Raw genomic sequence first — 250,354 nt, 5'->3', positions numbered from 1 at the left:
CTATAATGTTCATTGATCCGAGTTTTTGCTTTCCTTGTGGTCATACCCACATATCTTTGTCCGCAGGTACATGTCAGAAGGTACACAAAATGTTTTGAGTCACAATTAGTGAACACCTTCTGAACCCATGGTGTCTTAAGGCCTAGGTCCAGTTGTTTGGTTCTTTTTGTGAGCTTACGTACGCTGCAGTGTCCACAGGGGGCATGGCCTGTTAGGGCTGGTAGAGTCCATGGTGCTGGTATATTGCTCAGTTACATTTTATACTTCTGTTACGACTGGATTTGCCTATTTTTCCGGACCCTCAGTTCTCTAGCTCTTCAAGGCATTATCTTCCTAGTGTATCACGTTTGGCAATGGGTTTTATCACATTGTTGACAATCAACCAGTTGTCCATCTCCAGTTTTGACCTGCTAAAGCCATGATATTTGTTCTTTTTACCCAAAGCGCTCTGAATAGTGAGTAGTACATTACAAAAACCCCAAATAAAATAAAACAAAAATATAAAACAAAATAAAATAAATTAGATAGTAGGCCTAGGAGCAGCAACCAAGACAGAATTAGAGCACCCATCTAGTCAATCAAGAACACCACCAAACTCTTTCCATATAAGCCACACTGAAATGCATCAAGTGGCATTGCTGCCTGTCCACTAGCGTGTTTCAGTGCCATGCCAGGGCTATGGAGCACTATTTGAATTCAATACAAGAATGTAGAGTTAATAGTCATACAAGCATACTTTATTTTCTATATTATGGCTTCAGTGTATTTCCTGTTAAAATCGATTTGTAAAAAAAAATGATCCACCATAACCATCCATTTGAAGAAATATTGTTTTTGCACAAAACACATATGAACGTGGTTATACTGCTTGAGTGTTTGAGGCATGTGTAATAAGATCTGATGCTGTATCTGAACGCCAGACCCTTTACCAATGCCTTCAGTGCAATGGAAATGAGGTAAAGTCACTGAAAAGTCCATATAGCGCTTGAAATTAGGAAAGCTCTCTCTCTCTCACATACTGCCCCGCCCCCCTCAGTCGTATCAAAAGCTGTGTTTCACAGAGATCAATAGAATATTTTCCTGCCATTACATGTTAAGGACAGCCTCCGTGTCACCCATGCCAGGTATTTAAAAGTAGTAATCTCATGAAAGGTAAAGCAAAACCGAACATTCAAAGTCCAGTCAGGCCCATTGTAGGATGAACATTGTTGGAGAAGCTTCAAACATGTCTGAACTGAGACACTGCGCCTGGATACCCCCTCGGGTGATTAGTGCGCTATACAATTCAAAATAACATAACGTAAGTGCTTATTATATGATCAGCAGTCTATTTACGACACCTAAGCAAATCATGAATATCTATGCTGTTCAGGGCTTATTTTTAGCAGAACATTGCAGGAGTATCTTAAAAACTCTCCTAGCATAACCACTGTGTAAAGTTTAAAGAGGAGTAATTCATGCTGGCTGAGCATTCGAACTGCAGATAAGGCTCATTGTTAGCACTGCCTTGCTGGCAGTAGCTTTAACAATCTCTAGTGTCTACACTCAGAATGTATTCTTTTAATAAAGCAAATTCTTCTTGAGTGAAACCATGTATTCTTAGCCACATAAATAAATACATCTCTCTTATTTTTACTAGAGTCAATCAAACTGTAGAGCTCAGTGTTTTACTTACTGTTTCCAATAAACCTTTCCCTGTTTGAAAAAACACTGCTTAATGCTAATTGCACCAAACACCCATATAATATAAACATACTTAATGGTAACATATGTAATATGTCCCTTTATCAGAATCTTGGAGTTCTGGTGACGGTTACAAACCACTCAACCTTTGGCCGAGTGATTTATGATGTTTACTGAATTTCACAAGGGCGATATTATGTATCCTATGCATGTTATTTAAAGGAAGCGTCTTAATAAATGCATATTGACACATTTATTACTAAAGTGCAAATGCAAATTCCATGCTGTTACCACAGTAAAATGACATAATAAAGCAAAGCTTACTGTGTCACAGACAACATGTTACAAGTACTTTACCAAAGAAATTAACTCTGCTGAGTCATAGTGATAGGTACTACCATTGTGACCGTATCTCAGTGCATGTTTTCAACCCCTAGTATCCTGGTGCTGGTTCAAACTAGTTGTTTACAAGTATTACTAATGACAGAACAGCATGTCAAACTATAGGGCTTTGGGGGGGCGGCCGACCAGCGGGATGCTCGCCCGGGCGGCCGCCCGGGAGGGGGGGGGGGGGGGGGTTTGGGCCGGGGGGGGGGGTTCAGCCGGAGCACGGGGGGCGGGTTGGCGAGATTTGGGCTATTTGGGCTCTGGTTGGGCTCCTTTTGGGCTGGTGGGCTATATAGCTGGCCAATTTGTGTGGCGACCCACCATTTCGGTGGATCGTGACACAACGGCCGGCTGGGTGGTTGGCGCGAGCTTTGGCGAGAGCGTGGTTGGGCCTAGGCGGTTTGCGGTTGGCGCTTTCTGGGGCGATTGTCCTGCGAGCGACGTGCGGAGGCTACGGAGGCAGAGTGACTGGTGGAGTCGGCGGTACAGCGGTATGGCGCGTCAGGACAACCCGAGGGTGGTGGAGGCCCTCCGCCTCCTTGCTGAAGCGGGCCGTTCTGATTTGTTGCGGCCCGACGCAAAGGTGAGGCCCCAGCGGCGTGCGGAGTCGCCGCGGCAATCATCGCGTGTGATCCGCCGCGCGCCAGGCAGCGGGTGGTGGCGGGGGGTTGGCCGCATGGGGGCGGCACCGGCACGTAGGAAGCGGGGGGGCGGCGGGGCGGGGCACAGCGGCCCGTGCTGCAGTTTGTTGGGGGTGGGGGGAGGTTCACCATGTGCGTGGGGGGCAGGCGCTGGCAGGAGAGGTGGTGCCAGCAGGGGGAGAGGGTGCCCAGGATGAAGGCTTGCGTATGGGGGGGAGGGGGGAGTGACAGCAGTGGGGAGTGGGGGTGGGTCATCACCATTATTGATAGAGAGCTCAGAGGAAGGGGAGGCGGAAGCGGGGGGGCGTCCGGCAGCCAGCGGGGGGATGCGCGGGTGGCGAGGTCGCGGAGCTCGGGGTGGAGCAGGATGGTGGGTGCCGGGGGGGTCTGGTAGCAGTGGCAGATGGGTGGGGGATGGGGAGCGGCAGGAGGGGTGGTCCCGTAGGGGTCGTGCGGGATGTCCGGCAGGGCAACAGGAGGGGAGGGACCTGGAGAGGAGCGGGGGGAGTGCGGGGGAATGGCCTGGGGGGTAACGGCAGGGGCCGGGGTGGGGTGGGGGGCTGGGTGCGGCACGTGGGGGTGGGGCAGTACAGCGGGAATTGGATTCTCTGAAATGGAGTGAAGGGGATGAGGGGGCGGGAGGGATGCTGGGAGCAGGGGGTGGGACGTGGGGGCATGGCGGTCATCTCCTCATGGGTCGGGAGGGGCGGGGGAACGTGGGGGGATGTGGGAGGGTGGGGGTGGGCCACTTTAACCCCAGCATGTTGGACGCCACCTATTTGTTTCCACAGGACAGGCAGGCGAGGTGCTCGGGAGAGCTGCATGCGGCTCCAATCCGCCGAGGGGATGGGCCGGCTCTGCCTTATGCGGGCGGTCGCGCTCCAGCGAGGGACCTGGCAGCGGTGGCACGAGAAAGGCGGGGCGGTAAGTCCCTGCCAGCCCCACCCCAACGGGTAGATGCTGCCACTGGGGGATGGGGGCAGCGGTCCGTCCGCTTAGATCGGGACCCCGAAGAGCGGCATACCAAGCGGCGGAGGGAGAGTGTGGACCTTAGTGAGCTGCTACACACGTGTAGGGAGAAGGGCTGGTTTGAGCAGGCGGGAGCCCGCGGAGGGCGGCCTGTGGCAGGACCCCGGGGTAGATTACGAGGATGGCAGAGTGTCACTGGATTATGAGGCGGAGAGTGAAGAGGAGGGGGAAATCCGTGAGCGGGGGGAGGAGCGGGGGGAGGGGAGCGGAGTAATGCCTTGTCTAGTACCTTACAGGAGGCGCCCCGTCGGAGCAAAGCAGCGAGAGTGACGGCCCCCCCCTGTTCCACTGGTGAGGCGGCGGGATCCGGTGCGGACGCCGACCTTGACGCCAGGTAATGCAGAGAACGGGGCAGGGAGGAGTTCAAGGGGGGACATGCACGTACGTGAGCGATGCAGGGGTGGGACCGGATGGTGCGGGTTCAGCGGGGGGCTCCGCGGCTCCGGACAAGGATGGGGAGGAGGGGAAGGGCGGCAAGGAGGGAAAAGAGAGCCATGAGCTGCCGGTGCGTAAGCTGCCGTATATGGGCATTACGAAACCTTTGGGGGCGCATTTGTCGTTGGCCACTAAGGAAAAGATCTGGAAAGGGGACTACGTGGACATTCTGAAGCTCCTGCATAGGGAACTGACGGCGAAGGAGGGGTCCAAAGAGGAGGAACAGGAGTTAGCCAAGCGTCCGAGGGTGCCCCTGAATATAGAGAATTGGTCCGCGGGGTTTTTGATTTTCGCCAGTGTTTACTGCGAAAAATATCCGGAACGGTCCGTCGCCCTTTTAAAGTACAAGGATGTAGTCCGGAGGGCACAGGTTACCTATGGGGGTACGCGTGGTCGCATTATGATGAGGAGTTTCGGGCGCATTTGGCCTGGGATCCGGAGGCGAAATGGGGGGAAATCGATTCGGATCTGTACCAGCAGACCATGGGGGGGCCCCCCCATGGTCTGCCCGCTCACCCGCTCCGGGGGGACAGCAGGCGGGCAGTCGGGGAGGCCAGGGGGGGCAGGGGACTGTGGGAAAGGGCTCGTACGCTGGTTAGACAGGACCGGTTGGAACCCCTGCTGGCGTCTTATCCACGGACCGAGGACGCGGGGCTGATACGGCGGGGTTTCCGGGAGGGTTTTCGGCTGGGCTACGAGGGGCCGCGCATCGCCCGGTGGGCCGAAAACTTGAAATCGGTGGCGGCGCATAAGTCGGTGGTCCGGGAGAAATTGGACAGGGAGGTACGGGAGGGGCGGATGGTGGGGCCGTTTGGTGAGGCGCCAATCCGGGATCTGATAATCTCGCCCATCGGAGTGGTGCCAAAGAAGGAGCCGGGACAGTTTTGCCTCATCCAGCATCTGTCCTGGCCGGAGGGGGCGTCGATCAACGATTACATTGCGGCAGAATTGTCGTCAGTATCGTACGCATCAGTGGACGTGGCGCGGCGTTTGGTGATGGCGGTGAAGCCCGGCTCACTCATGGAAAGTGCGATATCAAGTCGGCATTTCGGTTGTTGCCCGTCCACCCGGATGATTGTCAACTGTTGGGTATACAGTTAAATGGCGCCATTTTTGTGGACAAATTGCTGCCAATGGGGTGTTCGATTTCTTGTGCTTTATTTGAGTGCTTCAGTACCTTCTTACAGTGGGCATTTTCATGGCACACGGGGAAGGCGACGATGACGCACTACCTGGATGACTTTTTCCTGGTGGGATTGCCCGGTTCGGCGGACTGCCAGCAGCAGCTGGACAGTTTTACGGAGCTCATGGGCTACCTGGGTGTGCCCCTGGCACCAGAGAAGACACAAGGTCCCAGCACGGTGCTGTTATTTTTGGGCATTGAATTAGACTCGGTGGCCATGAAGGCTCGGTTACCGGAGGAGAAGAAGTTGCACATGCTGGGTTTGGTGGATGACATGCTGGGACATCGGAAGGTGACGATGCGGGAGGTGCAGGTTCTTTTGGGGCATTTGAATTTCGCTTGCCGGGTGGTGCGGGCAGGGCGTACGGTTTGTTGACGGTTGGGGCGGGCCCTGGCGTGAGGTACATTGCTGAATCATCATATGCGATTGTCAGCGGGCACGAAAGAGGACCTGCGTATGTGGCTGGCGTTTCTGGCGCATTTTAATGGGATCCCGATGGCGCCCCCAGAGGACTGGGAGTGGGATGTCACCATCTCGTCAGATGCGGCGGGAGTGGCTGGTTTCGGTCTTTTTTGGCAGGGGAGGTGGTGGGCGGAGGAATGGCCGCCGCATTGGCAGGGTGGAGGGAGGAGCATCGCGTTTTTGGAATTGTTCCCGTTGGTGGTGGCAGTGACGGTGTGAGCGCGGGAGCTGGCGCACAAACGGGTGATCTTCAAGGTGGACAATATGTCAGTGGTACATATCGTCAATCGGCAGTCCGCTAGAGATCTGCGGGTGCTCAAGTTGTTGCGGGTGTTTGTGCTGCGTTGTTTGGAGCATGATATCTTGTTTCAAGCACGGCATGTGCCGGGGGTGGACAATGACATTGCGGATGCTTTGTCTCGTTCACAGTGGCAGAGGTTCCATGGGCTAGCCACGGATGCGGACGAATGCAAGACGCCAGTGCCAGCGGGGATGTGGTCGGTAGGAGAGAAAGGGTCGTACAACTGGTAAGAGGGTCGGTGGCCAGGTCAACGTGGAGGGCATACGAGCAGGCGTGGCGGGAGTTCATGGACAGTGGGGCGGGGTGGCAGGTTGATCGGGGGGTTCGGTGTGAGCAGGTTGTGCAGTTCATGTTGACATTGATGGACAGGGGTATGTCGAAGGCGACGATTGCGGGAAAGTTGTCGGCCATAGCGTTCATGGGGAAGTTGTGGTGGGGCTATGCGCCGTCAGCGGGGGAGTTGGGTGCACGCTTACTGGAGGGCTGGGTGCGAGAGCGAGGGGCCACGGCTCGTCAGCGTCGTCCGATCACAGGGCGCATGCTAAGAGGTGTGCTACAGCGCCTGCCTGGTTTCTGCCATAATCGGGAAGAGATTCTGTTGTTTTCCACTCTTATGTCGTGGATGTATTTTGGGGCTTTCAGGGTGTCCGAGCTGGTGGGGCAGAGGGGGAAGCCGGGGGTGTGCTGGGAGGCTGTGGAGTTGCGGGCCGGGGAGGTGGCGGTTCGCTTATAGCGCTCAAAGACAGATCAGCGGGGTGAGGGGACCTGGGTGTTTCTGGGACCCGCGTTGGAGCAGGACATCTGCCCGGCGGTGTGGTGGGGGCGATTAGCATCCCGGTTGCGGTCGGTGGAGGGTGAAATATTTTGCCGGGTCGTGGGGGACCGGGTGACGGCGGCCCAGCTGCTGTGGGTCCTGCGGCACGCCCTGCTCGGCATGGGGGAGGAGCCAACATTTTTCAGGACGCATTCTTTTCGGATCGGGCGGCAACGGATGCGGCTCAACAGGGGTGGGGGAGGGAGGACAATATGCATTTGGGGAGGTGGAAGTCGGACTGTTACCAGACATACGTTCGGGCGCAGGCTTCAGAGGGGGGGGAAAGTAGGCGGAGTGCTTCCTTTGTGCTGACATGTGTCTCTTTCCAGGTGCGGTGGAGGGCCGGACGTGGCCAGGTTGTCCATCCTCATCCTGGGCCACTCGTTCGTCAAGCGAGGGGAGCGATATGAATGGGACAAGAGCAGGAACCTGAATTTAGAATTGGATCCTAGGTTGTTTCAATGTCAGTGGCAGGGGCAAGGGGGTATGAGATGGCATGAGCTTTTTCTGGTACTGAACAGGGCTGCAAAGGGGGGAGTGTGTCCTAATGTTTTGGTCATACATTTAGGGGAGAATGATTTGGTGCAGTGCAAAGGCCTGGCACTGTTGAAGCAGATGAAAAGGGATCTGCTGGAGATTCGGACACAGTGGTCAGGTTGCTACGTAATTTGGTCAGAATTCATTCTGCGGAGAATTTGGAGGGGGGCTGCGCGCCCGGCGGCCATAGATAGGGCGCGCCGGAAGATTAATAGGGACATGCAGGTTTTTTGTGACAGGGAGGGGATAGGTAGGATGGAACACCCGGAATTACGCTATGCGGCAGTGTATTTTTTTAGAGAAGACGGGGTGCATTTGTCTCGGTATGGCATGGAGCTATATATTATTCAGATGAAGGAGGCATTGGACAGGGCAATGGGTGTGTGCAGGTACCCGAGGCGTCAGGAGGCCTAAAGGGGGGTCGAAAGCTGGCAGTTACGACTTTCGAGGGCGTTATTTCCTAGGTCATGGGGGACATATATTGAGATATGGTTACGGTGGGGTAGAACATAAGAAGTTACCTAGTTAGGTAGGGTAGGAAAGTTAGGAATTGTAAGTTGTGTTATGATTGTTGCAGGGGGGAAACAATTTTAGGGGAGGGGGTGGGGGCCAGATAGGAAGGCTATATTTAATGAGGATTAGTTTTGTACGGCACAGGCCAAGGTATGTTTTATGTAAGGTGCACCTGTTTCCAATAAAGCGGCCTTTTTCACACCAACAAGCTAGCCTGTGGTCTGTGCTGCCCCCCGTAGGGCCCAATGGGCTTTGGGGGTGTGGCCGACCAGCGGGAGGCTCGCCCTCCCGGGGGTTTTTGGGCCGGGGGGGGCAGCCGGAGCACGGGGGCGGGTTGGCGAGATTTGGGCTATTTGGGCTGGTTGGCTATATAGCTGGCCATTTTGTGTGGCGACCCACCATTTCGGTGGATCGTGACACAACGGCTGGCTGGGTGGTTAGCGCGAGCTTTGTCCCGCCCTCCTTCCCTAAGAGTTGGTGGACCCCTTTTTTTGGGGGGGTGGGGGTGTCGTTTCTGGCTTGGCAGTCGGGGTGGTTTTCTTGGGGACAGGTGCATCGGGGGGGATGCTTTGTTTGGGGTTGTCGCTGGAACAGGTGCTGGTGTGGTGCGCAAGGATTTGGGGGTGTTTTCTCCTAGGTCATGGGGGACATATACTGAGTTATGGTTACAGTGGGGTAGAACATAAGAAGTTACCTAGTTAGGTAGGGTAGGAAAGTTAGGAATTGTAAGTTGTGTTATGATTGTTGCAGGGGGGAAACAATTTTAGGGGAGGGGGTGGGGGGCCAGATAGGAAGGCTATATTTAGTGAGCATTAGTTTTGTACGGCACAGGCCAAGGTATGTTTTATGTAAGGTGCACCTGTTTCCAATAAAGCGGCCTTTTTCACACCAACAAGCTAGCCTGTGGTCTGTGCTGCCCCCCGTAGGGCCCAATATAACAGATGTGCAGAGTGTAATATGATATTTAATACCATAGTTGAGGGAGAGCATCGTCTTTTTAACACACATTTGAATGGGTGTTCCAAACGCACCGTACCATGTGATAGAGTACATATACAATACAAGATGGCATTTCGAGGGAGGGCATCATCACTCTCATGATGCTCGTGAGTCATGGGCCCTCCCATATCTAGCAATGGCAATACATAACATATTACATTCTTCATATTTGCATATGTGGGAGTGTGTATATACATACATGCATACACATATATATATATATATACATATAGAGAGAGAGAGAGAAAGAGAGGATATAAATTTGTAGCCATGTAATATGGCTATACATTGCCATTGAGGAATTCTGGCAACAGTATAAGCCGCGGGGACAAAGGCCAAGAGCTTAGTAAACAATGAAGAACAATAAACTTGACAGGGTGGGTTGGAGCTGAAACATATTCCAGAGGAGCCCATTAAATATTTTCCATATTTCAAGGGTTCCTCTGAAATATAGGTTTTGATATCACTGTATTTTGACCAATAAAATCGCACAATCACTCCCATTTATATACGCTGAAGTGGGAGCTGCCAATCCCGCAGCACATTGAATCAGGCATTTGGGACTGGACCATGTGCTGCTCCGCGTCGTTTGCCTGCCAGCGCCTCTTCCTAACATTAGGAGGATTATATGTGTGTATTTGTGTGTGTTTTTGCATATGTGAATTTAACCCAAAAAACATAAGCATGCGAAAAATAGTTGTTTAACAGGAGCCTATAAACCCCTCCAACCCTGTAAACTATATGCCTCGAGACATCTACCGTCTTTTTTTTATCCTTTATGACAAATGTATGTAGATGGTTCTGACCATCAAAGCATAAGTGATTAATTAAAGAGCAGGTTTCCAACACATCAATAACCCACTCCAACCAAACGCCCAAAGTATCTGCTATTTCACCGCATGTATTTCAGTAAAACATTCACCTGAGTGGGAACAGACATGTAACATGACTTGACAGCAAACACGTAATTTTTAAACATGATTTCAATTTATCAGAATGTTATGAGCAAATCACCTAAGTTTTTTCCACAACTGAAAAGTCCACTGTCTTTCTGATCCAGCGATAGCCACACTTAAATACTGTCCTCTTCTTTTTTCACGTCGTTGTCGCCGATCAGGGTGAAGCTGATTTCCGAGATCTGTATGTTGTCTTTGACTGCAGTAACCCCGGTGTTGGTGTGACTCTGGGTCGGGCTGGGCTGGCGCACGGGAGGCCTGGCCTTGCAGCACATCACCTGCTTCTTGAAATGCTGCCGGAAGGATTTGCTCAGCCAGTAGAGAGCGAAGGGGTTTACGCAGGAGTTGCTGAAAGCCAGAGCTCGAGAGAAAATAGTGGCTGTGAGGTGAAACACGGAAGAATCGATCAAGGAGTGATATGTGAAGGATCGGTACAAGTAGAGGATGTGGTTGGGCAACCAGCAAAATGCAAACAACCCAACTAACACCAGCACGGTTTTGGCAACTCTTTTACGGGCCTCGATCTAGGGGAAAATAAGGAGAGACGTATTAATTAGTCCTCTTACAGTTAATGCTTGCTGTCTAAAACCAGTAACATATTCCAAAACTGAAAATGATTCACTGTTCAGTCTTTAGGCTTCTGTGCAGAATATTTACGTTTCTTTATTTGTAAAATATGTCATTTTCCAAAAGGCACACATTGAGCAAATTGCACTGAATTTTAGGGTAATTCTGCAAGGAGGCAATAACCTCCAGGATCTAGAGGCCAGAGGCGTATCATGATGTCGCTTTCTGTGCTGCGCCTGCGCAGAAGGGGTCCGTGCACTTTTCGACGTCTTCAGGGCTTACATTAACTTGAAAAAGCTTCAGTTAATGCTTGTTTATCTGACAGCAGAGCTCGGAAACACATGGCAGTAATTGCATGATTTTAGGCAGCACTGCCTGGAAACAAAGGGGCTTATTTACTAGTAAGGTGGCGAAGCGTGTCTTATCTAACGACACGCTGCGTCACTTTAGAAACGTATGGCTGCACCATATTTACAAGAATATGGTGCAGCGCTGCATTACCGGCTGCGCTGCCTAGCGCCAAGACAGGCAACCTTGCGCAAGGGTGCCTGCGTTGTAGGGAAAGATGTTTATGTGCAGGAATGTGTCCCTTCCTGCACATAATCTTTAAATGGTGTTTTGTAACTTCTATGTGTGCTGCTCAATGCAGCACACATAGAAGTTGCAAAACATTATTTTTTTAAAATATTGTTTATGTGCAGGAAGGGACACCTTCCTACACATAAACAATCATTGGCGTTTTGCTGTTTCCATGTGTGCTGCACAACGCAGCAAACATGGAAACAGCAAATAATTTCTCCTCGTTTCACCTGGGTAAAACCAGGGCTTTCCTGGTCTTAATTTTGGCGCTGCCTCCTATTTACGCCACTATGTAAATATGGGCCAGCGTCAGAATCAATGGGTGTCGTGATGGAATGCCCACAGCAACACCCATTTGCCTCCCCTTTCATGCTAAGTATGCCTTGTAAATAAGGCGAGTCCCCTATCGCTATCACAATGAACTGAAAAGTGAAGTTGTGGCGGCAATAGGGGCTTGAAATTACGCCTCGAAAAGTGGCAAACCCATTTCTGAGCTGTGCTCTCTGCAAATCAGGCTCTAACTCGAAGAACTATCGGGTTCAATGAATGCAGTGCAAGTGCATAAAACAGGAGCCGGCTTATCCTTTTAGGATACAGCCTTGGGCTCTGGAGTTGTAATGCACCTTCAGAATCTAAAGCTCATACATGTAACTATAATTTTTTCCAATGAGATGGATTAATTGTAGGCAACATAGATCTGAAAGAGTGAGTAGTGATTTCCTCACTCTTCTGAACTGTGCTGTCTGCCTTTCATGCATTAATGCAGCAGACTTCCAAGTTATATGTATACTCTTTGGACACACCAAACACTTACAAATAGGTAAAGGTTTGGCATTCACGTCCTACTTCACGACTTACAGTTTGTCGAGCATCTAAGAGCACTTTCCACATTCTGGGATAGCTCCACTTTTCAAACCACATGTTTTTTTTCCGTGTTTTAAACCGCACCCACCGATGTGTTTTTCACTTCATAATTACATTCCCATTTAGTTATTGCATGTTACTGCATTCATCCAACCTAAAAATCACGATGTATCTTGACCGATGACGCGCTTCTCCCTCGGTTCACACTAGTCACCGATTCATTACTTTTGGCGCCACGCACCTATTTACCCGCGTTTTCGCTAACAACCCGTATTAGATGTAACTAATGTCAATTTCCTTTCTTTCATCTCATACCTGACCCGGCTACCCTTGACGCTGCAATCCCATTCATACTGTAAATATATGCTCACTTCTTACAATTGTTTGCCGATTGACATCTTGCCTCTGACTTAACGTATACTCGTAACGCTGGGTTCAATTGTGACTATCTGTTTTTCACTCATGTCTATATAATTTGTTTCCTGCGTTTCATGATTGCGTCATCACTATATAACTTTTGGAACCCCCAATGACTTGTCTTAAAATTGTTGACTCTCTCGACTACCTTGCTCTTATATGACATGCAATTCCTTTTCTCTCCCTCCCTAAATGACCGCTTGGCTTCTAATCTAAAAAATGTTTCGTTATTATGATGTTTTCGTAAATATGCACCTTGTAAACCGGCAACTGTTTTGATTTTGTCTTGCATACGCGCGCTGCCCCGAATTGGGGCTCCTTGACATTTTACACTATATTACTTTCTTCAATCTCTGATGCCATTATGTTTTAAATTGACTGTGCTTAAACTATCGTGTTAATGCTAAAATTGTATTGTATGACATGGATTCCTGTAAATGTCAACCTTCCCCGCTTAATATAACTATCTACATTTCTTTTTCACCTTCAATACGATTAAATACCCGAATCACATCACCTATTCTTTCCTTGCTACTTAACTACATTTTGCACAATTGTTCTAATATACTCCTTTCAACCTCCACCTTACCTCCCTCTATTCCCCCACCCATATACTCTTCCATCTAATCACACCAAAACTTCCTGTAACAACCTTTGCTAATCCCTCGCACCTCAACTCTGCTCCTTTTCCTCTTTCTTTCCCCTCTCCCTTCCCTTACTTATTTTTGACTTACCCTTTCTTCTGTCCCTACCACCCACAACCTTGTATGTCTTGTACACATGACTTACCAAACTCTGTGTAAATAACCCTTGCTGTAACACTGCCTATGTACAGCCCTGAGGAAGCCCTAGGCCTGATGGCCAGTTAGGGGGCGAAACACGTGTTGGCTGTGCCATCCCTTTTCTTTTCTAGCAGACTAATAAAAGCACGAATATCTTACCATCACCATCGGATCTACTTGCATCAATTGGATATTTCATCCTAATTAACTTAAAACTTATACTCTTGCCCGGATACACCTACAAAATCCTACTTACAAATAGGCACTCACCTCTGCACTATCCCAACACAACTGCATATGTATCAGCCACAGTTTCAAATACATAATCTTCTGTAAACAATGATTGTTTCTCATCTTTTCTGTACACTGCGTCAATCTGATATTTGCTGGTGATACTTTGTGTGCCCTGGGTCTGTTTAGCCACATTACTGAAAATCGGATTTTGCCCCATTACTGAAAATCAGTTGGTTAAGTAGAAATGAACCGGTTAATACTCTTCATCTCAGTCATCCTCATCAGAGTTATGATAAGACTGATATTTTGCCCCATTACACAGAACTGAACCCCCCATCCAAGCCTTAAAAAAAAAAAACATTTGTGGAAAGTCTCCTCCTTTCTAATTTAGGCAGGGATGGGCTGGGAACCCAAAGCAGCCATGGAAACAGGCACGATTGACACGGGAAAAGAGCGGTGGGCGGCAGGGTGGGGGGAGTCGACAGACAATGCAAAATTAAAATTAGAAAAATAAATAAATAAAACCTGCGATGCAACAAGTGCAAGGTAAGTGGTTTTATTATTTTTTTAATTTAATTTTACTTATCCCGTCGTCTGTTGACTTCCCCATCCCTACTACACCCCACCGCTCTTACCTGTGCCAGCCTGCCTGCCTGGAAATTTTGGCTCAGCCCCCAGTTGCTGGCTTTGGAGCTGGAAACGAAAGTGAGTGATTTATGCTTGCTTGCTGCTTGTGTTTTTGCTGGGGCTGAGATTGCAGCACCGCTGCAAAACCGACCTCCAGTAACAAAACCGCTCCCATCCTTCCAGCCTCCCAAACTAAAATATTATTAGTGCAATGAAAAAAGGTATAGAAGCATACCTGGTTTCTTGAGGATGAAAGAATCAAATCAGTAAAAAGTTTCAAGTACCTTGCAGTACACTTCAACGGCAATGGAGGATATAGAGACCAATTGGAGGAAACATGGAAGAAGGGCAACAAGCTGGCTTTTGGCCTGAGGTCTCTATCTACCAAACTATATGGCCCCATGCTTACACCAATCTTGCAAGTGGCTCAAGCTAAGATCCTTCCCACTCTGACCTATAGTAGCGAGGCGCTCAGGGGTGGGGACTCTGCCACCCTGGATAGAATGGTCCTTAAAATATACAGGTCAATCATCCAACTACCTCCAAACAAATCGCCAGCACAAATTAGGCTGGAGTTTGGCATTGCCAAACAGTCTCTGGTTTGGAAGACAGACTTCGTGACCTGTTATCGTAGGCTAAGGATGGCACAAGTGCACAGTTGTTATCAATGCTTGAGGACAAAGACAAACTGTCTAAGCGCAGTAATGGGTGGATGACACTTCAAAATTACACCAGGCTAAAACCACAGGGCTGCCTACGTGAAACTTACAGAAACCGGGCCAAGGTGCACTTCCTGAAGTATAGGTTGGGACTCTTGCCCCAATTAAAATATTTTCCCCATGTAGAAGAAGGCTGGGTCAAGATGTCTGTCGGTTATGCATGCAGGAGCCAGAGATCATTGTTCATGTCTTATGCCTGTGCCGTTCTGGCATAGGGGATTGACTAGGGTGGCAAGTAAACATGTAAGGCATATAAAAAACAACTTCAGACTAAAGCAGAGTTGAATTTGTCTTCGCACCCCACTACGCTCCACTTGGCCACTTCCTGCATTTCTTTTGCATCTTGCACACAAGCAGCACAACAATAACGTTTTGGGGCACAGATGCAATTCATGTCACAAAATTAGGTACCGTATTTAATTTCGCTGTTGTGAAACAAAAGAATAAGGTAATCATTTTGATTGTACTATTCCATCTTGAGATGTATTTTGCGTTAAAAATATTTGCGACGCATATTAGAAATTGCAATTCCACAATGCCAGCCCTGACAATAAGCTGTGCCAGTGAATTATTCACACCGTTAATATGCTCACTTAAGGACACCATTTTGTAATCAGAGTGCAGCGCCTGCTACCCATGCATTATGGATGGGGCCCAGGACTTAAATGCAGAACATTATGATGCTCTCAGTGGTTACGTAATCAGCTTTCCTCAAGGCAATACTTAGACATTAAAGTGCTGGGGTAAGCGGAACTCTGTGGAATCGTGCAGAGTTTTTATGTTACCCCGTGAATTCCGGGGAGTGAAACACCGCAAGTTCCTCCCACCCCTAGTGATGTGAGCGCTGCGAGTGATGTCCAGGATGGGTCTGGCAGCAGTGTTCTGGGTCATTTGGAGCCTTAGAATGAGTTGGTTGGAGATGCCAGTGTTGCTGTAGTCCAGTCTGCTTGTTATGAGGGCTTGGGTGACGGTTTCTCTTGTGTGCGTGCGGGGCATCCTTAATATGACAAAACAGGATGCGAACACTCCTGCATTCACTTGCTAAGTCATTTTGAATTTGTTGTCTAGGATGATTCCAAGGTTTCTTGCATGGTCTCTAGATGTGGGTGTAGGTCCTAGTTCTGCTGGCCACCAGGAGGATTATGGGCAGCTCTTGTTTCTGAATATCAAGATTTCTGTTTTGTCTGTGTTCAGTTTCATGTAGTTCTATTTCATCCAGTTTGCCAGTTGATCATACAGGTTCTGAAATTAGTCCTAGTGGTGTTGTTTTTTTCAGTGAGGGAGAGGATAAGCTGGGTGTCATCAGCGTGCGAGGCCATGTTAATCTTGAGGGCTTTGATGATGTGTGTGAGGGATGTCATTCAGACTTTGAAGAGGGTCGGCTGAGGGAAGATCCCTAGGGGACTCCGCAGTTGAGATGATTGGGTTGGGAAGAGTATGCACAGAGTCTGACCTGTTGGGTTCTGTTGGAGAGGAAGAATGTGATCAATCTAAGGGCAGGGTCTTGGATCCCAGAGTCGTGGAGTCTTGAGATGAAGGTTGCATGAGATATGGTGTTGAATGCTGCTGAGAGGTCGAGGAGGATGGGGTTTCCCATCTGTCCATGATGGTCCTGAAGTCGTCAGTAGCTACTATGACAGTGGTTTCCATGCTATGGTTGCTGCTTAATCCCGACTAAGTGATCTCTAGGAGGTGGTTCTGTTCGAGGTGGGTGGAGAGTTGCATGTTGATTGCTTTCTCCACGACCCTGAACTAGGAAGACAGGAGAGAGATGAGTCTGTACTTGCCGTATGCTTCTGGGTCAGCTGATGGTTTCTTTAGGAGGGCTTTGACCTCGCCATGTTTCCAGTTGTTGGGAAGGGTGCTGTTGCGTATAGTTGTGTTGAAGATGGAGGTGAGGAAGTTGCTCATCTGGGCTCTTCCCAGGTTGTAGATGGGGTGTGAGCAAATGTCTGCAGGTGGTCTGGAGTGGATGGTTTTCATGATTTTGTCGGTGTCTTCCATTATGAAGGGGTTCCAGTTCATGAGTAGGTGTGTTGTGGTTGTGTTGTGTTGTAGTTGTTTGATGTGGTCTTCTGTGGAGGGTTGGGGTTTGAAGTTGCTGTAGATCTTGAGTATTCTGTTGTGGAAGAAATCAGAGAGGTTGCTAAAAGGATTCTGTGGTGGGTGATGGTGTTGGTGGCAGTGGCGGAGTTGGAAAATTCTCTGATGATGTTGAAGAGTTCTCTGGCAGTGTTTCATATGGATTCCAGCCTCTGAGCAAGGTCTGCTTTCCTGGCTTCTTTGATGGGGGCATGGTATTTCCTGAGAGCTGCTTTGTTGGTGTCCCTGGTGGTGCTGTCACTGCTGGTTATCCATCTTCTCTCTAGCTCTTTGCAATGATGTTTGAAGTTTCCAGGTCATACGTGTACCAGCGAGCTTGAGCGTGTGTTCTTGCTTGTCTGACATCCCTGTGGGAACATCTGCATCGGTGCAGTCAGGGATCCAGATGTTGAAGTCTCTTATGTCGGTATGCTGGTTGCCAGTAGGGTCAGGCTGGTTGAATCTGAGGGTGAGGCTCCAGTCTTCTTCTGCTATCTTGGTCCAACTGCGTCTGAGGTTGTTGGTGTTCTTGGGTGATGTGCATTGATGTGGAAGTGTACGATTGAGTGGTGAGTCCAGGTGAGTTGAGTGAGGTGCCTGAAAATGACTTTGTTGCTAGCAGTGAAGATTGGGTTGAGGGTGTGTCCTGCGTTCTGAGTAAGGTCTTCAACGATTTGGTTATTTTTGATGTTGTAGAGGCTCTCGAGGAGGGCAGTGAAGTTGGGGTCAGTTGAGTCATCAATATGAAAGTTGAGGTAATTAGCAGAGTTAAGTTGTTGCGTTCGATGGGCATAGGGTTTATGAAGTCGGTGAGAAGGTTTCTGAAGGTGGTGAACAGTCTGGGTGGTCGGTAGGTGAGGGTACCTGTGATAGTGTCTGTGTGGTTGACTTGTAGGCAGAAGTGAAGCTGCTTCATGAAGGCGATGTCGGTGTCAGGAGGTGTTATGCAGGTGATGGTCTCCTAGTGAAGTATTGCGAGTTCTCATCTGGACTTGTGTAGCCTGTCCTAGCGGGCGATCTTGTTTCCTAGAGGGACGTCCACCGCGATGTCAGGGGCAAAGGTTGAGGAGAGCCAAGTTTCTGTGAGAAATTGCACGTTGGATGAGTGGGTGTCTAGGAGGTACCATACTTCTGTGGCATGCCTGGGGAGGGATCTGGTGTTGAGGAGCATGCATGCGGGGAAAGTTGAGTGTGGCAGGAGGAGTGGGAGTGTTGCTACAGGAGAAGTGGCAGTGTACGCAGGAGAAAGGTCCTACTGTGGAAAGGGTTGTGGCACAGAAGCAGTTGTCAGGTGTCAGGGGTTGAGAGCTAGCAGGTCCGAGGGAGTGTAGAGTCAGAGGTCAAACGAACCAGTGTCTCGGGCACCGGACCTGATCCTGACCCAGACAGTCGCGAATGGACTTGAGTTTGGCACGTGTTTGGCCGCCCGCTGCGCAGATGCACAGTGGCTGCCATTAAGTAGGTCCTAAGGAGGGGGAGGAGTGTGAGGGGCTGGGCTAGGGAGGGTGTAGGAAGCGGAAGGCGGGAGAAGCATGAGGAAGAGTTAGGAGAAACAGGTAAGGAGCGGGGGAGGGAGGCTGGAGAGCGCAGTAAGAAGGTGGGGTATAAGGGCAGAAAAATCACACAAAAGGCATAGGAGCACAGAAAGGAAATAAAAAGACAGAGAAAACGAGGCAAAAGCACAAAAAGGCAATAGGAAAGGCAGAAAAAACGAGGCAAAAGCACAAAAAAGCAACAAGGCAAATGAAACAAGCATTGGCATAGCCAATAGGTCTCGCCTTTGGGACCTTATAATGTTTAGCCATGCAACAGTTGCATAACTAAATACTTATAAGTTCCCAAAAGCGAGACCTATTTGCTATGCCAAGCGGCCGTGTAAGTGATCGCGATCAAACATCAAAGTGGCCGCGAAAGTGAAAGTAATCGCGGTCAAGCGCGGCGCACGTGCCCGCGCACATACACTGTAGCTTTAGGCTGGCCTGATATCACTTTTTTGGAGGCCTCTCAAAAAGTCTCGCCAGACCAGCGCATGCGCTGGGTCAGGCGAGACCTAAAAAGGAGGCACAAAAGCTTGAAGAGCGAGGAGAGGAGCAAAAAAGGCAGAAAGGCGAAAAACTAATAAAAGCAGAAAGATGAGGCAGAAGCGCAACGGAGAAAAAGACAGAGAGAGAGTGGTGAGAAGCCTGAAAAAGAGGCGAGACAGAGCATGAAGTGTTCATATTAAATGTATGGTCTAACTCAAATAATACATGTGGCCATAACTATTATTGTGTTTTAAATCTTTTTTTTCTTCCTGTCTCTATGATTTATCAAGACATTTCTCGTTGAGGTGTACACTAGGGTAACTTTTAACTCATTACATTTTTGGTATAGGTATTAATGTGCCCAGTGATCTTGTGTGTTTTGTCTTCAGATGAACACCTTTTTTCATTTAATGCAAAGAAAAACAAGTACTGTACCCCTGCCATATCAAGCCAGAGCCCTAGTATAGATGGAATCTAAAATAGTGATTTGTTTGTATGGAACTTCAGTGATGCCAATTATTGTGCTATCATCAGGTTTAAGGACATGTGACATTCCTTCCTGGGAAGGGTCAAGGACCAAGTTCAAATGATGTTCCATCCTGTGATGTCATTAAAGTCAAAGGGTTTGTGACGTCACCTCCGCTACCCTTGGCAGTTTGGTGAATTGACGCCTGGGCATTCTTCATCCCAGTCTTGAGAAGACCGAATATTTACCCTAGTTGAATAGGAAGCTACCTTTAAGACCATATTGATAAAACAAATATAGCTAGACCCAATGATTATTTATTAACAGAAAAAAGAAAAAAATTCCAACTGCCTTCTTGCTTAACTACAGTTCATTCATGGACTGATAATAATACCTGTATTCTAAAATCGGACAAAAAACCCTTAACTTCATGCGGCTTATAATGACTTATAAAAGTGTGATGTGGTCAGTTTGTATCAGAAAATCAAAGGCTGCACAAGAGGTAGCAAGCCTCCTAGTAGATACCTGCAGAATCGGGTAATGAAGATTTATACCAGCGACATTATAAGCAATGAAAGTGTTAGCCTTAACTAATAATCTCCGTAGAGAGGCAATGACATTGACCAGTAGATGTAACACAAAGTGTGCCAGTGTTGCAAAATATTGCTGTATGCTCTAGCCAATCTGAACGAGCTCTAGGCAGATATATCCAAAGTGCAAAGCTTTTTCTCTCCCTCATTTGTTAAAATAATGAAAAATACTGGAAGAACCAATTACTGCATGCAATGAAAACTAGATGGAACTCCGGTAACACAAAGAGGGTGTGGTCCAAATGCCACCCATGTCTTGGTCTAAAGACCGCCAACAAGAAGCACATCTATAAAAAGGAGGAGAGGAGAAAAGAGCTTCTGTGTCCCCAATAGATAGGGCTGATGAAATGACACCTAAAAACACAACTGTAGCAGGTAAGAATTATTTCAAATATACTGCTTGAAGTGGTTCAAAAGGAGGACCCTCTAGATATGTCAGTACCAAGGGTGGTACCTGAAAGTGAACTTCTGATCACCGTAGGAAAAAATACTTCTTAGCAGTCTAAATGCTAGATCAAAAACTGAAACCATTTCAGAGCCTCTAAATGACTGCGTACCCGCCCACTGGCTTGTAAGGGGGAAACTACTAATCTGAAAAAAAAGCAGAAGAAATGGAGAAAAGGCATAAAGTAGACCCCAAGGCCATCACAGAGATAAACAATCACCCCCCTGTGCTTTCATTTAGAGCATTAGGCTGGAGAACCTCCGAAGGCTATTCTGTTCCACTGCACACGGGTTCAGCCAGGGACAGCCATACAGATTCAACAATCTTTTAAAAAGAATTGGACTTAGGCAGAGATCCACTGAGGATGGGAACACTTAACTCAAATTATCTGTGTGCCCTTCCTCTTTCCCTGTAAGATAGACAGCATCGAAAAGAAGTTTGGGCAATGCCCACTCTAATATTTTCTGAGTTATGCATACCAAGTGTTGAACTTGGGGTCCCCACTGTCTGTTGACATAAGCGCTTGCTACCTGATTATCTGTTTATATATCTGAATGATTGGGGAGAAGTATACAAAGACTGCGATTTGCTGCTAATTCTCTCTATTTGGAAGAACTGACTGATTCCAATGCCTCTGTACTAAATGGTTCTCCAAGATCGCCCCCTACCCTACTGCACTTGTGTCTATGGTCATTACTAATGGCGTAGGAGGAGCCAAAGTGGAGGAGGAGCTCTGTACAGATGTTTCTGAACTGACGGCCACTAAAATTCCTGGCACATCCAAGTCATTATAGGAATCAGGGCTTCATAACTTCCAAATCTAGGGCACACCACTGTAAAAGATGTCTGACCTGAGGTAACAGATGTATTTGAGCACAATGCACCACAAGTAGGCATGCTGCCCTGTGCCCCTGAATCCTGAGACATTCCTTGGCCATTGCCTCAATAGACTTTCAGTCAGTACAATAGTCTCACTCTTCTTGCAGGTGCTAGAATCACTGTCGCCAAGTCTGTTTGGAAGAGTCCTCACATGAACTGCAGATACTGAGTGGGCAATAGGGGAGACTTCTGATGGATGCAAGAAATGCATGGGCCTGTAGCTTTCTGCATAATCTTTGCACGTTTTTGTAAACCTTAAGAAAAGATGAGGCATATATAAGCCAGTCATCAAAGTGAGGATCTTCTTGTGTTCTTTGACAATGCAGTACAGTTACCTACAGAGCCAAGATTCATAAAAACTCTTGGGGCTAATATTAGTCTAAACTGGATAACTTTAAGTAAAAAATGCTTCACTAAGATGCAAAATCTGAGCTATTTTTGGCTATCTTGGTCGATAGAAACATGGAGGAATAAGCAAGTTTTCAACCAGTTAACCCCCTAACCTAGAGGTAATCGTAAATTTGTGCAGCTCTTGCACTAAAGTGTCTACCTCACCTTTTATGTCCCGGACGTATATGAGTACGTCATCAGCATACAGTGATACTGCATGTGTTTCACCCAGCAAGGGTATATCCCAAATCCTTCCAGAAAGACTGGCGCTACAGTGTCTACACCACCTCTTATGCAGTACATGTCTTGGACTATAAAGGGACTGATATTGGGTTATGAATGCCTTAAGGATATATGCTTGCGAATATACCACAGTAGAGGGGCCAGTACATATGTTAGTCACTAGGCATGTGCGTGGTCTCTATTTTAAGGAGCCAATTGAGTAGATGGTCTGGCTTTTATCCCTCTGTGTGTTTTTGGGTTGATACGTTTTATAGTTCAGTCCTCGTAAAGATTTGAGTTAGCGAGAGTGGTGTTATTGCCCCTCCTGCAGTTTAGCTCAAGCCGTAGTATTCGTGATGCCATTATCTTCTACTCACTGTAGGGCCCTCTTGAGTTGGTCTAAATCCAGACTCAGTGCTCGACGTGCACCGTATGTATGCAGTGCCCCCTGACCACTATTTTTATTGCATCCCATTCCACTGCACATGTAAAGGCTATATTTGCATTTTCTGTAAAGTAATTAGCGAGTGTGTCATGCTTGGTGGGGGGGAACCTTGGTCCTCCAGTGCTGTATGCTGAGGACGCCCAGTGGGCACTGGTGGTGTGTATCCTCCCTGAGTCACAAGAGGAGGGGGTTATGATTAGAGAGGGTCTTACCCAGGTATTCAGAATTTGACACAAGGAGGTGTGTAGCCGGGTGACACAGGAAACTATTGAGGCAAACGTGTAAATAATGAGGAGGGGAATATGAGTATTCTCTCACACCTGGGTGCATCACTTTCCAGCTCTCAACTGATGACCATTGGGAGGCCCACAGTGTTAGATAGGCTGAAGTGTGGACAGTTGGGGAGTTTGGTGGGGTGCAAGCAATCTAGTGTGGTATCAGGGACACAAACAAATGTTTTCTGCTAAAATCCAAGGTAAACTTGACCAGCGCAGTAAACAGGCCAATAGAGCAGCCACAGTCTGGGAGGCAGGTTTACGCTACCCCGAAATACTGCATTCTATCCTAGATTGATTCAACCAGAATATACCACCCATCAGGGTCGACCTCAACCGTAACTCGGTGGGGAGGTACCGTCGGTCGATACATTCAAACTCCTGTTGCCATAGCCCGTCAAAACAAGGGCACACAGACGTTGTGGTTCACAAAGAGGAGATTGATGTACAGTGTACATGTGAGATTAAACCTTGATGGCCTGGAGCTTGCCATCTGAAGAATCAGGTGGGGGATGTGACATGGTCCATATGCCTTGGTCACACATGAGCAGCATGCCAGTCTCATTGCGCAGGAAAAGTACCTTAGGACAAGCCATGTGGAACAGTGTAGCACTCCAGAAGTATCTGGAGATTTTTTTTTTAAACTTCTGCTGAAGGCTCAAGTCAGTCTTTTTTGTCAGTCCCTCAGCACGTCCACAGGAGCAGTGCTCCCTATAATGACTGTCTTGATTTTGACCGAGCAGTGCAATCAGGGTCTGGTTTTGGCTGCATACTGAAAATTGGGTAGTAGTCCTCAAAGGAGCAGTTAAGGAGTAGGGTATTTCTTCCTTGAGTTGGTAAGGTAGACTCAGGGAGGAGAGCCGCCAATATTCCTGTCAGTGTAGCATTCCTTTTCTGCCTGGGGGCAGAGTTTCTGTTGAAAGTCAAGATTAGCACCTCTACCTGGCTAACAGGGGAAGCTTATGCCATTAGAGAGTGTGGTTGGGGAACTGAACCTGCCACTTAGCACTGGTGCTATACTTGAATTTTGGGAGATGCAATAGGGTAGGGTTCAAGTGCATCTTGCTCAAAACTGTGTTTCGTCTCTTAGAAGCGATCATCCTGTACAGTTCTCACAGTTCAAGTTCCATAGGGATGGCACATAAGGTTTGTGGATTAAACTCAGAAAGTCTTTTAGCCTGTAGTGAGACTCTTCAAATTGTAGTTGAATCAAAAAGTAGTTTTTTCCATAAATGGGGGAGAGCAGGTTAGCACATCCTTCTCACACGAAGTTCTCTTCAACTCACCCATCGTCCTGAACATTCATAAATGGAATGAACACGTCATAACTATGACCACAGTAACAAATACTCCCCATGGCAACCAATTTAGCAACACCACATATCTTCCTCAGAAACCCATCCCCGTACAATCTTAAAGGGACAATATTCTGTTACAGTAGGAGTTATGCGGTTTGCCCACTCTAATTTGTCCAGTTCCAACTCCGGGTTTCCCCTCTTCTTTATTGCTGCTTGGATACAACCCATGATCACTCTATTGAATCTCTCAACCAGGAGCGGCTCATGTTGGGGAAAAGAGGTCAGGTGGGGGAGGGGGGAGGGAAGAGGATGAACGAGTGTCCACTGAGACAAATGGAATTTTTTGAAAAAGAACTTACCTGCGCCCTCCATGATCGTGTCACACTCTTCTGCTGACCTCTCCTTTCCACTGCCAGGCAGGCACAGGCTCCCCATCTGCCCTGCAGCCAATCCTGAAGCTGCTCTCATGATGAGAGCAGCTTCAGGATTGGCCTGAGCGGTGATAATTTGCGCTCCAGGACAGACTGGAAGGCTGTGCCTGCTCTCTCCAACTCTGGAGCTACTGCGCATGTGGGTTTGGCCAGCGTGAGATGGCCGGCAAAACCCATTTGCCCATTGAAGGCAGTGCCCAGCACTCCCCACCCAGCCTGTCCCCACCCTGGCCATGCCCTCTACCCTCAGTACAAGGAAAAATAAAACAATAAAAAAATATGGGGTTTAAACTGCAGTGGATGCCAACCCAAACAGCTTCCTAACAAAGCGGAACCCTCCCATGGTTGTAATGAAAGCAGTCAAATCCCTATTTTTGTCATGTAATGTCACCTGGTGATAGGCAGAAGCTAGGTCGATAGAGGAAAATCACTTGACGCCCTTGGTTCTTGCCAGTAATTCAGAATTTCTTGGCAATGGAAATTTGTCTACAATGATGTTCTTGTTCAACTCCCAGTGCATAATCTCAGCTTCCCATTTGTCTTCCTGGCCACAACTAACAGAGAAAGCCACTCTGTGCTTTCTATAGGTTCTATGATGCCTTTCTTTGCCAGCATTTCCAATATTCTAGCTACTTCATATCTAACCCTCAATGGAATGTTCCTTACCTTATGACTAACAAGCTTTGCTCCATCCTTTAAAACAATTTTGTGAATAAAGTTCCTTAGTGTACCAAGTCTGGCTTTAAGTGTTGAACAGTTATTATCTCTTGCCAGATGATCACTGCTGCCATACCTAAAACAGCTGAAAATCTTATCCTTTATTGGCCCCTTAAACGTCCATTTTGAGCCATAACTTTCTTTCATTTTTTTGTTTGCCACATGAGAAACTTTGCCCACCGCTTCTTTCTCTGTAAGATCAGATGAAGTAGTCGCACAATTAGTAGCCACTTTAGCACATCTCTTGGAAATTTAACCTTTTTAACTGAAGCAATGATGTCCTTGAGAGAGGAATCACCACTAACCCACAGCCTGTCTGGTAAGTTAGACTCATTAGTGTGCATAATAATCTGGTCATGTATAAAATCATCAAGAAAGATGCCAAAGGTACAAGAAATAGCCAACTTTTTAAGAGCTGATATGTAATCTTCCACAGGTTCAGACTTCCCTTGTTTCCTCTAGAAGAAATTGAACCTATCAATCGCAGCACAAACCGCAGGTTGATAGTACCCATCAAGCTCCTCCAATGCATTATGAAAAACATCTTGCTCCCCCCGACTATAACCGTTTTCTTTATCTGGTCAAAAATTCTCAACCCTTCCAGACCCAGGCTGTGCAAAATAAGTTTCATCTTCCTGGAAGCCGAAAAATCCTCTGACTCTTCCTCCTCAATGACAGAAATATAATTTAAGAAGTATTTCTTCCATTCGGGCCACTTCATTTGGGGCTCCACTGGACACAATATAAAGGGGGTGGGGTAAGTGAAAAAGTTTGGGCACACATGATGCTAAGAAATGCTTTACACTTAAGTCAGACTGTATACAAGGATTGATATTTCCTCTATGAAAATCTCGTCTCAACTTCCAAACAAGGAGAGCAATTAATCTCCAAAGCAGGGTACTCCTAAAGGGGAAAAAATAATAATACTCTAAATGTGCTCACACTCTGTAACCAGGCAGTTCCGTGGCTTAACCCTGCAGGTACAATGAAATGCACCCATCTATCCTTCCTTTAGCAGTGCTGGCATACCATGTTAATTGCCTGAAAGTACCTTACAATTGATAGAAGAAGAGTGGACTCATAATTGTAGGAGCACATGCAACTGGTGGAATGTACTGAGGGCAGATAATTAGTCGCTTAGGTTGCCTTGACACAAAACAGCTGACACTGAGGCAGTATGCGTGCCACCTTGGAACTGTGACCAAAGACACGTCCTGGTGTGCGCGCCACCATGTTTGCCATAACTATTAGCTTTAACATGCAACCGGTGTGTTCATCACCGCTAGTAGCACCACACCAGCTGATACTTCGTAGGCAGTGTGCACATCACTGTAGGTACTGTGAACGCTGACCAAGGACACACCCAGGTGTGCACGTCACTGTGATGAACAGACAATGCTTGCCATACCTGTTAGCTTTGACACACGTGTGTGCATCACTGCAAGGAGCAACACACCAGCAATGCCGCAAAAGTGAAGTGTATACTGCTTCAAAATGGCACCAGCACAGTGACACAATGCGGTGCATGCGCACACGTCACAGTGCTACAGCCTCTTCTGCGCCACTGCTCACTGCATGCATGTTACAATGTGACTGCCTCTTCTGAGCGCCACTGCTCACACATGCCGTCTTCCTCTCACGCTGTCCAGCAACCATTGAGCACCAACTACCTCGCACTCAGCTGCAGGCAATTACAAGGCTGGCAAATGCAAGGCTTCTCGGATGCACTCTTCCGTCAGCTGTGCTACAAGGAATCGCACTCCTTGAAGACATGTGCCATCATGCCCACTCCCCCAGTCTAACCAGAGAAAGATTCTTGATACCGCTGCCTGAAGGACAGCCATCACTGTGTCCAAAAGAATACCGGTACGTTCTCCAGCTCGTCACTAATTTGTATTGAGAACTCTACAAATAGTGGTTAAGTCAAAAAGTAGTTTCCTCCATAAATGGGGGTAGAGCAGGTTAGTGCATCCTTCTCACATGAAGTCACTTCTAACTCACCCAAAGTCCTGAACATTCTTAGACAGAACAAACACGTCATAACTATGACCACTGCGCCATACGCTCCCCAAGGCAACCAACTTAGCAACACCACTCAGCCGCCATCAGGAATTTGTACTTGGGCGTTGGTCCTCTCCTGCCATAGCTGACCACAGGAGTTTAGATGGGCCCTGAGCACATTTCCATTGTTGCTGTAGCTATGTACATGGCCTTAGCCTTTGTAATGGTTATGTTTTCTTCCACATTACAGGCTGGTCTGTCCAAACTGGTGTGAAAAGCATTAGATATCTCTCACTGCTCCACTGAGACTTGTTACTCAGAACCAGATGATTAATGGACAAACAAGCTTTGTAGTTGAATGACCTTAAGATGCATGATAGTTAAAACAAATGGAGTTAAAAACTAATGGAAGTATGGGCCCCATTTTATTAATTTGTTTACCAGCCGAGAATAACATTTATGATATATAGTCTACAGAAAGAGCAATCTCTTTATTTCACATTGCTTTATCCTTTCTTGTTTGATGCAATACCACCTATGTCTAAAAAACGTAAATATCCAGCAATGCCAGGAAAGCAAACAAACCCATATAATGACAGCGTCTGAGGATGCAATTAAAACAGTGAATGTGCATCTTCAGTCTTCATCACTACCTAAATGCCTTCTATTTTGAGTCTGCTCAGCGTCTCATGTAATTAAGAAAACTCATAAATTAAAAAACAAATGCCTGCACGTATACAAGCAATAGAAGCTTGGGTGAGTCCTCTTCATCAATTGGTCTAGTCATTCACGTTTTGCTTATGTGCACGACAACATAAGGCATGGGGCAACAGGGTAGCTTTCTTGAAATGTGAGTCTGACCACATGTGCACATCTTGGCAAAAAGTGCCCTACAGCACCATACTTTACTTCGCCAATGCTTTTTTCTTTCCAGTCTTCATATTTTAGCCACCCTTATGTGTTTAAATTATATCGCCAAGTTATAGTATTTCTAATCTCACCTTACAATTCTCTGTGTCAATAAGAATCATATTTTTCTGTGATTTTCATTACAACTTAAAAGTGTGTATATACTTTTTCTAAGTACATGTGTCTGCTTGGAGACATCCGTAATGTTCTATTAAATGTACATGTATCATTTATTTATTTTTTATTCAGGCCGATCTTTGCAAGTAGATGACCACAATGTTTAGCTAGCAGCATGTTTTCTATTTCTTATTTTTTAGTTTTGTGGCATATGCTTCTAATACAGAATTAATCAAATAACCATTGCACCAACTTGCCGAAGCCAGACCTATTGGCGTTGCCAATTGTTGTTGCCCCATGCAGTCAGGTTAAGATCTCCACCAGTGGTATAGCTATCATTGGTTTAGCAGGTACAGTGGCACCGACGCCCAGAGCCCTGAAGGGCCCATTGAACCCTGACAAACGTTAATTTTCCTACTCCGAGCAGCAGTCAAAGGGGGAGGGGGGGGGGCTTTTCCTTGCTTGCACCAGAGTCCCTGGCATCCTCGCCACACTACAGCTCTCCATTGCAATTGAAAATCCAATTTTGATATCTCAAAGTTAATTTCCTGTTCTTCTGTCACCTTCCTCAGATTTCCAGTCCGTTCTCCTCTGTTTCTATGGCGGTTTCATGGTCCTTCGGCAATTTTCAGTTTGGATTTGATTGACTGATTTCCAGAAAAATAAGTGTCATTCGGGTATCCAGAGTCCTGTTTTGTTTGATGATCCTAAGCTTTGTGATGCGTGTTCAGATAAATGGACACTTATCAGAGGTTGGGAACTCGTTCTTCTCATGGATTCTTGGTCTGTCGATTGGTCCAGGGATTCAAGCTTCAGTATATTTTATTGCAACTCTTTGCACATGTTTCTGAGAGGGTCATAAACAGGGCAAATATGATTTAAACTAAGTATTATGCAAGGTTCCGATCGCGCAAATTTTCCAACTAATCAGTGAGGGAAAGTCCCAATTTTATTAAAGAAACAGAGGCTAGAATTATCCAAACTGCACACATTATCAGGTATCAAATCTCACCCTATCTATGGTTGCCTATTGTTTTTGTTGTGTCAGCTCCCCTTACCCCAATGTCTGGTGGGAAGCTTGGGAATGCTTGATGTATTGTCTTTCCTGCTCTGTGTTATCTTTCTCCTTATATTCCTCGATCTGCATCCCTATTCGTAAACTGATGGGCAAGATTCACAAAAGATGACTTCCGTTCAATGGTAGAGAGCTAAGATTTATGTTCACTGCTCTGGCTGGTGCCATCACTGTCCTTTTTTCTGTGGTGTGTTGACTTCCTAGGTGTTGATGGGAAATGTAGTTTTCCCAACACTAGTTTTTTCCTTTTATTAGGTAAACAATTTCGATTCTTCGCAGTTCGTATGTGGGTCAGATCTCAAGACCTGGAGCCAAGATGTAAATACCCTTGTATATAATAACCTTAAACTAAAGACCGTTATAATGAAGATCTTCTCGCACTGCAAGCTGAACTGCAGAACTTGTGTTATGACCAGCAACAGAGCTGCAATGAATGGTGAAGGGTTGTATGAAGAGTGCTAGAACAACATCTCTGGCATCAAGAGAGAGCCAAAGCAATGCTCCTGTTTTATAATAGCTGCAATTTGCTGAACAGTGGTTTAAAAAAGCTGACTCCGTCCATAACCAGTGATATCTGGAAAGGGCATTGCACGAGCTAAAAATGGCCACTCTCTCGTGTAAGATCAGAACTACCCAAAAAGATTACAGTTCCACAACAGCCAGAAAAGAGCACTGTGAGTTGAGCATAATACCAATATATAACAGCATAAAATATAACGCAGCCTCATAATCTTTGGAAGACTGAAAATGCCCTTGCAATCACAAAACCACTGGCTCATTCTCATCATCCAACTCCTCAAACACATTTTGAACATCATTCAGATCAGGATGTCCAGCACCTACCTAAAGCTCAACCGAACCAAGACAGAATTCTTATTAGTTGCGGAGAACAACAAACAAGATACAGTACAAACCTGTCTCAATGACGTGAACCTCAATGGCTTTGAACCTAACTCTCACCGAAATGCCAAATCACTTGGATTTATCCCGGACACCAAACTCTCCCTCAAGGAACACATTGCAAATTTGGTGTGCTACTAGCTCCCTCTTATACAGGAAATCAAACCATTTCTTCCAGAAAGCGACTTCGGAACTGCTGTTCAAGCTGTTGTACTTTTGCATTGGGTGGTGGCAGTGCCCTACTCTGTGGCCTGCCAGACTCCACACAGGGGCACATTAGGGAGCATCGAAGAAGTCACAGCCAGTCTCATCCAGGGCCTGAAGAAATAAGATCACATCACCCCATCCTGATGGAACTCCATTGAGTCCCCTTTCCAGCCAGTGCCATCTTCAAAAACAGATGTATTGTTTACAAAACGATCATCCCTGCTTATCTTATGGACAAGCACACCATCTCTGGTGGTTCTCAGCATACCCGTATCAAGGATGCCATGAGACTGCAGACTTAAAAGTACAAAAAAGACAACAAGCTTTTTCCATCTATGCACCCTGGGGCATATTTATGAGAATGTGGCGCAGTGCAGCAAGTCACCTTGTTGGGTTACGTCACAGGGAAAGGGCAGGAATGTGCCACATTTAAAATAATACAACACATTCCTGTCCTTGTCCCTGTGCTGGTGCAGTTTTGGCTGCCTAGCGCCAACGCAGGCACCCTTTCACTATGGTGCAAGGGTGCCAGTGTTGCATGCGGGATTGTTTATGTGCAAGAAGGAGCACCTTCCTGCACAAATAAACTCCTGAGAGGTAAATTCCTCTTTCTATGTGTACTGCAGAAAGCAACACACATAGAAAGAGGAAGTAACAAGGAAAAGAATTATTTCTCATCATTATGCCTCATTACGCAGGGAAGGCGTTATCTTTGTGGTGCATTCCCAGGTTTACAAGTTCTGGTAAATGTGGGAATGTGTCAAAACCTATGGAATTTGCATGAGAACACCCATGCAACGCCCTGGGAATGCCTTCCCAGGGCCGAGTAACATAACACAGCAATTTGCTCTGCATTTTGTTACTTCAGATTTATGAAGCCACTCAGGGCCACGCAAGGTAGCTTGTGTGGCTTCACAAATCTCATTTTGCGTGGTGCAAGAGTGACGCAACTCCTGTCATAAATATGCCCCAAGGATCTTGAACAACATCCCCGTTTTCATCAGGCTTGCCCCAACGCTGCTGCAATTTAGAAAATAGTTGAAGACTCCCATCTATACTTCATCACATTGCATTAACCGTCCACAATTCAGCTTTCTCTACTATTCATTGCTGTCTTTAAACTTGCCTTTGACCCTGTTCCTCCAGTGTCTTTTGGCTATGTTTGCACTATAGAAAAACTATATACATACATACACACATCTAAGCCACACTCAAAACAAGCCACATCGTGGCCACACCATTTTCAGAAAAAAAACATTACCCTGCTGCTTAGCTAGAGTGACCCAGATACTGGGTGTCCAAAAATATTCGTTAGTCCGCTAACTCCGAATATCATGTAAGGCTACACGAGGTATAGACTGAGCCATCTTGATTTCTTGGGAGTAAAATCCACACAGTGTGCAACCATCAAAGAAGTAGTATCTATCTTGTGCACCATCTAATTGGGATCATACAACAGTGGCTCTTATTCTGTGCATTTTTCTAGGGTTAGCTGACATTTGGAGTTGTTAAATTATGAAGGCACTACTTGATAATAGGATTATGTCTGTGTCAGAGGCTGTAAGAATTTATGACTTGATAAACAGTAACCACCAGCGTGCTTCTCAGTGAAGATATTACAGATTGATCTCAAACGACTAAAACTGCATGTGATTTAAATATATAATTTTTTTTATCTATTGGAACACAGGGTATCGATACACAAAGTATGTGTACTATATCTTCTCCCACGTGGTCATTTCTTAGTAATACTTGTTGTGTGTTAAAAGTAATATTGATTTAATTTTTTTAATTTTAATAAGCATGTGATGACTAAACATGTTTAGCTCCTTGACAAGAGGCACACAGTAATATTTAAAATTATTTACGTATTAAATTTAGGGCCTGATTTAGAGTTTCATGGACGGAGTGTACTCAGTCAGTTTTGAAGAGGACATTACCTTCACCATCTTAAGGGCCCTCCATCTGCCAAATTTAGAGATATCCTCCAACCCCACAGACATTTCTCTACATTGACAGGCAGTGATGTCATAGTGGTTACTGTCAATGTTTGATACGTTTAATGCATGGTAATGTCAGCCATTATGGGCCGCTATCAAACTTTTCAAAAGATTTAGTTTTTGTAATCAAACTCCCAAATTGGGGATTTGTTTTTGAGAAAAAATAAAACTACTGACCCCTATGCCTTGGGCAGTTTCTCCCAGGGCCTGGGGGTCATTTAGCGTTTTTTCCTGTCTCTCACCTCCTGGTGATCACAGACAGGAACGGGTCACCATCAACAGAATATTTCTGGTCTATTCATCTCTAAATGTGGTGGGCAGACCAAGGGTTTGGCGAGCACGGTACTCTGTTGCATCTGCCTCGGAATACCTTTCTGCCAAAGTCTAAATTTGGCCCTTAATAATGATCACTTATTTGTACCAAATATTTAACAGTTGTATTAAATTGTAATTGGGTTATTTGCAAGGAGGTATGCCTAATATGTAATCAAGCTGAACTGAACTATGTACTGCAGGCACTGTGCCTTCAACCACTCCAGGATAAAACTAGAAGCGGATGAGAAATTGATCCTCATAGGTCAGTATCTCCAGTAAACTGCATTTCCAATGCTTTCAATTAAATGTGGAAGAGAGCCCCAAAGTGACTTTTGACTGATTAGAAAGGTGACCAGGGAGTGCTTGAAGAATGGAAAGAACTATTTATTTTTTAGGAGTGACTGAAAGCAAGTAAACCCAGCAAGTGAAAAAGAGTACGTTTTTGGTAAAGTAAAGAGTGTTGTGTGATCATACTGTTTCATCATAGACGCCTTTACTTGAGAGAGATGCAATGGTTCTCCCTCAATAGCGTAGACCAATCCCTGAGGTAAATCTCATGGTGGAATGACTGCAGAGTGCTCCTGGTGATTACCTTTCACATGTGGGTGTGGTCATTTCTTAAAGGGATAGATGGTTGGCAATTCATTTTACAGTGACAGTGTGTTGTGAGTGCTGTGGCTCGTTGATTTTAGCAGGAACACATGAAGTTTACTTGGATTATGTTCTGTGCAAATGATGTTCAAGTGCTCTGCCTGACAGTGTGGTGAATGTTCCTGTGTAGGTCGCCTCTACGTAGACAAGAACTAGACCATCTCATGTTTGATTCTGAAATTACCATAAGATTATCATATATCACCACCTCACAAACCTATTCCATGATATTGTAAATTAAGGACAGTGTGGTGCTGGACATGCACCCTCCACTATGGGTACCCACGTGGTTAAGTAAATTGTAATCTGGCACTTCTATACTGCGGAAAGGATACCTGGATCCTGTTAGGTATTCTGCAAATGGGGACACCACTGGTAATTTCGACATTAAGAAGGGAGTACGGCAGGGCTGCATTCTCGCCCCATTTCTTTTTAACTTTTATATTAACGATTTAGATGTTGTCCTGCAGGAGGTACAGGCTGACTGCCCTAGAGTTGGCAGGCGGAGTATTCCAGTTCTTTTATATGCAGATGATGCGGTTTTAATCTCCAGAACGGAGAAGGGACTCCAGGCTCTCCTAAACGCTTTTAACAATTTTATGTCTGTTAGAGACTTAATGGTCAATAATGCCAAATCATACATTATGCATGTTGGCCGTCAACCAAAAAAGAAGTTTGTTTTTAAATTAGATGACGTTTTAATCCCCACTTCACAATCATTCATGTATCTTGGTGTTTTATTTGACTCCAAGCTTAGCTGGGGTCCCCATCTGGCCAAAAAAAAGGGGAAAATGTTAAGGGCAAATGCCTCTATTTTTAAATTCGCAACAAAACTGGGGAAGAAGCCAACTAATGCAATGATTAAACTTTATAATGCTAAATCAGTAGCTAGCGCCGTTTATGGCAGCGAACTATGGGGCTATGTAAAGGGAGAACATTTACAGGTCGCGGAAAATAATTTTCTTAAACGTCTACTCTGTGTTCCCGGTAGTACACCAAATATGGCAGTTCATGAAGAACTGGGGACAAAATATTTATGTGATATATTTGCCCTAAGGCCACTGCTCTGCTGGGTAAAGCTGTGGCTAAATAAAGATATACCGCTCACCCATCTAATTGTGAAAGATCTTGTATCCCAGGACAACTCAATGTGCGTCCCCTGGTTGAAATATTTGAAAGCTTGCTTCTTCAGGCTGGGTCGTTTGAATCTGTTTGAACACCCAGACATGATTGTAAAGGGGGACGTGGTAGCAATTAAACAAGCTTTTCTTTTGGATAGGGTGACCCAAAGAGAAGGGGTGGAGCTTATGAAACCTAGTATCAGAAAATACGTGATCCTTAAAACTTGCGATACAATGGAGCCGTATTTAACGGGCAGTTTTACTTCGCACGAAAAATTTTTACTGACAAGGTTTAGGCTCAATATTTTTCATCACCTTTTAATCAGACCAAAACTAGACAATTTTAATAAAACTGCTGCTCCCTGTGGCTGCGACGGAATGTCTCCACAGGATATGCTGCATTTTATTTTTTTATGTAAATTTTATGAATATCCGCGCAGACGTTACCTGGTTGCCCTGTTGAAAAAACTTAATTTTAATCAAATTAGACCAGCCCTTGTGTATCTTCAGCTCCTGTATAGTGATAGTGTTTTACATGTACTAGAATTTTTTTAATTAACTGTTAAAATGAGGAACTGCCTGGGTCAATGATGCTGCATTGTTTAACTCATGATTAGTTTAATCAATGGGATACCTTTTAACACTTACCAAACCTGATATTATTTGCACTTTATTTTAAACTTGCTATCTGCCTCATGTACTATGGATGTTTTTAACTATGATTAAGGTAAATAATATGTGTTGTACATGTGTACTTTTATGGTGTGAAATAATACCGAAATAAAGTCTGGATTGATTGATTGATTGATTGATACCTGGATCGTGGAGCTGTAAAACTATTGTTAAAATACACATTAGATGTGTTTATTAATACATATCAACAATAGTTATGTAAATGGGTCACAAATGCTCTAAATAAAACTGTTTCAATATTTGTCCCATTTCCATCTGATACTTGCTTAATAACACCATTGGTAAATTGAAGGATAGAGCATTTTTGAGTTAGATAACACGCATTGTATCCGCGACCTCACAGTGCTGCACAGGTGACTGAGCAATTTTACACTAGAATTAGCAATAAGCAATCAGTGCAAAATGTCATTTTAGGAAGTACAAGTGTCGTTTTGCATAAATAGATTAGTGTAAATGTAATTTTGCAATGGCCGATCGGTGTAAGTGCTGTTTTTAGATAAAGCAGGTGTCTGATTGTCCTGTTTTCCCATTGCAGAGAATTATTTCCAGGAATAAAATCTTTATAAGTTGACACCAGGCATGGAAGTTATCTTCGTAGATCACAACTTGTTACTGTGGTCAGAGAAATATCCGATAAGACAGAAGAGTGCTTAGGCAGAACTGCCTTACTGCACCATGATGCTTCTATACCTCTCTCACTCAACCATTTTGACCCAGTCACAAAACCAGCCACTCCTCATAGAATTCCTCCCTGTTGGTTTATCTCAAAGAGAAGATGGCACAGACTTGTTTTTCTCCTGATTATCAAATGTACACATCAACACAATTATATATTGTATGCAGTTTTTTTTTTAGAAATGTGATAAGATTGTGTATTAGTGATTGGTGAATTTGATTGGGAGACCGAAAAGTACTTGTAAAATGCTGACATTACATACCTGTTTACGAGCATGGCCATGCACTTCTGCCGGCATGTTGAATGTACTCCGGTATAGTGTTCTAGCGATCAGAAAATAATAAATGGAAATAATTGATAATGGTATAATATAGAATACTAAAAAGCACATGAGGGAATGGACCTCTTGCAGTATTTTTTCAGAAACTGGATAAGGAGCACAGGCTTCAAAAGTAGTATTTTTATCTGGACTTATAAATATGTAAATATCCGAAAACACAGCCTCTGGAACAGCGATTAACATAGAGATGATCCAAACGCAACCAGCTTTGGCACAAGTCTTCATCACTGCATCTGAGGTCTGCAGCTCGAGTGGCTTCACAATCGCTCTGTATCTGCAATTAAAGTTCACAAGAAAGAATATTAAATTAAAACTGAGAGTCTTTCTTTTTCTGAAATATATTAATTTAAAAATCATATTATTTAAATCAAGTGTATTATTGCCTCTTATTTGGCGCATCATGGCAAAATGCAAGCAGATGGAGAGGCATGTATCTGTAGAGACTAGCCATACAAAACAACACTGAAATGAACAGCTGCTTATCATGAAACATTTCAGAGAAAAAATAGAGGATAATGTTTTTAAGTTAATTTTCAGAATCTCATTATAAATCGACACCACACAAAGCAGACATTTTTAATACAAGCTTTGCTACACTATTTGCTCTTGAAATACATACATTTGTCTGGGTTTATTGCACAAAAATAGGTGGTTTTACAACTCATGTTTCACGAGTATGATGTTATACATTTAAACTATTTTCATATATGTTATTCCCTCTACGAATTAATCTCTAATAGTACTTAGATAAATACAAACCCCAATCCACACTTCTGAGATTCACCATAGCCCTTTCTGTAGCCTCTTTGAATTCGGGAAATAAAAAATTAGCTTTCGAATTGCAATCAGAACCTATTGTTAGCTGAGTGCACAAAAACAGGAGTTGCAAAACCCATGCTTCACAGGGATGATGCCATACTCATAAATGCATGTTCACAATGCCCAAGAAGACGCATGATCATTCTCATTTACTTCCCTCCACGTGACTGATCTCTCATATTAATTAGATATTGATGGCCCTAATTGACATTCCTGCAATTCACCATTTCCACATCCTGTTCGTATTAGCTAAACAAAACCTAAACACTCAGTTGCAATCTGGATTCATTGTTATCTGAACTTTGCAGAGATTGGCTTCAAGAAACCTCTCGATTCTAAAGAAATCATGTTCTTCTTAGAATAGTGAAATGTGTCCTTAGAAATGCCTTACATTCTGACTGACATAATTAAACACACGTTGAACTGTAAATCTTTTTAAAACATGTTTTTCAATTAAAATATATTAAGTTAAACAGGACATGTAGACGTGCTATCAGGTGACAAGAATTTGTGGAAAAATAGAAGAGCAAGCACTGTAGCACAAAGGGATATGATGTGCAAATGACAGTGCTAAATTACAGTAGACAGTACGTGCATTAATATGAACACTGTTTTAATACTTCAACACAAACGTTTGCATTTCTCTGTATCTTGTCTGCCCAGTCTACAATGCTGCTTATAAGAAAACAGCCATAGCGCCAACAGGCTGCTGGAAAAGACAATTTATGTCGTGAAGATTCCTACTAAAGGAAGGGGAAGCACTGGTAGCTTAAGTGTGGGAAGGAGAGAGGAAGTGCACAGTGGTATCTTACATAAACACATGTTTATTTAAATAGTGATACTTAATGTTCGTTTCTAAATGAGCAAACAGCTAATTACCATTAAAGTTTGGTAGATGACTCTTGGAAAAAATATGATGCTCACAATTGTGAAATGAAATATGCACAACTTGCAAAATGTAATTAAAAGAGCCAGGGTCTTCAAATATTCGCAAGCTGTCAGCCTGAATGTTATTTTGTTAAAATAAACGTAACGACATTAAAGTAGCAATGATTTAATAGAACTCAGGAACACAAGAGGGTCAATCCAACCAGTTGTGAAACAAGATGTGCCAGTTATCTGATTAACAAAGTAACCCCAAATCACTTGTACAACATGGCAGACACTTTGTTGACTTAACTTCAAAGGGATTAGACATTACTCGTATTTAATTTATATTAATGGTAGATTCTTTATTAATGCAAGCACTTCAGGGGAGTCAGAGGCGGTACTGGGCAGAGGATACATCCTAAACTGTACGCGAATAATGATACCTTTGATCAGAAAAGGACTGATCGGTTCCTTGTCTTTGAATTTCTTTTTAGAAAAATAGATTCCGTTATCAAGGGTTATTATTTAAAGGATGCTGAACTCTCATCCACACTTGTGTGGCGTACGTAACTATCGAGTTTGACCCTGGCTGTGGAATTGTACCCTGCGAGATGGAGGCTAAGACCCCAGATAGTCAATATAGGATGGCAAACTCATGATGAAATTCATGATGAAAAGGGAAAATATTTTTTTCCAAGGGTAGCTGAAGCTGTTAAAATTGTTTGTAAAGACACATGTATTTTACCTTCCTAACACATGATTAAAAACCAATGGCACACGGGATGAATTCAAAATCCTTGTGTGTCGTAACTCAAGGTGTCTCAATGTGTCACATGTTTTGCTCTCACAATATCACCACAGAGAGCCATGGCATTCATCAGAACAAGGTGTTCAGTGAACTACAATATTGGCAAAACTACAGTCAGTCCCAAGCCAGTATGAGATAGCATGAACTATGAAAGGAAAAGGGGCCACATGCAACCTGATTGGGTTATAGTGAAAGTGGTCCCTTCCTGGATGTATTCATCTCAGGAGTTAGAGAACAGCGCCCCTTAGGTCCAGGGGAGATGCAACACTCACAATTGCCTTATAATCTGTGAGAATCGCTGATTCACTCAAAAATTGTGTCCCAGCTCGGAGGCAATTTTAATTATGAGTTATCTGATTACTTTAATCCTAGAACAATGTAGAATATAATGACTGAGCTATTTATTACAGATATTAGTCTTACACACACGCCATCTTTTTTTTCATATTTTTTTTGTGTGTCAGACTCATTTTTATGCCAATAACACGAATAATTAACAATTAACAGAACAACCCCATGCCACTTGCACCACATGTCAGAAACTTCACTGACAACTTCAAAACAACTAGGCCTCACTTATTATTTAAGTTAGACTATTTATTACATCTTTGTTGACAGTATATAGCCATTATACTTTATGACTCACTATTAGGAAAGGAGGAATAAAGATTCAATTTGATGCGCACATCATACCTTCTACCATCAATTTTTTCAATTATCAATGCGTTTTAGGTTACATACATTACTTTGTAATAGTTTCAGCCTCACATTGGTTGTTAGCTTTATTATGAAGTTTATGGGAGCCACAATGAAAACTAAGATTTGAGCAAATATATAAATAAAATAATGGAGTGCTATTAGAGAAAATAGAGTTAGTTGGAGTCTATTTCACAAAATAACAACAATGTTTTTGGGATAATACACCCATGAGTAAAATTACAGATGAAGCACACCCCTCCGGAGCACTGCTGGAATCTGAGGGTGTGCCTGTGCTGGCGAGCAGCAGGTGGACCGTCAGCCTGGGACGGTCTCATCCACCACTCGACAACATGTGCTGGAGAACAAGGCAAGCATTCATTAACCCATATATATCTGTAGTAGGATCAGTGAGGAGCAACCATTTTATAGCTGGCTATGACAGCACAGGAATTCATTTTGCGTTTGTGTACATAGTACCTAAGATGGCCCAGTAGACAGCCTTATGAAATGCAGGGCTTCTCCAAAGCTCATGGAAAGTCATTTGAACTGGTCCAGACTCTAGGGTGAGGATGACATGAGATAGAGGACACCTTTAAAGTGTACTGACAGCTCTCCCTTCTTCCTGCTCTGTTCTACCAACAAGCGGTTCAGTTTTGAGCTCCTCTGACAAGGAGCTCCCAGCACCATCCTTCCTTCCTGATGACAGCAGAAGACAAGAGGAATATAAATATCTGCCCGCAAGCTCGGCATAAGTATGGGACACGAAGAAACCTATGGCTTTAGTGACATTGTTTCAAATTGACCAGTTCCAGGAGGACCATATCAGAGAGCAAAAAAGAACTTTGAGCTCCAGGGTTAAAGTCTCTGACAGCCTACTTCCCCTGCCAGGTCTGGGAAGAGGAACTTTGAACTTCTAAATCCTGATAGGCCTCACTTCCACCTTGAAGTAAGGAGCCCACTGACGGCTGGAAAGAGATACTAGAGATGTCCCATCACGAAGGAGTGGCACTGGGGGAATACAACATTGCCCCGACAGGCCGTGTGGTGGGGCCTTGTAACCGTGGTTCCACTGCAGCATGCCTTGAAACCAGTGCTTCAAATGAGCTGGTGCTAACCGGTGCTGAGTACTGGCACTTTTTCATTTTCTCACCTTTAGTGCCGGCACTTTTCCTAGAACAAAGAGTGCACCAGTACTCACGGGGCCTGAATTCGACTCCTTTCATCAAGCAACTGATACCTTGGCAGCACCTTTAACACACACTACGTGGAATTATTCACAGCAGCTCTTGTCACCAGGACACAGCATGAGCTCCTCTGGAAGTTATCAGAGCAGGGAGATTAGCCTATCCTTTGATCTTTTATGGTGAGGACAGAGGAGGGAGGGGGCTGTAAAATCTAATGGGCGCAGCTGTGGGAAGCAGTGTTCGGGATAGGAAATGCCATTGACAGAACAAAAGAATGTTTACTATTGCTTTCACCATCTCTAACCATGGCTACACAAATTATTTGCCTTTGTAAATAATAAGGGATCTTTTTACCAAACTTGCTGATCTCTATTTTACCAACCTTGGATGGAAGAGACAGTAAGTCCAGTGAAAAATGTGACAGACTCTTTGAACACCACCTGGTCTTACATACCACATGGATGTACACAGCTGTGTTTTTATCAAAAGCCAATAAATGTGTTGCATGGCTAGGTATATGCGTGTTATTCACTCCCATGGTTGCAATTTATTGCACACTGTGATCGACTACCATGAGCAGGAAAACAGATATTTTTCATTTATTGTGCGCTCTGAGGTGGGCATCTGTATAAATTATTTTGGTATAAGCACAGAAAACATATTTATTTTGTAATAAGCCCTATCTCTTGACCTGGACTTCATGTCATTGTTCACATTTTGATTCAGAAATATATTTTGATTCAGAAAGACCACCTTGCCATTTGTAACATGCCTTGAAAGCCTTTTCCTTTTCTTTTTTATATTTATTTAATAGACAATTGCAAATGCAAGCATACACTTGACATCTAGTATAGTAAGTCTATGAGACACATTATTCGCTGAATAAACACACGTGGGATCATAAACATACACACCATGATCCCACATGTGTAAATTCAGCTACTAATTTACAATAATCCGATCAGCCCAGTAGATTCCTTCTTCTTTCTGATACCACATCTGTAGCGTTTACTCCGTCCACCACTCATTTCAACCACATAAAATGGAAGGTTGAAAGGCTGAGCCACCAACAGCAATATCGACGGTGTCTTTGTGTCAGCATATCCCATCCAGTGGCAGCCAGAGAGCGAGATATAATATGCTGCTCACTAAAGTTATACAAAGTATGTCTCTTAGAAAGCAACTCTGGTTTGACAGAAACACCCGCTAGTGCCAAGAATATAAAGAGTGCCAGGTGAATTGCTTGCGTTTTTTGCAGCTGCGTAATCACGAATCGTGAGAAACTGGAAGCGGAGGCCCTTCTCTTAAGTAAGCAAGCTTGGGGCATGATAAGTATCAATAAAATGGATAACTGTGGTTAACGCACTTACTAGAAAGATCTGTGCACATTGTAATCAAAGGTTCAACTCACCAAAAAAGCGTCCAGAGGATCATTGCGTCGGATGGAAAGCACAGCTTGCAACATGTAAATCACAGATTTGTTTTTTTATGTAGATAGCTCAGTTAACTACTGTTTTTGTTGCATAGAGCCTCGTGCTACCTGCAGGTCAACAGTAACTTCCCTATAATATAGTTTAGTGAATTATGACCCTACAGCAAGGACTGGCATATTAACAACAAGGCTTATATTTAGAACCTCACTGTTTTTTCCTCAATCTTTATTTATTTTAAGGTTGCTAAAAAAGGTTTACTTTTGGTTAATAATAAACACTTATTAGTAAGTGCTATATAAACGGTTAACAGTGTGATAACTAATGGACTGATACATCCGACATTCTACCAATGCAAGCAGGTTTCTTGCACACAACCTTGGTAAGGTCAAGAGCCTCTACCTGCCCCTTTTTCCGCCTTTAGCACCGTCCTGGTGCCTACCCTAAACTCTACTCCCAGCCCACCGCTCTTTTAGGTGAGTACCTGCACTTATCTTTTTCCTTTTAAAGCACTGCTTGAAACGAAGCACCTTGCTCACTGGATCTGTATTTGCTTGTGATCACAGGGACCCTCTCCCTCCCTGGATTGGAAGCCAGCATTAAGATACACAGAAGCCAGACTCACCATTGAAGCACCTGTAGCGACTTGGCGCTATGGAAAACCATAGCTGTGTTCTGTAGTTTCAACAAAAGTTGGAGCACCTGTTATAGCTTGGAGCTAGAAGAAATCCCAACAGTGATTCCCATTCCATACCATCAAACAATGCTCACCGCTGTGGTTTGGAGCGGGGCCTTCCCTTGGTTGGGTGGGCAGTTGAGAGGAAGATCCAAACTCCAAGCTTTGGAGCCCATGAGCAGCATTATTTAGTGCAGTGAGTGCAGTCCTGGTGGAACTGTGCCTGCACGGCCCCTCCTCTTCTGGGCTGGATGTATCTCCACACAACTGCACCACCAACAACTGGTGAATGAGTCTGTAGGACTGTTCTAGAGCCAGCGCTACTGCTTCCCAGGGGCTGTGCAGAAGCATGCACACTAGCAAGAGTGGTGCCTCCCCCTCAACTGGCAAGGTCCAGCAGGACCGCCACATCAAACTGCCCATATGATAGAGTATGCAGGGCTGGCTTTAGAGCCCTTGGTGCCCAGTGCTATAATCATTTTTGCCGCCCCATCCCCCACCTCCTCGGATTCCCTCACGACCATCCGGCTAAATTGCCCCACATCTCTCCAAAGGCCCTCTCTAACATACATTTCATTTGTATTAAAGCACTAGTAAAGTCTGGCTTTACTAATAACAAGGTATATTTAACCAAAGGGATATTTAACCAAACACACCCTTTTCAGCAATAATCGGAATAGATAATGAAAGACTGGGGGAAAAAAGCCACAACATCCTAACCTATTTTATGCAGTTTGCATGCAGCTCTTTGATGAACGTTTGTAACAGTCACTGTTCTATATTAGGGTTGTATCTTATGAACTGTGGTAACAAAAGGATCTCTGTGACAAAAGCAGTAAACCTCCGGGCTAGTCACATAAAATACAGATCTGTGATCTGCACGGTACACGTTCCTTACAGCGGGCATATTAACCCTCTGCGCCAGAGATGTTTTAAGGCATGGGCTAAGAAGGCAATTGCCCGGGGTCCCCACCTTTCAAGGGGCACCCTGGTAATAAATTGGGAAAGTCCAATGGGGCTGGTGCTGTGATAAATAGTTATTGCATGTTTTCTGTTTTTACAAAATGGATTGCCTGACATTCTCAGCCTTTGTACAGTTAGCTGGCGCACGCAATCAGTAGGTAAAGGCTTCCTGGTCATGAACCGGAGAGCAAAACAAATCTACACAAACATGTGCAAACCCAGAGAGATCTTTCTCTGGACCCAGGGTGACAAGAGAAACACATAAGCCTAGAGGCAATGAGGCATTTCCCCTTACACTCTATAGCTAAGATAGTATCAGATAAACATATGTTACTTCCAGAATCGATTTGAAAATAATTCTATTTGGCTGCAAGATATGTATCATTCAGTTATTAAGTCACACCCGATACACAATGCCCAGCATGACTAGTACACAAAATGTATGTATATACATTTGCATAAAAACAGAATAGGGGCAATGACCAAGGCCTGCTGCTGTATCTATTGGTTTTGTGGCAAAGTATTTCTGTATTAATTTTGGCAACACTGCTGTCATTTGTCTTGTCAGTACCCTTTATATGAATTTTAAGATTTTAAGTTGATTCTTGTGGGAGCCCCGCGTTACACACTGTGTGAACTAGCGCTCAGCCACTTTTAAAGAAGCATTAGCAAAGCCAGTAGGTCAGTATTGGCAAGTTTGTGCAATTATTCATGTTTTTTATTGCATGCACTGGACACAAAATTTAAAAGAAGAACCTATGCAACACAAATTTTAAACAAAGGATGATTAACCATTGCATATCATTTTAATATAACAGTACAGTTATTTACAAGCAGGCAGGAGTACATGTACAGAAACCCTTTTAGTTTGACCGATAATCACAGAAAAATATGATTTTTAACATAATAAAGAAAATATACTATTGGCTTTGAATTACTATAACCTAAAGACATAGTTTAAACATTTAGCAGTGACCAAAAGTATGAAGTGCACCTCTTTTTATGTCCGTATGTGATCAGGAAGTATGGGGTTCCTCGCAGTGCAAAAAGGGCCAATGGCTGAAGTAGGCAGAGCCACTGCCCCATGATGTATGTTGTGGTGCGCAGAAGATTAATATGAATGACAATTGATCAGATCAATAGATGAAGAGAGCTGACCCACAGTCCTTCTGTTCTTGTATGTATCTATGCATTTTGTGTTTATGCTTTTTATTTTATCACTGCTGGCAATACATTTGAAGATGTTTTTTTGCCAGGCCTGTAAAGAGTTTGAAGAAGTTTCAATTTGGGTTGTGGCAGAGACTGTACCTCCTCCGTTATTTGCTGTTGGTGATTAATGGCAGCCGTGATACAGACTCTCTTCTAAAACGTGGGATTTGCTGTTAAAGCAAATTGTAAATTAGATCTGGTTTCATTTTGACATCTGCTTTTTTTTGTAGCTGAACATCTAGTCCCAACGGATGGATGGACCTTACAAACACATTATTATTTCAGCTGGTTTGCTTTCTTTGGCATTTTCTTCTGGAACACGGGTTTGCCTGACCCATTGTAAATTATTTTAATGTATTGTTTTAATTTAGTTAATTTTTGCCTGTCCTGCCTTGTGTTGGTTGCTGGCTGGTGCCTTTCTCTCAAAGGCTGTGTGGTGCCTTGGACAGCTGTTAAAAGGTACCACTCCTTAGGTGTGGACAGCAGGCCCTCAAAAAGCTTGTCCATCTGGATTCGACCATGCCAAAATGCAGCAGTGGCTATCCTTTCCATTCTTAATGAGGCCTGTGTAAACTACAACTGCGAGTTTCTGGTTTCACTGTTTTCTACCAGCTACACTTTAAATCCCTAATCTATTTATTTTCTACACAGAGGAGACCTATACCATCTGGTGCCACATACAAAACATTCATCTGGGTTAAAGCCTACCCACCAGCTAGAGCTAAATAAGAACATTTATTAGACGACAGTCTTATTAATGCCAGGTCTGTAGTAAAGAACAAGCACATATAGTGCACTCATTTGGGAATAACATTTAGAACTTTTGTTTATTACTGAAACATGTCTTTTGGAAGAACTGTATCTTTCATTAATTTTGTCCCTCAGTGATTCAAAATATTGCCATGACCATACCAATGATAAAGGTGGCAGGATACCAGGTATGTCTCATGAGTGTCTCTCGCTTACAATTAAGACATGTAATCAATTTGCTGGTGTAAGGTCAATGTGGTCTGAAAGCTGCCATGCTAAAACAGACCAGAGACTGTGAAATATGTGTCATTTGAGGGATGGTATTACCGTCAGGTGTCTAAGTAATAGGACTGCTGTCTGAGGTTTGAGTCTGTAAGATCTATGTAGCATGTAGACCAGATCTGCAGTCTGAGGCTCGGGTTTGTCCAATCTGTTTTACCTGAGGGATAGCTCAGAGTCCAAGGTTTAGAGAGATACCTTAGCCTATAAAATGTACATGTGCAACTTTGGGGGCAGCTTTCCTGTGTGAAGTATGAGTCCATGTTTGTATTTGTGTAAACTGAGACATTACTTTGCTGGCAAAAGCTTGAATGTTTATGATTTGAGTATTATGAACAAAGCCCAGTTTTCTAAAGACAGAGTATGTTACCTCATTTGAAAACATAATTACCTAAACCTCGATTCGGTGTACAGCACTTGGATGACTACAAAACGCGTACACAATCACAGTGCTCCTGAAAAGGCTGTAGTGTGCCCCTATCTTTCTTAAGTGAAGTAATTTTTTTAAAGTCCTAAACATCTTTCTTCTTTTTAAGTTTACTGATGTTCAAGTCTGTCCATTCTTGAACTATGGTTGTAGGTCTTGTACGTTGATGGGCCTCTGACATTCTTAGCTTTCTTCTTTACCTATCAATGAATACAGGGAATTGTGCCTTGAGGATCTGCAATTTGTAGTACTCATTAAGTTTAAATTGTCCAGTTCGGGGTCCCCAGAATTTTGTTCCCAGGGGTCCAGTATTTCTTTTTAAGAAATCCCTGCTCTGCGCTACTTTATGGCGAGTCAAAACCGGAAATAGACAAAACTGTGATCTATCTCTCGAGCAGAAACATTAATCACAAGAGTTATCTTGACATTTGTTATGCTGCATGAGATCCTGAGCGCACAAGGAGCTTTGCTGCAGATGTAAGTTATTGCTAAACACAGAGCCCCTTCGCTGAGGTCAGCACCCCTTCCCCAGGTCAGTGCCCAGTGCAGCCGCACCTGTCGCACTTCCCTGACAGTGTGCAACTGAGACCTTGTGGTTGGGCTACAACAGACATTGAGGCAACAACACCTTTCTAGGTAGCCAGTCCTTCGGAGTGGGGTGCTTAACTGCAGAACCAAAGGAATGTAAAAGGATTACACATTACCAATCTCCCAGTGATCAAATTGACCTATTCCTCATAGACTGTATCAGTACGATATCCCTTACCCACGTGCATCTGGGAAATGCCTGAGTCAGTATTTGCTGGTTCTCCCATGAAGGATAACTCGGAAACTATAACTGTGTGCAATATTCTGCCCTCTACTTTCTATGTACTGTATTGAGTTGTGTGCTGTGATTAAAGTACCTTTTCTTTTATAAAATAAACACACTGGGTGGATAATAAATTATTAATTGTTACCATAAGCTTAATTGAGTTCTGAGCCTTTACCCCACACAGCTTCCATAAGTAAGCCTTGGACAGCTTGACTCTGTTACCCTAAGTCTTGAGTGCTAGAAGGTTGTACTTGGTGCTCACTTATGCATCGAATATTATTTGAGAATATGGCTGTTTACAACGCATTCAAATACAATGCATGCCATTACAACACAGTTGTCCCAACGACCTCGTTGTTAGAACGCATACCATTACATCGCAAGTCATTACAGCGACTTGCTGTAGTGGGCGCGCTGGACTGAGGAATAGTATTATTTACTATACCTACTCCAGTTTTTGCAACAGCAGGGAAGGTGTTGGATTCTAAATCCAATACCAGTGGCCCCCCTACAGCAAGTCATTGAAACAACTTGCGATGTAATGGTATGCGTGGTAACAACATGTCGTAACAACCGCGTTGTAATGGTACCGCGTTGTGGAGACAGCGTTGTGTAAACACTGTTTCCCATTATTTGAGCCCCGGAACCTTTGACTGCCCTGTGAATGCCAGAGTGATTCACTAGAAAACCACATGCTTGTTTGGTCTGAATTCCTCTTGGGATGCTCTTGGTTTCTGCCTGAATGCCAAGTGTAATTCAGGAGCTCCACGAGAGTATGCCACAACAAATTCCATGTGAATAGGGCCCATGGATTATTCCCATGAGTTGCATAATCTCTTACAATGCGCCAACTATTATAAAAAGAAACTATATCCGACTACATGTATGAAAAAGCTAATTGATAAAGAAATAACAGACTTACGCATTGATGTGTTTGTGGGCTGGGACTACCAGGGAGGACTAGCATTCCCCAGGCTCCTCTACCAGCCTCACCTGCGCCATATAGGGAGCCCTTGAGACCAGCTGCATGGGATGCACTTTGCCATATTCATGGGCCGGGGCTTCCAAGAAGAACTATACAACGCAGGCTCCTCTACCAGCCTCACCTGCGCCATATAAGGAGCCCTTGAGACCTTCTACGAGGTGTGCAGGACACCCCGGGCACATGCCCGGGGTGAAGATCGGGCCACGAGTGGGCCCTTCTGCATCTGTAGCCGATCGTGGCTGAGCTGGGCCACCCCATTTGGTTAATTGTTTTTAGTAAATAGCAGGTGGATAGAGGACCGGTGACGAACCGTACCCTTGCGCACTATTGGTAAGAGGAAATCTCTGGCTGTAACTAAGTCCACCAAGGACCGACCACTAACTGCAACTATTACCTGCTTTCTTTATAATGCTATGGGCGTCATCCACTCAGAGAAGGAATGTGACGAAGAAAGATTGGGAGCAGTTAGGAAACTGTTACAAAAAAGGACAAAGAGAATGGTGTGGCTGGTGAATCCCACTCTGCCAACATGGCTGGCTGTAAAGATCAGAGTAATGACCATTTTAACCCTTGTGTTTTTAATGGGGAGCTCTTTAATAACTCAGGAATAATGATTTCTGACAGCAATGAGCTCACAGAATCCCCCCTACTTATAAAGAATAAGGGGATGGGCTGATTGACACATTGCCTGGTAAAGTGGAGGCGACTGAGTCTATTACACAAGCAGTGCCAGCAAAAAATATAGCATCTTCTACTAAAGGTGGTGCAGGAGCCTTGACTACAACATTGTTAAGCACGTTACATGGGTAAGTCTCAGCACAAAACAAGTCTATTTTAAAAGCAGTTGAGAAATCCTTGGGGAAGTTATTTAAACATGTTCTTGTCACACTTAGGAGTAGTGATCTGACCATTGTTGTTTCTTTGAGATATAATGCATCTCGGGCATCCATGTCTGGGCTATTCATCTTTCCTACTCAAAACCTTTAGAACAGGTTGACTGACTTAAAGCCAAGTATTCTTTAACGACAGTAGGACATTTGTTGAACCAGGTGGACGGTTATAAGAGTGCAGAAGTCATACAGGCACAGGTGGCTTATGGAAAGGCTCAATTCTCTTCCTGCCTGCCTAATGTGGAGTGTCGACTGGGAGTGATACAGACTCTCAAATAGTTGTTGTTCATGACAACGCCCACCTTTGGGAAGATGAGACTGAAACACCTAGTAATGCTTTGGTTGGGTTGCAGGCTTTTGTACTTATTCAAGCTGACCAGTTACTACACATAATGTTGACAGAATCTGACACACATCTTGCATGCCTGTTCTGGAATGTAGCTGGTTTGGCGAGCAAGCTTTAGGATCCTAATTGGAATGACCTGATAAAGCGGTACCAGCTTGTGTGGATGTAGGAGAGCGTGGTTTGTGACACAGTACATTTTGATGGTTTTGCTTCGATCTCAACACCAGCAGTCCATTCTGGATTGGGTCACCATACGCGAGGGATGGTAACTTGGGTCTCTGCTTCATTAACTACCAGCACCGTCAGAACACATTGTGATTCACCTCATTTTCAAATTGTGTCTCTAACTTGTGCTGACAATCGGCTAATTGTTATTATTAACTTATATCATAACAATTTCTATTGCTACAACACAGAAATAGTTCACCAATTTGATCAAATGTTGAGCAAAGTATTGGGTGAACTAAAACTAAAAGGCAACCAGGTGGTAATATGTGGTGGTGGTGGTGGGGCTGGGGGTTAACTGCATACTTTGCTAAGTAGTGATGAACTCTGTCTGCAGAATAACGAGGAATGAGAATGTGGATTTTCTGCGTTTTGAACATAACCCATGTGGCGATGTCCTGAATGCAATTATGAGCAGGTAGTCCCTTGTGCTTATGCTCGATCTCGTGCCAACTCCGGCTCACAAGCAAATCACATCGACAGGGAAGCGCTCAGCGAGTACGACCGATTTTATTGCTGTTTCACTGGGGCAACAGGGCTAATCACTTCTCCATTCGACAAAATGGTTTGAGTGATCATTACCCACTGGCACTGAAGCTGTCAACCCACTGTTCTTTGGCAAAACCTATTTTTTTTATTCCGTCAGTAGAGGTTAATAACAACAAGGGCATTCTGAGAAAATGGGCCAGAGTGGACCGGGACACCTTTTAACAGAGATTATGATGGAGAATAGGGAACAGCTGATGATATGTATGAATGAAGAGGCAGAACCATCTGGTATGCTTACAGCTTTGAGTGGAAAATGCCACAGGGGACGAGGGAGTAACAAACAGCAATGGTTTGATGGTGTATACTCTTACGCACATAGCTGACTATTAAATGCTCTTAAGAGGACCCCAAGAAAAATAGATGAAGTGAGGTGGTGTAGCAGGTAATATAAGCTGGCTATCTAGGAGAGAAAGGCAGTCATAAGACAGGAGGCCTGGGACAAGAAATGATGCATCACTTTTCTGAAAAATGGTTAACACTCCCTTTTTTGCAGACAGTCATCTGTAGAGATGTGGTTATCCCACCAGTTAAATGGGTTGAACATTTCTCCAAGGTATATAATAATAGCAAAGAGTCTGATCGCCCTTATATTCCAACTCTGAGTGATGAAACTATGGGTAGTCGTGAACTGACCCCAATCACTCTGAAGAGAGTAATCGAACGCAGCTCTAGTAATATGACTTTAGGACAGATGGGGTCCCAATTGATTTATTTAAATATAACACAGTACTGTGTTTATTATTCCCAAAAAGTCAGTGAAGCAAATAATAATGCCAAAGATTTTTTTTTATTGTGTTGGATTTTACTGACTAAAGTAAGTGCTCCCCATTTGAAACCAACTCAAACATATGTACTAGGCTGAGCAATTATTTTGAGGAGAAAATTCTTAAGATTCAGTCTAATCTCATGAAGCTAAACGCTAATGAGGTTGGCGGTACTTAGTCCAATAATACCCCCTGTACAGGGGAACCTGCCGCATTTGACCCCCCCACCGAAGAGGAACTGAAGAGTTGCCTAAGTAAACACAAATAAGGCTCTCCTCTTATATCCTGAGGCAAATAGAGGACAGTATAAGCACAGTATATCTAGAACTCTTTACTGCATTGATGCAATCAGTGAGGTTTCCTAACCCTTGGAAAAGGACGAATGCTATCCCTCGCCTTAAAAAGCCTAATGCTGATCCCAGAACCCTGTCTAACTTTAGACCCATATCTCTGCTCCCAGGGGTCTCATAGCTGCTTGAGAAGATTGGTAACACCCAACAATCTGCATTTGTGGACACTTTCAACCTCCTGCACCCATTACAATCAGGTTTCCGGGCCTGCCATGGCACAAAAACGGGCCTTAGGGAAAGAACTGATTCCATTAAATTAAATCTTGGCTCTGGCCATAATGCCACCCTGATTTTGTTAGATCTCTCTGCAGCGTTTGACATGGTCTCTCATGAGCTACTATTGCAGCACCTGGCTACAATTGGTGTGGACGGGGGGACTTGGACTGACTTGGTTACTTTTCAGAGATAGAGAACAGGCCGGGGGCTGAAGCCTTTCTATTCAGGGTTGAAGACCATTAAGAGTGGGGTACCACAGGGCTCAGCTCTGAGCCCTACACTTTTTAACATTTATATGTTGCTGCTTGCTGTCCTGATCGAATCCTTTGGTATCCAAGTTGTCTCATATGCAGATGACACACAGCTTTGCTGACCTATGAACATAACTCTTCGGAAGCCAAAGAGAAATTCCCAGCCTGCATTATGGCAGTGATGAAGTGGCTCAGAGCCAACTGCCTTCAATGTAACCCAGATAAAACAGATATCCTGCTCTTTGGCCTTAACACCCGTCCCGGTTGGTTGGGTGACTGGTCGAGCAGCTGTTCAATGCCTCCAACCCTGACGGAGGTGGCACATCATTTATGGGAGCATTTTGATAGTCACCTCTCTTTTAAACTCCGTATCTCTGCAGTTTAAAAACTTCCTGTTGGATGCTTAGAAAATTCCTTGACTTTCTGCCCTGGAAAGGTCGGAAACCTGTAGCCCGAGTCCTGATTCTTTCAAGATTAGATTATGCTAATATTCTCTGTCTGGAGACCCTGGATTACCTTATACATTGGCTGCAAACTGTGCAGAATACGGCAATTCGGTTTTCGTTTAATCTTCTCAAATGTGCCTCGTTGTCCTACTATTGCAATCAATTGCACTGGCTACTGCTGAGGAAAAGGATTGTCTTCAAAGCCCTGAACATTGCTCACCAAGCTTTTTACAAGATAAGCTTGAAATTCCTGACCAACAGGTTACAAGAATACTGTCCACCCAGGGCCTTATGCTCGCAGTCTGCCCGGCTGTTAGTCATCCTGCACACAAAGCGGAAGAAGTTGGGTGGTCTGGCCTGTTCTGTTTTGACGGCCAAGCACTGAAATAAGCTCCCCCTCCAACTCAGAACTATCCCAGATCAACCCATCTTCCGGAAACAACTCAAAACTCATCTGTTGAATTTATAAGGTTGTAGATGTCTGTTTTCCTTTTACCTTAGCGCTAGAATTTAATTAATTCATTAAATTGTGAGCCCCGTTTATAGTAAATATCTTGAGGATGCTTGAAGTCCTGGTGTCCCTCCATAATCGTACCCATTTACAAGAAGGGAGATAGAGCCGATCCACGCTGTTATCGACCCATCTCTCTAACAACTTCAAGATTCGACTAGATCGAATCGAAGATTGGCTCACTGAAAGGGTATTTTTTTCTCAAGTTCAGTATGAGTTTCGAAAGAGCTTAGCGAAGATAGATTAATGTTTAATCCTACATCTTATAATCAGTAAATTTACAAAGGAGCGGAATAGCTTTTTATATTATGATTTATGGACCTTAGTTCCGCGTTCAACTGTGTTGACTGGGGAAAGCCCTGGGAGAAAATGTTGAAGATGGGAGTGGAATCACCTACCGTACATTTCTTTTGTCAACTTCATGAGGATGTCTCAGGCATATTAGGTATGGGCCAAATGGTGAGTGCAAAACTGCGATTAAGATTAGGCGTGGAGTGAGACAAGGTTGCGTGTTGGCGCCTTTTCTATTTTGCCTTTAGACATCCTTATTACAAGTCGAGGCCGACACATATAGGGTGAGATCTAAAAGTCTCCCTTGATTTTTATATGCATGTGATTGGGTTTTCATGTCCAGAACAGGGGTAGGCTTACAGAGGTTATTGAATAGATTTGTCCTCTTCATGATTAGGCTTGGGCTGTCAAATAACATCTCAAAGACGTACACTATGGTGTACTGGTGAATACCAAGCAATTTGATGGCGCACTACATTAATGGGTGTAAACTTTTGTGTGTTCCTACCATTACATATTTGGGGGTTCCATTTGATAGTAAAAGTAGTTAGCTGCATCTGTTAAAAGCAAAATAAGTGCACTTTGACCAAACTATATAAACATTTTTCAGGTTTTCCAATAAACTAGGTGCAAAACCATTAGATGGTATGCTCAATATATATAAAGCATGCTGCACCTCTGTGCTGTTGTATGGTGCTGGTTTATGAGATTACTGTAATACAGAAAATATTCAAGTTAGCCAAAATGGACTTTCAAGAAGATTATGGTTTGTGCCCACTAGTGTCCCGACTCCATCTGGAACTACGAGTTCTGTACCGGGAGGATCGTGTTACATTAGCTCCACTTATGTTATGGTTGTCCATATGGTCGAAGCCCGAGACCCCCCTTAATCAGAATATTATCACTGATTGTCTCCGGCAGGATAAGTCTTGTAATATAGCCTGACTGACAAATATAAGAGACCATTTAATGTGCTTGGGAGACTGAGACCTGAACTTATCAATACCGGGGGATTAGGGTGATGGAGCAAGGATTCAAGAAAATGAAACTTGCTCGGAGCATTCCCACATTAACAGTACTAATTATTAGAAAAAGTAAAAAAAAACTAAATTAATATACGCACACAACATTTACATACGGGAATAAAAGCTTTAAGCATGCTGAATTAATGAAAATAAACCGCAACGCAACTAAAACCCGCTTTAAACTGCAAAACGCTTCTGCGCATGTGCGAATTAGAACTACGTAGATAGTAACGTTTTTGAGAGGAAAAACTCTCACGCACGCCCAGAAATTACTTACATTGGGTCTTGATGTACCGCGTGCCTGGCATACGCTTGCCTGACTTTAAAGAGAGCTGTCGCTGCTAATGCTTTTGCTTGTCAAAGAAGAGTAGAAGTGGGTGGTGAACAGTGAAAATCACTTATTTGAGAAACTAACATTTGTTTATGATACCTTTATTAATAGTGTACGTTTGGGCCTTATGTGACACACAAGGGAAAAAGATGGTTTTGAAAATGGATGCAAGATGGACATGCGCAGTGTAATAGTGATGTGACCTGATGACCGAGTCACTGACAGGCTGCCAAGAGCCAAGGACATCCGCTGTGTGAAAGTTCTTCACAACTGTAGTCTGTATTGAATGTATTTTGAATAGTAACATTAAATAAGTGTGAATGGAAATGAGACAGAATATTAAATGAGCTAAAGGGGATGGGTTTGTTAGACAAAAGAGTTATTAAAAATTAAACATGTCAGCGTGTGGTGATGATAACTCCCCTGTCCCTGTCCAATCAGAGTTCGTATTTCATCAAGATTTGTAACTTTGAGGGTGGGACATGCAGAAATGAAGACTATAACTAGAGTGACTTAATTCTTAAGAGTTGTCATGTCATGTCATGCATGCAAGCGAGGTGCGGCAAGCACGAGTGCAAGAGAGAGGCAAGAACTACTGCTGCTGAGGAAAGAGAGAACAGACTGGGAAGATTCACATCTGAAAGATACTTGATTAGATCGAAGATTCCGGAAGATTATCGAGGAGGGAGGGAGTGTAAGTGAGGGATGCGTCCCGGTGCTACGGGTCAATAGAGAAGTTTAGTAAGCATTACCCTGTCCTGAGCCTGTCCTATAGCCTTTGTTTCCTGAGTCTTAATCAGGAGACCACTACCAGCCCTTTTTGGCCAGAGAGTTGGGTTTCCATAATCACCTTTGGGTAATTATTATTCTGTTTCAAATTTGCATACCTTTTGCAAATGTATGATTTAATATGCCTTATGTCTCTTCATCTATCCACTCTTAATGCATTGATTTGTTGAACGAGTCTGTGAAATGAATGTATAATGTTTAATTAATTTTCTCTCCCATGAAAGTTTGATGGTGTTTGCACTGTGAATTTGTATTAATGAGCGCTCATTTGTGACTAAGATTTAGATAAACTTATTGAATCTTACCCAGAGTTTGTGGTTTATTTCACTAAGATCTGTAAGTTTAGTTAGTTCATTTGTTCATATCACCATCAACTATTCAACTAATGGTCCATTGACCAAAGGAAGAGTGTTGATCTGTGAAGATTAGTTAGACATTGAAAAAAAAGATTTATCAGGAGTAAATTGAATTTCCAGCGAGTTAACTAATCAAGATCAAAGTGAATTACAAAACTTGACCCCCAGCGAAACAGCATGGAAATCGATTGTTGAATATGGGCCCATTGATTTTATAGTTGTTTGTGAGGTGTTCGTCCCTGGCTTTCCGCTGGATAATTTTTTCTGTTAGCAGAGCGATGGTTATTATTGATTAGTTTGGTGATTATTGATTATTGAATAATGATTTCTGAATATTAACTATATGTTTAACACTAAGAGTTAGTGTTGTGTTCAATGTTGTCTGGAAGTACAGGTACAGAGATACCTGGGAATCCCAGGAACGGAATTTAGAAGAGTGTGGTAAGGAAATTACACTGCAGAAGGTCACTCATCTGTTGTCATAAGACCTAACAGCTACGCAGGGCTGTAGGTGTTATATTAGGGACTATATCGTTTAAGAATAGAGTGCGAAAGACAGCAGAGGGTCCGCCTATGAAACTTTTGCCTTACCCCAAAAGAGGAGTATCCCTAGAGGAGTAACAGGTCCTCCCCGAGCGTAAGTGAAGGGTGTTTACTCATAGTGAAAGGAAGAATTCTCTTTGAAGCGAGTGAAAAAACTATCTTTGGTTTAGCGGAGCAGTCAGAGTAGCACTGTTTTTACATTGATACTAACAGAAATTATAAAGATTAGTTAAGAAAATACATTTGTCGTATTACCTTGTGAAGGGAGGGTCAGTAGCAGGAGTTATACTGACTTCACAGAGAGCCGCGCTGGTATTTGTTGAAACAGCGGGCGTGTGAAAAATACAGATTGTAAAGTGTGGGTCAGTAGTAGGAGCAATACTGACATCACAAAGAGCTGCGCTGGCATTGCTCGGACGAGTGGGTGTGTTGTAAGCCTTGATTGGTCAGTAGACAAAAGCTGTGCTAGTATTGGTTGTGGAAAAGAAACGTAGTGAGACCTGATTGGACTGTTGGTGTGAGTCGCGCTGGCATTGGACGAGTGTTAGCTATTAGGCTTCGTGAAAAACACGGAAGAGTTTTGGGATTTTATCAAATGAATTAGATAAAAGAACGAGAGAATGAAGTTGATTAATAAGATCAGGAATTTATTTAGGAAGGACAAGTGCATAGTAACTAGGGAGGGAATTCTTATGCCACCTTTTAATACGCCAGCTTCCTACATGATGATGGAAAGTGGATATCATACGTGTGTATGGTTAGAAAATTGGGTGGAGTATACGAAGGATGATGGTGTTTTAGCTTTACCCGAGCATGGTACATTTAATGTAAGAATTCTTCAGAACTTGAGAAATAGGATGAATTAGTTAGAACCAAATCCTAGGTTAGCATAGTATGAGGCTTTGGAAGAATGGGAAGTTGAGGCTTTTGAACGAGAGAAATACAGGGGAGGCAGAAGAATTAATAGAGGATTTTTACCAAGATACCCATTTGACACTCGAGGAGATCAAATGAAAAGATGGAGAAGGGCTGTAGTAACGGAGGGTTTATATCCATATATCCAGTATTAATGGCTGAGGATCAAGAAGGGAGCAAATGTAAAGAAAACATGAAACACCGAGATTTGGCAGGAATAGGGTGTGATGAATCTGATGATGAGTTGTTGGAAGATATTCTAGTTAAAAGACCTCCGCCTTATCAAGAAAGTGCTAGAGATACAACCCCAAGTGCCCCTATGATGGGAACTCCATTGGTTCCACAGGTTCTATATGACCCAACAGTTATCCGAGCATCACAAGAAAAGGAAAGGGATGCATTGAATAAAACAAAAGAAGAGATAATTCAGAAAATAAATCAGTTAGGTTTGAATGCTGAAGCATTGACAGTGCCAGTAACTATTGGTTCTGTTATTCCATTGTATGGTGACAAACATGGTACACCAAAACCACAAAATTTGACCGTTACACAGAATAGTGTGAGAAAAGAGATAGTGATGTTAGAAGATAAAACTAGTGAGAGTGATTTGAATGTTTCATTATTAGATCTCCCAAATCTTAAGACTGTGACTGAAACCCAAAAAGAATTATACCCATAGATACAAGGAAAAAAGTAACAACTGTTACCCCAGTGACAGGAAATTCTACTGGATTTTCACCTGAAGATCTAGAAGAATGGGCAAAAGGAGTAGAGAAAAAGAAACCCCAATCGAAAACAATAGATGTAAGTAAGTTGCTTTAGAATTTGAAATAGATGTGGAGAAATCAAAAATATTACAGAAACCTTATAGATCAGAATTTACTGAGAAGGATTTGGAGAGTTTGAATGCGTCAGGAAGGAGATTGCAAATAAAGGAATTAATGCACATTTTAAAGAAATGTGGAGATGTAGCTCGATGGAGAAGTAAATGGACAAAAAAGAGGGATGAATCCGCTACAAAAGAAACATCTGCATTTCCATTGAGAGAAGTAGGAAAAGTCAAAAGGATTTGTCCCATTAGAGATAATTTCCGGGTGTTCCATGGAGTAGACAGGATATTTTGTCCTTTACGAATAACTTACCTAGATTGAGAGAAAAACCAATTGAATGGTACAAGCAGGTAGAGAGATTTGTAAAGGTTTCAAAGGTTTTGATGAAAAATGTGGATGGCCTGTTTGACATAGTGGTACCAGCTGATTTGTGGACAGAATGTAAAATTACAGTTGATTGGCCAACTGAAGAATATCCTAGAGATGCAAAAACAGATCCACCTTAAGAAGATGTGACAAATATAATCAAGTGATTACTTTTCTGAAAGGAAAAATTCCCCCTAAAGAAACAGATTGGGTTAAAATAGATAGAACAACTCAAGAACCAAAGGAGGCAGTGCCTGCATACTATGAAAGGTTACTGCAGGTGTTTAAGCAGTATAGTGGATTTGAAAATATGGGTGATAAAGATATGGGACATTTTGTATATAGGTTTGTGTATGGATTAAGGTCAGAAATTAGTCAGATGATTCAGCAGCACATGCTTTGCTGGCAGAGCAAACCGATTGACGACATTTTAAAATATGTCAAGTATTGTAGTGAAGACATTAATGCAAAGCATAAAAAGTTGAAAGAGAAAATGATGTGGGCACAAGTGAAGATAGCAGAATGCCAAGAAGCAACTTCTGGTTCTCAAAATGATAACCAGATGAATGGGCAGGATCTGAATAGACAAGTGTTGAATGGAAGTAAGGGAAAAGGATGAATGAGTAGAGAAGAAGCGAAAAAGAAATATCCTTGTCATGGGTGTGGAAAACTTGGACATTGGAAGAACGAGTGTAGAAATATTCAACAGAATAATGGGGTAAATCAAATTTTAAATCTACTGATGCAGAATGAGGTGGTTGTGAATCAACAACAGCAGCAGCAGGTAGTTACTCTTCAGTTGCAGGTGCCACAAGCCCCTATGCCCAACAATGTGAACGCTCAAGTGCAAAGGTACAGTGTGAACACCGGATTTCGTGGAGAAAGTGGTAAGAATAGACAGACGGTTCTACAATATTGGATGCAAAGTGATGACACTGAGTCGGAAATGTCCCAATGACGGTGCCTGAGGGGGAGGAAGAGTGTGTGCTTGGCGCATCCTTGGCGGTAGATAAGCAGGTCAATTTGTTGATAGAAAGGTTGAAGGAAACAACATCACTTTTCTAGTGGATACTGGCACTACCCGTTCTACTGTGAAAACAGCAGAAATTCCAAACCTACCCCTCTCGGGAGAAACTATCTAAGTTGTAGGAGTCTCAAATAAACAAATAAGAACCCCAGTCACAAAACCAAAAGCAGTAAATATTGGTAATTTCAGAGACATGCATCAATTTGTGGTATGTGATTCAAGTCCAGTAAATTTGTTAGGTAGGTACTTATTGTGCAAGATGAATGGTACCATCTTCTGTACGCCTGATGGTGTTGCTTTCAAAACACCCGATGAAGACGTTGCCTTTAAGATGATGCTAGCGAAACAGGGGACAGAAGTGGATGAGATGTTTTCACTTCTTACTGAAAACGATTTGCCTGATGAATTGAAAACTACAGTGAGGTATGATGTGTGGGATTTTACAGGGAAAGAAATTGGTCTAATGGTAAAGGTAGACCCAATCAAAATTGTGGTGACAGAAGGTATGATATATTGAAACACACCCCAATAAAGAATGAGTTCTGAAGTGAAAGCAGACGTTGCCCCAGTGATTGATCAAATGATTAAGTAAGGTATTCTAAAAAAAAATATTGAGCAGTCCTTGTAATTCGCCAATCATGGGACTTAAAAAGCCTAGTGGACAATTTAGAATAGTGCAAGATTTGAGGAAAATCAATAAAATAGTAGTTTCTTGTTGTCTAGTAGTACCTAATCCAGCAGTGATTCTTTATCAGATACCATGGGATGCCCACTGGTATACTGTGATTGATTTGTGCCAAGCATTCTTTTCAATTCCATTGCATCCGGATAGCCAATATTTGTTTGCACTCCGGTTCGGAGACCGTGTTTTGACATGGTGCCGAGTTCCTCAAGAGTACACAGAGAGTCCCTCGATTTTTAATCAGATTCTGAAAAAAATGTTTGGAGACTTTGCTTATGCCAGGAAATTCGGTCTTGGTTCATTACATTGATGACCTATTTGTGGCATCAAAGACACGCGAAGCTTGTGTCATGGACACAATAGCTTTACTGAACCATTTAGCATAAGGAAGACACAAGGTGTCGCCAGAAAAATTACAGTTTTGTCAACAAGAAGTCCAATATATAGGGCACAATATAGAAAGAGGATTCAGGAAAGTAACATCAGAAAGAATAAAAGTGATTCGACAAATGAGCCTGCCTAAGACAAAGAAAGAACTGCAAATGTTTTTAAGAGTGGTTGGATATTGTCGTCAATGGATCAGTGAATTTTTGCTGCTTGCAAAGCCTTTGATAAGGTTGACACGAAAAGATGTGATGGATCCGATTGAATGGGGTGACGAAAGTGAGGAAGCATTCGTAAAACTGAAAACTTGTTTGTGTCAAGCGCCAGCATTGGGAATGGCAGATTATACTAAAGAGTTTGCTTTGTTCTGCTGTGAAAGAGAAGGTTGTGCACTTTCATTGTTAACACAAAGACACGGATTTTCCCGACGTCCAGTAGCATACTTCTCTGCTACTCTGGATCTAGTGGCTCCTGCAAAACCCGTCTGCTTAAAAGCAGTAGCTGCTACATGTGTGAGTCTGAAACAGAGTGAATCTATTGTGATGGGACATCCTGTCAAAGTGTATGTGCCACTTTTAACAAGGACTCACACTCAGCATTTGACCCCTGGTCGGCTGACTAAGCATGAAAGAGTAATATTGGGTGCTGAAAATGTAAGAGTGACAAGATGAACCATGATGAATCCTGTGACTCTGTTGCCTGAGTCATACTGTGCAGAAGTGAGAGAGGAAGTAGATCATGATTGTTTGGATGTGACAGAAATGTGAACAAAGCCCAGGCCCAACATCCTTGACATCCCCTTAGAAGAGTCAGACTATGTAATGTTGGTTGATGGGTCATGCTTGAGAAGGGACAATGGAGAATTGAGTTCTGCCTATGCTGTGTGAACTGTGTCAGGTACTCTCTAAGCTTCCTGTTTGAGAGGAGTCAAGTCTGCACAAATAGCCGAATTGTTCGCTCTAACCAAAGCATGTAAAATTGGGAGAAAACTGAGAGTGACCATATTTACAGATAGTCAATGTGGTTTTGGGATTGTGCATGACTTTGGCCAATTGTGGCTACAGAGGGGATTTCTGACTTCCTCAGGATCTCCCATCAGGAATGGGAAAAATGTCAAAGAAATATTGGAAGCATTGCAGTTGCCAAAGTAAATTGCTGTAGTCAAATGTGCTGCACATAGGTCAGGAAATGACTATGCGACACTAGGTAATCGGTACGCCGACTAAATTGCACAATTTTGTGCTTGACATACAATGTCTTTGAACAGGGGGTTGGAAAAAGAAGTTACCAATTACCATCAAATGTTTTTCTCTGCTTTTGAAACATGGGATGAAGTTAGACAGTTACAGGATGAGGCAGACACAAAAGAAAAGGAACACTGGATCAAATCAGGTTGCACAAGAAGAGCAGATGATGAAGTGTGGGTGCGTCCAGATGGTAGGCCAATAATGCTGGATAGCTTGTCACAAATGGCTAGGGTATATCATGGAATTACACACATTGGCAGGGACGCCATGATTAGACATTTCAGCCAGACATAGTGTAATCCAAAGTTTAGGGTAGTTGCAGAAAGTCTCTGCCAGAGGTGTTTGACCTGCCAACAGCAAAACCCAGGTAGAAAGATGGTTGTCAGTTGGGGAAAGATTGGAAGAGCAGAGGGACCATTCATCAGATTGCAACTTGACTTCATTGAGTTTCCACCTTGCCACGGTTTGAAGTATGTCCTTGTTATTGTATGTCTGTTTTCCCGATGGGTAGAAGCTTATCCCACGAGAAGGAATGACAGTCTTACAGTTGCCAAACTACTGTTGAGAGAGTTCAACCTAGATTCGGATTTCCAGTCACTTTGGAATCACATAGAGGACCTCATTTTAATAATGAGGTAATCAAACTAATTTGTACAGCTTTCAAAATTGAGCAAAAATTACATTGTGCCTATCGACCAGAAGCCTCTGGAGTGGTTGAGCAGCTCAATGGTACAATAAAATCCAAGTTAGGAAAGGTGTGTGCATCCACTTCACTGAAATGGCCTGATGCTTTGCCACTTCTATTGATGAGCCTTAGAAGCATTCCTGACCGAAGAACAGGATTGAGTCCACATGAGATCCTCATGGGAAGAGCAATGAGACAAGCATTTGTACCTGGAAACATATTGATGAATATAACGGATGATTTAGTGTTAGATTATTGTAAAGGACTAGCTGATCTGGTACGTTCTGTGTCTCACCAGGTTTGAGAAGATGCAACCACAGCACAGCCGAATCAAGCTCATGATTTGTGTCCTGGAGACTGGGTTGTGGTAAAGAACCACACAAGGAAATCGTGTTTGGAACCCAGGTGAAAAGGACCTCATCAAATCATATTAGTCATGACAACAGCAGTGAAGTGTGCTGGCTTACCAAATCAGATCAAAAAGTCCCAAGTCCACCTGAACGACAAGAGCAGCAACTGGTAAAAGAAAGAAAAGAACCAGGAGCTGAGAGTTGTGAAGTCGAAGAAATTAGAGAAACAGACTCTGAAGAACGCATTGATGAAGAACAACCAAGCACAAGTCAAGTCGATTGGGCACTAGTTACTGGGACTGAAGATACTGCTGTAGAGACAGAGCAAGAGCTTGAAAGACCAGAACAAAATGAACAAAGAATAGAAGAATCTTCTGTAGAGAATCCATATCAAGCTCAGTCAGAAGAAGAAAAAGAAAGACCGGAGGGTCCAGACCAAATACAAACAACAGAAGGGAAAGAAACAGCAAATTCAGAACAAGTCCAACAAAAAGAAAGAGAACATAAAAGGACACTTGCAATAGGTGAAGAAGGTGAAAAAGCAGTACAGACAAAAAGGGTTAGAAAGGGAGATCACTGGCCTAGTGGAGTAAAAAGACTAAGATACTTTCTAAGAAGAAAAACAGGGAAAGAACTAGAGCAAGTAAATGAGGTGTCAAGTCAGGTTGAGCAAGAACAAACAAGAAGAAGATCCATAAGGTTGTCAAAAAGAGCGGGGGTTCCAAACAGAAAATATAAGGCTCCAGAGTGTACTTACATTATCCTTGAGGATTTTGAAAATCTTGATCTAAATGAAGAACATAATAGTGGCACAGTTGGAGGGTCCGATGAAAGGGAATTGACACCACCTTAAAGAAAGACTTTTGCACAAAGGGTGGATTTTATTGAAAAAATTATCAAGTAAAAAGAAGAAAGGATCTGAAGAAAAAGGCAAACTAAAGCTGAAAGCTTTTGAAGTGTGGGATAAAACAAAGATTTTATATTGTACATATTCTATTTAGGAAGAAAATAAATTTAGAAATAATTTTAGATACTAAAATGGCAGAAGTAAAAGTGACTGAACATCCGAAATCTAGTTTAAAACAAAGATGTGTTAAGTGTTATTTATGTATTATTACAATACTAATGTTGATGCGGTTATTGTTAACTGTTGTGATATCTGTTCTAATGGTGACTAATAATCGTAATAACACAAATACTAGTGGAAGAATGAATGCAGTTACTAAGAAAACTACTACCACAGATTTAGAACAAATGGATAAGAGCATGTATTATCATGACACATTAAATAGTGATTCATCATTAAATGTATTTACTAAACTCCTTTATCAATATGTTAACATGATGGAGGTGAGTGTCTGTTATGTCGGCATGAAATTACCTACTTCTGTCTCAGAAGGTGTGACATAGCACCATCTTATATTAACTTATGGTGTGTCTTGTAGTGTTGTAGCTAGATTGTTTTATGTTACTGGTAAGTTGCAATACTTTTATTCTAATATGGATTTAGTATTTTCAGAAATCCCTATTAGAAGGAACATGAATCCGGTACTTAGTGGCAAAAATGCAGAATTCATGGGAGAATTTTTCCTAACAACGAATCCCATAGATATAACACATGCTCATAGAAATAATTTAACGTGTCTTTTGCGTGATGAAAAAGATTTTCTAAATTTAGTAGAAGAAAGAAGGCAGGATTTCCAAAAGAAAGCTGTTCAGCAGAAGTCACATGTACCGCCATGGGCTACTCTGGAGGGAGACTATAATAAAGGCAAAACACATGCTACAATGTCCCTAGATTTGTCAGAATTGGGGAAATTCTGTCTACATAGACTAAAAACAGAGCATAATAGCATTTTCATTGGTACTAGTAAATGTGAAGATACCTTCCTAATCAGGGGGGGGATGGGGACTAAAAGGGGGAACTGATCCTGTTTTCCCAGATATAGATTACGTGTGCGGTAAAAATGCCTATTATAGGTTACCTGCACGATGGTACGGAAGTTGCTACCTTGGCATTGTCTTCCCGAAGGTATATCACATAGCTAAGAACAATGAAATAGATGTAATAAGTAAAGGACTAACAAGAAGCAAAAGAGCACTGTTTTCAGAAATAGTAGGCGACATCTTTGGTGCACTGATACTGTCAGTTGGAGCCGTATTAAACTCACATAAGATACATCAATTTTCCATAGTAGTTGATCATTTATCAACAGATACTGCTGGAGGATTCTTAATGATCTGACTGAACTGAAATGGTTTCAATCAGATCTATGGTTTTGCAAAATAGACTTGCCCTTGATATTTTATCGGCAAAATAGGGTGGAGTCTGTTGTATGTTGAAAGTTCAACACTACTGTACATATATCCCAGACAAAAGTAAAGATATTTAGGGATATATCAAGAATATTCCAAAGATTCATAAAGACTTGACACAACTGGAAGTTGAGGGTGTTTGGGAAAGACTTAGCAAAAGTATTTCCACTATAGGTAGCTGTTTTTCCACATTTGGGAGTAGCTTATTAGGTAAAATATGAATACCTGCAATAACAATAACATTAGTCCTCTTGATGATAATAATGACATATAAGTGTTGCAAAGGAAGATTGAGAATTACATTATTGAAAGAAATAAAGAATAAAAGGATGGGAAGAAAGAGAAAAAGGGAGGAAATTGAACTAGAGGAAATGAAAGAGAGTGTATATGGAAAAATAAATAAAAAAATTAATATAACAGAGAAAAATGAAGGCTGTATGGAATCTAATATAAATGCCAAAAATAGATAAAGTTGGCACTTGGTAATGATGGGTATTTTATGATGGCTCTAAAATGCCATCAGAGGGGGGGATTGATCGAGCAAGGATTCAAGAAAACGAAACTTGCTCGGAGCATTCCCTCATTAACAGTACTAATTATTAGAAATAGTAAAGAAAACAAAATTAATATACACCCACAACATTTACATATGGGAATAAGAGCTTTACGCATGCTTAATTAATGAAAATAAACCGCAACACAACTAAAACCCGATTTAAACTGGAAAAATCTTCTGCGGATGTGCAATTTAGAGCTACGTAGATAGTAACGTGACTAACCGATTTTGAGAGGGAAAACTCTCACGCATGTGCAGAAATTACTAAAATGGGGTCTTGAGGTACCGCGTGCCTGGCATATGCTTGCCTGAATTTAAAGAGAGCTGTCGCTGCTAATGCTTTTGCTTAACAAAGAAGAAAGTAACATGAGATAGAGTAGAACTAGGTGGTGAACAGTGAAAATCACTTATTTGGGAAATTAGTATTTGTTTATGATTCCTTTATTAATAGTGAACATTTGGGCCTTATGTGACACACAAGGGAAAAAGATGGCGTTGCAAATGGATGCAAGCTGGACATGCGCAGTGTAATGGGTGATGTGACCTGATGACCGAGTCACTGACAGGCTGCCAAGAGCCAAGGACACCCGCTGTGTGAAAGTTCTTCATGGCTGTAGAACTGTATCGAATGTATTTTGAATAGTAACATTAAATACGTGTGAACGGAAATGAGACAGAATATTAAATGTGCTAAAGGGGATGGGTTTGTTAGACAAAAGAGTTATAAAAAATTAAACATGTCAGTATGAGGTGATGATAACTCCGCTGTCCCTGCCCAATCAGAGTTCGTATTTCATCAAGATTTGTAACTTTGAGGGTGGGACATGCAGAAATGAAGACTATAACTAGAGTGACTTAATTCTTAAGAGTTGTCATGTCATGTAATTCATGAAAGCGAGGTGAGGCAAGCATGAGTGCAAGAGAGAGGCAAGAACTACTGCTGCTGAGGAAAGAGAGAACAGACTGGGAAGATTCACCTCTGAAAGATACTTGATTCGATCGAAGATTCCGGAAGAATATCGAGGAGGGAGTGTAAGTGAGGGATGCGTCCCGGTGTGTCAGGTCAATAGAGAAGTTTAGTAAGTATTACCCTGTCCTGAGCCTGTCCTATAGCCTTTGTCTCCTGAGTCTTAATCAGGAGACCACCACTAGACCTTTTTGGCCAGAGAGTTGGTTTTCCATAATCACCTTTGGGTAACTATTATTCTGTCTCAAATTTGCATACCTTTTGCAAATGTATGGTTTATTATGCCTTCTGTCTCTTCATCTATCCACTCTTAATGCATTGATTTGTTGAACAAGTCTGTGAAATGAATGCACATTGTTTAATGAATTTTCTCTCCCATGAAAGTTTGATGGTGTTTGCACTGTGAATTTGTATTAATGAGCGTTCATTTATGACTGAGATTTAGATAAACATATTAAATCTTACCCAGAGATTGTGGTTAATTTCACTAAGATCTGTAAGTTTAGTTAGTTAATTTGTTCATATCACCATCAACTACACAACTAATGGTCCATCAACCAAAGGAAGAGTTTGATCTGTGAAAATGAGTTAGACATTGAAAGAAAAGGTTTATCAGGAGTACATTGAATTTCCAGTGAGTTGTCTAATCAAGATCAAAGTGAATTACAAAACTTGACCCCCAGCGAAACAGCCAGGAAATCGGATGGTTGTATATGGGCCCATTGATTTTATAGTTGTTTGTGAGGTGTTCGTCCCTAGCTTCCCGCTGGATCAAGGGCATTAGCTAAAGTCAGTGCTGAAAGAGAATTGCTTAGTATAGCGAGAGGGAAAAGAGAAATGAAAAAGAAGGAAGAGAAGCTTGGCTGTGCATTACACGAAAACTACTACAATTTGTATGGAGCCTTTTTTGTAAATTTCACCATTACATCATCAGAGATTTACCTGATCAGGTTTAGATTTAATCGCACTCAATTTTGGTGTCATATCCAAAAGGGGTGCAGGGAGACAGGGGTCCTGACCATGCGATTCAGTGTCAGCGCATTCTACACTGCACTTTGTCATTTTTAGTAATTGTATATGGTCCAAGGATACAGCTCTTGATCTCGTACTGTGGTCTCTAAATACTAGAAGATGCAGACCACCCTTATTACACCTCAAATTATTGCAGTTGTAATTAGAGTGTACAACTGTGCATGCGTTCATTTTGGCTGCTGTAAGACTACGAAATTTGGTGGGCAAGTAATGTTTTAATGATATTTTACCTGTTTTAATTGATTTTATTTGCTTGAAAGATACATTTTTTGAAGTATCCTTGGGGTCCTGTGAGTCAGGTTGAAGCAGGTGCCACACGGGCGTCTGGCTTTGGTGCATGTGTGACTATAAGCCACCACCCATCGCCAGGATCCATGATGTAAGGTCTCCTACATTATAAAGTCATGTTGCTTTCGGAAAACCTGAGGGCTTCCTAAACCGTGATTTGTGCGGAATTTGATGTCACAGGTTAGGGTGCACCTTAGCGTGTGCATACCGCCGTGACATTGGTCCTGAAGAAAGCCTCGCTATTGGCATGAGTAGGCTGAAACATGTAGACCACGTTCTTTATTATCACTTTGTGATGTGATTGGCCAATCTAACCAGTTTTATACCTCTACCTCACCATTTTTTAATCTTGCCTTACTTCTCACAAATAAATCTTTTATAGGACAAGTAAAGGCAATTTTAACATTCGCACCAGCACGTTTTTGCACTTTCCAAAATCAAAAAACCCGCTCCGCTGTAATCAGGCATTGTAGCACACCAGAGGGGCACTCGGCCTCTCTGGTAGGAACCCAAAGATTAAGCATGTCACCAAATAGGTTGGTGAGGGGGGGTTCTTCTTAAAAACACAGAAGTGACCTCTCCTGCCAGCTCTTCTAGAACAAAGGAATCACTATTTTGTTGTTTAACTGAAGTATGTAGAGTGGCATGATTTTTCTAACAAGGGAGATACAAGAGTTCCATCCCCACGCACATTTTATTTTATGAAATAATCCCTTTACGACTGCATTTTTATAAGCATAATGGTGCATAAAAGCTACTTAGATCCTGAACCAAGCTTTGTTTTAATTATATTTTATTGGATAATTAAATGGATTGAGGTGTTATATTGGTATGCTGTTATTTCATGCAAAGAGCCACTTTATGAATTATTTTCATAGGAATGTACTTCTGACTTTGACTTCATGACTGTATATTCATGAGCATGATGGTGCATAAGGGGATCTTGGTTGTTTGGCTAGACATGTATTTGTAATCATGTTCTAACTGATTAGTAAGTAGTATATGAGATTACGTTTTGGATTGTTGAGATGTTATCTTTTTATGAATCGTGTCAGTTTATGAATTACTTAAATTTCTGCTGTAAAGGTTCTGTTTTCTTCGAATGTATCTGTGGTGTGTTCTTTTATGGTTTTAACAAACCGAATTAAGATTATTAAACAAGCAAACAAACAGACTAACAAATGCACTAGCCATTTCTGCACATATTTTGAAAACAAAACGCCATACTTTGTGATTAGTATGTGTTATTTTATTCAGGATTTCTAAACTGAAGGAACAGAATTCACACTTTTCTTCAGATGCAGTTTCCCTATCACTCTTTGACATTAATGTAAATTGGATGTCTCTGGATTAAGGATTACATTTCTGAGATAGTAGAACCTTCTTTGGATATAATCACATTGGGTACAGACTCCAGGGAATATGCTTTATAATGCAGTTTTCATATACCACACCACGACGCTGGCAAGAGTGCAAATTACATTAAAATATAAAGATATAAAGATCATAAACTGTTATGGTAAATAATATGTTGAGACAAAGTTATAAAATATACGATAATGTAGCGCTTTAGCTCCCTCTTGAATTGTCAAATCCACATCATTTTTAGTTCAGTTTTTCATTAAAATTTTTTATTGTTTAAGTTACTTTCTTAGAAAAATATCAAAATGCATTCTAATGAAATCATTTATTTTCAGTCCAATTGTTTGTACTCTGCAACAGGCAACTTTAGCTGTCTTTTGGTAATACCTATTGTTTCCAATAGATCACAAATTCTTAGGGACTCATTTAGAGGTTAGTGGTTGGGTACTCTGTCACAAATGTGAAGGATATCCCTTCTGCCTTATTACAAATGTATTAGCATCTAATGTTCTTGTAATAAGCTGGATGGGATATCCTTCACATTTGTGGGTACCTATCCGCCGAATTCTAAATCAGTTGTGCTTTGAGTCAGCCCCCTTTAAATTAATGGATAGCGCTGTTGTCTATCACACTCCTGTGCTCCTGCTTTGACTGCTTTCCTTGCTATTCTTGGGTTGTCCTGTCCAGGAGCATTTCAGTCTCACAGTTTTTCCATCAGATGGTGGCTATCATCTTTTTATTCCTCCATCCCACCCTCTCACCCATTGACTGTATGCCCCCCAATGCCCTCAGGCTTCTCATGCTATTTACACCGCTATCAATGGGTGGTCATCGTAAAATGGTATTTAAACTATTTCATGATGGCCATCTGTGTCTGTGTATGCGCATGTATGTGTGGAGAAAGTTTTTCTATGTATTTTTTTAATGATTTAACTACATAGATAGAAATAAGTTAAAAGATGGCTGCTGCAAATGTATGTCCATCTGTGCTGAAAGTCTTTGAATATATTTGAAAGAATTTGCTAAAACATTAAAAAAAAATGCAATGTGGCCACCGCAAATGTGCACGGTTTGGGGGAACTGTCTTGAAATTTATTTTGTGAATATTTTAATAAAATTCATTCAGACCTAATCTATGGCAGCTGGCAATTCTTTCAATTTTTGTTGTTTTTATTTTTTTTGTCTCTTTTGTATTTCCACAACTGAACAAACTTGATGGTACTTGCACAGCTGACAGATTGGGTGCTGGATAATCCATCGGCCCACAAGCCTGCTTACTTTCACTGCAAATTCCAAATTGTGCTCTATTTTCTCTCACCTCAATCCCCCCACTTCTAACTGTGTCAGAGTGCACCGCCATTTGCACTCTCCTTGAGCAGGTTAGGAGAGGTATTCACCAGTGAGTGCATAGGTGCATGCTCCAATACCTTTGGGATACATACAAATCAGAAATGCAAGAGTCTCTGGAACGTCTGCTGCACCCAGTTGCTTGCAGACTTCTGCCACGACTGATTGATTGCAATGAGTGAGTAATCGGCATGGAGCACAGGACAAAGGTGCCAACCTGCAGCTCGCAATGCCAATCTTGAAAACAATTTTTAGCAAAATTAATTGTATAGATTTCTTAATTGTTGAAAATTTGCTCTTTCTGCAGTGTCAGTCTGGATTTTATTTGCCTCTGTGCTGAACCCTGTTTTTTACTTGCAATAGAATTCTGTGCTCCTCCTTTCAACATGGTAAAGTAGGTATACTAATGATTGGCACATTTAATTTACCGATCCGTCCCTAGTATATGCCACCAACTGTACCCATGGCCTCTAAATTAAATGCAACCACTGGACTGCAGCACTCATTGTGCCACCCACTGCAGTGGCACTGTAAAGCATGTCTACAGCCATCATTGTAGTCTGGCTACGTAGTTTTGAAACTGAAAATTCGACCTGTATAAATAACCCTTTTTGATAGGCCTTAACATTCCTTTTAAATATTAATAATAATAATATTAATAACCCCTAAGGAAGCTTTATTGCTCTTAAGACACGGTGCATGATATTTAAAAGTAGGACTAGAAAAAAATGTTATGTTATTCATGTCCTTACAGTGCCTTTTACCTTTTAGCTATTTTCACAGTAGCAAATGTGGCTGTTCCATAGGAAAGCATTGGAATACAATATTACGTTTCATAAATATTATATCCGCTTATAAAATAAATAACCATTACATTTTTGGACTTTTTGAAATAGTTATTACAAGCACAATTTACTGCTGAAGTTGGATCTCTAATAAATATTTTTGGAAAGATGACTTTTAGAAAGTTACCAATGCCCTGTCTGAAGTCCCTGGAAGCTAAATCTGCATTTTGCTCTCCTTCTTTTGCCAGCCAGTAATTAGCATTTCAGTAGGCATGAATGAGGTGTGAACTTGCTTCCATGACAGGAACCAAAGGCCTTGTTTGCAGGGAGGTTTTTGTGCTCTTGACAAGATGGCCTGTTGTCCGGGCACAAGGACTTGATCAACTTCAAAGAGGCTTATCTTGTCATAAGCAGATGTAGCAAGCACCCAGGCCTGTACCCTTCTTTTGTCCCTCGAGCCAGACAGACCGGCCTCCATCACGGTGGGCCTCTTTTTGACATCACAGTGTCATATCCTGATGAAGTATCAAGACCTGGTTGACAGATCTGCTGGAGTGTTTCATTTGAAACTTAGTATGTACTTCAACAGAGGGAAACAAGATGTCATAACAATTTGGGTGCATCCACTGTTGCTGTTGAACTCTGCTTTTGTTCTAATAGACCTCTGTCTCTGAGTTTGTTGGGGGTACATGGACTGCCTAAAACTGTATTTTAGTGTTAGATATGGGAGGACACTAGAATTCCCATAGTACACTCCCCACACACACACTCACACACACCCAGGACTCAGAGCCCAAGTATGGCTGAAGACTTTGGCCATCTTGAAAATGCCCAAAGTGGGTAGGGTTAGCCTCTGTAACTCTGAACCCATTGGTTAGGTCGTCACCATGGGTGATTACCGCCTATTAGCTCATGCCAGGCACAATTGCGGCACCTCCAGGCACCCTCCTCATAACACTCTTGTATCTGTGGAAGATGAGAAGAGGATTGAACCTGCTTTTTGAGACCTGAAAAGAGCCTAGAAGACTGGACCTGCTCTTTCTCTTGTGCCCAGAAGAAAAGTAGACTCCAAAGGTCTTAAGGTTGACCTTCTGTTAAACCTACAGCAACACAACAAGCTACAATAGGCCCTATACTACAACTTCCCAGATGACCAATGGCAAATGGCCCTGGCCTGGACTTTCCTGCTTGCCTCTGCCTGCCACCCTGTGAGTCTCTAAGTGCCTCCCCTGAGATGGCTTTTAAAATGCACTTCTGTGGTGGATTGGAATGTAAAGGACTAAGGCCCTAATTTATATATATATATAGATCCAGTAGCCACGTTCTCCCAAATTTCGATTTCTAGCAGTTCCGATCACATGGTACAAGGTGGTAGTCACAATAAAAAACAGACTTAGCACACACTTATTTGACCTTATTGTGTTCTAAAGTGTTTCACCAGTACAATATCATTACAAAGTATAAAAACCCAGTGTTAATTATTTTTGAAACGTGTGTAACAGGTTGATGAAATTAGTGTTTCATACAAAGTTTTTGCTTTATCGAGTTTACAATGTTAAGAATGCATTTATGTACTCAGACAATCATTCCATGGATATTTATGACATCAAATAAATAGGAAGAAGAATATTAGTGTGCAAATACGCAGATGAATACACTTTCAGAGAATATAACAAATTCTTATAGAGTCTCCAAATATATGTCCCTTCTCTAATACAAATATATTAATACAAATGTTAAATATGTGCAAAACAAGGAAGTTCCACATCTTTATATATCATAAAGTAAATCAGAGACATGGACGACTCCTATCATCTGTCTGCTTAATGCTTAAATATGCTATCTGCTCTTAATATTCCGAAAGCAATTATCATGAAAATCATTTGATGTATTACAACTTACTGTTGTATATACTTCTGCTTTTGTTATGTAATATCTGCTCAAATGCTCTAATGATGTCAGTTTATTACTTCCTACATAATCATAGTTATTTTAATTGCAACTATGAAACACTTTTTTACAACATCTATTTTATTTTTAATGTTATTCTTTAAAGTGTTAATGTGCTTAAAAAACTAAGGTGCTTAGTGCTCAAATCATTTATCACCAGTGCTGATTTCTTTTAACTTTTGACTATAACTCCTATATCCATCTAAAACTAGTTGATAAAAAACATATGTTATTATCTAGGGCAGCTTAATCATGTATATCAGCAGAGAAACTAATATATGGCTCCTTCAGATTCAGACAATTCAGCACTCTATCAGTACGTAAGTATGTTTGTCAATTACATATATCAGGACAAGAATATGTGCATGGACATTCAGAAAGATAAATGAAGGAGATAATGTGCAACAATGCTCCTTCCTATTTGTGCAAATATGCATGAATAATTTAATTAATGAATAATTCAATAAATACATAAAGCACAAAGTCGATATTAAGGAATTTAAAGGAATATAAACAGTAGTGATCTAAAGTAGCATTAAAATTGATAGTTAATAACATCTCATTTGTAAAAAAAATTGCAAAAATGCTATATCACTGTGTTCTCAGATTAAAAATAGGGATAAAATTGATAATGGTATCAGATACAGATCTTAATTTTAAAAGTGATGTCTTTTTAAATAGTCATAAAATACCACAAAATACCATAAAATCCCCAAAATCCTAAACAAGCCTAAAATGTCCTTAAATACTATGATGAATGTATATATAAATCGACAAACTTCATGGTAGTTGAATCATTGTGTCCAACTTGTCTAATCTACATGATTCACCCTAAATACAGAAGAATGTTTTAAAAGAATGCTTTTTACTAAGTATTTTTAAAAGAAGTTATACATTTCATCACTATTATTCAGACCTCATGGCACCTTAGAGTTTAATTCTAAAATCATTTGAGACTCTAGTCTCCTCAGCAATTTCTCTCTCTTTCCACCTCGTCTTAACGGTGGTATAGAGCCTATTACAAAGTACCTGAGGCATTGTAGGTTATTTTCATGAACACTTTTAAAGTGTCTAGCCCCAGGATACGTTTGGTCTGAGTTTACAATTGCTCGCAAGTGTTGAAGAATCCTGACATGCACCTGTAACCAGCCGCGGTCGGTAGTAGGAGTTCCTGCAGGGCGGTGACCTGGGGAGGGGGAGGGGCAGGGTGGGGGGTAGTAAACTATGGATTACGGAGGTTTATAGGTAAGTAAACATATAAATTAATAAAACGAATTTCGTTGCGTGCACTGCATCGCCAAATGGACCTTGTTTCTATTCAAAAAGCGTTTTTTCCTTTTCCCATTAACTTTGGCGCCGGTTGACGAATCTTCATGAAATTTTCAAAACGTATGGCCTGCTCCGGTCAGCTCCTATCCTGAAAGTTTCGGGGTGATTCGCCAAGCAAGGGCGAGAAAAAATTGGGGGGCCTAATATGCGTCTTCTCCATGTTATTTCCCAAAGGAAACTTTAGACACGACTACAGCCCAAACTGCTGAACGGAATTACACCAAATTTGGCAAAAAGGTAGCCCTTGGTTCAGAAAGAGACTTTTTGTTTTAAATGGTGTGAATCCGTTCAGTAGTTGCTGAGAAATTCAAAAAATAAGAGTGAAAAAATCAATTTCCCATAGGAAACTTTATGCAAGGCTACAGCCGGAACTACTGAATGGATTTACCCCAAATTTGGCAAAAAGGTACTGCTTGGCTCAGAAAGCCACCTTTTTAAAAATGGTGTAAATATGTTCAGTAGTTGCTGAGAAAATCAAAAATAAATGTTTCGATATTTAGAGGCGCGGAGGATCCACGCACCCTCCTGATCACGAGCTGCATTCTAAATGGCTGTCAACACTTCAAACCAAGAAGTGTTGGCAGCCATCAGTAAATCAGTAAAACAAAAACAAAAAACAAGAAAAGGGGGCAGGGTAGAAACACCCTGACCCTGTAGGCTTGCTTAGGGGGTCCCACAAGAACCCCCGGGGCCAAAAAAAGCATTTTTTAAAATTTTAAATCACGAGATGCGCGGAGAACCCGCCACCCCCGGGGCTTTCTATAAATATTTGCAGGGCGGCACACAGCCACCCCGCAGCCCCGGGGACCGCCACCCCCTGGGGCTTGTATTTTAAATGGGTGGCCTCCAAGGCCCCCCAAGCCCTGGGGATCGCCACCCCCCGGGGATTTTTTTTTAAACTACCTGTATGGGGGGGGGGGGCTCGAGCCCCCCCACACGCCCCGGGGACTGCCACCTCCTTTGGGCACTAACTATTCAAATTTGAGGGTCCGTTACGGACCCCGAGCTCCGGGGACCACCCCCTCCCCTGGGCTTTGCTAATGTTGGGAGGGGGGCCACATGGCCCCCCTCCTGGAGCCAGTGATGGCCCTGGGGACCGCCACAACCCAGGGCCGGCTCCTGCAGTGTCCTGGGGTGCCCACCCCGGGACACTGCTGTTTGCAATGACAGGGCGGGAGCCTCGCGGCTCCCACCCTGTCATTGCAAACTCTGGTTTGGGTTTTGAAAACGAGAGCAGGAAACCTGCTCTCGCTTTCAAAATCCAAACCACATTGCTTTTCCACACGGGGAGCTGCATCTTAGCAGCTCCCCGTGTGGAAAAGCAATGCCGGCTCCCGCAGGAGGTGGGGAGCTGGCAGGACCATGGGGGAATTGGGGACCCCCCTTGGTCCCCAATGAGAGGCTAGGCACCGGGGTATAAAATAGAAAAGGAAGGAGGGCAACGCAGCTGCCTGGCGCATGCTGGAGGAACCTGGTGGGCTAGTTGGACCCCAGGGACCCTCAGGATTCAAGGGGACTTTATCCCCCAACTTAAAACGGCCACAGGGCGTGTTTGCACACATGTCACCTCAGGCCCCCCTCCCTTCACCAGTGTGCAAACGCACCCCGCGGCGAGTTTTAAGAGGTAGTTTTAATCCCCCGGCCCTATTATGTACTAGGGTCTTACAGAGGAGGTCATGCTAATCACAGGGGTACCCCAACGCATAGTGTTCCCTAGTGTATTTAGGTGTTTTCATTGTATTTCAAGTGTCTTTTAGCATAGCACTGGCTCTAGGCCTGGTTAGTCAGAGTCAGTTACCACCAGTACCCGTCTGAAAATGTTATGGGCACAGGAGGACTTTCTGCTCCTCTGTTGGTTCTTTCTGCACATTTCTTCTTCTGCACTTTTCTTCGTCTTTGTAGACTTCTGTTGCTTCTTTCTGCATTTCTTTTTATTCTTTCTGTGAGTTGTTTCTTCTTTCATCACATGTCATACCTCTGTAGGCATCGTTAGAAACTAGCATTTAAAAAACCTTTGAAATTCACTGAAAAAAACATAGGTTTCAGGCAGGTTATAGTTAGAAATTAGCCTTTAAAAAACCATAGTTAGTTGGACATTTTAATCGTAGAAATTCCCCCGTTATAGTTAGTTCAGCTAACTATAACTTGAGCCCCCTGCAATTCACTGCTGATGACGTCACATATTACATCACTCATGACATGGTCAGTGACATCACTGATGACATCACTGATGACATCTCAAATGACATCACTGATGACATCACTGATGACATCATCCAGTGACTGTGTGTTTCTGTAAAGTTTAAATATGTTTAATATATATATAGGGAAAGGCGTATTGAAGAATGAGTGGGTGTATAAGTGTCTGAATAGATGATTTAGTAGGTGCGTGACTGACTCTATAAGTGAGTGATTAAACTTATCTTACTGAATGCATGGGTTAGTGAGTAAACTGTGTGAATGTCTGTATCCATCTGTCTGTTGGTGTGTAAGCAGCTGCATGGCTTTGAGAATAGCTACATGAGTGTCTTTATGGGTTATTGATTGGTTGTCTGAGTATCTGTATGGGTGCCTGAGTGTTTGTGTGGGTGGGGTATGTGTGACTCTGTGTACATAGATGTGTGAGTGGGTGATTTACTGGGTGCATGGTTTCAAGAGTGCATCTGTGATGGACTGTATGGGTGGGTGAGTGTGTGTATGGGTGTGTTAGTGAGTGAATGTATATCTCAGGTTTATATGTGTGAGTAACTACATATGTGAGAGGTAGTATGTATGTGTTGGAGGATATAAATGGCTATAAGTGAGAGTAGCTGTATGGATGAGTCTGTGCTTGTATCAGTGATTGTATAAGAGCGTAAGTATGTGCTAGTATTTGTATGAGTAAGTGAGCTGGTGTGTGTGTATAACTGTATAGGTGAGTAAATGGCAGTGTGATTAATTATTTGCATGACTGACTAGGTGTGTGAGTACCTCTATGGATGAGTGGCAGTGTGTGAGTTTCTATATAGATGTATGAGTACATATGATAGTCCTGTACTGAGTGACCATAAGTATGAGTGACTGTGCGGGTGAGTGAGTGGATGAGTGTGTAAACCTAAGAATCAGTGAGTGGGTATGTAGTTATTGGTGTTGGAGTGTCTATGATTTTGAGAATGGCAGTCTGTAATTTAGAGTGGGTGTATTAAAGGTTATATTAGGGTGTGAGAAGATGCATCAAATTATCACATGGATGATGTCATCAGTGATGTTATTTGAGATGTCATCAGTGATGTCACTGACCATGTCATGAGTGATGTAATATGTGACATCATCAGCAGTGCATTGCGGGGGTGCGAGTTATAGTTAGCTGAACTAACTATAACGGGGGAATTTCTATGGTTTTGTACGAGTGAAATGTCCAACTAACTATATATATATTTATATATATATTTATATATATTTTTTCTATTTGAAAAGAAAAAAGAAAATGCTTCCCTTGCTATGGGAGTACTCTCCACGGCGGAGACGGGAGCTTTTAGCAGCTTTTACTGTGATGAGCAGTGAAAACTGCCCTCTAATTCTGCCCAAGTAAATGAGCTGGGTGGAATTAAAGGTCTGTCTTGAATGGCACTCACTCCACACGGCATCAGAAGGGCCTATTCATGCCAGAAACGGAAAAGTTTACAACAAGATCAAAATTAAGAAATTAAGGACCGTCCGCTTTTAAGTTTGGCCGGCGGACTATTATCATGCTACGGACTATAAATACCTCCAAGATATAAATTGGGCTCTAAGTCAAAAGGTAAAAGATTTTGCTCAGGGTGCACATAGTTGGTGCTTCTGACCCACCACTCCATTGCAGTCAATGTCAAATGGTGCCTAGGTCCTGGTATACTACTGCCATTGACCATCACTAATACTTTGTGCTTCATGGCACTTTTTTCACTTAAAACTTTAAAAATTCATACCGCTGGTTCCTCTTATTGGATTTTTGTCTAATTCATTTTTGGATTTTTATTGTTTTGCATTTCAGCTTTATTACTGTTTAACTACTACATAAATACTTTAAACATTGCCACTAAGTTAGCCTGTCTACTCTGTGCCACATCTACTAGGAGGTTGAGCTCAGGTTTATTTTTTGACTTTAGTGGTTCACCCAAGCAAGTATTATGATTATGAACTAGTAAGCCAATTTCCTACATTAATCTACTCATGGTATTTTATTTCTAAGGCAATCATTTGGGCCGATTTGTATTTTTCCTTTAGAAAGGCACGATTTTGCTAGGCATATTTATAAAGGGCATTATTTTGCAAGAATTTCCCCCCTACATATTCGTTAGCAGTAGTTTGTAATGGCTCTTTGTCTAGCAAAATGGTATATGTTCTACAGTTTATATTTGTTTTCATTACGCATCATAACTTGTTTTAAATACCTGCATATCTAAATGACTTGAAAGGTTGATACATTTGATAATATTTTCATCACAGCCTCTCAGGAGTTAAAGCCTGTTGCCGCTCATATGCCATTTAATGTTTAGCACAGAAAGGAAGAAAAGCCGATATTTGTGGCTACTAAATGTACCAATCTGCTTTCCCCAAGAGTGTAAGATAACCATCCATCTTTGACGAGGATGAACTCATTAGACCATCTTCCTTGAAGGATTTGTATTGAGCTCCCCAGAGGCATCCAAAATATATAACCCCCCACTACAATTGAGGTTTCCGCATTTACTGACTAACTTTGCAACTATGAAGGTTCTTTTCTACAAGAAACTCTTGGTGTGAATCAGTTTTTTGTGTAGCTATTTAGATCAGAAAATGCAAACAAAGGTCACATCATATATATATGATGGCCATTTTGATGTAAGTGGGTAAGCTTTTGGGTTTTAGTTGGATATTTTTTTAATGCAAAAGAAGAATGATTGGGTCTAAATTTGAGACATTTCAGATATCTCACCCAACTGTAAATTTGACAAAACTACAGTATCAGAGATCTTATAAGGAGATCGTTTCCCACAGAAATGAGGTATAATCCCATTTCTACGGGTATTGGAGTCATGGGAACGAAAGGCTGTCAAAAACAAAATTACCTAATAGTGAATGCAAATCAATTATTTCTGTACCCTGTGGTAAGATTAAGAAAACTATTGTACATAAGGGTGTTCACCATCCCTCTTAACCTTTGGTCAACATATTTCAGCCAGCAAACAAGAGCCCCTGCTGGAGTCTGTGGTGTCCTTCAATACCAGGTTCCCTATGGAATTAAACACTGTTCACATGTCTGTCACCGAAGGGGCACTGATCCTAAACTGGAGGGGTCACTTCATCTGATGTTTACTTTCTTCACACCTTTAGCAGTGTTCCAGATTCTGCTTCTTTATCTGACCGGAAGTGATGTAGAAACAGTTTAGAATTTCAAAAACTATGATAATTGTTGAATTAATATAATTCCACAGTTCTTTGATTACCTGGAAAGCTATCTCTCTTCAGGTTTCTTGTCTAACTACAGGGTGAATTGACTTGTCTTTATTTTCGACCAAATACATTTTGTCTTCCTATAGCACATACACCAACATGATCACTTGCACGCTTGTAAACTAGTCTGTTTGCTGAAATGTAATCACCACGCTTACCTGTGATACTGTTGAACGGTAAAAAATGTATTCTGTTAAGTTAGCCTCTACTCCGCTTCCATTTTGTCTACCAGCCCCCATTTTTGTGTTTCTGGGGGACTTTCATAAAGTCAGAAGTTACGTGTTCACTGAAAGCTGGTTGTGCTGATGATACTTACGTGCCAGAATAGAGGCCCCGCCCTGCCGATAGGGGTGTATCAGGATTCAACAGTTCAGCATGTAAGCATTATACAAAGGGGTTGTGTAAGCATTATGTAACAATGACAAAGTGGTTTCAATGTGTTTCACGAGGCACTGAAAAGTGTGTGAACTTGTACTTGTTAGCCCCCTTCCTCCGGCACTTGCAGTGTCTGAGTGATGAGACTCATCTCATGAGATGTAATAAACCTGTGTTTTGTTCCACTCCAGTGTTGATCCTCATTTATTGAACCCGTAGACTAAAGGGTGTCCCTGCACCAGTGAGACTAATAGGAATCTCACTTCAACAATTGGTGCCCACAACGTGGGGCCCCACTGAAGGACACAGCTGGACCAGAAGGAGGTCATTTCGATAGGACAGAAATACTAAGGGGCGCCCCGCAGAGTGAGACTTGCTCTCGTGGCCAAGGGGGTTTTCAGCTTATCGACCTGACCTTTGTGGCAGCTGTCTGTCTCAACTGGGGCTCTTCGGTTGGCATTTTGGAGGTGATCTATTGATCAGAGGATCGTCAGGTAGGAGTTGGAGTACTGCGATCAGGTATGATCGAATTGGTTGGTTTTTTTGGCTTTTGTGTTAGTAAAAAGTCATTTGCAAATGTCTTTGACAGGTAATGTGAGAATTTTCTCATCTTTTGGTTTTGGTATAAGAGTCTCGTAACGCTATTGTTAAGAAGTATTCAGTAAATATGCCTGTTTTGAGCACACTTCGTGCTTTATGACTGTTGTTGCAACACAAATAGTATTCTAGAAGAAATACAGCCAGCGCCTCTAAAAGGCACTCTGAATTATGAAATGTACATTAAATACGGTATTTCTTCCATACTGTTTAGCACATGTGGAACAAATATATGAAGGCAGGTGCCAGTTTACAGTGGCCACTTAAATGGTACCTTTGATTTAACTGCAATATGTAGAAGAGCAGCTCTTTAAGAGAAAAAGTAGGGAGAGTATGTTAGATGCCGTAGGATTATGGGGAAAACAAACTAAACAGAAACAGATTAAAGAAGAAAAGAATAGGAAGAAATTTGAAGAACAGACTATTGTACAGAAAATTAAAGAATTTTAATTAAAAGCACAAGAAGAGAGTGTAGAAAGTGATGAGAGAAAGGTTAGAATTTAAATGCAAAAAGTATATATGGCCATACCACTCCCTGGTTGCCTGAAGGCCGTTGCAGCAATTGCCATTTTAATCAGACAATCAGCAGGACTTGTACTGGATCATACATTGACAGTTTTTGTTCCCCATTCAGTTGATGTATTATTGAATCAGACTAAGCACTTTGTTAGCACCACACATTACACTTAAACGCCGCCGCCGTAGATGGGTCTTGTTTTAAGCTACCCGATGGCACACCGACTGCAGCTTATGCTATTACCACACTGCATACAATTGTGGAGACAGCATGGAGAGTTAGTTCAAAATTTGCTGACTGCATTAACACTACCAAAGCGAGTGGCTATTGTCAAGTGTAGTGCGCACCAGAAAGTAGTAGATGATATTAATTATCAGATTCCTGATGAGGATAAACATTTTAAAATGGCCCAACAAGAGACAGCTATAGCAGAAACGACAGTTGAAAAATAACATTATGATTTGAAAGAAATAATAAATACAGAAGTAAGGGAGTTCACAGAGAAAGATGTCAGATTAATAAAACATGCAGAACATGTCTTATTCAAATTAGAACATCATGTGTGAGCGGGTTGCACACCATAGCTGACATCAGATTTTTTAATCCTTCCAAGTTTAACGTTGCGTGCTCCATGGTGACGTGCCCAGCCCCAACAGCACGTTGTACACTAAACCACATCATACTGGGACATCTTTCATGCCCCAAACCATGGCACAGTTGCTACTGCCTTTGCAATTGATTTTCTTCTCTGTCATCCGTTTCCTTCCTTTTCATTCCATATTTTAACCTTTTTGAACAGTTTAAATCCACATGCAGGAAAATGCCATTTTCCTGTGTTTCTCATATTCAAGATGGGCCATCCGAACCTCTCATTCAAGAATACGTACAAATGCGAAGCTCATCCAAAGCAGTTTTTTTGAAACCCAATGCAATGCATGATGTTCTAAATTGACTTGCCCCATCGGGTTAGCACCCAAAAACTTTAACAAAAATGAACTTTTGGAAAGTATGTTACGATCCACGTGCCAGGCGGAACATCATTGTTCACTCAGCAAGTTTATTTTTATGGGTGTCAGAAGAATACTGGAATTTTACCATCGAACACGGGACTGTTGTGGAGTTTATGAAGGCGCCTCTGGTTATGAATGGTGCAGAGATGCATCGATAATTTTGTAAACGCGTATGATGAGATTTAACACCCGGTTATGTCTTTTAGTGATTATATGCATTATGGGAGTTGTAGTGTTTTAGGTAACTCGCATGGATTTTAGTTGAGCAGGTGGTGATCACGTCGAGTAAAAAGAAAAAAAAGGGGGAGGTGATTGGGTAGGAGGGGCGGAAGTAGGGTTTAAAGATCAGGTGATTAAATGGTGAAGTAAATTTCTTCTGCCTCTAAGAGAGGAGGACAGATGTTGTTTAGCAGGTATGTGATGGGGTACAAAAGAAGGTGATGGGGAGAGAGCATAATGAATGAAGTGTGATAAAAATGTTTGCGTAGGTACGCGACGATGAATCAGAGTGGGATGCATACTCATGGTAGTTGTGTGAAGAGAAGGGTAGAAGGTGGAAAGGTATAAGAATGAGGGTTTGACGGAGAGGGAGGATTCAGTATTGGGATGTTGGTAATGGGCTCGAAGTGAGTGGCCAACACATAGGATGGGGGAGAAAATGAGGTTATGTTTGAGGGTAATAGGCGACGCGGTCACTATATAGGAATGTTCAATAGATTATAATTGAATTAAATATGCACACGCAATATAAATACGAGTTAAACTATATGATGTTTTTAGTTTGATCGGGGCAAATAGTATTGTTGAATTGCATATGCGTTTTTAAATGGGGCGCTACTGACAAATATGAGATTTTGCCAACACAGCAGTGCACTGTATATTAATGCTTGTTTAATTGTGACTTTCAGTTACCCCTGACGAAGGGCCCCTGGGGGGCCCGAAATGCATTGGGTTTCAAATAAACTGCTTTGGATGAGCTTCGCATTTGTACGTATTCTTGAATGAGAGGTTCGGATGGCCCATCTTGAATATGAGAAACACAGGAAAATGGCATTTTCCTGCATGTGGATTTAAACTGTTCAAAAAGGTTAAAATATGGAATAAAAAGGAAGGAAACGGATGACAAAGAAGAAAATCAATTGCAAAGGCAGTAGCAACTGTGCGATGGTTTGGGGCATGAAAGATGTCCCAGTATGATGTGGTTTAGTGTACAACGTGCTGTTGGGGCTGGGCACGTCACCATGGAGCACGCAACGTTAAACTTGGAAGGATTAAAAAATCTGATGTCAGCTATGATGTGCAACCCGCTCACACATGATGTTCTAAATTGACTTGCCCCATCGGGTTAGCACCCAAAAACTTTAACAAAAATGAACTTTTGGAAAGTATGTTACGATCCACGTGCCAGGCGGAACATCATTGTTCACTCAGCAAGTTTATTTTTATGGGTGTCAGAAGAATGCTGGAATTTTACCATCGAACACGGGACTGTTGTGGAGTTTATGAAGGCGCCTCTGGTTATGAATGGTGCAGAGATGCATCGATAATTTTGTAAACGCGTATGATGAGATTTAACACCCGGTTTTGTCTTTTAGTGATTATATGCATTATGGGAGTTGTAGTGTTTTAGGTAACTCGCATGGATTTTAGTTGAGCAGGTGGTGATCACGTGGAGTAAAAAGAAAAAAAAGGGGGAGGTGATTGGGTAGGAGGGGCGGAAGTAGGGTTTAAAGATCAGGTGATTAAATGGTGAAGTAAATTTCTTCTGCCTCTAAGAGAGGAGGACGGATGTTGTTTAGCAGGTATGTGATGGGGGTACAAAAGAAGGTGATGGGGAGAGAGCATAATGAATGAAGTGTGAGAAAAATGTTTGCGTAAGTACGCGACGATGAATCAGAGTGGGATGCATGCTCATGGTAGTTGTGTGAAGAGAAGGGTAGAAGGTGGAAAGGTATAAGAATGAGGGTTTGACGGAGAGGGAGGATTCAGTATCGGGATGTTGGTAATGGGCTCGAAGTGAGTGGCCAACACATAGGATGGGGGAAAAAATGAGGTTATGTTTGAGGGTAATAGGCGACGCGGTCACTATATAGGAATGTTCAATAGATTATAATTGAATTAAATATGCACACGCAATATAAATACGAGTTAAACTATATGATGTTTTTAGTTTGATCGGGGCAAATAGTATTGTTGAATTGCATATGCGTTTTTAAATGGGGCGCTACTGACAAATATGAGATTTTGCCAACACAGCAGTGCACTGTATATTAATGCTTGTTTAATTGTGACTTTCGGTTACCCCTGACGAAGGGCCCCTGGGGGGCCCGAAATGCATTGGGTTTCAAATAAACTGCTTTGGATGAGCTTCGCATTTGTACGTATTCTTGAATGAGAGGTTCGGATGGCCCATCTTGAATATGAGAAACACAGGAAAATGGCATTTTCCTGCATGTGGATTTAAACTGTTCAAAAAGGTTAAAATATGGAATAAAAAGGAAGGAAACGGATGACAAAGAAGAAAATCAATTGCAAAGGCAGTAGCAACTGTGCCATGGTTTGGGGCACGAAAGATGTCCCAGTATGATGTTATTCAAATTAGAGCCAGAAGACATGTGTTCAAGAACACCATCAGTTGCAGAAATGTTACTAATAATTGGAGATAAACTCAGTAAAGGACTTTTGATGGAATTGATTGGAAGTTTATGTAGCTTTCTGATCACAGGTTCACAGAAACTAAATGAAAAAAACAGAATAATGCGGGAGAGTAGAAGTATAACTTTTCTAGGTTGTCCTATGGTACTGAATCCAGCCAATATATATTTTTTTCACATTCCATGTGCTGAAGAATGGCTTACTGTTATTGATTTTTGTCAAGTTTATGTCACGGTGCTATTGCATGAGAATAGTCAGGAATACTGTCAAAAAGAAAATGAATGTCTAGGACAGATAATTGATAAAGGAGCTAGAAAGGTGTCATCAGAGAGAGTGGAAGTAATTCACCAGATGAATCCACCTCAAATTCAGAAAAAAGTCAGGATTTTTTTGAGGAATGGTTGGCTGTTGTAGTGAGTGGTTACCAAACCTCCCCCTAGAGGCTAAGCCTTTACTGAGGCTGACACACAAAGATGTGTCTGATCCGCTTCCATTGGACAACGATTGCACAAAAGCATTCCTAGAGTTGAAAGCGAAAAAGTATCGTGCCCGGCACTAGGAGTGCAAGTTTATTTAAAAGAAAATACACCAATTTGCAGTGAGAGGGAGGGCTGCGCTCTCTCTCAGTGCCTGTTCAGAAACATGAATGTGTTCCAATGTCTGTGATGTATTTCCCAATAAACCTTGACCCCAACGTCAAAGAAATGACCAGCTGCCTTAATTTAGTAGCTATGGTAAATGTCAGTCACAAAAGAGTGAGAAAAAAATGCCTTCCTTTGTAAAGTTGTTTTGAGATAATAGTATGACTAAAAAATGTCCGAATTCAAATGTATTGAGCTTACAGCCAACAAATCAAATTGCTTGTAATGAAACTGAATCTGAATGTCTAGGTGTTATGGATCTATGCGTAAAGCCAAGGTTAGACTTTAAGGCTGAACGTCTGATTGAGCCCAACAATTCCCATTTTGTAGATTGCCCAGGCTTGAAAGGTAACAATGACAGATTAGGAGCAGCACATGCTGTGCTCCCTATATAATATGTTGTCAAGGCTTCATGGCCTTCAGTAGTTACATCAGCCCAAAATTCGAAATTGATTGCCCTTACCATAACATGAAGTATAACTGCTCAAATGGGAGTCATTCTTGTCATGGGAGAGACAAATGCTAATTCAGTTGTACAATATTGTGTCCTGTTAGAATTTTCACAGATGAATCTGAAAAGGATACTGTTTATTTAATGCTGACACTTGTAAAGAACTAAAAGAGGTACCAGAAAATATTTTATAAGCAGAACAACAAGGTTGTATCAGAACAAAATATGAGAAAAATGACAACTGTATAGTAGCAAATGTGTTATTGCAAAAACTGATGCCCAGGTATAGATTGCCAGTTCCTCTGAAATCAGATCATAATGAGGTCTCAAAGATGATGTGTGCAGAACCACAGATTGGGCAAAGATTGGATTGTAGCTATCTGCCTGAAGTTTCAAGCACAGTAAATCAACACAAAGACAGCGCTGAGTTACACTTTGCAAAAGACGGTGTTTCAGCATCACTGAAGTGGATTGAATTAGTGCCATGCAAATGCACTTGTGAGAAACACTGATGAAAAGACTAGCCTTTTCTGTGAAGGTCTGGCTGATGTGGAACGTGCAGTTTCTCACCAGATTGCAGCGGCTACACAAGATATGCATAATCCTTGGTGCCAAAACTTTGATCTGAGAGATGCTGTGAAATGGAAAGGCATGTTCTAAATGATCCTGGCAAAGACTGTTGTGAAATGTGGTGGCCTAAATTGGGTGTATGCCTCTCACATACTATGGTCCTGTGTCCCCCTGATAAAACAGTTCATCTTAATGAAAAGATGCCAGCAGTGGTCAAAAGCCAACACAAGAGGGTCAGTCAAGCTGTAAGGGAACACACACAGTCTGAAGCAGCACTAAAGCAAACTGCACTGGAAAAGCAAAAAGTGAAAACTGACTCAGATGAAAGCAGTGTCAAAGAGGTGAATGAGTCAGGTGCAGCCTCTGAAGGAAAAATTAGTGCTGTGGGCCTACCAGTGGAGGGAGAAAAAGCTGGCTGTAAGGGTATCCAAAATGTCTGCAGTGGTCCCTTGAAAAATCATTTGCACCCATAGCTGAAATGTCTGAAAATGATCAAAGTGAAAATAAAAGTGAAAAACTTGGATTGAAAACGTGCAAAGGATTGATGGTGCTCTGTTAGAGTTTCTCAGCACCTGAGTGGTCAAATTACATGGAAAGAAAATACAGAATGCCACATTGAATGAACTGTATAAATGCAAAGTTTGAATTGTATGAGCTACCCTGATGGCAAGCTGATAACAAAGAGTCAAGAGCTGAAGAGAAAAGAATCTTTTAATGGAAAGAAGAAGATTTGTGGTGCAGCAAACTGCGGATAATTTCCTTGTGTACATTACTTTGCTCTGCCCAGGGTTGGAAATAGAATTTGAACTTTCCATCAGTTGGCCAAGAAATATTTCTTGAAAAAAAACCAATCTATTTAATGATCCTTCAGGCTGTAGGGGATGAACTTGTAGACAATTTTTCTTGAATACTTGCTATATTAACTTTCTTTTTCATTACTAAGGTTTTATTTGAACTGGAAGTCTTCAACGATTTTTTTTTTTTTTAGTTTGGACTTTGATTGAGGTGAAAATGCTGTTTGAGCGTTTCAAATGTTTGTTTTCTTTCTGAAATTCCCCATTGACTGATATATGCATTAGACATAAACTATAGACATTTTTTAAAAAGAACATTTTTTGGTGCAGCGTTTTTAAGAGACAATACAGTTAAAGACTTTGTTGATTTTTGGATGCCAAACATGGAGGAAGAACGCCCGGATATTCAACACCCTACGTCGAGAGAGACTAAACATAAATGGACATTCATTTATTTTGGCAGCAAGTTTATCTAGTGTTATGAGTATTTATGTGATAGCTTGGTTCCTACATGTGAAATTTCCTATGCATACACCTGTATGTGCAATACCTACACCTGAACATTATAATTTTACTCTTTAACTGTTAGATGAGAAACAGGTTTTCTTACCAGAACAATTCATTTATTCAAATGTTGCATTATACGCATAGTATTGCAAATATTTTTGATTGTTGGGTTTGTGGATTGTTGCCTGCACACCAGGAAAAAGGGGGAACGCCTCTCATCCCACAATGGCTCTTGCACGACTTAGTTTGGAGTTTTATGGGCAGCACATGTTAGTAAGATGTTTATCTTTGATAGAGGAGGTCTTAATAAAGAGCTAAATATAGCATGTTATCCAGATGATGATGGTAACCCACAGGCAAGAGGATCCGATTTAGAAGTGGAGGAATATGGTGGTCATGGTGATTACATCACTAAGTATGTTAATTTGTTCTCTTTCATGCTTTCTGTACTCATGAAGTTTTATGTATCTGGAATATATATTTTTATTATTTAATTAGACAAAATGTTTTTAGTAGAGTCTAAAAGGAGGGACTGTTGAACGGTAAAAAATGTATTCTGTTAAGTTAGCCTCTACTCCTCTTCCATTTTGTCTACCAGCCCCCATTTTTGTGTTTCTGCGGGGACTTCCATAAAGTCAGAAGTTACGTGTTCACTGAAAGCTGGTTGTGCTGATAATACTTACGTACCAGAATAGAGGCCCTGCCCTGCCGAAAGGCCCCAAGCCCACCAATGCCTGTACCCACCCTTGCCTATCTACAAAGATGACGTGGGTTGGGGTTTATCAGGATTCAACAGTTCAGCATGTAAGCATTATACAAATGGGTTGTGTAAGGGGTTGTGTAAGCATTATGTAACAATGATGAAGTGGTTTCAATGTGTTTCATCAGGCACCGAAAAGTGTAAATGCCATGTGTGAACTTGTACTTGTTAGACCCCTCCCTTCGGCACTTGCAGTATCTGAGTGATGAGACTCATCTCATGAGATATAATAAACCTGTATTTTGTTCCACTCCAGTGTTAATCCTCATTTATTGAACCCTTAGACTAAAGGGTATCCCTGCACCAGTGAGACTGATAGGAATCTCTCTTCTACAATACATAATCACTGAATCACAATTCCATTCACTTAGCTTGTCTCTTTCACTTTCATAGTCCTTTCCCAAATTTAGAGTTAGAGTTTCTGTATTGCCTGACAGTTACTTGGACGTTGTTTTACCTGCTATATATCATCAAACTGTACTGACCTGAATTCACTCTCTGGTTCTATTTCAGGGCTCTGCACAACATTTCTCTCTGGGATTTGATCCCATTAGATGTGTCCCCATCTCTGGTCCTCTGGATTGTCCTCTGCTCTCTGACGCGCCCAGGCACGCACTTGCCTGCCCAGGCATGCACGAGCGTGCCAACCAGACTCTGGGTTCTCCTGTCACAAACTTGATTTTTCTCAACTGCAGCACCTGATTGCTGAGCAAAGAATATGGGTTTGGGCAGGGTTTTTATAGGTGGGAAATCTTGTAGGCAACCCAGGAGCTGAAGAGTTCGGGCACTTTCTTCTAGTGAGCATGATTTTTGGGCACATTCTTCACTCTTTTGAAGGTTTAATCTTTTGCGTGGTAGTTAGGGTGTATGGAAAAAAAAGAATGAAATAGAACTATTCTACTAAACCTGTTCTTGGGTCAGCAGACAAGGTAATATACATTATGTCAACGAGAACGCAGTAGTTCCTAACACAGTCTATTTAGAGGCATACATCACAATTGCATATAACAAAAACGCAAAGAAATTCGTACAAAGCTTACAGTTGGACAGCTACATGCAACTGATGTATTGATAATGCTTAAGGACTTCACATAATATTTGTCTAATCAGTCGATATTGTTGATGTTAGTCCTTAGCATCATTTCACCTTGTACGACCATCAGAACTGGAGTGCTTATTCGAATTTATAGTGTCTCATTGCTATAAAACACACATAATAATGTTGAGGAGGTAAGTTTAAGTTTATTAGTTAATAAAAACCATAAACATAAAAACAAAGAAAAAGAGTCATTCATCAAGCCATTTGACATATGCATTCGATCAAGATTTGAAAACATAGATACATCGCACCTAGTCCTAAAACAGCCTCCACCAGGGCCTCCTCTTGCCTCCCTACCTGTAAAAGCTGGGAGAAGAACCCAAGCATAACCATAGTCCTGTAAAATACAAGGTGCAAAGCAACGTAGTCCTTCGGCAGGGCCTCACCCAGACCCACCTAGTGTTACAACAAGAATTAGGGAGACCCCACAAAGTGAGAACTAACAATAGGAAGAACTAAAGATAGGGCTCCTAAAACCTGGACACCTAACTGTTGTTTTTTAGAAAATGCATAGTGTAAGATAAGGTGTGTAGTAAATACCAAAGTGGCAGAATGCAAAATCAGCTACTTCCCCTCCTGACCCAAACTCTATTGTCAAGGGTTTAACCACAAATCAAAAAAAACACCCATAACAAGATTAAACTAAATAGGCAGCCATACAAACATGATAAGAAAATTGCTAAAAAACAGCATATTGGCATCAGCTGGCAGCCATTGTGCTTACGGCTATAAAGTGCATAGTACATAACTGGCATAAAACCACAGGCGATAAACTTTAAAATACCTGCTGCCTAACGGGCCTAGGAAACACGGGACATTCCTGTGGGGATCCACCTAAATTTGGTGGGATAGGGGGTACGTGCATTATTGTTCTTGTTACACTTCTATTATTGCCCCTAGCAGCCCACCTGCAAGGTGCCATCTGAGCACATCCAGAGCTTACAATTGGTACCTTTATAGTGCCCTCCTGAGGGACTTCACCTAGTCTTGGGGAGATAGGTGGTATAAGCATTATGTTTCTTGCTGCACACCTATTCTTCCCCCTAACAACCCATCTTCAGGGCGCCATCTGTACACACCCACAGACTACCATTTACGTCTTCCTAAAACAGAGGTTCGAGGCCCTACTTAGGTGATTCTTTGGCGCTAACCAGTTTTTTAAAACTGTCAATAGACTGCACAAGCCAAATGTTATACTTGATGTTTCTGGGATTTAGGGATTTCATGGCGGCTGATCTGCAAGTTCGTATTCTAGGGCTTTAAATTCATTCTGCAGCAGGGCCCCAGACTGCATGATTAGGCAGGGGCACAAACAGAGAACATGCAACAGTGTTTCCTTTATTTATTTTATTTATTTAATGCGATTTCATATAGCGCAAACTTTACCCAAAGGTGTCAGAGCACTTTACAAAAGTACCAGTTACATTACATAAGGACTTCGGAGTACATGAGTTACATAAAAGATTCAAACAGAAAAACTCTAAATTCACAAAAGAATGGTAGTAAGTACATACGTCTACTACAAATACTAGTGGTTAGCGTTGCATATATACAAGTTGAAAATTCACTCAAGGAAAAGACACAAAAAGAAAACCTCTAAATTTACATAAGAATGGTAGTAAATACATACGTCTACTACAGATACTAGTGGTTAGAGTTACATATATACAAGTTGCAAATCACTCAAGATTGCATTTAAAAAGCGATTAGGGTTGGACAATTATATATTACATATTTATAGAGCATGATATTCTTGCAGTCGTTCAGCCAGGAGTTCAGGTGGTGATGCACTTAGGGGGGTGGTCTTGGGTCCGTAGGGATCCCCGAAGTGGAGCTGAAGGTGGCCGTAGGGGTAGAAGGCTGGGTGGTGGTAGGGGGAAGCAGCATGCTGGATCCCCGGGCTGATGGTGATGAGTAATGCAGGTGGAAAGTTTGCCTCACCTTCTCCCTGGAGTATCGGCGAGCCCCTTATATTGTTAATTAACGCGTTCTAGGTCTGTTGGATTGATCCTGCCTTCAGTAGGGCAAAGCGGCAGACGCCGCAGCGCTCTAGGGTTACAAGGCTGGTGCCTCTCAGCAGTGGGGAGAGGCAGGCCAGCTCCCGATTTGCATCTCCATCCCAAGGGGCCGCCATCTTGACAATGGGGCCGAAGGGCTCTGCCCACGTTTAGGTTTCCGAAGATAGCAAGAGGAGGCAAGTCACTCACCTTGGGATATGCTGTGGTGATCCTGGTTGCAACGGTGGCCTTTATCATTCTTTGCTTACTTGTGCGAATGTTGCTATATATTAGATCCCCCATATTTGATTATTGGCTATGTTTTCTATTTTCTTTACTATTATCTTGGATATATAACCCAGGTCATTGACCACCCTAGGAGCCCATTTAATAGGCTGTGGAAAAGCTGCTGCTCGATCTCCTGAAAATAATTCGGTCCTTAGGTACCCAGTTGCACCTCTTTAAAGAAGTCTTTTTGAAATATCACGTCTTTATGGGCTATAAGGTGCTACATGTATCATTCCTATGTAATTTTCTCATTCCCTTAACGCTCTTATTGGGCATTTGGCACTATTTTCTCTTTCTCCCATTCTCTTGGCGATGTATGTCGCTTTGACGATTCTATGACCTTCAGATCTATGCACCATCTATTCATTATCCCTAGCACTTGACCTTTGTTGTTTCCCTTTTTATTTTTTGCCCTACCTCACCTTGGTCTTGCACTCTATTCAAATTTTAAGTTGTCATGCTTATTGCTTAACTGAGTACCGCTACCGTGGCAAACCTGAAGTGACAAATACAAAATAAAAAATAAATAATGTATATAGACAAATAAGCAATATGACATAAAAAGTTGTAAACCTTCCTTGAGCACTGTATTGCTGTTTTGATTTAAATCCTTTTTTCATTCTGAAAATGTATATACCTCTTTTTTTGATTATAGGTGTGTCTGTCCCACACTACCTGTCCATCCTCGCCCTGATGAAGGTGTAGCCCTGGCTGGGGCCTGACACCGAAATGCGCGTTGGCGTTTTTGAGGTCACTGGGTAGCTGAAACCTCACTACCCATACCCTGTGGATGTTAACTGCCAAATTGTCATTTAACCATCTTCTGGCAGCCCTACGATCTCAATGTGCTTTTATTCATGTGAACCAAATTTATTGTTGTTGTAAATAGGATGTTGCTATTGTGGAATGTGTGTTAGTATGATTGTGGTTTGTGAATGAGTTGTGTGGGCTGAGTTATTACATTCATGTGAACCTTGAAATGTTATCCTATTAATTCAATTAAATGATGATGATCATACTGAAAAATCTATAAATTTGAGTGTGATTAAATGCCATTTTTGTTTATTTGAATTGTGTCCTGGTTTGACACGGTGTGTGGTCACTAATTTCCGGACCCTTTATAGGGCCTTTTCGAATTACCCTGGCAGGTATCTCTCTTTATTGGTCCTGGTTGCAACGCAGCCACCTCATCAATGGTAGCAAAAAACCTATAAAGGAAGTGCCGGGATATGCTTCGGGGAAAGAGCGCCCAGGGCCGAGAGAGTCGATGGTAGAGGAGGGGCAGGGTGGTCACTGTGGGAGATGCTACCATGTTCTTGGTCTCACCACCGTCCACTGCTGGTAAAGCGCCCCAGTAAAAGCGGCGCCTGGGGGTTGCTTCCGGGTACAGACTGCTGGTGGCGGAGCGGCTGGGGCAGCGTGAGTGAACACCGTTAGCTGCCTCGAGAAGCATACACTTTCTTCGCTGTACCGCTGCCTGGGAGCGGTCTGTGCTCCAATTGTGGAAACTGGACAGGATCCCTCATTTTCCACTGGGGATCCTCTTTACCTCACCTAATTTCTGGAGAGGTGGGTTATATTCTAAAGGAACTCCAGTAATATTCCTAGGAAGGTCATCCATCATTCCACGAAGAGAGAGCTCAGTTACAGGGTGTTGAAAGGGATTTAAAGCCAAAAGCGATCCCTGGCCATGGGAGCTTCGCGAGGGAGCTCCTCACCATCAGCCATCTTGAATGTTGTTCTTGTTCTTGTCCGTTGCCCTTGTTACTCCCACTGGGGCCTGAAATCCAGGGTTGGGAGCACCCCCAGTCTCTTCAGCAGTTTTCTTGTAATATTCACAGAGTAGGTGGCCTCAAAAAGGACTGATCCTGTTGTTTCTTATACGAGTTTAGCAACAGCCATCCATGTGCTTGCTTGGCTTGTGTTATTTTGTCTTCCCTCAGCTTGACGTTTTTACTTACAATTTTCTTGAAGACTTTCTTACTTGTGTCTGATTTCCATATTTCGCTGAGACATACTCTCCTGTAGATAGCTTTTGAAGCCACCTTTCCCTCCTTGTAAGTTGATTTCAGACCAAACACAGTGTGCTAGCGAGTCCTTAGCAGCATTCTTCATTTATGACAGCATTTAACAAAGGCTCCTGACCTGGCTAGGGATTGCCTTACCAGTAAAGACTCAAATCTGACTTGCGCAGGAGAGGCTGACCTCAGCGGCTGTAAAATGTGCTTGTAGGTCTGTGTTATAATGTCATACAGTATCTTGGCATCAAGACCTAGCATTGTTTCACCGCCTTACGATAGGGCCATGATCAAATTCGACTTATTTACTGTGTGATTAGGTGTTTAAGATTGCATCCCCAGTGGGATTTTGCTAGGGTCGAAAAAGCGAAACTGAGGGCCATTACTTTCCCTCTGATAACTTCCTTTTGTGCAGCATAGGAGGTCCTCGAGTCAAGATTGAACCCCAAATCGACATAGGTGGTAGTTTCTTCTATAAGTGATCCGTTAAGAATCCATTTGTCCTGCCTGTTATTGTGCCAGTTTTGCGGGATAACCATAATTCTTTTAACTTTTAACTGATTTTTATCTGAATAAACCGCTAGGCGGTTTATTAATCTTTGTAACCCTATTTGGATGTTGGTGAGAAGGAGAAGATCATCTGCGTAGAGGATATTGGATAGAGGCAGACAGCTGAGGCTCAGGCATGGGACACCGACTCGCCCAGGACTAAAGAGAGGTCTGAGATATACAGATTGTATAGGAGGGGTGGGAGCATGCCCCCCAGTTTCAGGTCAATCGCTGTACCCACCTCCCTTGACAGGTGGGTCCCATCCAGACCTTTATCTTGACCAAACTATTTGTATAAAGGATCCTGATTGCCCTCAATAGCTTGTACTGAATCCCCTAATGCTGTAGCTTTTCCCACAGATTATCCCATTGAACATGGTCAAACGCCGCTTTAAAATCGACAAAACACGTATACAACGGAGTGCGGGTATCACTTGCTCTTTTCATGACCAATCCTACAGTCATCAGGTTTGATAGGGTTCCTTGATTCTTGGTCTGGTTTAGGGGCAATCTTCCTGTTTCTAGCACCCACTCTGACAGGTCTTGTAACAACAGAGTGATGTAGTATTTAGAATCCAGATCTAACAACACTATCAAACAGTAGTTACTTGGGATGAGGCAGACCCTTATTTGGAAGATAGGATGGATGATTGAACCTCTCCAACTGTTTGGTATGTTCCCACAGGCTAGTATGGCATTAAAAATCACCGCCAAAAAGTTCACTCATCCAGGTATATTTTGTCTGAGGAGGGCTTGAGGGATGCCATTTGGTTCAGGGGTGCAATAGGACACGAATTCTCAATAATATTAATTATTGATTATACGGTATATTCTAGCGGTACAAGAACATTACTTGCCGCATGCAGATTTTCTGAGGATGGCACTGGTGGGCTTGAGCCAATGAAGCTCCCTGTGAGATGTGATTTCAGATACTTTACCCAGTCATCCTCACTAATGTTAGCATTATTCGCTGCACTTCGTCCTTTGTCAATTTCATTGATTAGTTTCTAAAAAAATGTTGAGTGTTTTTGTTTTGAAACTTGTAAGAGCTTGGCCCATAGAGTTTTGTGCCTGCTTTTCAAGTTTTGATGTTTATATGTATTTGATAGACAAAAGATATATTTTAACTGAAAGAAAGGTTTCGTGTATTGATAAATAAAAGCTTGATTTGTATACTTTTACTTGTGGCTCAATATTATTCTATTTTTCTATATTGTGCTGTAGACCTATGAGCATTTTCATAACATGAAAATGTGCAATTTACTGTAACAAGATATTAGAATATGAAATGCTCACATTTGTCACCCTGCCCTACTGGTGAGAAAAAATTCAGCTCAGCACAATATCTTCCATGAGATAACATGGTTATTTACTTTACAAAAGCATCTTGCAGAGAACAGACAGACAAACAAACTCTAGTAGGCATTTTAACTCCATATTAAGGGCCTGATTTAAAGTTACTCTGTCCCTTCCACTGTATTACAAGCGCATTACATCAAGAGGCAATTGTTTTAGGGCCAGCGGGACATCCATCAGGTATGTAATGGAGTAAACCGTCCGCTGAACTCTAAATCAGGCCCTAATTCTTAGGTAATGGGCAGACATTTATGATTTGCTCGTGGCTACCCATCCAAAGAGGCATGCACTGCCACTATTTGAATAGTATAACTCATGCCCGATTATACAGTATATTACTGTGTGCATTGTACACAGACTAAAATACATAAACATTTTCAGAACCTCAACACAGAAACATCCATAAGCAGAAGGCAGCTCACATCCATTGCCCTGGTACCACTGCAGCTGCTGCATCATTGGCAGGTAAACCTCTATACCCAGTGCCCCAAAACACACTGCCCAATAGCAGCTTGCATCTGGCATGAGCTGTCTTCACCCACAGCAGCGAATACAAGGACCAGTCAGCTGATCACCTGCAACCAGCTTCAGGGACACATAAGCTGAAAGAGCCCAAACTGACATCTTGGTAGCAACAGCAGATGTTTTGCTGCTACCAGTCGCCGTGAGTACTAAAAGACAAATCTGAGCCAGCCAAAAGTTGCACCCATGTCTGCCAGACTCTTGAGTGCTATCAAAGTTTGGATTTGTCATACTCAAGGGACACTGGCCCCACCTAAGGATTTCACCTCAACCGAGGTGCATGGATATCAGTAGTGCAGCATTGGCTAGCTAGCTACTGCAATGTAGAGGACTTAGAGGGACCCCGATCTCTGTGGCCAGTCACCCCATTTTGACTGAGGGACCACCACAGAGACACCCACATTGAACGCACCACAACTGGAGCATCCTTTGCCTGTATCCTCAACATTAAGATCACTCCATTGATGTCTATCGCGGTCGTCATGCAAAATATGGAACTTGCATTAAAAATGCTCTGGTGGCCAAGTAACTGTCCAAAGTATCCACTCTGGCCCCCCTAGACCTTCTTCCTGGAAGATTTGGTTGCCAAATCCGGGCCAGAGTACCGCATTAACTCTTTCAAACGTTTGAAACGTTTACAAACTTTTTGTTGACCAACGCTTTTTGTGGTTGCATTTAAAAGTGATCAAAAAATTTAAAATCTGTATCTCTGGAACTCTTTGGTGGATTTTGGTGCTCAAGGTCTCTAAAAATTCATAAAAATGCAAACTCTTATTATCAATTGTGTGTCTCTTTATTGGTGTGCGACTTTCTTATTCTGTTATGAGATGCTGTTAAATGCTTTATACCAAGTTCCTTTGCCAAGCCTTACTACTCGCAGCCACAGCTACCCAGAGTTGAGCTAAGGTTAAGTAAACGATACTGACTGGACCCAGGTTGGTATTTGTGAGTGTACTTCACGATAAAGCCCCACAGCCATATTATATAGTACACCCAAATCCTCACACTGTGCTCACATTGCAAAGGAGAACCTGAGCTTTATTTTGTGTACAGGTTGGTCTGTTCTTTATATCTCTGAATTCTCTCTTGTTTTAGCAAAGAATTTAGAGCAATTAATTGTGAATGCGCACAGGGTACATGTTTTCATTGTTTTTATTGGGGCATTTTTTCTTCATGCCCACTTTGTTTTTCTCTCCTTACTCAAAGCAGTTAATTTAAAATTCCCTTTCCAGCACGTATGGGCAATTACATCCCAGTAAGTCCCTCTTCATTTGCTGCCCCACTTCTCCTCCCTCTACCTACACCAGTGCCTTACTCATTCCAGTACCTCTCCATTCCGTCAAACCTACTTAACCCCAGTTAACCCCCTCCTTTTTGCTGTTCATACGGGGTCCAGATAAAGTTCATGTTCCTGTAGCATTTTCACCTAATGAGGCCTGTTAGGGCCTAGACGGGACTTTGTCAAGAAATTCTGCTCCAAAACCAATGTCATCAGACTGGTAAGACTTCCAATTCAGACTGGTAAGACTTCCAATTTTGTAACTTTCAGTGACTATATAAATCACTTCCTCGACTAAATACTCCTACCACTATCTTATTCCTAAACCACTGCAGCACTTCGACACCTCTTCTGGAAATTGCTACAATGCCACATAGCTCATAAGAACCACTTCTGTGGTACCTTGTCCTTTGCACAGTTGCTACATTACCACTTCTATATATAGCACATAATGACCACCACTTTGGTACCTGTCCTTCCTGAGTTGCTCAAACATAATTTCTAGTCGTAGCCCTTAATAGACCATAAATTCACAACTCACCCATTCGCTTTCTACTCTAATTCCACACCTGTACACATTGACACATGTACAATATCTGAGTAATTTACCCAGAAACCACAAGGTATTCTATTCAATCACCAAATTGATTCACAAAATTGTTAAACAATATAAGATGCACTTTTAGCTAGAAAAAAGTCTTGCTTGTCTTGGTATCAAGCCATCTCAATTAATTACATACCCACCGCAATTTTCCTCATGGTTCCCCTAACTCTTCCTCCACCCACTACCTTCACTCCACCCCAGGAGCTTTCAATGGCTTTCGTCTACTGAACTCTTCCTCTTGTCAGTCCCGGTCTCCTCATCATACATCAACATCTATCTCAGGCAAGCGAACCTTGTTCAACCAATGTGTAAACAATCTCCACTATATCTCCCACCTTTTAAGATAAACAACCTAAGCAACCACCCAATCACCAATTGACATTACCACCACCTACTTAACTCCTAACTACCTTCTGCCAGTGTGGATCTACTCTGTATTACCACCTCAACATTACACAACAATAATTACTGCATAATAATGTATCCATCAACTTGATCGGTGAACCAACAGTCTACATCCTCACCTTCTTTAACATCCACATACTACACAGAATCAACTCATAGACTAACATCAATCACAGCTTTCAGTGCTTTCCAATTGGACCCATAGCTGCTCCCACCAACATCAACACATACCCTTTCCACATTCTGAACATAATAAATGAAACAAGGCTGATAACCCTACTCGATTGAATCGTTCTCTTTTTCCATGTTTCACAACAGCAAATCACAATGATAAACACTTACCACTCAATATACTAACCCTACAGCCTCTAATACTATCAACAAGATAAAATTCCTTCTTCTTGCCAAACTAACCCTATTAAATCTCTTGTATGCCTCTTAAAGAGAGAAAATGAATGCAACACTGAATGCACAATAATAACCTCTGTGCGCTCAACTTTCACAGCCTTGCTTATCTCAACACCTACCACACCTGCACCACCTCACTCCACAACTGCATTGAAATCAAAATCTAGCTCAATCTCCTCCCCTAGCCACCACCTTCTTTCCCCAACAAACTACCTTATCTAAACTGTTTGCTGATGAATAGACAAAATATCCTTGCTATAAGTGGTTTATATCCAGCCCTGTTTTTCATTAATAAAACAATTCTGGGCGATGACATGGCAATTGTGCTTCATAAGGCAGCTCCACCAGGATACCACAGCCAGAGTTATTTAGGCAAAATTGATGGAGATTCCATATCAGACATGCATCAAATACTCTAGCTTGGGCATCTTATGATTCTTGAACATATGGTTTGACAAAGAACATTTAGAATAAACTAATAACATCATAAGTAGATCGGAAGCCGACACACTATATCAGCTCACCTCAGAACCTAGGCATGAAGCAAGAGATGCACTAGAAGTGATCTTCCACAACCCACACTCAGTCAACATCAAAGGTATTGACCATGGTCCTTGGACCAGTCATCACCACTTTCTTCCATTTGAAGTATCTCAGCAAGAATTAGAAACAACTGTCCTTAGCAACCAACTATCTACAGACAATGGAACAAAATTCAAGCACTTGAAACCCGCTTTACAGCTAACCTAAATCTTGGATAGATAATCACATTAGAAAAATTGTATGATTGAATAAACAATGCTTTCGCCAGAATGAGCAACCCTGAAAACTTTCACTCAACAAAAAAGGAAATGGGATAAAAGCCACAGATCAATGATTAAATAACAAAGGTTAAAAAACAAATATGCTATCTCCAGCCTCAAATGTATAATTTAAAAAGGAACCATGACAAAATACATCCCCACAGGAACAACAGAAGTTATAAATTGTCCATCAAAAAGCCAAAAAGGATCCCACTACTAAAACATAATTTTTGATGCCAAGTGCCCCGCAAAGAAATTTCACTAAACAATAAGGGCCCTATTACGAGTTTGACCATGCGGCATTGGGAGCACCCCACCGCCACACCGCCAAACCCACGTGGACACCGCCTGCCCTATTATGACTTTTTAAGTCATTGGCGGGCTTTCCTTTGGCATTCCCACAGCTGTGCCTATAAAATAGGCACTGCACTGGGAACGTCAAAGGACGTTCCTGCACGGCATGGACTGTAAAGTCCATATCAGGATGGAACTTCTGTGCATGTACACAGGAGGGTACATGTTGTACCCCCCCCCCCCATGTGCAGCCACAAGACGTGAGGCACAAGGGAGCCCTGCAGGGGCCCCTTTCTTTAATCACATCCACTGTTTTCATGGAGGAAAGACCTCCATGAAAACAGTGGCGGTAATGAAAGTTGTAGTATGCTTGGGAGGACCGCAGCAGTCCTGCCAAGCAAATATGCGCCCCTGGACCACAGCACTACAGCCAGAGAATGGCGGTTACCTGGCAGTCTCTGGGCAGCACGACCACCAGAGTTGTAATGGGGCGGTCGCATGACCGCCCCGCCGTGCCACCACGAGTCTGGCGGTTAACTCGTAATAGGCCCCTATGTGTTATTACCTCAATTACAATGTTTCTGTGATCTAATTGCAGGTCTTTTCAATACCAAAACAAATACATTAGCTCTATGCCTGCTAATGAAAACAACCAGCTTCCAATCTGAGCAACAGGATTAAAGGAATTTACCAAGGAGAAAGGCCGATCTTCAAACTTACTTTCAAGTGGGGATCCATCAGGGATTCGATGGATTGTACAAGTCAGTGTCTTACTGGATCACTATCAGAATCCTGCCCCCTTAAATGTTCAATGAAGTACTACTAATAACTCTTGTTGCCATTCCAAAAATGAATAGATTCAACAACTCTTAAAGCACAGGCTTATTTCTTCTGGGCCTCAATACATATTATATATGACCACCAGGTTAAGAACAATAACCTGGACCCTACCGGCCGTAACAATGACAAACCAGCCTCAATCTGTTTGTTCCTCAGAAAACTAATCAAACTGATAGAAACTAAGCTTTCACTCAGATCTCAAATTTATGGAAAATAACTTAGTACAACCAACCCACAAACAGGCTTCCATCCAGGAAGGGCTACTGAATCTGTATTTTCTCTGGGGTGACCTAAAATCAATGGTGGATAGAGATGGAGGTAGATGAGCTAGTTCTCCTCAACCGGTCAGCAGCCTACAACTCTTTGCATCATGAAACGTTACTAGATAGATTAAAATATACTGGCATTGAATGAATAATCCTCAATTGATCTCCTCCTACATCATGGACATATGAGGATTTAAATCCATATTGCCATTCACCCCTGCAACATTAAGCATTGACAGGCATACCTCAAAGATCAATCATCTCACTACTCCTTTCTAATGTTTATATCAGTCCACTCCCAGAACTCACCAAAACCTTTCACCTCACATGCTATAACTACAAAGACAAAACCCTGATAATCCTTAAATTGAAAAACCCCAGTAACCCCAAAGTTTTATAACTGGGTGACAGCATGAGACAAAATTACCAGTGGATGATAAAGAACCTCCTTAAACTTTACACATAAAAAGATTTGATTCTAACATGGAGGGATTGACAAAATCTGCAGTTGACTGACAATCTGACCGGAGGAGCTGGAAGCATCGCCAACAACTTCAAAAGAAGTTTAAACCTTGGAATTATCAAGGACTCAATCCTCACAATGAAGTTTCACGTTAATCAGGGATTCCTTCAGAAGATTCAGGCAAATACTACACTCTCATATCGAGACTAGACTCTGCCATCGGCCTGTACAATTAAGCACAAAACTCAGTTTTTGGAAGAAGCCAATGGATGCAGAACGTTACAGCAAGACAGCTCCAACATGTTAATCTATAGAACCAAATCTCTCCTGTGGTAAAGGAACTTCAGCTGTCACAATAAGATCTACTTTCAAAATGTTCTACATTACACAATAAGCAATAAGCAGAAAAGATCCAGTCTTCCTACAGATGACAACTTAAAAGCAGTGGTTAATGTGCAGGCAAAAACACTGATCGATTTCTCAGCAGTAACTGTAAAAATCATTAAGTTAATCCATCCTGTTTGCATTTCACGTGTTTTACTTCACCTTGCATTCAATATGAGTATTTGCTTTTTCCAGATATTGTATTTCTGTAGTTTTTTTCATCCAACATATAAGTATAGTGCATACTGCAAAGTGAGTCACCTGTAGTTGCCTGGGTGAGTTCAGGTTGTAGGTGGTAGTTTATGATGGGGGACAATTGAGAGGTCTGAAGGCGAGACTAAAGTTAGTAGGAGTTTATCACACTGCCCTTCAGTGGGTCATAAACATGTTCAGCCTACAAGCACATCAGCTGGTCCCAATGTGCCAATAGCAATGGTGATTCTAAGAGAAAGTGAGAGACAGAGGTACATATATGTCACAATATTGATACCACCAATGTAGTGAATGTAGCGCTCAGAGGTAGGGGCCGGGGTGATTGAGATACTCCGAAGACAACTACTGCTTCCACAGTCCTTAGCTTTGTTTAATTCACAGTCTCACATTTTCAGAATTGAAACATTTTCATTCTAATTACTCACAGCAATGCTGCTGTTACTCATTTATTTCATGGTGTTAACAAGCATCAGCAAAGCAAACTGTTCTAGTTTGTTGTAGGGTTATGTCTGTTGTTGTGTTATAAGTCGGGATGCAGTAGCAGAAAACTCAGAGAGGCACCCACATGCTGGTCAGGTTGAATGCTCTGTGAAGCATAGGACTATAGTTTACATGTTTTAGTCATGCCCTTAATTACATAGGACACACCTCTTGGAAAATATGCCTAGTTACTCTTCTTTAGCCAGGACCACTTTAGAGATCCCACACCTTCTTTCATCCTACTTTAATTAATAATTGTATTTAGAGACATGTGTTTGACAGTACTGATATTTTTAGGTCTGGCATTAGCTAAGACCTTTTGATTTTACTAGAATTATATGTATAATATATTTACTTCAAGTGTCTTAGAGCCACTTCTCTTCATCCATTGGTTTGTTGTGTCATTCACAATTGCTTCTGCCCAATGGCGGAACGAACCTTGAGGGATCCCCTGCAAAGTGCCGAAAGGGGGCCCCCCAAGCTCCAGGCCTCATCAGGGGCTCTAAGAGCAGGGGCCTGCAGCCCGTCTACAGTGCCAGAGAGGGTTCCCTGGAGTGTGGACTCCCCCTGCACAGTGGGGGCTGTGAGGGTAATTGATTTCTGCCCCTGATTCCACTCACTAAAGCATACAGCATGGGGCAATGGGGCAGCATAATTGAGCCACTAGCTAACATCGCTTTGATTGTTTTCATTTTGCTCTTTCACAAGAAGCACATCCACACACAAGGTAGTGCCCTTCAGTGCAATGTTTTGTTTTTACTTTTAAATGACTTCAATGTTGTCCCTGTGTTTAGAGGCTGATGTGATAGCAGAGCACCTTTTATGTGAGCACACGGCACACTCCTGCTTTATCGGATCCCATCTCCTTCCAATGCTGTTGTAAATTCCTTTCGGAGACACCATGTTTATCTGACTGCTGCTATTTCAAATCAACTCACATAAACTCTGGATATAAGCTAATCAGTGTGCTCTAGCAATCTTGCCAATCCTTACTGTCTTTCTTTCTCTTACTTGCTTTCCTTCTTTCTCTATCTATTTTACTTTCTCTCTTTTCTTTCTTTCTTTCTTCCTTTCTTTCTTTTTTCTTTTTGTTTGTTTCTTTCTTCTATTCCTTTCTTTCCTCACCCTTTCCTGCTGTTTTCTTCCCTTCTTTCTCTCTTTCTTTCTTTCTTTCTTAGGTTTTATTTAGCGCTGGCTAGACCCAGAGGTATCAGAGCGCTTTACATTGGTAGGAAGATAGTAACGGTTAAAACGCAATATTTCAGCTACAAGGCAAAAACAATATATCAACAGAAAACAGAGGAGAAACGGCGTGAAATTACACATATAAAATAAACAGATAGGTAGTACAATAGCTAAATACATATATAACAAGAAAATTGGAGATCAGGTTTAGGGCGCAAGATTAAGACTCCCAGTATTTATTGAGGCGATGCATTTTGAGGTCTTTTTTGAAGCTGACATAAGAAGGGTTACATCGTAGGTCTTTGGGGAGGGCATTCCAGATGTTTGGGGCATTTCCAGAGAAGGAGCGGGATTGTGTGGATTTCTTATTAAGCAGGGGTGGGACTAGGAGGAAAGCGTTGGTGCTTCTTAAAGGTCGTGTGCTGCCCGCTTTGCAGAGTTTATTGGCGAGGTATGGTGGTGTGTTTTGATAGAGGACTTTCTGTGCAATGCACGCTGTTTTGTAGGTGGATCTGCCTTCGATGGGGAGCCATTTGAGAGTTCTGAGGGCAGGGGAGATGTGGTCGAAACGTTTGCAGACAGTAATGAGCCTTGCTGCAAGGTTGAGCACAGATTTGAGCGGAGCTAGGTGGACCTTGGGGATTCCGGTGAGGATGGCGTTACCGTAATCAATTTGCGAAAGGACTAGTGACTGGACTACTAATTTAAAGTCATCAGTTGGAATAAAGGGTTTATTTTTCTTGAGATGACGGAGAGTGAAGAGGGCTCCTTTAGCCGAGTTTTTGATGTGGACATTGAGAGTTAGGCTATTGTCGATGGAGATACCAAGAGATTTTACTGAGTTGGACAGGGAGAGTGAGCAGCTGAGGGCATTGAGGTCGGAGAGCCAGGATTGAATGGGGAGAGGGTTATTTTTAGGAGAGAAGAGAATGTCTTCAGTTTTTGGGGGGTTGAGTTTGAGATGAGTTAATTGGAACCAGGATTGGATCTCCGAGAAGGTGTTGTTAAGGTGTATGATGTCAGCATGGGTTTTGATCTTGCAGTAGAGTTGGGTGTCGTCGGCATAGAGGTGGTAGTTGATCCCAGCTTGTTTAAGAATGAGGGTTAGGGGTTCCATAAAGAGGTTAAAGAGAGAGGGAGAGAGAATAGATCCCTGGGGGACTCCTAGGGAGACCGGAGTAGGGTTGGATAGACAGTCGTTAATTTTGATTTGCTGCATTTGGGTGTTGTAGATAGGAGACAAACCATTTGTGGGCAGTACCACTGAGAATGAAGCGATCTCTGAGCACATTAAGTAGGGCAGAGTGGTTAACAGTATCAAAAACTGTGGAGAGATCCAGGAGGATAAGAAGGCAGGTCTTGCTATTATCAAGGGATTGGTGGATGTCATCGACAATATTAAGCATGGCAGTTTCGGTGCTGCAGCCTTTCCTGAAGCCTGATTGTAGGGGGTCGAGTAAGTTGAACTTTTCGATGTGTTTGTCTAATTGGAGCAGGACACATTTTTGAAGGGCTTTAGAAAGAAGGGAGAGGTTAGAGATGGGGTGAAGATTGTTTAGATCATTGGGGTCGGCATTAGGGTTTTTAACAATGGGAGTGATTTGACCAAGTTGAAGGGAGATGGGGACACAAACCTGTGGCAAGGGAGGTGTTGATGATTTCTTTCTTTTCTTCCTTCTCTTTTGCCTTTGCACTTTGTTTCTTTCTTTCTCTCTTTCTTTCTTTCTCTCTTTCACTTTCTTTCCTCCTTGTCTCCTTTCTGGTTTTCTTTCTTTCCTTCTTTCTTTCATGCTGCTTTCTTTCTTTTGTTCTTTTCATATTTTTTTCTTTTTACCTTCTTCCTTTTTTCCTTCTTGCTTTTGTGTTTCCTTGTTTTCTTTTCTTCTTTCCTTTCTTTTCTTGCTTTCTTCTTTCCTTCTGTGGTAAATAATTTAATTACCGGGACTTAATTTGATACGGAAACATAATAAAAATAGCTCAGTAAATAAGAGGCAGGATCCGTGGTATTAGAGGTTCGGAATGGGCTTTATTCCAATACTGATTCGAATCAGGGATTTCAGGTTCCATCACCACGAAGGTTCAGGAAGTGAAGACAATACATTATTGACAGGTAACAATATATATATGAAAAGCATTTACATTAAGACAGATGCAGGAGGCGTAACAGCTGATAATACAGATAAGAATACACATACGTAATGAAAAGAGGCGTAATAAGGCGTAACAGAGAAACGTCATTGGTTGTGATGTCACAAATGGGTGGATCTATGAGATAATTTCGCAGTATCAGCAGAAATACTTGGCAGAGATGCGCGCGCAGCAGTATGACGTGTGATTGACGTGCAACTAGGGGGTGAAGGGGACTTGATATTTAGCTCTACATGTGGCGACAGAAGTCTGGAGGGTCAAGTCAACCTAATCCCAAATCATATCTAACATCCTATGTTTAAAGAACTATGTTATCCAAAAGAGAGGTCTCTTAGAGTAGAATCTTATTCTATACTGACTATACTGACGGTTAGTGCGTGTACAAGCGTCTAAGTGTCTACACCAGATGCGAGGGCGGAATCTTCCATAGTAACAGGGCTATGAATTACTTGTATGAAGACAGAGAAGTCGGGCCTTTGCTTGGTAGCTGGAAGAATGTTTACTTAAGCTACTAGACAGGAATGCATTGGGCAGGGAGCGGAGCAGATAATTTTCGAAGGTGAAATACAGTTCTTGGCAGGCAGCAAGCTGATGTCAGGCTTCGTGAGCCGCGCAGAGAATGAGACAAAGTTCATGGTCACAGATGCAGGCTCGGACTGGAGCTTCAGAGACAGAAAGCAAGAGAAGCTTGATGACAGAATCAGGGCCTACTTGCCTGGACTGTAAAATGGCATAAGTGAACCATATAAAGGCGGTGGCCTTTCGTACTTAGGAATGGAATATCCGGCCCATTCATGGCGGATCAACAGAGGACATGTTAACGGTGGACGCACATGTATTTGCATCTTCATAACTGGAACTAGAGGGAACATACATGTACTTGTAACATGCACATAGAACCGTTGGGGTCCAAGATAGGGGACATAACTGACCAGAAAAATCCATATTTCCACATTCCCTCCTTGTCCCCTACTTGCCCGTCAAGAGATATCAATCTTCATTAATCCATTGATCTGTTCATATAGCATCATTTGTTCTTCTTTCTTCTTCCGGGATCTTGAATGAAAATCTTGATGTGGAATGCACGATGTGGCACACAGACCACAAATCGCTGGTCCACATTGCAGGCATAAGCAGCAACTGAATAATATGAGAAGGCCAATACCTAGGAAGGATAGAACTCTCCATCCCCAGGCTGATATCACGCTCCAAAACCAACCGGACCAAGTCCAGGTGCCTGGATTCTGGTGTATCTGGCTTACAATCTTATGAAGGCGGGTTATGGCCTTATATACAGATGGCGAATTTTCTGGTATGAATATGCAACAGCTTGATCCGATGACCCTACAAGCTCCACCCCTATCGGCCAGGATGACGTCAAGGACAAGACGATTTTGAAGCACAACAATCCGCATAGCAGACTGCTCTTCTGTTAAATTGCCTAAGGCGGAAATAGTTTCGTTCACTACTGCTTCAAGGGTTCTAGTCAATCTACGTATCAGTTTACTATTAGTAACGGTACCTATATAGGGAAAAAGACCTTTATTGAAATCGGTGTATTTTTCCCATGCTGTTTCAGTGTAGTCGACTATCGGGAGATCTCTCCTTACTCTATTATATACTAAATTAATATTTCTGTGATAATCAGGAGGAGCTAGGAAAACAGGTGGCAAAAGGAATCCAATGTAGCAGGTACCATCCCAATCTAGAGGCAAACGTACATATGCCGTCTGACCACATATAAAATAGGAATGGCGGGAAGCTCTAAATGTAGACTTGCCTTGATCACTAAATTCTACTACAGTGGTGCATCTACTATGGCCCATATGAATGGAACCATTCTTTCTTACACATAATTCACCTTTTACTGGAAATATTGACATAGCGGGCAAAATTGGAGTAGCTTCGGATTCGACATTTAGGATCATAAGATTAAGCGTAAAATTACCTAATCCATATACTTCATTTTCTAGATCAGTTCCTGTTCTTTTGGGAAGTCCCTCCTTGTTAGGATAGCAGACCTTAAGTAAAACTAAATTCAAATGTCCCCATACCCAGTTATCTTGATAAACTGCAGAATTCGAATCCAGAGAATTAATTAGGCTAAACCATGCTCCACAGGAGCCGTTGTGTGTGAACGGGTATGGAAAAAGAGGTAGAATTCCTTTATCATTCTGATAGGGAGGGAGTCGGCCACATATCCAACAATTTGTAGCATTGCTAACCTGATGGGAATGATGTAACATACTAATAAAAGTGTTATTGCGCAGCGCAAATCTGTATGACAATTCAAGCGGAGGTAATTCACTAAAAGAATGTTCAGCAGTAACATTGTAAACATGTCTAGAAATAGGATAATATATGTGCAACAATATACTTGCAGTAATTATTAAAAGACTCAAGAAAAACAAAATTAATAACGTCATTATGCAATGGCTACGCAGTGATTTACAGTACGCCTGTCGTTTCAACATTTTTCGCAATTTTCCATGATTCAGGTCTAAGGGATACATGTCGGAGACAGATTCAACCGCTTCACCTTGGAGAGGACTTAAACAATCAAATCGTCCGACGGTTTAGGCCTGAGTTTCAGTTTATAAAGTTCCTGACTGTTGGCCTCAGCCAAAGGTAGTTTTGAGTCAATGGGTGAAGACACACGAGGTGGGCTATTCACATCCGAAGGAAGTCCATGAAATTTCTTGATATGACTTGAATGCACCCATCCTTTTCTGCCTTTGATCTTCACGGCTGTCCTTGTGGTGAGCAGGACCAATTTGGGTGCTTTCCACCTGGGCTCCAGCTGAGTCTTTCGGTCGAAATTCCTCACAAGAACAAGGTCCCCCGGAACTACGTCAAGGGGTTTCACCTCAGTGTTGTCGGGAAAGGCTGCAGCTACCTGTGAACGACAAGATTGTAGTGCAGACATCAAGGAAGCCAAGTAATCTGTCAGCATATTACAGTCAATATCAGTTATTTTTCGTGGCATAGGCGTCCCCCACATATTTGGTGGTCTGCCGAAGATCACTTCATACGGGGATAGCCCTGTTCGAGAGTGTGCTACCATTCTTGTGTAAAAGAGTGCAACTGGTAGTGCTACTACCCAGTCGACACCTTTCTCCCTGCATATTTTGGACAATCTAATTTTCAGGGTCTGATTATGTCTTTCTACGAGACCTGCTGCCTCAGGGTGTCGGACACAGTGGAATTTCCACTGATAGCCTAACAAAAGTGAAACGTGTTTCATTAATTCGGATGAGAACGGCTGGCCGTTATCTGAGTGAACAACACGTGGTAAACCGTATCGTGGGAAGAATTCTCGAACCAACTGTTTGGCAGTAGTCGGGGCAGTGTAATCTGAAACCGGGTATGCCTCCGTCCAACGGGAAAGAGCACACACAACTACGAGAACATATTTGAATCCTCTGCATCGTTCCATCTGGATATAATCCATCTGGAGGATTTCAAAAGGGTGATCAGGAGGATGAAATCCACCCTGTTCTACGGGAACGCTTTTTCCTGGGTTGAACTGGCAACAGATCAGACAGGTACGAACCTTTTGTTTGGCTGCAGCTCGTAAATGTTTGTTGAACCAAATATGTTGAATGCTGTCTAGCATAGCTTTCTCTCCTAGATGCGCTGGACTATGGATAGTGTTAATAATGACTTGGACCATTGAATCAGGAAGGAACCACACAGACTTTTCCTTCATCAACCATCCTTGATCCGTTTGGATCCCTCCTAATTCCGTCCATTTCTTTATTTCTTCTGGTGTAGCATGTGTCTGTATATCAATTACGTCAAGAGTAGGATCTTTAACCGTCATACAATGTGTTGGCGTCTGGACTATTGTCTTTGTCATCTCGGATGTTTGAGTTTGAGCAGTCTGTTTAGCTGTTCTATCAGCTAGATCATTGCCTTGAGAAATGATATCAGTAACTTTCGTATGTGCTTTGCATTTCATAATCGATATTGCAATGGGTAAATGTATTGCATCTAATAAGGCATGAATGAGGGGTCCGTGCTGAATGTGGGCACCGTGAGAAGTTAAATAACCTCTCTCTCGCCACAGCACGCCGAAGTCATGTACGACTCCGAATGCATAACGTGAATCAGTGTATATGTTGACTTTTTTATTTGTGGCTCGAATACAGGCTTGTGTCAGAGCGACGAGCTCTGCTGCTTGAGCTGACAAGGTATTAATACGATTTGTTTCAACGACTTCAGTGTCTGTTGTGACTGCATACGCGGCCACTAGCTCTCCTGTACTTGTTCTCATACATGAACCATCTACATACAACGTCAGGTCTGGGTCTGACAATGGGACGTCTGTCAAGTCTTGTCTGGGTTTCGTCGTGATTGTAATAACATCAATACAGTCATGGGCTAGTGGGTCTGTTCCATTTACAGGTAAAAGTGTGGCAGGATTCAATGTGTTACAACGTCTGATTTCTATATGTGGCTGAAACAGTGTTAGTTCATACCCTGTAAGTCTTGCTATAGTCAAATGTTGTGTTTGCGTTCGATTCACAAGAACCTCCACTGCATGTGGTACTTGTACTGTCAATGGATGTCCTAACACTATGGCATCGCTTTGTCTGATTGCTAAAGCTGTCGCTGCCACTGATTTTAGGCACGCAGGCAGAGCCTGAGCTACGGGATCTAATGTACTAGAAAAATAAGCACATGGTTTGTGTGCTCCTGCTTGTTCCTGTGTGAGTACTGACAAGGCAGTACCTTCGCGTTCTGTAACAAAGAGTGTAAACTGTTTTCTGTAACATGGTGTTGCTAAAACAGGTGCTTGGCATAGAGCTTTCTTTAAGCTTTCAAAAACTTGTGTATGTTCCTGAGTCCAAGGGAGAACAGTCGATGTGGCTGCCTCCTGTGTTGTCAACTGAATGAGTGGTTTTGCTAAAAATGCATACTGAGGGATCCACTGTCTACAATATGAAGTGAGGCCTATGAAAGCCCGCACCTCCTTTTGTGTCTTGGGTATTGGCATGTTAGCTATTAACTGAATGCGGTCTGGTGTAAGCTGCCTTCCCTCCTTGGACAGCGAGTGACCAAGGTAAATAACTCGCTGGACACAGAATTGCAGCTTAGAAGGGGACACCTTGTGCCCCTTTTCGGCTAGAAATTGTAAAACTGTCAGTGATGCTTTCTCACATTCGGGTTCGCTTCTAGCGGTGATCAACAGATCATCGACATATTGAAGCAAGGCAGTGTTAACTGGCATGTGGATGCTGTCGAGTTCTTGTTTCAGTGCTTGGCTATAGATGCTGGGGCTTTCTGTAAATCCTTGAGGTGCGCGTGAGAATTTGAAGCTACGTCCATTTAAACTAAATCCGAACAAATATTGGCTTTCCGGATCTATTGGGACGCTGAAAAAGGCATTTTTGAGATCAATTACAGTAAAGAATGTTGCTTCGGAATCAATAGCTGTCAGTAATGATGAGATATCGGGGACCACAGGGAATTGCGGCACAATACACTTATTTAATTCGCGCAGATCAACAACCAATCGATATACTGGCGGGGCCTTCGGATCTGTTCGTTTGAGAATCGGAATTATCGGTGAATTACATACATTGGAGTCTGTTTCTACAACCACTCCTTGGGCAATGAGCTCGTCAATGATTTGTAGTAAAGCCACTACAGCATCTGGTGGTAACTTGTATTGTCGCATTCGTGGTAGTACCACTCCTGCCTTTAGTGTGACTCGATATGGTGTAATATTCATGCAACCAACATCAGTAGGGCCTTGTGCCCATAGATGTGTAGGTAAAGTCTGCAATCGGGGATCCATGTCTCTAGACACATAATGACCTTTAAAATCACGTAAAAACAATCTTACTCCTTCCGGAGAACAACATATTATAGCTCCTAGAGCCTTCAGTGTTTTTATTCCTAACAGGTTTTCTGGACATGATTTAGTAAGCAATAAATCTGTAGTTCGGGTCAAAGGTCCTATCGTAAGTGGAAGAGGTTGTGACACTTCATTAACAATAGGTTTTCCTGAAAAACCAAGGGAAATATTCTGTGAGCCTGAGAGGGGTGCCCCTGGAACTTCACTACGTTTTATTGTTGTTCGACTTGCCCCTGTATCGAGTAAAAATTTTCTGTCTTGGCCTAATAATTCACTATGTACATAAGGTCCTTCTTGATCTACAGGGATCTCGATAAGGGGTAAGTCAACTTCCCTCTCTAGGCTGGTTCATGCATATCGTTGATAATCAGGATAGTCATACTGTGCGGTCTGGTACAGTTGTCGTGTCGTGGTTTGCGTGGCAGCAACAGGCAGCGCTGGTGCAGCTGGCACAAACTGTATAGTCTGTTGTGGAGCTGGCATGGACTGTGCATGCTGCAAGGCTCCTTGTTCATTCTGATCCTGTCTAAGTGGCCGTGGTCTTTCTTTTGTAATGCCCGTGGCGATATTACGCTTCAGGACTGGACAATCGTGTACATGATGACCTAGTTGTTTACAATAGTTGCATGTCCCTTTTACAGGTCCCGCTAAATCGCCAGAATGTGTCGTACCCTTTTTATGTCCTTCACCTGGAACTGTCTGGGAGACTAGCATTTTCATTTTCGTGTCTTTCATGCGTCTTTGTTCATGATCTTGTTCCTCTCTAATTCTATTGTGATGATACTGTAACATTTGTAACATTTGTGATGGAGTGTTACCTTGCCAGGTACTCTCGAATTTTAATACTCTATTCTTCACTTGGGGCAAGGAATTTTCAACTAATTTTGTCACAAACAGATGTGGGTATGATTCGCTACTCGCTTTTATACCACTATTTATACCAAAACATTTTTCAAATCGTGCATAGAAATCACTAGTGTCTTCATCTTGCTTTTGTTTACAGGCTGAAATTGCACCCCAGTCTTCCTTTTTCGTGGTTAATAAACGTGGCAGTACCTGTACTAGTAGACCTGGTAGTGCTTTAGTTTTGTCCCCAAGCCCCGAACCTGGACCTCGGGCCTTTTCTTCTGCTTCTAATGCTGTCCAATCTATCTTTTGGTCTCCTACCTCCCACTCTTTTTCCTTGAGTTTTTCATAAATGCCAGCAGGCATCAATACCTTTAATATTGTCATAATGTCGGGATAGGTATACTCTCCCATGAGTAACATGTCTTTAATTTCTCGGTGGAAACCCGCTGGGTCTTTGTCATGACTGGGTACCACTTTCTTCATTTCCAACAATTCTATTTTCGATATGGGCGTATACACATATACACGTTTAAACTCATTGTCCTCGCCCTTTATTGGGTGCACTTCTCGTAAGGGATTCTGTCTGTCCATGTAATACATGGTTCTTTCCTTGATGGGCAGTGAGACATGTTCTGGGCATATAAAAAGAATGTACTGCTTTCTTGATTCTAGTATTTCTTTAATTAGCTTAGTACCTAAACCTCTCCATCTATTCGTGAGTAATTCGGTCAATATATCAGGTAAGGGACCAGGATCTGAATGTTGGCTTTTATATAGTATAAGAAGTTGTTGAATCATATAAATCCCAGCTAAACGCTGTTCATCTGGGGTGAGATTCAAAAATGTGTGAGCTACTGTGTCATCACTATACTTCCCGGGACTGTCAACCCAATGGACAGCTGACCTGGCTAATTCTTGTTCATCCATAGAATCGAGAAAATGATAACCCCTTCGTTCTCGGAGTAATTTATCTGCTGCTTGGAATGAATGCTCGTTAGACCTTATATTTATTATTGGTGTTTGAAATTTCCTGTTATTTTCTAGACACATCGGACGTATCGGATCAGTAAGACATCTAGTACTATTACAAGATCTTCTTCTACCTACATAGGCTATAGTTTCTGACTGTCCTGTGGGCAGTCCTGATGCTTCTTCCTCGCTTTGTTCGAACTGGTCTACCGCTAATCTTTCTTCGTGTAGGCGTTCTATTTCTTTACGGATCTTTCGGCACATGGCTATTATGCAGTTTTGCTTATCATGTCTCCCTTCGGATATATTCTGGCTCCATCTGGTAAGAATCTGCATTACTTCCGGGTCTACCCCCGGTCGGTCTTGATTTCTGATCACACAATTTATGAGGAAACGCAACAGTTCCCCCTGTATTTCCACTTTCTGGTATTCCATAGCTCTGTTAATACATTCAGAATCTCGCCCGGTTTGGACAAAATGATATATATTATCTAGATGTGCAGTCATTCCTGGTAATTTCCCTAAATACACTGCGGCTCGTCTGATACGTAATGATGCTAGGGTCATTTCGTCCTCTTTTCCGGGCACAGGGTCATATCTACAATCTATAAGAAGTTCCTTAAGCGTACGGGCATTTATGAGTTTGGGGGTACGTGAATGTGCTGACTCTTGAAAAGTAAGTTTATTTATTCTAGGTGGCGTAGAAAAGATATTGGTAGCACCTCCGGTAGCCCCATCTGGGGTATCGGGTGTGAAAGGATTCGTTGAACGTGATACAGCAACTATAGGCGTGGATACAGCTATAGAAGTAGCTGTAGGAACAGATGCAGAAACAGATGTGCTTGCCGGAACTTGTGTCAGAACTTGTTGCTGTAACGATACGGGTACTGGATCTTGGCGTTGAACCTCCCTGGCAGGCGGTCTATGTGGGGCGGGATGAGCATACTCGGGAGCTGCGTCATCTAAATATGAGGAAAGAAAAACATCTTCTGCGGTTCTAGGATGCCCCTTAGGATGCACCTTTATTGGAAATAATGGGGTTGGCAAGTCTTTTGGTATCCCTGGAGTAGCCTTAGGTAATCCTTCAGCCAGAAGGGGATACATACCATTCATAAGGGCATTTCTTTGTCTGTCTACTTGTTCTGATTTCACTCGTGCACCTTCTTTAATTAATAGATTTTCTCGGACTTCATTAGAATTCTCTTTACTCTTCTCTTCCTGTCTACGTGCTTTTTCTGTTCGTCTATGTGATTCTTTACGCCATAATTCAATGGCGTCTTTCTGTGATTGTCTAGCTTTCTTTTTCCATAATTCTTCCTCTACTTTCACGATGCACTCTGCATCCCAGGTCCCCGCTGCGGGCCACCTCTGACTTTCTGGTAATTCCTTAGTGTAGTCTACCCATAGATCAAGAAATAATATGGCGTCTAGGCCATGTTTATGATACATGAAGTACCCTGGAGTGTCCCTAGGAGGAATGGGAACAGCTTCTTCGAGTACCCCTTTTCTAGTTGTGATCTGTCTTAGTTTCGAAAAGAGCGGCATATTGAGAACTGATCTGATACTTGATCTTGAACAAACTTAATACAGTAATCACAATAATGAACAGTCATTCATACCACAATATGCAGAACGTACTATAAACATTTAACATTTAACATTTAACTGAGCAACAATGATGATGACGATCTAAGGAAAACTTAATCATTAAACATGATACTCGACTTGAACTGAATTATTCTGAATTTATATACTTGATATACTAGATACACTGCTAAACAGTACAGATACACTGCTGAAACAGTGCAGACCGGATTTGTGTACCCAAACCCGTCTGGACCGGCACAACTTATGTGCACGCCAGAACGCCTCCCCAGTAATGGTACTCACCGGGTAGCTCGGAAACGGAAGGCCTCAGAAACTGGACTGAACTTGAACCGGACTGGACTCGACTCGAACGCTTCGGACACTGGACTCGACTTGGGACTTCGGAAACTGGTGGGCCTCTGTATACCTCGGATCTTGCTCTCTCAGCTAGGCTCTGGTCGGGATACTTCGCACTTCTCACCGCCTCGTCTGGGTGTTGATCGCAGCCTCAGTCGCCCCCGCTTGACCGGAGGGAGACACAGGAAATCCTGCTGGTACGCGTTATTGTCCGTCCAGCTGTGGCAGGAGACCGGGCCTGCAACGCACCGCCGGCGCGTGAGATGAGAAAGTGTCCCTGTTCGGGCGCCATTCATGTGGTAAATAATTTAATTACCGGGACTTAATTTGATACGGAAACATAATAAAAATAGCTCAGTAAATAAGAGGCAGGATCCGTGGTATTAGAGGTTCGGAATGGGCTTTATCACAATACTGATTCGAATCAGGGATTTCAGGTTCCATCACCACGAAGGTTCAGGAAGTGAAGGCAATACATTATTGACAGGTAACAATATATATATGAAAAGCATTTACATTAAGACAGATGCAGGAGGCGTAACAGCTGATAATACAGATAAGAATACACATACGTAATGAAAAGAGGCGTAATAGGGCGTAACAGAGAAACGTCATTGGTTGTGATGTCACAAATGGGTGGATCTATGAGATAATTTCGCAGTATCAGCAGAAATACTTGGCAGAGATGCGCGCGCAGCAGTATGACGTGTGATTGACGTGCAACTAGGGGGTGAAGGGGACTTGATATTTAGCTCTACATGTGGCGACAGAAGTCTGGAGGGTCAAGTCAACCTAATCCCAAATCATATCTAACATCCTATGTTTAAAGAACTATGTTATCCAAAAGAGAGGTCTCTTAGAGTAGAATCTTATTCTATACTGACTATACTGACGGTTAGTGCGTGTACAAGCGTCTAAGTGTCTACACCAGATGCGAGGGCGGAATCTTCCATAGTAACAGGGCTATGAATTACTTGTATGAAGACAGAGAAGTCGGGCCTTTGCTTGGTAGCTGGAAGAATGTTTACTTAAGCTACTAGACAGGAATGCATTGGGCAGGGAGCGGAGCAGATAATTTTCGAAGGTGAAATACAGTTCTTGGCAGGCAGCAAGCTGATGTCAGGCTTCGTGAGCCGCGCAGAGAATGAGACAAAGTTCACGGTCACAGATGCAGGCTCGGACTGGAGCTTCAGAGACAGAAAGCAAGAGAAGCTTGATGACAGAATCAGGGCCTACTTGCCTGGACTGTAAAATGGCATAAGTGAACCATATAAAGGCGGTGGCCTTTCGTACTTAGGAATGGAATATCCGGCCCATTCATGGCGGATCAACAGAGGACATGTTAACGGTGGACGCACATGTATTTGCGTCTTCATAACTGGAACTAGAGGGAACATACATGTACTTGTAACATGCACATAGAACCGTTGGGGTCCAAGATAGGGGACATAACTGACCAGAAAAATCCATATTTCCACACTTCCTTTCTCCTTCCCTTCCTTCCTTCCTTCTCTTCTTTCGTGCCTTCTTTCTGGTGTGCCTACTTTCTTAATTTCTTTCATGCCTTCTTTCTCAAATGCAAGAGGCTGACAGCCAATGCTAGACCAATTGGCTTTTTTAGGTCTGTCTATTGATTTTTCTTTCTTTACTCCTTGCCTTCTTTACTTCTTGCTTTCTTCCTTCATTCTTGTTTTTATGCTTTTCTTCCTTCTTTCTTTCATGCTGCTGTTTAACTTTCTTTTGTTCTTTTTATCTTTCTTTCTTTTTCCCTTCTTCATTTCTTTCTTCCTTTTTTCCTTCTTGCTTTGTTTCCTTCTTGTTTTCTTTCCTTCTGTCTTTCCTTTCCTTCATTCTTGCCTTCTTTCTTGGTTTCCTACTTTCTTAATTTATTTCTTTCCCTTTTTCTTTCAGGCCTTCTTTCTCAAAGGCAAGAGGCTGACAGCCAATGCTAGACCAATTGGCTTTTTTAGCTCTGTCTATTTATAGGGTTTTCAGCCACACTTCATCCATTATTATGTGGTTACATCATTCAAATTGTTTTTCACCCACTCTAACATGTCAGCCCCTTTCACAAGGAGCACATACACCCACAAGGTAGTTCCCTTCAATGCCAGGAGGTTCCATGGTGATGTCTGTTTTTGAGTTAAAAAAACATTTTTGCCTTTAGCCAATGTTTTTGTTAGATTGATGAGGGCCCAACAGCTTCTTGAACAGTAAAGTTTTAGAAAAACCATGACAAACCTGAATTTCCAAAAGGCTGGTGGCCAAAGCCAGACCCGATGCCTTTGCCAGTGCTTGTTCTAAGTCGATTACTGTTCCATCCTTTCCTTGGTAACAGAGCAGGATAATACAGTTATGTATATTGCTGCAGAATAGGAGTCTTGTGTACAAAACTGAAGCTAAAACGGGGGTGCAAACTGTACAATTTAACCAGGTTTTTCAACATTTTAATGGGGCGGCGGGGCACAATCCCTGTTCCTCCATCAATGAAAACAGTTGCCCAATCAATGGGCACATGTGCATTAGAAAATGATATCCATTCACAATCTTCACCACACATTCCCATGATAAAAAATATTAATCTTTCGGCTGTCTGAGAAGTTGTGAATTAGAGTATACGTTTACACCTGCCTGACCCTTGCACGTTAGTCATAATTGAGGCCCTGCTAGAATAAGCTTCAACTTAAAAAATGTGTATGAATATTTCCACCTGAATACCAGTTCTTCCGTGCAGTGCAGTCAAACACAATTCTATACTACAGGTCTAAATGATAATACCCATCAGAATAAATGAGACTCTGTATTGCTGTATATAAAAATCTATCCGAAAAAATGGACTTAGAAACTTTATTCGTAATAGCATGACAATGTATTATCAAGACACCAGAAATTGTTTGACTAACTAAGCCTATTGCTGACTGATCACTAGCACAGAGCTCCCAGAGAATAGTGCACAGTAGGAGCCTGAGTGCCTCATTAGAATAGTACGTGCTATACAAATAGTCATACCATACTACGTGCAAGGTTACACTTTCACAGTGTGGCATGTCATTTATAAGAAATTCACGGTCAGTGATGAGTGATCTATAGCTCAACCTTCGAGACAGCTGACCCTTGGCTACAACTGTCCGCAGCTCATTTAATTTCAGTCACGCGCTCCAATCAATCAATTCAAAACTTTCTTTCCAAAAAATAAATTCTTACAGAAATATTGCACATTACCCGATTCATAAATAAGCAATCACAAATGTCATAAAATTATTAGTGTGTAGCACACATTTAGATCAGTTTAATCAACACGTGACTTTAACTAAGAGCCGTATAAGCACTTAAAATTTCCTACACTAAGACTACACATGGTTAACAATCCAGAGTCCCACATATATTTAAAACACCTTACAAAACAAAAGGTGCCAAATTAACCATTAACATGCAGCTCATTTTTCTCAGGTACAACATGATAAAGTGCAACATGCCTAGAAATGTAACACAATCACATGGGGCTCTGTTAATCAACATTATTAACATGGCCAAATTTCTTGTCTTCCACGTTGCCTTGTCAGTTCATGCTCATTGTGCAGACAGGACTCAGTAAGGATTTCAAACAGTCCCGCATATATTAAAATAAATATTTTAAAGGAAAGAGGACAACAAATAACCAGCACTTTACAACACATCTTCCTCACATGAGCATTATAAAGTGCAATGTGCATAGTTGCTTATCTCAACCATGAGATACTCTGTGAATGATCACTGCTATCGGGGTCAAACTTCCCATCTCCCAGCCCATCGAGGCAGCCTTTTTGAAACTCGATGTTAGTTTACCAATTTGAAACACCACGCTGCCAATTAAGGCGTACCAACCTTTTGTCATGGAGCACTAAGAGGGAAAAGGTCAAACCTGTGATGTTATAATTTTCAGCAGGTATAGACTGATGGCAATGGCTACGTCCTTGTATCTAAGATGACATAACAATTTTAAACCCATTTCTCTCAACTGAATCCCATACTTTTTTAATACAGGCCGGAGAATCTTCCTCCTTTCCTCATGGAGGAGTACCCAATCCATCAATAGATGGATTACTGAATATTCCCTACCAAGCTTACAGGGGCATTGGTACCAGTGGCATTGGTATCAGTGGCAAGGAGGGGAGAGTGTTGGGTGTTCTTGAGTGGCGTGCCTTCTGACGAATGTGTGACTACGAAGGACACCACCCCTCCCTTAGCCGATTCTCTGGTGTCCCCTAAAGCATAGGGTGAATGACAGAATACGGACATTAGTTTCCCAGGTAGGATTCACTTGGGTTAACATATAGGTGTACCTTCTCACTTTAATGTGTAGAACAGCGGTGGACACCTGAAATATGTAGATAGGGATCCGTTAACCCTGACGAATGCCCCACATCAATTAGGCTAAACAATATGGGCAGAAACATGTTGGTAATTTTAAAAATGGACTAGAGTCATCACTCTCTAAGGTTCTATCACTTGATTTGATTTTAGTGTACCTAGGGTCCTCACTAATAAAGGCGATAACCAAGGACCTGAAGATATTTTTAATTAGACTGGATCCCAACCTTGTAAGTTTTATGTAAGGACTCCCTCCTACTGCTAAGTCTTTGCAGAGGTTGAGTGCGCCCTGGTAGTACCATCTTACCAGGGTGGGGAAGGGATGCCTATTATGATGAAGCATGACACGATAATGTGTGTGAGGCATCCTCTTCCACTAAGGGTGGCCTCCTTGTTTTGAAGGGTCCAACGTGACGTGTAGTAGGTAGCTTCTGATCCCAATCTTGGGCTCATACTCTGTGTTCATGTTATGCAACGCACTTCTTTTGTGGTTAATTTGTCTTGTTCGGAGGATAGTGGGGTTGCCTTTTTCCTCCCCGCTCTCTCTTTGTGATTACCTGCATTGGCCATGACACCCGTCTACATGCATTTTTAATCTCGCAATTTGCCAACCCGGGTCGATCCCCAACCTCAGCCACAGAATTTCGTTTGGTAAGGACTTGTCTGGTATTGTAGATAGGTATGGACAGAAATCCATGCTCTCCTGCGACGATAAAATGGGGATAAGTGAACTTTTAAATTTGAGATACTGAAGGTCCTCTTTCCAACTGGTTTCCATAGCACATTGTCTGAGCGTGCTTTTTATATGACTAATTTGAGCTACTGTCGCTCCCTCAGTGCATAAGTCAGGAACTTACAGGAGCTTCAACATTTCTATCACTTCCTAGAGGGGAAGGTTGCCAACACCTCAAGTAAAATTAGCGCTGAGAGTTTTGTCACCTGGGAACCTCATTTTTAGTGGAGAAATAAAAGTGTAAAGCTCTGGCGTCCACCAGCGCACTCTCGGCTACTGTTCTCAATTCCCTCCTAATGGCTTGTATCTTAGCATTTTCTGTAAATCAAGGAGCGGTTTCAATGAATTACCCTCCAAACCTTCCCAAGCAACCTGCCTATCCATTGCCAACACCTCTGCGCCATAAAGAGCCTGGGGTATTAATTTTCCTTGTATCACTTTACTTAAAGGCTCAAATGTATAGATACCAAATTTGCAGTCAAACTTCTTCAGGCCATTCACTATGGTTGATAGTACAAGTCTCCGGGAGGCCACATGTTTATCCCACCTCAGATCGTTTGAAAAGATCATACCCAGATACTTATACTACCTAACCTCATCCAACTGCACATTTTCTAGGAACCAAGCTAAATTATTTTTCTCTCTAGTGAAAAACAAGGTTTTTGTTTTCTCAACATTTATCGTCAATTTGTTTTCAAGACAATAGGTGTCCAGGGCATTTAATTTCCTTTGGAGCCCTATACCGCGTTAGATCAGCCATTACCAGATCATCTGCGTACATAAGGCAGCTGGTATGACTTTCCTCAATCTTTGGAGAGTAACTGTGCGTATCGTGTAACGTCTGGTGGGGTCCACAATGAACAGACTAAACACCAGGGGTGCTAAAACCCACACCTGCCATAAGCCATTCTCAACCGGAATTTTCCTTGACAGGCTTCCTTGTCCATCCAGGTCAACCTGCACCCAATTGTCACTATGCATTTTCATCACTAGGTTTAACAGTGCTCCAGATATATTCCATTGTTGAAGTTTCTGCCAAAGCGTACCTCTGTCCACCCTGTCAAATGCTGCTCGGAAGTCAACGAAGCAGCAGCAAAGGCCACCTACCGACTTTATTGACTTCCTTACGACTCCTCACAGTGTGGAACAGTGGTCCATCGTAGAATGCTTTGGCCTGAGGCCTCCTTGCTCCAGCGGGATTAGCCCAGAATCAAAAGCCCAAGGAGTAAGGTGTTTGAACAATGTTTGAGCATAAAGTTTAGAAGGAATATCGGAGAGAGATCAAGCAATAGTTAGCAGGCTGATCCAGTTTACCTTTTTTATGAATGGGCTTCACTATAGCTCTCTTCAGGAGTCTGGGAAGATGCCTGTTAGTGTTACCTACTGGAAGAACCCACTCAACACTAATCCCCATTTCATAGGATCTTTATTAAAAATCACAGATGGGAGCCCATCGAGGCCACCAACCCTAGAGGCTTTCTTATTACTGATTATTTCAGTTAACATTACCACCATCTGAGTACTTGCTATCACTTCGACCTCCACTTCAGAGCTGGCCTGAGGCATGGACACATTTTCAGAATCTCCGCCCCTATATAGGGATTATATAAAGATATACCAATCTTCCTCACTTTTCTGGGCCTCTAAAGAGGACGGTGATGAAAGAGTTATGGAATTCACTAGCCACCAAAAGTGCTTACTGTTTTTATTAACACTGGCAGATAGCAGTAACTCCCAATTTAACCTGTAAAACCCTCTGTTTTTATGGGCACATACGTTTTGATACGGAATTTTTGCAGCCACCGTTGCTATTTTTAAGTTGACATCATTAGGATTTGATTTGGAGTGCGACAACTCCTATTCGTCACTCTTCTCCCTTCCTGACAATCGTCATCAAGCCAGCTATTTCCTTTACCTCTTGAACTACTAGCCAAATGGGCCGCCCCCTTTGACAGTTTGAAGTGGGCTAACAATTCAATTTGTTAACCTGTAATACCAATCCAATGCTTCTTGACCTGCTTTTGGGTCAAAATGCTCGATTTCCATTGAGGAAAGGGTCTGCATACATCTTCATTAATTAAAACTCGTATTCTGTTATGGCACACTACTTAAAGCGACATGTTGGCATTTGAGCTCGGCAAAAAAATCTTCTTTGAACTCCAGACTAAGGGCAAAATAAACTCTGGGCCCCATATCTACAACTCTGAAATGTTTTACCCAATAGAAGTGGTGTACTGAAACCAGCACATAGTCAATGGGTAAATTGCTAGTACTATTTTTGAAGGTTCTCATAGCAGGAATATCGTCATTACACCAAGCGTTAACATTGATCAAGTTCAATTGAACTAAACAAGACAGAACCTTCACATCTCCTTCCCTGGGATTTTCAATAAAGGTACTTTCAGGAATGTTTAACACTAACCTTACCTCCTTTATAGCCAAATCAAGCTCTTTGAGGGTTGATTTTTCATTAAACCTCCCCCCCCCCACAACCAACCAAACATCTGGATAATCATATATCAGTTTTCCCACATCATTAACCAAATTCAGCATTTCACACTCAGTCAGAGGGTGTATTGGAAGAAGATACGCATTTAGACAGATCATTTGTTTTAGTCCCTCATCATTAATAAGCAAATCAATTAAACAAGCAAGGGCCCATACGCAAGTGATTTGAAGTTTAATTACCTTCTTCCCACTGCGGACAGATACCATTATAAGCAATCCACCCACTGCTCTCCCTCTGGTCAAGGTCTAGGCATTTTGCGCTATGCCAACAAACCCCTCCACTGCAGGGACTCCAACTATCAGGTCCTCTGGAGGAACAATAAAGGTTAATTCTTTACGAGTTCTCTGTGATTTTCCATTTCTAAAAATTTGAACACCTGAATGCCCCATACCAGTGCACAACCCGGTAGCAGATGCCCTGAGACCTACCAGTCGATTTCCTCTGTCCCCCCACTGCTCCTAATAGAAATTAAGTGATTCTCAGTGTTTTTGAAGGGGTGCATCTCTGTTCTCTGGGGGATATACCCCCGGCCTCCGTGTCCACTTTCCATCCTAAACTCCTCTAACTGAAGTTGGTGCAGGCGATGGGACCAATTTTGACTCCTTATGACAAGGGCTCTATCATGAAATGTTATAGTAACAATTCTTTCTTGTGAACCATCTCATTCCCACCAACTCCTTCTAGCACCTATGCTCTGGTTTACACTGGAGTGCCCCGCAAGAAAAACCTGGTCGCATTTTAACCCTCCAGGTTCATTTAAAAATGGGGGTAATTCAGTATAATAGCCCTCCCCTACTTTGCCAGTGGGTGCACATATTGCCTCACTTCCATCACAAAGACTAATGCCATTTGCCGCTAAGGTTACGCGAGAGGACTCCACCAAGTTCCTCATCTCCTCTGACACAAACTGTACCCTGGTTAGTTCTTCCCATACAAACCTTCTTGAAATCAACCAGGGCCACGTCCTTTGAAGAAATCTTCCTTAAACTCTTAATATTGGCAAAAACACTTAGCAGCCTGGATCTATTAAGGGTTTGACTAAGTAAGTGCAGTGTTTTCATTTTAGCTTGTATCTTGAGGAATAACAGTAGCAGCTCCTGTCTGAACTTGGGAGACGTTGTTTGTGCGGACATAAGATTTTCTTTTGTCAGACTCACTACTCTGATGTATGGGGTTAGGAGGAGATCACCCCCTCACATTTTTAATACTTTTGGTATTTTTAATGTTTTTCCTATTTTCGTCCCCAGAAACCTCTTCTGCCACTTTTGAGCTTTCCTTGATTTCCTTGATATTCCCTCTCCCTCTCTCTGGACGTTTCCCAAGCCTCACTGACCGGCACATGCATCAAGCTAGGATTTTGCGAGTCCTTAATTGCAAATACTAAGGATTCGCAATTAAGGACTCGCAAAATCCTATGCATGTAGGAATCGCTATAATAATAGCGATTCCTACACATTCCTACACATTCCGAGAATAGCGAGTCACAAATAAGGAATAGCTTCCCATTCATTCCTATGGGCCTGCAGGCCCATAGGAATAAATGGGAAATTGCAAGCGCAATTTGCGAGTACCAATAGGTACTCGCAAATTGCGCATGCAATTTCAGGGTGCAAGGGTGTCAAAAGGACACCCTGTTGCACCCCTGCACATATGTTGCGCACACATATGCCCTAAGGGCATGTGTGTGCGCAATATGAAACTTTGAAAAATGCACAAAAGTGCATTTTTCAAAGGCTTTGCAAATTACCATGAAGTTCAACTTCATGGTAATTTGCACCCCCTATTAGCGAAATCGCGAATTTTATTACTTTAATGCACTGCATTTAAGGAATCTCAATTTGCGATTCCTTAATTGCAATCGCAATTTAAGTAATCGCAATTTAGAGATTACTTAAATTGCGATTTTTGCATTTGGGATGATGCATCCCAAATGCAAAAATACCGGTCGCAAAGGGGCAGATTCTGAGAATTGGCCCGTTTGCGACCGGTTTTTCTTTTGATGCATGTGCCTGTGAATCTTTCTAGCCCCTTTTCCCCTTAGCAATTAGTTGAATATGCATCTTAGGAGACGCCCTTGGAGCTGGAGGTTTAGGGTGACTGGGTGGCTGTAAGGAAGTGCCCTCTTTTTACATGGTTCCCACCACTTTTTGCTAAACTGCTGATGTACTTTGACTGAGTGTGCCCTGGGTTCCTGACAACCAGGTACCCAGGGCCAATGTTCTTTCCCTAAACTGCATTAAGACTAAACCCAATTGGTACTCTTTGGCCACATGTCAGTACCCTGTAAAAGGTACCATAGGTACCAAGGCCACTGTGGCCAGGAAAGATTCTAAGGGCTTCAGGACTTATTGTGCCACCCTTAGAGGCCCTGTACCTCTACACATACACACACACACACACTGCCGTTGAAGACTGCGTGTTTTGGTGCAGAACAAAGTGAAGAGTCGGCATGGCACACATCCCTGTGTGCCATGCCTACAACCCACTGTTCTGGCATACGTCGGCCGCCCCTATAGCTGGGTGCACTATACAAGTGGTGAGGGTACAGGTGCATGAGCCCTGTACCCCTATAGTGTCTAAGCCAATTCTTAGACATTGTAAGTGCAGTAATGCCATTAAGAGTGTATGGTGCTGGGAGTTTGTCAATACGACCTCCCCAGCACGATAATGGCGTTGCTGAAAACTGGGAATCTTTGGAATCAAACTTCTCAGCACATTAAACCCACACTGATGCCAGTGTGGGATTTAATGAAAAATGCACTCAGAGGGCATCTTATAGATGCCCCTGAAAAATGACCAAACACTAGTGTCCAGGCTGAGTGGCTGCTCGCCAGCTGCCACCACCAGACATGTTTCTGGACCCCTGGGTCGAGAGCCTGCTGCTTTCGGGGGTCTGAAACAATGCACATCCTGGGATGAGGTACCAAGCCTCCTCCCCCAGGATGGGCAGGGTCCACGAAGGGAAAGCTTCAAAGGCTTGCCGCTTATGTGAACGACCCCATGCCTTTGCTGTTTTCAGCAACTAGCCCCCACCGGTTCTGACCCCACTTTGGGGGGGAGAATCGGCAGGAAAACCAAGTGAGGAAGAGAGGTGCGCCCACCTTTGCCAACCAAACCCCTCAGGTGGGGGAGGCGAGGTGAAGCACAACTCTCAGTCCCCGCCATCTTGCAGATGGGGGGACCCAGCCAACCAGAGTGAGGCATATGCCCCCCTCCTACTGGAAGGTGGCATAATAGGGGGTGTACCCACCCTAAGGAAGGGACCCATTGGTCCCAACCTTTACTTACCTGTAACGCCCCTACAACTAGTATTTAGGGGCAACCCTGAACCTTGCCTCCACAGACAAGAATCGACAAAAAGAAGAGAAGAAGAAGCACCGAAGAAGCCATGCTGAAACTAAGAAGAGGAGGACGCCCACTGACTTTGTCCCAGCCCTACCAGCCTTTCCCCATGTCGACCCTGTTCCATCGAAATACCGGTGTGTCCAGCAGCTAGCAGCGTCAAGGACCCAAAGGACCAGCCCTGCCTTCCAAGCCAAAGACTTTGTCTCCCGTAAGCACAGGATTTGCACACCCACAGACTCAGTCCCCAGCCAAAACCACGGGTCTGCAACACTCTGCACTCTACGCCCAAAGCCCGAGTTTGAGTGGCCCAACACCACGAATAGGTCTCCCTGGTGATCCTGATCTGAGATCTGGTGATCTCTGACCTGCCTCTAATCTCCAAGTGAAGCCTGCAGCCCCTTTCTGGAGGATCCCTTGACAACGATCGGAGCTGGTAAGAAAACCCGACTCCAAAACACACCCCACGGCCTTGGGTGGCCGAACCGACGATGTCCCAGCATCCCCAGGCATCCCAACTTACCTCTTTAACCGGTGGTCACCTCCAGAAAATATTCATCCCCAAGCATGCAGTCTTTGTTGCAACCAGAAAATCCCCTTTGAAATCAACAGGGCACCGGAAGCAAAAACATCACCATGCACCCAACTGCCGCTGCGCTGATGCGGGTATACTTTGGGTGCTAACTCGGATCCCCCTTTGCCCTCTGCCTAACACCAGGAGCTTTGCTCCCGCGACCTTGTGGCCTGCTCATGAGCAGACACCAACAGGAGTCCCCCTATCACCCATTGGATAACACTGGGCCTCAGCACTCTGCACCTGGCTGCCTTAGTACCGCTGAGGGTGTTTCAAGAGTGCATTCTTGACCCTGGGGGAGCACTGGTTCTATCCCCAGATTACCAACTCCCACAAATAACTACTTACCTGTAAACCGATAACTCAAATTCCTTCCATAGGATTCCATTGACTATTTTTCTTGAAAAACATTTCAAGTGTGGAGTTGTTTTTTTATGAGACCTTGAAAAACTGCAAATATCAAAAAACTGCTTTACTTACCTTTACTCTAGATAATGTCCCAGTGTGATATCTAGGCATATCACTCTAAATAGAAAAGGTAATCCATAAAGTAATCTGAAAAGTAATCAAACGTACTCTAACAGTAATTTCCAATGTATTGAAAGTATTTACAAACCTGCAACAAAGTCATTTTCATTCAGCTTTCTTGTATTGTTCAACCTGCCTTGAAAAGTACAATTTACACTTACATGTACCAGGCTTGCTTGGTTCTAAATAATAAATATAACTAAATAATATTTTTATGCAAACAAATTGGTCTAATTTCAGTCTTTGAGTATGTGCCCTCCTTTGCTGCCTGAGTGTGTACAACAAATGCTTAACACTACCCTCCGATAAAGCCTTACTGCTCGCTCACACTACCACAAATAGAGAGTAAGGTACTATCTACCTTTACCTCTTCCTTTCTTTGGGGATCCACTGGACTCTGTGCACACTAAACCTTACTTTGGTAGAGTATATACAGTGCCAGCATCCTACATTGGTAGATCAGAGGTGGGATATACAACTTTGCATTTGTTGGACTGACTTGGTCAACAGCTGATCACATGAAGGAACTCTTAAATTGTCTTTAGAATTCTGATTTTTGAATTGACAAATTTTGCTAAATTACTAACTACCTTGTTAGGGCCTTGGTTAAGTTCCTGTCAAAAGTTTAGAAAATAAAAGCTCACTTTAGTTAGGGGTTAGATGTTTTTCTTTTACAAATGTCTCTTAACAAGAACCTAGCTGTTAGTGAATGTAACAATGACAGAGAACCAGATTGAGGAGCTCGACCACACCCCTTATTGCCACTTAGAATTTAGGGAGTTAAGGTCTCTATGTTAACCTAAAAATATTACCATGGGGTCCCATCCCTCCAAACAAAAGCTCCAGGAGCTGTTTGCAGTGTATGCTAAGGACCACCCCTCTGAGAATGGCGAAGACCTCTCAGAGGAAGAAGAAGATGGAGGGGATGAGGTTACCTACCACCCCCCCTCCCCACTTCATAGGGAAAGAAAGGCCCCAGTGCCCCTCAATCCAAGAATACAACTCTCCGCACCTAGAGCCCACAAAGGTGGATCAGGTGCTACTGAGAACATTAAGGATAGCCTCAATGAGGAGACCAACCTTTTAGTAAGGTTGACAAGAAGATTGGATCTTGAGACCAGACTCCTGGCTGTAGAGAAAGAGAAAGCAGAGATGGGCTTAGCTCCCATCAATGGGGGCAGCAACTTAAATAATAAGGATAAAGAGCAATCTTATGATCCTAAAATCCCCAAAGGGATTGTCCCTAAATTTGAAGAGGGTGTTGACATCACAAATGATTAGTGAGGAAGTCACACTGGGGGCACTCTCTTGGGAACTGTTCACTGGCAACTGCAGGGACAGACTCCTGACCCCTACAGGGGCAGATGCTGGGTCTTATGACCTCATGAAGAACACTCTGATTGAGGGCTTTGGACTCACAACCGAAGAATATCGAATTAGATTCAGGGGGCTCACAAAACCCCAAATCAGTCTTGGATTGACTTCATTGACTACTCAGTCAAGACACTAGATGGTTGGTTAACTGGAAATAATGTGCATGATTTCAATTGACTTTAAAATTTGCTTATGAAAGAACATATTTTAAGTACTTGCACTAATGAATTGGGAAAGAAGGCAGACTAGGGTAACAAAAACAGCCACTGGGGTGACAAAAAGAAAGGGGTTTCAAAACCTCCCCAGGACAAAGAAGGGGGTGAGAACCCCAAAGATAAAAAGACGGAGTCTTCTTAAGGGCCCCAAAAACCTGCTCAGGTGGGTGGGTCCCAAAACTCTTCCCAGTCCAGTAATAGATGCAAAGGGAAGAACTTTGCTCCCCTAAAGGCCCGGTGTTTCAACTGTAAGAAGTTGGGACACTTAACTGGAAATGCTACTTGTCCTAGCAAGAAGCCCCCTAGTCCTCCTACAGCTACAACTGGTGTAGTCAGTCTCCAGATGGGATCAACAGTGTGCCCAGAGCAAATCAGGGTTTACACTGAAGCAGTTCTAGTCACTGAAAGTGAAGTTGAGTTTGCCACTTTAGCTGCGTGGCCACCCAACTTAAAGAAGTATTTGCAAAACCCCTGAATCAATGGGACTAGAATAGAGGCCCTGAGGGATAAAGGTGCCAGTGTCACTATGGTGAGAGATACTCTGGTTTCCCCAGAGCAATAACTGATTGGGAAATCTTACCCAGTCACCAACACCGACAGTGTTACTACTAACCATGCCATGGCTATGGTGGCATTAGTCTGGGATTGCAGGGGTTTACTGGCTATGGCCTCTCCAAAGCTACCAGCTGCCTGTCTGCTTGGTGATTACCTGGAAACCTCAACATGGGCTGAGGTAGAAGTAAAAATCCATGCAGCAACGCTGGACATCCCTGAGATTGTGTGTGTCAAAACTAGAGCACAGAGCCGAAAGCAGGGTGAAAAAGAAGTGTTGGTGTCTGAAAGAATGGCCCAACCATCCAAGAGGAAAGGTAAGAAGACTGGGGAACCAGTTTCTGAACAGCAAAAGAATAATCAGGACCCCCCTCCTCAGGGAGAGGACTTGGAAGCCCCAGAGGGAACTGAGCCCATGGAACTTGACCCTTACCAGATTGAGCGCTTGGGCCTAGGGGGACCCACTAGGGAAGAGCTGTGCCTTGGACAGCAGACCTGTCCAACTCTTGAGAGCCTGAGGGAAAAAGCTGATGCACAGAAAAAGGGAGATGTCAGTGGTACTCACAGAGACTATTGGGAGGAGGGACTACTGTAGACTGAGGCCAGAAACCCCTACCCTGGAGCCTCTAGGAGAGTGGTAGTGCCTCAGAAGTACAGGGAGTTCTTACTCACTTTAGCTCATGACATCCCCCTAGCTGGACATCTGTGCCAAACCAAACTTGGGAAAGGCTAGTTGGTCACTTTAATGGCCCCAGATTTCTCAGAAGGTAAAGGAGTTTGTCAGCTCCTCTGTCACCTATCAAGCCAGTGGCAAAACAGGTGGACACCGAAAGGTACCTTTAATTCCACTACCAGTGGTTGGGGTTCCCTTTGAAAGGTTAGGTGTGGACATAATGTGTCCACTTGAACCTCCCACACCATCAGGAAACAAATTCATACTGGTGGTAGTGGATCATGCCACCAGGTATCCTGAGGCAATTCCCCCTAGGACTACTCTAGCTCCTGCAGTAGCCAAGGCCCTCATTGGTGTTTTCACCAGGGTAGGGTTTCATAAGGAGGTGGTTTCATACAGAGGGTCAAACCTCCTGTCTGCTTACCTAAAACATATGTGGAAAGAGTGTGGAGTACAGTACAGGTTTACCACACCCTATCACCAACAAACCAATGGTCTTGTTGAGAGGTTTAACAAGAATTGAAAGGCATGATTATGGGGCTCCCTGAAAAGCTTAAAAGGAGATGGATGTCATATTACCATGCTTGCTTTACGCCAACAGAGAGGTGCCTCAGAAGGGAGTAGGGTTTTCCCCCTTTGAACTTCTGTTTGGCCATCCTGTTAGGGGACCACTCTGTCTTGTAAAAGGGTTGGGAGAAGCCTCTCCAAAACTCCAAACAAGATATTGTGGACTATCTACTAGGCCTAAGGTCCAGAATGGCAGAGTACATGGAAAAAGCTTCCAAACATCTTGAGCCGACCAGGAGCTCCAGAAGCACTGGTATGACCAAAAAGCTGCACTGGTGGAGCTACAACCAGGGCAAAAGGTGTGGGTGTTAGACCCTGTGGCCCTAAAGGTTCTCCAGGACAATTGGAGTGGCCCTTACCCCATCTTGGAAAAGTGAAGTCACCTACTTGGTTAACCTGGGCCCAAGCAGGACCCCCAAAAGGGTGATCCATGTGAACCACCTTAAGCTTTTCCATGACATGGCTGACATCACCATGCTGATGGTAACCGATGAGGATGACGAGAAAGAGAGTGAACCTCTCCCTGACCTCTTTTCTTACAGCCCCAAATATGGGTTAGTAGATGGAGTTGTCTACTCAGACACCCTCTCTGCCCAACAGCAGGCTGACTTCAAGTAAATCTTGCAGCAGTATGCTAAGCTCTTTTCCTTAACAGCTGGTCAGACAAACTGGTGTTATGTTATGTTATGTTATATAAACGTATAAAGCGCACTGTTACCCGAGGGTGTCCTGGCGCTGCACACTGTTTACCTGAGAGAGAGTCCCTCCCCAAGATTTTATCGGATATTAGGCTGAAAACAGCCAGGTCTTCAAGTTTTTTCTAAAAGTTAAGAGTTCTGTAGCAGACCTTAAATAAAACGGAAGCTCATTCCAGGCGGTGGTGGCTCTGAGCACAATGCTCTTTCCGCCCCAGCTGGCCTTATTTACCCTGGGAACTGCAGCCCGTTTGGCTTCAATTGAGTGCAGTGTTCTCCCAGGGACGTACCATTGGATAAGTTTTCTTAGGTCTTTAGGTCCTGTTCCCTGCAGGGCTTTGAAAACCGTGCAAAGCGCCTTAAATTGGGCTAGTTTTTTGATGGGGCGCCAATGAAGGTCAGTGATGCCTTTCCTAATTGATACCGACCTAGCAGTGCCTGTGAGCAGCCTAGCTGCCGCGTTCTGAACCATCTGGAGTCTGTTAAGATGTTTATTATTAATCGTCAAATACAGACTGTTGCAATAATCCAAACAGGATAATACTAAAGCAGAGACTACTGATCTAAACATGCTTCCTCAAGAAGTGGTTTGATTTTTTTCAATGTTCTTAGGATAAAGAAACATGTTGATACCACTCTGCTGACCTGGTCTCTAAAAGAGAGGGTATTATCCACAATCACTCCCAAGTTTTTACTTTGCGTGCGGGCTCTGGCAAGAGGCCCATCTCACTAGGCCACCATGCCGGGGTCCAGAGGTTGGGATTGTTCCCGAAAATTATCACCTCAGTCTTGCCTGAGTTCAGCTTTAGGCAATTAGCAGACATCCAGCCTGTGATAGCCGCCATGCAGTCCTGGCAACTTGTGGCCATTTCCGCTTCTTTCCCTCTCTGAAGAGACAGCACAATCTGGGTGCATCTGCAGAAGAGGTAATGCGCAGGCCGAAGAAACGTATAAGGGCAGCCAGAGGTTTCACATAAATATTAAAAAGCGTGGGGCTAAGGGAGGATCCCTGTCAAACTCCACAAGGAAGAACAAATGGTTTAGATCTATCCCCATCTAGGTCCACCGTTTGTGTTCTATCTGTCAGAAATGATTTCAAAATGTTCCAGACGGCGCCATGGACCCCGACCTTCGACAGACGATCCAACAACAACTCGTGGTGAACGGTATCGAAGGCCGCTGACAAGCCTAGCATGATAAGAATGGCTGACCCACCCTGGTCAACAGCCTCACGTACCTCTTCAGTGGCTTTTATCAGAGCTGACTCCGTGCTGTGCCCAGCACGGAACCCATATTGAGAGCGATCCAGTATGTTATTAATTTCCAGGAACAAGCTTAACTGCTTGTTCATGGCCTTTTCCAAGATCTTGGCTGGTAAGGAGAGGCGGGAGATAGGCCTATAGTTATTGGGATCACTTGGCTCTAAGTTGTTTTTTTTTAGGAGAGGTAGGATAGAAGTTGTTTTCCAGGATGCCGGGTAATGCCCTGTACACAATATCCGATCGAGTAAAGGGGTAAGGGAGTTGGTGATGATTACCGGAGACTTCTTCACTATAGCTGTCGGACATGGGTCCTTAGGGGAACCAGCCCATGAGCAGGTTAGTGACCTCCACGTTGGTCAGAGGAGTGAAAGTGTTAAATGTAGGGGCAGTGTGAGTAGACGTGGTCTCAGGGCCTCCATCACTGACTGCTCCCGATTGGTTGTTAAAGGAGGAGAAGATGGCATCTACTTTGTTTAAAAAGAGATAGGCGAGGGTATTACAAAACTCAGGGTTGCCGTGCACAATGGGCTTGGAGGGAGTCATGAGCATGGTTACCGTTTTGAAAAGTTCTTTTGCTGAGGATTTAGCTCCGGCGATTTTTTCAGAATAAGTAGACCTTTTTTTACTCCTGCAGAGTTTTTTTGTAAGCTGTAATCCTGGTTCGGTAGTGTTCCCTATCATTTAAATTGTACCCCTTTCTCCATAGGCGCTCCAACTTTTTGCACTCTGATTTGAGTTCTTGCAGTTTGTGTGAGAACCAGGGGGCAGAGGGAAGCAATCGTCTGGGGGAACACCATTTGATCGGGCCAGTTTGTGTCAGGCTGCCTTGATCCAGTCCTCATATGTTGCTGTTGCTTCCTCTATATTCAAGGAGAGATGAGGGACTGACTCTGTCAAGGTTGTGTCAAGATTAGATGAGTTTATGTTTTTCCAGGTCCGGACGGCTATTTTTCCCCTGGGTTTAGAGTGGGACAGTGTGGTGGGAGAAAAGGAGTTTACAAAAATTAATGGCTGCATGATCAGTCCAGGGTAGTGGCAGGATATCCAAGATGGAAAGTTTAGAGGAATTAGTAAAGATTCCATCTAAGGTATGACCCATCTTGTGGGTGGGGCCAGCTACCTGCTGCATTAGATTCCCGCCCCCCATAATTTCCAACAGCCTAGCGGTGTCGGAATCGGTAGGGTCCTCCAGGAGAAAGTTAAAATCACCTAGCATGGTGAAGGCCTTAGCGCAAAAACCCTCCTCAAGTGAGTCCAGGAAACCTCCTTTGGGGCCTGGAGGTCGATATTAAGGCAGAATTTATTATGCAAAAGACATTGCTACCAGTGCTTCAGGTACCACTAACTCTGTGCACCACAAGTCAACGTCTCGTGGCCTTATTGAGGCAGAAATAATTAGGCAAAAGACATTGCTACCAGTGAGGCCCGTCCAGACCACTGGGTCGAGAGCCTGCTGCTCTCGGGGGTCTGAAACAATGCACAACCTGGGACAAGATGCCAAGCCTCCTCCCCCAGGATGGGCAGGGTCCACGAAAGGGAAGCTTCAAAGGTTTGCCGCCTTTGTGAGCTACCCCATGTTTTTGCTGCTTCCAGCAACTGTCCCCCTACGGTTCTGACCCCACTTTGGGCAGGAGAATCGTTGGGAAAACCAAGTGAGGGAGGGAGGTGTACCCACCTTTGCCAACTCCACCCCTCAGTGTGGGAGTCGAGGTGAAGCACAACTCACAGTCCCCGCAGTTGGGGAGACCCAGACAACCAGAGTGAGGCGTATGCCCCCCTCTCACTGGAGGGTGGCATAATAGGGGGTGTACCCACCCCAAGGAAGGGACCCATTGGTCCTCACCTTTACTTACCTCTAACACACCTAGATCTAGTATTTAGGGACAACCCTGAACCTTGCCGCCTCAGACAAGAATTGACAAGAAGAAGAAGGACCGAAGAAGCCATGCTGAAAATAAGAAGAGGAGGTCTCCCACTGTCTTGGCCCCAACACTACCGGCCTGTCCCCACCTTGAACTTGCTCCAGCGAAATCCCGGTGTATCCTGCAGCCAGCAGCCTCAAGAACCCAAAGGACCTACCCTGCCTTCCAAGTCAAAGACTTTGTCTCCTGTGAGCACCGGATTTGCTCATCCACAGATTCAGGCCCCAGCCAACACCACGAGTCTGCACCACTCTGCACCTGACGCCCACGGCCCGAGTTTGAGTGGCCCAACACCACGAGGAGTTCTCCCTGGCGATCCTGATCTGAGATCTGGTGATCTCTGACCTGCCTCGAATCTCCAAGCAAAGCCTGCAGCCCCTTTCTGGAGGATCCCTCTGACCGCGGCTGGAGCTGTTAAGAAAACCCGACTCCTAAAGACACCCCTGCACCCGACGTCCCATGGCCTTGGGTGGCCCAACCGATGGTGTCCCAGCATCCTCCGGTATCTCAACTTACCTCTTCAACCGGTGGTTACCTTCAGAAGATCTTCGTCCCCAAGCCTGAAGTCTTTGTTGCAACCAGAGAATCCCGATTAAAATCAACAGGGCACCCCACGCCAGAACAGCAGCCTGCTCCCAGCCGCCCCTGCGCTGCTGCAGGTGTACTTTGGGTGCTAACTTGGATTCCCCTTTGCCCTGAGCCTAACACCATGAGCTTTTCCCCCACAACCTTGTGGCCTGCTCGTCAGCAGCCATCAACCGGAGGCGCCCTATCCCCCATTTGATAACATTGGACCTCAGCACTCTGCACTTAACCGCCCTAGCGCCGCTGAGGGTGCTTCAAGAGTGCATCCTTGACCCTGGAAGAACCCTGGTTCTAACTCCAGAATACCTACTCCCACAAAATAACTACTTTCCTGTAAACCGATAACTCAATTTCCTTCCATAGGATTGCATTGACTGTTTTTTCTTGAAAATTGTTTTGCGTGGAGTTAGTTTTGTATGAGAACTTGACAAAACTGCAAATATATAAAAACAGCTTTACTTACCTTTTCTCTAGGAAACGTCCCATTGTGATGTCTAGGCATATCAAACTGAGTAGAAAAAGTAGTCCATAAAGTAAACTGAAAAGAAATCAAGAGTACTCTAACAGTAATTTCCACTGCATTGAAAGTACTTACAAACCTGTAAGAAAGTCATTTTCACTCAGCTTACTTGTATTGTTCAACCTGCCTTGAAAAGTACCATTTACACTTACCTGTACCAGGCTTGCTTGGTTCTAGAAAATAAATATACCTAAATACTATTTTTATACAAGCAAATTGGTCTAAGTTCAGTCTTTGAGTGTGTGCCATCCTTTGCTGAGTGTGTACAACAAATTCTTAACACTACCCTTTGATAAAGCCTTACTGCTCGCCCACACTACCACAAATAAAAAGTAAGGTGCTATCTACTTTTACCTCTACCTACCTTTGGGGATCCACTGGACTCTGTGCACACTATACCTTACTTTGGTATAGTATATACAGAGCCAGCTTTCTACAGTGGCTCACTCCGGTACTCTACACCAAATGACCTCAAACAGCTACTTTGCTTTCTACCTCCTCTCCCATCCTGAGCTCTCTTTCTCACCCGGGGTCTGAGCAACATTATGAGGCTACACTTAGATAGGACCCTTTGTTTCCCAAATACACCTCCCCTTATCAAAACTATGTAGGGACATCTGGAAACCTATATCTTGTCGTTGGGATATGAGTAGATTGGTGGGCCCCTCTATCAATCAATCAATCAATAAATACTTTATTTCAGTTGATTTCAAACCATAAAAGTACATATACAATATAAAATACATATCACACAAGAAACACGAGTAAACACATTTCAGGTAAAGTGCCAAAAATGAATAACTATACATTCTTCCACAAAGTAAAGTCATTACTGAAGATGAAGACATAAATAGTGCAAAATACGCAGTGAAACATTACTGGTCCAGACAGTTTCTCAATTTTAAAAATTCCTTCATTTGGAGGATACTGTCACTATGCAAAAGTTGTAAATACATTAGTGCCGGTCTGATTTGTTTAAAATCAAGTTTTTTTAAAAGAGTTACCAGATAGCGCTTGCGTGGGAATTCATAAAACTTACATAAAAATATAAAATGCAGCATGTCCTGCGGAGACTTTCCGTCGCAGCCGCAGGGTGCTGCCAATTTATTTAAAAAGTCTGTTTTTGGTCTGATCAACAGATGATGGAAAAGATTTAACCTGAACCTCGTCAACAAAAATTTTTCATGGGAGGTCAGTGAGCCAGTCAAGTACGGTTCTGTAGTTACACAGGTTTTCAGCATGGCAAATTTCCTCACGCTTTGTTTCTGGAGCTCCACACCTTCCCTCCGGGTCCTCCTATCCATAAGGAAGGCCCGTTTAATGAGCTCCAAATCCCCTTTTACAATTTTACTCGGATATTCAAACAGTTCTGGACGGCCCAGCCTAGCAAAGTTGGATTTCAGATATTTTATCCAAGGAGTAAACGTTACCTTGTCCTGACCCAGAAAATCCCTCACAATCAAATGCGTTAGTGGTATATCCTGATTTAGCCATAATTTATTCCAGCAGGTCAAGGGACGTAAAGAGAACATGTCACATAAATATTGCGTCCCTAGCTCTTCATGTACGACAAGGTTTGACGTGCCTGCAGGGACACATAGCAGACGCTTAAAAAAAGAGTTATCAGCAATCTGCAATTGCTCACCACCAACATACCCCCAAATTTCACTGCCATAAATTGCAGTTGCCACAGACTTTGCATTATACAGTTTTAACATGGCACAAATGGGTTTTTTCCCCAATTTGGCAGCAAAATTAAAGATAGAAGCATTAACCCTCACAAATTCTCCTTTCTTTTTTGCGAGATGAGGGGCCCAGGTAAGTTTGGTATCGAAGAGAATCCCAAGATAAGAGAACGTTTTTAAGGGGATTATAGCTTCATCGATTTTAAATGTGAAAGTCCTCCTTGGTTGCTGACCCACTTGCATGACAAATGATTTGGAATTATTAACCAAAAGATCTCTATCTGCCATGAACAATTGAAACGCATCAAGGAGAGATTGAAGTCCCTTCTCAGTTCTCGAAATTAAAACCGCATCATCTGCGTACAGAAGTATAGGAATTCCCCGTCTACCTACTCTAGGACAGTCAGCCGGAACATTCTGTAGCACGCTATCTAGCTCATTGATATAAAAATTAAAAAGAAAGGGGGACAAGATACATCCCTGGCGAACCCCCTTTCTAATACTAAAATTATTCGTTACACTCAGATCTTGAGAGTATCTCACGTTAGCTCTAGTGTTGTTATGTAGTGTGGTAAATTTAAATTACCTAGACTTAATTTATGCGGTAAAATTCAATAAGAATAACTCAGTAAAAATAAGAGGCAGAATCCGTGGTATTTGAGGTTATAAAAGGGAATTTATTCCTTACAAAGGAATGATGGTTCGAACCAGGCAATCGAGTTCCGTCACCACGAAGGTTCAGGAAGGGATCAGCAATACATTATTGACAGGTTATAATATTTATAGTAAAATGCATTACAGTAAAGACATATGCAGAAGGCGTTACAGTTGAGAAGAGAGATAAGAATACACATACGTAATAAAAAGGCGTTACAATAGGCGTGCATAAAGGCGTATACTAGAAACGTCATTATGATGATGACACAAGTGGGGGGATCCATAAGAGAATCCTGCAAAGTCAGCAGAAATACATGGCAGAGATGCGCGCGCAGCCGCATGACGTGTGATTGACGTGTAACTAGAGGGTGAAGGAACTTGACATTTAGCCCTACATGAGGAGACAGAAGTCTGGGATGTCAGGACAACCTAATCCCAAATCATATCTAATATCTTGTGTTTAAGGAACTATATTATCTGGAAGGAAAGGTCCTTTCGGACAGAGTCTATTCTATACTGACTGCTAGTGCGTGTACAAGCGTCTAAGTGTCTACATGAGATGCGAGGGGGCATGGGCCTACCATGGTAACGAAAGTCATGAATTACTTGCACGGAGACAGTAAGGCCGGGCCCTTTGCTCTGCAGCTGGAGGGATGTTTACCTAAGCTACTAGACAGGAATGCATTTCTCGAGGAGCGGAGCAGATAACTTGAAGGCTGAATACAGTTTTGGCAGGCAACAGGCCGGGCTAGGCACCGTTAGCCGCGCAGGAAGTAAGACAAAGTTCATGGATACAGATACAGGTCCAGGCTGGAGTATTCAGAGGCAGAAACAGAAAAAGCTCGATGGCAGAATTCAGGGCCTACCTTGCGAGAGCTGGAAAACGTGAAAAGTATACCATATAAAGACGGTGGCAAGGCATACTTAGGAACGGAATATCTGACCCATTCATGGCAGATCTGAAAAAGGACATATTAACGTTGGACACAATTGTTTTTGCGTCTTCGTAGCTTGAAGTGGAGGGAACATACATGTACTTGTAGCATGTACATGGAGCCGTTGGGGTCTAGATAGGGGACACAATTGACCATAAAAATTCATATTTCCTCATTCCCTCCTTGTCCCCTACGGACCCTTCATGAAATATCGATCTTCAGGAATCCATCAATCTGTTCATGTAACATCATTTGCTCTTCTTTCTTCTTCCGGGATCTTGAATGAAAACTTGAACGTGGAATACACGATGTGGCACACAGGCCGCAAATCGCTGGTCCACATTGTAGACACAGGCAACAACTGAATACTATGAGAAGGCCAATACCTAGGAAGGATAGGACTTTCCATCCCCAGGCTGACAACACGCTCCAGAACCAACCGGACCATGTCCAGGTGCCTGGATTCTGATGTATCTGGTTTGCGATCTTGTGAAGACGAGTTATGGCTTTATATACGGATGGCGCGTTTTCTGGAATGAAAACACAGCAACTTGATCCGATGACCCTACAGGCTCCGCCCCTATCGGCTAGGATGACGTCAAGGACAAGACGATTTTGGAGAACAACAATCCGCATCGCAGACTGCTCCTCTGTTAAGTTGCCTAGGGCGGAAGTAGTTTCATTCACTACTGCTTCAAGGGTTCTGGTTAATCTACGTATCAGTTTACTATTTGAGACAACACCTATGTAAGGAAAGAGACCTTTATTGAAGTCTGTATATTGTTCCCATGCTGTTTCAGTGTAGTCAACAATCGGGATATCTCTCTGGGGTCTATGGTGTACTAGATTGGTATTTCTATGATAATCAGGAGGGGCTAGGAAAACAGGTGGCAGAAGGAATGCAATGTAACAGGTACCATCCCAATCTAGAGGTAGGCGTATATATGCGGTATGACCACATATGAAGTAGGAATGACGGGAAGCTCTAAATGTAGACTTGCCTTTATCACTGAATTCGATCACAGTAGTACATTTACTATGACCCAGGTGTACTGAACCATTCTTTCTTACACAGAATTCACCTTTGACTGGTAATACTGACATAGCAGGCAAGACTAGTGCAGCTTCAGATTCAACATTCAGAATCATGAGGTTAAGTGTAAAATTACCTAATCCATATACTTCGTTTTCTAGGTCAGTTCCTGTTCTTTTGGGAAGTCCCTCCTTGTTACAATAACAGGCTTTAAGCAAAACTAAGTTCAGGTTTCCCCATACCCAGTTGCTCTGGTAAACTACAGTGTTTGAATCTAAAGAGTTAATCAAACTAAACCATGCTCCACAGGAACCATTGTGTGTGAACGGGTACGGAAAGAGAGGCAGAACTCCTTTGTATTTCTGATAGGGAGGAAGTCGGCCACATATCCAACAATTTGTAGCATTGCTGGTCTGATGGGAATGATGTAACATACTAATGAATGTGTTGTTGCGCAGCGCAAATCTATAGGACAACTCATGTGGAGGTAGTTCACTAAAAGAATGTTCGGCAGTAACATTGTAAGCAGAATGAGCACGCTTGAAAATAGGATAGTACATGTGCAACAGTATACTTGCAACAATAATAAAAAGACTTAGAAAAAACATAATCAACAATGTCACTATACAGTGACTATGAAGTGATTTACAGTATGCATGTTTCTTGAGCTGTGTCTGTCTATTTCTCTCTCTAATTCGGTCTAGAGGATACATGTCAAAGACTTAATTCAACCGATTCACCTTGGAGAGGACTTAAACAATCGAATTGTCTGACTTGCTAGACCTTAGTTTCAGTTTGTATTCCTGTGATTCGGTCTTTTCAACCAGGGGGAGTTTTGAATCAGTCTCTGGAAGGGGGCAGGGCTGAGAGTTCAAATCAGATGGTAGTCCATGAAATTTCTTGATATGGCTCGAGTGTAACCAACCCTTGCGACCCTCGACCTTCACTGCTGTCCTCGTGGTTAGAAGTACCAGTTTTGGTGTTTGCCAGCGAGGCTCCAACGGGCTCCTCCTGTCGAAGTTTCTGATGAAAACAAAGTTTCCAGGAACCACTTCATGGGGCTTCACCTCGGTGTTGTCGGGAAAGGCTGCAGCTACCTGTGAACGGCAAGATTGTAGTGCAGACATCAAGGAAGCAAGGTAATCTGTCAGCATATTACAATCAACATCAGTGATTTTACGAGGTATAGGCGTCCCCCACATATTTGGTGGTCTACCGAAGACCACCTCGTACGGGGATAGCCCTGTGCGAGAATGTGCTACCATTCTCATGTAAAATAGTGCAACTGGTAAGGCTACTATCCAGTCGACGCCTTTCTCTCTACAGATTTTAGAAAGTCGTATTTTCAGGGTCTGATTATGACGTTCCACGAGACCTGCTGCCTCGGGATGTCGGACACAGTGGAATTTCCATTGATAGCCTAACAAGAGTGAAATGTGTTTCATTAGCTCGGATGAGAACGGCTGGCCATTATCTGAGTACACGATACGGGGCAAACCATACCGTGGGAAGAATTCACGAACTAATTGTTTGGCAGTAGTCGGGGCAGTGTAATCTGAGACGGGATATGCCTCTGTCCAACGGGAAAGAGCGCATACAACTACGAGGACATATTTGAATCCTCGACATCGTTCCATCTGGATATAATCCATCTGGAGGACTTCAAAAGGGTGATCGGGAGGTTGAAATCCACCCTGCTCTACAGGTACGCCTTTACCTGGATTGAACTGACAACAAATCATACAAGTTCGGACTTTCTGTTTGGCTGCAGCTCGTAAGTTTTTGTTGAACCAAATGTGTTGAATACTGTCTAACATAGCTTTTTCTCCTAGATGTGCTGGACTATGTATTGTGTTAATGATAACTTGGACCATTGAGTCGGGGAGAAACCATATAGATTTTCCCTTCGTCATCCATCCCTGATCTGTTTGGATCCCTCCTAATTCAGTCCATTTCTTTATTTCCTCTGGTGTAGCATGTGTCTGTATGTCAATTACATCAAGGGCGGGATCCCTAACTGTCATGCAGTGTGTCGATGTCGGAACTATTGTCTTTGTCAAGTCAGTTGCATGAGTCCTATTCTGTGCTGTTTGCTTAGCTGTTCGGTCTGCTAGGTCGTTACCCTGGGAAATAATATCGGTGACTTTTGTATGGGCTTTGCACTTCATGATAGATATTGAAGTAGGCAGATGTATTGCATCTAATAGAGCTTGAATGAGGGGACCGTGTTGAATGTTGGCACCGTGAGAAGTCAAATAACCCCTCTCTCGCCAAAGGACTCCGAAGTCGTGTACAACTCCGAATGCATAACGTGAATCTGTGTATATGTTAACTTTTCTATTCTTGGCTTGAATACAGGCTTGTGTCAGAGCAATAAGCTCTGCTGCTTGAGCTGATAATGTGTCAATACAATTTGTTTCAATGACTTCGGTGTCTGTCGTGACTGCATAAGCGGCCACTAACTCTCCTGTACTTGTTCTCATACATGAACCATCTACATAAAATGTCAGGTCTGGGTCTGGTAATGGGACATCTGTTAAGTCTTGTCTGGGTTTCGTCGTAATAGTAATGACTTCGATGCAATCATGTGCCAGTGGGTCTGTTCCACTTAATGGCAAAAGTGTGGCAGGATTTAATGTACTACAACGTCTGATTTCTATGTGTGGCTGAAACAATGTTAGTTCGTAACCTGTCAGTCGTGCTATAGTCAAGTGTTGTGTTTGTGTCCGGTTCAAGAGAACTTCTACTGCGTGTGGTACTTGTACTGTCAATTGATGTCCTAATACTATGGAATCGCTTTGTCTGATCGCTAGAGCTGTCGCTGCAACTGATTTCAGGCACGCAGGAAGAGCTTGAGCTACGGGATCTAATGTGCTGGAAAAGTAAGCACATGGTTTGTGTGATCCTGCTTGTTCCTGAGTGAGTACTGACAAGGCAGTACCTTCACGTTCTGTAACAAAGAGTGTAAAAGGCTTACTGTAACATGGTGTCGCTAAAACAGGTGCTTGGCATAAAGCTTTCTTTAAGTCTTCAAAAGCTTGTGTGTGTTCTGGAGTCCAAGGGAGGACAGTCGATGTCGCTGCCTCCTGGGTTGTCAACTGAATGAGTGGTTTTGCTAGAAATGCATATTGGGGAATCCACTGCCTACAGTACGAAGTGAGGCCTATGAAGGCCCGTACCTCCTTTTGTGTCTTGGGTGGTGGCATGTTTACAATTAACTGGATGCGGTCAGGTGTGAGCTGTCTCCCCCCCTTGGACAGCAAGTGCCCTAGGTACACAACTTGCTGGGCACAGAATTGCAGCTTCGAAGGGGACACCTTGTGCCCCTTGTCGGCCAGAAAATGTAAAACCGTCAGTGATGCTTTTTCACATTCGGGTTCGCTTCGGGCGGTGATCAGCAGATCATCGACATACTGAAGCAGTGCAGTGTTAACTGGCATGTGGATACTGTCAAGTTGTCTTTTCAGTGCTTGGCTGTAGATGCTAGGACTTTCTGTAAATCCTTGAGGCGCGCGTGCGAATTTAAAACTTCGTCCATTTAAACTAAATCCGAACAAATATTGGCTTTCCGGATCGATTGGGACGCTAAAGAAGGCGTTCTTGAGGTCAATTACAGTAAAGAACGTTGCTTCTGAATCAATAGCTGTCAGTAATGAAGAGATATCTGGGACCACGGGATATTGTGGTACAATGCATTTATTCAATTCGCGCAGATCAATAACTAATCGATATACTGGTGGTGCTTTTGGATCAGTTCGTTTAAGAATCGGAATGATCGGAGAATTACATACATTGGAGTCGGTTTCTACAACCACTCCTTGTGCAATGAGCTCGTCAATGATTTGCAGTAAAGCCACTACAGCATCTGGAGGTAACTTGTATTGTCGTATTCGTGGTAATACCACTCCTGCTTTGAGTGTAACTCGATATGGTGTAATGTGCATACAACCTACATCAGTGGGGCCTTGTGCCCATAAATGTGCAGGTAGATTCTGTAACCGGTGATCCATGTCTCTTGACACGTAGTGACCTTTAAAGTCACGCAAAAATAGTCGTACTCCGTCCGGAGAACAACATATTATAGCTCCTAGAGCTTTCAATGTTTTTATACCTAACAAGTTTTCTGGACATGATTTTGTAAGCAATAGATCTGTAGTCCGTGTCAATGGACCAACTGTAAATGCAAGCGGTTGCGATACTTCGTTAATAGTAGGCTTTCCTGAGAAACCAAGGGAAATATTTTGTGAGCCTGAGAGGGGTGCCCCTGGGACTTCGTCGTGACTTATAGTTGTTCTGCTTGCCCCTGTATCAAGTAGGAACTTTCTGTCTTTCCCTAATACTTGACTCTGTACATAAGGACCCTCTTGATCTACAGGAACCTCAATAAGGGGTAAGCCAACTTCCCTCTCTAGGCTATTTCATGTGTAGCGCTGATAATCTGGATAGTCATTTTGTGCATACTGGTACATCTGTTGTGTCGTGTTTTGTGTTGCGGCAATAGGCTGTGACTGTGGTTGTGGTACCACTACGGTCTGTTGTGGAACCGGCATAGGCTGTACATGTTGCGGTGCTTGTTGTTGGATCTGATCCTGTCTAGGGGGACGTGGTCTCTCTTTGGTTTTACCCGTAGAGATATTATGTTTCAGAACTGCACAGTCGTTTATATAATGACCTGGCTGTTTACAATAGTTGCATGTCCCTTTAACGGGAACCGCTGAATTACTGGACTGTGTCGTACCCTTTTTATGACCGTCAGCTGGAACTGACTGAGCGACGAGCATTTTCATTTTCGTGTCTTTCATACGTCTTTGTTCGTGTTCTTGTTCTTCTCTAATTCTATTCTGGTGATACTGTAACATTTGTAACATTTGTGAAGGAGTGTTAGCTTGCCAAGTGCTCTCAACATTCAATACTCTGTTTTTAACCTGTGGCAGGGAATTCTCGACTAGTTTTGTGACAAAAAGATGTGGATATGACTCGCTACTTGCTTTCAGGCCGCTATTAATACCAAAACATTTTTCAAATCGGGAATAAAAATCACTAGTGTCTTCGTCGGGTTTCTGTTTACAAGCTGAGATTGCTCCCCAGTCTTCCTTTTTCGTAGTTAATAAACGTGGCAATACTTGTACTAATAATCCTGGCAATGCTTTAGTTTTGTCCCCAAGCCCTACGCCTGCAGTTCGGGCATTTTCTTCGTTTTCTAATACGGTCCAATCAATCTTTTGGTCTCCCACTTCCCACTCTTTTTCTTTGAGTTTCTCGTAAATACCGGCAGGCAATAATACTTTCAATATTTTCATAATGTCAGGATAGGTATAATCACCCATGAGTAACATGTCCTTTAGTTCACGGTGAAAACCTGCTGGATCTTTGTCATGGCTGGGCACTAATTTTTTCATTTCCAATAGTTCTATTTTAGTTATGGGCGTGTACACAAACACGCGTCTAAACGTATTGTCATCATTTCTAACTGGGTGTACTTCGCGTAAGGGATTCTGTCTGTCTATGTAATACGTTTTTCTCTCCATGGAAGAAGCTGGATCATGTTCTGGACACAAAAAGGCACTATATCTATGTCGGTATTCTAGAATTACTTTAATTAGATCGGTACCTAGACCTCTCCATTTATTCAGGAGTAGTTCTATCAGTATATCAGGTAGGGGACCAGGATCGGAGTGTTGGCCTTTATATAATATAAGGAGATGTTGTATCATGTATATACTAGCTAAACGCTGTTCATCTGGGGCGAGATTCAGAAACGTGTGTGCTAGCGCATCATCACTGTATTTTTCAGAGCTGTCAGCCCATTGTACTGCTGACCTGGCTAATTCTTGTTCATCCATAGAATCGAGCACATGGTACCCCCTTCGTTCTCGAAGTAATTTATCAGTAGCCTGGAATAAGTGTTCAGGGGTCCTTGGATTTGAGATAGCTGTTTGAAAAATTCTGTTACATTCTGGACGTATTGGACGTATTGGATTGTTGAAAGATCTTCCTCTTCCTACATAAGCTATCGTTTGTCTAGCTGGTAATTCTAATTGCCCTGTGTTCATTTCTGACTGTTCCTCCTCTTCTTCCTCTTCTTCCTCTGATTCAGTTTTATCTGCTTCTAATCTTCTTTCATGTATTCGTTCTACTTCTTTTCTGATCTTTCGGCACATGACTTCTATATACTTCTGTTTATCATGTTTCCCGTCTGCTATATTCTGACCCCATCTGGTAAGTCCTTGCATTTCCTCCGGATCTACCTCAGGCCTATCTCTGTTTCTGATCAAGCAGTTTATGAAAAAGCGTAACAATAATTTTTGCATGTCTACTTTCTGGTATTCCATGGCCTCGCCAATACTTTCAGGACCTTGCCCTGTTTGGACAAAGCGATATATTTTGTCTAGATGTTCAACCATTCCTGGTAATGTCATTAAATAGTTTGCAACTCGTCGTAAACGTACTGAAGATAGCAACATTCTGTCGTGTTTACCTGGCACTGGATCATATCTACAATCTGTAAGAGGCTCATTTAATATATTGTCATTAGCTCTTTGGGGTGTACGTTGGTGTGCTAAATCCCTATAAGTCAGTCTAGTTGCTGGCGGTGGCGTGGAAAAACCTCCTGTCGCACCTCCTGAGGTGCCAAGTCCAAAAGGATTTGTTGGGTGTAGGGTAGAGAGTGTGGGTGCAGGAAGGACTGTAGAAACAGATGGAATGTTTAGAACGTGAGGAGGGGTTTGTTGCTGCGGAGGTGGGTGCAGCTGATCTTGGGGTTGAGCGTCGTTAACAGGTGGTGTGCGTGGCTGCGCACCATTAGCATATTCGGGGGCTGTATCATCTAAATAGGAAGAAAGGAAAATGTCCTTTGCGGTCTTGGGATGTACTTTAATCGGGAGTAATGGAGGTGGCAGATCTTTTGGTACCTCCAGGGTGGCCTTAGGCAAACCCTCGGCCAGAAGAGGATACATACCATTCATAAGAGTGTTTCGTTGTCTGTCTACTTGTTCTGTTTTTACTCGGATACCTTTGTCAATTAATATGTTTTCTCGGGCTCTTTCTGAATCTTCCCTACTTTTCTCTTATTTTCTGAGCGCTTTCTCTGTGCGTCTATGCGATTCTTTACGCCATAGTTCAATGGCATCTTTCTGTGACTGTCTGGCTTTCTTTTTCCATAATGCTTCTTCTACTCTCATGATGCAATCTGCATCCCATGTCCCAGCAGCGGGCCATCTCTGACTCTCTGCTAAATCCTTGGTGTAGTCCACCCATAGATCAAGATATAATACGGCATCTAGGCCATGTTTATGGTACATAAAGTACCCTGGAGTGTCCCTAGGTGGAATGGGAACAGCTTCCTCGAGTATCCCTTTTCTAGTTTTTATCTGTCTTAATTTTGAAAATAACGGCATCTTGAACCTTGCTACTTAATTCTTACTCGGTTTTGAACACAATAATTACAATAACCACAATAATGAAGATCGAACAATCACTCATACCACGACATTTAAAACATATCACAAACTTTTTAGAAACGAACAATAATAATTAGAATAAAACTAGTTAACTGCATAATACTAAATATACCGTATGTACTGCTAAACAGTACAGATACACTGCTAAAACAGTGCAGACCAGGTCTGTGTACCCAAACCCGTCTTGACCGGCACAAACTAATGTGCACGTCTAGATGCGTCCCCAGCAACGGTACTCACCTGGAAGCACGGAACGGAAGGCCTCGGAAGTCTGGACTGGACTAGACCAAACTGGACTGGACTCGACTCGTGACTTAGATACTTCGGAACTTCGGAATCTGGTGGGCCTCTGTATACCTCGGATCTTGCTCTCTCAGCTAGGCTCTGGTCGGGATTCTCCGCACTCCTCACCGCCTCGTCTGGGTGTTGATCGCAGCCTCAGTCGCCCCCGTTGGCCTGAGGGAGATACAGGAAATCCTGCGGGTACGCGTAATTGTCCGTCCGGCTGTGGCAGGAGACCGGGTCTGCAACGCACCTCCGGCGCGTGGGGTGTGAGAGGTGTCCCTGTTCGGGCGCCAATTATGTGGTAAATTTAAATTACCTAGACTTAATTTATGCGGTAAAATTCAATAAGAATAACTCAGTAAAAATAAGAGGCAGAATCCGTGGTATTTGAGGTTATAAAAGGGAATTTATTCCTTACAAAGGAATGATGGTTCGAACCAGGCAATCGAGTTCCGTCACCACGAAGGTTCAGGAAGGGATCAGCAATACATTATTGACAGGTTATGATATTTATAGTAAAATGCATTACAGTAAAGACATATGCAGAAGGCGTTACAGTTGAGAAGAGAGATAAGAATACACATACGTAATAAAAAGGCGTTACAATAGGCGTGCATAAAGGCGTATACTAGAAACGTCATTATGATGATGACACAAGTGGGGGGATCCATAAGAGAATCCTGCAAAGTCAGCAGAAATACATGGCAGAGATGCGCGCGCAGCCGCATGACGTGTGATTGACGTGTAACTAGAGGGTGAAGGAACTTGACATTTAGCCCTACATGAGGAGACAGAAGTCTGGGATGTCAGGACAACCTAATCCCAAATCATATCTAATATCTTGTGTTTAAGGAACTATATTATCTGGAAGGAAAGGTCCTTTCGGACAGAGTCTATTCTATACTGACTGCTAGTGCGTGTACAAGCGTCTAAGTGTCTACATGAGATGCGAGGGGGCATGGGCCTACCATGGTAACGAAAGTCATGAATTACTTGCACGGAGACAGTAAGGCCGGGCCCTTTGCTCTGCAGCTGGAGGGATGTTTACCTAAGCTACTAGACAGGAATGCATTTCTCGAGGAGCGGAGCAGATAACTTGAAGGCTGAATACAGTTTTGGCAGGCAACAGGCCGGGCTAGGCACCGTTAGCCGCGCAGGAAGTAAGACAAAGTTCATGGATACAGATACAGGTCCAGGCTGGAGTATTCAGAGGCAGAAACAGAAAAAGCTCGATGGCAGAATTCAGGGCCTACCTTGCCAGAGCTGGAAAACGTGAAAAGTATACCATATAAAGACGGTGGCAAGGCATACTTAGGAACGGAATATCTGACCCATTCATGGCAGATCTGAAAAAGGACATATTAACGTTGGACACAATTGTTTTTGCGTCTTCGTAGCTTGAAGTGGAGGGAACATACATGTACTTGTAGCATGTACATGGAGCCGTTGGGGTCTAGATAGGGGACACAATTGACCATAAAAATTCATATTTCCTCAGTAGATCAGCCAGAAAATCAACCACACCACTGTCTACCCCCTTCTCCCTCATGGACTGCCACAGCTTTCCCCTGTTTACACAGTCGAAAGCTGAGGACAGATCCATGAAGGCGAGATGGATTGTGCCCCTTTGTGCTACGGTATACTTACTTAATATTAGAAAGAGGTTAAGGCACTGAGTTATTGTCGAGCGACCTCTACAAAATCCATACTGAGAGATGGACAAGATGTTTTTTTCCTTTGCCCAGTCAGAGAGTCACTGCAATAGAATTCTTCCTACAATTTTAACCATAGAGTCTATTAGTGAGATGGGTCTATAACAATGTAGACTACCTTTGTCCCCCTTCTTAAAAACCGGGACAATTGTAGAGACACCCCATGATTGCGGGCACCCATCTTTCACAGCAGCATTAAAAACAGATTCTAATATGGGTGCCCAAAAGTTAGGCTCGGTCTTGTACAAGTCCGGAGGGATCCCATCAGGCCCTTTTGCTTTACCAGCTGTTAGACCCACAATGCCCTCAATAACTTCACCTCAAATGAAGCTAATTGTTTCACCACTGACAGAAAAGACAGAGTTAAGAGACTCATCCATCGAGCAACAGAAAAATTTCTTAAAATGTGCTTCCCAATCCTCCTTAGGTATATAACAATCTAAGCCGTCACCCGGCTCCTGGACCAAAAAAGGTTTCCTTATCACTGCCCAGAATCTAGTGCTACACTGCAGAGTAGAGGGATCAAGAATCTCACTCCATGCCTCTTCCCTAAGGAATTCCTTGTGTCGGGCGATAGAAGTTTTATATATCTTACGACATAGCTGAACTTCTGCCTTTATCCTTGGTTTGGCTGCCAGTACTATTCTTAAGTTTCTAGCAGCTTTTGAGCATTCATAATTAAACCATTTAGGTCCCTTAATCTCCAGCTTCTTTGCAGGAGCTGACAGCAACTTTGAAACCTTACCCGCTAAACTTTGAAAAGCATTAAGGACATTGTGTGGCTGTGCACCTTCTTGCGTACAAACCGAAATCTCATCTGCACAGGCGACTTTAATCTCTTTGTATAGCAAATCTGGGATGATCTTAGACCATCTTAAACGACGTCTCCCATCTGTCGTACTCGCCCTACCTGAAGAAAAGTTCATTCCTTCTTTAACTAACCACGGGCCCCTCATGTGTACAGTGAGTGGGTTGTGATCACTGAACTCGCTGGCTTCAATAGTAAAGGAACCCCCAAAGAACTGCATTGATGATGTCAATAACACATAATCAATGAAGGTTCCCCTCCCGTGACCCTTAAAGGTCGGTATCTCAAAACACATAGTAGGGTCAGTCAATGCCATTGTCGCCATTAAGTCCAGATCATTAAGCATATCATTTAAGTGTTCCCCCTCCGTTGTATGTTCAAAATGAAAATCCGCGGATCGTGGACAGTTCAGATCTATGGTACTTTTAAAAGGAGGGTCCCCACAGGGATGGACATTATAGTCCCCCATAATCAGATGATTATGGGCACAGTCCTTCATGGAACTACTAATGAAAGCATTCAATGCTGCTATCTGACTGGGAGCTTAGTAAAAATTAATAGCATTATAAAAATTAATCACACCGGCCATACAGTTTTCCCCCGTTAAAACTAGACCAATAATTCCAGTACTGCTTGTTGAGACTCTGCGTACTTTACAAGATAATGCGACCGAGATGAATGTAACCATTCCCCCTTTGGGCCTGCCCCTGGTAGTCGCTATTGCAGGGACATAATAAGCCTTGTACCCTTCGAGAAAGTAGTTACAGTCAATAGACCAAGTCTCCTGCAAGCAGATGATTTGGTACTGCTTAATGTACCTGATCCAGTTGCAATCCTCCATCTTAGTGCCCAAACCCGCAATATTCCATGAAATTACATTATTCTGACTCGTTTTTGTCCAGATTATCTCAACGCATCCCACTTCCTCCGAACTCTCATTTTCCTGTCCCAAAAATTCCTCACGTCAATCGCATGACTCTAGACCTGAGAGAATATCAAATCTATTCTGTGTTACAATGTTGAGCCCTTGCCCACACTGATTACCAACATTGTACAAGTATGCTCCGTTAGGGGTCAGTGGCTGAATAGGAGTAAATGGTCGAAGTGACCCAGAATTCGGTGGGACTTTAATCAAATGGGTATTAAAGTAACCAAGTGGGCGTACACATATACTATTCACATTATAGACTGAGGATGCCGCTCTTAATAAAACTGTGGCAACATGTTGGGGATGCTTAAAATTAACAATAATACAGACTCTATTTGTTGATTTCCTGGATGTTCCAATCCAGTTCACCCTCCTTGTTGGCAATATTTGGTCAGCAAATGTGACTGGAAACCCACAGTTTTTATTCAACCATGATACTGTTCTATTTTTTAGTGAGTCATGGGATTCCTCATAGGCCTGATGAGGATGACACTCAATGGGGGGAACATTTATAAGAACAACCACATAAGGTGCGCACTCAGGAGGGAGGTTAGCATGGTGATTTTTCTTTACATACGTAAGAGCTGGCGTTCCCTCAGGGGCTACTATGGCCTTTTTATTCTGAGTGGTTGGAGGGATAGACTCAAGTGGGGCTGGCTCAAATACAGATGTTGGTTGGATAGTTTGCTGTAAGTTTACTCTACCAGTTCCCTGCCCCTCAGCAACTGATCTCTTGTCCACCACCTTAGATCTTCCTGCCGCTGCTGAGGCCAGGTGTGTTGCTAGCAGCCTACCCAATCTCTCGACTTCTAGTGCCACTATATCTATTTTGGATATCAAGGGTTTCATCAGCTCAATAATTTTTGCCTCTATCTTTACTTCTATAGAATGAGTTAAAAGGGCAAGTTGCTCCATATTTATATTTCGATTTGTGCCAACCACATTTATATCTTCGTGACAATCAGTTATAATCACAGCGCTATTCAAGACAGAATGGCTTTTTCTGCTCTTTTTTTGCTATTCTTCCCCCCACGTTTAATTTGTGCCTTTCTGCATAGTCTCACTGGCCTAGGGGAAGGTAGTAGCTCTTCTTCAGCGAATTCATTAATTGTTGCAGGTAGGACATCATTTGAAACGGCATGAACCTGTACTTCAGCCGTGATGGTTCCCCTATTACCCCCCTCCAGAATATCAGTTACAGCCTGGACCAGCGGTTGGAAAGGCACCTCTTCGTGTGAAGCAGGGTAATCTCCTCGACCTAGTGAGGCCCTACGCTCATTATTAATTTGGTTCACCTTTTTGACCAGGTAGTTGTCCATGGCTCCTAGCACGGATACAGTTTTGTCTGTCTTAGATTTAGACATGATCCAACTTGCCTATATGTCACAATTCACTACAAATAACAACAATAAATAGGCACAGGCACTTTACTCTAGTGACAAATATAAGAGACTCACATCGATTTTGTAATCTTTAAGACGGAGCCAAGGTCCGTGGCCCAGCCCAGCTTCCTCTGGCCTCTGAGGGCCACAGAGGGCCCGCCCTTGGCCCAGGCGCTGCCCGCGCGTGTCCCGCGCTTCGGGGGCTCCTGGCGGCCTAAATAGTGCTCCGGCGCGCCAAGCGTCGTCAGCAGTGAGCGCCAATAGCAGGGGATGCTGGGAAATATGGTTCGCGTTGGCCGTTCCCCTCACGGCGGCAAAGTTCGTGTGCACAGGGATCAAGTTCCCCCCGCTGAATGGCCGTTCCCCTCACGGCAGGTAAGTGTTTCAGAGATGCTGGCACCAAACTCGAGAGCGCGTCCCGCGCTGCGGGGGCATCTGGCGGCCTAAATAGTGTTCCGGCGCGCCAAGCGTCGTCAGCAGTGAGCGCCAATAGCAGGGGATGCTGGGAAATGTGGTTCGCGTTGGCCGTTTCCCTCAAGGCGGCGAAGTTCGTGTGCACAGGGATCAAGTTCCCCCCGCTGAATGGCCGTTCCCCTCACGGCAGGTAAGTGTTTCAGAGATGCTGGCACCAAACTCGAGAGCGGGTAGAAGAAGGGCTAGGATCAGGGACAACACCATTTGAATCTCCTCCCAAGATTGCATCCCTAGCACCATCCTTTAGTGATTAACGAATACTTTCGAGCAGTTGGATACGTTTCACATATTGAATATTATTCAAAACCAATGCCTTTAACATTCCCTGAAAGGTTGTTTGCATTAGGAAGAGGAGGTTCAACATTGACAAATCTCAGGCAAAATCAGAAATATTCCCCAGGGAATTAGTCTAATTTGTTAGCTCGTGTTTAGAAAGCTTATCATTATCATTGTCATCGATACTCCTCCTAGGCCCAGTCATCAATTCCTCATGCTCCTCATACATGGCAGAAGAAATACATTCAGATTGTTCTTTATACAGTGGCTCAATTGGGGTTACACAAGGCCCTGCTCCTCTCATAACCATTGGAGAGGATGAAGATCTTGGGGGTCTGGGACCAAAAGCACCCCTGTCCTTTGAGCCCCTCAATCAGATTAGAGAGCATTGCGACTCCAGGTTCCTCAAACTTTGCCTGAAGCACTCAAGGGGGCCTTGCGGCTCTGCATCAATCTATATTTCCATTTTTTCTGCTGGTTCCATAAGAAAGGGAAGCTCAACTATGGGGGCCTCATGCCCCCCAACACCACCTTCTTCTCCGCCAGAAATAAATGTCCTCTCTTCCCCGATAGATCCATTCTTGGTGTCAATATAATTTATGACCACACTCGAAATACTCTCCCCCTCAGCCAGGGTGAACCTTGGACTTCTGACTTTAAAATGTTTATCAACATAATCCTGCAAGGAGATGGCAACCTAGCAACAGACCTACCTGACTTCTGCCTCGGCCCCAATCTAACCCTTTTATACCTCAGATTGGAAAGGAACGGGGGCGGCAGTACTCATGGTGGTCACAGACTCAATATAGAGTGAATTTTCTGATTAAATGTAATTTCCAGCCTTGAATCCTTCTTGGGGATGGGGTCGCCTCTCGAGTCAGCTTGGCCAACCTGCAGAGGAGACGAAGAGTTATAACTACAATAATCCTCCTGAAGTAGTAGCAGGATTGCAGCAATCGGACTCCGAGTCAAACCCTGATAGGGTCAGGGAGTCACATCACTTAAGTGGCAATCGCCAGCCCACCTTGTGGTGGGACCCCCTGATGGTCCATCATCAATTTAAATGGCTGCAGGTGGGGCGAGTTAGTGTCCCCTTTAGTGTCCTTGGTTTCCCCAGTCTCCTTGGAGGTTTCTTTGATGACAGCCAACATATTGAACTCCCCTGAATCAATGCTCCCTCCTTGCTCTTCAATAATAGCGGGGATCACAAAGACATCTGGGATAAGGGAGACAGGGTCTGCGGGCCCTGGCAGTGCTCTATGCCCTGTTCCTGGGTGCTCTCGGATGACACTTTAATCCCCCCCTGCGCTGACCAAGGTAGTCAGCCCCACCTCCTCTTCCTCTTGGCCTCAATATACGTACTGTCATAACTGAAGTAGCAATCGAAAATCACGGGCTTTACGTTTGCCTGGGACAACAGCTTTCCACAGTCGCTGGTTCCAATAGTTTCCAGTAGTTGCTTTCTTACTGACTTAAAAGACCTTAGCTGGCAGTGCTTTCCATTGAGTATGCTTGCACAAGAAGGGAAATCCCACAGACCAACAACACGGATAGATTACAACAAGGATGCCAGAATCAGCGGCAATCACTGAGGTAACGGGTCCAGAGCAGCAGGGAGGGGGGTTACAGGTAATGCCTAAGAAGTAAAGCAGCACCTGCTCACTAGAGAGGCTGCCTCCGCACCTCAGGCTGCCGACACTATAGCGCCTAACCTGCCCCCCCTCACCTTTCACCTCACCATCAACACAGGCTTGAAAAGAAACCTTGCATGGATGCAGTGGAGTGAAGAAGGGGTGCACTACGCTGGGGGTCTGCAGAACACTGCAGGCTCAAAGGGCTCTTTGCCTCACCCTTGTTTCTGCAGCTCCGTGCAGGGATGCATCATCGTACCGCCATTAACCCTCCGCTGCCTCTCAGCAATGGTGCTACTCGCTAAAAGCCCACAGGACAGCCTGCAGAGCTCTACCCCAAGTGGCTAGTAACAATCAACAGCAGTGACAGCGGCAGGCATTAACTGGGGGAACACAGCACACCGCCGCGGGCACCCCCTCAGAGTGACACCTTCCGGTCCTCCGAAATGCAGCCTTTCTCAGGCTTGCACCCTCCTTCTGCATGCCAGTGTGTTAGCGTGTCTCTCCCGCATGTCAACGCGTTAGCGTGTCTCTCCTGCATACAGCATGGAGCAATGGGTCAGCCTAATTAAGGCACTGGTTAACTTCGCTGTGAGGGGCATATTAACAAGCACAAGCGATAATTCTCGCTAAACCCGCTTAGCGCGTTTTACATTATCGCCGTCTATCGCTGGTTTAGTTCGCCGTGTTAGCGGCATATCATCAATGCCTTGCACTGAGGCGATGTAAAATACAGCGATAGACGGTGATAATCTGTATTAGCGAGGGAAATCAGAAGATAATGTACCTGCGCTACAGAAAAGCTTGCTGATAGGAGAGTGTGGATTTAACCTGACAATCCACCTCCCATTGTGTAGATAGCTAATTCAGGTTTCAATCAGGTGTTAGAATCCTGCGATACACGGGGTTAGCGCTGCTTTTCTTATTGTTTCGCTGGTCCGTGGCCACATTGTAAATAGTGCGATGTTGGGTTTCTGAATGTTTGCATGTAGGTTTGGTGAGGAACGCCCACTTTGCATGTCATTAGCGATATATTTCGCTGACATACCAAGTGAAAAGGAAACTGGCTGTTATCACAAGTAAACTCGCGCTAACGCTTGTTAGCAAGTCCTTGTTAATAATGCGATAATAAAATCGCCGCTTTTTTGGCGCTATGTGCCAAAAAAGCGGCGATAGATCTCTTGATAATATGCCCGAGTGTTTTCATTTTGCTCTTTCACAAGGAGGACGTCCACACACAAGGTAGGGCCCTTCAGCGCCAATGTTTTGGTTTTACTTTATAATTACTTTAATGCTGTCTTTGTGTTTAGAGCCTGATGTGATAACAGGACACTTTTCATATGAGCACAGGACACATTCCAGCTTTATCGGATCCCATCTCCTTCCAATGATGTTGTAAATTCCTTTCGGAGAGGCATTGTTTATCTGACTGCTGCTATTTTAAATCAGCTCACATAAATTCTGGATATAAGCTAATCAGTGTGCTCTATCAATCTTGCCAATCCTAACTGTCTTTCTTTCTCTTTCTTGCTTTCCTTCTTTCTCTCTTTTGCTTTCTCTCTTTTCTTCTTTATTTTTGATTCTGTCTTTCTGTCTTTCTTACTTTCTTTTTTCTTCATCCTTTCCTGCTCTTTTTCTTGCCTTCTTTCTCTGTATCTTTCTTTTCTATTGTTCTTTCTTGTTTACCTTCTATTCTTCCTTCTTTCCTTCATACTGCTTTCTTTCTTTCTTTTGTTCTTTTTTCCTTCCTCCTCTCTTTCTTCCTTCTTGCTTTTGTTTTTCTTTTCTTTTTCCCCCTCTTTTTCTTCCATTCTTCTTTCCTTCCTTCCTTTTCTGTCTTCTTTCTTGTTTGTCTACCTTCTTAATTTCTTTCTTTAATGCCTTTTTTTCTCAAATGCAGGAGGCTGACACCCAATGCTAGCGCAACTGGCTTTTTTAGGTCTGTCTGAGCCAACACCTATTACGTTTTCTTTCTATCTTTCTTTCTTTTCTTCTTGCTTTCTTCCTTTCCTTCATTATTGTTTTTATTCTTTTCTTCCTTCTTTCTTTCATGCTGGTTTCTAAATTTATTTTGTTCTTTTTGTCTTTCTTTCTTTTTTCTTCTTCATTTCTTTCTTCCTTTTTACCTCTTTGCTTTATTTTCCCTTCTTGTTTTCTTTCCTTCCTTTTCTTGCTTTCTTCTTTCCTTCCTTCCTTTCCTTGTTTCTTGCCTTCTTTCTTGTTTGTCTACTTTCTTAATTTATTTATTTCCCTCTTTATTTCATGCCATCTTTCTCAAAGGCAAGAGGCTGATAGCCAATGCTGGATCAATTGGCTTTTTTAGGTCTGTCTGAGTCATCACCTATTGATTTTACTAAAATTATGTTTATGACATGTGGTTACATCATTCACATTTTACCTTCAGCCACTCTTGCATGCATCAAAGGGCAATGTGACAGCCCCTTTCACAAGGAGCACATCCATCCACAAGGTAGTTCCCTTCACTGCCAGGGAGTTCTATAGTAATGTTTGTTTTTCAGACCAAAAAGCATTTTTGCCTTTAGCCAATGTTTTCGTTAGATTGATGAGGGCCCAACAGATTCTTAAATAGTAAAGTTTTACAAAACCCATGCCAAAACAAGAATTACAAAAAGGCTGGTGGCCAAAGCCAGAACTATTACCTTTGCCAGTGCTTATTTTTATTTGATTACAGTTACCTCCTTTCCCTGGTAGCAGTGTAATACAATTATGTATATTGCTGCAGAATTAGTCTCTTGTGTACATTTGACCCTGTTTTTCAAATTTTTCACTGGGTGGGGTCACATTCTCTGTTCCTCCCTCAATGACAACAGTTGTGCAATCAATAGACACAAATACATTAGAAAACGATGTGCGTTTCTCGAAGCGGACCTAATACATATGTTTGATACTTGTAATGAACTCTCTGCTATTAGACAGGATATCTCGATCTTCCTTTCAAAAATTATTTAAAAAGATATTGAAATAACAACCGCAGAAATAGTTTTGGGCGTCGTGGAGGATTCCCGACCGATTAGAACAAGGGGATTTATATTTATTTCAATGTCAATATTGAGAATTTGTCATGCATCGGCCTGGTTAGATCCACAACCACCCTCATTCCATCAAAGGCGGGCTCGCCTACTTGCTACTTATAGCTTTGAAATTGCAATCTATAAATGTAAGGGTTTGAATAAAAAAAGAAAGGTCTAGCTATTTGGGATCCACTAAGAACCTGGATTCAAGATGCTGTATAACTAAGATCAAATGAAGCTGTATTTATTTCTGTAAAAATGTATGTATATGCAAACCAACCGTAAAGCCTGTAACCTGTTGGGTGGGGGGTGGGGGTCTAGGGTCATGTCTTAAAAACTCAATAAAGATTGTTAAAAAAAAAAGAAAAAAAAAAGAAAACGATAGCCATTCACAATCTGCAGAACAAGTTCCTATGTCCCCCTAAAAAAAATCTTGCAGCCGTCTTGGAAGTTGTAAATTATTGTATACCTTTACACCTGCCTGACCCTTGCACGTTAGACATAATTGAGGCCCTGCTAGAATAAGCTTTAACTACAAAATGCCTATAAATATTTCCACCTACATAGCAGTTCTATAGTGCAGTCAAACACAGTTCTATACGACAGACACAAATGTTCTTACCCATCATCTTAAATGAGACTCTGTATTGCTGTATATAAAAAATCTAAACTAGAAAAAATTATATTAGATGGGAATTAATTATTGCAAAAGTACTTTCCATGGTGAAAATGTAAATTAGTATCTGGGGATGTATTTGATTATACCAATCATTATTTATTCTGATTTCATCACATGCATACTAATCTTCACTACGGGTACTGGTACGTGAGGTTTACATATTAAAACAATTCTTACATACAATTACACGTAAATTACACAAAATAAACAACACAAAGAAAAGTTATACTGTGCTGTACAAACTGTGACTTTACAATTAGCGTAGCAACTAGAAACTTTCTTCAGTCTTCCAGTTTCTAGTTGCCACACAAATTGTCAAGTCAAAATTTGTGCAGCACAGTGTAATTTTTCTTTGTGCTGTTTGTTTATTTTGCGGAATTTTTGTATGTCAGAATTGTTTTAATATCAGCGGTGCCCACCACAGGTAAACGCAGGGCGGGGCAGGTTGGGAGGGTGCTGAAGTTGACAGAGGAATGAATAGGTATAATTAAATAAATAAATAATAGCTATTCCATCCTCTGTCGGCTTCCACCCCTGCTCTGCCCCACCACCCCAACTTGCTTACCTGTGCCGGTGGCAGCTGTTTAATATGTACACTTCAGGTACCCGTACCCGCAGTGAAGATTACTAAGTGTGTTAAGAAATCAGAATAAATAATGATTAGTATAATCAAATGCATCCCCAGTGACTAATTTAATTTTTTTACGATGGAAAGTACTTTTGTAATACTTCATTCTCACATAATACCATTTTGTCTAGATTAAATTGTTTCTTGCCCAGGTATTGCGGGATCATTTGAGCAAACCCCTATATGTGATTACTAGCGTATAAAAAAAAATCTAAAATGATGGTCTTAGAAACTGTACTCTGATAGCTGACTGATCACTGGCACAGAGCTCCCAGAGAATAGTGCACAGTAGGAGCCTCAGTGCCTCGTTAGAGTAGGAAGCGCTATACAAATAGCCATACCATGCTACGTGCACGGTTACACTTTCACAGTGTAGCGTGTAATTTAAAGAAAATCCCGGTCAGCGGTGACTGATCTGTGTTCAACCTTCGAGACAGCCGGACGCTTCGCTGCAGGTGTCCGCAGCTCGTTTCATTTCAGTCACGCGCGCCAATGATTGCTTGTGCGTCAACGGAAAACGTACGTCGCACTTCAACGCCAGTGTTTCCTACCCACGTCCTTCCAATTAACATTTCGGGACATAATTTTCAAGCAACGGCGCAACCTATTGTTTTTTTGGTTTCCATCGTATTTCAGGCCACGACATTAAAATTAAAATTCTTATAAATATCACTCCTGTCGTCATCAGCAAATAAGAACGATTTCCGAATGCATGTGCTCCAAACAGAGGCAAAGGAAATCATCGAAAGCATTGTTTAGATATGAATACAACACACTGCAAGTCTTAATATATACTTTTCTTTTGTAAATTACAGACTACCGGACTTCAGATAGGGTCAGTTTTCATGTGACCGTGTATATAATAAAAGACACCCCATATTTTAATTTCCATTGGATGACCACTTCCAATTCCTTTATGTAACCCAAGGTATACCACTTATGTGAGTTTACTCCCTACCCACACCTTGCGCATTTTCCACATGACACTCCCTATACACCGCCTTCTGCATTTTCCATCTGTTCTATTAATTTACTGAACACATTTCACCACTAGATGGCAGAGAAGCACCAATCATTTTCTCTTACTCCTACTATTACTACTACTTCTACCAACCAACTCGGTCCCTTGAGAACAATGCGATTGCTGTCCAAGCGAACAAGTTCCGTTAAATATGAAATGAATCAAGAATCTGTGAACCTAATTTCTTACTTGACATTTTCTAACTGGGTCAAACTTATCACCATATTGCATAATTCGCATCTTAGACCCATGGTTGTTTATCTATGCTTCTTTAAAGAAAGTCATTACATGCAGTCAAACTTTTAAGTTGTACCTCGCCGCAGAACGTAAGATGAGAAATGAATAAAAAGGCACGGGCGCGGATTCTCTTGAAGTGAAAGTACGACGCACCTGTCGGCGCTGAGCACGGTCAGCGTGAAGACGGACACCCCCACCGAGGTGAGCTGTATGAAGGAGAGCACCTTGCAGCCCGCGCGGCCGAAGGACCAGCTGTCCGCGATGTAGCGCGTGGCGTCCACCGGCACGCACGTCAGCAGCAGCAGCAGGTCCCCGAAGGCCAGGCTGGTGATGAAGATGTTGGGCACCGTCTGCATGGACTTGATCTTGAAGAAGACTTTGATCAGGATGACGTTCCCCAGGAGACCGACCGAAATGATCAGGGCATAGGCCACGGTGATGGTCGTCACGACCTCCAGCCCCGGCGAGGGATCCCCGGCGCCCTCTTGGTCCGCGCTGGCATTGCCAGCACTACATGTGGCTTCTCCGGTGCAGTTTGCATCTGTCGACAGAGTCTGATTGAAGGGAGAAAAGTCTTCTACTGACATTCTTTCCGAGGCGCCTACCGCGGTCATCTGCCCAGCGCAGCCCAGCTGAGATTAGTTTAGCACCGTGACCCCCACATGTCAGCTGCCCCCTAAGTGCCTGGATCCGTTCACCCGCGAGACACGAGGCTCCATCGCGTGTATCCGCGCTTCTGACTCCTGAAGGATCCTCGGATAAATTGCTTCACACAATCTGAGCGCTGAACAGTGTGGGAGGCGGGGGGTCTGTGTTTTTTTTTATTGGTGTTCAGCTTAGGGGGTGCCGTGGAGATACATTTCTTTACTTCCTGATTTGCATTTCATTAGCATTCCTTCTGAATAATTTGAGATTTTTTAACATATGCACTTTTTCAGATATGCCAGACATATAATCGTTACTAACAGGCTGGTGCACACAGAATACACTTTTAATAACGAGGCGCTTTTGCCAATAAAATAACACATTTACAGTCGCATTCATATTTTAAACCTCAGGAAAAGTGAAAAATAAACCTACACAGAACCTTCGCTTAGAACCGTAACTTGCTGATGGAATCTCTGATCCGAATTTCAGCCTACACAGGGCGCTGGTGCAGCCCTCTAAGAGGGTGACACCGGCCATTACTTGTATGGTTTTACTAATACCCGTCTTTGATATCTATTGGGTCCAGCCTGGTCGCTGCCTCTAGAAAAAACGTGTCTTAGTTACAACAGAAGTGACAAGGATGGGGGAGAGGGATGGTAAACGTTATCCCCTGGTAAGAGGAGAACAAGTATTGGCATAGCCAATAGTTCTCGCCTGTGGGACCTTATAAGTGTTTAGCCATGCAACAGTTGCATAACTATATACTTATAAGGTCCCAAAAGCGAGACCTATTGGCTATGCCGAACAGCAGTGCGGCCGCGAAAGTGATCACGATCGCGATCAAACATCAAAGCGGCCGCGAAAGTGAAAGTAATCGCGGTAAAGCGCGGCGCGCGCCCGCGCTCATGCACTGTAGCTCTAGGCTGGCCTGGTGGCACTTTTTGGAGCCCTCTCAATAAGTCTATTCCTCGGTTTCAATGTTTAACACGTTTTACTGCCTCTTAGCTGCGACTGTACCTTCTGTCATATTGCTACTTAGGGCGGGCCGGCATCCAGCGTGTTGTGATGTATTTAATGAAGTTGTTGGTGTGAAGGAGACGTCAGTGTGACGCTTGTCTGTAGACAGGATGAGTTGTGTGACGGTCGATGGTCGTGCCTATGGTCTGAAAACAGCCCGAACACAATTCAAAGGACATGCAGAAAATGCTGTGGGGGTTGGTTTTGGCACATTGAGGTAGGACAAGAGGTGGTATTCTGTGACTGAGAAAGAAATATTTGTGTGCTGTGGGAAATAGAACACGTTTTAAGCATTCATGTGGGGTAAAGTACAGGGCCGGCCGGACTATTTATTTGACCGGGCATTTCCCCAGTGGGCTGGAGCCCTTTTTGAAAGCCCAGGGTCGCTCCGAGATTAATTACAACAGTCAGAGGGGGGGGGGGGGGGGGGGGGGTGTGATTCTTCTGATAGAGAAAGAAACGGAGAGAGGGGGCGGTAGAGGGAAAACGATTGGAGTGAGAGAAGAGAGTGAGGGCATAGACGATGAAAGGAAAGAGAGAGATTGTGTGAGGAGAAGAATCGAGTGGGGCTGGCTTGAGCATTTTTACCAGGCCTGTTTTTAATTCCCCAGTCCAGCCATGGAAAAGTATTCATCTCGAAAACTGATCATTGGTGGTTGGTGGAGATCAAGGCTGCAAGGCTACAGAGGGTAGATATGCAATTGCTGGAGTTTCACTTTAAGGTTAAATGTATTCCAAAAGGGAAAATTACATGGCAGATTGCTCTCAAGCTTGCTGGATCAAAAAGCGGCAGTGGCGTAACACAGGCCCCCACAGCCCCCTTAGCACAGTACTCTGCCCGGAGAGCTCCTTAATGAGTCCGAAGGGGACTCCTCCATGTACCTTGCAGGGGGGCCCCCTCAAGTTTCGTTACGCCAGTGAGAAGAGGATGATATGATAGGCCAGTAGGGCGTGTCTCAATGCAGGGGTTGATATAAGCTTGTAGTCCTGGAGACTAACGTTGTCAAGCAGACGATGCACAGTTGAGTAGGATATTCAGTTGGTTTTGGATGGCTAGGCGTGAAAGGAGTTTAGATAGCATCTTACAGGGATTCTGGAAGGCAGACCTGCCAACTTACACGCAGCTACTGTGTGCCACACAATTTCGACACCCCTCACACGGTCACCTGGTGAGGAGCCGAAATCACATGGTGGCAGGGAAAAGAGTTAAAACCACTGTAAACGGTGGGGTTTAAGCTCTTTTCCGAGGCAGTAAGCAGCAGAATTACATTAGAAGGTGTGAAAACACGCCAGGACATTGGCGACAGCCTCAATGACACTTTGTTTTTCCTTTTTTTGAAGGGGCGTGGAGGCTTGGTGTGGGTCAGAGTGCCACTTAGATAGCTCTCTGCACCAGGCCCTGCCCCCTCCTCACACGGTGGCATCAATTTGTATGTGGCAGGTACGGTAAGGTGTCTGAAGAGTTGCCCGTGGAGAATGGGATTTTACTGATGGAATATGTTTGTTTCCTTCAATTTGTGTGGCGGTGGAGGATGGTCATCCTAGTGTAACTACAACAAAGAAAAGGGTGAGGGCAAGTGTTGGGACGGTAAAGTCTCTCACATGGTAGTACACATGAACCTTTGCCCCGGCATTCCAACTACGGTGATAAATGGATCCTTGGTAACAATTTTACATCATGAGCAAACATGAATAATGCATGTACTCCATGACAAAGGTCTGTCTCATGGATTGAAGTCTGGTTAGACTGGGAGGGGCACACCACGTGTTGCCCTCATAGTGGTAGAGGGCAATTGTCCTCACGGGGAGGTAACTTGAGCACAGTGGTCGCAGCATACAATTTTTATAGTCTTCTGATCCGTGTCATCAGAGATGTGCCTACTGGTCTATTCATAGACGGTCAGCTACGTATGCTCAGCTCAACCTTGGCCTACAGCCGGGAAGCTGTCGGGACAGTGCATGCATGCGTGAGAGCACTGCGCTAGTATGTACCTGAGCCTATGAGTTCTACAGTACATGGGGACAGCGTGTGCATGTGTGAGTGTGCCACGCTGGAGTGTGTGAGCCTGTAAGAGCTACAGCGCATGGAGACATCAAGTGCAGGTTTATGTGCATCGTACTGGTAAGTGCATGTGCCCACAAGTTTTACAGCACATGGAGTGCTACACAAGCGTTGTATGCACGCTAAGGATGCATAGGTGCCTGTGAAGGGTACAGTGCATGAGGGTGTGTGGTTTCCCTTTTGAGAGCCCCAGGGCCTGTTGCGGAGGTGGAGGAGCCACCAGACAGATTTGTGGATCGCTGGGTTCCTGATACCTCTGCAGGACACACACTGGAGGTAGGAAGGGCTAGGCGCTTCAGTGAACTTCATTTGAGCTCTTTGAATCTGAGAGCAATCACTAGTGAAAGGAGCCTGGACTCATGTCAGGAAAGAGAGTCATAAAAAGTAGGCCTTTATAACCTTTTGATGCACTTATCATTGAGGCTGACATCCAGGTGTGATTCTCTAGTTACTCCTATTTTCTCAAGATGGGCACAGGTCTGCACAAATCAACATGTCATCTTGAAATGCCATTTCACATCTTTCATCATAAAAAATATTCATTAATTTCTAGAAGATGGCCGGAACATTTGTGAGAACAATAGGAAGCTGCAGATACTGAAATGTAAATTCCATTCAATGGTGTTCTTCTGAGGATCTAATGTGGAAAAATCTTTGCTCTCCCACCTCCCTGTAGCATCTCTTTGATCTTGGTAAATGGATGACAGTTTTTTTTTATCTTTATCAAACGTTTGTTTATTAGCATTTCTGTTGGGCATTCACTTCGTACATTATAGCAAAGAGAGTTTCAAGATCAGCAGTAGAAAGCATTGTAACATGAAAAGTAGTGAGGTTGAACTCGTTTATGCAAACATATCCAAGCCTTCCTGTATGGGAACTCTATAATGTCCAGTACAGTGTCCAGTATTGTTCAGGCCTAGGTTACCCCCATTGTGGGAATGCGAACAGATAACCAGTCTTTCTTTTGTGACAAGTTTGTTCCCCTGCCTTTCCAACCGGGAGGGTCCCCCACTTGGAGCTCAAATATAGGAAAAAGAAAGGAAACCCCCCCAAAAAAAGAAAAACACAAAGGAAAGAACTACCCCCGCCCTCCCAGCAACAAGGTAAGTGGCGGCAGCTCTAACTATGAAGAATATTTCACCGTCTGGCCATATGTAGGTGTTTAAAATTGGAAGAGATGCATGTCTCTGAGTGAAGGTGGACATGCTGCCAGTGGCAAGCCCTGTGTGAGAAAAGCAACCAGCGGACCCCACTTGTGTTCAAAGCTTTTATAATCATCGCGGAAGATATCCGCCATTCTCTCAAGAGACAGTAGTTTCCAAAGTCACGAGTGCCAAAGGGAAAGAGTGGGGGCTGACGTCCTCTTCCAGGTGGCTGCGATCGTTACCTTCGCAGCTCCTATGCACGTCCACATGATAGCTTTATCTGCTTTGGTTTGATGCTTAAGGGAAGGATCACGGATGCCCAAGAGGACCCCCTCAAGAGTTGTCAGTATGGGGTAGCCCAGTATGGTCTTAATTTGCACTAGGATTTCCTCCCAAAATGGTCTTATGGTGAGACAGTCCCACCAGATGTGCTGAAAATCCCCGAGCAAACCACATCCCCTCCAGCACCTGTCTGACGTGTTCGGGAAGATGCGTATGAGTTTGGCGGGATATAGGTACCAGTCCATCAGTGTTTTCAAATATTAGTTCTAGAGAGTGATTACATTTTGTGATATCCGACCATAGAGCTTTCCACTCTGTATCTAGTATTTCTCTTTGTAACACCCCCTCCCACATTGACATATATCGAGGATGCGCTGAGTGTGTGGAGGAGAGCAGATAGTTGTATAGGAATGAAATCACCCCTGTTAGATTTGGGAGTCTCTAGTTGGCAGAGGTAGGTACCTTTAACCAAATGAGACCCTTGCATCTTGTCAGGGTAAGGGGTACACTCCTAAAATAACCCCTGCTCACCCCCTTGGTAGCTTGGCACGAGCAGACAGGTTTATCTCAGAGGCAGTGTGGAAAGCATTTGTGAACACATACAGTAACCCAGTGACAACACTACAGATGGACACCACACAAGTTGTAGTATAAAAATAAGTATCTTTATCTAGACTTATCACAAGGCCACAAACGACAACAATCCACAATACTGTACTTTAAAAATGGTAGAAATAGCTTAGTTCTCTTAAGATGGTAAATGTGACACTTTAAGTTCAATGTACCTTTGGATGCGTAACGCTTTCCAACGAAAGTGTTGCAGGGAAGGTGATGCGTCGGTTCCTTACATGCAAGAATGGTGATGCGTCGGGTCCCTACTGATGCGTAGGGGATGCGTTGGTTCTTCTCGGCGTGGGGAGGTGATGTGCCGGTTTCTTACTGCGCTTCCATGGCGATGCGGCCCGCAACGCCGTGATGAGATAAAGATCCGGTGCAATAAAAAAAATATGACATCTTCTTCTTGATGCGACACGATGCATGCACACCCGACGGCCGTGTGGCGACTCAACGATTCTTCTGAGCCGCGACAGGCCCTGCAACACGCTTTTCCGGTGATGCGATGGCGTCTGATGCGAAGCCGTGACTCTTCTCCGATGATGCGAGACGCTTCGGCGATGCGATGCGACAGCTGCAGTGCTGACACCCTTCTCCAGTGATGCGATGATAGCGGCTGCGGGGCAACACGCTTCTCCAATGATGCGACGGCGTCTCATGCGACGTTGACACGCTTCTCCGGCGATGAGTGGCGCTTCTGCATTGTGAAGCGACAGCTACAGCGGTGACACCCTTCTCCAGTGATGTGACGACAGTGGCTGCGGCGGCGACACACTTCTTCTTCGTGAGACGCGCTTCCAACTCCTTGCAACATGCAGTCCCTCAGAAGGCCCCACACAACAGTATGCACTTCAAAAGAACTCTTGGGGAGCTGGTGGGTGAAGTCTGTTGTCCCTGTGACTTCAGCAGGAGGCAAGCTCTATCTCAAGCCCTTGGAGATCCTTCACAAGTTGATTAAAGTACACACAAAGTTCCTTTCTCCTTTCTTTGGCAGTAAGGCAACCAGTGCAGGCCAATCTTCCAAACAGCACTCAGCTAGGCATAGTCTCTTCCTCAGTCTCTCTGGTTCCTCTCCTCAGCAAAGGTTCTTCTTGTTTCCCAAATGATCTAAAGTTCTTGGGTCTGGGTCCCCCCTTTTATACACATATTCTCTTTGTTCTCTGAAGGCAGAGAGGCCTTTGCGTAGTCCAAACCAGTTCTGATCAGTCCTGGAACACTCTGTTTACATGACTCTTTCTTTCCTTTCACAGTGTAGGCCAGGGACATCAGACGCACCACAGGAGGTGGAGCCAGCATTGTGGAGGGAAGGCACAGCCCTATTCAGGTCCCAGGTGCAACTCCTCCCACCCATCTACATGCAGATCTCTCTATTCAGCCCTGTGCTGACTCAACCTGTCTCCTGGAATCCCCCAGCCTCCTGTCACTCAAACTCCAGACAAGGAATACACAACCTAGCAGAGGCAAGCTTGGATGGCAAGACAAGAAAATACCTACTTTCTAAAAGTGGTATTTTCAAACACAGAATGTTAAAACCAACTTCACTAAAGTATGTACTTTATCATTCTGAGTTCAGGCATACTAAACTTGAATTTCTACCTGGTTCCCTGTGTCAGTTAGGATTATAAGCTGTAATAATCAAACTGCCCATTCGGGCCTATGGGGAACAGGTAGCCTTGCAATAGTGAAAAACGAAAAGGGTTGTAATTCACTATTAGGACATGCCACACATACCAGGGCATGTCCTACCTTATACTTACAATGCACCCTGCACTTGGGCCTCCCAAAGGGGTGACTAATATGCAGAAAAAGGAAGGTTTAGAGACTGGCAAGTGGGTGCACTTGCCCAGTCAACATGGCAGTACCAGACTGCCCACATGCTCTGCAATGGCAGACCTGAGACACACTTTACAGGCTGCTTCTGTGGGTGGCACAACCAGTGCTGCAAGCCCACCAGCAGCATTTGGTTTACAAGCCCTTGGCACACTCAGTGCACTATACTAGGGTCTGACAAGTAAACCAAACCAGCCAATCATGGAGTCTCTAATCCATACATCAATTTACAATAGGGAGAGCATATGCACGTTAGCACTGATCAGCAGTGGTAAAGTGCCCAGAGTCATAAAACCAACAAAAACAGGTCAGACAAAATACAGGAGGAAGGCAAAAAGTTCAGGGATGACCCTGCAAAAAGGGCCAAGTCCAACAACATCTTTCATGGAACCCACCGTCCTCGCAAATTTTTTATATTCTGTTTTCACCCTTGTAGCTGCCTCGTGAACGTAAGGAGTGAGAGCCCAATGACGAAGTTGGAGGTAGTGAAAATGTTTGTCTTGGTTTAGATGGAAATCTCTTCTACAACTATTGAATGTGAGGATATCGTTATTGTGAAATAAATGATCTAACATTAGGCAACCTCCCTCTCTCCAGGCGTCAAAGGGGCCTTCTCGTATGGCCGGGGGAAAGGCCGGATTAAAATGGATTGGCGTATATGGGGAGGGGAATGTGGTCCACTGATCATTCCCCGTAACCGAGTCCCACACTTTCAAGGTGGTGCGGTGAGGGTGCTCATATATGCATTTGCCGGCCTCTCTTTCTTGGGATTCCATATTAAGCCCCATATTGTCCTCCCCGCAATAGATCTATCCATATGCAGCCAGTGTTTCTCTGACTCTCTTTTAAACCATTCTGTCACTACACGCATCTGAGCTGCTTTGTAGTATAGGCCTAAATCAGGCAGGCCCTCTCCTCCATCCGCTCTAGGGCATCGTAGTAGTGTGAACGAAAAACGTGCCGTTCCTCCTTGCCATATGAACCGTGTAAATTTAATTTAATTTTAGGGAGGAATGTCATGCCTAGGTCACTAGGTAGCACCTGAAAGTGATAAAGCAGTTTGGGGAGAACCGTCATTTTGATCGTGTGTATGCGACCAAGCCAAGAGATGACCATAGAATTCCAACGCTTAAGGTCATTTTGGAGTTGGAGAAGAGCAGTCGGGAAATTAGCGTTATAGAGCCCTTCCACTAGCGGTGTTAATTGAATCCCCACATATTGAAGAGATCGGTCAGTCCATTGGAGTGGGGAGTGTGACCGTAGCTCGCTGGCTTCGACCTCTGGGACCGTAAGGTTGAGTATAAGTGATTTATCGAGGTTGATCTTGAAGCCCGCTACTGCCTCATACTTGACCAGCTCAGATTGTAGTGGGGGAAGTGATATTGAGAGTTCTGCGAGGGACAGGAGCACATTGTCTGCAAAAAGAGAGATTTTATGAATGTCACCCCCAAAGGGTATCCCTTTAATCGACTGGGTGTCTCTAATAGACATTGCTAATGACTCAATACTAAGCGCAAATAGTAAGGGTGATAATGGACACCCTCGCCTAGTGTCTCTCGTTAGAGAGAAGGGGGCCAAAAGCACTCCATTGACCTGCACCCTTGAGCGGGGGAGTGCGTAGTTGGCTTTAATCATTTGAATGAATTTATCTGCGAAGCCAAAAGGCATTAGCATGCGATAGAGAAAGGTCCAATCCACCTGATCAAAGGCCTTCTCGGTGACTAGGCCTACCAACACCGCTGGGATCTTGCTTTTTGGTTGATTTTTCGATGAGGTGTATTGTGCGCCTGATATTGTTGTGTGTCTGGCGTCTTTTGATGAAGCCGGATTGATCAGGGTGGATGAGATCTGGCATCTGGTCGTTCAGCCGAGCCGCTAAAATAGCAGAGTACAGCTTCGCATCTAAATTCAAAAGCGCAATTGGGCGGTAGGAGGCACATAGTTGTACATTTGTCCCGGGTTTAGGAATAACCAACATCAAAGCCTGGGCCATTGAGGGGGTCACCTCTCCGGCCTCCACCATGTGATTAAAAAGGTCTGTGAGGTGTGGAATGAGGTTGGGTGCAAATGTTTTATAAAAGTGGGCCGTCAGGCCAGCAGGGCCGGGGGCTTTGTGTATTTTAAGAGCAATGATAGCCGCAGTCACTTCTGCTGCTGTTATGAGAGCTGTGAGTCTATCATTCGTGCATTGCGACACCTGAGGGGATTGTAAGGCCCGGAGATACTTCTCCTGCCTCTCTTCATCTCTGGATTCCCCAGTGTAAAGGGATCTTTAAAAGGATCCAAAGATGTCTGCCTTGTCCTTATCTGTAAATATGAGCTCGTTGTTCCCATCCTGTATGCCTCCAATGTATTCCCTCTCGCTCTTCTCTTTCAATTGTCTAGCCAAATGTTTGCCTAGTTTGTTCCCCTGGGTATGTGAGATGTGACGGAGTTTCAAAAGCGTGAGTGCCGCCCTATTATTATAGGTAGCTTTCAGTTTACCCCACAACCCTGTAAGGATGTGAAGAGAAGGGCTGGAGGGATTTGATTTGTGTGCCTTCTCTGCCAATTCCAATTCTGTCTCTAGCTTTTCCCTCTCTTCAGTACGTTATCTGTTTAATGTGGAGTTGAGCTCTATGCATTTTCCCCTGATGACTGTTTTAAAAGCGTCCCAAGTATTGCCCACGCTGGTGTCCTCAGCTTTATTTTTTTTAAAAAGTCCATGATCGCATCTCAGAGTTTGGTGCGCATCACCCTATCTCGCGTAAGGGAGATCGGGAAATACCATTTAGGTGTGGTCGTCGAGGCCGCCCCCCATTGTAAGCAAATTGAAAAAGGACAGTGATCCGAAAGAGAGAGGGGGGAAATTTTAGCCTCCTTGAGTGTGCCGAATAGGTTTTGACTGGTAAAAATATAATCCAACCTAGAATAGGTGCAGTGCACGTGGGAATAAAATGTGTAATCCCTAGACTGAGGGTTCATAGTTCGCCAAGCATTGCAGAGTCCAGAGTCAGATATTCTCCGTTTAATGTCTGCGGTAAAGGAGATAGATTCAGCTCGGTGTGAGTGCTTGCTATCTAAATCTGCCTGCCAAGTGAGGTTAAAGTCCCCCATGAGAGTCTTTGGCTACTCTGCAAAATTGTCTATTTTGTTCAGTAGGGTAGTTAAAAAACCCGTTTGTCCAGTGTTGGGTGCGTAGGCCGAGATAAAAGTACTCAGTTGACCCCTCAGTGCACCCTTGACCATAACCAGCCTACCCTCCTTGTCTGATTGGATGGCCAATGGTTGAAATTTCATCGAGGAATGGAATAAAAGCGCAACCCTCCAGTGTTTACTGAGTGCTGAGAATCTATAAATAAGGGGATATTGTTTGTGTTTGAGTCGCGATTCTTCATCTCTCCGGATGTGAGTCTCCTGAAGCGCCATAATGTCAAAGTGGTGATCAGTGATATATTTCCTGATTTTTTGGCTCTTTTGTGGTGAATTGAGCCCCTTAACATTCCACGATCCTATTGTAATTACCATTTTCTCCAAGATATTTCTTACCTCCCGCTCACATCCCTCCCAAGTAAGACAATGGTGTCAAACTTCCAAGTAGACACTCGTAAATCTCCCAGGTGTGCCTGTTGTGTTGGATGTTCCCTGACCAGAAGGCCGGTGTATTGCCTATCTGAGCAAAGCTGCCGCCACTTCTTTAATCCTCGCCTTCCAGAAAAATAAGAAAAAAAAGGAAAAACCCAACCCCCAACTTTACCAACAATAACACATTTCGGGTCGATGGTAAGTCTCCGACCGTGGACGTGTTGGTGGATGGCGTGACCGATAACCCCATCCGCAACCGTCTCAGGAGATCAAAGGTAGCTAAGGTCACCTTGAATGGTGGCCCTTCAAAGTTGAGCAGTTCTTTCTTTCCCTCTACTCTGAAGCTGGTGTCATGATTAGAAAACATCATGGTTTTCGACAGTTCACGAAAGACTGTGTAGGGAGGGAGCATAGCTCCGCAGCCCTTGAGGAGTCATATCCTGAAATCGCTCATTTCCCATTTCACTTGTGGTTCCCCCTTGAACTCGTGGACCATTGTGACAGTGAAGAGCCTGGTCGCTGTGAACCTTGTACTTTACTTTGGGTAGGTTCAACGTCGGTGGTAGAGAGACCCAATAACTCAAGCCCTTCCCTCAGTTCCGTAATGTAGTGTTGCTTGTTTTTGTACTCAAATCTCAGGCCGAACGGTAGGTCCAGCGGTATCTGACTTTATCGTTGTGGAGTTTGGAGGTAATGGGCCGAAACTGTAGCCGAAGCGCTAAGGTGGCGGGCGCCAAGTCCTGGTAGACGCTGCAGGTATATCCTTGGAAAGAAATCACGTTGTGTTTTCTGGCTGCCAACAGGACTGCTTCTTTCACTTTATAGAAGTGGAATTTCGCCAGTATGTCTCGTGTTCATCTCCGTTCTCAGGTTGGTGGTCCCCTGACCCAGTGAACCCGCTCCAGCTTGATTTTAAGAGTTTGTGGGCTTAGGATTTCAGCAAATAGACCTTCAAGGAAAGCTTCCACCTCAGGACCTTCTGCCCCCTCCTCTAGATCACGGATCTGTAGGTTGTGTCTTCGAGCCCTGTTTTCCAAATCCTCAACTTTCAGTTGGGTTTGGAGAAGCTGATCCTGGAGGGTGCGCATAGTGTCCTGCATATCAGAGGTCCGTTGGTCGACTTCTTGAGTTTGGGTCTCCAGATCCACCACTCTGACCCCCACCGAGTCCACATCTTGTTGGAGGGTGGCCAGTCTTTCATTGAGGTCAGTCTTCAATTGGTCGATGGAGGCCTTAATATTCTGGCTAAGTTCTTTTTGAAGTTCCATTTTGAAATCCCGCAGCAAAGCCATGAGTTTGTCCTTCCTGAGGGGCATGGTGTCTGTGATGTTGTCGTGTTATGAAGGCAATTGCTTATCCACTGGAGGGAAGAAGGTGGAAACTTTTGTCGTTGCTTTGTTTAGCGTCATCTTTGGCGGCATAGAGGCGGACCCAGTGATGACTCAGCTTCCACCTTACGAAAAGCCTTTAACACCCTCTCCTCCTGCTGTATGTGGGTTCTGCCACTGAATGTCGGGGGTGTCTGCAGGATCCTGTTTCCTTCCCTCCAGTAGGTCACTGGTCTCTTAGAGCGTATGCAATTGCCACCTAGGGGGCAGGCCGTGATGTGAGGGCCAGCTTGTCGGATGTACCCCTTGTCTTCACATCCTCAGGGGTCCCCCATTGTTCCTCAGGAGCTTGTCTGTCCCTCTTGGCAAAGGAAGTACCCACTATGTTCTCCTGTTGCAGTGGGGAGGATCGGCACAATTCAGGGCCCAGATATATAGTCGTCCCCTTCAATGCTGCCGGTTCACCCCGCGGGAGGCAGGGCAGCGATCGAGTTCTTCTTGAGTTTTGGGTGTATGGCTACCCAGGCGAGTAGGGTCCCAGTTCCTCCCAGTGAAGCGTGGCAGCCTGGAGTGGATGTGGTGCCGCTCGTGCACCCCAGCTTCCCACCTGGACACCTCCGCTGGGCACCGCCACTGTATGTCACCCCTGTTGCTGGAAAATGGAAAACGGTTGCGGTCCTTATGCGGGACCCCCAGCGCTGCTCACTCGTGTCATAGCCACCATTTTAAAGTCAGGCGCTGGGGGCTTGACGCTTGGGAGCCGTTCGTCCTTCCACCCCAGGTTGCCCAGGTGAGATATCGTAAGTGTAATCGTCCCCTTCTATGAGACACCTCCCGGATTACATGCACTTGGGGCCCCCAACACACCTGATTGCGGCGGCCGTGAGGTGCGGGACTTCCGTGCTGGCCGATGTTGAGGAGTTCCCCTCGTCGTTCTCCTCTTCGGCAGGGGCAGTAATGGTGAACAGCAATGTGGCTCAGATGTTGAGCGGAGATTCCAAGTCGCTTTAGCTCCGTGACCGCCCCTGCATCCAGCAGGACCTTCAGCCTTTCATTAAGTGGCGGCCGCCATTTTGTGCGATGTCGCTGCCGGACTGTCGGGGCTCCGTTGTGGCGGCTACGAGAAGCCTGCTGTGGAATCTTGGTTCCCCCACACACACAAGCCGTAGGGTTCTCGCTCGCTGTTCGTGGCAGCAGTAGCGACGTCGTAGTTCAGCTGGTATGCCCCCGAGACATAAGCGCAAATCGGGCCCGAGACGCATTACGTCCGTTCGGCCATCTTGCCCGGCCACGCCCCCCGGATGATAGTTTTTTACCTTAAGTCAGCACATAATCTTAACTTGCATGATTCTTTTAGTGCTCTGTTAAGAGGTGTAATCAGTTCAGCAAACAGCAAATTTAATGAACAGGTGATTGCACAATGGTTTAACCGAACCTGCTCTAATACTTAAAGATACATTTCTAGCATTAGTAGTTACATGTGTGGCATCCAGTTTCACAATACGTTTGTGAATAAAGACCTTGTGAAGATTGAAACAACTGCAAAACTTCCTTGTGTTGGCTCGAGATGAACCGATGCCTAGTTACCCAAAGGCAATTGCTGGTCTGTGCAAAGATCATATTTGATTTGCAATTATCCTTTGTGACTGAGTGACTGAACTGAAGAATGTTTACCCATGCATACAGCATATATTTTAAGATTAATTTGTCTTTTTCAATGCACTATCTCCCACACAAAAAAACCGCATATCAACAGTGCCCCACAATATGCAGCACACCAACAGATACCTCCGTCTTTACTATCCTGTCTATTCCTTCACTGGCCGCAACACAGTAACATTTGGAAAAATGCATAGATAATTCTTAGCAGTGAAACCCCTTCTTTGTGTGTCTGGTGTGTAAAATATTATCTCTAGAAAACCATGGTGTGGGCAACCAAGCGTGGACCTGCTTGCACTCACTGTGGAAGTCTCCTCCCCTTGGCAATTTTATGACAACTCTTCTTCACCCTATTAGGAATATGAGAGGATGGCAGAGTTGCCATTTACACAACCCTCCACCGTTTCTACATGGCTTCAAATGTGAACTTTTGTGAGTGCTCTAATTGTCACCAAGGCAACTAATTATAATTGTGAGCAGGTAAGTACAAATAGTGACTTTATGTGGGCCTCCCTTTACAAGGTAAAAACAAAAAACAGTGTGGTTTTTATTCCTTCTCTTCTTTCTGGATGTTTCACTGTGATTGAATTCTTCTCCAAGTGCAATGTGCACAGGTTACACAGTGAGCAAGCATTGTTATATTGCAGTTAATGATGTATCCCAGTATGTTGCTTCTACTGATGTTTCCCAGTGATCTACTGCGTTCACATCAGACACTGACTCTGAGAGACGCTGCGAGGTGGAACTCATGTCCCCATCATCGTCAGAGTTTGGCTGGTAAAGGTCCTGAGAAGACCCCAACTCTTGGCCTGATATATTTTGTTTGATTAGATGCTGAATGCTTGAGAGATGTTCAGTAGACATAGATTAACTTTTCACAGCTTGCATATCTGAGGGCCCCAAAAATGTGGGAATATTTCAGTTACAACACAGAATCATCAAAACCCTCAAGTGAACATGGTGGTAGGGGGAGGCATGTAGACCTTATTTTCAAGTGTGTTGCTCTAATCCCCTCAACTCTTCCCTGCTTAACAAGTGCGGTGATGTGCAGAACTGTCTCACTGGGAATGTTTCCCTTTCGTATCTGTCAATCTTATCTCCTTACATATAGATATTTGATGGTTACATAATTAATATAGGCTCACACTGTAAAATGGCAGACACTCATGGTTTTCTTGTGTGTGAGGGCAGAGAGATGAGATTTGGCTGATGGTGGTGGCTCGCAGTTGCACTGTGTATAGGTCCTATTTCATATTGTCAGTCTTTTGGTTTGTGGTTTGGCACTTTAATCTTTATTTCTTTGTTGGCAGATATGATTTTCTCACTGGAAAAGTTGTCCGCTGGTGATGAGGAAGGGATACAGTGTTTAGTTTAATGTTTATAGTTGGGGTATTGTTTCAAGCAGAATATTCTCTAAGACCACATTATGTTCCCTATGTCTTTTAATGTTTCAGATTGTGTTGTTCATGTGTTTTTTACGCAGTAAACAATGGGGTGACCCTGTGTCCCTAAGAACCTGGGTATAGTAATGCAAAAAACAATGGTTCTGTCAGGTGTAACCAACAATTTCTTATAAAGACAATTCAATTAAAACAAGTTATTCTCTGCACAAGTTTAATGTTAAAGCGTTTCTAGGGCACAAACCGTAGATAAACAAGGACCACAAAGAAATCAGGTCTGCAGGGTATTAAGATATTTTATATAAATTGCATCATTATATATACCCACATATAAAGAATGTTTATATACGAGGCTGTCAAAAGGTGAAGTTTGAAGTGGGTTGTGATCGAGTGACAGATTGTGCTCAGTGATACAGTTGAGTGCGTAATATGTACAAGGTGATTAAAATATGTACAGAGATGGAAGAGGCCAGGGTAAAACTTGAGAACACAATGACCCTGCTGCTTTATCCAATTTTAATATTTTTGCAAGCAAGGCCTTGAACTGGACCGGGAGGTATCGTCGACGTTTCAACCCAATATATGCAATAATGTATAGTCAAAGCGGGTCTTCATCAGGACTGTGGTGGGGGAGGGAGAGGACAGCCTGCGGAGTCCGATAGAACGCGCGTTAAGGGTATTGAATTCGAGCTTGAGGTGTGTTCCAAAAGCCATGAAGAAACATCATTGTAGTGAGAGCAAAGGGGTAAGAACTCACCTAACGGAAACCAGAGTAAATCCTGGTTGAGCTGAAGTCAGTGTTGTTTGAGGCCCCATCATGTTAATTTCTAGAAGTAATAAAAGAAAGAAGTAGCTCAGGTCAGAGTTGCGTTGGTTTCAAGGGGCAATAAAGGAAAAGAAAGGGGTAGAGATTTACTCAACCATCGACAGGTTAGAGGTTGTCCAGGGGCGAGAGTCCCAGGGCAGGTGGTAAAAATGAGAGGCAAAAAACTCACCCATACGAATGATATAATCAGGGAAGCGGTGAAGTTCGTACGCTTTACAGAGTTCCAAAAAGTGCACTGGTGCACTCGAAGTGAGGTAATGAATACACGTTCACTTCTGTGAAAAGAATAAAACGAAGGTGCCGGTTACTTGCGCTCCGTAATTTAAACAGAATGCGCGTATTTCTACAGATGTTATTCCCAGCGCGTCTTGAATTGATTTGTTCTTTTGTTTTCATATTGCACTAAAGTTAGCTGTATAGACATATTTAGACTTTGTGCTTTATTTATTTATTAATATATATTCCATCAAAGGAAAATTCTTTGCTCTTTCTTTTTCTTCTGAACCTCTTTGGCTATCAAATTATCACCAATAGTATATTAATACTCGCCATTTTAGGGACAAAAACAAGATATGCCAGATGCTTTGGGCCTCTGAATTATAACTTTCCAGATTTTAGGGTGTATGTTGAGTGTGTCGACTTGGTTTGGATGGGTTCAATTGAGAGTGAGAATGTCTTAATGACTTGTGTTTAAGATAGTCCATGGGAATTATGGTTTGTAGGATCCTAATGTTTTTTGTGATTTAAGCATTCTGTCAATATATGATTTATGCATCTATGATCTGCTTCAATTAATTTGAAAATAAAAGCAAAAACATTAATGTCATAACCTGATTATTGTTTAAATGTTTATGCATGGTCTAGCAAGAGTGGTCTCTTTTATAAATTGACTTAATTGCGTTTAGTCGAAGCATATAGGTACAGCAGACTCTTTTTTGTTAATTCTTGATTTATCCCATGCTGCTCTACCTTTATCCATATAGGAGTTCCCCTTTTTTGCGGTTATTCCCAGCGCTCACCTGTAGAAATATTTTGGGGGCCAAGTCCGGGGTTCAGATGCGAAGCTAGTTGCGAATCCTGCCGGGCAGCCGCAAATCGTCAGACAGCCTAAGCGGGTCTGACAGACAGAAGATAAAGCTGCCAATGCGTAAAGGGGCGTCAGCGTGCACGTCTGGCTGCGGCGTGTTGCGTGCAGCAGCTGGATGCCAGCAGGCCACGTTGCCTAGCAACCGATGCTCGTGAGCCTTACGCTGCTGTGATTTATGTGAGTCATGTCCATTACGTCTAGTCAGGCCGTCGCAATTACGTGTAGAAGCTCCTGTATTGTTGATCCTATCCTTTCAGTGGGCATAGATCCTCTTACGGATTTATTATATTGATCTGATCAATAACGGGTATCTGCTTCTAAACAATACCTCATGAATTGGTGGTGCATTTGATTACAGTGTATATAATTAGCATGTACAAACAATTAAAAGAACACAACGTGTTTGACAATGATTACAGTTTTTGTGTACATTACAATTGGGATATTAACGTAGCATGTATATCCATGGTGTGGCAGCATGTGTGTCAATAAGTACAGTTCCACATATGTTTCAACTGGTGCACAACACTGCATGCATCACCTTGGTGTGGTAGCATGGAGAAATAGTTTGACGTAAACACGTATACCTGTGGCATCATGTTTGTCAATAAAAACAGTTACATATATATTTCAACATTGCATGTATTTCCATGGAGAGTTAGTTGTACGTTAACATAATTATATAATCTATGTACATTCTAGCCACATTTATATCATCTATGTACATTCTAGCCAATGGTTCCTGTGCTGAAACCAGTATCGGGGCACCACACAGTTGTAATGGGACCTAATTACATGATCTGTTTCTGTGCATTATGGCATGTAGGTCATGGGCTGAACCAAGTATAGGGGCACCACTAGATCTATTGGCCATGCTTCAATAGTTGGAGCTAATTGCATGGCTGTGGTGGTGAAGCCACAGGATTGGACTACAGGCATTTCAAATGGTCCATTTGTATGCAAAGCACATCTTTTTTTGGCACAATGACCAGCTTTGTATCCCTATAACTCCCTGGCATTAGCTGAACCCGAATACAGGCAGCAGATTCCTTTCCGCTGCCGATGTACTACATTTTTATATAGATTACATTTGATAATTTTGATAACTTTTCAGAAGCCTACAGCGAGGCTCCATTTTACCTTATTTCCTCCTCAGTCTTAGCAGACACTTTTAAGACTCATGTTTGATTCATACTGTTTTTGGCCTTATGGCTATAGCGGTTGACCTTGAAGCAGGGGAACCAGGTTCCAGTCAGGGCAGGGACACTCAACATCCCGTGATTCTGGGCAAATCATTTAATCTCCCCGTGCCTAATAAAATGAATGTGTCCCTCTGTAACGCAACTTGTTTTTATGTAAAGCGCTCTGATACCTTCGGTCGAGTTCACGCTGAAATAAAAATAAAAATGTAGAAATATTCTATAAGCTGGTTTTGAAATATTATCACCAACATACATGTGTGATGGAAAATATCACATTCAATGATACTTCTATGTAAAACCGTAAAAGGTGTACTATCTGTGTACAATCGGCAAAATATGGCTAGGTTCTCATCGCGTTGCATGCACTGAATGGTACTTAACAGTTGCTGTTTTGATGCACGCAGACACACGGGCTCAGCAAGGAAGCGAAAAAAAAAATTATCCGAGCCCACCCACACATTCAGTTGTGAAAGGTAAGCATCTTAGGTAATTTAGTAATTTAGCATCTGACAACTTAATGCTGTAAAATACCTGAAACATGTGAATTGGTGTACTTCTTCAGGGCGCTGCAACCTTAAAGTTTCATATCATATTGTGTAGACGTCATTTTATTCACTAGGGTACAGCTGTCACTCCTTTATCACAAACTATAATGCAGCGGGAATGCTAAGGCACAATTTCGAAACATTACCGTTAATGCATAAAACGCTCCTGAGTTAAGTAGTGTTCATGCAGAGTTGTCTATGTCATACTTTGGGTACCCTGGCCTGCACTAACAACATTTCAGACTAAATGTTCGCTCGTTTTGAATCTCATGGTATCTCTAACTTAAATAGATGCTGAATATTAGAAATATGTTCGATGGGGTCGATTCAACAAAGTGGCACCGCATCAACCGCCGATGACATCACAGAAAGTTGCAACACATGACGTTTTCATCCAGATGATGTTAAAGAAAGTGTTGTCACATGACCATTTACATTCTGGCATTAAATCAGTGCCACCGAACTGCAAAAAACAACTATAAATGGAAGAGTAAACATGAAATGCAAGATAAAAAAAATAATGCGACAGGTTTCTAAAGCATTTACAAATCTATTTTTGCACCACACCGACGTATTAATTGAGATAGTGCCCTGTTGTGGATGAGTGCAGCCAGTATGTGCCACAAGGGCTGCCTTGACATGTCAGGTCTGCAGCAGACATCTCCCCAGATACAGCCAGTATGGACATATCCCCACATGCCTATGTACAGGGCATCATGCCAAGACACAGCTCAAGATGCCCAGGCACAGCCAAGGGCCTATCACATCACCCAGTGCTAAGACACAACCTTCAGTTCCTCCACATGGCCTCAAATGAAATGCACAACCATTAGTCCAAGGCATAACCTGCCAGGCCACCCCTGGGATCTGGTGTTCTCTCCTCTCCTGAAGGAAGAGGCCTGAACCTTGAGCTGTAGTATTCGGCGCGCGCGAGGCGTTCTGGCCTTCCGCGCTGCCGAGGTGCGCTAGCGCTGACGCGTGACGTCAGACGCCAGCTGGTTAAAATAAAGAGGCGTGGCCTCGGCGAATCGGTTGGAGCCGCGTGTGAGTGAACTGAATACCGGCTCCCGTGTCTTATTAAGCGCGTATGCGCGGCCATGCTAATTAGGCCTTGTAAAGACTTCACACTGGCGACGAGGGTCTCTTGAGCCCTGATGTGCTATTTTATACCCCACAGTGTCCCTGTTGGCCTCCCATGTGTCCTGAGCCTGTGTGTGCAGGCCCCCTCCTGGTGACCCGGCTGAGCCTGCTGTAAGGCCTGGTGAGGAACACTGCAAGTGCCCTGGAGGCCCACCCAGCCATCGTAGGTGCTGCTGCGTGCGCCCTGGGGCCCCAATCCACAGCCGGCAAGGAGAATGTCTCGCCCAGGTGGTGCCGCACCAGCCCCACGAGGTGCCTGACGACGGCCGCGCCCTCCTACGGTTCAGGCCTACGCCGGGTGTGCTCGCCTCAACCCAGAAGCGCCTAAGGGGTCCCGCGGATGACGTCTGGAGGTAGGCGCGCCTGCCGGTTGGTGCAGGAGCACGAGGAGAGTCTACGCGCAACGCCTGTAGGGGGTGCACGCCTGGTGGCGTCGACGCAGAGGAGAGGAAGCCAGCTTCCACCACGTGCTGCGCACGTGCCAAGATGGCGTCGATTCCCGCCATTGAGCCGTTTGCCGTTGACGGCGCCCCGTCATCCCTTGCCCCGCGCTGGAGGGATTGGACAGACCGCCTACAAATTTACTTCGAAGGGGCTGGCATCGCGAGGGAAAGGCGCAGGGCGTCGCTGCTCCACCTAGGAGGCAAAGACATCCACCGCATCTATAAAACTCTCGTGGAAGCCACGCCGAAAACGTACCACACACTGCTGAACGCGCTCAACGCCCACTTCGAGCCCATGGCGAACAGAGACTATGAAAGGTTCATCTTCCGTCAGGCCAAACAAGAGGCGGACGAGTCCCTGGATGCGTTCCATGACAGGCTGAAGGAGTTAGCCAGCACGTGTGGGTTCCGCGACGAACAGGAGGAGATCCGAGGGCAGATTATACAGGGTTGTTACTCGTCTAAGCTTCGTGTCACGGTCCTCCAGGAAGAAGGAAAGCCCCTGGCGGACATCCTCACCCTCGGACGGTTGAAGGAGCTATCGCAAGCGAGAGCCTCGCATATGGAGGCAGCCCTACATCTCCCTGTCAAGACGGAGCAAGTGCAAGTGGCGGAAGCGGTGAACGTAGTGCGGCCAAAAGGAAGGCAAGCCGGAGGGAAACGGCAGCCGGAGGCAAAGAAGAAAGACTGTGGATACTGTGGCGGCCAACCCCACCGCATGCAAGACTGCCCGGCCAGAGGGAAAAAGTGCGGCGCCTGCGGGTGGATGAACCACTTTGCGGCGGTGTGCCGGTCCACCAGAGTCAAGAAGGAGGCGGCCCATGCGGTACGCGAAGAAGCAGACAGTGAAGACATGGACGACGACACCGAAGAGTACCCAGTCCACTATGTATTTGCAATCCATCAACCACAGAAGAAGAAGCGCCGACTTCCGAAATGTCGCATCCTAGTACAACAACAAGAGGTAAAGGCGACAATTGACACTGGGGCCTCCATCGAGCTGATGGCCGCCAATGTCTACCACCAACTGCGGGTCAAACCCCCGTTGAGAGAGGCGAAGGTTCGGGTGTTCGCATACGGCCAGAAGACGCCCATTCCCCTCATCGGGTGTTTCAAAACAGAGCTACAACATGGTGAGAGGAGCATCAACACCACCGTCTATGTCACGGAAGAGGGCAGCGGGATGCTGCTGAGCGGGCAGTCGGCCGAAGAATTGAGGCTGATCTCATTCGCCATGACAGTCATGGAGGAAGAACTGGATACCATCATGGAAGAGTTTGGAGAAGTCTTTAACGGCATCGGGTGCCTGAAAGGAAAGGAAGTATCCTTACACATCGACCCATCGGTCCAACCAGTGACGTTAAGGCACCGGAGAATTGCTTTCCACCTGCGGCAGAAGGTCGAGAAGGAGCTGGAGGCCCTGGAGCGACAAGGCATCATCGAGAAGGTCAGTGGGCCAACCCCGTGGGTATCTCCGATCGTCATCGCCAGGAAGCCAAAGCAGCCAGGACAAGTCCGCATCTGTGTGGACATGCGCCTCCCTAACGCCGCGGTCAAAAGAGAGCGACACCTGACGCCCACCATTGATGACATCCTGGGGGAGCTGAACGGGGCCACGTGGTTTTCGAAGATGGACCTACGGTCAGGCTACCACCAGCTGCCACTTCATCCGGACTCGAGGTACATCACCACATTTTCCACCCATGTGGGCCTCAGACGGTATCGGCGCCTGAACTTCGGCATCTCGAGTGCCGCCGAGGTATTCCAAAATACCATCAGAGAAGTGCTCAGTGGGCTCCCTGGCGTGCTTAATGTGAGCGACGACCTGCTCATATACGCGTCAACCATAGAGGAACACCGCCAGCGGTTGAGAGGGGTCCTCAAGAGGATCCAGGAGTCAGGCTTGACCCTGCACCGGTAGAAGTGTCAGTTTCTGCAGAACAGGATCAGTTTCTTTGGGTACACCTTTTCGGACCAAAGGGTGGCCCCAGACCCGGACAAGGTGAAGGACGTCCAAGATGCCCCAGCTCCGACGAACATCTCGGAGGCCCGGAGTTTCCTGGGCATGGTCAACTTCTGCGGCCGCTTCATTCCGGACCTCTCCAACCTCACCAAACCCCTCAGGGAGCTGACCAAGTCGTCCACCACGTGGCAGTGGGGCCCGGAACAGGAACAGGCGTTCCAAGCAACAAAAGCGGCCCTGTCCGCGTACACTACCCTCTCCTACTTCGACCCGGCAAAGCCCACCAACGTGGCAGTCGACGCGAGCCCGTTTGGGCTGGGAGCGGTCCTGACACAACTCCAGGACAACGAGGAGTGGGCACCCATCGCCTACGCCAGCCGGTCCCTGACCGAAACCGAGTAGCGGTACTCACAAATCGAGCGAGAAGCCATCGCCATCCACTGGGCATGCCGGCATTTTCACGTGTACGTGTATGGACATCATTTCACGGTGACAACCGATCACAAGCCACTCATCCCTCTATTCCAAGGGTCGTCCTCGAAGCCGCCACCCCGGATTGAAAAATGGATACTCCAACTACAAGGGTACGACTACCGGGTGGAGTACAAACCTGGGGCCACGAACCCGGCGGACTATCTGTCACGGCACCCGCGGAAAGCCACAACAGAAGAGAAGGAGGAGGCCGAGGACACAGAGGAGTACGAACGGTATGTGACAGAGCGGTCACGACCCCTCCCAATGAGCCTGGCCGCAATAATAGAGGCCTCAGAAGGTGATGAATGCGTGAGAGCAGCAGCGGAGGCTGTCAGGTCGGGAGACTGGAGGACAATCCAAGCCTCGCTCAACAGAAGGACGCCCCAAGCCAAGCTGACACTGGGGTCATTCTTGAAAGTAAAAAGTGAGCTGTCCGTTGACGCCCAAGGATGTCTTCTGCGGGGTCCGAGACTAGTCATGCCTGCCAGCCTCGCTCAACAGGCGCTGGACCTCGCCCACCAGGGACATCAAGGAATGGACAAAGGGCAGGCTCCGAGCCAAGGTATGGTTCACAGGCATGGACGCGATGGTGGAACAGACGGTGAGAACCTGCACGTGGTGCCAAGCCGCAGGACAGCCGGAACGCCCTCACCCGGTGGCGACCGAAGACAATCCTCTGCAACCATGGGAGTGCGTGAGTGCCGATTTCGGACATCTCCCCGATGGACGGTACGCGCTGGTCATTATCGATGACTTCACCAAATACCCAGAGGTCGAAATTGTGGGGAGCCAGACAGCCACTGAAGTGATCGCGAAGTTTGAAAAAACCATCGCCACTCATGGCATCTTCGGGGTGGTCAAGACCGACAATGGACCGCCTTTCCAAGGGCAGAAGTTCGCAGAGTATCTCAAGAGCTGGGGGATCCGTCACCGCAAAATAACACCACGGTGGCCCCAAGCCAATGGAGAGGTGGAGAGGTTTATGAGGACACTCAACAAAACCATTCGCATCGCCATGGCTGACGGGTCTCCACTGGAGAGAGCGATCTTCAGTTTTCTGCGGGAATACCGGCTGACCCCCCATGTCACAACCGAGGCAGCGCCAGGAACAGCCACCATGGGGAGAATCGTAAGTGACACGATCCCGCACCACCCTACATGGGTTCCGGCACAAGCCAACAACGAGAAGACTTTAGCCAATCGGATGCGCTTCGAACGACCACGCCAGCCGGCGAAGGGGAGCTAAGGAGTCCACAATACAACAGCAAGATCGAGTGTACGTGAAGGACCGCTACCCCGGCAGCAAGTTCAGACTTCCTTTCGAACCACAACCATGGGTTGTCACTCGCCGGACAGGCACGATGGTGACCGCTCAAAGAGGTGCCGAAACGGTCACGTGAGATGTGTCCTTCTTCAAAAAAGTCCACCCAGGAACACCCTCACGCCCCGGGGCCGAGCCCGAGGGGCCGGGTCCCGACCAGCCAAGCAGAGATCAGGAGGTGGTGGACGATCGGAGTGAGAATGGTGGTTCCCAGTCCGCCCCAGCCACCCCGGGGGGCAACCCGCCTGGCAGCTCCCCAGCCCGGGTAGAGCCGAACACCCCAAGGTGCAGAACCCCCGAGGTGGCCCTTGCCAGAGGCGGCCCATCCCGCTACAACCTGAGGAAGAACCCGGCACCGTCATCCCAGCTGGCGGACTATATGGTGTAACCTGTAAGGACTGGCAGACTGGTAATAGATTCATCGTTGGTTTTATGTTTTGCTTAATGTTTTATAAAGGTTGGAAGGAGTGTAGTATTCGGCGCGCGCGAGGCGTTCTAGCCTTCCGTGCTGCCGAGGTGCGCTAGCGCTGACGCATGACGTCAGACGCTAGCTGGTTAAAATAAAGAGGCGTGGGCTCGGCGAATCGGTCGGAGCCGCGTGTGAGTGAACTGAATACCGGCTCCCGTGTCTTATTAAGCGCGTATGCGCGGCCATGCTAATTAGGCCTTGTAAAGACTTCACATGAGCAGCAGCAGAGAAAGTGAAATGGAACTCTACTGCTATTGACACCCCTGAAAGGAAATGGGGCTTTAGTAATAAGCCTGCAGGAAAGCCAGTGGCACTTGAAGAAAGGTGCGAGAGGTGCTGCAGATCCCCCATGTATCCTTGGAGATTTGATGGAGAATTGACAATTACAAGGCCTTTTAGTATTTAAGCTTTTACTGTGTGTTTAAGTTTAATCTGTATCATGACAGGCAATGTCCTGTAAAAATGTGCAGTTAATTCTTTAAAAAATGGATAACTTTATTTCTTATTCCTTAGTTGGATTGCATATTTCAGTTTTTTTGTCAGTCAGTCAGTCAGTCAGTCAGAATAACTTTATTTCGCCATCACAATGAAGGCATCAAAAGTATACAACAAATAAAACAATTGTCAGTATTGCATGTAAACTTAAAATACAAAGATTACAGCCGGGATTTTCAGCTAAAAATACATGTTAAAATATATTAATCCTATTAAAAGTTTAAAAAAGGATAAAATTCATATACACACACGGTTATTGGGACAGTTCAATAAATCAGTTCCTATGTTAGGTATAAAGTTCATCGAATTGACCGTCTCTTTTTTATTGCAGATAAAAGGAAAGATGCTTCGGAAAAACATGTAAGAGGTTCAGATAGTAACTGCAAAAAATAGAGGGCCACACAACACTGTTTAAAATTCAGTTTACGCATAAGGGGGACAATAATGTTTATAGAAAAACAGGAAGTGCAGATCATTCTGAATAGATCGATCACCACATGCACACAATGGGAGATCGCAGACTGCATAAGTATTACGGGGAAGACCCAACATCAAAGGGATGTAGTTTATTAGAAATCTCACCAATATGTATCTATGTTGTAAATGAGTGACGAACGATAAGTATGTTAGGTTCATATCCATTTGCACAATGCTCTGGGCCATCAAGAATGCTCTAACTGGGGGGCGTGGCTTGCGACCACCGAAGATGGCCGCGCACTAACGGAGCTGCGCTAGCAGCCAGCTTGTGAACACCTGAAATCCGACATTTCCATGACCGCAAGCTCGTCCCAGTGGCATCGGAAGGCGTCGAGAGGCGGCGGGACCCGCTGCGGTTTCAAAGCGGCCCCTGGGGGCTCTTCTGCGCTTGTCTGTCGCAGCCCGGCCGCCCGCGTGCCGCATCAAGATGGCGCCCGCCAGTTAGAGCTCCGGCAGTAGCGGGCTGTGCAGTAGGCGTCCCCCGGGCCTCCCGCGGGGCGTACAGCGGCGGCGGAGGACAGCGGGAGACGCGTGGTCCTGGTGGAGAGTTGTTTGGTGGCGCCCGGCCGACCTCGGAGTTGCGGGACAGCCCCCCTCCCCTGGTTAATGTGCATCTTCTATGCAAGACGGCGGTAGAGGGAGCCTGCATACTAGACACCAGTGGCTTCCCCCGTGGCAGCTGGGGAGCCTAACCCTGAAGGCTACATAGGGGCGAGATCCCTGGGGAGTCTGCACTCGACGACTGTGAGCGCAGGACGGACGGCGAGTGGTGGCTGGAGTGGTGGACCTGGCGGCTTCCCCGAGTCCCCTGGATCCGGGGCATGGACTGAGGGCAGTGGCCCGGGCGAGATCGAGCACGCCGGGTTGGACCCCGCAGTGAGAGGGCCGCGGAGGCCCCCGACCAGGCACCTTCGAGAACAGGAGCACGAGACAACAGGTGCGAGGCGGCTGGGGTGACAGCGAGGGCCCCCTGCGGTCTCGGGTGGGTCCGAGTGGGCCTGCAGTGGTAGAATTTTCCGGAGCGCGCAGCCACTGATGGATTCGGGCCCCATTCTCGGGCGTTTGAGAGGGTCTTGTGTGACACCCACGACTGCGCACCGGAGTGGCCAGCCGTTCCAGTATGGGCCGCACGAGACCGCCTGGGCAAGGCCAGTCTAATCATATTGATAAATACACGGTGGCCATGGGCAGGGAGCATGGAACCCCAGGTGGCAGTCCTCCAAGGGAACCAGTAGACGGCAACCCAGACCCGTCACTCAGGGACATCATGGGCACAATCAGAGACCTGCGGGGCACCTTGGAACCCAAGCTGGACTCCGTGACGGAGGAGGTCAACCTCCTGCGGGCCGACTTTCGTAAGATGTTCGAAAAGGTTACGGCGGCGGAAACCGGGATAGGCAGTCTTCAATCCAAAATGAAGAGACTGGAAGACCAAGTGTCCGCTTTAACGAGAAATCAGTCTGACATTCAGGCCCGGCTGGAGGACCAGGAAGGTCGAGCATGGCGGAACAACATCCGCATAGTGGGGGTTCCGGAAGGAATGGAGAGGCAATCCACGGACTGGTTCGTTGAGGACTTAATCCTTAATCACCTGAAACCGAAACGACTCTCCAATTTTTTCTCCGTTGAACGGGCCCATCGAGCACTTGGAGGCAAGCCTAAACCAGGGGCCCCACCACGCACAATCATCGCCCGGATCCTGAACTATAGGGACCGAGATGCCATTCTGCAGATGTCGAGGGTGGCTGGGGATCTTCAGCTGGATAACGCCACCATCCGTTTCTTCCCTGACTTCACACTCCACGTTCAGCGCCTCCGCCGGTCCTTTGAAGGTGTGAAGAGAGCTCTCCGGGAGCAAGGTGTAAAGTATATGATGCTCTTTCCTGCTCGTCTCAAGATCCTAGATGGCAGCAAGTCCTATTTTTTCGAGTCGCCTGAAGAGGCCAGTGACTAGCCGGAGGGATGGCGGTCGGTGAGCAGGAGTGGTAGCCGGCGCGGACCTGGACTGACCTTGCCGAGACGGGAGGCGATGCCAAAGGACACCCACGGTATAGAGAACAGCGACAGTGCCCCTAGTTGACCCAGATAATGGGGACAGGGCAGTATATCAAGGTCCTGGGGCCTGCAATGTGGTAGGTGAGCGTTGCTGCCGGCCTCGAGAGGCCGCACTTCCTTGCCCAACTGGGAAATGCCTGGCGCACTGGACAAGCTGGTTGGGACAAGCACTTACCTCGGCCGGCTGGGGCGGGGGGGGCCTGGGGGGTTGACTGGGGGCTACTAGTTAATGGTTATCATGCAGGGTGTAACGTCCGTCATTTATGTATAGCCTTCTTTGCTGGCTGCAAGCCCATGTTTCCTTTTCAGGTTTGATATGGGGCAGAAGGGATGACAGGCGCTCTGCATGTTCATAGGGTGGGAGGTTGGGTACCCACCACGCATGGAGGCAGGGAGGGGGGAGTTACTGAGGGGGGGAGTTCTTGTTTCAGGGGTGAGTTATGCTCGAGACCATCACAGTTCTTTCATAGGCCGAATTGGCCCAGGGGGGTCACAGGGGGACATTGGCGATCAAATCAGTCGTAGACCAGATGTCGATGATGGGTAATCAGACACGTATTACAGTTTGGATGTGGAACGTTAATGGGTTGGGAAACAAAATAAAGCGGACGTTAGTGCTCCAATATCTGAAACGACACTCGCCGGATGTCGTCCTGCTTCAGGAGACGCACCTGCGAAGCAATAGATGCAGGGCCCTCGACAGGTTTGGGTATAAAATGGTGGCCCACTCGGGGTTCATGTCGGGGTCCAGAGGTGTGGGCATCTTAATCCGCAACGCCCTCCCCCTAATAATATCGGGCACCTGGGTAGACGACTTGGGGTGTTTGGTCGCAGTGGCAGGCAGGTGGGAGGGACGAACCATAGTACTGGGATCCTGCTACGTCCCACCTGGACTTCACTCCTCAACATACACATGACTGGGTTCTTTCCTGACTGGCCTCCCTTGGGGTACCCTCCTGCTGGGTGGGGACACCAATGCCGTAATGGACGCTAACTTGGACCGATCGAGCGAGGGGCGGGGTCCCGGGGGAGAGTATGGGTTGAGGGACTTCATCTCTTCGTTGGGGCTCAGTGACATATGGCGTACGCATCACCCCACACAACGACAATACACATTCTTTTTGGCTCCTTCTCCCGGTTGGACCACTTTTTCACGAATACCGCCCAGCTGGGCGACTTTGCGGAGCCCTGCATCCTAGCCCGGGGAATTTCCGACCATTCACCGGTGGGGGTGACGATTAAAGGGCCACTGATTAACAGGGCCTCCTTTCCGAGGGTGGACCGGTGGCGCATCCGAGATGATACTATCAGTGCTCGGCTCCGCGAGGGCTCCCAGCTGTATTTTGAGGAAAATAAGGGGTCGGTGGAGTCTTGCATCACGCTCTGGGAGGCCTTCAAAACCGTTCTAAGGGGACAGGCCCAGGCTCTGATAGGGGCAAAAAAGAAAGAAGAATCCCTGCAGGCCACCCGGCTAGAGGGGGAGATTGAGGAGATGTAGAGGGAGGCCGGTGCATCGCCTGCGCTGGATGCCAGTCACCAGTTGGCTCTCAAACAGAAGGAGCTCCGAGCCCTAGCAGAGGGTGAGGCGCGAGCCTACTGTATCGCAACCCAGCATAGAATCTATGATGTGGGGGATAAGGCTCTCAAGCTGTTGGCGTGGCTCGAGCGAAGAGATAGGGAGCGCTCATGGGTAGCCGAGGGGCGCAACCCTGTGGGCTCACTGGTCTCCAAGAGTGCAGAGATAGCGGAGGCCTTTGCATCCTATTACGAAGGGGTATACACCCCAGTTTGCACCCACATTGAACAGGAGTGTGTGGAATTCTTGCAGGAATTTGCGCTCCCCACTTTGTCGACTGAACAAATAGACTGACTGGAGGCAGACTTCACGGTGGAAGAAATAGGAAAGGCCCTCAATTCCCTTCAGTCTGGAAAGGCGCAGGGACCCAATGGCCTCCCGGTGGAGCTTTTCAAGCGACAGTCCAATATTATCACGGACCCGCTCCTCCGGATGTACCGAGAGGCGCGAGAGGTGGGCAGGCTTCCCCCTGACCAAATGGAGGCCACGATTGTCGTGATCCACAAGGTGGGCAAATAAGCCGATCTTTGCTCGTCCTACCGCCTGATCTCACTCATAAATGTAGAACCTAAGGTATTGGCTAAGGCCCTGGCAGATAGGCTGCTATCGGTTCTGCCGGATTTGGTGCCCGTGGACCAGTCCGGGTTCATGGCCCGTAGGAGCACCCGACACAACCTATGTCGCCTCTTTGGAGTGCTATATATGACATAGGAGGTGGGGGCCACCCAGGCGGTGGACGCCTCAATGGCTTTTGATAGCATCGAATGGCCCTATCTGTTTATGGTGCTCCGCAGACTGGGATTCGGTCCCGTATTCCGTAGTTGGGTTCGGCTCTTGTACGAACAACCAATGGCGAGGGTGAGAGTGAACAGGGCAGTGTCTAGAGCCTTTCTGCTACGAAGGGGCACCAGGCAGGGGTGTCCTCTATCCCCCTTCTTTTTCTCATTAGCCCTGGAACCGCTGGCACACTGGATTAGGAGGGATAGGTCTTTCTGGGGCCTGGCATTGAGTGATGAGTGGGAGGAGTGTATTTCTCTATACTCAGATGACATTGTGTTATACATGGCCAAGCCCTACCACTCGATCGCACAGGCGCTACACCTCTTTGAATTGTTTGGTAGCTATTCAGGCTCCACGATCAATTGGGGAAAGTTAATGATTTTCACGCTCTCAGGCCCTCCACCCAGAGTCCCGACCCGGTGTCCCGCTTCCATCGCCGTGGACGGATTCAAATATCTGGGACTCTACATTACACGGGACAGGGCGGAGTTCTTTGCCAGGAACCTGGAACCCCAACTATTGCGTCTTTAAACTGACGTGCACCACTGGAGGTCGCTGCCTCTCTCCCTGATGGGTCGGGCGGCAATGTTTAAAATGCTCGCATTGCCGCGCTTGCTCTACATCCTGCAAAACATGCCATACCCGATACCAGCGGGTGTGTTTAAGAAGATAGTGCAGGATCTACGGGTCCTGCTCTGGGATGGTGGCAGTCCCAGGATATCGTTGCCCAAGCTGACGAGGGGGGTCTTTGATGGGGGGCTGGCCCTTCCGGACATCAGGCTCTATTACTGGGCCTCCCAGTTACAGGTGGTAAACGACTGGGTCTACGCGGATCGGTCAGAACCGGCCTACAGAGTGGACCGATGGGTAATGCCGAACGGTAATTGCGAGCCACTGTTGTATGCCCGTAAACAGGGTAGGGATTGGCCGTTACAAACCAGAGTGGTGATTCAATGTTGGAGGGAGGCCAATAAATATTTGGGGTGGTCAGACTCCCTGACGGGAAGATCCCCTCTATGGCAAGGGGACCAGCTGTTGGATGTGACTTGTTTGACAGGGTTTCAGGGCTGGAAACTCATAGGAATCGAATACCTGGGGGACGTCTGGAAGGGAGACGCTCCGCTGTCTTTTTCCTACCTTAAAAAAGAGTATGATCTACATGACTCCCAACATTACCACTACATACGCCTCACCCACGCCCTGCGGACTCACATAAGGTGTGGCACGACCATCCCAGAGTACTCCCCTCTGGAGGATAGGCTGCTCCTGGACCCGATAGCAGGAAAACCCACCTCCACAATATACGGCAAACTCATCAATAACATGACGGACCCCCTGGTGACATTGCGGAAGAGATGGGTGGGGGACATAGGTGAACTGGATGACGAAGACTGGCAGGATGCCCTACAGAACCCAAGGGAGATTGCAATCAGTTGTAGGTTCCGGTTAGTACAGCTTAAGATTCTGCACCGAGTATATTACCCCCGCACCCATCTGTACGCCTGGGGGAGGAGCCGATCGGCCCTTTGTGTACGGGGATGTGGGAGGAGGTCGTTGACGTAATGACGGCAGTGGTGGGCTCAGTGGTCCCGCTGGAGCCCCGATGGCTGCTATTAATGATTAGGAGCGACTCGGACTGGACTAGACACAAGGAGATTTGGCTGGCCCTGGCGGCGGGGGTGCGAAGAGGAATATTGCGAGGGACTGGGGCTCGCGGACCCCGCCCCAATGGGACCAATGGGTATGGGACATAGACTGGTGCCAAAGGGCCGAAGAAACTATCTACAAAAGCAGAGGTTGCACCAAAAAATGGCGTAAGGTATGGGGGCCATGGCGGAAATAAAGGCAGATGGGGGGAGGACTAGGACCCTAACAGCTATTGTTATTTGTCTCATTTGTGTCCTTGAAGGTCGGTCATTGTTCAGAGGATGGGTAATTCACCGCATGTATCGTGCTAAATGTCCTGTATTGTTTGATGGTCTGAGCAAAGTTAATAAAAAGAATAAAAAAAAAAAAAGAATGCTCTAACTGTCGATAATTTACTATTTAAAAAATCCCGTCTTGCCTGCAGTCTAGACAATAAATGATTTTTTAAGTCTTTTTAAGTGATAGACCGGCAGGATATAGGGTCCACAAAGAGATGGTGTAGTCCAGATGCTTTAAGAGTAGATTTAACATAGCGTAACCAACTGACATTACCCGCACCATCTAGTTTCAAGACATCATTTCTGACATCCCTTGTAAGCGAAAGAGTCTCCTTCCACCATACCGAATGTCACATTAAAATTGGCGCCACACAGATTTTGTCAGTTATGTAGGGGCTCTTAGCTCCATGTGACAGTTATAATTAGAGCATGACTTCGGTAATGAGACTAACTTTTTTTTAAAATTGTCTTCTATACATTGCAGTTGCGAGCAGACAGCCACTCCATCAGGAGCAGCAGATACCGTTTTTGCCTCATAAACTGTCTTTATTGCTACAATAGGTTTTGAGCCAGTTTTTTTTAAATAAAATTAATTAGTGCCCCAATGTTCTTTTCCATCTGGAGCCCCCTATTTACAACCATACTTAGCCAGTTATTTTGACAATCAAACATAATCCCTAAATAGTTAAAAGAATCCACAACTCCCAGCTTGACCCCTTCAACATTGAGTTGTGGTTGTTTACACTGCTTGGTACCTGCCACTACGACCAAGGACTTTGAAAAGTTGATTTTCATATCCAGTTTATTCATGAAGTGTGTGTATTCCAACACTAGGCGATGCAGCGCATTGCTGGTACGAGCTAAAATCACTGCGTCGTCCGCATACAGTAGTATTGGTACTTGTAGTACATTAATATAAGGGACATCTGGAGTGGATCCTAGGAGAGCGGATTCAACATCATTAGTATATAGTGCAAATAAGAAGGGCGCCACAACACAACCCTGTCTCACACCTCTAGCAATTTTAAAGTGCGTAGTGCATTCACCTCCCTTTCCATAGCGAACACAGGCTGAGGCATCTGAGTACAGATCACGGATAATATTAATAATCTGTAAATCAATCCCCATTGCCTCCATGATCTGCTACAGCCTAGACTGTGCCACGCAGTCAAAGGCTGCTGACAGATCCATGAAGGCAAGATACAGATGACCATTTTTGGCTGCAGTATATTTTGGTATTATTAAGCTTAGGTTCGGGCACTGATCCACAGTGCCTTTCCCTTTTCTGAAGCCAGACTGACACGGGATTATAATATTCTTTTCCAGGGCCCATTTCTCAAGCCTATTTAAAAGCAGGCGGCCCATTCGTTTTGCAGTAGAATCTATCAAAGATATAGGTCTATAATTTTTCGGAATTGACCTATCCCTCTTTTTATAAATAGGGACAATTACTGTTGTTTTCCATGATGGGGGGGGGGGGGGGAGGGGGGAGGGAACCTGTTTGGGCAATTTTGTTAAAAACATTTGTTAAAAGTGGGGCCCAGAGATCTTGATTATCCAAGAATAGATCAACTGGGACACCATCCGGTTCCTTAGCCCATTTACACTGATTTAAAGCATATTTAGTTTCTTCTAGTGTAAAACTAATCATATTTCCTATCCCTGTTAAGGTTACAGAGGTAGGATGAGAAATTACCTTCTCATTAGATCCAAACACACCTTCAAAATATGTAACCCATTCCTCCTGCTCAACATGGGTATCTATAGAAATAGACTGTTCGTCTCTTAAAAAGGGTGCATTAATAACAGACCAAAATGCTTGCAAACCTAAGGCAGCTTTTGCAAATTTTCCCACCACTCTTCCTTTAGGGCTTTCAACCTTAATAACCTTGCTTTGTTATAGGCCTGTCGCAATGACTTAACCAAAAGTAGGTTACGGGGTTTGGACTTCAAGGCCATGTGAAGATTTCTTAGTGATTTATCGCACTCCTCATCAAACCAGCTATGCTTCTTATGCTGGCCATTGCGTATAACACGAGTCAAGTTATTTTTAACTTCAAGTACAATCAGTTCAAAAGCTGACACCATATTATCATCAAGAATAGAATCTAAACAAAGCATAATCTCCTCAAGTCGATTGGAAACTAAGTTATTCAAAAACCTCCCAGTGTCAACTTTTTCCCACTTCAGAACAATTCCGTTCTCCCTTGCTATATCTGGGTTTACATAAACTTTGAAAGTAGATTCTTTTTTCATCAAAGAGGGAATAAGGAAAGTTATTGCAGCATGGTCACTAAAAGCATACAAATTGATTTCGAAATAAGAAAAGGGTAGAGGAGGAAGAAGGATTTAAAAATGTATATCCTAACTCACCAGTTACATTTTCAAAAACATTTAAAAACACTAGATTATTTATGATTAATAGTCTGTTTAGGGCATTACCATACTTAGAGTGACTAAAATGGGGAACACTCATCATCCAGCATTCCACATACTAAAGAGTTCATCTTATCACAAGGATGAGCATTAAAGTCCCCAAGCCAGATTATATTACAGGGTTTGGTACATTTATTTTGCAGATATTCAATATCTCTTTCTAATGGGGCTAGCACAGCTGCTTGGTTGCTTCCAAAATTATTATTATAAAAATAATGAGGAGCCAGTATTGATCCACGCAATACTCTAACAAAACAATGTGAAATTTTGGTGATGAGTTTAAAAAGGTCTTCACTTTAAGGGGGAAAGCATTAGAAAGTAGAGTCAGTAACCCACCTTTAGCTCGACCAGCTGGTGAGGGTATAGCAGGAGTTTGAAATGAGCGATACCCATTCAGATATGTTGGGTCAAGTTCCCAAGTCTCTTGCAGGCACACTATCTCTTTAGAGGATAGCAAGGATAACCATTCCATATTAGATCTTTTTTTGTTATATCCAGCAAAGTTCCAAGACATTACCGCAACAGACCCTGAAGTATTTCCATGATGTATCGGTGTCAGGGACAAATTCGGGCTGTCTATCTGTGTACTTATTTGTTCTTTGTTCTAAATAAGACGTACCGTTTAACAACAGAGGTAACAAGCATTGGCATAGCCAATAGGTCTCGTCTTTGGGACCTTCTAAGTGTTTAGCGAGAGCTATTGGCTTTGCCAATGTGTTTAAGCTATGTTGTAGAGCAGTGTAGCTGCTGTGCAGCATGTTGAAAAGATATAATAAAGTATTATAAGCATTTTTTTTGTTACCTTATATATAACCAAGTAAACATTATGTACAAATGAACAACCTTGTTAAAAAAAGATTGAATATATACACTGTCTCCCAGTTTGTCTGCCCTGGTGCTAAGGTGATGCTGTGCTGATGCTCAGGTGATGCTGAGTTATACTGACATGGTGCTGAGGTGGTGCGCAGTGATGCGGAGTTGGTGCTGTGCTGGTGCTGCGCTAATGCTGAAGTGGTGCTGCACTGGTGCAGTGATGGGGTTGCACTGGTGCCGAGTTTGGTGCTTTGCTGGTGGTGGTGCACTGATGCGGAGGTGGTGCTGTGGTGGTGTTGAGTGATGCTGAGGAGATTCTGCGCTGGAGCTGAGGTGGTGCTGAGTGATGCTGTGGTGGCGCTGAGTGATGATGTGCTAGTGCTACTCTGATGTTGAGGTGATGGTGCTGTGCTGATGCGGAGGTGGTGGTGCTGCACTGATGCAGAGGTAGTGCTGCACTGGTAGTGAGGTGGTGCTGCGCTGGTGCTGAGGTCATGCTGAGTTAAACTGACGTAGTGCTAAGGTGGTGGTGTGCTTGTGCGGAGGTGGTGCTCAGGTGGTGCGGAGTGATGCTAAGGTGTTGTTCAGTGATGCTGAGGTGGTGCAGAGTGATGTTTTGGTAATGCTGTGATGGTGCTCAGGTGGTGCGGAGTGATGCTGAGGTGGTGCTGTGTGGTGTTGAGTGATGCTGACGAGATGCTGGTGCTGAGTGATGCTGTGCTGGTGCTGAGGTGGTGCAGTTGACAATGCAGTTGCATTGTCCTCTTTTCACACCCTGAAGATGCTCTAGAAAATCTTCAAACTGCTATCAAGCAACACCAGGTAAAACAGTCACCCAAGCCGTCATCACCAGCAGACTGAACTATGGGAACATTCTATATGCAGGAATAACCAACCAGACCATCCAGAACGAAGCAGCCAGACTAGTCCTCAATCTCCCAGGCTGAGCGTCCATCACACCTCACCTAAGGGAACTACACCTGTTTTTTTTACACAAAAGTGTGCACTCCTAAAACTCTTCACCCACACATACAAAGCAATCTAAAGCACGTGACTTGCCTACACAAACAGCTCCCCTCCAGGCACCTCTCAATAGCACACACGCCACACATACACAAAAGCAGATCAGGAGATAGTGTCTTCTCATACATGGCTTCTAAAGCCTGGAACAACCTCCTACAACACATCAGAGCCTCTTCCTCTCTTCTTGAGTTCCACAAGATGATGAACCGACTCTTTAAGTAGGTCCTCCCGAGGGCAGCTTAAAAAGCCTGCTACAGCGCCAGGATACCCTTACGGGTGACAGTACTCCATAAAATTAAAGGCAACATAAAATATTTCTTTCTTCACGACCCATTACAGTGAAGTACTCAGCCCAACCTTTGTCCAGTACACAGCTGTACTCACTGCACCTGCACAGCCAATAACCGAGAGTATTTTATATACCTGACTCAAGCATGTAATGTTGCAGGGATTCTGCTTTTGCACAGAACTATGCGCAGGAGACCAGGACCTCAGAGAATTGTGGTGTACCAGAAAATCCTCCTCAGAACCCAGAACCCCTTATCCGACTAGCTTAGTATCTCATTCGTTAACCTAGATCTAGCTAGGTGGTCCCAATGTATAGACAAACCAGAACAAGCGACTTAGATATTTCTCAGGAGTGGTGGGAATCTGAAATACCTGTTCGTACTTATTTATTAGTCCACAACATAATAATACAGACACGGTAAAGTTTAAAGAGTTTATTTTATAAACCTCGCGTCCTAAGATGCAGTACTTTGGCTAACACTAGCAGACTAACAATACAGATCAGAATCATGAGCATTATTACAATACCATATATAATGAAAGGAGCAATCATACTATTAATGACAGTGGTATATGGCCACACTCCTTTCACCATAATCTAATACATTATTATTATTAGACTATTAGAAGGTCTCTTAGGCTAACAGGGGGGACCCCATACCGTATAGATCAGCTTAGTAGAATCACATCAAAGGATCAGCTCTCACAGCATGCATCAGCTCTTCTTGTTCGAATGAATGTAAAACCAAACTGTTCTGCAATATTAAAGACGCTCGTCCTTCAAACATTGGCAGCTGTACGCATGATATGTCTAACAAGTGTCTACGATCAATCTAAACACAACACTCTGTACCTTCTAGTGACCCAGACGCGTTCTTTGCATGATGTACAGACCAAGGGCACATTTCACGGTTAAGAATGTATAACAACCGTTTGTTATTCTGTAGGGCAAAGACGAGTCAGCATTTTACAAAATGAATAACACATAACAACAGTGTCGTGTGCAGCGCAGCAGAAACAACAAGCGTGCTTGTTAACTATGATCTCGGTTATGCTAACTTAGTGTTGTAAATAGGGCGTGGCTTAGTCCATCTCACACCCCCCCATGATCGGAGCACTAACCAATAGGGATACCTTTATCAAGAACGCAGAGTTCAAGTGTTGAGAACGGACTCAAGGACATACAAGATAAGTGTAAAGTCCGATAATAAAAAAAATGTTCGTTTAAAAAATGAAAAAATATTGTGACAGCAAGGTAAGCAAAAGTTTCGTAGAAATTTAACAATTCTGGATGCAAGCTGCATTGACAAGTATCAGTCAATCCATGAAGGTATATGCACCGTAAGTTGCGACTGCTTCCAAGAGGAAATCATTGGAGCGTCCCGCAAAAGTATCAGCCATTCAATTGAGCAAGTGAAAGGAACGCACATGTTCGTCAATTATCGGAGCATCCAGCACCATGATAGGACAACTGTCAGTCTCCTCAATATAACTCAATATAACTCCTTTCAAGGAAATCAATAGCTGCCTCTCCGATATCCCAATTTCCACGGACTCCGTGTGCCGCACCCAAAGCCATAAACGAGACAACAGAACAGTCGAATTCATGAGCCACTAAGGGACACATTAGTTCATCAAAATCCGGGTCAGGCGACGCCAAGTTTGACAGGCACAAGTCCAGAGCCCATTGGAAGGGACAATCTAGGCAATGAAAAACAGGTTGCACACACGTAAAAAAGGGAAACCGGAAAGACAATCCATACTTGACGCTCAATACCGCCAGTGGTAAGGTGCCATAAAAATTAAGCATCCGGCTACGAAGATGGAGCAAGCGCAGCATTCTGTCTTGCAGTTCCCGGTGTGCAGCCATAGCGAAGAGCGCAAATTATCAAAAGGATCCCAGCCACCAAAGCGAGGAGCAAGGGGAACCCTCCGAAGACACTCGAAAAAATAGAATGTAAAAATGCGGGGATCACACCAAAAACAGTCTGGAAAGATGTCACGAGGCCAGAGCTCACAATTTAAAAAAAAAAACAAGGCCAGTCGTAGACGAAGCATTAAAGATAGTTTGAATCAAAGTTCCAAAATGGAGGGGGAGGTCAATATTTAAAAGAGCTTGTACCTCAGTGCGTGTGTTTGCAACATTAAGAAGAAATGTTTCACGGGATGAAGTTAACGCAACCTCCTTTTTAGACAAAAGAGCCCTTATTCTGCTCATCCTATTGAACTCCGCGTTCAAGGTTGGAATCGCTGGCCAGATGGATATATCGAGTCGGCCTTGCGGGGGTGGGAAAAGTGACTATGTAAGGAATACCCACTAGCATCCCACAGCAAGCTTCACTATTTAAAAGCAAATAACTACCGTTGGCAAGCAGCTTAAAAGAAGACGTTATAACTGGCATTGGAATCCCCTTTAAGACACAAGCTAAATTAGGAGCGTGTATATTGCAAGCGCCATGTAATTGTATATGTCTGCAAACAACAGAGTGATCAGGAGCGGAACTGCATTCTTCACCTTTTAAGTAAACTTCCTTGCCATCTCTCACGCATCTGTAAGTGAACGGAAGTGACCAAACTTCATGCAGAAACGCATCACCAAGTTGTTCGTATCTGCCGATAGCATAATATTTCATACACTAACTAAACTTGAACAAACTGAACGGTAAAGTTACTAATCCGTGTACTAACCACACGGCTGAATTTAACTCAGCTACAGAAAAAGGTAAAGGTTCTAACTTTTCAATGTGCAGCAATGCATAAGTAGCATCTTTCATGGACATGAACTGCTGTTTGTCAGTCAAATTAAACGGAAGGAACAACGATGAAATATTCATGTAATCCCAAGGGACTTTCCCTGCCTTTAACGTTTGCAAAGTCCATGCAAACTGCATAATTGAACGCAATTGATTTTGACCATGATACAACACAGATACATCATCTTGCACAATGTCTACAACAGATGAAACAATATTATCTAATGTATAAATCCTTGAAGACAACGTGTTAATACTATTATCTATCAAAGCCAGTACTTTTTCCATATTGGCCTGGTCAATAGCACGTAGTCTAGAAGCAGCCTCAATTTGCGACAACTTCCAAACTTCATTGTAAATAGCATAAGCCCATCGTTTAGATCTACCATTAACAGGACCTTTAATGAAATCATTCAGATCTATTTTTTCATTTAAACGTGACAAATGAAGTTTAACCGAAGTTAATGTGGAATGTTGCAGCCATGACTGACATAACTTACCTAGTCACCGTGTGTGAAGATGTGAAACGAGGGTCAACCCTAAGTTGTGTATACCCCGGGGTCAAATCTAGAAACCGACGTTGACAGGAGTCTGAGCTTGTTTGCCATACTAGCCAACCCTTGGGATTCAATGTTGAAATATTGAAGGTGCCATTGGAAACAAGCGACTGCAACCCAGTAAGGGACAGATCTGAGTGATTTTCCCAACCAGGATAAGCACCCAGATCTGGGCTCGAGGGGGAAATTAATTTTTTAGATGTAGCCAATCCAAAACAGGTTGTCTGAAAAATAGATGAATTCAAAAATAAAATATGGTTAGGGATAAGACAGGCACGATGTAAAGCTTCTGTTCCTTGTACCTGCCACAGTTTAGTTCCCCAAACCGATTTAAGATCGATAGTAGCTTTCCATACGTCATAACCTCCAATAGCCAATTCCTCCATAAAGGATTTGGAATATAATAATTTTGTGTGTGTCAGTCTGACCTTAGAAGCGGGTTCTACCGCAACCTTAAAGTAAAAAGACTCAGGGTTTGACACACTAAAATCTGAAAAGTATGTGAATTTTTTCAGTAAAGTGGCCGAGCTGCCAGTCATAGGGACAGGACAATGTTCCCATTGTGTGAAATTAACAAAATTTCTGAAAGTATTTGCCCTGTGTAGGAAATGTGTGCCATAATGTTGAAAACAAAACTGCTCCTCATAGTTTGCAGTATTTAAATACAGATCTTCAGCATCAAATGCAGCATAATATTTTAAATCAGAAAACAGTGCTTCTATTGCTTGTACATCCCAATCATCTGAGCGGATGTTTTGTTTAACTACATCACCCATAGAAACACGAAAAACAGTTGGCACATTAATAACTTCGGTGGGACCATGAATTTGAAAGTTCGCCGCATCCCAAGCAATCCCATCACGTACAGGCCAGGCGGTGATGTTCACAAACGTCTGGTCTCTTTTCATGATGTGTGATGAGGAATGGGGGGCCAAAGTTCCATCAATTAATTGAATTGCAGAACGCTCATTCAGGTAGTGTCCATTGATAAGTCTAAAAAACACTACCACAAAGCCAATTGTCATGAATAAAAAAATACAAATTAGCACCAACCAGATGTAAGTCCAAGGTGCAACCAAAAAATGTCTCTTGAACCAGGCAAAAAATATAGAGATTTTGGAAGGGACAGTGGAAGTCAATGATTCAGTTTCAAAGGAAGACTGGGACTGGGCAAGTGTTGTTGTATTTAAAAGGGGCAACGCGACTTCTGTCGGATAAGCATAGTCAGGATCGGCGGGTAAACCACCAGCATTAGGTGGTGGATCAGTAACTGTAATCATCTCAATGGAAACTTCAGGTACGATGACAGAGGGTGGCACCACAACAGAGTTTCTCAGCATTGAAGGGCAGGAAACCGAAGGTGCCATACTATGGAGAATCGGCCACCCTGTGCAGCTTGACATTTTCAATTGAAATGTACCTTTTTTCTTTGCGACCAGGAAGTGGTGGTAAAACAACTGTACGTGTACCCAATACTCCAAGCACTGGGACTGGTGCCCGATAAGAGGGGCCAAACTCCTTCTTGTTCTCCACCTTCTCACGGACCAGATCACCAACTCGAGGTAGCCAGCCGACCACCGGAATCAGGAGCGCTTCTTCTGATGCAGAGGGCACGTGTTCTTTTGCCAGAGTGTCTCTTGCTTCTTGTAGATTCTGCAATACAGCACAGTGGTCATCCAGGTCAAAAGGGGCGGCAGCCGCTGCCATGTCTAGACCATCAAGGTCCGGAACAAACATTCTCACTCCAAAGAGCATCATGTAAGGGGTCCTCCCACCCAGAGACCTTCTAGGGAGATTATTAAGTGCACGTTGGACGTCATACAAGTGGGCAAGCCAGTCCGGCCTGTACCTAACACCTTGGCTGTCAACGATTGCTTTAGGTCACGGTTCATCCGTTCCACAACACTATTGCCCTCAGGCCGGTATGGAGCCGAAAATTTGACTTGGACCCCCAAACTTCTCATAGCCTCTTTGTAAGCCTTAGAGGCGAACGCCGGGCCCTGATCCGAGTGAAGGGTACCACACGCAAAACTCCCTATAAAGACACGCAATGCTTTGATGACAGTCCTGGCATCAGCACTCCTTTGTGGCCACACCCACAGAAAACGTGTGCACGAATCCACTGCAACCAAGATGTACTTGTACGCAGTATCAGAGGTAAAAGGACCGCAGTGATCTAAATAAACACACGCTAGTGGTTGATTAGATATATGCAGCTGCGTTGGAGGCGGACGCGCAACAGAAGAAGGTTTGATCTGCTGGCAAATGTCACAATTAAGAACATAAGCCCGCGCTTGTTTATATAAACCGTACCACCAGTAACGTTGCTGCAAAAGAGAGACAGTCGCTGACACTCCAGCGTGCGCAGGCGCAACACCTTCGTGGGCAGCTGTTATCAGATTTGGTCTGCAGTCCGTGTTGGGGATTAATCTATCACCAACGTCGTTAATCCTCACTAATGGGACGTTATCAGGACTTAAGTGATAATGGTATCGAGAAGGGAAACCTCTAGGGAAGTTTTTCCCTGTCTCTGTTGCCGCAATAGCTGCTAAGATGTCTGCATCTATCTTTGATTTTGATCTTGTAACTGCTGCTACTAAATATGTTGCCACTGCTGTTTTAGCTGCCTCGTCAGCCAAACTGTTACCGACAGCATGGACACCAACTCGTTGGTGACCAAGAGTGTGAATTACATCCACTAGTGGCAAACTCCCTTTGAGTTCTGACACTCAAGCCCAAATTGTCTTATGCTTTACTGAGCAACCTTTGGAGTCACGAAAACCATTCATATTCCAAAAAAGTATATTGTCGTTGTAAGATTGAGCACAGTAGTAAGAGTCACTCACTATAAGAGTAGTGACTCTGTTATCAGCAAACTCAAGTGCAAGCACCAGAGCACGTAGCTCCGCCAGTTGTGCGGTACAATCACCCAATGACTGCGTATGCACTGCATCAGATTTGAACTCTCCATTCACGAAAGTACCGACTACAATTGCGCAAGCCGCTGAATAAGCGTGCCTTGATCCAGTTGCGGGTTGCGCCGACCCGTCAGTGTATATGACACAATGGTATTCCTCGATAGGGCGCAATGACTGTGGAGCTGGATGAACGAATTCATACTCCAAGCTCTCTTGAGTCTGCAACGCTGAGTCAAAGATGTATTTGACGTCATGCCAAGCCAAGGAGGTCGCCCATTGTATCCACCTTGGATGCAAAGCCTTAGAATTTGGTACACTAGCCTTAGTGACTGCTTCAAGAGCAGGAAACGGTGTTACCACCAGCATGCGTTTTCCTTGTGATAGCGCTCGTTCTTTCAGGATCGCCATCTGAACTGCTGTCAAGACTTTTTCAACAGTGGAAAATCGTAGCTCGGCCGAAGTGTATAGATGAGATTTGTAAGCAATGGGGACTGTGTCACCCTCATTGAACGTTAAGTACGTGAAACCTTCCGGGCCTGGAACGATTCTAATGACCAGGTTGGTGTGGTTGTCACGAGTTTTTAGATATTTAGCTGTAAGAAGATCAGTTTGCAAAGTATATAATGCCAATGAGTGCTCTGGCAGCCAGCACGATCTGGTATAAGTTGGTTGTATCAAGGCATAAAGTGTCTTGATACGCTGGGCATAATCAGGAATGTAGGATCGACCGAAATTCAGAAAACCCAGCAAGGATTGTAATTTTTTCAGTGATGTAGGGATACGAAGGTTTGCGCATTTCTCAAGGAACTGCGGTGCCAAGCCTCGACCTTCATTATTGAGTTCGTACCCCAAAACAACACTGTAAATTCAGCAATGTGCGACTTCTTAAAGTTAAACTTGTAACCGAAGTCTGCAAACATAGTCACTATGTTATCCACACGAGCAAGGTGTGGAAGCAACTCGTCGTTTGTCAGATAGATATCGTCGACATACGAGTACGCTTCCGGGTCTACCATCTCTAAGAGAGAGACCACGCGAGCGGCAAAAACTCCAGGACTGTTTTTGTAGCCCATCGGGAGTCTCTTGAACAATTTTTGTTTACCACCCGAGGTGAATGCTGTCCACTCATAACTAAGAGTGGACAGATTATGGCAATAAAAGCCATTGGATAGGTAAAGTGTACTTTTGAAACGTTTTCTCACAAGACTATCTACGAGAGCCGAACTATGAGTATTCTGTACCGCACACGTCCGGCAATGTGAGTTTAAATGCCGGTAATCCAAAACTAGGCGGAACGATCCGTCAGGCTTCGTAACAGTGAATAAAGGATTATTCATGGGTGACACACACGTCTCAATTACTCCTTGATATTCCAATTGCTCAAGGATTGACGCGACGTGAGGTCTAGCCTCGCGACGCATGGGATATTGGGGTTGAGGCTGGGGATCGGATCGTAATGGAATCTCATGATTGGGAGAACATTTGTCCCAGCCAACCTGATTACGATATAACGCAGGCGCAAGCACCTGCGCCCACTCCCCAGCCAACCTAGTAGACTACTCCGTGGGAACTGCGTGCCCAAAGGAAGGAAGTATAACTTCCTCTCCCCTAGGGGCGTCTAAAATGAAAGCCGGAGGCCAATCTTTCTCCGCCAAAAGAATATCAGATGTGGTGGTAAGATTATCCCAAAAAACCGCTTTAATTTTGCGTTGTATGTCACCCTCAATATTAAGGACTATTTCAAATAATCTTTCTGGGGGGGCCACGCGAGTATCAGCAGTTTCGACTGTCACATAAATGTCAGTTGCTGTCGCCTCCAGAAATGGACGCAATGCTTCCCGCACTACTGTAACTTCCGCCGCGCTGTCTAGCAGCGTTAGTGCCCATGTCAGGTTCCGAAGCTGTGTCCTGACCATCTGAGGCATATCTCGCTGAGATAGCAGCAACTTTCTTTTTCTGAAACGGTGGACGTGATCTGGCAGCGTCTTCCTGCTTGCCTTTACCGTCAGTCTGGTGGGGCTGGTCACGACGCTGAGTGCCCCGTCCTCTTCCACGCTCTCCACCACCAGAGTGTGAAGTCGATGATTCCTGTGAAGAACGAGGAGAGCGTTGTTCAGAAACCTGAAACCTATCAGGTGACTTAATACGAGTACGATCGCGCAAATCATAAGTGCGTTCACTATACGACTGAACTGGTGAGGCAGGACGAGAAACCTGTTTCTGTTGCTGCTTCTCTTGTTTTTTGGCTCGCCAACTTTGTTTAGGAAAGTTGGGCTTTTCGTCCTTTGTAGACGAACTCACCTTAGTTTGTTGTACTACATCTGGAATTTTAATGGTGAGTTTTACACCTAAGGCACTACGTCCAACCATCCTGTAGGCTTTCGCAATAATTTTTGCGAATTGACGCGGCTTGTCTTCATCAGCCAGAAGCTCCAGCATATTGCCAACTTGGAACTGCATGGCATCTCCTTTGAGGTTGCCCATTACCATGGAACAAACCACATCGAAACTGTCGACAAGCCTCATCCCCAACTCAATAGCTGCCTCCGCACCATGACTTTCTTGAACTTTCTTGATAACGGAGGGTAGTACAGCCATTGACGGAGTGCCGTAGCACTTCGAATATGTCACCGCAAAGATCTTGCCCCAATTGTCACAATCAACAAGCTCAGGGACCAGGTCTTTGGGCAAAGTAATGGTGAGTATCCTGTGTTTATCCACAGGTGTAGTGTTTGGAAACACGGCTTCTAATTGATCAAATTTTTCCGCAAGCCAGTAAGGAAATTCATCCTTACTGAGGGGGTGCTTGCCGACAACCGCGTTAACCATAACAGGGCTTATCACCACCGCGTGATGGTGATCCGCCCCGTGTCCAGCAACCGCAGGTGTTCCCACCTGAACTGTGCGTGACACATACTGCACTAAAGCCCTATGGACCGTAATCAGGGCAGTGTGTAGTGTTCGCAAATCACCCACTCCCACCGTCAGGTAGCGTGGGTGTGGAGTATATCCGGCCAGTACCGGCCATGTAGCTCCCGCAATTGATAACGGGCCCATTCTCGCCGGTACGACCTCATGGGGGAGGGCGCCATTAAACCAAATTGTATGCTGCCAGGCAGTAATAGGAATTTCCAGAGTCCGATATGGGGCATAAGCCGCAGGCACAGCCGAGGCTGTATATTCGTGGAACAAATTATCGTCTGTATCCACCTCCGCAAAGGTCACCCATGAGTAAAACAACTCATACGGGTAGGTGGTATCAGCACTGACCACAAAAACTACGGACATCCCGTCATCAGGTACCCCATACGCCCTCAGATGAGCGCGCAGAGGAACCCTACTATGAGCGGGAATATTAACCGCCATAAGGACTTCCTAAAGTAGAACAACGATTTACTCAGTAGCACTTGGACTCAAAAATTATAACCTTTTTAATTTTCAAGCTTGATAGAACCTTTAGTCTAAACCTAGGTAGGTTAAACCGTCACTCAAGTTTTCCAGAAACGAGAGCGAGGGTTGTTGTGGACTAAAACCAGCACTACTAAAGCGTCTCAGACGTTAAGATCAAACGTTAGGTGCGCCATGTTGCAGGGATTCTGCTTTTGCACAGAACTATGCGCAGGAGACCAGGACCTCAGAGAATTGTGGTGTACCAGAAAATCCTCCTCAGAACCCAGAACCCCTTATCCGACTAGCTTAGTATCTCATTCATTAACCTAGATCTAGCTAGGTGGTCCCAATGTATAGACAAACCAGAACAAGCGACTTAGATATTTCTCAGGAGTGGTGGGAATCTGAAATACCTGTTCGTACTTATTTATTAATCCACAACATAATAATACAGACACGGTAAAGTTTAAAGAGTTTATTTTATAAACCTCGCATCCTAAGATGCAGTACTTTGGCTAACACTAGCAGACTAACAATACAGATCAGAATCATGAGCATTATTACAATACCATATATAATGAAAGGAGCAATCATACTATTAATGACAGTGGTATACGGCCACACTCCTTTCACCATAATCTAATACATTATTATTATTAGACTATTAGAAGGTCTCTTAGGCTAACAGGGGGGACCCCATACCGTATAGATCAGCTTAGTAGAATCACATCAAAGGATCAGCTCTCACAGCATGCATCAGCTCTTCTTGTTCGAATGAATGTAAAACCAAACTGTTCTGCAATATTAAAGACGCTCGTCCTTCAAACATTGGCAGCTGTACGCATGATATGTCTAACAAGTGTCTACGATCAATCTAAACACAACACTCTGTACCTTCTAGTGACCCAGACGCGTTCTTTGCATGATGTACAGACCAAGGGCACATTTCACGGTTAAGAATGTATAACAACCGTTTGTTATTCTGTTGGGCAAAGACGAGTCAGCATTTTACAAAATGAATAACACATAACAACAGTGTCGTGTGCAGCGCAGCAGAAACAACAAGCGTGCTTGTTAACTATGATCTTGGTTATGCTAACTTAGTGTTGTAAATAGGGCGTGGCTTAGTCCATCTCACAGTAATGTAGTGGTACGCACTGATTCTGGCTCCAAATATAATACTTTATAGTCAATTAATAACAAACCAGTACAATTTGAACATAAAATCATTTGAAAACAATATTAAATCATATTAAAAATGTTATATGATGGTACCCGCAGTACTCGAACCGGTTCATGAAGGTACTCACTGCTCCTGACACGGTACGTTAAGGTACACACAATGCTCATGATTAAGGTACAAGATGACACTCTCTGAACCTAAATCAAGCACACTGTAATGTTTAGTGCAACAGGCTGACGTTCACTGTAGTACTCACTGTGTATGGCTTCGTACTTTATAGCATAAATTACACCTGACCCAAGAACGTGATGATATTTTATGCAATTTATTTCAGTACCTGATCCGCCCAGTGGTTCCCTGACTGCTGCATAAAAGGTGCTAACCTCGCTTAACACCACTGTGTACTGGTATTTTGGTAACAGGCTCCAGTACTCACATTCAAGTTCTCTAGCACCTGCACGAGCTGACTTTTTATCTACCTCGTCTTAATACTACCTAAAACTGGTCAGCGCGCGGTACTCACCGGGGCCGGTGCATGGCTATCGAGACTTCCAGTCTGCTGTCAGCATGTACCGTGTACTTAGACACTGCCCGCTGACTGTAACAAGCACTAGTCTGCTAGGTGGCCACCGTGCCGTCCACTGCGCATTCTCACAGCCAAACAAACGATCTGAGCCCCACGCATGCGCACAGTCATGTACAAAGAGGCCGATTAGAACACACGCACAAATTGTGCGCAAGCGTATTATCCAGATAGCACACTGTGGCGCAGGCTCAGAAATGTTACACCTCTCGACCACAGAGAGCATGCTCAGAACAAGAGGCACCTAGCTGTACGTATGCGCAATGGAAGGTAATCACACAGGCATGAGGGGCTGGGAGGTTTCCTTCAATTTGCTAGGGATTGCAACTCCGTCCAAAAAGGTTTATACAGCTGTTGCACGGGGGAGACATTGCTTGTTTTTTGGGACTTAAAACCGCTCCTGATTGCCTCACTCCATTAAAATGTAATGCCCCTTGGACTACGCACCCTCCAAAATGTTTCCTTCCAAATGCTTAATAAAAAATTTTCCTCTCTAGTCTTTGAAACATATGGCAATACTAGGGTGAAAAGAGACCCGTGTGTGAGGTCCTTGTAAAACGACGCTGGGTAAACAAGTGGGAGGGGTGGGGGGAGTGTGGCCGAGAGCAGGGACACGCAGCGTTTACCTTGCGGGAGCGAGCGCGATAATTGCTAACAGATGGCGCCGCTCGCTCCTGCAAGGGAATTGCCAAACGTGCATGCGTTGCCATTCAAATCAATGCAACACGTGCACGTTTTTGGCCCAAAAAGCGAATCAATATCAAGAGGTCTCCTCCTATGAAGCGCATGCGCGCTGCGTAGGCAAGACCTAAAAAGGCCAGTCCTCATGGGAGGTTACAAATGAAGACAAGGCGGTACTAACGAGGGACTAATGAATCAGAAGCCAGCATTTACGAAGGACAGTGACACAAGCCAATGACAAATATGGGCAGAGAGTGGGCGAGGCTTCAAGTTTATACTCAAATTAAACTTGCCTGGCAGAGCAGCGCATGCAGTGACCAGACTCGACCTAAAAACCATAAGCGCCCAAGGGTTTTCTTAGAAGCACACCGCTTGTACTTTCAATGCCAGGGTTGATGACTGCCTTGTATTGATTCCGCCTCGAGTCTTAATAAAAACAAGTCCCTGTCCCCCTCAAAATGAGTGTCAGTGTGCACCGGCACAAATTAAGCACAGTCTGTTCTTCTACTCATATTGTTAACTGAGTCGAACCTGGTCTGTCAAAACTGCCGAGCACTGTTTGACCAATTCAAGACCTTCTTTTGCATCCAGATACACAATCTGGATAACTGCCACTCCAGTTTAGGTTTTGACTGACCCCTGCTTCATAAAAACACACTTACTGTCTTGGCAGCAGTAAAGGTGAGAGCAGCTCATGGCACTCGTCTCTCGCACAATATCAGCTCCTCGATAATGAACAAACACAGAGGGAATTACTAGCACTAAACCAGAGCAGTAATCTTTCAACCAATTATTTTGTCACGTTTTTTTTGGACGAGTTTCCAGTTGCCTATAAGCAGGTTTCCATAGCAACTCTGCTTAGTTTACAGTATCAGACCTATTTGTCAGAAGGATGCCTTGTGAGTCAATCAGTATATATCACTTCTGTGGAGTCTGATGTGTTTATAACTTGAAACATCCATTAGGATGCTACGTTCTTCCTTATCCTTGGAGCAGCGGAAACTCTATAAAGGCAGCACCATACTTATGGATCCTGTCTTAGGATGAGCCCGTCCTCCAGGTCGGTCCGCGCACGGGTTGCCTTCCTTGCATCCGGAGCAGGGGGAGGACTGTGCTCGCTACGCTCTTCTCCACGTTAAATTCCATTCTTCCTCTACCATCTGCTTTGCAAATAGGAGGTCTGAAAGCAGAGAAGGAGTGGGTGAAACACTCTATTTTTGTGGCACGAGTAATCGCACAGTTCTGGGCTTCACACATATTGTTTGAAGGAGGCAGCATGCCTGAAAATCATGCGCGAGCCGTGCACAAGAAGGCTTTGTGGTCTACCAGCTCCAAGGTATGTCCATCCTGGGCTAACATCTGCTGGTGAACATTCCTAAAAAACACGGCTGCGGCACACGTCCAGTTTCAAAGTTTATGAAGGATGTTTTCTGCTTAAATCAAGTCTCTCAAATCAAACCTCGTGTGAAAGAAAAGACATGGAGTGGGGCGTGTGCCAGTCGGTCAGGCTCACTGTAAGCAGGAGTAAAGGTGGTACACTGCGCTCAGGTTTCCTACCTGAACATAGAGGATCAAACTAACTCAAGCAGTCGTTTTGCATCTATACTTACTGTCCCAGGAGGACCGAAATGAGTAATTCCATCCTTGGACCCCATATGATGCTTTCCACTGCAACCTTTTTTCTTTCGAAAAGGATTTTTCTGTCCGGTTCAAGTGCCATGTTTACTACTTGCCACCATCTGTGACTGGCTCAAGTATGCTGCATGTGCGTTCTTTTGACCTCGACAATCGTGTGATTAGTTCCCAGGCCTGATAATGATCCAGAGATTCTTTTAGGAGGGCTCAAACAATGTTGCAGCTACAAACATTAGGATCAATTATCCTTTGAAAATGCAATTTTCAATGAGATGTAATGCCTTAATAAGTCAACTGTATTTATTGTTGATCAAATAGTTCTCTTGCAGTTTTTTCTTTCGCTTATCATGCACGAACGCACCTCTCTTTCCCCCACGCCCCACCCCCGTAACATACCTATTATTACGAGGACTGGCCATTGACCGTAATAAAGTGAGTATTTAGTATTTTAACTCCACATGTGCTCTGATAATAGGACAGGTTATAAAGCGGACCAATATATCTGCACTTTTATTTGTTTGATGCACTCTCTAGAAAGTACCTAAACATACTCCGGGGCCTGGTCCTCCTAACACACCGTTTGTAGGAGAGTAGGATCTGCCTCTTATGGTTACCCCCACTTTTTGCTGATGTTTCACAGTTTTTCGACCTTAGTCTGTCTGGGGCCCTGCTATTCAGGACCCCAGCCTAGCTGCTTCCTCTCTAAATTGATTCCATGTACCTTAGGTACACCACAGATTGCTGAGGTGCCCTTATAAGTCCCTAGTATATGGTATACTATGTACCCAGGGCATAGGTACCCCAGAGGCCTGCCAGGGGCTGAAACATGTATTATGCCACCCCTTGAAAGCCCTCCAAAAATGACACCACAGGTCTGCTACTGCAGCCTGGGTAAGGTGGTGCATGCACCACTTACAGAGATATAGGTTCACTATATCTCCTATCACTGCACATAGAAACCTATCAGTCACCCCTATGGCAGGCCTTATCTAACCTTAAGGCAGGGTGCTTGGTTATATGTGAGATGGTGCCCAGGCATGAGCTGAGCCCCTCTGCAGCCTTTGAAATCTATCCTCCGGGGTTGTCAGTAGTGCAGCCTGACCATATACACTTACGTGCATTATAACTAAACGGTAAAGGCTAACTTTGGACTGGCTGCATGGAAACATGTTGTGTTTGGTGTTAAACGCCTTGGAATCATACCCTCACACCCGTAACTGGTTTGGGAATATGATTCCACTCTTCTAGAGGAAGAGACATGACAGCACCGGTATACCCGGTACCAACTTAAAAGAGCCCTGGCATCACAAAATTGATGCTGCAGCTACAGACACAATTCTGGCCTCCTGCTGCTGACCAAAACTCCGGCAGGGAGGCCTGGACAATAGGTTTTTTGTCACAGGTAGGTGTAACCACCTCCCAGACAGGCTTTAGTGTATTGGGGCTGGGTGGGAGCACTTCAAGAGTGCTGTGAAGTCTGCAGTGGGGGCACATTTAGTGTCCCTGTGCATGGTCGAGCTCAAAACCGGTTGCAGGGGCTACCAGCCCCTGCTCTGGCATGAAACTGGACAAAGGAAATGGGTGTAGCCACCCCTCTTTCCAAACCCTCCCATAGATGGGTCCCCAGAGTTGGTCCAACCCATTTATTAGGTATAAGTAAGGAACTCCTGGCAACAGGACTTTAGATATTCCTGGATGAAACTCTACAATTGAATCCTGGAACTTCGACGCTCTACTCAAGATTAGAGGACTGAAGAAATCTCCCTTGGGGTCAAGGAGTGATTCCCCTGCTTGGCAGGCACCAAAAAAGCAATTGCAGGTCTGCATCTCTGAAGCTCCCGCCGGACTCCGAAGTATCTGCAGCCCAAGAAGAGGATTTCCAGACTTCTTAGAGGCCGACCCGAGTCCCCAGTAAAGCTGAGACCCACAGCCCTTGTGAGTAACATGGAACCGGAACTCCTGGTCATCGTGCACATTTGCAAGTGCATCAGCTTCTTGACGTCCCCAGAGGCTGTGCATTGGGTTACTTGTAGCCCACACCCCGAGCAGAGAATCCACTGAAGATTGTTGGCCTAGTCACCCCAAGTGACCTGTGGGCCGCCATTTTGTGATTCCTCTTGAGGTCCCTTCGCGATCCCTGGTCCATAGACTGATGTGTCCCTGTGAAGTCAACTCTGATTTTCCTTGGGCTTCCCTGATTGCTTCAGATGTGCCCTGACTCCTCACCAAGTGGTGAGTCCCTCAGACCTTGCTGGTCTGCACCAAAGCATCTTTCTCCTTTCTGCTTGGTTTGCTGTTGCCAAGGCTTGTTGTGTCCAATCCGGGCACCGACGCTGCAGCACTCGACATCCTTCATGGAACAGCTTGAATCCAGCTCCTGGTTGTCCTCAACGCCTCCTGGTCCTCGTGGCTGAAGAGTCAAGCTCCACCTTCTTCACCTGAAATCACCCGACATCGGTGGGCTTTCGTCAATCGTGCTTCTGGTCACTGGGTAGTGACCCAGACTTTGTCCCCTCTGCTTTCAGGTTCTTCTCATCTTCGATCCAGACTTGGATCTCTTCGGACACTTCGCATCTTTCCGGCAGTAGCACTTCTTCGCCAGCTCCCATTGAAAACGACGACGTGACCCAACACCATTTGACACCTATGCACCCGGCTTCCTTGGGTGAGGTAACTCGAGTACTCCGGTGCCCCCGTGGGTGTTGACCCTAGAACTTCCTAAGTCCAAACAGGTTTGGTCCTAGCTTATCTCTAAGTGTCCCAAATCTTTAAAAATCTAACCGCGACTTTCCCCATAGAAGACAACGGGAGCTCACGGCTGTGTTCTCACACTGCACTTGGCCCCCGTGGGTCCCCTTTGTCATTACCTTGGGTGGTTCCTTGGGGTCCCAGCAATTCTACAGGCTCTAGGCCTTGTGTCTAGTAAAGTCGTGGTTCTTATACCACTATTTTAGTATATGGTTTGGCTCGCCCCTAGGGTCTGACGTGTATTTGTGCTATTTTACTGTAATATTTGAAGTGTAACTTATGTGTTTGGACTTCTAGCCTCATAAAGAGAGTAGTCGGGTGTGTTTAGTAATAAATACATATATTTTATATATATACCTGGTGTGGTTGCCTTTCATTTAGCCATTCAAGAGATTATAGACTGGTAAAACAAGCGGCTTTACATTCCTTCAAGTCTTAGCCTGAAGGCTGCTCTCCATAGCTACCACTAGGATAGCTTTCAATAAAGGTTGTCTTTAACCTATAATCAATAATGGGTTGTTTGGACTGGTGCAAGGTGCCCACTATAATTAGTGGACAGCATATACCAGGCCAACTTCTCACACCGTTCCTCACAAAGATATTGTTTGCCTTGTTTTGTCAGGTCTTACCTATGCTATGAGCACCGATCTGGTACTCACAGTTTCGTTTATACATACACACACACACACACACACACACGCATGCGCACACGCACACAGAGACACACACACACGTTTCCTCTAAGCCATTGGTTTTCGCAAACATTTGGGGGACACAAAATATGGTCTGTGGGGTGTCCGAGGGCCGCACTTATGCCAGTAGGGTGGTGGTAGTGGGTCTGACATTGTGTAAGGAGGTCTAAAAAAATGTTAAATAAACTGGCAAGCATTTATTTGCAGGTTAATAAATACTTGCCTGTTTATTTAACATTTCTTTCTGAATATTAGTGCTCAGCAATTAGACAGCAGCTCGAGCTGCTGTTCACCAGGGGGAGCCCCATTTAAAGGTCAAGAGGGCCGCAAGCGGCCCCCGGGCCGTACTTTGATTAGCACTGCCATAAGCTGATACCCATTTTACCTGCTCAATGTGTTTCTTAAGAATTGGACACTTCCGACCTGTACATGTGCCATCTTTGCTGCTTACTGACAGGATATCACAAGCTTCACGTCTATTCCTATTGCCCTATATATTCACATGATTTGTCATCCCACCCAATGTGCCAATGGTGCAAGTGGATCTGGAACCACAATAGAATGACAGAAGAGCTACGAGTGGATCCATGAAAGAGCTTTTACCTCCAGGCGAAACAAAATAATGGAGCATTCGATGGTATCGAATTCTGCATAAAAAATCTAATATTACCAATAGCCTATGAGCTTGCCCATTTAATGTGAGCACTTGCAAGATATTCAGTGTCGAGCGAATGCTGGCAGAGCTCTCTGTCAATGTCAGGAGCTTGTGCAGTTCACACACAACATACAACCCATCTAGCTCAGCTGACACCCCTGTGGCCCGTCTAGCATGGCAAAGGCAATGAAGAGGAGGCAGGCCTAGTGGATAGTAAGGGATAATTAGGGTTCAGGGATAGGTAAAGTTAAGTGATAGTGAGGGGTTATTAGGGTTCAGGAATGGTTATGGGTATGAGGTTGTTAGGATTTTTCTAGTTCTGGGATGGGTAAGCATAGGGGCAGTAACTGGTGATGTTTTTAGGGTTTAGAGTCGGGTCAGGGTAAAAGGTAGTAAGGCATTACTAGCAGGGCCAATGTTATTATGCAGCAGGGCATGGGAGGACCAATTTATGTGGCAGGGTGTACAAAACTATGGAGCAAGAAAAGGCAAATTATATGACATAATGAGGCATATTTTGTGTTAGTATTACCTAATAATCTTGGCATTAATCAACTATTTAATTAGTAACATGTCTATCTTTTTATGTGCAGAGGTCTCTCCCTGACTGGGGAGACTCCACCCTTGTAAACTTACTATTAATATCCAGTATTATGAATTCCAACCTTCTGATCTTGATTAAACTCAGGGGCTCATTTGCAAGAAGCTTGCACTGTCAATGCATCAAAATGTTTGATCAACACAGACGCACTGCACATGGAGACAAAACAAGGGTTTTATGCCATCGCTGGGTTCCCACTTGTGCTGAGTGCCATAGACTGCACACATGTACAACTGGTTCCCCCTGCTGCAACATCCCATCTCTACTGGAACTGGAAACATACCCACTCCATCAATGTGCTGACCATCATGGAACAAACCGGTCCAGTTCTTTAACATGCTGGTCAAATACCCTGGGAGCGTGCATGACGCATACATATTCAGGTATTCCATCATAAATGACCACTTCCAGAATGGACAATATGGGAATGGCCTACTTGTAGGTAAGCATAACTCAAATATCTAAAATACCCACTAACAGAAAGGGATGATCTAAAACCCACACTGTGTCTTTTGATGCAGATAGGAACATAAGTAAGATGGGTGTGGCTCATAAATGCACCATGCATCATGGTACATGTGTCATGCATACCCAAAAGGTACCAATGTCAAGACACGCACAGACACAGTGGTTGCCGTTTAATGGTGGAAGGGTACTGAACAATGGATTGCTGGACCAAATGCTGTGTAGCATCACTGTGTGCAAGGGAGGCGGTTCCATGGGTGTTTTGGCTGTGTCTGCATGCCACTTCTATGGTTCATCAGGCATGTCATGTATCCCACCACCGACATCTGTATATTACCATGAACATATGCATGTGCCAGGGTAAGGCATGTCTTCTATGTCATTACCTACCTAGGAAGGACCAACTACCCAAGTATTTGATCCACAATCGGCCACTTTGCACATGTAATGGGAACAAATAACATAGACTGGTCAGGAGCATTCCAAAATAGACATCACATAAAACTACAGGATCAACATGATAGCCAGGATGTAGAAGTGTATAATGTATCAGCCCATGCACAGCATTTGCTATAACACAGAGTAATAGAAGAGAAATGTGTCAACCTATGAACAACTGTATGCCTTACACATATACACATATACACATATTGTGAAAACAATGTTAGAAATCTGTATGACATTGTAAATACACATAACTGCCATGTCAGTAACAGCAAAAGTATAGACAGTTGTCCTTTGTTTTCACTTTCAGCTGACCCGGAATATGGGATTCAGTTGTGGATCATGACCCCAAATGCACACCCATATACTGAGCTGGAGAAAGCCTACAATCAGGCACTCCACAAGACACAGAATATTGTTGAGTGAACATTTGGCTGGCTCAAGGCCAGGTTCCGCTGTCTGGACATTTTAGGGGGTAGATTGCTCTACCCACCCCAATTGTGTGAAAAATAAGACTGGTGTGTGCCACTACATAATATATATGTGCGGACAAATGTCTCCTGGGATGGGGACCTACATTAGCAGGACCAAATGGAGGAGGAGGAGGATGCCAATGGTGGAGACATCCAAAACACTGCTGCTGGTACTCGCAGATGCACACACATTGTGCAACAGTTCTTTACTTGATCCACATGGTCAGCAGTGGAACATTAACCAACATGTCACAAAGTTTCAACATGACAGTAAATGTTTAAAACTATTACTTGACTTTGTGTTTATGTCAAAGTCTCAGGAAACATCTACTTACACACATCTCATCAACTAGAAGTAGTACTCAGAAGTTTACAATCAGGTCTTAAGTCAGGAATCAACGTCAAAGAGTCAGAAACCATTCACTGTGAATTGTCATGTGTTTTGTGTCACTTGCGCCTTACCCATTTCCATAGGAAATTGTCAGTAAAAATCCAGGCTGGAGTAGGTACGGTGAGACCCCTAGTAAAAAAGGTGATGCTTTGCTAGGAAAGGTAACTATTTAGTAGTAAATGTGATGCTTTTGTAGGAAAAGTGGCGCTTTACCACTAAAAGTGACACTTGAGTAGGAAATGTGAGACTCTCATAAGAAAGGTGACACTTTTCTAGGAAATGTGACATTTTAATAGTAAACATGATGCTTCTATAGGAAAAGAGACACTTTACCACTAAACATGATGCTTCAGTAAGAAAGGTGAGACTTTATAGGAAAGGTGTTACTTTCTAGGAAAGGAGACTTTATAGTAGTAAACGTAACACTTTTGCAGGAAAAGTGACACTTCACCACTTAACGTGATGCTTGAGTAGAAAGAGTGTCGGGCGAAAGCCACGCATCGCCGCCAAACCATCAAAAACAATGCTTTGGGCACAGTGTAACTCACGACTGGGCTATTTCTCTAGTGAAGCATCAGAAAAAAATAAAGCCTTAGTAGTAAACATAGCGATACTAATGGGGATGATGGACAGAGCGCTTGAGCAAATCAAACACTCACCCCCAGTCAACTGATCTGGGCTTAATCCATCATCATTCTTTAGCTCACTCCACCACCCCAGTTCAGACATGGCCATATGCAAATCAGTCTGACCCTGCGCCTCATGGGAACAGTCCAGCCTGAACAGCCAAGCCATGTCTTCCCTAGACCGGAAACAAGCATTCTGGGACCGGTTTCAGGTTCATAACCCTCATCAGCCAGGCTATCTTGAATCCAGTGGCAAAGTGAGCAAGGGACCCACGTCTGGGCATACCCTGCCAACTTAGGGCGAACAAGGCGATACAAAAGGGGATGATGGACGGAGCGCTTGAGCAAATCAAACACTCACCCCCAGTCAACTGATCTGGGTTTAATCCATCATCATTCTTTAGCTCACTCCACCACCTCAGTTCAGACATGGCCATATGCAAATCAGTCTGACCCTGTGCCTCATGGGGCAGTTCGGGCTGGACTGTTCCCATGAGGCACAGGGTCAAGACTGATTTGCATATGGCTGGGTTCAAACTGGAATGGCATGGTGAGCAAAAAAACAATGGATTTAGGCCTAGATCTCTGTACTGGGGTGAATGTATGACATTGTTCTGCATTCTGTCCATCAACTGTTGTGTTTGCATTTGTCACCCCGAGTGGGACGGGTATGCCCAGACGTGGGTCCCGTGCTCTCCATGCCACTGGAATCAAGCTATCCTGGCTGAAGAGGGGTGAAACCCCGAAACCGGTCCTAGGATGCTTGTTTCCAGTCCAGGGAGGACCTGGCTTGGCAGTTTGGGTGGACTGTTCCCATGAGGCACAGGGTCAAGACTGATTTGCATATGGCTGGGTTCAAACTGGAATGGCATGGTGAGCAAGAAAACGATGGATTTAGGCCCAGATCTCTGTACCGGGGTGAATGTATGACATTGTTCTGCATTCTGTCCATCAACTGTTGTTTTTGCATTTGTCACCCCAAGTGGGATGGGTATGCCCAGACGTGGGTCCCGTGCTCTCCATGCCACTGGAATCAAGCTACCCTGGCTGAAGAGGGGTGAAACCCCGAAAGTGGTCCTAGGATGCTTGTTTCCAGTCCAGGCAGGACCAGGCTTGGCAGTTCGGGCTGGACTGTTCCCATGAGGCACTGGGTCAAGACTAATTTGCATATGGCTGGGTTCAAAGTGGAATGGCATGGTGAGCAAAAAAACGATGGATTTAGGCCCAGATCTCTGTACTAGGGTGAATGTATGACACTGTTCTGCATTCTGTCCATCAACTGTTGTTTTTGCATTTGTCACCACGAGTGGGATGGGTATGTGCAGACGTGGGTCCCGTGCTCTCCATGCCACTGGAATCAAGCTATCCTGGCTGAAGAGGGGTGAAACCCTGAAAGCGGTCTTAGGATTCTTGTTTCCAGTCCAGGGAGGACCTGGCTTGGCAGTTCGGGCTGGACTGTTCCCATGAGGCACAGGATCAAGACTGATTTGCATATGGCTGGGTTCAAAGTGGAATGGCATGGTGAGCAAAAAAACCGATGGATTTAGGCCCAGATCTCTGTACTAGGGTGAATGTATGACATTGTTCTGCATTCTGTCCATCAACTTGTTTTTGTATTTGTCACCACGAGTGGGATGGGTATGCGCAGACGTGGGTCCCGTGCTCTCCATGCCACTGGAATCAAGTTATCCTGGCTGAAGAGGGGTGAAACCCCGAAAGCGGTCTTAGGATTCTTGTTTCCAGTCCAGTGAGGACCTGGCTTGGCAGTTCGGGCTGGACCCTATGCAACTTGAACCTTTTTTGTACTGATTTTACTAAGAAAAAATGGTTCTCTATTGTTGCCAATGCGATGTTCCTTTTTAAAGAGTCCACCCTCACCTGCATGTTACGCTTTCTTGTCACTAAATATGTGAGCACTTGAATTCACTCTATGTTCAATAAATAAGTGTCATACATTGACCTCTCCTGTCCCCTGTTTCTCTATATTAAGTATTACTCTCCCATATGAGTCTTTGAACCTATACCAAATCATTCGCCCTCCAAAGGGTTTTCCATTTCATCGGACCTTCTCAGGCCATCTCGAACCATTGTTCTCTTCCACATTATATCACCCCAGGTTCGCATAAGGGGTACCCTTGTCCTTTAAAACACTTGTACGTGCAGTGGCTTCACTGCAAGGGTTCCACTCTTTAGTGGCTATATTAAGATATACTATAAAGAAATTATTCTATTCCCTTCTTTTGATCTATGTACATCACCCTAACTTACAGGCCAGCCAGAAGCCCTACCTCGTTATCAGACTATGTCTACACCCACTATCCCAACCTATACCGAGGAATATATAGCAAGATTGATTAATGGTCCTTCACTTTTCCATACACCGATACCAGCTAACAATACTCCTTCTAATGTAGCAAGTGAGAAACTTACTAGTCTAGAAAGACTAAAAAAGAAACACATACGTACTGAATTACACGCCCGTATGCTTACGGAATATCTGAAAGCCGACATCATTCCAGTAGGTTTGCAAGTACGTAATATCCCTGCAATTTTCCTACAAGACCCAAAATTTAAAAACGGTTTTGCCCACATTGGCACTACGTGTTCCCGCCACTGGATGGTGCTAGGTATTGACACTGCATTAGAACACAGCAGAAAAGAACTACTAGAAATCCGAGAACTAGAAAAGGCAATCTTGGAACTAGACAGCCTAGCAGATGCCAAATCAGCCCTAGAAAAATTAGAACGAACCATTGTTGACTTCCAAAACTTTGAACACCATAAAAAGTCAACTAAAGTGACAAAGGACATAAGGAATTACAACAAAGAACAAACCTACCCTTACCTCAGAGAAGACTTCTTTACTCAAAACAACCAAGATCAACAGAGGTACCCAACAGGCACTTGGGGTAGATTCAGAAACAGGCAGCCGGTCACGTTCTCAACCTCCTCTCTAGAATCCGACAACTCTGACCCCGGGGAAGGCACTAGCTCCTCTACATACAATCCCAATTTTTTAGAGAGAGGCCAAACATTCACAGGGGAGAGACCAAGAGGCAGAGGACGGGGCAGAGGGAGGCCCAGGTACAATCTCCCCCCAGGGGAGCGACAAACACGCAGGAAATTCTACCAATGGGGGTACCAATACTAACCCCTTCCCCCCTCTCACCTCCCTCATCCAACATGGACCAAATGCCTATTTTTAACCTTTCCAAACATCAACTGGCCTCGACTGACATTGCCCTACTTAGTAGAGGTCTTTCCTTTGTCATCACGGAAAAACCTAACTGGTTTGACATCCACACCGATATTCTTCAATTCTTTCGGAAAGTAAGACTTAATGTATTCTTCCAAGATAAAGAGACAATCACTAAAAATGATATCACAGGACTGCGACCCAAATCCACATTCAATCCACCTAGTGGTTCGATGCCCCCGGAAGTTATTGCCTTTGAACATCTCGTACTTAAAGACTTCAACAACATAAAAACCAACTACAGGTTCACTCCCTTTAATGTTAGCCTTGAAGAAAGACACAGTCTCAACGCTCTAAAAAACCTCGATGATGTGGTCATAAAACCCTGTGACAAGGGAGGCGGTATCGTCCTACAGGACAAAACCGCCTACGACAATGAAATCCAACGCCAACTCAGGAACACGTCACATTATGAACGCCTTATGCGCAATCCCCTTCAAGACATCAGTGATCTCATCCTCACGGTTACCAAAACGGCTCTAGAAGAAGGCTACATCAGCAAACACAAATTTTCCTTTCTAAATAACAAAAACCCTAGGACTCCTGTCCTATATACTCTTCCCAAGATCCATAAGAATCTGGAAACTCCACCAGGCAGACCCATCCTTTCTGGGTGCGGATCCATTCTAGAACCCTTAGGGAGCTACATTGACTTTTTTATAAAGAATATGGTACAAGACACCACCACTTACGTTAAGGACACCACTCACTTTATCAATCTAATTGAATCCCAGCCCTTTGACCCCCAATCCGAACTCCTTGTCACTCTGGACATCGAGTCACTATACACCAATATTCCCCAAGACAAAGGCATAGAAGTTATCAAAAAACATCTCAATCTACGCCCAGCACCACATCAGGTCCCAACAGAATTTATCATCTCACTCCTGGAAATAGCACTTACCAGAAACTATTTTATGTTTGAAGACCAGTACTACAGGCAATGTAAAGGCACTTCAATGGGGGCCATTTTTGCCCCTAATTTTGCCATACTTTTTGTTGACGACATTGAAAATAAGTTCATCCTCAATATCAACGACCCCTTCGTTAACAAAATTCGCGTCTGGCGAAGATACATAGATGACGTTTTCATGATTTGGTCTGGCACTGAAACTGAACTCCAACTATTCAGTGCTTGGCTCAATAACATCCAGCCGGATCTAAAATTCACCTACAATTTTAACAACAACAAAATTGACTACCTAGACGTCACGGTCAAAAACTCCGAGGGTGAACTCTACACTACCCTCTTTAGAAAACCAACAGAGCGTAACACCCTCTTACAATACGATAGCTGTCATCCCAGGGCTCTGAGAGATGGCCTACCCTACGGTCAATTCCTCCGTATTCGCAGAAACTGCAGGTTCAAAGAGGATTTCTTCCAAGAGGCTGAAATCCTATGTAAGAAACTCACCAACCGGGGCTACCCTAGACGTCTAGTAAATCGCTCAATGAAACGAGCATGGTATTCACATCGTGAATTCCTGCTGCAACCCAAAGAAAAGGCAGCCCTCAACAAGATCACATGCGTCACTACCTTCTGCCCAGTTAGCAACAAACTTACCAAAATGATAAAGAAACACTGGTCAGTACTAGGCCCATTGGAACTCAATACAGGCACCCCACTCTTTGCCTTCAAAAGAGGACGTAATATTAAGGACCACCTAGTTAGAGCTCAGAAACCAATGCACAAGGACAATACTCTTCATTCTTTCCTTGGCCTCCCTCCTCTACAAGGCCACTATAAATGTAACAACTGTTTGTCGTGTGATTCCACCTGTAACACCCAGTCCTTTGAATATAATGGCACCAAACACACTTTACAATTTTTCTCTAATTGCAATTCACAAAATGTGGTCTACTGTATTAAATGTCCCTGCCAACTGCTCTATATCGGACAAACCACGCAAAAAATCAAGACCAGGATCTCTCAGCATAGGAGCAGGATCCGCTGCAAAATACAAACGGCACCACTGGTGGAACATTTTCTGGCCAAAGGACACTCTGAAACTGATTTCACATGGCAAGTGATTGACAGTCTACACCACAACCACAGAGGAGGAAATCAACAGCAAATCCTTAACCGCATGGAATGCAAATGGATTTTTAAATGCCGCTCCATCGAACAAGGACTTAACACTCTGGACGAATACAGAACCATTCTGTAACCACCTTCTGTGTTCACATGTGCCATTAATTCTTGAAACACTAGTCTATTTTTCTTGCTTACCCTGAGACAACGTATAGTCCTTTTATCTGTCAAGCAACTGTTTTTGTTTCTAATTGTACTATATGTATACAGTTGAATGGAGACTAAGCGTGCAATTATTAGAACCCCTACGCTGCCTGTCTACTATACTGTTGCTGCACTTTAGTTATTGACCCTACTAATATCCCCTTGGTTCTTCTGCACTGACCCCAGACTTAGGAAGTCTCAACACTGTTTGCCCAACGTTCTGGAATCATGTTCTGTCTTAAGTAATTAATAATCGAGCACACCCTTACATGCTGCCGTTTTATTAGTTGAATACAGGCATCCTCTGAGCCTACTCTCCATGCTGAGCCCTCGCGCGATGCGACTCGCGCAGCTGCAGACGCTTCACGTAACCAGGAGCAACCCTGTTCCTTAAATACCCTCCCCCTCCCACTTCACGGCCAGTCGCTGCGCGTAGCTGCACGCACCCAGGACTCGCTCCACTCTCCATGACCCCCATTGACTGCTCCGAGTGCCGCATGTATTGAGTAAGTACTCTTGCGTTTACACCCCTTTTCCCCCCCTCTCTCGCGGCCTTAATATCCGCCTGAAGGTAACCTCCAATCCCCCCCTCCATTACAGATTAATTTCTCGGCACCGGAACCCCGCCTCCATTCGCTGAGCAGGCTGGACTACACTCTTCACTTCAGTAAGTGCTTTGGCCTTATTTTGGCACCACCCCGTATTCCCGTGTACACACACCGGACTACGTCCTATTGACGGTAATCCTTTTTCCTCAGGCAACTGACCTCTTCCGATACCTGATTGAAAACTTTTCGACACTGACACCCCGCCTCCATTCATTGAGAAGGCTTGGACTTAGTGTGTAACTTCAGTAAGTGTCCGCCCAACCCCGGCACCACCCGGTACTCTCGTTTAAATCACACCGCGCTATGTCCTCTTTTAACCCAAAATCACTCAGTTTTCCTAGGCGGTTGATTCACATCGAGACGTTCACTGCCGCGACGAGCACCGTTTTAACTGACGACTACCCCGTCACTTAACCTCTCATATGCTCAGTAGGTGATATAGTTCATGCGCGCGCACTGCTGCCCCTACCTTCCGCCACTAGCGCTATAAATTACCTCGTCACTGTGAGCCCCGAGTCTTTTGCATCCTAATCTTGTAATTGCGCATTCCTTCCGGGCACTAGACTGCTCAGTTCCATCACTATGATTGACTCTGCCAGGTTACCAATTTTTCATCTAAATGAATCTGCATCACGCTTTGGAGAACACTGTGTACCGCACATTAATTGCTTGTGATGCTTGTTACAGTTCAGGGACTAATTTATGTTTTATACTTGTTTATTTATTTATTTTTTCTGCATTTTTTCACATTTAGAGTTCATATGCTCACATTTTGTCCTGAAGATGAACTCAAATAACTGAGTTCGAAACGTCGTCGACCCTATGCAACTTGAACCTTTTTTGTACTGATTTTACTAAGAAAAAATGGTTCTCTATTGTTGCCAATGCGATGTTCCTTTTTAAAGAGTCCACCCTCACCTGCATGTCACGCTTTCTTGTCACTAAATATGTGAGCACTTGAATTCAATCTATGTTCAATAAATAAGTGTCATACATTGACCTCTCCTGTCCCCTGTTTCTCTATATTAAGTATTACTCTCCCATATGAGTCTTTGAACCTATACCAAATCATTCGCCCTCCAAAGGGTTTTCCATTTCATCGGACCTTCTCAGGCCATCTCGAACCATTGTTCTCTTCCACATCGACTGTTCCCATGAGGCACAGGATCAAGACTGATTTGCATATGGCTGGGTTCAAACTGGAATGGCATGGTGATCAAAAAAATCTATGGATTTAGGGCCAGATCTCTGTACTAGGGTGAATGTATGACATTGTTCTGCATTCTGTGCATCAACTGTTGTTTTTGCATTTGTCACCCAGAGTGGGACGGGTATGCCCAGACGTGGGTGTGCTCTCCATGCCACTGGAATCAAGCTATCCTGGCTGAAGAGGGATGAAATCCCGAAACCGGTCCTAGGATGCTTGTTTCCAGTCCAGGGAGGACCTGGCTTGGCAGTTCGGGCTGGACTGTTCCCATGAGGCACAGGATCAAGACTGATTTGCATATGGCTGGGTTCAAACTGGAATGGCATGGTGAGCAAAAAAACAATGGATTTAGGCCCAGATCTCCGTACTGGGGTGAATGTATGACATTGTTCTGCATTCTGTCCATCAACTGTTGTTTTTGCATTAGTAGTAAACATGTTGCATGCATCAGAAACATGGTGCATCTACACTGAAAATGATGCAATGGTTCACCCAGGCTGCAACTACTCAAAAACAAGGGGACCCCTGAAAATGGATGACGGTAGAGGGGCAGGGGATAAAGATACAAAATACAAAGAGGAAGGCTCTACCTATATGTTTGGGCTATGCTGTACGTCACTTGATATTTATGTCCACTCTGAATGCGCTTAAATGACCATGTTCTTTGAATCAAAAATTTTAAAACAACATTTATTAATTTTTGTATACATTTTTCTATGTACAGTCATTTATATATATTTAATAACAAAACGAGTCATCACATAAAGGCATTATAAACGGAATAATATCTACAAAGAACAAATCCAAAGAAAGACAGGTCCTATTTGTTCAATCGTCACTCGCAGCATACATACAGGGTCATACTCAAACAATCACACTCATACATAAAAAGTGAAAACAAAATATAACAAATGTGCTAGGACACATTCTCGTTCCCGTATGTGAAGATATAGTTAAGTTAAACAATCATTAGCAGGAACTTTTATTCAAGCGCCGACTCGCGTTTCGGTGAACAACTCATTCACTGGGTATCACCTTCTTCAGGGCACAACTGATAAGAACGGGAAAAGATGGCCAATGTGGACCTGTCTGGGATAAACACAACATATGCAGTTTGTCATAATTTGTATGGATTCACAATAATAATTCAAGTAAAATTTACATAATTTAATACAAGATTATTTCATTTCTTAAGTAACCGCACAAACATGGTCATTCGCACAGCGAGTGGTACTGTTTCTATACAGAGAAAAAACGGTGTTAACTTAAGGGAATATATTTTTTTTAGTTTTGGGAACCAAAGCACACAAGGCAAGATCAAACAAAATGCACAAAAAGAAAGACAGATAAGCTGAATACGCTAAAGTTAGAATAGGATTCACAGAGCTAACATATGACCGCTAGTTGGCGATGCCTGACTGCTAAATGGATGGGCATAGTATATAAGACAGGGTAGTTGATCAAAATCAAAAAAGGCTTACCAGAATCGGAATATGGTCACAATGGATACTTTGCACTGTTTACACATATGTTAGGAAATCAGGTTGGCACTCAAAGAAAGAGAAGAGAAATTGCCTTGCTAAAAACAGTGATACGATAGTTAGAAAGTAGCCAAACTGGTTTGGTCTGTTAGATAAAACTGGGGGGTAATGGCTCATCTATCTGCAAAGTAATAGAGATGATAGATGTCTGGACTTCAAAATCCTTTTTGTTGTCCTTCGCAATGAAGTGTAGATCAAGGTTGGGCTAAACGGTTGTCGGTTAAAAGCTGCCAAAGAAACCGCCCGAAATGTGGTTTCTGTTAAGGTGAGTTTGAAAAGAAAATGATAATAATAAACGGTTTGTTTGTCAAGCATATATGCACATGAAAAATATCAAAATAAACGCACTGAGCTCTCACCTTTGTGTATGAAGTCGGAATGCAAGCAGTGTAACCAAAGGTAGATAGTCTAGGAACGTCGCACTCGTAATTGATTCTAAGTTACTTAGAGCAATGCATGCTGAAAAGAAAGCATAAGCTTTAGCAAAGCATAGTAACCGATTAATTAAGGAACGTCGTCCTACTGCTCTCAAAGTTCTCTGAGCGGATTGTAACGCTCCATATGGAAATAAAGTTTCAAAACCGGCATGTGACGCTTCTGCTGGGTAAATGTTGTCAAAATAGATTTAAAATTTTAAAGTCAGTATGTGGCATCCTACTGACTTTAAAATTTAAAATCTATTGGCCCCTAATCTGCCCTTTCGGGGGTCAGAAAGCCCACTAGACACCAGGGATTTTTTAGAAAGTAAAAATAAGGGTGGGGGCTGCCCAAAACGGGCATGCCCATGCCCCCACCCCCCGCAATCATTACAGTCTTTCTGCCCTCCTTGGGGGGCAGATGGGGTTTGGCCCCTAATCTGCCCCTTGGGGGGGCAGAAAACCCACTAAACACCAGGGATTTGTTTTTTGAAGTCTTTTTAGGGTGGGGGCTGCCCAAAACGGGCACGCCAATGCCCCCACCCACCTGCCACCATTACAGCCTTTCTGCCCCCCCGGGGGGCAGAAAGCCCACTAAACGCCAGAGATATTTTATTGCACCATTATTTTTAGGGTGGGGGCTGCCCGAAACGATCAAGCCAATGCCCCCACCCCTCCGCCAACATTACAGCCTTTCTGCCCCCCCGAGGGGCAAATGGGGGCAGTAGCCCACAATCTGCCCCCCGGGGGGGCAGAAAGTCCACTTGATGGCAGGGATTTTTTTGTCCGCACCATTTTTTTTAGGGTGGGGGCTGCCCTAAACGGGCACACCAATGCCCCCACCACCATCACAGCCTTTCTGCCCCCACTGGGGAGCAGATGAGGCAGTAGCCCCCAATCTTCCCCCCGGGTGGGGGCAGAAAACCCACTAAATGCCAGGGATTTTATTTTGCACAATTTGTTTTAGGGTGGGGGCTACCCAAAATGGGTATGCCAATGCCCCCCACCCCCACCACCATTACAGCCTTTCTGCCCCCCCTGGGGGGCAGATGGGGACTGTAGCCCCCAATCTGCTTCCAGGGGAGGGCAGAAAGCCCACTTGACACCAGGGATTTATTTTGCGCATTTGTTTTTAGGGTGGGGGCTGCCCGAAAAGGGCACTCCAGTGCCCCCACCCCCACCACCATTACAGCCTTTCTGCCCCCCGGGGGGCAGATGGGAGTAGTAACTCCCATTCTGCCCCCCCAGATGGGCAGAAAGCCCACTATCCACCAGTGATATTTTTTGTTTTATTAGTGTAGGAGTAGGGGCTGCCCAAAGTGAGGCACCATATTTATCGGGAGACCCGGGGAAACGCTGGGTGGTAGGACATTTGTGTCGACCCGGTGATGCCACAATTTCCCAACAAAAATGTGTGCAAATAGTGATTTTTTTTCAGCTAAAATTGAGGTTTGCAGGGGATTATGGGTAAGAAAACGTTGGGGGATCCACGCAAGCCACACCTCCCTGGAATCCCCTGGGTGTCTAGTTTTCAGAAATGTGTTGGTTTGGTAGGTTTCCAAAGCTGGCCGCAGAGCACGGGGCCAAAAACCCAGGTGAAACCAGGTTGTTTTGTGATAGGCAATTTTGATGTCGCCTCACTACGTTTTGGGCCCTTGCCTGTCGCGGGTAATTGGGCCTCCCACACGAGTGAGGCACCGTTTTCATCGGGAGACCTGGGGGAATGCTGTGTGCTAGGAAATTTGTGTCAGCCCTGTGATGCCACAACTTTCCCACACAAAAATGTGTGAAAAAAGTGATTTCTTCAGCTAACATTGAGATTTGCAGGGGATTCTGGGTAAGGAAACGTTGGGGGATCCACGCAAGCCATACCTCCCTGCAAGCCCCCGGGTGTCTAGTTTTCAGAAATGTGTGGGTTTGGTAGGTTTCCCTAGGTGGCCGCCGAGCACCAGGCCAAAAACCCAGGGGACCCCCCTTGCAAAACCAGGTCATTTTGAGATAGGCAATTTTGATGTCGCCTCAATACGTTTTGGGCCCTTGCCTGTCGCGGGTACTTGGGCCTCCCACACAAGTGAGGCACCATTTTTATCGGGAGACCCGGGGGAATGCTGGGTGGTATGAAATTTTTGCCAGCCCAGTTTGCCACAACTTTCCCACATAAAAATGTGTGAAAAAGTGATTTTTTCAGCTAAAATGGAGGTTTGCAGGGGATTCTGGGTAAGGAAACGTTGGGGGATTCACGCAAGTCATACCTCCCTGGAATCCCCCGGGGGTCTAGTTTTCATAAAAGCATGGGTTTGATAGATTTCCTTAGGTGGCCCGCCGAGCACCAGGCCAAAAACCCAGGTGACCCCCCTTGCAAAACCAGGTCATTTTGAGATAGGCAATTTTGATGTCGCCTCAATATGTTTTGGTCCCTTGCCTGTCACGGGCACTAGGCCGACCCACACAAGTGAGGTACCATTTTTCTCGGAAGACTTTGGGGAACGCGGGGTGGGTGGAAATTTGTGGATCCACACGGATTCCTGAACTTTCCACCACAGAAATGTGGGGAAAATCAGTTTTTTTTTAAACAATTTTTTAGGTTTGCAAGGGATTCTGGGTAACAGAACCTGGTGGGAGGTAGTCAAGTCACCCCATCCTGGGTTCCCCTGGGTGTCTAGTTTTAAAAAATGTATAGGTTTGCTAGGTTTTCTTAGGTGCCTGCAGAGCTATGGTTAAAAAACTACAACTAGGCACTTTGCCAAAAAAGGGTCATTTCTCACTGCGAAACTGAGGTGTGTCCACGTTGCGTTTTACGCCATTTCCTGTCGCGGGCACTAGGCCGACCCACACAAGTGAGGTACCATTTTTCTCGGAAGACTTTGGGGAATGCGGGGTGGGTAGAAATTTGTGGATCCACGCAGATTCCAGAACTTTCCACCACAGAAATGTGGGGAAAATGTGTTTTCTTTTAGAATTTCTTTGGTTTGCAAGGGATTCTGGGTAACAGAACCTGGTGGGAGGCAGTCAAGTCACCCTATCCTGGATTCCTCTGGGTGTCTAGTTTTAAAAAAATGTATATGTTTGCTAGGTTTCCCTAGGTGCCGACAGAGCTATGGTTCAAAAACTACAGCTAGGCACTTTGCCAAATAAGGGTCATTTTTCACTGCAAAATTGAGGTGTGACCACGTTGCGTTTTGCGCCGTTTCCTTTCGCGGGCACTAGGTCGACCCCCACAAGTGAGGTACCATTTTTATCGGGAAACTTAGGGTAATTCACATTTGTAAAGCAACTGTTATTACCTATTGACTTTCAATGCATTTCTGCCTTCCAAATGAAAGACGTTGTGTAAAAAAGAAGTCATTTTGAAAAATGACCGATAATTCTCATGCTAGTATGAGTATTCCTAATTTCGAAAATGTGCAAATATCTACTGTTTCTAAACTCTATAATTTGTTCCCATTTCAGAAATACATAGGTGTCTTTCATACCGATTTTTTCATGTATACATTTTCCCACAATAATTGATATATACCCGGTACATAATAAAAAGCCATTGCAAATTGCTGCTCAGTTTTTGACTCTGGGTTCGTCGGGTTCTTGGTGAACCTACAAGTCCTATATATCTCCACAACCAGTAAGGTCCAGCGGATGTAACGGTATATTGCTTTCATAATTAGAAGAAGTTACAAGTGAAAACGTTGACACAAAAGGCTGTTTTTTTCAACTAATTTTCAATTTTTCCTATATTTAAATGTTAGTTTCTATAAAGAAACCTAGATGGATCTACACAAATGACCCTTTGCTGAATTCTGAATTTTGTCTACTTTTCTAAAATATATAGCTTTCCAGGATTCATTATTGCTTTCATACCCATTTCTCCCATTAACTGGAAGGAGGTTGAAAGCACAAAAAATAGCAAAAATAGGCTATGTCCCAGAAAAATACCAAAACTGTGTAAAAAATGTTGGTTTTCTGACAAAAGTCTGTCATTCCCTAAAAGCTGGGAAAATTGTGATTTCAGCCCTACAAACCCTTTTTTGATACCATTTGCAGGGAAAACCCCAGACGCTTTCATTTGCAGCCCTTTTTTCCCATTTTCCCCAAAACACAAAATGCAGCTGTATTTTGGCTAATTTCAGGGACCCCTCCAGGGTAATCCACAAACCCTGGGTACCTTTACAATCCCCATGATGTTAGAAGAAAAGGACGCAAATTTGACATGGATACCTTATGTGGTCAAAAAGTTGCACGGCCCTAACCGCACACTACCCCAAATAGCCAAAAAAAGGCTTAGCACAGGGGGGGGGGGGGAAAAGCCTAGCAGCGAAGGGGTTAACAGAAACCACATTTTGGGCGGTTTCTTTGGCAACTTTTAACCGACTACCGTTTAGCCCCACCCGTGATCTGCACTTCATTGCGAAGGACAACAAAAAGGATTTTGACGTCCAGACATCGATCATCTCTATTACTTTGCAGATAGGTGAGCCATTTATCCCCCAGTTTCATCTAACAGACCAAACCAGTTTGGCTACTTTCTAACTATCTTATCACTGTTTTTAGCCAGGCAATTTCTATTCTCTTTCTTTGAGTGCCAACCTGATATCCTAACATATGTGTAAACAGTGCAAAGTATCCATTGTGACCATATTCCGATTCTGGTAAGCCTTTTTTGATTTTGATCAACTACCCTGTCTTATATACTATGCCCATCGATTAGCAGTCAGGCATCGCCAACTAGCGGTCATATGTTAGCTCTGTGAATCCTATTCTAACTTTAGCGCATTCAGCTTATCTGTCTTTCTTTTTGTGTATTTTGTTTGATCTTGCCTTGTGTGCTTTGGTTCCCAAAACTAAAAAAAATATTCCCTTAAGTTCACACCGTTTTTTCTCTGTATAGAAACAGTACCACTCGCTGTGCTAATGACCATGTTTGTGCGGTTACTTAGGAAATGAAATAATCTTGTATTAAATTATGTAAATGTCCTTGAATTATTATTGTGAATCCATACAAATTATGACAAACTGCATATGTTGTGTTTATCCCAGACAGGTCCACATTGGCCATCTTTTCCCGTTCTTATTAGTTGTGCACTGAAGAAGGTGATACCCAGTGAGTGGGTTGTTCACTGAAACGTGCGTCGGCGCTTGAATAAAAGTTCCCGCTAATGATTGTTTAACTTAACTATATCTTCACAGATGGGAACGTGAATGTGTCCTAGCACATTTGTTATATTTTGTTTTCACTTTTTATGTATGAGTGTGATTGTCTGAGTATGACCCTGTATGTATGCTGCGAGTGATGATTGAACAAATAGGACCTGTCTTTCTTTGGATTTCTTCTTTGTAGATATTATTCAGTTTATAATGCCTTTATGTGATGACTCGTTTTGTTATTAAATATATATAAATGACTGTACATAGAAAAATGTATACAAAAAAATTAATAAATGTTGTTTTCAAATTTTTGATTCAAGGAACATGGTCATTTAAGCGCAATTAGAGTGGACACAAATATCAAGTAACGTACAGCATAGCCCAAACATATAGGTAGAGCCTTCCTCTTTGTATTTTGTATCACCCATGTTGCAAACCAGGAAATGTAAAGTTCCTTTCACTTTCTCTTATTGTCTTTTTGTCTACGCTGTCTGATGGAGGTGTTTGTTTTTCGTTGGACAGTTTGGTGCTGTTTCTTGATCTTGTTGGTGTCTGTGCTGTCCCTGTCATTTTCCAAAACTGTCACATTTGTCCTCTAATTTTGTCAGTCATAAATCATTTATTGCATAATTAATTAAAATCGTTTGCAATTGGTGTACAAAAGCATGAATATAGATCAAATAAGCTACTTGCATAATCTCTAAAAAACTGGTTTAAATGTTTTTCACCTTACTAAACCACATTACATCAATTCCATGAAAGACAATAAAAGATTACATGTTCATAAGTAAATTCAATGCTAAAACCATGTCATTAGTGTGCAAAGGTGCTAGGGTTGTGAAATCTGTGCATTTGATGCATGTTATCTTGGAATCAGTATAATTAAAGTTAGAGTTAAATAAGTCCCCTGAGGAACTGGGAGTCATAGATGGTGCCTGGGAATAGATGGTTGCTCAGATCTATATGGACTAGGTTTGGTGTGCAAAGCAGTGCTTAAGAAACATGCAAGACTAGCATATCGTGCCTCAGTCTTACAAGACAAATTAAAGTCAGTTGTACTTCGCAATAGTAGTTAGGGGGTTAATCCGACTTATCAGTCTTTAAGTGATGCTTGTAACAAGCTAATATACTTGCTAAATTTTGCCCAGTCGCATGGCTCCACTATGGTAAAAACCAAGTTCGTAGAAATTTGTATCCTATTTTTAAAGAACAAAGGTTTTAGATTTAAGGTGTGCCATATATGGTTCAGCTCTTTAATCTGTAAGCACATCAACTTTGTAGCCATGATTTGTTTTAAACATGACCTTCCAATCGTGCTCCAAAAGTATGGCTATAGTCTCGGTTGTGGCGGATCGGCAGTATCATATGAAGCAGCCACTGCAGCAAATGCTGAATGGTCTTGGATTTTAATTTTTCCAGATCGACTAGTGTTGACTGTGTTTTTTTTTGCCGTTTAAGGATTTTTTTTAAGGGCTGAATGTGATAAAAGTTTATTGTTTAGCACTGACAGGTCTATTTGAAGTGTGACCACTGATTTAGTTAAGTAGTTCCACCATAAGTTTGGCTTCAGTGTGAAGATCTGTTGGAGAGTGGATTTCAAGGTATTCGGAGGAGCATTAATGATCCCATAGTAATATTTTAAAAATGCTCCCATTTTAGACCACATTTGCGCCTCGTGGCCCAGTTATAATCTGATCAAGTAACCTCTTGTGTGGTTTGGGAGTCTGAGAATTCTCTTGTATGCTTGAAGTTGGAATTTATCAAGTGATTTCGTGAGATTTTCCAGGAAGGCCTCGTGACTGTAATTGAGTGCTGGTAAAAGAGAGGCCTGGAGGACCTGTCGAATTGATGTTTGTGAAGGGCTCTCTAGAATTGTATTAAGCTGGCTTAATCTTGTGGTGATCAGCACTGACTTAGTTTTGAGGTGTCCCAGGTGGGTTTTAGGTATTCCCTTTGTTGACAGCCACACACCCAGGTAATCATAAGCATTTGACCTTTGGACAGTCAAGGAGCCCAGGATCCAAACAGCATTTGCTTGCTTGTTAGTTCTTCCGAATACAACCACTTTTATCTTTGCCTCATTGACAGTCAGTTTGTTTGCATCATTGTATATTTGTAGAGCGTTCAGGGCTTTTTGAATACCAAATCGCGAATGATCCAGTAACACTATGTCATCCATGTATTATAATGTTATCTTTGAAGACCCAATTTTAGGTGAGATCAGAGTTGCATGTTTTAAGGCTGAAAACATGTCTGCTGTATACAGGTTAAATAAAAAGAGGGCCATGACACACCCCTGCTTGAATCCGCTATTTGTCATTATTTGTCATTGACATTTCGTTATGAATTTGAGTGGTGGCTATGTGTGACGGCTTCAGATACCTTGGAGAGTTATGTTGATCTTGGAGCTGTAGGACTTTAACCTTGGGTGCTTCAGTAATAGCAAATTAAATGCTGTGTTCTGAGTTTGATGTGGAATTTAATTCAGCAAAGATACTGTCTGATGGGTATACAGAGGACATTTCTAATATGGAAATAGCTGCATTTTGATCCTTCGGGTTGGATGTCGTCATGTTGCTTTCATGGAGAGATCTGAAGGATGTATTTGGCTCTTCTTACTTGGTGGTTGCATTGCCTGTAGCCTCCGGGGTTTGTGCTGGATGTGCATTGAGCTGAGAGGTTGATGGGGTTCTTTCACTCATCGATGAATGCATTCTTGCCGGTTGTGTCCTTCCTGCTGCTCTGCTTGGCCATAATATCAACGGATTGCCTGTGGGCCTTGTTACCATTTTCACTTGATGCACTTGCGGTGCTTTCGTGCACTGGGGCCTCTCAGGCTAGGCTTGACATTGGTCCTACCAGTTATGGTTCGGCAAGATGCGCTAGCCCTGAAGTTAGTTTTGTAGCATTGGTTCTTGATAGATTATACAAGTGAGGGGGAGTCCGTTTACTGTTAATCGAAGCTTTCACACAACGCTGGTGAAATAGTCTGTGAAACAATTTCCACCCCAATAGAAATGGGGTTCGTGATCTATTTAAACACTTTATTGCGCTCCTTCTAAGCCTCTGCACACTCCAGCACGCAAAGTTGAGATTGGATGCAGTTGACAGCATCTGATGAGGACGCCGGGGTTGGGCTCTGATTAAGCCCTGTGTCCTCCACCCTCCTTTTGTTTATGTTTTATATACGTGATGGTGCCTTTGACTAGTTGATGGTAAGATTAACTGTGCCGATAGGGCTGGAGTTTCTTCTTTACTTCCCCTTTGTAGTAGGATATAGTAAAATATACCAATTTGTTTGGTGAGCCTTAAACTGGCCGAGGCTGGTATGTGTGTACATTTGGTAAGGCTGGGATAAGCTGTGCGAGACAGGCAGGGTAGAGCTGGTCCCCCCTCCTCCCCTCCAAGCTCAGTGTTCCTGCTGTAGTTCTTTTTTGGTGCTTTGATCACCTGGTCTGTGTTGTTGATGTGCCCCTTTGCAGTTTCTCTGCTATTACCCCTGGTTGCAGCTAGTGCTGACCCCCCAGTGTATTATTGATAGGACACTATGCCCTGTGCTGTGCCTCTCTGGTAAAGTTTAGCGGCTGCTGTGGGTGGCACGAAAGAGCTGTGAGTGATGCGCAGGGGAGCGTTGCCCGCACTCGAAGTGTGCCGTGCGGGGAGACGATGCGGGGAGGTGCGGACTGGAGGCTGCTACTGGGTCTGTGGCGAGGAGGCGCAAGTCTTACCGGGTGCAGTAAAGTGGAATGAATAGGGTCTAGCCCTCTGTCTGCTACCTGTTGTTTCCACTGTCTGTTGCCGCCTGCACCTCCCTCTGCCATCCTTGCTCCTCTCCCTGTCCTCCCTTCGGCATGTGAGGCAGCAAGTGGGGCACGCCGGGAGAGGAGCTAGAACTTAGGGGGCACCTTGAACCTGGGACCCGGCGTAGCGAAATCTCGAAGCTTCCTCAGGGCTTCCCCTGCCGGATTACCACTCCCCTCGGCTCGGCTCAGTCCTGTAATTGTATTTTGTGTTGTTTTGAGTATTGTGATGGGGTGTTTGTCTCAATAGGGGGTTAATATTTATAGGGGTAGGAGGAAGGGCTACTGCTCCTGTTGTTGGGTGTAGGGTGGCTAGAAAGGGTAGGGAGATGTTGGGCAGGGGCAGGGCCAAGACTTAGAAAGAGGACGAGTTTGGGGGCCTGTTGTGGCTGTTGGTCAAATGCTTGGCCAACATGATCAGATATGGAGGCAGGGTTAGTCTAGGCTATCCAGTCCGAGAAAGGCAGAACCGGTGTGAGAAGGTGCGGTATCAGATGAGGAGATTTTTCAGTGCCAAAAGAACTGTCCTCAAATACAACTATCGGTGGGCTGATATCATCACCCGGGAGCAGGATCTCCTGGGTCACCTGGGGATAGAAGTTGGTGGGGCTATAGGTAATGGAAAATAGCTTGTAGCTGTGTGGGTGCGGCAAAATACTTTTAATGGTTTTATTTCTGGAAGGGCCAGATATGTACATAGGTTACTATGGCATGATATGGGCTAACTCCCTTACATACACTGAACATGCCACAGGGGCCTGTTCACAGAGGCATAACATTAGCAAAAAGAGACCATGCTGTGCAGGGGAAGCCCATATGTGATGTGGGACACATCCCACACTGTGCAGGGAGTATTGTCACCCGGCCTGCTAGGTCATTACTGACTCAGAACTGTGTGGGCCACCAACCATGTATTTTGCAGGGGAGCGCTCTCATATGTCATCAGGCCACAGGTTGTGAACAGGATGTTTGTTTCCTCCCCAAATACTCACACATGCATCTCTGTTACATAAAAACATCATCAGACCTTTATGAGCCTGTATGGGCCATGATTGGTCATTGTTCTTTTACAGTGTATTGGTCACATTTAAAGAGCTAAGTGAATTAAACAAACTAGCATGGGTACTGTCTGATATGTGTAGCATGGTAAATGACACATATGAACTTGGGGAGGCCCCAGCATTGCCATACTATGCACAGTGTGATCATTCAAATTGTACTGTTCACATAGGCATCAAAGTCTAGCACCCTTGCACCATGTTGCAAGCTGGGCTTGTCTTGTACCTTGTCTGCACTCGGTGCACCTCATATGTGATGTGCCTGCTATCATCTGAATACACTGCAACATGGCATACATATTATGTCCATCATGAGGACATTTCAACTGTGCCTTATGGTACAAGTTCAAAGTATAGGCAATACCAGGCATTTGTGAAGTCAATGTACTGTGCTTCATATGTATACAGTGTACATGGTCAGCATTCACAGGGCTATGTACCATGTGTTTTGTCTTGTAGGTGGATCACACCCATACACCATTGGTGTGGTGGTGACATTCCAAGATCCCAATGCTACCGGTGAGTGTCACCTCATTTTTTCTGCGATATGTCAGGATTGTGTGTGTTTACTGAAGTGGGTTGCAGTGAGATGTGCAAGGGGTACCATCACTCTGCGGGAACAAGCTGTACCTTACATTTGGATTTACTACGGAAGTAGGACAAAGTTGCATGTGCTAATGACAGGGTAAAATTGCTATGTGGAATCATTAACAATGTATGCAGGCTCACATGGTGGATGTCTCATAATATGCTGTGCTAGTTTAGTGGCAGCTATGGTATGCATACTTATGACACATGATTCGGATCACTGACATAATATCTACGACAACAACATCGACCTACCAGGATATCGTGTCAAGAATATCGATGTCCAGAATATCGACATCCTATCTACAACATGGTAAGTACAAAATATTGAAAAAAAAAATTGTTGTATAAAATATTAAAGTTAAAAATATCGTTATTTAAAATGTTAAAAAAGATAGTAAAATAAGGAAAAAAAACAATTAATTTAAAAATATTTGTTTTATATTTATTTGTATAGGTAAACATGTATCAATATTAATTTTAATTTAAAAAAAATCAACACATATTTACAATTTAATATATATATTTACTTTAAAATAATTAATACTATTTTTATTTAATTATAAGATATTAGAAATATATCAAAAAATACAATTACATTAATATACACAAACACCTGTAACATACATATTATAAATAAAAAAATATATATTATAATTTTAATATATAAAATATTAATTACATTTTAAATAATAATTTAGTACAAACGTAGGGAAAGTGTTGGATAGCAGAGGGGTAAAAATTACCTTTCCCACTCCAGTGAGTGCAACAGTAGGGAAAGTGTTGGATAGCGGGGAGGTAAAAATTACTATTCCCACTCCAACAAGTGTAACAGTAGGGAAAGTGTTGGATAGTGGGGAGGTAAAAATTACTATTCCCACTCCAACAAGTGTAACGGTAGGGAAAGTGTTGGATAGCGCAGGGGTTAAAATTACTTTTCCCAATACAGTAAGTGCAACAGTAAGGAAAGTGTTGGATAGCGGGAGGGTAAAATGTACTATTCCCACTCTAGTGAGTGCTACAGTAGGTAAAGTGTTGGACAGCGGGTGGGTAAAAATTACTATTCCCACCCCAGTGAGTGCAACAGTAGGGAAAGTGTTGGATAGAGGGTAGGTAAAAATGACTATTCCCACTCCAACAAGTGTAACGGTAGGGAAAGTGTTGGATAGCGCAGGGGTTAAAATTACTTTTCCCAATACAGTAAGTGCAACAGTAAGGAAAGTGTTGGATAGCGGGAGGGTAAAATGTACTATTCCCACTCCAGTAGGTAAAGTGTTGGATAGCGGGTGGGTAAAAATTACTATTCCGAATCCAGTGAGTGCAACAGTAGGGAAAGTGTTGGATAGCGGGTAGGTAAAAAATACTTTTCCCACTCCAGCAAGTGCAACAGTAGGGAAAGTGTTGGATAGCGGAGAGGTAAAAATTACTATTCCCACTCCAGTGAGTGCAACAGTAGGGAAAGTGTTGGATAGCGGAGGGGAATAATTTACTATTCCCACACCAGCAAATGCATCAGTAGGGAAAGTGTTGGATAGCGGAGGGGAATAATTTAGTATTCCCACTCCAGCAAAAAAATTAACATTAATTAGCAAATAATTAATTATTCAAAAATAATTTACCTCCCACCATATTCCCCTATAAACAACACCACCAATATTGTAAAACATGACAAAATTAACATAATTAATTGACAATTAATTAATTTACTAATAACAATTAACAAGCAAATTAAAAACAATCACTAATAAATTAGTTCACACAATTAACACTATAAAATAACTTTAAATTAATATTATATAGGACTAGGCTAGAGGAGGGGTACAAATTACTATTCCCACTCCAGTGAGTGCAACAGTAGGGAAAGTGCTGGATAGCGGAGCGGTAAAAATTACCATTCCCAGTCCAGTGAGTTCAACAGGAGAGAAAGTGCTGGATAGCAGAGGGGTAAATATTACTTTCCACTCCAGTGAGTGCAACAGAAGGGAAAGTGTTGGAAAGCAGAGAAACAAAAATTACTAAGAACACTTAAACAATTGAAAAAATTTAAATAATATTAAAAATAAATAAACAGTTGTAGTGAATGCTGCTTTTGCTGCTTTTGCACACGACACTGTAGTTACATGTTATTATTTGGAAAATCCTTACTCGGCTTTGCTTCACATGACAACTGTCTGTTGTTAACATCCTTAACAGTAAGCAGCGACCTTGGTCTGTACATTGTGTAAAGAAACAGTCTGGGTCACTAGACGGTGCATTTTGTGAGGTACAGGTTGATCATCCCACTATTTAGCCATAACACGCACGCAGCTGCAGATACCTGAAAGACGAGTGCTTTTTAATATTGCAGTGCAGCACGTTTTAGATTCATTCAGAAGAAGAGCATTCCCAGGAGAGAGCCTTGCTGATCCTGTGATGTGATTCCACTAAGCTGATCCTTACGGTATGGGGCTCCCCATTCAAGCCTAGAGATCTTTTATTAGCATAATAATAATAATATTAGTTTGCTAGAGAAAGGAAGGTGGCTGATTGCCACTGTCATTTTATTATGATTGCTCCTTTCATTTTCTATGGTATTGTAACAATGCTGATGGTTCTGATCTTGACCATCTGTCTGCTTATGTTAGCCAAAGTACTGCATCTTAGAACGCGAGGTTTATAAAATAAACTCTTTAAACTTTTACCGCGTCTCTGTTTATTCTGTTGTGGACTGATGTTAGAATAATTACGAAACGGTATTTCTGATCCCCACCACTCCTGAGAAATATTCTAAGTCGCTTGTCCTGGGTTGTTTATACATTGGGACCGCCGAGCTAGATCTCGGATAACGAATGGGACACTGATGCTGGCCGGATAGGGATTCTGGGTTCTGAGGTGAGTTTTTGGTACACCACAATTCACTGAGGTCCTGGGTTCCTGCGCATAGTTCTGCGCATAAGCAGAATCCCTGCAACATGGCGCACCTAACGTTTGGTCTTTTGATTTGAAACGCCTTAGTAGTGCTTATATTAGTCCACAACCCCCTCACTCTAGTTTCTGGTTAACGGGAGTGACGGGTTAACCTACCTAGGTTTCGACTAATAGGTTCTTTCAAGCTTGATTATTAAAAAGGTTATTTTTTCTGAACCCCAGTGCTACTGTACATATCGTTGTTTCTCTTTAGTGTCCTAATGGCGGTCGAAAAAGCTGCTCATAGTCGGACCCCTCTGCGCCGTCATTTGACGACGTTTGGGGTGCCTGATGATGGGATGACTGTTATTTTTGTGGTCAGTGCTGATGCAGCCTACCCGTATGAGTTGTTTTACTCATGGGTGACTTTTCCGGCCGTGGACGCAGACGATGATACGTTCCACACCTATACTGCCACACAGGTCCCTGCAGCCTATGCCCCATATAGGACACTGGAAATTCCTCTTACTGCCTGGCAGCATGCCATTTGGTTTAATGGCACCCTTCCCCATGCGGTTGCACCGGCGAGAATGGGCCCTTTGTCGATTGCAGGGGCCACTTGGCCGGTGCTAGCCGGCTTTACACCTCATCCCCGCTACTTGACGGTAGGGGTGGTTGAGTTACGGGTACTTCACACAGCCCTCATTACAGTCCATAGGGCTTTAGTGCAGTACGTATCACGCAACGTGCAGGCGGGGGCTCCTGCAGTTGCGGGTCACACGACTGACCACCACGCGGTGGTCATTAGTCCTGTTATGGTTAATTCGGTTGTAGGCAAGCGCCCCCAGAGTAGGGAGGAGTTCCCTTACTGGCTTGCTGAGAAATTTGATCAACTGGAAGCGTTTTTTCCACACACCACTCCTGTGGAGAAACACAGGATACTCACATTACTTTGCCAAAAGACCTGGTCCCAGATATTGTCGATGGTGAGTTCCAGTCCGATGTCGTGCATACGCAGTCATTGGGTGATTGTACCGCTCAATTGGCGGAGCTTCGTGCTCTAGTGCTTGCACTGGAGTTTGCTGATTCTCGGGTCACTACTCTTATAGTGAGTGACTCGTTCTATTGTGTACAAACTTACAACGACAATTTACATTTCTGGAGTCAAAATGAATATCGTGATTCCAACGGTAGCACAGTAAAGCATAAAACGCTTTGGGTTCGAGTGGCAGAACTTAAAGAAGGTCTGCCTCTCGTGAATGTTATTCACACTCTTGGTCACCGACGAGTTGGCGTCCATGCTGTCGGGAACAGCTTAGCTGATGAGGCAGCAAAAACCGCAGTGGCAACATACTTAGTAGCAGCAGTTACAAGATCCAAAAGTAAGATTGATGATGACATCTTGGCAGCTATTGCTGCTACTGAGAAGGGAACGAAATTCCCGAGAGGTTTCCCTTCTCGTTACCATTATCGCTTAAGTCCCGATAACGTCCCGCTAGTGAGGATTAACGACGTTGGTGACAGATTGATTCCCAACGCGGACTGCAGGCCATCTTTGATATCAGCAGCCCACGAGGGCATGGCGTCCGCGCATGCCGGCGTTGCGGCTACTGTATCTTTGTTACAACAACGTTACTGGTGGTTTGGGTTATACAAACAAACCCGCGCCTATGTACTTAATTGTGACATTTGTCAGCAGATAAAGCCTTCATCTGCGGCGCGCCCACCACAAACTCAGTTGTACATATCTAATAAACCACTTGGTTGTGTTTATTTAGATCACTGCGGTCCTTTTACCTCTGATTCTGCGTAAAAGTACATCTTGGTTGCAGTGGATTCGTGCACACATTTTCTGTGGGTGTGGCCACAAAGGAGTGCTGATGCCCGTACTGTCATCAAGGATTTGCGTGTCTTTGTTGGAAGTTTTGCATGTGGTACCTTTCATTCTGATCAGGGCCCTGCGTTCGCCTCTAAGTTTGGGGGTCCAAGTCAAATTTTCGTCTCCATACCGGCCTGAGGGCAATAGTGTTGTCGAGCGAATGAACCGTGACTTAAAGCAATCTTTGACAGCCAGGGTTTTAGGTACTGGCCGGAACTAGCTAGCCCACTTGTATGACGTGCAACTTGCACTTAATAATCTCCCTAGAAGGTCTCTGGGTGGGCGGACCCCATACATGATGCTCTTTGGTATTCGAATGTTTGTCCCAGACCTTGACGGTCTAGACATGGCGGCGGCTGCCGCTCCCTTTGACCTAGATGATCACTGTGCTGTATTGCAGAATCTTCAAGAAGCCAGAGACACTCTAGCAAAAGAACACGTACCCTCCCCACCTGACGCAGAGCTGCAGGTTCCGGTAGTCGGCTGGCTACCTCGAGTTGGTGACCTGGTCCGAGAAAAGGTGGAGAACAAAAAGGAGTTCGGCCCCTCATATCGTGCACCAGTTCCGGTGCTTGGAGTACAGGGTACACGTACAGTAATTTTACCTCCACTTCCTGGTCGCAAGGATAACAGGTACATCTCTATTGACAATGTCAAGCTACAGCGAGTGGCCGATACTTCTTAGTATGACACCAGCGATTTCTTGCCCTTCGATATTGCGAAATTGTGTTGTGACCCCGGCTTCTAACACCTTGCCTGATGTTGCCGTCGAGATGCATACAGTTACTGGTCCTTTATTGCCGCCATCGTCTGGTGGCCTACCTGAAGCTCCTGAGTACACTTATCCTGCGGATGTCCCGGTGCCTCTTTTGCAATCCACCGCAATTAACCAGTCACATGATTCGTTTGACACTAATTCTATGACTTCCAGTGACCCGTCCAAAGTTTCTATTTTTGTTGCCTGGTTCAAAAGACATTTTTTAATTCCCCCTTGGATCTACATTTGGCTGGTGCTCACAGGTATCTTTTTATTTATGTCCATTGGCTTTGTGGTAGTGTTTTTTATACTTATCAATGGACACTACCTGAATGAAAGATCTACAATTGGATTAATTGATGGAACTTTGGCCCCCCACTCCTCATCGCACATTATGAAGAGGGACCAGACTTTTGTGAACATTACTGCCTGGCCTGTGCGTGATGGGATTGCTTGGGATGCTGTAAAATTCCAAATTCATGGCCCCACTGAAGTAATCAATGTGCCAAATGTATTTCGTGTTTCTATGGGTGATGTCGTTAAACAGAACATCCAATCGGATGATTGGGATGTACTAGCCATAGAAGCACTGTTTTCTGATTTGAAATATTATGCTGTATTTGATGCTGAAGATTTGTATTTAGATTCTGCAAATTATGATGAGCAATCTTGCTATCAACATTATGGCCCGCATTTCCTACACAGAGCAAATACGTTTAGAAATTTTGTAAATTTTACCCAATGGGAACATTGTCCTGCCCCTATGTCTGGAATCTCCACTACGTTGGTGAACAAGTTCAAATACTTTTCGGATTTTAGTGTGTCTAATCCGGCTTCCTTTTATTTTAAGGTTGCCCCTGAGTCTGCTTCCAAAGTAAGACTGACACACACCAAATTGTTGTATTCTAAGTCCTTTATGGACGAATTGGCTATCGGAGGTTATGACCTATGGAAAGCTACTATCGATCTTAAATCGGTTTGGGGTTCTAAACCTTGGCAGGTACAAGGAACAGAAGCTTTGCACCGTGCCTGCCTCATTCCGAACCATATGCTGTTTTTGAATTCTTCAATTTTTCAGACCACTTGCTTCGGATTGGCTACCTCTCAAAAATTGAAAACTCCCTCTATACCGGATCTGGGTGCTTATCCAAATTGGGCTAACCATACAGATCTGTCCCTTACTAAGTTGCAGTCATATGTTTCCAACACATCCTTCAACATTTCTGCATTGGATCCTGAAGGGTGGTTAGTGTGGCAAACGAGCTCGGATTTATGTCAACATAGGTTTCTGGGTTTAACTCCGGGGTATACTCAGGTTCGAGTAGACCCCCATTTTGAATCTTCTCACACAGTTACTACCTACTCGGTAGGTAAGTTATGCCAGTCATGGCTGCAACATTCCACCTTAGCGTCTGTTAAACTTCATTTATCACAACTGAACGACAAAATAGATTTGAATGATTTTGTTAAGGGTCCTGCAGTTGGCAGGTCCAAGAGATGGGTGTATGCGATTTACAACGAAATCTGAAAGCTTTCACAAATTGAGGCTGCATCCAGATTACGAGCAATTGACCAGGCCAATATGGAAAAAGTATTGGCTGTAATTGATAATAGCATTAACACCTTGTCTTCCAGAATATATACATTAGATAATATTGTTTCATCTGTTGTAGACATTGTGCAAGATGATTTGTCTGTATTGTATCATGGTCAAAATCAATTGCGTTCTGTTATGCAGTTTGCATGGACTTTGCAAACGTTAAAGGCTGGGAAGGTCCCCAGGGATTATATGAATACTTCATCTTTGTCCCTTCCTTTTAATTTAACTGCAAAACAACAGTTCATGTCCATGAAAGATGCTACATATTCATTGCTGCACATTGAGAAATTAGAGCCTTTGCCTTTCTCCATTGCTGCATTAAACTCCGCTGTGTGGCTTGTACACGGGCTGATCACGTTACCGTTTCCCCTGTTTAAGTTCAGTTCGTGCATGAAACATTATGCCCTAGGCAGGTATGAACAACTGGGAAGTGCCTTCCTGCACGAAGTTTGGTCGCTCCCTTTCACGTATAGATGCGTGAGGGAAGGCAAGGAAGTTTATTTAAAAGGTGAAGAGTGCACTACCACCCCAGATCATTCAGTGGTGTGTAGGCACATTCAGTTACATGGTGCATGTAATGTGCACACTCCTAATGTGTCTTGCATTTGGAAAGGGATTCCGGTGCCAGTTATAACACCGTCTTTTACGCTGCTTGCTAATGGTAGTTATTTGTTGTTGAATAATGAAGCTTGCTGTGGGATGTTAGTGGGAATTCCCTACATAGTGACCGTATCACAGAGAGTAGTCTGCTGCAATAACGTCCTTTTCCCACCCCCGCATGGATGACTCGATGTATCCATCTGGCCTTCCATCCCAACCTTGAAAGCAGAGTTCAACAAGATGAGCAGAATAAGGGCTCTATTGTCTCAAAAAGAAGTCGCGTTGACTTCATCCCGGGAAACATTTGTCCTTCACGTAGCAAACACGCGCACAGAGGTGCAGACGCTTTTGAATACTGATCTCCCCCTTCATTTTGGGGCCCTGATACAGACTATCTTTAATGCCTCGTCAACAAGTGGCCTGGCTCATTTTTTTTAAATTTTGGGCTCCGGCCTCGTGACCTCCTTTCAAACTATTTTTGGTGAGATCCCGGCATTTTTTCATTCTATTTTTTCCAGCGTCTTCGGAGGTCTCCCTTTGCTCCTCGCCCTAGTAGCTGGAGTACTTTTACTGATGTGCGTGCTACGCTATAGATGCACAACTTGCGTTGCAAGACCGCATGCCCCGGCTGCTCCATCTTCGCACCCGGATGCTTGAATACTATGGCACTTTGCCACTGGCGACTTTAAGCGTAGCCTATGGATTGTCCTTCCGGTTTTCCTACTTTACTTGTGTGCAGCCTGTCTTTCATTGCCTAGATTGTCCGTTCCAATGGGCTCTGGATTTGTGTCTGTCGTCCCTGGTGTCTCCTGCCCCGGATTATGATCGGCTGATGAGCCCCTTAGTGGCTCATGAGTTGGACTGTTCTGGCGTCAGGATTATGGCCTGCGCAGCCGCACATGGAGTCCTTGGGAATTGGGACATCGGAATGGCAGCATCTGAATTCTTAGCAAGAAGCTATCTTGAAGTTCACACCAGTTGTCCTCGCGTGGTGCTAGAGGCTCCGGTTGTCGAGGAACACGTGTGTTCCTTTTCCTTGCTGAACTGGATGGCAGTTAATTTTGTGGACCGCTCCAATGATTTCCTCTTGGAAGCTGTTGCAACTTATTGCGCATATACATTGATGGATTGAGTTTTTTCACTTCGTTTCATGGCACATCCAACAATGAGATTTTTCTCCCTGTACATGGGTTTTTTCTCAACTCATTTTAAAACTTTTTTCTTTTTTCTCTTCGAACTTTCCGCCTACCTTATATGGACTCACGATTCAGGTCCTTGGGTCCGTTCTTTCGAACTTGAACTCTGCCTTCATGCAAGTGCGCCCCTAGTGGTTAGTGGTTCGATCAAGGGGGGGTGTAGTGAAGATTACTATCTCCTTATGTACAATGCTAAGTTAGCACAACCGCATAAATGTTAGAAAGCCATTTTGCTGCTTTTGCTGCTGTTGCACACGACACTGTAGTTACATGTTGTTATTTGAGAAATGCTTACTCGGCTTTGCTTCACATGAGAACTGTCTGTTGTTAACATCCTTAACAGTGAGCAGCGACCTTGGTCTCTACATTGTGTAAAACAGTCTGGGTCACTAGACGGTGCATGTTGTGAGGTACAGGTTGATCGTCCCACTATTTAGCCATAACACGCACGCAGCTGCAGATACCTGAAAGACGAGTGCTTTTTAATATTGCAGTGCAGCACGTTTTAGATTCATTCAGAAGAAGAGCATTCCCAGGAGAGAGCCTTGCTGATCCTGTGATGTGATTCCACTAAGCTGATCCTTATGGTATGGGGTTCCCCATTCAAGCCTAGAGACCTTTTATTAGAATAATAATAATAATATTCGTTTGCTAGAGAAAGGAAGGTGGCTGATTGCCACTGTCATTTTATTATGATTGCTCCTTTCATTTTCTATGGTATTGTAACAATGCTGATGGTTCTGATCTTGACCATTTGTCTGCCTATGTTAGCCAAAGTACTGCATCTTAGAACGCGAGGTTTATAAAATAAACTCTTTAAACTTTTACCGCGTCTCTGTTTATTCTGTTGGGGACTGATGTAAGAATAATTACGAAACGGTATTTCTGATCCCCACCACTCCTGAGAAATATTCTAAGTCGCTTGTTCTGGGTTGTCTCTACATTGGGACCGCCGAGCTAGATCTCGGATAACGAATGGGACACTGATGCTGGCCGGATAGGGGTTCTGGGTTCTGAGGTGAGTTTTTGGTACACCACAATTCACTGAGGTCCTGGGTTCCTGCGCATAGTTCTGCGCATAAGCAGAATCCCCGCAACACAGTATTTTTAAAATATACGATTAAATGTATTAAACATGTAAAAAGAACACATATTACAATATCAATTACATATAACAAAAAGGTACACATATTATATAAAAAAAAAAATTAAGAAATACATTTGTAAACAATAATTATTCAAAAGGAGCAAATCTTAACAAACAAACAAATTATTTAAAGCATCATTGTATCTATTTTATTTCCTACCCTATAACACCACACTTCAACATGTTTATTTATTTCCATAATTAACATAATAATTAATTTAAGAAATATTATTACTGAAAAAATAAACATTTATTGAGTACACATTCTTTAACACTATAATATCCACAACACACACCTAAAATTAATTACACAATTACCATAATTATTACTAATTAATTAATGGTAATTAATGAACAACTAGTTAATAATTCATCAATAAAACATTAATTACTTCCCACTCTTTCCACCATTTTCACCTCTAAATACCACAACACACACCTAAAATTAATTACACAATTACCATTATTAATTACTAATTAATTAATTAAAATTAATGACCAACTAATTATTAATTCATCAATTAAAAATAAATTACTTCCAACCCTTCCCACCATTTTCACCTATAAACACCACAACACACACCTAAAATTAATTACACCATTACCATAATTAACTGCCAATTAATTAAAATTAATTAACAACTAAGAGGTCCATTAGGATGTAGGGCGGAAAAACACCCGGACCACCATGGAAGCGGAAAACAACCACCTGCCGGCCCCGTGGGAGAACTGGCGGACAAATTAGCATTAACCGCCCCAAAAAAACGACCGCGGCGGTAATAACCCAGAATAACCGCCCGTAGTGGGCAGAGATGGCCAAAATCCGTCCGCGGCGGTCGGAATCGCGGCGGAAAAACAACAACCCGCTGCAAGTATAGCGGAGACACCGCCCCGGAAATTAGTATATCCCTGACGGTTCTGCGGTACGTACCGCCGTCTCCGACCACCGCGGTCGCACTCGCACAATGGAATGAATGGGAGAGCCAGCGGAAGAGCTGAAGCACAGCCACCGCGGCAGACGAACTGTAAAAAAAAAGGCGGACAAAGCCAAAACCCCACAAGAAGGCCAAAAAGTGCACACAGAAAACTAGACACGCCTCCCAAATACACAAAACACACCCCAATGACATAACCACATGGCAAAGCGAAAAATACAAATCCCAGGACAACACACCTGTCAGCAACACCCCAATTGGACACACCCACATAGCTGTGTATAAAACCAGCCCCTTCACTGACCACAATCCCTTGCAAAACTCCAGGAGAGAAGGGACACATACCCCAGCTGACAGGAGAGGCAAAGGACACAACATGACAAGCCACACCACACACAACACCACCACCACCTCCAAATCAGCTCAACTAACCCCCTGCAAAACACACACCATACACAGCACAACCACAACCACCACTCACACCCCTGCACCCACAATCACTTTGCACACCACACACCATGGCCACACAGAAAATGCCCAAATTCACTGAGAGTGAGTTGAAGGTCATGGTAGATGAGATAGTCAGAGTGGAACCATAGCTTTTTGGTACCCTGGTCCAACAGACACCATTAGCCACAAGGACACAAATGTGGGCTAGGATAGTCCAAAGGGTCAATGCAGTAGGGACCACCCCAAGATCAAAAAAGGAGATCATGAAGCGGTGGCATGACCTGAAGAGGGTGGTCAAGGCGAGGAGGAGCAAGAACCGTGAGCTGGCTCAGAGGACT

At 44.1% G+C, this 250,354-nt stretch overlaps 1 protein-coding gene across 1 annotated transcript; it reads right to left on the bottom strand.

Annotated features, from left to right (window-relative positions):
- Positions 1-9,568: 9,568 nt before the first annotated feature.
- Positions 9,569-161,749, bottom strand: BRS3 (bombesin receptor subtype 3). The gene is made up of 3 exons (XM_085606676.1): positions 161,188-161,749; positions 35,922-36,273; positions 9,569-10,465 (listed from the first exon to the last, which is right to left on the bottom strand). The coding sequence occupies exons 1-3, from the start codon at positions 161,646-161,648 to the stop codon at positions 10,058-10,060; spliced, it is 1,221 nt and encodes a 406-aa protein (XP_085462802.1). The 5' UTR covers positions 161,649-161,749; the 3' UTR covers positions 9,569-10,057.
- Between the last annotated feature and the right edge of the window lie 88,605 nt (positions 161,750-250,354).

The sequence above is a fragment of the Triturus cristatus genome, chromosome 5_2 (genome assembly GCF_964204655.1).
Source record: "Triturus cristatus chromosome 5_2, aTriCri1.1, whole genome shotgun sequence".
Taxonomy (NCBI): Eukaryota; Metazoa; Chordata; class Amphibia; order Caudata; family Salamandridae; genus Triturus; species Triturus cristatus.
The sequence above is the reverse complement of the archived record's forward strand: the minus strand, read 5'-3'. Positions and strand labels throughout refer to the sequence as shown.

Coding starts and splice junctions, on each gene's coding strand:
- BRS3 (XM_085606676.1), bottom strand. CDS start 161,648: ATGACCGCGGTAGGCGCCTCGGAAAGAATGTCAGTAGAAGACTTTTCT. Junction 36,274..161,187: donor ACCGTGCTCAGCGCCGACAG/GTGCGTCGTACT, acceptor CTTTAATTGCAG/ATACAGAGCGATTGTGAAGC. Junction 10,466..35,921: donor ATGGCCATGCTCGTAAACAG/GTATGTAATGTC, acceptor ATTTTCCCCTAG/ATCGAGGCCCGTAAAAGAGT.